At 40.4% G+C, this 281231-nt stretch overlaps 4 protein-coding genes and 6 long non-coding RNA genes across 28 annotated transcripts; 2 read left to right on the top strand and 8 right to left on the bottom strand.

Annotated features, from left to right (window-relative positions):
* The first annotated feature begins 1494 nt into the window (after positions 1 to 1494).
* On the top strand, positions 1495 to 5104 carry LOC135295058 (uncharacterized). Of its 8 annotated transcripts, XR_010357115.1 has the most exons (5): positions 2286 to 2462; positions 2493 to 3894; positions 4148 to 4193; positions 4496 to 4634; positions 4725 to 5104. It is a non-coding gene; the product is annotated as an uncharacterized LOC135295058 (long non-coding RNA). The 8 variants fall into 8 exon arrangements; XR_010357116.1 differs by lacking the exons at positions 2286 to 2462; positions 4148 to 4193 and adding an exon at positions 1495 to 1829 and having other exon boundaries at positions 3747 to 3894; XR_010357113.1 differs by lacking the exons at positions 2286 to 2462; positions 4148 to 4193 and adding an exon at positions 1888 to 2180 and having other exon boundaries at positions 3747 to 3894.
* An 811-nt stretch (positions 5105 to 5915) lies between these two features.
* On the bottom strand, positions 5916 to 10857 carry LOC135295059 (uncharacterized). Of its 3 annotated transcripts, none has more exons than XR_010357120.1 (3): positions 10731 to 10857; positions 7703 to 7793; positions 5916 to 6637 (listed from the first exon to the last, which is right to left on the bottom strand). It is a non-coding gene; the product is annotated as an uncharacterized LOC135295059 (long non-coding RNA). The 3 variants fall into 3 exon arrangements; XR_010357119.1 differs by having other exon boundaries at positions 5916 to 6803; XR_010357118.1 differs by having other exon boundaries at positions 5916 to 7113.
* Positions 10858 to 13559: 2702 nt separating this feature from the next.
* Positions 13560 to 29332, bottom strand: LOC135295651 (uncharacterized). 2 transcript variants are annotated; one of them, XR_010357791.1, is made up of 5 exons: positions 29170 to 29332; positions 27552 to 27812; positions 26228 to 26331; positions 16234 to 16394; positions 13560 to 14670 (listed from the first exon to the last, which is right to left on the bottom strand). It is a non-coding gene; the product is annotated as an uncharacterized LOC135295651 (long non-coding RNA). The 2 variants fall into 2 exon arrangements; XR_010357790.1 differs by lacking the exon at positions 29170 to 29332 and having other exon boundaries at positions 27552 to 28909.
* Positions 29333 to 34478: 5146 nt separating this feature from the next.
* On the bottom strand, positions 34479 to 180581 carry LOC135295060 (uncharacterized). 4 transcript variants are annotated; one of them, XR_010357124.1, is made up of 12 exons: positions 179676 to 180581; positions 85323 to 85478; positions 81889 to 81997; positions 73831 to 73872; positions 72844 to 72975; positions 71475 to 72104; positions 67182 to 69165; positions 64467 to 64497; positions 44001 to 44088; positions 37995 to 38150; positions 37542 to 37739; positions 34479 to 35496 (listed from the first exon to the last, which is right to left on the bottom strand). It is a non-coding gene; the product is annotated as an uncharacterized LOC135295060 (long non-coding RNA). The 4 variants fall into 4 exon arrangements; XR_010357122.1 differs by adding an exon at positions 40126 to 40179 and having other exon boundaries at positions 67182 to 72104; XR_010357121.1 differs by having other exon boundaries at positions 67182 to 72104.
* A 3363-nt stretch (positions 180582 to 183944) lies between these two features.
* On the bottom strand, positions 183945 to 189053 carry LOC135295063 (uncharacterized). 2 transcript variants are annotated; one of them, XR_010357125.1, is made up of 3 exons: positions 185026 to 189053; positions 184811 to 184831; positions 183945 to 184289 (listed from the first exon to the last, which is right to left on the bottom strand). It is a non-coding gene; the product is annotated as an uncharacterized LOC135295063 (long non-coding RNA). The 2 variants fall into 2 exon arrangements; XR_010357126.1 differs by having other exon boundaries at positions 184735 to 184831.
* Positions 189054 to 192681: 3628 nt separating this feature from the next.
* Positions 192682 to 198406, bottom strand: C2H3orf38 (chromosome 2 C3orf38 homolog). The gene is made up of 3 exons (XM_064411125.1): positions 198203 to 198406; positions 196588 to 196808; positions 192682 to 194885 (listed from the first exon to the last, which is right to left on the bottom strand). The coding sequence occupies exons 1-3, from the start codon at positions 198333 to 198335 to the stop codon at positions 194310 to 194312; spliced, it is 930 nt and encodes a 309-aa protein (XP_064267195.1). The 5' UTR covers positions 198336 to 198406; the 3' UTR covers positions 192682 to 194309.
* A 3120-nt stretch (positions 198407 to 201526) lies between these two features.
* Positions 201527 to 231737, bottom strand: ZNF654 (zinc finger protein 654). The gene is made up of 9 exons (XM_064411124.1): positions 231575 to 231737; positions 222896 to 223041; positions 219873 to 219954; positions 218499 to 218634; positions 214610 to 214812; positions 213722 to 213861; positions 209471 to 209612; positions 205699 to 208024; positions 201527 to 205368 (listed from the first exon to the last, which is right to left on the bottom strand). The coding sequence occupies exons 1-9, from the start codon at positions 231704 to 231706 to the stop codon at positions 205361 to 205363; spliced, it is 3315 nt and encodes a 1104-aa protein (XP_064267194.1). The 5' UTR covers positions 231707 to 231737; the 3' UTR covers positions 201527 to 205360.
* A 415-nt stretch (positions 231738 to 232152) lies between these two features.
* On the top strand, positions 232153 to 239445 carry CGGBP1 (CGG triplet repeat binding protein 1). The gene is made up of 2 exons (XM_064411129.1): positions 232153 to 232261; positions 234188 to 239445. Exon 2 carries the CDS (start codon positions 234212 to 234214, stop codon positions 234713 to 234715), a length of 504 nt encoding a protein of 167 aa, XP_064267199.1. The 5' UTR covers positions 232153 to 232261; positions 234188 to 234211; the 3' UTR covers positions 234716 to 239445.
* N6AMT1 (N-6 adenine-specific DNA methyltransferase 1) lies at positions 236524 to 247114 on the bottom strand. Of its 5 annotated transcripts, none has more exons than XR_010357128.1 (8): positions 246954 to 247114; positions 246140 to 246229; positions 245637 to 245727; positions 245018 to 245101; positions 244775 to 244916; positions 243159 to 244109; positions 240476 to 240661; positions 236524 to 239119 (listed from the first exon to the last, which is right to left on the bottom strand). XR_010357128.1 is itself a non-coding variant. In XM_064411128.1 (7 exons), exons 1-6 carry the CDS (start codon positions 247097 to 247099, stop codon positions 244003 to 244005), a joined length of 660 nt encoding a protein of 219 aa, XP_064267198.1. In that variant the 5' UTR covers positions 247100 to 247114; the 3' UTR covers positions 240929 to 243594; positions 243982 to 244002. The 5 variants fall into 5 exon arrangements, 2 of the variants coding, with proteins under 2 accessions (XP_064267198.1, XP_064267196.1); XR_010357127.1 differs by having other exon boundaries at positions 240343 to 240661; XR_010357129.1 differs by lacking the exons at positions 236524 to 239119; positions 240476 to 240661 and adding an exon at positions 244356 to 244472 and having other exon boundaries at positions 240929 to 244109.
* Positions 247115 to 268622: 21508 nt separating this feature from the next.
* Positions 268623 to 272580, bottom strand: LOC135295652 (uncharacterized). Its single transcript, XR_010357792.1, has 3 exons — positions 271606 to 272580; positions 271142 to 271341; positions 268623 to 270477 (listed from the first exon to the last, which is right to left on the bottom strand). It is a non-coding gene; the product is annotated as an uncharacterized LOC135295652 (long non-coding RNA).
* Between the last annotated feature and the right edge of the window lie 8651 nt (positions 272581 to 281231).

Consider the following 281231-nt stretch of genomic DNA (forward strand, 5'->3'; position numbering starts at 1 on the left):
GGTGCTGTGCTCACTTTACATAAAATTAAACATCCACACTAACTGTAATATGTTGGGAGAGAAGGCTTAAATTATTCAGCAAAGGTAGGTTATTGATACAACTCAAAAACTGCAAATCTTTGCTTCAGAACACAGGTATGGTCTTTTTAGTTATTTTTCTCACTACTACTCTATTGATATGATTATTTCATATTCTGAACTCCATTCAGTATCCATAAATCAGGATGATAGAAGAAAATGAAAGCCTAACATGGTTTCTAAGATATTTCTTCAGCTTCAGATGAATTTTTTAGTCTTTGATTGAAATTACAGGTATTAAGCTGGGAAGTAAAACAGCACAAAATTAATGTGGACCCCAGCAAGAAAATTTTTAGGACCCTGGTCTAATGTGTCTGGGATAAAGAAAAGAAACTCAGTCTGAAATGCAGTAGAGGCTAAGTCAAATCAAAGGTAACTCCTCACACCAAATACTTCCTCCATGTTCATCTCAACTGCTAAATAAACAACTAAAATTGGCAGCAGATTTTAAAAGGGTTGTTGGTGGCTTATTCAGTTACTTGAACTGGTTATTTAGTTTACATATTTGTTTAAAGCTTGTTTCTTTTCAAATAAAATGAACACAAAATGCAAGGTAATAGTAGTTCTTAAATTATTTTCAGACCAAAAATAATTAAACTGGAAGAGTAAAAGCTTTCTTAAATATATTCTGCACTGACTCAGATGTATTAAATAAATTTGCATGAAAAAAGGATGGGTTTTTGAGAGCTTTCTAAGCATACAAAATCATGGCATTCACAATAGAGGTCAAAACATCAAAGTACAAACAAACTTCAACTTCCATGATAAACAAATATTATTTCTACTGCCAACCTGTACATCACCATTTATTTAAAAATAATCTGCAGTGATGAATCTTTCCTGTTTTACAGAAGAAGAAATAGGAATTAAATTTCATACAGTCAGCAGAAAAAAATCTGTACTAAAACTTGTTCCCAACTCATCCTGCTCTGATTGTTGGACACACTGGGAATTAGAATTAGTGTTTGTATTCTGTGTTGTTTAGGAGTATGGGAAAAGTGACTGGCAGAACACAAGAAAGGCAGAGGAGATGCATAAATAAAAAGAGCCAGCCTTTTCTGATGTGAGACTGTGGTGATGACAATTGCAGAACAAGCCTCTCTTCACAAAAATCAGATCATCTCCAGGTCATTATCACACTCGCAAAAAACCTCTGAGCATCGCTGACTTTTCACAGCTTTTGTGCTCGCCCATCTGTCATTGCATCCCTGCCTTGCTCTCAGCCGGGGGATGAATGGCAGAGAAAGCAGCGGGGTAATTAAGGGGGCTGCTGTCTCGGGAGGTGCCCCCTTTGTGCCGGGCAGCTCTAATGTGTTCTTCAGAGGCACGCAGAACAGTCGGGAGCGCTCCTGGGCTGGAGAAGCATTACACAAAAATGATAAATAAAAACAAAAGGATAAGGAAGCTCATGACATGCAGATAAATGTATTTGGTTGAAGGACTGATTGCCATTTAACTTTCCAGCCCGCTCACGTTGTGATAAGCTCACAAATAAATCAGTGGTTACACAATAAACTCCAGGAGATGCTTGCTGGTGAGAGGAAAGCTGATGTCTTTAAAAATTATTTGATGGGGAAAGATATGGGTGTTAACATCTCTGAAAGGCATCTTAATGTCTCTACTAGCTCCAAGGAGCAGGTTTGCTGCAGAGCCCAGACAGCCTGGCTCCTGAAACAGAGAAGTGGGTCTGCACAAGCCTGTACTTCTGAACTTTGGGATAAAATAGTAGCTTCAAGGGGGAATTATTGAAGGTAGGCGGCTCGGGAAGGCTGTGCCTTCCCAAAATCTCAGCCGGTGGGTACCGAGAGGGGGCGATGAGAGAAAATGCCGCGGCAACAAATACCCAGAGCGGGCAGTAAGGTGCTGGTTTGGGGCAGGATTTGTCCAAGGGAGTCTGGAGAAATATGGTTAAGGCAAGCAGCAGCGGGAACAAGGCGTGGTAAGGAAAGAACAGCGAGACTGGGAAGCTCTCTGCTTCAAAACCTGCAGGCTAACCGAGGGCCAGCTGCAAGTGGTTTGTATCGCCCGCCTCCAGGAGAGGGAAAGCAGGGAAGCGCAGCTCCTACAGCCCCAGCACTCCACGGGATATTTTGGTACAAACGGTGCTGTTTTTGGTGGAGGGACGTGGTGCTGTGCAGAGCTTGTGGTGCGGGCAGAGGGGTCCGGGGGCTGCGCGGGTGTGGGGGGATCTGGGCACTGTGTCTGGATGGGGACAGGATTTGGTGTGGGGTGGGAGGCACAGGGCAGGCTGTGGTGTCCCTGTGAGGTAGAGGGGCAGGGTTTGGGGTGCCCTGTAAGGTATAAGGACAGGGTTTGGTGTAAGGCACAGGACAGGCTGTGGTGTCCTGTGAGGCACAGGGACAGGGTTTGGTGTGCTCAGTAAGGCACAGGACAGGCTGTGGTGTCCATGTGAGGCACAGGACAGGCTGTGGGGTATGGCACCTTTGGTGTACCCTGTAAGAGACAATGTGTCCCCAAAGCCTGGCCTGACTCTCAAAGGGATTTGGTTTAAGCTGAGTGATTTTGCAGAGTTTGGTGGCTGTGGGAGGGTGAGAGCCCACGTTCAGTGGGAGCAGGGGCTGGAGAGGTGGCTGAGCCTGCCAGGAATTGGTTAGAAAGGGATCTAAGGTATGTGAAAGGTGTGGAAGAAGGGCTGAGGATAAGGTGAGGGTACAGACAAGGATAATGGCACAGTTTTTACAACCCCCAGTGGGGAAAAGCACAGCGAGCCTCAGGACAATATGGAAGGGGGCAGCCACCAGGACAGTGACTGGGAAGGAATCAGTGTGTCTTTTGTAAAAAACAACATTAGAAATGGATTGTTCAGGGTGTCAGATCTGCTGTTGTACCCAGGCTCACCACACTGTAGCCTTTGCTGCACCAAGTGTTTCCTGGTAGACAGAAGTTCCTGGGAACTTCTCTGTCTGATTTGAATTTTATGCCAAAGGGGGAACAATTGTTCAGATGATTTTTGGTGAGTGGGAAAGATGAGCATTTGGTTCAAGCACTGTTGGTGAATGTGTGTGTGGATGGGAATGAGCACTGTGTGTGTTATATCCACAGCTACCTCTGCCCATTCCCTTCAAACACATTGTACAGGATTGGGAGATGCCAGGAAGAATGAGACGTGAGCAGTCTTGTGTTCATTGAGTTGTTTTACACTTTTTGTCTGTGGAACAATAGTAATTGCTTTTGGGTTTTTTAACCCAGTTTTTAACCCAGTTTAAGACTCTGTAGTGACTGTGTGCAGCCAAACTGAAGGGCTGCCATGATCCAGCTGAGTTCTTTGCTTGCTCAGATCCTGCTGCTGCGGAGCCAACTCCTCAAGAAGAGATGGATGGAGGCACCAGGCAGGGAGGGGATCTGTAGGAGAGCCTGCCTGGCACCCCTGCCCTGCCAGCCTGGATCTGATGGGCTGCTCCTCCCCAGGAGTGAGGATGCAGAGCCCCAAGGGCTGCTTGAGCTCACAGGGGTTTCTTGAGGTCATTTGGAGTTTCTTGAGGTCACTGCAGTCCCTGGGAGGCTATCTCTCTGCTAATGGGCCAGCAAGTGTCACTGCATGCCTCATAAATGACATCATCCCATTGTGAGATGCTCCGCCCAGGGAGAGGAGCCAAGCATCTACCTGGATATATTCAGGGGTTTTGGAACAGCAGCCTTTTCTACAGGATTCCCAGGGGACAAGAGCTACCTCAGAAGAAGACCAGACCCTTCTACATGATCTCTGCCTGAAGAAAACCGCATCCATCACTCCAGGAGGACTGCAGCCACCATTTAATAGGACTTCTGCCACCACCCTGACCCCCAGGGTGCCAGGTTGTATCCTGAATCTGTCAGTGTTTCGGTATTATTGCATTTATTTTAATTTTCCCTATTAAATTGTACTTCTGACTTGGAATCTCCCACTGGTTTATTTTCAGACTAGTACATGTTTTGGCATCCAATGTGGAGCCAGTCCTGAGAGAAGGCAGAATTACAATTTTGTATAACAAAAGAGCACCTATTCACCATGATGCTGAACATGCTTACATGGGTCTTATACCTTGCTCTCTGTATTTTTCTGTGCAAGGGGAACTACCTGTCTGCTGTAATGCTCCTGTTGAGGCCAGGGAATGGTATGACAATTGCTTTATTGGTTTGTTATGTCTATTGCGTGATAACCTCTGAGGCAGTGAACATCATTTGAAATATACATTTAGTTTTGTTTGTTTGTCCCAGTCTGGGCTACTACATCTGGGTCCTCCTCAACAATCACACCCAGACCTTGGGGGTTAGAGTAGAGAATGGTTTCTTCCAGCCTTTCAGACCTGACACAGCAGTTTTTAAGAAGAGCTCATCAGAATCAACAGTGCTCTGGTCTTGTGGACAGAACTGCTGTTGGTACAGGAATGATAATATTTTTCTGGTTCTCTTGAAGGGACCTCAGGAACACATTTACAGGAGGAGACCAACGCGTACCTTGGCCAGGATTAGAGGAGCCTTGCCTCTAGCCAGGTGGAGGAAAGAGACAAATCTACTGGACTGTGTGGATGCCATGGCCTGTCTGCCCCACAAAGGTACAGCTTTGGTGGGCTCTGGCACTCAGGGCACCCTGGTGCCACCAAGGCATGTGGGAGTGGAACCCATTTGTGTTTCTGGGGTGGCAGGAGGGTCCCACAGCTGCCGTGTATTTGTATGGGAAGGAGTGGCACAAACATTCCACGGTGGCTGGCCCTGAGACCCTGCATCCTCAGCACAGACCATCTCAGAAATGGGGATTTCAAGGACATCGTTGGGTTTTGGGATTGCTGCTGCAGAGACAGAAACCTGAACACCCTGCCTGGTCTCTCAGATGAGCCCTTTGCTGCTGGACTGCCGAGAGTTGAAGAACAACAGGTACCAATCACCACAGCAACACTGCACCATCAACAATTCTTCATCATAACATAAATTTGCTGTGGAACATCTCAACAAGGGCAAAGTGCTTTTTTTTTTTTTTTTTTTTCTTTTCTCCTTTAATTAAAACAAAATAAAACCCTAAATAAGACTTGTCTCAACTTGTCTCTGTGCTTCCCATTCCCATTAGATTATTTAGGAACTGGGGAGCCAAGGGGTGGTCAGCAAGGCTTGTCCAGCCCTGTATGGCCAGTGCCTAAGTCCAGTGGGGACTGGGGACTGACCATGGAGGGCCAGGGCCTGGATGAAGTCAAACCACTGAGGGCTGCTGTGCCAGACATTCTGGGTTATTTTCAAACTGGCACAGGTTACTTGAGGTCATTTGGGGACCTGATCAATGTTACTTGAGGTCATAGGGGTCGTTTGAGGTCACAATCGAGGTTACTCCAGGTCATAGGGGTCATTTGAGGTCACAATCGAGGTTACTCCAGGTCATAGGGGTCATTTGAGGTCATAGGGGTTACTTGAGGTCATTTGAGAATTTTTTGGTTTCTTCAGGGGTTACTTTAGGTCATTTCAGACCCTGCTCGGGGTCATTTGAGGTCAAAATTGAGGTTACTCCAGGTCATAGGGGTCGTTTGAGGTCATGATTGGGGTTACTCCAGGTCATAGGGGTCATTTCAGGTCACAGAGGTTACTTGAGGTCATTTGAGAATTTTTTTGTTTCTTCAGGGGTTACTTTAGGTCATTTCAGACCCTGCTGGGGGTCATTTGAGGTCATGATCGGGGTTACTTCAGGTCGTAGGGGTCGTCTGAGGTCACAATCGAGGTTACTCCAGGTCATAGGGGTCGTTTGAGGTCATGATGGGGTTACTTTAGGTCACAGGGGTTACTTTAGGTCATCTCAGTATTTAATCATTTTATTTTAATATTTGATTTTATTTTCTTTAATCTTTGCTTGAGTTAGTTTGGGATCACTTGAAATGGAAGCCCAGTCACACAGACGCTGCCTCTGGACTTTGCTGTCCATAACATCCTGCCAGGACAGCTGGACAGGGGTGGACAGCTCACACTCAGCTCAAGGTCTCTAAAACCCTGGGGGTTTGGACTTCTCAGCAGGAGGAAAAAGATGGGAGACCTTGTCTATCAGTAGCCATGGGCAAGGACCTCTAGGGATTAATGGGCTAATGGAAGTGACAGTGTCTGCTTTATTCCCTGGATTTATTTGCCACGCCTCTTGCACGACCAGAGGTGGAAAGGTCAGGGGGTGTTTCAAGTGTTCAAGTTAAAAAGGGTTCAGTTCATAACTAGGGTTTGTAAGGCAAAGTGAGAACTAGGAGGAGGGAGTGAGAGGAAAGTTCATGTGTTTACAAACAATTTGAGGGGTGAAGGTATGGGTGTTAACATCTTTGAAATGGGTCTTGGCGTTTCTGCTAGCTTCAAGCAGCAGGTTTGCTGCAGAGCCCAGACAGTCTTGTGCCCTGGTTGAGTCTCTCTTTTTATTCCAACAAAGTTGCAGGACTCCTCTGTCTCCTTTCTGGACATAAACTTCTGGCATTTGTGGATTTTTCTGACACAGGAAATTGCTATACCTGCTATTCTCCAGTACTTGTGGAAGCAGTGGAAATACGATACCTCTTCAGAACTGCTCCTTTTGTTGGTTTCTCTTGAAAAGCTGTACCTGCTGAAATTGTAACAGAGCCCCAAACATTTTTTATACATGAAAAACATCTCTCAAGAGATGGAACCTATTGGAGTTCAGGAAGCTGCAGGCATTCCTCTCATTCACCTCCCCTCTGCTGTCACAGGAAGGAACCTGGATCCATCTCAGCAGCCTTACCTTGACATCCCTGCAGAGCCCACAAGCATCCTGAATCACTCTGCTGTGCCACAACCACTTAATCACACTTGTTACAGCTGTGGTTACCACTGGAACAGTAATTACAGCTGTACCATGCCCCTCCCCGGCAGAAGGATATTTGTCCTCTCCCCTCATCACACCTTGCACAGAAATTTCTTATGTTTTGAGACGTGGCAGTGATGTGGGGTTTGCTGCTGAAAGTCTCAAACATTTGTTTTCTGCCTGCCCACTTGCAATATCTGAGCAAAAGCTGTGCCTTTGCACCATCAAGCATTCTGCAAGATGTGACAAGACAATCCCTGGAGAGAAAAAAAACCTATCCAAATTCCCACTTTTCCCAGGATTTTTAACTTGCTGTTAATCCATGTGACTCCTTTTCAATGAGATTATTAGATCCTGAGAAACAAATCTTACATCTTATAATAATTCTGACAATTAAAACTTTCGCTGCTTCTCTGAGTTGGACACACAGACTCTTATTTTCTCCTTTTGACTTCACAATTATTTCTCACTTATATCCTTTTAAATGTACATTTATATCTACATGGATTTGCACTGTGAGTTTTGCAGCACATTTCTGATGTGCTGCATCCATACATTACAGGTCTCAGAATCACACAATCAAGGGTAGGCACTGAACTAAAAAATTATTCCAAAGCCAAGATGCTGGACTTCCTGAAGTTGAGAATTGATGAGGAATGGCCCTATGTCCCTGATTTTTACCTGTGGTTTGTGCTGATAAATTTGAGGGTTAATTTGATTTAATTCAATTCAGAACTTGAGTATAATTTTTTATAAAGAGAAATATATTTATTTATAATAATTTTATAAAATCCAGGAGGAATATTTATCTATATTGAAGGATATGTAAAACTGATAATAACTTACTGGAGATAAAGAGGTTTGAGGAGCTTCTCCATGGTTAAATCTTGAATCATTGCTGGACAGCATGGACATGGAACTTCCCTACAAAGACAGGCTGAGAAAGTTGGGAATTTTCATTAAGCAGCACTCACCATGCTTGGTCAGGGGAGTCACTAAACAGAGGAAACTATTCACAGGTGTTTTACTCATTTCAGTTTTTACAGAACTAAAATGAGGTCTTTTCCCTTTTATTTGACACTTATATGATGGATAATCTATCTTCAGACAGCTAAATTTCAGGTCCATATCCTATTAATAGAGATAGACCTTAAATTCAATATTCTAAACTGCTCTAAGCAGCATTTCTGTCTCTATGTTGATTACTTGAGAGCCTGATTTTTAGTCATAGACCACTAAAACTGCATTTCAGTGCACAGTGTTAGAAATTGGGTCAAATAAACAAAATGCATGACATGACTTTTCAGGATGGCTTACATGTACATAAGAAATATAAATCTGATTTATGCCATAAATGCTCTTACAGTTAACTACCAGCAATGCAGCTAAAGCAAATGCAAAACCTTGAGATTTCAGTCCTAAAGAGTTAGAAATTATTGACTTAAATTTTTCTGTACAAGTCTCCCAAACAATTATTGTAGGTCATTTTGATGTTGGCCACATAAGAGAGTGCTGGAATTCCTCTAGTTCTTACACAAATTATACTGATTGCATCTACCCTGACATAATCCATAATTCCTTTGTATCTTTCTTTACTGAGCTTTCCACTCTAGTTTCTTACATTTTTTACCATTATTTCACAATCTTGGCTTTGTGTGTTTGGATGTTTTGTTGGTTTGGGGTGGGGTTTTTTTTGTTGTTGTTTTGGGGGTTTTGGTGGAGTTTTTTTGGGAGTGGGGTTTGCATGGGGCAGGGAACTGCTGAGAATTCCCTTCAAAGAGGTTTTGTCTACAGTAAGGGCAGTTATTAAGTAATTATGCCTTTTAAATGTGGGAAGGGCTCATAAAACAGAAATACACCCATCAAATATTTCCCTGGGCAAGATTTGACAGAGGGAAGGATGGGAACAGGATGCAGTTTAACTTAAGCTTTAATAATGTCCCCAGCTGAGGCTACACAAAGCAGAAAGATCCAGTGTTTGTCTCCACAGACAATCACACTGACAGTGTTTATCAATCACAGACAAAGCAAGAAGTGCCAACAAGCCCTGTCCCCACCTTGCCTGAGACAGTCCCCTGACAGACACTGCCCCATTCCTGTGCTCCCACTATTAAATTATCCTTGTCTAGGCTGCTTCTGTCACAGATCTCTGGAGCAGCTCCCATCTCACAGGGCAGGATTACTTATCCTGTGGCCTTTCTCTCTTTCACAGATGTCTAAACCCATATACACCTGTTGGATTTCTATCAGCTCCTTCCTGGGGAGACCTAATCTATCTGTCTCTGGCAATCTGCACAGCAGCCACGAGAGACAGGAGCCATCCTGCTAAGTGCAGCCTGTCCTGCCTATCTGGAGCCAGGACAACAATTAATTAATCCTGTCTGAACCAACAGGCCAGTGACTATTTTTACATATATGAAAATACAGAATGTACAGATATTTAATGGCTATGGCAGCACACATCTGTTCCAGCATGGGGTGGCACACAGACAGCAGAAGAGCAGTGGGTGTCACACACAGCACTGATGTCTGCCCTGTGCCTTTAAAAACTGACCACACATCCCATTGAAAGAATCCCGTAAATGTCAGTCAAGGCATAATTAGTGTCTGCAAAGGTACTTCCTGGCAATAATTGATTTCTTAATCCAGATCCCAATCTGCTCCACTGATATTCTTTAATGACTTTCTGAAGTCAGTGATAACAAATTGGATAAGAAAAGATGTTTTTGTCAATCTGGAGGACTCACAGGAGACACAAAGGCGGAGTTAACGTGGTGCTGTTGCCAAGAGTGACTGAGCAAACAGTGTTTGCAATTACAATTCACCTCCCTAACTTCGTTTCAGGCAAAGCAGCAGCACTTTAAGTTTAATTATGGCAGCCCCAGAGTAAAGCAGAGGTGGGGAAAAATTGCTTTCCATCACTTATTTGTTCTTTTGTCTTTCACACTTCTCGGCAAGCCCCATCATATAATTAAACTCTAAAGGCTATTTGCTGACAACCTGTGGTCAAAACGTAAGGGAAGATGATAATCATGCTCAAGTCAGGTCCCATCCTTCCTACAGTGCCAGGTTCTGCCAAAGTGCTTCCTCTGCACAAATTGCTGCACATCAAAATCAGGTCATTGGCAAGGGGGGTGTGATGTGAGCGGAGCTGGCAAGTTTTAAAAGCTGGCCATTACAATTGCTTAACGAGGAACTGCATTAATAGCCTGTTTCTCCCACACCTCCCATTCAGAGGAAAGAGTAAATTCAGCCATTAGAGTGGCTGGAAAACACTGGTGTCTCATTTCAAAATTCCACTCAAATTCACCCCTAAGAGAAATAAGCTGCTGTGGCCTCTAATTTCAATAAAAGCAGTATATAGCATGGGGAGGGAGGGCTGAGCTCCCCAAGGAAAGGGAAACACCAGAACATTTTCAGACATCATGGGGAAAAAATTGAATTACAAAGATTTGGGAATCTTAATGTCATAAAAAGCAATCCCAAGATTGTTTTATATTGCTTTCCAGCTTATATCTGCACACTGTAATATACCAACATATAAACTGATTTTTCTTCTACTATTGAAAAATCAAATAAATGAAACAGAGACTCTTGAAGGACATTCTACAGTGAGAAAAACCTGCTAAATTTCAATTCTGTGAGTAAATTGGGACAAGGGACACAGTGCCATCATTTTAACAGTCTTCTGGCTCTACCAGGCTGCCTCTCTATGGCTTATCAGTCTAGAAAATGAGAACATTCTGGGTCTCAAATGATAGGAGAAACAATTAAACACAGAATAGGACCCAAGGTGAGTTAGAGGAACCCTGGTCAGCTTTGGATGCAGACAAAGCCATGGTCAGCAACTCCCCCAAACCCACTGAGCACTTACTAGTGTTTGGAGAAATAAGCAGGAGAAACAAAGGCTCCAAGCTGGAAAAGGTCTGGCTGCTGTCTGTTAGTTACAACCCTGTGGAGAAAAAAAGGGCATTTTCTCCTCACCTCCCTTTAAATGTAACACCTGATGAAGTTTCTGGCAGGTGTAGGGTGCTGGGGCCAGGTGCAACAAAATTAGGAGAGCCTGGTGAGGATTGGTCTGTGATAGGGAGCAGGCAGAGAGCCAAGAGTCAGAGGTGACAAAACAAGGTGGCTCTTGCAGAGACCCACAGGATCAATGCAAGTGTTTGTGCAGCTCAGAAAGATGCTGAAAGCTGCTGAGGTAAAAAGTGAGCATGGAGGGAAGAAATACCCCAGGAATTTGGGAATATTTGCTCTCCAGCTGGCTCTGCCTCACCCCGGGATCTCTGAGCTCCTGCCCTTTGAAGAAGGTTTCCTTGTACTGGTTCTATGCTTTTGTGTGCTCTAAATATGACTTTACAGCTAGAAAGTCACTGATCACTCTTGATGAGCTCACTTTGAATGAAAGACTCCCACCAGGACTTCAGGGAATCATAAACACTTCTCAAAATTCACTGGGTGATTGCATCAGCAGTCCCAGCTGCTCCCTGTGAGCAGTGGCAGCCTGGGGATGCCATCCCTGCAGCCCATCCATCCCTTGTCTCATTCTGGAAGGAGCTGAGCCATGGGCACTATGCATGATCGTGATGACTGATGGATGTAGCTCTTCTGTCCCTCCCAGTCCTGCATGTGACACTTTTCTCCATTCAGGCAGGGATAACTGGAGGATTAAGGTGTGTCCCTGTATCATACAAGCTGATGTAGAGATTCCAGTGCTGGCACTGCAAACATCACCACTCTGGTCCTGAGGGCAGCCAAGGTTTGCTCCTCTAGCTGCTTAAAATCCCTCTCCACCTGATTTTTCCACCATTTATGAGCCCTTCCTCTGTTCCCAGCATCTGAGTTTCAAATTCATACATCATTGTGCTGCCTGTAGTTTTCTTTAGGCTTTGACATGTTAGTTATCTAATGTCAATTAAACTGCTGGGAATGTCAGCATTTTAATTTTTTGGGAAGTTGCTTGCTTCTCAACACATTCTAATCTTGAATTTCAGCTTTTTTTTCCCAGGCCTAGATCTTTCCTAAGTACACAGGGACAAAAGCTCCAAATTATCCTGTGGTTTGGTGATTCTGAGCAAAATGTGCCCTGGGGCTTAGCCTGAGAACATCAACTCATTTTCTTTAGTGACCCGAGACAGATAACCAGAGGCTGGGTTTCCAAAGGTGAAAGGCTGCTGTCACTAAGCCAGTGCAGCAACTTAATTGAATGTTTTCTCCCAGCACCAGCAGCAAAGGCTGCTTTTACTATTTGCTCAGTGTTGGGATTAGGATGGAGTATTTGCCAGACTTGTCTCTGAACAAAAACTGTAAAAGAAAAAAAAAAAAGTGTTTGCAATTACTTATTGAGTGCCATCCTGATGTATCCAAGGGTCATTTGCACAGTGTTCCAGTCACTCTGGGTAAAAAGTCATTTCTGCTTTGGTATATCATACCCAGGATGGCTTTGTTGCATGTTATGACCTGACCAACATCCACAGATCATCAAACATTTGAATTAAACAGCACAAACTCCATATGTGCCTTTTATTTTTTTCTTTTTTTCCCTCACAGAGCTCTTACATATTTTGGGGGTTGTTTCCTATTTTTTTTCCCAATCAAAGGCAAATATAAAGGTTTCATTAATAACATTTAATTCCCATTAGGTTTGGAATGGAATTCTGCATTTTTCTGGGGTGGGGGGAGCCTGGAGAAGGAGTCACCAGGGCGTTTATTAATTCCCAGTGGGGCTGTGCAGATCAGCTCACAGCCTGAACCTGAGAACATTTGCTTTTCTTCCCCACCCCTTTGCACACACACCCTCCTAATGGAGATGGAGGAGAGATAATCAGAGAGGGAACAGGCAGCTCTTCACCATTTGTGAGACTAATGAGCCCCTTCATTTAGTCTCATTATAAATATGCCACCTCTGGCACCAGGCTTTGGTTCTGTTCCTAGCTACATCAACATCGATTTCGAGGCACACTGATGCATCACTAACCCACACGACAGCCAAACCTCTCCTTTTCAGCATTTTTTTGTCTGAGACCTTCCCTTCTTCACTGCTCCCCCTCCAAGAGGCAGAGAAGCCCAGATTGAAAAGTAATGAGACTATTAATTAGAGCTTCTCTAAAGGAAACCTATCCTGACTGGGTGTTGTCTCTGTCTCAGTCTTTGTGCCAGCCATGTTCTGTGAGATTCATACTTGTTTACACAGATTAATACAATAAATTAGTATCCCCAGCTAGGGGGGAAAAAAAAGGTCAGCCTGAGTAAAAAGCCTGATTATTCCTGAGGTGGACAGTTGGGGTTCATTTTGTGGAGACACAACTATTTTGTCTTCTTTGCACCTCTTTTCTTCTTTAAAAAACCGTGTTTTAGGGCAGTTGCTGAGTGCAGCAAGGGAGAGACACAGAAATGTTTCATAGGCTGCTCATCAATTTTGGCTGTTCACACGCTATCCAGGCCAGGGGGGTGGGAATCTGTTTCCTCAGCAATTTAGAGGTCTGGCTGAAATGAGTTTGTGGTCTCCTGTCCAAGAAAATGCAGCCCTCTGTGTAGATTTTATAGCTGAACCACAGGCATTGAGGGCTGAGCAGATAATGGCTGATTTTAGCTCAAGTAATTCCTTTATTGAGAAATGTACATGTAACCACAGTACAGATGAACAGTGCAACACCAGATTATGTTCTACTGTCATGGATCTACAAAAGTACAAGTTGTCCAGGACATTCAGTTGTTGATTTGATCATTATTTATTATATTGTGCCTTTTTAATCTAAAATAACCTAAATCAAAGCTGATTTTACTCCTACTATCGTCCAAATATCTTAAGGAGACACCTTTCTGTGATATTAATGACACAATGCTTTTAACTAGCTGATCTTTTAAGAAATAAGATTTTTAATCTCTACAATAACATTATATTATTTTAGTTTCCCTGTTAGCAACCTCTAAAGTGAACAGGATCTAGCTGAAGGTTAGAAAGACAATTCCTTTAAAGTTTTTAAAAAATATAAACCTGGAAACCAACACCATGAAATTTCTCCACAATGTTAAAATATCAATTATTTTTCTGATCAATCAATAATTTTCCAAGCAACTTTATATGTATACCTTTTTTTCCTTAAAGTATGCAGCATATACCCAAAGTTCATTTTTAATAAAACCAGATATCTTCAAACAGAAATAAATACAACTGCTGAAATAAATGTCATTAAAATTGTATTCTTATTAAAAGCAGTAGCTAAATATTCCCAAAACAGAAAATTCAAAATTAAAGAGAAGAAAAAAGTAATGGTCAGCAAAATTAATAAATTCAGTAGGTCAAGATGAATCCCTGCATTCAAAAAACTGGTACATTCACTCAGCAAGAAGTTTCAGGTTTTTTTAATGGAGTCCCACTATTAGGCTTGTGAAAGTCTCTCTTGCTTGTAAAAAATGACAAATGGTAAGTGCCAGATCTGCATTGGCAGAAGGTTTCTTCCTTTCATCTTCTAAATACAGCTGCTCTGGCTGGATCTGAAAGCCTGGCCTGGATGCAGCAGTTCCAGCCAAACACTGCCTCCATATCCAAAATCTCTTTCCTGAAGGAAACCCGCAGAAAATACTGACAAATACATCTAATCGGTAACCTTCTGGTTTAGGCACAATCTGGATTTAGACCAGGATATGGATTTGAAAAGGAAATATTCTTTGTGATAATGAAGAAAAGAGCTGTCCTTTCCTCTTCTTCTGGACTTCAACACTGCTGAGCACAATTTGCTGCTGTATCACAGAACAGAGAAAAATGTGGTTTCTTCCTCAAAAGACACAGCTTTCCACACTTTACTACTGATCTGGAAGAAGAAAAGATCTATTTTATTTCCTTGAGCCACCTAGGTGTGGTATCCTGTCAGAAAATATCAACAAACATAAGCACAAATACAGACCAAGTCCTTGGATGAGTGTTGGATTAAATCTTTTTCTGACCTAGAGATGGAGCAACTGAGAGGTGTTCTAAAAACTTTTATTCCATTTTTAGTCTCATGAGAAGGGTGAGACAATACAGATGTTATAATGCACACCATTACAATCAGAATTTAACTATTTCTTAATTCCAAAACACTATAAGTGTTTCTTGGCGGCTACACCATGCTGTAAATGCCTTAAAGCCAATTATCTAAAATTACCCCTCGTGGGTCCTACTGCAATGAATCTTTTATACTTCTGTTTCTGTGAACTATCTAGTTTTATTTGCAAGGCCACCCTTTGAAACTTTTTCTAGCTCCATTTCTCTCTCCACAATGTCTGTCCTATTCCATGGCATTTCTAAGTCAGCATTTCTTGTCTCAAGGTTTCCACACAGATGCACACACTGTGTGAGCATTCTGTCAGGCTTTGAGAATTCCCTACAAATTCATTTCCCACAGGTGAGGAGGAGCTGAGTGCAGCCAGATCAGAAGTTTTGTGAAGTTCACAGCACTGTTGGTCAGCTCAGCTGTTGGACTCTTCCTGGTCAAAGCTTTCAAGAGCAACACCTCATGGTGGTGCTTTCTAGCACAGCTCAAATAACCAGGGTGGTGATCTCACCTTGGTAATTCATGGTCCTCTTACCTCCTGGCTGAACTGCCTTAATGTAACACATGTGTTTGAGAAGTATTTTACTTTCTGTATTTTACTGCATCCCTACTCTGAGCTAGCACACACCAAAGCATACAGCTTGTTTTCCTAAATAAGGATTTAAGGGTACTCTGTAGGATCTACTGCAGGGCCTACCACTTTCATTGGCTTTGGATTGAAAATGCATTTATTGTGCTTAACATCAGTACCAAACTCTCAAACTACTTTCCCATAAAAATCTAACAAGAATAACATCAAAGGAAGAGGCTGTTTTGTTATTCCTGGTAGCCCCAGTCTGTGTCCTGCTTGCTGGAATGACAAATAATCTTTTCAAGACAAGACATTCTGTCTCCTTGTCCTTAAGCAAAGCAAAGCAAAACCCCACTGTAGAAGTTACAGGCTAAAAATGTTAGTGTTTCCCAAAAGAAAATTGTTATCATTCCAGCAACTCTGTTCATGAGTTTTATAGGCAGCTTTCTAGGTAGCACAAATGTGTGAATCTCCTGCCCTGAGACCTCCACTGCTTCCACCCAAATTTGAGTCTTGCACCTGCCTTCCCATCTTAACTGATGGAAAATCTCACATCCTCTCCCCAGGAAATACTGAGATAATTGTCAGCCACAAAAATCTTCACACTTTGACCTTATTCCCTTCTTTCTGTTTTTAGTTTTCTTGCACCTATTAGTATAAAAGAACCCTTGGCAACAAGAAATTTCACTGTCCTTAACAAGTATCACAAGTGCCACAGAGAATAGGAAACAAAGCTTTGTCGTAATGAAACAAAACTGAAAAATTCTTACCTCTCACTGTTCTTTTTTTGGTTTGTGACTTTTCTCACCAACAGTAGATCTTCAAACCAGTTTGTCAGACAGGTACTGGAGATTGGAATGGAGCCATGTAGAAAATCTTTGTATCAGACAGAATAATACAAAGAAATCTGAAAGCGGTCCAGCTCAGAGTTCTACAGATAAAAGTAATAGTGAAAGAGGGGGATATTAGGTGGTCTGGATAAAATAAAAGGGGTTTTTTATTTTTCTAAAATCCTCCAATTCAATTTATTTCAGCAGAAAAAAAATCTAGTCTTGTTTCTGTCCTTGGCTACTAAGCAAGAGATGTTTAGTTGTAGAACACTTTACAACATCTATTTCACTTGACAGAAGCCATAAAACTTTCCTAACTTCCTTAACAAACTTAAAAACTACAATAAAATCTTCAAAACTAGAATTACTGCCAAGAAACCAATAAGCCACTTTCCTGACATAGCAGGGAAAAAAAATTCAATAAAAGCCCCAGCTAAATCTAAGCAGGCTACTCTGTCCATAGCACATAGCTTCCAAAGAAGCCAAAACTGAGCAAAATCTAAATGCTACCAGTCTGTCCAGCCCCAAATCTGACAGTTACATGGTGTGAACTGGGTAAAAAAAATAACAAATATTAGGGGTCTGGGAGTACTGGGAAGCTCCATCTTTTTATCACCTCTCTGTAACCTTTTCTAGGAGATCAGAGGGAAATAGGGAGAGAAATGTTCCAAGGATTGAGGGAGGGAGAAGCAATGAAGGAGGAAACTGATGGAAACCTTGGAAGATGGGACATTACCAAACAAACAGCATGCCCAACAATTTCAAATCCTTTCAACAGAATTTCTTCTCCCAGTCTCAAGAACTCCAGCTCAAAATGGATCATATTCTTCTAAACAGACACTTCCTTCTTCTGATTATTAGCAACTTTCTAATTTTGAGTCCAAATGTATTCATTACTCCATGATAAATAGTTATTTTTTAACTGTCTTCCTCCTTAGTGATAATTATCCCTCAGCCCTAGATGCATTTACCAACATCTGTTCCCTCAGCTTTCCTCTGGCTATTTTCAAAACCAAGTTCTCTTTTCATAAGTGAGATAATCCATTCATATTATCATCCCAGGAAGTTTTGTTCTGTATCTGTTTTCCTTTCATTTTTTGGTCTTCAAAAACCATGACCAGAATTATTTGTATTCTTATTTCTTTCTATATTTTCCTATATATTCTACAATTGCACTTATATATCCTGAACAACATGATTTGTCCTTGGAATTTTGCAGTTCCATTCTGCAGCTCCAAATGATCAGATCAGCCAACACACTTTTGGTCTCTTTCCTTTCCTGTCACCTCCAGCTGACAAACTCTGATTAAACCTTGATTTAAGACCACACAGAGATTTTTTTACTATGCTTTCTAATCTTAGTATGACCTGGTTTTGCTACTGTTACAACTTTAAATAATACATTTGTGCTGCCCACAGTCAAAGATGTGTCTGCCCTACGTGCTGACCTGTTAGAAAGGCCATACCTACTAAATATGTTGTATCTTTCTCAACAAACTCCTAAATAGTTTTTTTAATCTGAAATATTAATTTCTAAAAGCAAGAAAATGCCAATAATTTATGTAGTGTATACATGAGAACCTATCTCCAAATTATCCTCATTAGGCACAGAATAAGGGGATGTGGATTCCTTAATGAAAAGGGCTCTGAGTGGAATAATTAACTGACTTAAAACTAAGTTGCTGACAATGATTTCAATTATCAGCCTCATTAACAGGGTGAGGTTATGACTCCAGGTTGGAGTAGTCAGCAAAGAGTGCTGCTAGGCTGAAGCAATGTTTGCACGCAGTTCAGGTGTCTATATTTGTAAAATAAAGGTCAGAGGGAAGAAAGTCCAGCAAAAATGTACCCCACAGCTCAGTAATAAAATTCAAGAATGCATCTTGCTTGTGGAGATATCCTGATTTGCTATTCAAATTATTCCCCCCCCCCCATTTTTAGAACTGTCTGAAGTTCCATTACTGTGTTCTAACTTTTATCTGAAATTGCTTTGGACTTCTGAATTTCCCCCAGATTTACTTGTAATTGCCTGGGTCTCTGCTATCCAACAGCTTGGAAATTCCATTTTCCAAAACGAAGTGGCAAAGCGTCTTCATGCGGAAGGAAAGGCAGACTCTCAGTGCCATAAAGGAAGGTTCAGTTTCTATAAATACTGGCCTATTTCCCATTCAGCTGAACATGCCTGCAGCGTGGGATGCATCCCTCCCCAGCAGATCACTCAGACAGTGTCACAGGGGTTTCAGATTTCCTATTGGAAATTGCCAATCAACAGATTTTTACACCGAGTTCATTTTTTAGTCAGTGGCACATCATTCTGGAGTGACAAATTACAGGGAAGTATTTAGGACTGTGTCATAAATTCTGGCAAAAACTTCAACAGCTCTGGGTGGGCTGAGCCTAGGTTTCAATGGATACCAAATATTTTTATATTTAACCCCCTTATGATAAGATGTATATTTCTAGATAGATCTCCATAGCACAGCACTAATAAATATGGAACTAGAAGTGATCCAGCCCCACACATAAAAAACTCCCAAATGCACTTAGGAAGTTTGAACTTTTCAAGGGTATGATCAAAGCTGAGAGGAGTGAATGGAAAGACTCATATTGACATCAATGAGCTCTGGAAGAGGCTTGATGTGTTGACAGCTAGAAAGATGCTCTGAAACCATCTGAAAATAAATTCAAAGTCTGATAGGCCACTGTGGCAAAGAGATACCATTGCTTCATTCTCAGCCATGTCAGGAAATTATCTCTGAGCTGTCAGAGCGGGTTTCTCATTTTAGTGTTTGTGTTTCTAGCCCATCTCTCACCAAATGGCTTTCCTTTTGTGTGTATGACAATTGATTAGTAACAAAGAGCAACAGGGTCATAAAAGTGGCACACTTTGCATCTATAATATAAAATATTCTTGCACACAGCCAAGTATTTCAAATAACATTCACCACACACCAGAAAAAGCTGAGACAAATCAGTCTCTGCTAACACAGGGCCCATGTACTTCAGCATTCCCTTACATAACATTAGTGAGAAAATTTTAACTTTCCCCTAAGCTCTAATCCACCTTAAAAGCAGCAGTCTCATTCCAATCGATTTGGTGAGATGAATGTTATTTACACTTCATTTTGCACCTTTTCCTAAGATTTCATAAAAGAATAAATCCACACTTCCAGGGACGGCTGTGCAGGAGGAAGTCTGGGGCTGTTAAGAAGAAGTGTTAGACACGTATGGGAATGTATTAGTAAGGGTCACACCTCCATCTTAAGATTTTTAAGTGACAGCAAGAGCATGAAAGACAGCAGGATGGCAAAGAGAGATTGATTGCATGTGGGTTTTTTTTCCTTTATAACCAGGTTTTTAAAATTGTTAAGCCTCTCTCTCCAACAACCTAGACAGACCAGGCTGTCTAGGTGCACCTCCATAAATAAGACAAATGAAGCTTTTGATGAAATAAATCCTTTCAATTAAATATATCATTTCCATGCTATGTATGCTGAGGCCAGCAAACACCTCATAACAAATGTGTTGACAAAACAGAGGTCAGTTAAAGCAAAACTGTGTTTTTAATGGTAAAAAATCCTTAGAGCAGCCAGGTGAAATTGAGAGGACTCTTCCCAAAGGGTTGGATAAAATTCTGAGAAATTTACACTAAAGTAGAACAGTGATTGTATCACTTTTAAACTCTAACAATTTTCTTCCCTTTTTTGCCTGTTTTTTCTCTCACCCTAGTGTCGGTATTTTCCCCAGCCATCAGAAAAGTAACACTGGAAATGTCACTACAGTGATGTCTCCAAACTGATTTGCTCATGGATCCTGCAAAGCAAAACCAAAGGGGTGAATCAGTTCTCTGGGCTTCAGTTCCATCTGCTGCAACATTTAAATCACATCATGGCCTTTTACATGGCCTGGTCATCCAGAGAGCTGCTCTGGAGTAGAAATCTTCTCAAGCTCTGCCCCATGGTCAGTGCTCTTGGTCTTGTGGGAGATCCCATTGTCACCTCAGCTTGGAACTATCAGGAGTTTCTTCAGGAGAGCTACCAGTTCATCTTGGCTTTGCCTTAGTGACAGAAAATCTGGGTAAATTGTCAGCATTTAACAAAGCACCTGACTTCACTGGCAACCAAATTCTTATTTGTTCTTACAGGTTTTTGGGGGCTGCACACAGCTGTGGTCTCCTGAGCAAAACAATCTGAAAATTCTGTAAAGACCAGTCCTCTTCTCCCCACACACCAGTGCAGTCTGTGCTTGAAATCAGCTGTCTTAAAAATCTGCCTGACTCAAACTCCACACTGCAAGAGCAAGAATACAGTGGTGGCCTGGTCCTTGTTGGTACCACTGGGTTGTGTTTAAGGAAAGCTGAGGCTTTGCCACACTGAGAAACTCTGTCCTAGTCCAGGCTGGGATGAAGGACAATATTTGTCCTTGCTTGGTCTGAAACAAAGGATTCCAAAGAATTTTTGAAAAATTTAAAGCTTTGGAACTATTTTCCCTAGTCAAACAGCCCTCTTCCAATCATTCTAGAATCTTCCCACCAATTCTTCCTTATTTTCATTAAGGCGAAACCAGCTTGGGTTTTAAAGGCTTACACCAAAGGTCAGAAGAAAGCCCAGTTCTGGATGATGGCTGATCTAACAATCTTTCCTGGATGCTCACTTTTCTGCACCATGACCCTGTGAAGGTCTCACCCACAGTGTTCTAGGAAATTTTATATATGAAGAATTCCATTTGTTTTGCTTTGGGGTATAAGTTTGAAAATAATGGATTCAACAGCACAGAAATATTTTATAGGTTCATTGCTTTGCTATTAATTCTTTGTTTTGAAAAAGTTTTGGAAGAATGCAAATAGATTATGTTTTTCTGATGTTTTTTGATGTTTCTTCTGATGCTTTTAATTTCAAGGGGGCACTTTAAAAATGAACATAATTGAAATGAAACTGTTTATTTGTGTACAGCATCAAAAATGCTATTTGTACAGAGTGAATTAGAGGTAATTTTTGATGCTTAAGGGTATGACAAGTGTTGATGTGTGCTGATAGCAATCATTCTGCAGTGGATGTAGGAGAAGCAAACAGCTTGGAAGGGGTGAAGCAAGGTCTCCCTGAGGGTTTTCTCCTGTGTGACACAAATTTCTCCCACCTTCCTTGCTACAAGTACTTCTGGCTTGGATTTTTACCAGACTGTCCAGTAGCTCTTTTCTGCCTGTTCACACAGCATCACAAATCAAGCAAGAGCTGTCCTATGGAAGCCAGAGCTAACAAGAGGGGACTATTTTTAGCATCAAAGTGAGTTTAACAAATGGATCATGGCTAAGGCAGCATGACAGCCCGGCTGCCTAATTAATAGAGACACCAAAGGTGATTTTGCAGCAGAGCCAGAATCCCCACTATGCTGGGCCTTCAGAATCTGCAGCTCTCTTGTGTTAAGCAACCAGGAAAAGCAGCCCAAATATACCCCAAACCTGGCCCATAAATGCTGTAACTTACTGTGCTCTGAGACAGATAATGAAACGCTTTCTTGTTTTGTTTTGGCTTCACTCTTTGTTTATCCTAGCATGTAATCAGAACTCATTGTTTTCACTCTTTCCCTTTTTTTACTTATAAAAAATGACTAATACCTCTTGAAATGGACCATGGTGGACTGGACTGAAGGCCTTCAGGCAGAAAAGAGGGCTGAAACTCTTTCTCTGTAGGGTGACAACATTGACACAAAAGCGGGACAGAAACCAAAACCAGTCAGAACTTGAGATTTTTCTCCTATCATGCCATGTGATTACGGCTGAACCCTGTCCACTCTTGTGCTCTAAGGATTTTATGGGTGTGCAGATTTTTGAATACTTGGCATGGAGAACTGAAAATATACCAGGCTCTTCATTAATCTCTCCCAAACTCCCCACAGATCTTTTTTAAGAATATTGAATGAAATTGCCTGAAAGATCATTTTATAGCAAACAATTTTACCAACACAGAATTTTTTCCACAAATGAACTTGCTGTGCCTGAAAGACAGACTCTCCATGCTTTCCTGTTCTTTGAATTCCTATGGAATTTGGCTGAAGCCACTCGAGTTTAAAAAGACATTTTTCTCAGTAGGCCATCCTGTGTCAGGAAGTCCTCAGCTCACCATGGCTAAGCTTGTCTTTGGAAATTATTATCTCAGAAGCTGCTCTCCAGGGAAATTACTGCAATCCAATCACCACAAATGTAAATTAAATCAGCATCCCATACAGCCACAGTGGTTTGTGTTCCTCACCACTCCTTTCTCCCTTTGAGAAATCTAATTCTGAAACCACTGGAATAAATTCTGCTGCCCCCCTCCCACAGGGAAATAGCTGCAATGATCTGAGAGGAGATACAGTCTGCAGGAAATCACAGTACAACTCACTTGTGATGCTTATTTTGGTTCATGACTTCAGCAGCTTTCCTGCTGCTCAGCCCCTCTCCTCTGCATTTGTCCCATACTCTCTGTGGCAGAGATAAAACTTCCAATCTCCCCTCTTTTGTTGGACCCTGTTTCCAACATTCCACTCTGGAAGTAGTGCAGGTCTGGTAATGCTCCTCCTGTGAGCTGAGATGTAGAACCAGGCAGAAAAACATTCTGAGAAGTTTAGGATGTGCCTCACCTCATGGCTCTCTAAAGGTTTTTCAGCTTGAAGACGTGTAATACTATTTAGGAAAAGCATCAGGTTTTATTTAAAAGCAACTTACAAACCAAAATAAGGAAAGAGGTAAGTGAGAAGAAGCTGAAGAAGTGATGAAGAAAGCTGAAAGCCTTTGGAACTGAAAATACCAAGAACAAAAGTGGGTTACCCAAAATTGTCACTTTGGACTCAAGTACAAATTCAGTTGCATGTGACAGATACAAGCTCACAAGTCTGACAATTCGGAGGCAGAGCAAATAAAGCAGTGAAACACCTTCCTTCAGCTGTGTGTCCCCAGTCACTAATTGCTCTGCATCACTGTCTGAAGGAAGCCAGTGCTAGAACAAATCACCCTGAGTACCTTTTAAGGTTGTTTAACAATTATTGGTTAGCATGTAGAACAGTGAAGTTCTCTCTTCAAAATAAAATGTCCACACAGCCTGCAATGATGAAATCTGGGCTTATTAACAAATGTCATATTTAACATTTAAAAGCTATTCCATATCAATTTTCATGGAAAAAATATTGTTCTGCTTGGGATCAAAAATGTTGTCCCTCAAAAAATGAACAATATTCAAAGAGTTGCTACAAATCTTGAGAGAATCCTCCTATCACTTACACTTCTTTAATTTAGTTTGGGTATGAAGGGTTTAAAACTCCAGTCACCAAAAAGCACAACCTTACTCTTATGCCATTTATAAACCTTTGTTTTATTCACATGGAGTTAAAGTGCATCATAATTATTACTAACAATATTAATAATAGCTAATCTTCAACATTTAAGCAACAGTGATATAAAGAACAGATAAGAATTAATGTCTTCACCCTGCAACTCTAAAAAGATATATTAAAATTTTGGATTGTTTTTTGTCAAATGCATATACACACACACATTTTAATTTACTTCTGCTCAGCAAAACTACAATTTTCCTTCTAAATGCATATTAGGATGGAATGGTAACTATTGAACAAAATATATCTCTTGAGTTATAAGAAAACTTTTAACTAAAATTAACAAGAGTATTTGAATGTGCAGGCATCATCCAGGAATATATATTGCCAGAGTTGCTGTCACACCATAGCACAGTTAGTGGATATAGAGGTTTTTATGTCTTGGAATGAAGATGCAATACAGCTGGACAATAAAAAACCCCTTTTATTGTGTAAGAAGGATAGGCTTTGATGTATTTACAGATTTTCAAACTCTGGGAATTCTGGAGGCAAAAAAGGCAAGTGAATCACTTCAGCTGTTATACAATTTCTGGCACGTAGTGGGGGTCAGAGAAAAAAAAAATCAGGGACAATTCTGTCAGTTGTAAACATGGGCAGAAATGGTAAAATATACTTAAAAAGTGCATTTAAGTATGCAGCTGTATTCCAATGGATGGCATCATCCAGGGAGTGATAGAGGCCCAGACTGGTAATGTAATGTAAGCAATTAGTTCTGGCAGCTACAAAAGAACTGGTGAAGCAGAAAAATCAGTCTCAAGAACTAATCTGTATCTGCACAATAGCAATGTCTTGATAACACATCTGAAACATGGCAGTTCAAACAGGCAGGGCAGAGGAGCTCTATGGATGCCTCAGAGAGCTGTCACCCACTAATGACTCCTAGAGCCAGGTGGAAGCAGGGAATTATCATCTGGAAAAGCTGGAAGGGAATACAGGCAAACCTCCTCCCACTAAAAAAAAAAAAAAAAAAAAAAATTGAAAAATGTGCCTCAGTGAAAAAAACCCCATCATTTAAATTTCAATTTTACAGAGCAGTTTTCCCAAAGAGCACTGTTTGCTATTCATCAGCAAATTTAAAGCACTGTGTGCACTCACAGCATACAGTGGCTCTAACCCCACAAACCACTTATATTTAAATTTGTACCATTCCAACATAATTGCAATTTGCCTAAATGATTCTGTTTTTCTGTGTTTTTACAGTACCTACAGTTCTCACTGTGAGCTCCTTTGTGGACTTTGTAAAGGTTGAGCTCATGCTGCTTGCTGGGACACTAATAGGATCTCTCCCTTTGTTCAGCTATTTCTCCCAGAAATAAACACAATATCCTGGACACACCTCTTGTACTATCAGACCAAAAACTGGTCAGAGGTGTTGTAGATTTTAGGTAGAGGAGGGCAGAAGGAAGAAGAGGGTCACAAATTTAATGTAGATAAATCTTGCTGCTTTAACAAAGCAATCTAAAAAAGGGCAGGTACTTTTACAAGTCTTCAGCAGGGGAGGATTATACAGGTCCTGATCTACACACTGTGAGAGTTATTTTTAAAAATCACACATGTAAGTATCCCACTATCACTTGCACAGGATTTTGACAATATAGGAATTTTTAAAGGCCAACTGGTTGGAAATTGCAACAGAATTTGTAATTGTACAAAGTAAAAAGTATGCCTGGGGATGGCAAAAGACTTTAGAAACATATCTGAAATTTATCTTTCATTTACAATAGTTAAACTGGAAAGACAAAAAAAAGAAAACTTCAGATTATTTGATCCATTGGATCATTCTTGTTTTAAAAGTAGCTCAGTTCAGCCTCAGGGTATGGATTGCTGAGTGGCATTTATGTAAAAGCTAAAAAGCTCTCTTTTCTCTTCCCTCTGCTACCAACCAGAAAGAGGAGAATGCCTTGCATAAGATGTCAGACCAAAGCACAAAACCCCTATTCAGATTTATTTTGAGAATTATCACAGCTTCTCTTCATTTACTTCCTACCTTTTTTGGTTTGAACATCTTAGCAAAGCACTCGATGAACAACTACAGAGGCTGGAATAATTTATAAATTCAGCTATGATTAGACATCACAGCATCATTTCCCACAGGAGCTCTGGTGAGGGAAGAAAAATGTTGGTTCCCCCCTGACAATGACATCCCACAGCACGTGGCAGAATACCTCAGAGTCAGCCCATGCCATTGCCCACACAAAGCAACACTCTGGAGGGTGCCCAGAGCCCTCCCAGTGTGGCAGGCGTGACCTCATGGGGGGAACAGAGGTGAGAAACAGCTTTGACCTAAGCCACCCCCTTGGATGGGTGGCATTGGGTCATCTCTGGGACCTGTGTGTCCATCTGTCCCAGAGGGGAGGCCATGAGCTTGGACTGCACCCACCGTGGGCTGTCTGCTCTCCCCTGTGCCTCCCACATCTCCCTCCTTCGGCACACACAGATTTCCTGCAGAACAGCAAGAATCACCTTAAATTCTGGGTGCTTTCTTTCCTCACCTAGATTAGGAGCCTTCTTGCAACAAGCACTTTTGTAAATGTCATGATGTGCTGGAATCAATTGTAGTACATACCCTTTAAATAAAACAACAAAGTAATTCCTGAGAGCCGTGGTATTTCAAGACATCCAGGGTAAACAGAAAATTTTGTTGGTGCTTGGGTCTATTCTCAGGTGATCCTACAAAAGAGAAATACAAGAAAAATCTGTGGTTGTGGCAGAGACATTGCTGGGAGGGAATTTTGCCATGTGTGTATTCCACTCTCCACGGAAAGAGAAGATAAAGCCAAGTGTGGTTTCCTAAAAATATGTGACCAGTGGATTACTTCCTGCATAATAAAACATAACTAAATACATCTAAGTTTCTCCAGATGGATATTATTTATGAATCAGGGAAGAGATAAAATTAATAGTAACATCAAAGATGTGCTGAAAAGTTTCCTGATTAAACATTATCTGACCTCCAAATGGTCTTCCTCTGCATTTCCTGAAGCAATTTGGCTATTAGTCAACCCTTTCCTTCCACAGAAATGCAGATGACAGGTTTATAAATATCTGAATCAGAGCTGGAATCTAAACTTCACTTTGATTTAAATGCTGTTCAGCAAGGTGACATGTTTTTCAGGGACCAGATGCCCTGGCAAAAGAGGGAGGACATGCTTTTTGCCCTCAGGATTTTTCCAGCACAGTCAAATATTTATTATCCCTGGTACCAGACAGAGAGATTGCTTGGTGTGAATGACCACAGCACACTGCTTTTGTTAGGGCAGGAGCTCTTGTGTGGATAAAAGTCTGCAGGCTGCTGTGGTGACTGAGCCATAAAGGTATTTATCATACTTAGGCTTGCTCACACACTGCAGCTCAGAGCTGAGCTACAGCACAGAAATACAGGCACTGCTCTGTCCCAAAGCCAAGGGGATTCAAAGGATGCAGAATGACTTCTCCACATTCTTTCTCTCACCCATACTTGATGTACATATTAGAAAAACCTCTCTTTTTCAGTCTTTCCCTGAAAAAAACCTAAAATACAAGGATGTCCTTGGGAGAGCTTCACTCTGCTGGTGAACTTCCACACTCTGAATTTCTGCCACTTCAGTAATATCTCTCTCTCTCAAAACACAAACGTGCTGGGAGAAGCTCATAGCTGCAAATCCCAGGAAGCCTCTTCAGGCTCATCATTAAGAGCATCCTCTGAGCTGGCACTTCACAGAAATCAGAGGAGGGAGAGTGAGTAATAGCCTGTGTTAGACAGAATTTCATTAAAATAAATGATCCACTCTGTGTACGTTCTGAAGGAGCTTTAGGAACAAGTGTCAAAACACTTCAGTGACAATTGTGACTATTATTCCTTCTGCTGAACTGTAGCTTTTACTGCTGTAAGCAGAATTCCAGGAACATACCTGCTGCTCCAGAGCTCCACATTCCACATCAAGCAGATCTGGCAGGGCAAATTTGGGCAATTCTGCTGCAGGAGAGCATGGGAGCTGCAGGGCACCAGGAAAAGATCCCAAGCACACACAGAATAAAAACACACCATGAGCAGTGAGACTTCCACACCACCAGTGCCATCAATTGCTAAGTGCTACCAAAAAAAAATTACCAGCTCAGAGTCCCAGAGAATGACTGCAGAAGAATCACAGACATTGCATTCCCACTCTGAGCTGTAATCAAGGAGAAAGGGGGATCTCTGATCTGCATAGTACATTCTGTGTGTTTAGTTAAAGATTTGTCAGATAATTAATTCAGTGAATTTTGAGGGGCCATATTATTCTCTCTGAAAGTTGAGATTAATTTACATCCCAAAGTATCTAGCTGTGTTTGCTGAGCTAACTTGATCACACAGCACTTTTCTGTGCATTTAATCTTTACATACCCATAGAGACAACTCCAACTTGGTGATATCCTGCAAAGCCTATACATTGCTCTGGGAAGCCCAGCTGCTTCAGGATATGCAGGAACTAATTAGAAATGCAAACCAATCTCCTCCTGTGCCACAGGTCAGGTTCTGCTGAATGCATCCAGAGCCTGGATGTTTTTCAAAGAACACCTCAAATGGCCGTGCCTCACACTAGGAATTCCTGCCTCATCTGCAACAGCTCAGTGATCTTTCACTGCCACGATAGGACTGAAATCCTGCCATAAATGTGTCCTGGGATGAGCTCTCCTCAATCACATTGCTCTTCTTTATGTCCACAAAGACATCCGTGCTGACTGTGTTGGGATAAATGCAATTTCTGAGGAGGATGAAGGTGGTCAGTGTTGTCAGGCTGCTGCAAATGTTCGAACTCTGAAATGGGTCATGAGGCCACACAATGGGTCATGAGCTCCACAGGAACAGAGAGCCACAGTTTTTGCCTTGCAGCCAATAATGCAACACAAAGACTGGGAAAAGTGGGTGCAGTTAATCTGTTCTGCAATTGAACTTTTTCCTCCCCCTTCCTGCACATGGGAGAGCTCTCCATGGTTGCCTGGGCTTTGCTTTGGTGGTTTTGTTATTGCCTTTCCTTTATTTTTACAAACAGGACAGGTTTGTCATATGCTGCCATTCATTATTCATTATTTAGGAGGTAATTGGAACAGGTTGCATCTCTGAAATTAGGATTCACTTTTCCAAATGTCTCGACTCTCTATGCTGGCAGAATAAACTTTGCCAGACACATTCCAGCCCAGGATTCTTTGGAGAAGCCCAGTCTAGTGGAAGGTGTCCCTGCTCACTGCAGAAGGTTTGGGGCTAGATTACTTTTGAAGGTTCCTTCCAATCCAAACCACTCTAGAATTCAATGCAAATCCCTTTTCAGAGGTTACCATTTACCACCTATGAGGCTTCAATGAAAATAGTATGAAAAATAATAAAAATTTCTAGTACATCTATGACAACACACTGTGATCTAAATATCCATGTTAATTTTTGCAGTAATTTTTTTTTTTCAGTGGTAGTGTGCATATTATTAAAATTAATTTTAAGCATACATAAAACACTTCTATCCACAACAGAATTATTTTATGGGCTGTACTCACCAGTTCTTTACACAAAGCCTTCTTTTCCAGAATTCAGACAGTCATTAGGGAAATTATATTCTCTTGCAAAAGATATTAGTTGTCATCTTAAGAAGAACATCAGTTCTCTTACCTGTTCTTAGGCAGAAAAAATACAAATGAAATGTCTTGAACCAGTTACTCTGAAAAGCCACTCTAAGTTTTTAAACTAAATTGTAGCAAAAAATGTTTTTTTTATTCTTAGTTAGAATTAGAATTTGCAGATCATCAGAATTCAGTGAAATTTTAAATCTGCATGTGTGTAATACAGCACCTGCACTTATTGCTAAGAGATATTTTGCAAGATCTATGTCATAACAAGCTTCAAAACTCCACTTTTGTTCTATTGGTGCCTTGACCTACCACTTTATTATCAATGCTAGACAAGAAATTACCTAAAAAATATTTATCTACTATGTGAAAACTCTAATGTAGTGTCTAAAACACTAGAAATACACTCTGCAGGCAGAAAAAAAAATGTTCTGCTCTATAATTAAATGAGCATTTTATTTGTTGCTGAGTTAGATGTTGAGATCACAGCAACACCAACAGCCAAGCTGGGTGCACTGCACTGCTACCACACCCATACATCATGACAAATAATGAGAGTGCAAATACTATTAATTCAGCTGCACAGCTCATTATGATGAAAAATTTATTTGTAGATACCTCCTTGATTAATGCCTAATGCCTGGTTAATCTAAGGCACATCCAATAGGAAAGGAACTGAAGTCAATGAGAGGTACCTGACATGGGAGCGAGCACAATTTATCACTCCACTGAATAGTCCATGGCATTGTTCACTGTGCACACAAACAGACACAAACACTTCCACAAGCTCCCTGGAATAATGAGGTATCTGGGAAAAACACAAAAGGACAGAAAACTCATGAGGCATGTAGTGTAGGTATTTGCATAGCCAGTAGACAAAGGCAGCTGTGAGAAAGAGAGAGACAGAAGACATGCTGGCTGGAAAGAAAGCTGCTCTGCTCTCTTCTGCTGCACTCAGTGGCATTTTGGGAGTTGCCAAAATTGTCAGTGCTTTCTGCTTCAGCACACCTTCCCGATTTCCTCAAGTGTTTGGAGCTGCAGCTCTCCTGGATTTACTCCATAGGAGTATTGGGGAGCGTATTCCTTGTGTTGCTTCTGCTCACATCTTAGATTTCTATTACTTGGAAGAGTTACAAATGATCTATGAACATATATAAATATTATAAATTTTCTATGATCTACAAAAAGCACTGTATTTAGTACTCTGCACTAAGCTATGTTATAGTAAGTCCAGTCTCTCATAACTTTTTGCAAATGTTTAACTAGTCTTGAACCTAAGATTGGAGCCTTTGAGGAGGGTCTTGCATGCAACAGATCACATCAATGTCCCAATAGTGCAGGAGGAGCAGAAAGAGCAGCATGAAGAGAGTCTGTGAGCCTGGCCCTCCTCTTGGAGCACCCCACACTCCCCACCTGGGGAAATCTCATCCATTGCCATGCAGGTGCTCAACCTTTCCTGCAAACTTTGCCTTAGATTCAGATCTAACCTCTACATTATTTTGAGTTTTGTGCACAGAGCAAACTCTCCCATCAAACAAATAATGGCATGGTTGCACTGAGATAACTTTTCTTTTATAATAATTCTATTAATCAAGAGTAATAATTCAATGGAGTGTCCCTTCAGTGTGCACACAGTTACCTTGAACTTGAAGAAGAGCTCTAGGAGCAAATGCAATTTTCTGTTCAGAAATATTGACATCCCCAATGTGTACCAGCCATGACATTCCCCTTTTTTTTGTACCCAAAGGGCAACCCCAGCACCCTGCCAGTGCCAAGGTTCCTCCTTCCAAAGCATCCCCTGGGAATGTGCCTGGGAGAGGAGGAAAGGGCTGGGCAGTGCCAGGGGAGTTCTCCATGCCCTGCCAAACCCTGCAGATAACCTTCCACGGGTAAAACACATTTTAAAATGTCTCAGTCTCACACTGGTAACACACAGCTCCCACTGAAGAACATCCAACAGCTGCTCTGCAAGCACTCTGGAGAAAATCTGCCTGGAAATTCAGATTTATCAGCTGCTACTTTGCCCTAGATAGAATTCTGCTGGAATTTCATTTCTATCTCATGTCAATTTTTAAACATGGCATTTAAACTAATTAAAGGGGGGAAAATCACACTATTTCAAGGTTTTATAGAGATGGTTGAAATATCTAATTTTGAAATAACCCTGAAATTTGTTATAGTCCTTGTAGTGGGAAAAAAAAAAAAGACTTTCCTTTTTACTATATTACCAGCCAAACATTTCTCTTATAGAAGTGATTAAAGAAAAGCAAACAGTGGAATAAATAGAAGATTTTTTTTTTTTTTATTCTTCGGTACTTTCAAACAGAAAGAGATGCTGAGAATATTAACTAGAGGGAGCTTGAATAAAATTAACAAAAATGAACTAAAAATAAGGAAGAGCTTTTCAATTCCAAATAGAGAAAGAAAAAAAGAACATGCACCTGCAGTAGCTCAGTGGTCTGCAGCTTTACAATGCACAACATAAATTACGGAGTAAAATCTATGAAGCTGCCACAAGACTGATTCCTGAATTTACTCCCATTAAAACTCAACTGGAGTTACTAGAGCAGGGAAGGAAAGTTAGAAAAGTCAATATGGTGTTGCCTTAAATTAAAGATTTCTTGCCAAAAAAATAAACTGGAGAAAAAAAGTCACCAGACTGGGAAACGTAAGAAAGACTTTTTTATTTATAGAGGTTATTTAGGAACAATAAATAGAAAGACAAATAGAAAGCCAGTTAAAAGCAAGTATACCCTAAGAGAAGAAGGAAACAATAATCTTGTGCTACTGGTAGAGTTTCAAGGTTTTTGTGATGCCTAAATAGGCAGTAGTTCACTGACTTCTCAAGCCCATGGAAAAGTAAAAATCTTAGTGGTGAAAAGCTCATGAGAACTTCTCTGCTACAGAATGGGACAGAACATGTTAAAAATATGTAGGGCAGACATCTGCAATAAAGTCCATGGAAGGGCCCTAGCAAAAAGGAAAGTTGTTTTTTTTTTTTTTCCACTGCAAGGACTATAACAAAGTGCCATGACTTACATCCATCAGAAATTTGGTACATTAAAAGGCAAAATTATGTGGTAAATCCAGGGTCTTACTGAATAGAATTTGGCCAGAGAGCAGAAGCCTCTCCTTGAATGTGAGCACTTCATGCTATACTCCTGGAGTGTTCAGACCCAGGAGAGACCCCAGGGATAAGAGAAAGCACAGTTCTAGTCCATAAAGTCTCTAAATAGTCAATAGGCAGAGTATCTGACTTCATAAAAATAAGAATTGCCTGACCCTGTGTCTCCACACAGGAGTAAAGTGTCAGTAACTCCTGTGTTTGGAGTCTGGCACACAATTTTTAAGGTTTCCTTGCCACTTTTTACAAATGACCACTGCTTCTCTACCATTGTTCTGAGATGCTACAGAGGCTCTGTGGAAAAGAAAGTTCAGGGATGACTACAGAATGAGTCTTTTTGAAGTGGTTTGCAGACTACCTCTAGAACATTAGAGTGCTGAAAATAGTTCCTTATCTGCCCTGCAGTTCACAGGGCTGGATGAGATGAACTCTTTGTAATAAAAGGCAGGAGAACCCCTAAGGATATTGGTTTGCTGGGAAATAAGGATAGAGAAGAAAGAAGCTGTTAGAGTGAAAGATGGTGAGCTTGAAAGGGGAGAAATGAAAGAAAAAAAGAATGAAATATTTTCAGAAACTGACATAAGTGCCAAGAAGGGGGAAAGAAGGAAAGAAAGCTGAAAGCTACTGAGTGACCTTTACTTTTAGCATGGAAAATAAATGTTTCCTTTTATAGTTTCTTGTTAAAATAAGACCAGTAAGGGATCATGAATCTTTATACAATTTTATGGTTTCCTTTTCAGTGAACCATTTCAGTTTTACACACAATTTTATAATGTAACTGCACAAGAAACTGAGCTTACTTTTACAATGCCACGATGGCAGCTTGTGAACCTGCAACTACATACATGCACACATTTATTTCTGACGAAAAAAAAAAGAATCTGCAACATTTTTTTTAATTCGCAAAAAAAAATCTGCTTTGAAATTGAACTGAAATTATTTTTCTACCAGATTAATAATTCAATCAAAAGAGAAAACAGAACACCCCCCACACCATACATGCACACAGCTGTAATCACTATTTTTTAGCAGACACTGCGCCTTTGATCTTCCCTGGCCCTCTTCCATCTTCTAGACAGTACAACCCCAAAGGAATCATTGTCTACCAGATACTTCTCCATCCCTCACTGGCCCTGCACTGTCTGCCTCTGCAGCAATGTCATACGGAAAACACAGCAACCTCCTGCTGAAAGAGAGTCAATACCCACAGACTCAGCATCTGACTTGTTCTCCCCCTGGAGACAGAGCCCTGGCTTCCCAGAAGTCCCTAAGAGCTGCTGGAAAAGAAGGTGAACACACCACAAGTGACCTGTGCTCACAGCTGTGCTTTAGGGGCTGTATCTCTGTGCTGGTTCTGAGGAGGCTGAAAGGACTCTGCAGTTCATGAAACTTGTGGAAAACCTTCACTGGCACTGTCTAAGCAAGCAGGACCAATTTAGGGTAAAGCTCCTAGACAACAACTCCCAGAATATCTGGAGATTTTTCTGGTTTCCACGCAGTTTGCTGGTGCCAGGGCCCCAACTCCAGCAGCAGCCCAGCAGCTCTGAGCTGGCCTTTCCCCAGTTCTCCAGCCTGGCATGCAGCTCCCAGGTCTGACACATGTGCAGTTCCTGCCCTGCAAACCCTTCTGGAAATGGCAGCTTTCTGCCACCTGTTTGCAGTGAATGAGAGGGCTCAGTTGCCCCCCAGCACTGATTTGGTGTTTAATCTCTGCTGCATTATGGCCATTTTCATGTCTGTGCTGGCTTCTGCACTAATCTGACATTCCTCTGCAGGCAGTGTGGCACGGGGAAGGAGGGGTCATCTTCTGTCTGTCCTTATGATTTCAGTTATTCTGGTCTGTAGCTCACATTCTTATGGGTTTTGTGAGTCTCCATAATGTATACTTTTTCTTGTTTTAAACTGTCTTTTCTCCACTCAGGTTATGAATACCCAAATCAAATTATGCCTGGCTTCAAGATCAGGCCCATCAAGCGATAAAATCCTGGAAGTTCTTCGGTTTAAAATATCAAATACATAACTAGATAAACAATTAATAGATAATTAATAAATTAATTAATTAACAAAGCCAAGGATTTTTAATATCAATTGGATTAATCTCATGCTCTGCCCTTCAGTGCTTGCCACCAGACTAGAACAGAAAAGGAATGGAAATGCAAAGGTCACCTTCCATCCCCTCCCCATGGCCAGAGAGAAAATCCCTGACCACCTCCCTCTTTGCTTTGCCCAGAGGGAAGAATCTCCCCTATAAAATATCAGCGAAAGCAGTGGGTGCATTTTAAAGCTGTCTCCAGAACTTCTCTATCCCTTCCATTTTATCAAACGTGTTCAACCCATGTCAAGCTGTATCCTTGAGTTTTGAATTCTGATTTTTCCAGGAACTCAGGACAGAGAAAAAACCCTAATTAGAGAAATTTCAGTCCCCTGAAGTCAATGCCACACAATGGGAATCCACATGATACACCAGAGATTATTAAATCTTTTGTTCTGCTTTTGTGCTACATGAAATAGGGCTTTATCAATGAAGTCATCCTAGCCATAACTTCTACTAAATACATGGTACATAGCCACTAAAAGGAGAATTAAAACACTTTCATTGATGGATACAAGGCCTCTCACACAATGTATTTCTGGACACATTATTATAAGTGGCAGCAGCAATCTATTCTTCTGCTTTTTGATATACTGGGATTCAGGGCTGGCCTTAAAAATGGATGCATTGCCTTATAAATTACACAGCATATTGAAGTATGCTCATGACATGCTGCCAAATTTATATTCTGTTGATGGCTGAACCCTAAATTAGATCCCCTCTTCTGCCTGACAGTAGAGGCTCAGCAAAAAAAGGAAGGATGGACACAGCAAAAGCTGACAGGAGACATTAAGGCAGGGGAAACAAACCCAGGTGAAAGGCAAGAGATTAGCAGCAAACCCAGCTGCCTCTGTTGTGCTTTTCTGTCGAGTTTCATGAGGGAAAGGACATTGTGAGAAGGGATCCATCCTGATTAAATGTGTTTTCTGTCAGCACAGTCCCTCCACAGAGCTGCTCACCCTTCCCACTCATGCAAAGGCTCAGCAGCTGCCACATCCATGACCTGCTGGAAGAAGAGGCAGAAGTCATCCATGGCAGAGACCTGAAAAAGCAAAGCAGCAAAGGAGAAAAGGCTCAGGCTGATTTCTACCATCCCTGCTGCTCTGGGTGCTGAGGGGCTCTGCTCTCTGACCCCATACTGGTATAAATCAGCAGCATCTCTGTGACACTGACAGAGTTCTATCACTGCAGGGTCACTCTGGTGTTTCCACTTCAGGATATATTTATGATTCCTAAATATATGGACAGGCAAGTGGACACACATGCACACACACTGGCATGCACCATTCCTCTGCTTTTAAGCACTTTGAGGGCCTGCTTCTCCCCCTGAAAATAAAATAAGGGGTTTGCAACTCCTGCAGCAAGTAGTGCTGCATGTGGTTACTTTTAATGAAAATGTCAAGCACCAGTTCTGCCCAAAAGTGATCTGAACTAAAAACCTCTTTTCTGAGTCAAGCTGAGCAGGACTTAAGGTGTGCACTTCTCCCATCACAAATTATTGCCTGAAATCAGCAAGATAAAGTAGATACCTGATGTGCACTCTTCTGTCTCCCAGAGCGGGAGAAAAAAAAAAAAAAAAGAAAAAAGAAAATTTTGCTTCATTTCGTTGTCAACCTGAAAAAAACCACACCAAACCCCTGGAAACCACTGAAAGCAGGTACAACTTTTCACCTGTCATCTCTGCCCCAGTGAGTGGCCCATGAGGTCAGTAATAAACCTCTGGTGTTTGCTGCTGCTGCAGCTCTAATCCATCTGCTCAGTCCTTGCAATGACTCCCATTTCTCTGTGCTCCAGAGGTCCATTTTTCCTCATGTGGCTGATGGGTGTGCTCCCCATCATCCCAATAATCCCCTCCAGTCTGTGAATCCCTCTCAGCACAGTCATTCTCATTGCAGCACCTGAATGAAACCCTAATTTTTGCTGGAAGAGTTCAAGTGGCTTCTATAATTTGTTCAAAAGAGACTGTTAATTTATAATTCTTTTACCAAGCACATCCTATAGATCTGTATTTTGCTTAAAAAAAAAAAAAAAAAATTAAAAACCCAAGAATACAGGCAGAGGCTTTCATCCTTCTAAAGAGGGTTAAAACTATTTTATCTCAGTGAAAAGACAAGCCTGGCCTGGGTAAATTGCAAATTAGCAGGACTCTTAAACCCTGAAATCAAAAATGCACATCCACTTTCAGAATAATAGACTGGTGTAGGGCCAGAAGGATCAACAGAGAGATTTTGATATTTTAGAAGGCACTATCCGCAAAATACTCCAAATAAAAGCAGGTCCTGCCCATGATGCCTTGGGAAGGCTGACCTAGAACAGAGGCTGGACAGAGCTAAAGAATAAAGCAGGGATTTATTAAAAGGATCTCCTCCATGGATCCACCTTGGGCAGCACAAGAGCCCAGCCAGGGCTGCACCCAAGATGAACCAAAATGGTCCCAAAATGCACGAGCGCTGCCGGGTTCTCTCCCTGGGATCAGCTCTGCTCCATTTCCATATTGGGGTTAATTGTACAATTGCAGCTTTAGCTGATGAGGTCCCATCTTTTTTTATCTCTCTTCAGCCCATGTTTTTTGTGCTCTTGGGCCTGAGATTTGGATCCTTTGTCCTTGGTCCCCAGCTAGAAAAGGAATTGTCTCCCTACTCTGTGCAGAGAGCTCACCATCCCCTCATGTGAAGGTCAGAACTACACACTAAATCAGCACAGAATCTGAAAAATATAAAAGCTAAAACCTCCCTATCCTGGGAGGATGAAGAGAGCCCCTCTAGGAGAGCTCACACACGTGATAGTGGATGAGAGGCATTATCTGGAACAAGCACAGGACAACAACAACACAGTTGCATTCAGTGACCACAAGATACACATTACACAGGTTCAGAGAATATTTTCGGTTGGAATAGACCTTCAAGATCATCGAGTCTGACCCTAAACTTAATATTTCCAAGTTCACCACTAAGTCATGTCTGCAAGCACTGCATCTACTGCTTTTTGAATAGCCCCAGTAATGTTTTCCTGGCAGGGCAGCCTGTTCAAATGCTTGACAACTCTCTTGGTGAGGAAATTTTAAGCTAATATCCCACCCATCCTCACCTCCATTAGTGCAGCTTGAGGATGTTTCCTCTCGTCCTGACACTTGTTACCTGAGAGAAGAATCTGATCCCCACCTCACTCTCAAAGGAGAGGGTGACAAAGTCTTCCTTGAACCTCCTTTTCTTCAGGTTAAACAACCCCAACAAACTCAGCAGCTCCTCACAAGAATCCTTCCACCACCTCAGCGTCTGTCTTGTCCTGAGGGGCCACAAAATCAAAATTATCTCTGAGCAACAGAAATATATAAATATATATAAACTTTTTTCTTCTTTTTTTAACCAGCATCTGTGCTGCTGCACATCTGTGAAGCTCATTTGTGACAGATGCAAAATATTTGTGTGTTTTTATGAGTGAAGGGCAGTGGATTGCCACCTTCAAAGCCCATGGTGGTAAAAGAATGTTTAAACACAGCAACATGAAAGGGAAGATTGATCATTACAGTTATGGACTCACCAGTAGGTCCAACATGCACCCCAAAAAAGTGTCACTGGTGTCACTACTTGCAGGCTTGAGGAGCTAATTGATGCAGCTGCAGCTGAACTCAGTATTTTTGCTGGCAAAAGAACCTGAGGTGGTGCTGAATTAGAATCCCAAGGAATTGCAGGTGGTCTGAGGAGAGATGCAGCAGGAGACCAGGTTCACTCCACGAGCACAAAGCAGTCTCAGAATGGAGAGACACTGTGGGTGTGGGGAGTTTGTGAGGAAAGGCAAAATCTGGGAAACCCCCAAGGACTCCTGGCCTGGAGGATCAGGAGGTGAACAGCTGGGATACCAACACTGCAGCTCAGTGATCTCACATTTAAAGACATAATCCACTCTTTATCCACAGCCTGAATCAGAAACCAGGTTTGCATTCACCTTTTCGTGATATTTGCTTCCAACTCCTCTCCATTTCATCATCCCATGTTCTTTTGCCTTTTGAGAGCATTTGGGGAAGTGAAAATTCATATACTAAAGTGACCCCCAGAGATTCTCTGGATAGGTATGGGTCATCTAGCTCAGGAGATTCTTCTCCCAAATGCTTTATTTTGCACTTCCAGTTGAGAATTTTACTTAATCTTAATATGTGAAAGTAATTGTTCTTGTAACTGAAAATTTGGACACTTCAGTTTTTATCCTGTTTTTCAAACCTCACATCAATATAAAGGACAATTTCTTAGAACAGAATGCTGTGGTGCCCTATTAAATTTTGACATCTTGTAAAACAAGGATTTACTTGCAATCTTTGTGTATTCATACATGCTGTTAGGATCTCTCTTCTCTTGCTTGCTGACTGTTTTCATGACAAACTCTGAATATTAAACCACCAGAAATTGAGACTCCTAATACCTGTCAAATTTTTTTTTTACTTCTGTCTTTTGGTCTTACCAAGGCACCAATATTAGGAATAAATAGGGATCCTCCTAGAGCACCAAATCATCAGAGCACGATCTGTTTTTCTTTACTAGAGTTTTGTCCTAGTGCTCAGTCTGAGCTTTGCAGGAGGGGAGTAACTTTATTATTATTATTATTAAATTCTTATTCTTATTTTTAAATATTTTTTTAGTCTTAGAAGCAAAGCACATCATAAATGCTGTATTGTACTGTGAGTTACTACAACTATTTTACATCATCTACAGAGAACTTGATCATCACCACAAAGAGCTGAACAAAAACTCTTGTAAACAACTCTGTGTCTAAAGGCTCAGCATCATCTTCCTAAACCTGAAAACACCTAAAAGCCAGCATAACTGTAGGTTCAAGTAATTTTTAATTCAACAAGAGCAAGCTGGGGAGCTGTTTTTTGTGGATCTGAGTATGTTGAATGCATTATGTATATACTGGTAATTCTCAACATATTTTTACTGCACTGAAAAACAATGGCAACTTGTAAATTCCCCTGCCCATGGTACAAAGAGCATAAAGCCTTTTAGATAAAGAACTTTTTTTTTTTAACCTAACAGCATACAAAAAATTGCATTCATTAGTTGAGCTTAGCAATGCTGCAGGAGGACATGTTATGAGAAGTTTTTTACTCACAAGACACTAATGCTACACACAGGAAATAATTATATATAGCAAAGGGAGGAATGTGCAAATTTACAAATGTTTATTATTTTGAATATATGTTTGCAATCATAAATCACTCCTCACCTAAGAAATTGAGTTTCAAGCCCTAATTTTCCTTCACTAAAACACTACCTATGGTACAGGCAACAAAAACATTATAGCAATCACGTGAAAACTTATTATATTTGATTTACAGTTCTTTTCCCCATCAAAATAATCTTCCTGCTCATATCATTTGATCAGTTAGTGTAGAAAGCAATACTAGAGCTGCATGGGTGAAACTTGGGGATATATATATATTTATAAAGAAGAACTATTATATCATGGGTTGAAAAGAATAAGGGTACAGGTAGACATTTCATGGCCAACTTGACATCTATTCTTTCATGAATTTTCGAAATTTATTTCAGTTCTTAATTATCACATCTGTTCTCTGAAAAAACAGACTTTACCATGCACTGATCTTGTCTTGAGAGACAGAGGAAAAATAAAGGCAAAAGAATTATCAGTGAGAATTAATTTTACAAAAAGTCACCATTTCTGTCCCTCCTTCCCAGGAGCCACAATGAATCACATCCAGTTGTGTTTCCTAAAGGTAAATTTCCACCACCATATTATTTAAAGAATAAAATTTGGGAATAATTTTCTTACAAAATTCTTTGAACTATTCCTTAGTCACAATTCCCAGTTTTATATATTTTAGATGTAGAACTTATTCCTGAAATATTGGGTTTTTTTAAAAAAAATGTAGAGCTCAACTTTGGCACATTACTGAATACATTTTCCACATTCAGCTGATGCACAGAGAACATTTCTGTACCAAATCCTAGAAAAAAGGGCAATAAAAATGCATTAAGTTCAAGCAGAGATTTACAAGTGGATAAATTGCAATCAACTTTTAAAAGGGGAAAAAATAACTGAAACACTACAAATGTCAAGTTTATAAATTTTAGAATTATACATGAGGCAAATAAAAGTCCCTATAAATTCTCCATACATTAAAGTATTTACATTCAGGAGGTTATTCCTGTAAGACACCCATGCAAACACAAGGCATGGAGCAGGCACTGGAGAGGTCAAGGACAGAACTGATTCCTGGAAGGAACTCACAACTATTAAAAATTAGAAAAAAATTAGAAAAATTATTAGAAAAATAAAGCCCCATCCAGACAATGTTCAGGGAGTGCTTTTTGCATATTTTTCATGCAAATTGATGTAGGTAAACTAATTTGAAGCCTGTGAAACCTTATTATCACTAAATAGCTTTTGCTCGAAATAACAAAGGTGGGGGTTTTTTTAGCTACCATCCCTTCAAAAATGGTATAAAAAAGACTTCTGTGCATCTGTAAGACAGTGCCTAAATGTTTGAGATGCTCCAGAAATCCAACACTCACTGGTGTCATTATTCACAGGGAGAGAGGGGGTCTTGGTGACAGCACACTTGACAGCTGGCTGAGTTGTTAACTGCTATAAAATTATTTGGAACAGAGAGGTCTGATGTTTTTATTTAGTTCATGCAAAACCATTACAGCAGCAGAGCTTTGAAAATCACTTTTTTTTTTATTTTTTTGGCCAAACTATGACACTCTTGAGCATGGAAACACTGAAATACAGAACGAGAAAAGAGTATCTGTTCGTGAATTAGAGCATTTATGAGTATGAATGAGAATATATATATATATTTGTGTGTTTGCATGTATATACTTACACATGTTCTGCACATGCAGACAAATACACTGAATTATTTTCACATGGGGCTGCCAGCTGCAGCTCCAAAATCCTGGGTCTCAGCCCAAGACTGAGTGGTGTTCCTGTCACAGAACTCAAGTGAAATGCCCAAAAAGAGCCCACACCCTCTCCAGTTCACACAGAAGGTCCCAACCACTCTCTTAGCTGCCTACATGGGAACAGAAGTATTAAAAAACCTTGAAAGTAAGATGGGGGGGAAAAAATTAATTGGAGATGCAAGTTCAAACCTACTGAAAATGAACAAAATAGTAAATTAGTAACTTTTGTCATTTCTAATGTAGTCAATGCCATTGATTGTAAGGGAATTGAAAAAGTGATAATGGGAGTTGGAGGAGAATAAAGTGCACCAACTGAAATCTTTGCTTCACCTTGCACCAATGATTTTTTTTTCTGTTCTCTTCATGTGATAAATTTCTGTAGTTTAATGTGAAAATACTCTGAATTACTGAACTTCCACTGGAAGCTGCTTTTCCAACATGTGATGTGTGTCCTGCATAAAGTTCTAAGTTCCGAAACCCCAGCACTAATGAATCTTTTCCCATGATTATCTGAATTACTGCTTGGAGGTTCCAAAACTTGGAGTCACTCCAACTTTGGTGAGTTTGATATAAGGGAGGAAATATTAAATATTTGCTCTTCCAAAGCCGCAACAACCACACAGAATATTTTGCTAACATGCTCTGTATTTTTGGGTGGACTTTGCACTAAATATATTGAGGATAGACCTGCTAATCCCACCTTTCCCATTATCACTTTCTAGATCAGAATGAGAATTCCATGAGTTAAATGGAATTAACTCATGTTAACATTAACTCAGTTAAATCTGATTTAACAGATTTAACTTAGTTTTCAGCTCACTGGAATTTTTTTCAAGAGAAAAAGTGCAAGTTCCTCAAATTATACCTGGCTTGACTGACATAAGTTCCACCCCAAAATGTATTTATGGATCTTCCTGGAACTTGTTTTGGTCAATTTTACAATCTCCAAACTGAAAGGCAAAGTCTACCTGCCAGAACAGTCCATTCTTGCCATCCCATAGTTTTTTCCATCTAAGTTATAGCCATATAACACAAAAAAATTCCCAACTAAATATCTAAAATTAGGAGCCTGTGTTCCAATGTTGGTATTTTGACAGAACCAATCCATTCTCAAATTTGGTTTAGTGAAGACTGGCATGGAAATTTGGAGAATTCAGAGATTGAATGGTTTTTTTCCCCTTAAATATTGGAATTCTGAGTCAGCATTCCCCAGGTTGCACCAAGATCACCTCCCTTCTTGCTCAGCTATGTAATGACATGAGAAGCCTGATGAAGAGAGAAGATGAATTCATGAAGTACCAAAATACATATTTCATCATGCACTAAAAAACTTACATGTTTTAGGACACAAGCCATACCATATTAGGAAAAATATTTAACTTTTCTCATGGGAAAAGCAGATCTCTCTTCCCTCCCAAAACTGTTTGGTTTCGTTTGTTTGAAAAAAGGAAGTGTTAGCCAATATCTCTGTTAAAGATAAAAATGATTGAAAGTACTTTTTGCCATTTGTACATGTGAATGGTGTTTCATTTTAAGCTCTTCTAGAGTTTGCATCCTTCAGATTCCATGAGATTCCATGGCCAAATCTGTTACAAAAAAGTCAACCAGAGGAGCAGGAACTTATAGTTAAACTCTGATTCCCCACCACTGATTGCTACTCAACTCTTCCTAATAATGTCTTCATTAAAATAAGAAATATCTAATTTAAAAAAAAAAGGTGGAGGGAAACCTCTTGTTTTTCTGTTTTGTTTTCATTGAGTTAAGGTCCACGTAAAAGTAATTTTAAAATAAAATTAAGTTAAAAAATAAAGAGTCATTTGGGAAGTCTGCAGACTGTAATATTAAATCTTCTCTTCATTAAAGTCAACAGATCCTCTAAGGAATTTTTTAATGTACAGAAATTATATCTAGCATAGGTTGTTTGGTAAAATAACACAAGAAGCTCTCATTAATCACAGAAAGAAAATCAAGTTGACCACTCTCACTACTCACAGCAAACTGGAACATGCTGAGAAACTCACTTCTCTAAAAAATGAACCCACAGGACTTTTCATGTCTGCAAAGATGCATTTTTAAAAATTACACCTGGATAAAACCTATATCATTGGAGGCATCTGAGCTGCTTCTTTTTGTGTTACTTTTCTCCTAAATATTGGCTGCAAAATACTTAATAAGCAGACAGAAAACAACAACAAAAAAAGAGTTGTGTTGAATTTAATATTAAGGAACATGTTCATAATAATTATTTTCTTCATAAAATTTGGTATGCCTGTTTTGACTGACTTTTCTCTGTTTTTCAATATTTTTTTGCTTCTGCCTACATCTGCAACAAATTTGGCACATAATGTTCACAGCTTTGTATAAGGCTCGGGTGCCTTGTATTCACACTGATGGAGTATATGATTGTGTACAGATGCTTGTTTTCCTTTTCCAACTAATTTTTCTTTCCTATCCAGACTACTTCTGGCAGTGTTTAGAGCAGAAGAGGGGCTGAGAGGTGAAGCAAGCTAAGAAGGGCAGGGTTTTGGGAAGAATTACATGGTCTGTATGTGAAATAAATATTTTCAATGCAGCAATTTGCTGTTCAAAAAGAAATTAAAACTGCCCAGTCCAATTTACATACCTGGGGAGAGTCTGTAGGATTCAGTCACCTGAGCAGCTGACAGAGCTTGGATTTCACCATGTCCTAATGCAGGGCACTTCAGCTCCCCCTGTTAATAAATAATTTTAATTTTGAGGGCACTTTTATTTAATCAATGGGATAAAGAATTTATTAAATTCAGATGAGCTGGACAGAGCACCAGTCACACCAACTGCTGGATGGGTTTGGGACAGGAAGCAGCCAAAATCCCCACGCTGGCAGCATCCCTCTGTCACACCTCTGTGTCACACGATAACTTGTGGAAATGCTGAAAGAATGAATAATGCTATGAGTTTGGATTTAATGCCCGAGAACTTATGCTAGCAGGCAATTTTGGAGAGCAGGGTGCTGAGAGCTGTGTTGTGTTTTCAGCATTGCAACAACTTGTCTCAGCCCTCCACAAAAGAGGCACAAATTTTTCCACTCATCACTTTGGTTCGAACAAGGCCCTGAACAGAGCAAACGTGAAATCCCAGAGCTGCAATCCTGTTTCTGGGTCCTACCCAGTCTGGAAGTTTATGTTAATCAAGCTCAAATTTCCACAGCCTCACTGTTCTGGGGTGCCCTGAATTTTAATGGATTAGCTCATGTGAGGATTGCCAGAACTTCAGAAGCTCCTGATGTTCTTAAACTAAAGACTTGACTAAACGTGGTCCAAAACAAAACCCAAGTTGGTGAACACCAGGCAAACCCCACAAATCAGGTTTTTACAGCACTGGATGTTTCCCATCTGCAAAAAATGACAGCAAAATCCTATCCCAAGGCAAGATTACCATCAGATATTTACTCAGACTGTGGATAAAGAAGGCTGTCTCCAAACCTTTATGAAATTTGTTGTCCCAAGGAGAAAGGGAGTGACATTGTGGGATGCCCAGCTTACTATTTCACAAACCTCCTTGCTTTCAAGAACGATTTTCCTTCCTGCATTCTCAATTTAGCTCTGTTCACCTTTCATGGAAAGCTGCTACCTTAGGCAGAGCATGGAAAAAATTATCAGCACTATATTTTTATTGCCTTTTTTTTTTTTAATTTACACAAACTACACATCTGGCTGAAGCTTTCCTTTCAGTTATTAGGTCTCCACAGCTTCCTGCAAAGAGAACAAAATTCTTATTCAGGCCAGAACTTGTCCAGCAGAGTTCAAACTCTAAAAAACAATTCCAGCCAAGGTCAAGGAATACCAAGTGAGTCCATGAAGGCAGGTTGCAAGGAAGTCAGTAGATCTGAAGGTGATGGATGACATCTATAGGTACCTGTCCTCTGGTTACTCTTGGAAGAACAAGTTTATATCACACTTGTCAAAGATGAAGCCTTAGTTTAAGGAGTTCATGCTAATCAGGCTGTGACTGACATTCTCCTTGGGTCTCCTTCCAGGAAAACTCCACCTGAATCCGAGACACCGAGGAATCTCAAATAAGGAGAAATTTGTTTGGCGGTTTTCGCTGACATTTGTTCTGTAACAGCTAATTTTGTGCTGATCATTTTACAGCAGCAGGTCACCCCTTTGCCACAGGCCTGCTTAGGCTTTGCCACTGTTTCCACAGAGAATCAGACACCCACAGGAGCTCTCGGATCTCCTTGGGAGCTATCAGCTCTCTGTGCTGTCATTTCCTGAATCACCACATCCCTGCTCCTCTTTTCTCCTCACAGCCTTCTCCTGAAACCAGGATCTGCTCTGCAGATGGACATGGGCTCCATGTGGTGCACGGAGCACAGAGAAAACGTCCTCACACCTTCCCTGTCCTACAAATATGAACAGGTTTGGCTGCCCTGGGGTCCTTCCCATCTTTTGGAATCATGAGGTGCTTTTCCCAGACTGAATGTTCCTATTGACTCTGTTCCTGCAGCTCCTGGCTATTTCTAGGAAGCCACGAGTTCAGCTTCTTGTGCTGCCCTGATTTAATCCAGATAATATTTCCACTCGCTTATGAGGTGGAATTACTTAAAGTTTTGTTTTCAGAGAGGGTGGTTTGTGGTTTTTTTCTTCTTGTTTTAAATATGGGTTTGGTCATCAAAAAACCCCCACACTCTCACTGAATGAAATTACTTCTGATTTAGGAAGAAGTGAACACACGCAAGGAAAGACACACATCTGGAAAATACAGGAAATGCAATTCAAGTGCTCTGAGTAGGTGGTTCAAGTTACTTTTCCCAGGTAATTATTCTCTTGCTCCCCTTCTACTCACAGACATTCAAGCACTTCATAGACTTAGAATAGAAACAGAAGTCTTTTCAGCCTGTAAATAAGCACACAAACTTTCAATTTGCTCTGTATGCTGAGAAAGGATCTCTGCTTTCATTGCAAAGGAAGGCAACTTCTACCTGGTTTGCCTGAAAACAAATTTATGTCTTCTGGTGCTGTGAGTTACATAGAGCCCAATTTGAACAATCTGTCTCCTAAGAGTTTTCAATCTGCCAACTTTTCACAGCATTTTCGTTGCCTGTGAATTTCTGTACCCTTAAGAAATGTACCTAATCCATTACAAATTTCAGTTGGAATAGCTATGCTACTGCAGAGAGAGTGGGTACACGTGCATACTTTTGGCAATTTACAATGTAAATTGCCATTTTTCAGTAAATGCAAGTCTGTTTTTCTACCAGTGAAAATATCTTCATTCAGATTTTCAGCCTCTGTATTTCCTGAAATGCTGTGGATTAATGGCATCTCACCCTACAGAGCTCCCAAGTTTGGAGGCATGCATCAAGAAGAATCATGTTTACCTTAAGCTTCTGTTAAATATTTCAGTTCACTCTTAAAAATTCCTAGTCCCAGAAATCAATCTGCATTTGAAAATAATCCAACAGCTCAGGTGTAGTAGAGGCAAAATTTTGTACCATGGAGCTTTGCTCTGCATTGTGACTTGAACCCTGAGCCTCAAACACATCCCAGAGCTGGATTGTGTGAATCGTAGTCCAGGCACCAGCAAGGGGAGCGTATCCTTTTTAGGGATGCCTTTCAAGCTTTTTTACAATCACAATTAAGATATGGTGATAACCCAGGGATGAAATTTTCCAGGGGTGAAATCAGCCTTTGCTGATTCATCTTGCCCCAAGCACCAGCAGGAAATTAATTTCCCCATCCCATTCCGCTTCCCCCACAAATGTATCCCTAAACCTTCTCTTACACCCTTCCCTTCCCAAAGGCACAGATCCCTTTCCAGTAACCTGGGGATAGAACCTTATGTAATTTCTTTGCCATTGGCAGGGACCTGGCTCAGAAATTAGGCTGGAATTTGGCATTGTTCCCCTTCCCCCTCTGGGACCAAGCTGAATTGAGTTCTCTTGCTTCTGCAGGGAACAAGGAAATCAAGAAGGGATTTTCTCTCAGTGCCTCAGATAAACATCAGACAGGGACTCCCAGTCTCGGCCTCTGGCCTTTCCAAGAGGAAACAACCATAATGTCAAAAAAACCTAAATCATCACTCTCAGCAGTGCCTTGCAGAGTGCCAGCCATGCTCATAAGTTTCACAAGGAAAGGGAATAGATAGGATAAGAACTCACCACAGTCTCAAATCCACATTTATCCTGAAGTTCCAGTTTCTCATTTTTTGTTGGCCTCCTGGTTTCTCAGTTTGAACTCTTTTCAATCACAACAATGTGATCCTAAATAATTCACTAGCGAGAATGAAGCTGCTTGAGTATAAGAACATAGCTGCAATTTCTTTCACACCTTGTTTCAAAACCATCATTTCTATTAACAATAGCTGTATTTCAGGAGTTTTTCTCTTTTTTGTGGCTTCCTGAAATTGCCATTGATTAAAATTCAAAGCATAAACCAATGGTGAATATAACCATGCAGGATTCTTAGGATGTCATGGGAATGGGGTTTCTCTCAGCAATTTTTTTAGGAGCTCACAGACCCCCAACAGCTCAACATCTGCTGGTCCTGCAGCTCCACAAAGGAAGCACCAGCCTTGTGCCAACAAAAACATCACTGCTGAATCAAATACCTGGTTTAATCCACCCCACCAAGGAACAGCAGAGCTGTGCATCTAAAACTGTTCTCTTAGTGTGAACAGGAGATTCTCAATACATTTCATGTACATTTCACTCACCAAAATATTCACAGGCAGGCCAATTTTTAACTCACAACTTCCTAAAAGGTTTCAGGAAACTGGAGAAGACTGTGATTGGTATTTGCTTTAACATTCATAAATGCCAGAAAACACCTAATCTTCATTCCTAATATTTGGGGAATGCCTTTGCAGATCCAGCTTGGATCTGTGCATTGGAAATTTTACATTGAAAATCCTGCCTGCATTTCTTGCTATTTTAACACTGACCTCTGATTGTATATAAATGCAAGCCTTAAAAAAAAAATAAAAAATTGAGAATGCTGAAAAATAAATGCAGAAGGGTAATAACCTTAAAAAATTATTGAAATTGTATTACCTTTCTCAAAATCAAATCTTATTGAATGTCTGTAAAAATAGCTGCATTTAGAGCTGACTCTGTTAGCTCAGATATTGCTGAATGCAGAGCTATTTTATTGAAGACTCCACTTGATCCAATTCATGGTCACACTGAGGCCAACACTTCAAACTCCACTCACTTCACAGGGACTAGAACTCAACTTTGTTAAAATGTCCATATGATCCCTTAAACTTTTAAGACAAATATTTTTCCAGAAATACCTTTTAGCATTCAGCAGCAAGTGCTATGAGTTGTGTAAAAGGATTAACCAGAATTTTAAGACTGGGGTTTTTTTGTTGTTTTTTTTTTACCTCTTCAGGTAGGATGCCAGATTGATTTTATCTGTCTTTCAACTCTGCTCTCTGTGCATTTGCACATTTTTCTTTTGATTTTGCTAACATCTGGAAACGAGCTGCAAGAGGCTGCTTTCCACAAGTGAAGCAGCAGAAATTTCTTCCCTGGCCAAAGAACCCCCAACCTCTGCTGGTGGCACCTCAGAATCTGCTCAGCCTGTGCATCTCCACAGGCAAGGAGTGACTGATGTCACCCTGGGAGAGCTGCACTTGTGATTCAGCAGCTCCTTATTCCCACTGTGACCTGCCATCAGCTCTGTCCCCATCCCACCAGGTGTATTTTCCTGTCAACAACAAACTCGAGCTGGGCTTTTCCCACCCCAGCCTTTCATTCAAGCCTCCCTTTAATTCCAGTAGTGGCCATTAGAAATGTCACTTTGTGCTCCCTGGCTCTCTGCCAAGGATAACTCCTGCTCTCCCCAGTGCAGATGATATTAAAGGTGCACTCTCTCATGACTCTGGTGAAAGCAATCCCTGCTGGAAACCCCCAGTTTCCTCAGAGCTGCCAACAGCCCAGAATGGGAGGCATGCTGAGAGAGGGAATACACAAAAACAAAGGGGAAGTCCCTGCCAGCAATTAAAACACCCCAGGCTGGGCATGGCTGGCAGGCCAGAACAAAGGCTGGCGGCCACCCTGGTGGGGCCAGGCCTGGAAAGTGCCATCCCAGAGCACTGCATGTTTCCCTCTGTGGTTTATCTTCTGAATGGAGACCACTGTGTCTCCATCCCTCATTTTAAGAATGGGAGAAAATTGCCCCTTCTGTGGCAGACCTACTGATCTAATTGCCATTTATAAGACAGCCAAGTGACAGTCACTGATGCAACATTAAGACATCCTGAATGTAATTCCTTCCCATAGCCAGCGAGGAAAGAACAACAGAAACAAAAAGTGCCGGCGAGATCATTTAATTTGCATCCCTGCTTATTGACATTTCCATAGCAACTTCATTAGGAAGTCATTCATTTTAATTCTCCTGCTTGTTTTGTTCACAAATTCCTGCTCAGTCCTCTTTCCAGTGGTGATAATTTGCAGGAAAGGGCTTTATTTTTTGGTACAAATCAAAGAAGTCACTCAGAAACAGACTGACAAGGTATGGGGAGCTACATTTTTCACTAAAAAAAAAAAAAAAAAGAAAATAAGGAATGTGTTTGGTTTACCTTGAGGGAATATTATGCAGATCATGATTCATGGAGACATTTAAGCACAGGCTTCACTCCATCCAAGGTAGGGCTTTAACTCACTTGACTTTCACCTGAATAGGCATCAACATGAGCCAAAAAAGGTTCTTGAATCAGGGCTTTAAAACATCTGTCAATCATCACTTACTCTACAGGTCTATGAAGTATTAATGCACCGAGGCCAACACAATAAAAAAATGAAGCCAATAATGTACAAACTGTTACAGGCAACTGAAGTAACTCAAAACATATGGGTTTCCTCATGATCATAAAGTCACTCTTAGTTTTTGTGTAGAGTGTATAGATCAAGGCCTTTCCTCTCTCCTGTTATTTGAGTATCTTGGTAATCATCCCACCTGAAAATGTCACATAAAATCCATAGACCTTTTTAAGCCCCTTGGGCTAAAGTCAACATTTGATCTTGGAAAGGAAACCTAAATCATCTTCTCTGGAAAGTCTTTCACTTGTACTTATAATTTTTTTGTTTTTCATTATTGTACTAAAGAGCTAAAGAAGTATAGTGGAACGACTGAAAATTTCCTATAAAGAAGAAATCGTAAGGACAGCCCTGCAGAGAAATAAACAGCAATGCAACTGATGCAGTTTATCTCTTTGAATTGCTCCTACAGCCTAAGGTGAGGAAACCCAAATTCTTTCCCCAAATGATTTAGCTGGGAACAGATTCAAATTAACAGATGGCAAAAGCCAATCTCATTACAGGACCAAACAGATAAAAGCAGAAGTCTAGTATGTGAAGGATAAGGAGAAAACATAAATGAAGATACTGAAATACCCCTGCCAACCTGCATGCAGCCCAGAGAAACATCTGCAGATCTGTATTTTATATAGAAACCAACAGACACCAGATTTTACAGCAAAATCCCATAGCTTTAAGGCTGTCTGTCACATTTGAATATAGGTTCTCAAACCATCTAAAAGGGAAAAGGAAATATAAGACATTTATTGATCTAACACAGCATGAGAATACAGGATATTGTGAGAATTGTTGCTTTTGAGATATGCAATCAAGTAAAAAAATGTACTCAGGTGACTGCTGTAAATGTGGAGTTTTGTGCTTACCCGTTTTTCCACACCTTGTGCTTTCCCAAGTACAGCACTTAAACAGGATGAGTTCTTAACCTAAAGTACCACAAAACTGTAAATCAAAGACTTCTGAAGAGTTGCAGTGAGATTTCTCCTGAATCAGAGAGGGCTTCAGACATCCAGACCAAACCAACCTATTCATACTAAATAAAATCTCTCTACTTATGCACAACCATTTAATTCCTCTTTCCTTTAGGCGCTGCTCCTATGAGAAAATCTTAGGAAAAAAAAGATTTCTCCCACTCCTAAGATGCACAGCACATGTTGCTTTGTGCTGAATGTGTGAACATGGCACTGCTGAGGTCTTTCAAAGAGCACATGCTAACACCTGAGGATTTCTTGGAGCACAGCTTAACAGAAAACTCAGAAATACCAGCAGAGTTCCCCACCTCCTCCACTTTCCCTGAAAATGCTACTGTTAAAAGATCGCTTTAATATCTCTGCTTTGATTTATTTACACTCTCCCATCCCTCATAACTGCCTTGTTATGATTCATCCTGCCTTCCCAACATCCCATCAGTCACATCAGCTCAGGGTGCAGCTGCACTTCCAGCAGAGATTTGCACAGAGGGCACCAAATTCCCCAGCACCAGAAGGCAGGATGTGCCCCTCGTGCACATTCCACTCGTGCTGCAAGGTCATCAGGAGCAGGGGGGCTGCTTCTCTAACAAAGAAGGGGGAAAAATTAAAAATCCAGGCTGCCCTGGGACAAGGCCACTTGTTTTCTGCACTGTGACAGAGTCTGACATTTATGTGATGTCAGTATAAACTGCGTGGCATTATTCTGTGACACACCATGGCACGCAGCAAGAATTTATGTCCCCGTCTGACATAATCTATGGGCTTGGTTTTAAGCTGGGAAAAATAGACACTGCTGATCCTTGTTTGGATGTGATGCCCCTGGAGAAGGTATTTCCTGCCTTGTAGCACTTTTATCACTAATTGTGACAGTTGCTGTTCAAAGGGCAGCTTGCATTCAGAAAAATCATCACAATTGTATCTCTGATACCACGTTTTGGTCATCATCAGTGAATGAAAGCTGATTTTTCTGTGGAAATCATTAGCCTGGAAGAACAAGGAGGAAAAAAACAGATGGATGATCAAATGAAAGTTGGAAAGAGTTAATTTTATCTCCCAGGAAGTGTAGGTATCAGCAATGCAAGAAAATAAAGGCTTCCAAGAACAGCATTTTATGCAGCTTTTAGAATTTTCTATTGCAAAATGGAAAAAATTGCCAAAGAATTAAAAAACTACTTAGAATAAATAAAACTTTAGCTGTTATGGAATTAAAATTTCATTATGAAATTTTTAATCCTTAATAAAGGATTAAAGGATAAAGGATACTATAAAAACAGTAAGAAAAAAATTGAAGAAAAAAGGTACTATAGAAATATCTTTAAAATCTTGAAGCTTACTGCTTTTAGCCATTCTCCTGCAGAAAATAAAAATATCTATCTTAGTTAAATTTTCTGCAAAATGCTTTGCTTTTCACAAGATTTCATTTCCTAATAGAAGACACTTCAAATAAAACATTTTCAAACACTGCTTGGAATTCATAGGGTTTGACAAACAGTATTTGTCTTGTACTTCAGGTTTCTGTGTCATCAAGAGCCACCACGACACAGATGAGCAATAAAATAAACAGTGTTACTTCAGAATTGATCTTGGTTTTACAAAGATTTACAGATTGTTAGTAATTTTCCAACAAATCCATCTTTCACAGAAAAGTTTGCAATGTTGAGACTTCTAAGCTGTGCCAGCTGCTTTGAAAAACACATTTTGTGATCCTTTAAATTTAAAGGCTAATAAAATACAGATTCTGGGAGAGGGAGAGCAGGCAGGGAGCTTCTGTCCTCTCTTTACGCATGGATTATTGCAAAAAAAAAAAAGCATTAGGATGGATCTCACAGAAATGGGAAAGAGGAAAAGAGAGGGCAGACAAACAACTGGGACAGTGTTGGGTCAAAATCCTTGAATGACATCCTGAAGGGACATGGAGGCATTTCCCTGTGAGCCTGGTGCAGGATGGTGCCCTGCTGATCAGGAAGTTCATTAACTAATTACTTCAAAAGTGTAAGAAAAATAATTAGTGAAGCCTATTGCAAAAAAAATAAATAAAATTAATGGATAGGGAAAGAAAAGTTGCAACAAATTCTTTACTGGTGATGATAATTGAAATTGCCTCAAAAAACTGGAAACAGATTTTTTCGTTGTTAGAAATTTTCCCATTTGAACTTGATAATTTTTAAATTTGAAAATAGTCTAATTCAAACAAGATTCATTTAAGTCATAAGATAGTTGGTTTGTGAAACAATCAAACACAAACAAGTAATAGCACCTTATTAATTAGCTAAGTTAGTATTTTCTTTTTACTTTGCCTTTCTTTTTGGAGCTGGAGAACCAAGACCCTGGCCCGTGTGTTTTCCGCAAGAGCACACTGTACCAAAGATAAAACCCCTCCAAATTCTGTCAGGAAGAAAAGCTGAGTATTTATTTTGATTTTTCTGGCTCGTGCTCGTACGTTCTCAACAAGTCCCTCTCAGGACCGGGAGGCAGTGCAGTCCATAGTACAGGGATGAGGGGATCCTTTATGTCACCCTGAGTGACAAGAATCTCTGTTATCCAGGTTGGACCTTTTGATCTCACCACAGCTCTGTGTAAACCTCAGGACTTCCTTCACACAGACAAAAATCAGAAAAACAAAATAAACCCCAGTTCCATCTCTATTTTGTTTTCAGTGAACTCTGTCTGTTTAAAGAAGAGATGACTGTTTTCCCAGAAAAGAATAAATATTCTGCTTGGAATTTATTTACTTTTAGGTGATATTGGCAGAGAGATTTTGTCCTTCAATTGAAATTTCCATATGAAACACTGGACAAAATAAAGAGTTTCTTTACCTTAACCTTATTCCTACCTTGAAGTGAAGAAATGTGTCTGTAAAGACACATTCTTAGAAAAAATCTGAGTTAAGTACTGGAAAGACACCAGTTACCCAAATATCCTCTCTTTAGATGTCTGTGCTTCTCAGACTCATCAAGCTGTTTCCTTCTGTATTTCCTGGCACACCAAGGCAGAAATTAAATTGCCTCTCTTCCACTTGGAAAGCAAAAACCCACAAAAGTTTCTATTTTAATAGAAACCTTGTCCCTGTTGTGCCCAAACTTCAATGGGAAGCCCTGTGACACACGATCCAGCCGTGGTTAAACACGACGGGGCAGGATGGCCCATGCCAGAGCCTGAAGTCACCAAAAGGAACCTGATTCCCTTTGTCCCCGGGTGCCACGGAGAGCTGATGTCATGGAATGCCTCTGAGGAGGAATAATACCATCAGCACTGTTTATTTAATTAGCAACCAGGGTAAAACCCTCCTAATGCAGCTTGATCAAGGGTCAGCTCCAGGGGCCTTTATCTGAGCCTGGGTAGCCTTCAGTGGCTGAGGCTTAATAATAATCTCTAGACTTCAATTTCCTACTAATAAAGGGTAATATAATGTAGGGTGAGCCCTCTTATTTGTTCAGATCTTTTTAACCACTGAGGAGCTAATATGCAACAACTGAACAAACAGTGGCCACACAGGTTTCATTTTTAGAAGCACAGATGACCTCCGATGAAAGAAATGATCAGTCAAGCTCTGAGGCAAGGATGGAAAGCCAGCTTGAAAATGTATTCTTTTTTTTTTTTTTTTTTTTGCTGTGCACCAAAAGAAAAGTTACTTTTAAATAATCATTTATGATATCAAGTGAAATTGCTTGACAATAACTGTGGAGTTATTACAATACAAAACTTTCAATGAATTTGTGTTCTAGGGTTCTGATGAACATCACAAGTGTATTTTACTAAATAGTGTCTATGGAAATCCCTGCAGTTGTTACATTTGTGAGGAAGCTGCTGAAGGCTGAACACTGTCTCTGTACAATTTTAACACCACCTAAGCTTCACTGTGTTCTTTGCTGCCACAAACACTGTCCCAAATATCTGCCAAAGTTCAATCTGCCTTGGGAAACTCCTGCCTATGCAGCTCAAACACAAAATATTTTTTCCCCACTACAGAAAAACATGACTAAACCATGATTTTACTCTTCTTCTTCTTCTTTTTTTTTTTTTTTAATTCCAAACTCTAGATACTGCAGTAGCCTCCAGATGTCAGGGCCAATTTCAGCACAAATGCAAGACAGCAGAGACATGTCCAACAAGCCAACTTGCTGGAGGGGGGAAGTAATTCTCTTTAATCCAGGATCTTTAAGAATGTGTTCCAAATTTTTTTTTCTTCTTGAAACTTGTGCGGTTTTGTTTCCAATACACCCACAGGTGTCCGAGTTTAGTTTGCAGTTCTTTGCTTGCCCACCATTCTCTGGATGCCTCCTGCCTCACCTTTCCTCTTAATTTGCCACCTTCTACTTTAGCTGGGTGGTTGCTCTGACAGCACCTCCCTCAGGGGTGACCCTGAGTTCCCACTTCAGGATTTTAATCCACTGAGTCTTTTTTACTGGGGTAGGTGATCAATACTGAGAGTCAGATTTATGTCCCTCTAAATGTACTAGCTATGAAATAACCATTGCTGTATTATCAGGAAAGAGGTGCAATAAAAACAGTGCTATTATGGTTTTATTCCTCTCTGACCGAAACAAATTTGAAGACAAAGTTGTTAAAATCAAATATGGAAAATAATTGTAAATACAATGTACTATTTTATCTACAATATTCTTTTTACCTGCGTATAGAAAGAAAGAGAAGCCAATTAAAGAATATGGGCTCCAGTGAACAGGAAATGTAAATCCTATTAATGCTTATAGGAACTACACCTACATATTTAAAGGGCAGTATAGAAGACCTTTAAATTGATTACCTAACAAATGGCTATAAAATGAGAATAACTTTTTTTCAAGCACTACATGACTCTATTTCAAACTCCACATTTCATGGATTTTACAGCCCAGGAAGCAGAGTTTGTAAAGGTTATAAAAAATGTGAACAATACAGAACAATGGAAAACAGCACAAAACTTAGTACCAAAATGATGATAATAATCATCACTAAAAACTATGGTTAATTCAACATCAATAAAATAGGTGAGAATATGGTTGTAATCACCAGGCAGGGGAACTGCATTGGATAAAGAGGGAAGCTCTGGTCGTAATAAAGTAACTTAAAAGCACCTACTTATAAGGCCAAAGAAATTCAACAGCAGCAAGGCTATGGAGCATCTCTGGGAAACCTGCACTGGGTCATTTTGAAAAGTCCAGTATTGGTGTAAACAGAAAATCCTGCAGCATGTGAGAGAAAGGGAGAAGGGCACAAAGGGTTGAAATAATATCAAATCTCTTATTTAACAAAAACATGTTCTGAAGGAATCTGATGAAGTTCAATGACTCTGACAACCTTATGCTTAATTTTTCCTGCAAACATCCTCTAATGGTGCAAAATTCTCAGCTTCTATTCTCATTCTCCCCTTGCAGCAACATAAGAAGGATTATTTAGGATATTGGCAGGAGCAAATGCCTCACCAATTCCTTCCAGAAATGTTTGATTGCAATGAATCCTGACACAGTGAGAATTTAGATTATTTCAGATAAGGTTATTGACGAGGTGTTTAAGGCTACACACTCTCTTCAAACCTTTTGGTAGCACAGCAGTTTGCCTTCTGTTCATGCATTTCATAAAAGTTTTTTATTATCACCACCCATCTCTCATCCCAACCCTCCTCCTTCATCTCTTCTATTCCTCCATGCCATGGATTTCTAGTCTTCATTCTGACTGGTTTCTACAAAGACATTATCAATATTTTTTCTTCCCATCTTCAGATTGACACCATTTCTGGTATAAGTGACCTGCAGCTGGATTCCCACCCTCCAGTGCCCCTCTGATGGCAAGCAGGAAATTATCCCCAGACAAATCCTCAGCCAGCAATGATGGAATAAATCTGTAACATCACCTCCCATCCTTCCAGAGCTCCTCAGCCCTTTCTGCTTCATTTTTCCCTGTCACTGGCATGGCACAGGCAGTAACTTGCTAGATTGGAAGAGGTTGCATTGTAAATTAATAACGAACTAGCTAAAGTAATTAGCTAAGGACTGATTGCATCCTATGTCCTCAAATGCTGTAATCAGCCTTCCAAAGCAGGCACAAACAACATCAAATCATTGTAATACTTGGGAAAAGATAAAAAAAACTCTAATAAAATAACCCAACTAAAAACCCCAGGCAGTCTTTTCTCAGTCTTGCTTAATAAGCTACAAATTTATTCCTTGACAAAAAACAAATCCTATGATCACATATAAAATGGGGGAATTAAGTATTTACTTGCAACACAATACAGGATTTTTCTTACTTGTAATATTTTTACATAAAAATATCATTATCATTGAGTTGTGCAGGTCAAAGAAATGTCCAGGTTAAAAAATCCTGTGAAATTTGGACTGAAAACCTCTGCTTTTCAAATTGTTGACTTTCTGCAATGCAAAATAAAATAAACATGAAGTCTTTATCCTGTATTGCTTGCACAATCAGATCATTAGATAATTAAAACAACAAAAGACACGCAGAAATATTGGCTATAGATGTAAATCAATTACTCCAGAAGCAATTACTTTGGATCTAAATTAGCCAGGGTTATATGGGAGATATATAATATTTAATTTGCTGTATGACTCTGGCACAAATCCAGCCTGCAGCAGCAGCAAACAAAAGTCACCACTTCTCATTCAAGGTAAAGAACAACCCAATCTCTCTCTGCTGGTAACTCCAGCTCTTAAAGATAAAGATGTAATTAGTGCTGCAACAAGTTATGGCATGGAAAGAAAATTGTCCCATCACATTTCGACTCAGAATGAAAAGAGCTGACCAGAAGGCAGGATGAGAACTGGGAACACAAACCCTTCCAGGAGAAAACACAGCGAGGAAGGGAAGATTTCTTTCACAAGTATTTCCTCTATTTTGAAGAGCTCCATCTATTTGCTTGTGGCAAAATTCACTGCAACATTCATGTTGCCTTTTTTCTCAGTCTGAGCATGAGCTACCTTTTTTATGCCTTTCTGGGATCTGCTGCCTGGCCCCCAAACCCCTCAGTCCCTGCCCTACTCATGTAAAATCATGGGATTTTTTTGGAATAGGGATGCTCTGGGTTCAGTACATGGTGAGGAGTTTTGGGCAGTATTTTCTGTTAAGGAAGACCTTACACAGGCTGTGCTCTATAATTTTCTGAGGAAAGGTTTGCATTTTCATCTGATTAAAAAAAAATTAATAATCTTAGTCCCCAACTATACAAAAACATTGTTCCTTTCTCAGCCAGTCACCCAGATTTGGCAAGGGGTGCCCTGGAACACAGCCCAAGAGCACCAGGAAAAATCCTCACCATCATGTTCAAGTTCACTTTGCATGGGGAGAACTGCACAATGAATTGGTTTTCTTCTCCAAAAGCCAAAAACAAAAAGTTGCAGCTCTAAGAGCTCTGACGTTTGGTTGATGTTACTCCTTCCCCAGAAGGAGAGGTCTCTTTAAGTGACTTCTGAGAGCACAATCCTGAGGTACAGCTGGGCATTGTCAGGGCAGGTAAAATACACTCACATTAGTTGTAGAATATGTACAATCTGTCACATGTCCCCAAGCATTTAACAAAGCTACATAATTTCAGATAAATTAATTTTTGTGTCAGGCCAGCACAAATCTAAAGGCACAGTCAAGCCTTTTCTTTTTGGTGGAAAGCCCAGTGGAGCCAATATGAAGTTTCATTTTAATTCCCCTTCAGAGTGAGAGGATGTGGGGGAAAAGGGAAGAGCTGGAGTCTTTGGTTAAAGGGAAAGAAGGTAATAAAATCCTACAAAAGGAGAAGGGTAATAGCTGCAGCTCATCAAAAAGAAAATTGCTCAAAATACCATAAGTAGTTCTAAGAAAACCTCAAATCCCCCTTAAGAGCTTAAAATAGGACAAAACTGGGGTTGGAGTTGTTCGGAATATCTTTGTGCTGCTAAATCAACTCTCTTTCAGTGCACATTTAATCTGCCCCTCTATAAACAAACATTTGGCTGAGTGAAGTTCAAGGACAGGGTAGGGATGCAGGAAGGTTCAGCTTCGGGAGCAGATCCACCAAACCAGTAATTTCAAGGCAGGCTTTGGAGAGCTAGCCCCTTCTAACACACTAAATGAAATAAACTATTAATCAGGGGGACAGAAGCTTCTGTCATGCCTGTGCCTCAGCCCCCTCACCTCCTGATGAGGGGAGTCTGAGCACAAAGCCCCATCCCTGATCCTGTGCAACTACTGGAAAAACAAATTACCAAGCTAGGAATGTGAGAGAAAGAGCAATTAAATTTTTCCCCCCCTTTTTTAATCAAGGACTGTTTTGCCTCGGGGGTTTGGAGGGATAGGAAATCAGGCTTTTCAAGCTTCTGCAGAGTAGGCTTTGGAAAATATCTGTAGCAGACATCCCCGTCCTTTACAGATTGTGCTCTGCCCTTTTTCCTTTCCCTTATGGGCACACGTGTGGGGGGAGATTTGTTAGACCTTAAACTTGTCACAAATGTAGTTGCTAACCATTTACCCCCGTGTTCAGACGTTCTCTCGATTGCTTTCCCCAGTAATTACTCAGTGGGAATGTCACAGCAAGCTCCATAAGTTACAGCTAATCACTCTTAAGTGCTGGAAGCAGGACTGTATTTGTGCAAAGAAACAGCAATCAAATACGGTAAGCAGATGGCTGCTCCTTGTCCTGTTACCACACTGAGCACAACAGATTAAGCCATGATGGATTTATCAGCACTGATGGATACATTAACACCATAAGCTTTTATGGAATAAATAGCTCCTGACATCTCGTCATAACTTCTGATGCCCCAATTTTTCAAAATCTGGGTTGTTTTTTTTTTTTCTTTTTTTTTTTCTTTCTCTTTTTGAAATGAAATCATAGACGTTTCCAACAAAGCCTGCAGGTTTTTCTGTGCTCTCCTTAAGAGCTGCATCTCAGCATCTTATATTTTAAAATACACCATTAAAACCTTAGAAGCAGTTGAAAAAATCCATAGCATTTCTCTCAATAATAAATTCACTGCTCTACAAGCTTTGTGACAATCAATTCTTGTAATTGATAAGTGCCAGTATTTTAAACTGATGAAAGCATTAGCTCATTTGCCATATCTTGAGAATAACATATGATATTATGCAAACAGCAGTGAAACAAACATAAGTATCCAAACCCTTTTTCTTTCTGATTTATAGGCTGACCTGTAGGCTGGGGGGATGCACTTGAAGGCTTAACTGCTATTTTGCAATCCTAGCAGAAAACATAGCCTCAGATTTTTCAAAAGCCCTCATCTTGTGAGATGCAGAAGGGATAAAAAAATAAAGCAATTTTTGAGGACTGTGGGTGTCAGCTGCCTGGGCTGCCCTCAGCAAATGAGCAGGGAAATGTTTAATGGGTGCATGGGTGCACTGACACTTCAAACCAGGCTCTGAGCAGCCACAGCCACCCTACAAAGGCTGCAATAGGTGTTCATTTCTAGTCCTGCTGCCTCCAGGAAAGCAGAGTGCTGGCTGCTTAAACTCCAATCAAGCTGTTAACAAACCCCTGTGCTCTCTGGGGACAGCAGGCATTTTGGGGTTCCTATTCAGGGACTCCCAGTGGGAGAAAACAGGCAGAAAATTCCATTCAGTGTCACCAGTCAGAGCCAGCTGCCTGTGTGTGCTGCTGCACCTTCTCCACTCCTCCCTTCGTGTGCTTGAGTTCCTGTCCAGGTCATCAGCCTGGCGTTTGCTAATTGCCCGTCTGCAGCCTAGGTTTTAATCACCTGATCCATCAGAAGCCCTTCTTCCCCTGCCTGTATTCATCTTGTCAGTTAGTGACATTTTTTGTAATGAAAGCAGCAGATCTATTGATAGCATCCCTCAACAGAGTGGAAGGCATCCTGCATTAGCTTTGTCTCCTTAACCAGCCTGTTCTATTACAATTGACCTTCTCCTCTTGATTACCACACAAATCATAGTCCTCTCCCCTCTCCTCCCCCTGCTTCCCTTCCCTCCCACCCCCCAGTGTCTCAGATTATTTTTTCTGTAGCCATTCAATTGCCTGACTGCAGCTGGTAATTGGATTCATGTTTGGAGCACAGCTTTCTATGTACAAGTCTGGAATAATTCAAGTAGGACCCTGGCCTAGGGCTGAAGCCATATGTGAAATTCAGATTTGAGTCTGTAAAATCTGGAGTACCCTGAGAGAGGTATAATCCACTTAGCAGCACAAAATCCTGTCCTCTTTGGAACCTGCACTTACTCTCTTCTCTGGAAGTTAAATTTCCTTTCACTACTCTTTAAAGGTATTAAGGGCAAGGCAGTTTTATTGTGGTGACTTGGTGAAATGTAAAAGTGATGTTACTTTGGCAGCTGTCTTGACTCGCTCTAGGAAACAATTTGAGCAGTTTTCTTGATAACACAATAATTAAACACCATAAAACAATAATAACCCAACCTGACAGCATTCTTTGCGTGTACAGCAAACCATGGTGTCTCCAGAGTCTGAAACTCACCACTGGGACCAAGCTCAGCGTAACCAGACTGTTACACTGAAAACCTTAAGTGCAGCTAGTGGTGTCAGCTTTCCTGCCACACATATTGTACAATTTCAGCATCAATTTACTCACCTAAAGTTAAATAACAGGGAAATGAAATGCAGTCAGGTTCATCCTGCTGCAGCTCTGAGGGTGTGCAGTTTCTCCCTTTGTGCCTCTCAGTCCCTCAGAGAACCACCCCTAGATTTTGTATTGACTATGAATTAAGCTTACAGAATTCAATTGACCAACAACATTTAAGGCTCCTGAAACCTCAAAAAAAAAAATTGCCATAATCTCCCCTCTCAGTGTTCACATCATGAGAAGGAAGTAGCTGCGCTTCTATCCATGGTGTCAAGTTTCCTGCAAACCAACTCTTCAAAACACAAGAGATTTCCTAATCTCCTAATCAAGAGTTTAGAAATCAGTCTCGGGTGCTGTTATATGCTCTCCATTAAAGTATTTTCTTCTGAAATCAGTTCATTACTTGAGTTACTCAGTGTGTTCCAGTTTGAGACCAGGCTTCCACCTTTACCCCTCTGTTTTAGCTGCCAGGGGAGCAGAGAGCTTTGAAAGCTCCTGTGCTGCCTCCCAGGTGCGTGGTTGTACAGGTGGACACCAAAGGTGCCTCCAAAAACTGTCAATCAATGAAACAATCAGCCTCAAGCAACTCTTTTTGGCCTCCACATCTTCCAGAATATCAGAAAAGAAAGATTCCATCTTAAGAAAATATTTCAAAGTTTTGACATTTGACTGAGGGGTCATCTCATAGCAACAGAGCAGCTTTTGATTTTCTGGTGATAAAGCACCTGCCTGCGATGTGGAGGATCTGGGTTATGCTTCCAGCTGTTCTGGATTCAGAGCAAACTGAGAGCACAGGGGCCTCTGACATCCCAAAATGGGCTCTTTCTGCCCTGCCAAAATCAGCTTGGCTGCTCCATTCCTGTAAGCAACTCTTCTGCATTTAGCACTGTATTTACCTCGTGCACACTCTGCAATTCCTGGTGAGCTGCATGGAGTTCAAAGCAGCTCCTTAAAACTCCCCTGTGGAAAATTTAACTCTCCCTTGTTCCCATTTCATTCCATGTTCATTTCCAAAATGAACTAAAGTTTCTGGCCAAAAATATCACCCAAAGTGGCAGATTCTTGCAACAACGTTCCTTTGGACAACTTTTCATTTCCAAATGGCTTTCCTCCAGGGAAGGGTAGCTCTGGAGAAGCACACTAACTCAGGAATCTGCCCAAATTTGCCAAAGTGCCATCAGAATTAGAGAAAAACTTGAAATTATTTAAAATTTTCTTCTCCTCCCCTCCAAGGCTCCTGCATAAATTTGATTACTGCCACCTCTTCCATCACTAAAGGACTAAACTTTAGGTTGATAATGTTCACCTGAGCCCTTTGGCTCATGTTGTCTATTTGCATCAAGAATGAGAAATTAAACTACTTACTAAGCTTACAGAATTCAGCTCATCAGCAACACTCAAGATTCCTGAAACCTTAAAAAAAGAAAAAATTGCCATAATCTCCACTTTGTGTTCCCATCTTCCCATCATGAGAAGGAATTAGATGATGTCTCCATCCATGGTGTCAGCTTTCTACAGCCCATCTCTTCAAAACACCAGAGATCTCCTAATAATTTTTGAAGTGCTGATTTATGACTCTTTTTTTTCCCCCTTCTTTGCCTCGGGGACTTCATAACTAAAACTTGTCTCTGAGGCTGAAATGCTGGTGATGGCCCGATTTCTTCAACTCTACAAAGAGGAGTCAGCAGTAAGCAGAATTTATCTTTTCACCTGCATCTATCCCACAAATAAAATGGGCTTCCTTCTGCACTACCTGATTGAAGGTGTACTGAAACGAATGGAATCTGTCTGTTGCTGACAGCACCAACACCCTTTGTGGTGGGTCTTGGGTCATTTACTTTCCCTAAAATTGCAGTTCCTAAAAGTTATCAATGAAGTAAAGACCTCATCTTCCTCTTTCTCGTTTTCACTTACCACTCACCCTTGGAATTCCTACCACTACCTCACCCTGTAAGCCTGAAAATGTTACAGAAGTGAGCTTTAAAGCCATTAAAATGACAAAAAAATCCCTTTTTCTTCCCTTCCTCCTACTATTTTATAGTTTTTAACTCCTGGCAAGCTGAAATGCCCTCCAAATTGGGATGAGAAAGGCCATTTCTCCATGCAGTGATGGAGAACCTCTTCACAGGTGCTCATCGACTTTCACCTCCCAGCAGGAGGTTGGAAAGGTCTGAAAAGGGACCAAAGAGCTCCTTCAGATTGCAGGGTGTGATTCAGCTCCTCAAAGGTTTTCTCCTTACAGGTAGACTCACTTGGCCAGACATTTCCATCAGGTTTTTGGAGTGAAAGAACTAAAATTCATTGGGGAAAAAAAAAGAAAAAAAACCCAAACACAACACATAAAAGAACAAATTCACTTGTGACAGATTATTTCTCTCTTGGTGGTCATGCAAACAATTGGAAAATAAAGAATACAGGCTCTACCATTTGTGTTATCTTAGTTTGTGAGATTTACCTTAAATTTACATCACAGTGTCTCTATTAATGTAACTAAACCATAATTCTGTCTGTGGGAAACAAAAACTGTCAATGCACTTATAAAACGTGCCTTACTGCACTTATCTCAGTCAACATTTATTCTGTGAAATGTAATCAGGATGTTAAATGTTTCTGGGAGGTTTGAGATGCCATATTTTGCCATCTGTTCTAATTATTCCTGAATAATTTGGCAGATCTTGCTTTTGTTGCTGAACTACAGAAGCAGATTTCAGCAGTCTGAATTGCTTAAAAAGAAAAAAATTATGGTATTTAATTCAAAACTTCAACATTAAAGGGTCACATACCAGTAGGATGCAAGCAGAGGTCCAGAACATCCTGGATGGAGATAAAGCAGAGTTAAGTCTTCACAATTCTCTGTGGGGTGACATAAAAGTGAGGGGAAAATAGCAGACATAGACAGGTGCTGTCATTATATTGTGCAGTATATTCTTCATTTCCTGGCTTATTTTTCTTGAAGAATTCTAAATGAATTTTTTTAGTTACTCTCCTCTTGATCAGAGTGCTGACACCCTCACCCAGGCCCTCAAAAGGAGGGAATCATTATTGCCCTTTTTTAGATATGAGAAACAAGACAGGAGGCAATAAATTACTTCCCCGAGGTCACACAGGACATCTGAGGGAAAGCTGAAAGCAGCACCCAGGGCTCTCCAGATCCAAACTGGAATGTCTGGAGTTATCATGGGATCTTTTTGGAGCTGCAAATGGAGCTGCACTGTTCTAGGTCATGGACAACCCACTGAAATGTTTGGATACAAAGTCCTACTGCAGCATAAAAGCTAAATACACAATATTGGGCTACTGGAAAAAATTAGGGAGCAGGATGACCCAATATGAACAGGTATTGAGTAGTGCACAGCAGATTGCCCAGTTATTTATTTTAAAGCTAACTCAGTCACTTCAACCTACCTTCTCCAAAACCACTCTGTTTTTGAAGGAGAAAAACAGAACAAAACAAAAACAAAGCCCAAAACCCAGCTGGCATTTCAGAGCCATGAGCTCTGATGCAGTTTCTGACACTGCTGGGCACATGACCTTCAGCAGGTCCTTTCCCACCCTGCCTCATTTTCCCATCTGTGAAAGAGGCCAGAAATTCCTCCCTCTGCTGTGAGAACTGATGGATATTTGCACAGCCTTCTGAATGTAACAAAGGCCAAGAAGAGACAAAACATCATCTGAAGGCTGACCATGGCAGGGTTTATGTTATGATGACTCCCACGTGTACTAAATTGTATGGAAACAGCAAACAGTGCCTTCAGTAACAGCACCAGTAAGGCTGCACTGGCAGTTTGCATAACATGTACATAAATGTCCTTGATTCAGTGCTTGAATCAGAGACAGCAAGAGTGTACAAGGCTGCTAGGTTTGGTTTTTTTTTTTTCTTCAGAGTGTGCCAGTGCTGGTTCATGATCAAATCAGGGCTTTCATCCCCCAGGCTTAGATCAGGCTCAGGTGCAATGCTCTCTGGCTTAGATCTCTGTGCTCAGCCTGCAGTGGTGCCCTCACAGCCAGAGCACTCAGCAAGCACAGGCTCCAGGAAGGCTCCCTTGTCATCAGCTGAGGAAAGAATAACACTTCATTATCTTCTGCACAGAGTGAACGTGCCCAAGTGACTCAGGAATAGCAGCACTGCTATTTTTGTCACTGGAGCAATGTGTGGTGTGGGCAGGAGGGATGAGGTGCCCTCCCATCCTGACTCTGCTCTGGCACCACCAGCAGGGTTGGACACCAAATTCCTCCTTGGAATTCCTCCTCCCTCTGCCAGATCACCAGATGATTTCCATTATTTCACTGGGATCAAGACTAACAAAATCCTTTCTGATTTCAAACTTCAAGACAGTTTTTAAATGCAGTATTTTCAAAGACTGCTCTTTATTTGGGGTGTACAATGCAAGGTCTGCCAGGGCCAATGAGTCACTGTTAAAAGCAGAAGTCCAGGAGCAGGACATTATTTATATGAGTTTCTGTGACATATTTCTTTAGGAAAACCAAAATCAGTCTGTGGTAAGCAAAACAGACTACTCTCACTCATTGTGATAGCATATAATATAATACTAACTTCTAAATTGCAGTAACTTCTTTCAGCACCATAAAAATACATATACAAACTAGATATTTCGGTGTATGAGACCACATTCGTATGACTTCTGTAATTAAAAAAATTCAGCTAATGTAGGGTTTTTTTTCTCATCTGTGCCAGTCTCAACAAAATGATAAAAAAACTCCCAGCATTTGCTTGCAGTCTTTCACAGAGAAAACGGGGACATTGCTACAATGTTCAATGGAAGCATTTTTAGAAACTTGCTTTTTGTGAAACATTTCAAATGAAAAAATTTGATTTTCTAATCAGCTGTAATGGTAATTGCAGGGCTAAAGCAGAATTCACTCCAGACACAAAGAACATACAGAAACAAGCAGCATTTGGATCAGTCAGTGGATCAAATTCAGAGCTGTGGTGTAAGCAAGAGCTGGTTAATTTTACTGAGAAAGGAAGCAGAAGATAGCAGGGAAAGAGAGACAAATAAATGAGAATTCAGAAGAACATGGCAGATTGCCAGTAAGAGAGGGAGTATAAATCCAAGTTTACATAAGGGCAAAAAAATGAATGAAGATTAAAAGGAAAAATTTCTCCAAGCTGTATTAAAGGTGAGATACTGAAAAGTTTTTCTTGTTTTAACAAAAAAAAAAAAACAACAGCAATTTTCCTCTAGGAAGAACAAAACCAACCATTAACAAGACCTGGGGAAAACCAGGAAAAACTTAATATATTTCTTGATCTACAACCCCATAAACCAAAAAATAAAGAATGCATTTAGGATAACTTCACTCCTCTATTCAGGCTTAGTGCTTACTAAGTTGCTTCTGCTAAGCAGAACTGTCACCAAGTCCCTGCTTTAGAGATGATCAGAAAAACCAAATACATCTCCTGTGCAAGTGGGTATAACCCTCACTATCTTCAGTTCAAATGACACAGCTATGATACAATAAGAAATACAACTTACAGAAGAATCATGGGCTTGAGGTGGCAGCTGGGGAGGTGGCTGCAGTGTCTGGGTCTTTTCCTGAGCCCCATGGAGGTCTCAGGGTGGGGGATTTCACCTTCAGCCCACAGCTGACAAATGACATATGGCTCCTCTTCAGTCTGTGTTCTCTTGAAGCATCCTCTCCCCCACGCCCAACAGCCATTGAGCATGTTCACTTTGCCAGCCAGATCTGGATTCGATACTTTGAAAAATGGTGACATTTCCTGCCAAGTGTGCCAAATCCTGTTCCCATCAAGTGCAAGTGCAGCTCAGGTTCCATCATCCCTTTCTACTCAGAGGTTAGGATGACACAACGTTTTTTGTTTTGCTCTCCATCCATCTCAGTAAGGAAATATTAGCAGCAAGATTGTTCCTTTGAGGTTAGAAGTCTATAGAGAAGAGTCCTGTATCCTGCAGAGCAGTCAGGACATAACTTCAAACACAAATACCATCTGTCTCTGAAATATCTCCTTAACATGAAGTCACCAACGTTCAAATACCTTAAAAGAGTTTTATGTTTAACAACTTGAAACTCAAGCCTTCTTTAACTGAAAATATTCTATCTAGTCTTCATATACCAGTCATTGGGGAAAACTCAGCTGTGCATCCCTCTCTTTCTAAACAAGCAGCACTACATCAATTGAATTTTCATCTCAAAGATGTTTGAAGACAAAATAGCATCAAGAAAACATTACAACACGACATGGAAATTGATAAAAACTATTACATCATTACCTAAAATATGCCTACAGAGAAAGACTCAAAATCTCTAGCCTTGACTGTGGAATAAACCCCAAGTAGGTCAATTTTTGTCTTTCAGATTCCAAGAATTATATGGCTGGAAAATTGTATCTAATAAAATGTATAACTCAGCTAATTAATATCATTGCTCATAAATTCTCACAGAACTAACCCAGCAATCACAGTAAGTGCTGTAAGTGTAGGGTGAACAGTCTTTCTATAAATCCATATCTGCCAAAGTGGGTTAAAATACATTTAAGTGAAAATTTTAACTGTGGAACTATTGCATCGTTTATATTAACACATGTAAAAAATGCATTCCCAGAAGAACACTCTCACATTGCCTCATCACAGACTGTAAAGTTCTGTGCTGTGTTTATTTGCAGGAGCAAAACACAAAATGCCAACAGGAAATCCCATATCCAAGGGAGAAAAAATGCATATTTAGCAGAGGAATTCTGCATCCTCAAATTACAGCTGAACTACTATGATACATTCTTCAAGAATCTATTTTTTTCGAGGAGCTGAACATAAAATCCTCTAATAGAATATTGGAAGTCCTGAGACTGCTCAAATTGTGTAGCACAGAAGATTGTGAACACTTGCTGCTGACATTGTACCAAGCACACAGCCATGAAAGCTGAAATTAAACATGTCTTGGCCTGCTCAGATTAGCTATTTATTTATTTTTATTTTTTATGGTTTATATTTGAAGCCCTGTTTGAAATGGAGCTTGAGAAAGGATGCCTTTGTACAACCTTCAATAAAGAAATATCCACATCAGAGACAAAATTGTAATTGAGCTCCTTTCTAGTAATCTATACAAAGAGGCAGAGGTCTAAAGGAAAACACAGATCAAATGTCTTAGAAGTGGAAAATAACTACAGACAAAAAGAAAATCAAAAGAGACTACAAAGTTAGGTGAGCATAGAAGTGTAATAAAATCTGCTATGAATATATGGTTTATGAATAAAATAATGATTTATTAGAGCTTGAATACTTCTTTGGGTTTTTTAAATAAGATTACATTGTGGTTTTCTAGGTCATCCACACTTTCCTAATGTCAGGCTCTGGATATTAAATGGATTCAAATATTAATTACCACACACAGCAGAAAAGTTCTCAAGTTTTTTTCTGTTTTGAACAACAGCCCAAGAAGGAGGGTTCTTAAATACACCCCCATTTTACTGATCAGGTTCGGAGATAGAGTGCCTTGACATTACTGTGGAAAGCAAGAAAAAAATTAGATTTAATATGTAGTTGAGTACATTATAATACGGAAAACAAAAACACCCAGCTCCAGGAGACAGATTAATCTGATCCCACACTCCATCACCACTAAGCAGAAGTGCCACCAAGTCCCTGCTTTAGAGATGACCAGAAAAACCTTCTCCTTGTCCAGATCAACGTGCAAACCCAGTGTGAGCCTTGCAACTGAACCAGGCATGAAAAACTATATGGGGACAAATTTTGGTGGGAACTGAACTCATTTAAAGATGTGAGTTAGCTTAGCATGAACATTTAATTCTGGGAATGGTGCAGACAGGAGGCAAGGCCTCAGTGTCTGTCCCTACACTCAGATGAGCTGGTGACACAGTAGAAATAGAGTGAACGAGAGTGGCGGCCAATGGAACAATGGGTGGGAGCTTCCCCAGGCAAGCCTGAGCACCTCTGTGTCAGATTTATGCTCTCCAGAGGGCTGTAGCAAACACCAGGGCCCACAGCCAGCTCTTACTCCCACTAATGACATTTTTAGAAGGTGAAGACCTCATTGAATCCATTGCTGTTGACCCACAGGGCTCCATCTTCTCTGTGCTGCTCAGTGAATTAGGCAGGCAAGTGCTATTAATGAGAGCAGGAGATGTGTATATCCAGTTTCTGACTCTGAGGGCTGCTAGCACACCCCATAATTTGAGAGAATTATGTCTTAAAGGCTATGCTATGACAGGGAAATCACTCATGATGAAACAATGCTTGAGTGGTGGAAAAAGCTTTGTTCTGATGTTGAATGGATTCTTCTAACATGGACTTTCAAGCAAATTTTTGGGTGAAAATCTCACACTTGGAAATGCCTAATTTAAAATAAGATCTTATGTCTCAGCTGCTCTGGAATACAGAAATGAGGAGGCCCATTCCTGTGAAGTGCCTGAATCAATTCTTTTTGTCTGGAATGTGCTGCCCTAGTTAATAAAAAACCCCCAAAACCTAGGATATGGACATTTAGGTTTTTTAAGTGATTATAATGATGAAGAGTGGGATTTCTGTGCTGCTTTTTGCAAGAAGAGGTGGGTACCCATAAAAATCCAAGTGACCTACCACCAATGCCATTATTTTAACTGACATCTGTGAGCATATTTTCTTAGGTTGCATCAAGACAGATGAGGGCCCTTTGTGCCCTTCTGACAGTGATGGCAATCATTAAAGATTTACCAGGGTCATTAAAGTGAGAAATAGCAGCAATGCAGAGCTGGGTATCACCATCCCATGTGGATTCCACTGAAGTGCAAAGAAAGCCAGCACAGAATAAGCCAAGATCTTGCACTGCCACCTTAACCTCATTTTACAGATATAAAAAAAGAAGGGGAAAAAAATTCACCAGTTTGTCTAAAACACATGAGAGAAGTACATTTCACTTGTAGGGGGGCATTGCCAAGAAAGGGCACAACATTTCCCTCCTTGATAAAGCACTTGGGAGCCCAGCCAAGCTTGGGGACTCTTCCACAGCTCCTGCCTTCCTCTCACTGTTCTTTCCTCTGAGCACAAACCAGATTTTTGCTGTTCTTTATTGGCTGTTCAAATCCAGGGCTGAAGCAACATCCCACCATACCTTTGAAATTTAGTCCTTATGAAGGCACTGGGGCTATTTTTAGCAGAGATCAAAAGAAGGCAAAGAAACAAACAGCTGCAGATTTAATCAGCTTTAACATGTTTAACTACAAGCCTGATGACTCAGAAGGCACACACCTTGCCAGAGCATCTATATGCAAATTGTTCTAAGGTAAAAAAAGAAGGAAAATTTCTAAAATCATTATCGCACATGTGTTCCATTATTATAATACCTTGTGAACTGACATCACAAAAATTGCTGGGAAAAAAAAAAAGGTACATGGGGCTTCTAACCTTGCTTTGATTCTGCTGTTCATTCTATCAAATGAAACAGGAAAGCGATCTCCTACGGAAATCAGTCACTGGTCTTGTTTTAATCCCCCCCCTTTGATTTCCCGAGCAGCCCAGATTAAAGATAGACCTTTCTCCTGGGTGTGATGTGGGCAGAGCAGGCAGCACAAAGCCCTTTGTCTGCCAGGGCTGTGCTGAGCAGCCAGCCCTCGTCCCAGGGACAGTGCCAGGCTGCTCTGTGCTGCTGGAAAAACATTGCCTGTCAGTCACCTGAAGAATGAAATAATTCACAGCACTGGGCAGGGGGTAAAAATAATAATGGATTTAAAATAAACACCGTGGAGATCGCTCTGTGTGTGCAAACACATGCTTGTGCACACCCACATTTGTGAAAAAAAAAGGAATAATACACACCAGCTCTGAAAGCTCCACTTGAGCCAGTTCCATGCGAGCACTCTCCTGCATTATGGATGTTGGGTTTGCTGAAGCTGTGGCACTCTGGAGCTCAAAGTCCCTTTCAAGATAACTTTTGCCAGTCATGCGTATCCCAGTGCAAACAAAAAAACCAAACCCAAACACTTCACGCTCCTATCTCCTCACACCTGATACATTGCTCCTTCAGAGCCAGACATAATTATCACATGATGCACAAGGCTGAACATGTTTTAAACATCTGTTTGACATGCTGCAATCAATCACAGCGCAGCTGATAGGGCTGATAGCTGGTGCACAGTGGCAGTGCCCCCCCAGCTCGTGCAGCGCTGAGATAAATGCCTTCCCCAGGTCACTGGAGGCACTCACTTCACCTCCTGCCTCATGAACTTTCCAAGGAGTGTGTTATCTCGGGGTAACACATGTCTGCTGCTACCTGGCTCTTTAATTACTGTACACAAAATTCCAAATCAGAGTAATTGGCATCTCAAGGCACCGCCGTGCGCTGCGGGGTCCCCCTGATGTAAGTGAGCAACTGATGCAGCAAACAGAACGACCTTGATAGAGATTTCTCCCCAAAACTGATGGCATCTCAGGACTTTAATGCACAACCTGATGAAGAAAACAATATAAATATTGTAATCACATTTTGAGCTCAAAAGTTCACAATGGTTTGCAGTTTTTTTTAATATGCAATTTTTCTGTACAAAAGTCATACTAATACAATAAATACATAATTGGGATCTCTCAAAATACTTTCTTTAGGTCATTTCTTAGCCACAGTTCATGTCTCAATCATTTTTATAGATAGCTTCACACTTTATATAAAAAAAATACACACATTCACACTAACCTGAGGTAGGGGAGACCCAGTCCTGAGTCTCCAGTTGAACCAGCCAACACAAATTTGCACCTGAATATCTGCTCTCTGGGGTTTGAACATCTAAAACACCCAGCATCTGCTAGAGACACCCAGCTGCTTGTACTTTTCTTTTAGGAGAAACCTGGTCTTGGAGTTGAGATGTGTTTCCTCCTAACCAAACTCATTCTGACAAGCAATAAGATCCCTGATCAGTTACTCTTATCTATCACTCCAAAAAGAATTAAGGAGCAATCACCTCACTATCCATGTGCTTCCAAGTAGCTCAGAAAAAAAAAAAAATCAGTAACCCAGTCATATCAGATTTTCACTGATTGTTTTAACACTCAAATATTGGGAAATATTCAGACACGTTTATTTCCTATAAATCAGGAACTTGGTGAGCAAATGACGAACTTTACAGAAGCAGAAGGCTTCATATAATCTCTGTGCTGTTCTGAACTATGGCTGCACCATCAGTTCTATTCTGACCTCGAGAGCAATTGGTCCTGACTTGTCATGGGATGAAAATCCATCACTTGAATTGCTTGAGATTTGGGATGGCAATCCATTATCCAGGCTGCTTGATACACTGCACACCAGACAATATCTTACTATGGCTCACTAAGGGAAGATATGGAATAAAAAAATGTTAAAACATTAAATAAATAATGATTTTTTAAAAAATTAAAAAAATATATTGAGCCTACAGAATAAAGCTGACTTAGTGCAGTCCCCAAGCCAAGGGCAGGTTCATACCTAACCCCATCCTGAGAGATGTGTGTACAACCCACTCTTTTATATAATCAAAACTGCCTTAGCATAAATGAGGAGCCAAGAAAAAGTAACACATTTTTTCCTTTTTTTTTCCTAGAATCATGTTATCTTCTAGACGCACATGACCCCTTCTGCTCAATTATTTATTAATACAAGCAACTGGAATTCTGATTTTGTTCCTACTTGGGACAGAGTCTTTCAAGACATCTAAATCAATCAGGACTTCTCTGAAAGTTGCTCTTCTCTTTAATCCTTCCCTTTTTTGTTGTTGATATCTCCATATGTAATTAAAACTCATTTATGAAGACACCCAGTCCTACAAACGGGAATTTATTTAGTCTCTTTTCTTGTGCAAACCAATGTTTCTGAGCTCCTCATATCTATGCTGAAGGCATTTTAGGGGTTTTCCTTTGGCCTACAGTCTGCCTGCCTGAACATCCCCACTGTTCCCATGGCTCTGAGATGGTTTAAAAAGACAATTACACTAATTTTTAATTTCTGGGGAACAGTTAATTTCCCCTTTAAAGGAAGGTAGTTATAATAAAGAGGCTGTTTGTAGGAGCACACTCGCACACAAAAATCAGCCAACCCAACCCCAACCAACCCCAAACGTACAAACCAAAAGCCATCAAACCCACATCCTTTTCTCTCTTGGATGGATGTTTTTCAGCTCTAAAAGGTGTTGCCACAACTCTTGCCCACCTGTGATTTTTCAGTGTCACTTTCCATTATGATCCTTCTCAGCTGCAAGAAAGGAGAAGAATTATGAGCTCTTTCACAAAGGATTTAGCTTTATTTTACTCAGGATGAGAAATTAAGGATGCCCTGACTGACAGCATGTGGTTTCTATTTCTGTTTATAAGCAGCCTTACAATAGTAGGGTCAAAAGGATTAGAGGAAGGTCAGTGTTACTGTTTCTAGAGGAAACCAGAAATTGTAGGTTCTCCTTCAATATTCTTGCTTTCCAAAGAAAGTGGAAATCTTTATATGACAGGGTTTTTCAAACACCTGCTCCTATTCACTTTTCCTTTAGTAACTGAAGTAAAGGAGAGAGTTGTGGGATTATTTACTTTTTTTTTCCACTTTCATCTACTACAAAATAAGCATTGTACACAGAGCAAAAAAAGTTAATTTGCTGTCTGATATAGACCCTGGATTTTTTTCTAACTACAAAGGACAGAAACAATAATATCAGTACAACACACACACTATTTAAGGCATGGAGAAGTTATAATATCTCTGAGCAACATCACAAATACCACAAAAAACTAAAAGTTCTCTGCAGTTCAGTGTTTCCATTTTCCAGCCTCTCATAACAGCCTGATCTTGCTGTTCAGCAGCACCATGGGTGGAAAAAACTGCTCAATTCATGTGGTTGTACATCAGTTATTGATTTATTGATGACTTGCAAATAACTGCCAATATTTATCTGTCTATGCACGTCAATTCCCACAACAGAGCAGGTGAAACCAGTATTTTGGGCAGTTGAGAAATGTTAATTTGTGCTCACAAACATCCAGGCTTCACACTGCTCTGTCATTTTTTTTACAAGCTGAGGCCTTTTTCCAAAGTTTCCCTGCAATTCCCTGGATTTTGTTTAATTCAGCTGATGGTTGACTCCCTGTTTAGCATGATGGGTGTTTGATGTGAGTGGGGAAACTGCATCCTCTACACAGCAGAGCAAATGGGGCCCATTTGAATTTTCTGAATTGCACAGCTCACTCTATTAAAGTTATTTCTCCTTCCAGAAAAAAAAAAATACTGCAATGCTCCAGTTGCTTTTAATGGTTGAAAAATCACATTCCCCTGAGTGAGAAGATAAGCTGAGAGGATTTTTAATTAAAGCTCACTCTTCCTCATCTTTATCCCAAAAGTCTGTTTCATGCTACAAGCCAATCATTCCCCGACACTCCAGATGTCTTGCAAGCTACCTGGGTGCTCTCTTTCATAAAAAACAAGGTTGCACATCCCAGACACCTCCTGAATTCAACTAAACAAATACATTTGTGCCAAAGTGACATTGTTACTCTGCTGAATGGAATGGATGCAGCTCATTTCAGAGTCATCCAGCCAAAGAACTGCTCCAGCAGGAACATTCCAGCCGGGAAGGACTGAAGTCAGGGGTGCCTCCCGAGATGCCAAGCAGCAAAAATGCTTCCAGCAGGCTCCAAAATATCAGGCACACATCCTCTAGTTCTTGGCACTGGAATGATTTGACCCTGAAAGTGCAGATTTGCAGAAGGAAGGGGTGTGATGATAGAGAAATTCCAGGGAAATCAAAGAGAATGGTGAGGGGGAATGGACTTTTCATGGATACATCAGAGCAATTCAAACCTCCTGAAGAATCAGTGCTTGTCCAGGGACCTCACTGGAGTTGTTCAAGGCATGGAATTTGCCCCAAAGGTCAGGAATATCACTGACCAGAACTAAACCAAAGTAAATAACAGGAAGGTTGAAACCAATGCCAAAGAATTAATCCAATACTAACCCAAAGCCAAAATTCTACTTCCAAAGGCAGAGGTGCTTTGCTCGTCAGTGAAAACTGCACTATCTTTTTTGTTCAAATTCCAAGGATGAATTTGGCTATGCTCACAGCTGTAGCAACAACAACAAAAAGTGAGTAAAAGTCTTCAGAAAATCAAGAAACTCACTGTTGCCTTTGATGGCAGTGTGTGGTATGAAAATAACCTACTTATGTAGGTTTTTTACATGAAAATAACTGAAGAAGCAAAAAGGGTATAGAAAGAACCAGCTAAAGGCCAGACAAAGTAGGTGTGTACTTAAGCAGAATACTTAAATATGGTGAACTGAGCTCTTTTTCTTTGCCTTTTCCTCAGTCTGGGTTTATATCATGGGCTTTTTGGAGGTGAGGGAAGTACCAAGGCACTGGAAACACAATTTTCACTGCTTTTCTCCCTCTTCCATTTTTAACCTATGTTTTGTTTAGATAATCTGTTGTTTAGATAATGTTTTGCTAAAATTGGCTGGGGTTTTTAATTATTATTTTTACCACAACCTTGTTTATGTTGCAATTTTCGTGATTTTGCCCTGAACTCCTTTGATTACTCATCATATTTTTACGATTTCCATTTGCAGCACTGTTATCTTTTGATCTTCTGCTGTTTGCCCATATGTTTAAAGTTTTCCAAACTAATTAAGACAATTAACTAAAAAAGACTAATTGCATTCATAAATGAGACATGGCATTTCTGATTAGCAGGTGGCTCCTTTCTGGTTTGGATACATAAAAGCAGATGGAAATGTGGCAGACTTAGTTATATTTAATGTGCCCACTTCCTTCCAGACTGCTCCTCTTTCCAGCTAATGACAATAAACCTATAAAATCTTCAGATTACTCTTTTTTTTTTTTTTGTTTTCTGCTTTTGCAATTTCTCATTTGAAATCCTGGGCATTCTTGACTAAGAGTTTCCAAACTGTATTTTAAAATCCTTTGTCATTTCTATTTACAGGCTTTAAGATGACTGGAAAAATAACAGGATCAGAAATACTCAAAAATAAGAAATCTGCTCCTAAATTTGATGTGGAATCAATGGTATAAATAGTTTTTAGTGATCTTTTTAAAGAAAAGATGCTTAAAAAGACAGCTTCTGTTCTTATTTTTTGCTATATTTCCATATAAAAGCAGACATTTATCACTGCTGTTCCTATAGCCAAGATTTTTTAAATTATTTTCACCAGTGCCCCAAAATCACTTTTCATAATGCATAATGAATTCTTAACCAAAAGCATTGAGGATATAAAGAAGCAATTTCTTTGTTGCCCTGACAATCTATGACAGCTTTAGCATTGCACAAGTGAAAAAAAATAACATTACAACCACATGACAGTGTGGGAAATTACCAGTTATGGATGCCTCAGGAACATTGGTAACTTATAAATTTTATATCTAAAATAAATACACTGCCTTGAAGTTCAGGAAAACAGCTCCACAGTTTAAGTGTGCCTGGAGAAAAGAAGTTCAACATTAATCCAACTCTGACCATTCACAATTTTATTGAAGTGCTTATTGTATAAAACTCTTTTTTATACAATTTTATGAGAATAGCTCTGCAAAAGATTATCTGGGATTTATTCAAGCAAATTTTGTTTCTATTAGCCCAAATGATCTATTCAACACTAACTTTTTGGTGCAGCACTTTTAGGTAGAGGTATTTCAGAGCAAGTGAGAGGAGCAGAAGAAATGTAAAATCTGACCATAGAGACTGAATTACATTGAAGCAAAAAACCTGAAGTTCTTCCCTACCAAATTCTTGTGCTGTGATTTTCTGCAATGCACAATTTTAATGTAAAAATATAAGACAGCAGTGAAAATTTTGAATTATCTGGTGCCTAGGAGCTTTATGTTTTGTTATAACGTGCAACCAAAAGCTGGTTACAGGATAATACAGACAGAATGGGACACAGCATCTGTTGTTTAGAGTGATGCGAAAAAAGAAAGAAAAAAAATCAGCTGATAAACATGACAGGGTGCTGATGGTCCAGATTTTCACCTGTATCCAAGAGCAAGAAGGATTCCCCTCCTTGACTCTGGGTCCCTTTTACCTCAGTTCTCCTCCACTCAGAGACACCCAGCAAATAATAGGGCTGAAATGCAAACATGTGCAGCTTTTCGGACAGCAGTAATGAGAACGTGTCCTAAGTCTCAACCACAAATTAAAAGGACTGCCACCGCCCTCAAATCAGAAAAATGTCACACCAAGGGATTTCCTGAATTCAGAGATTTTACTATATCCAGTAAATTGTTGTGAATCACAATATGCTAGGATTCTAAAATAACTTCAGACTGCCTTGCCTTTAATTCTTATTCAAGATATCTGTCCTCAGCAAAAAGTTGAGATGCATAAGGACTTGAGGATTTCATGAGTGCAGCTCCATAAAAATACCAATTTGCTGTTCAATAAACAAAACCTGAAAGTTCTGCTGGCCAATAAATCTGAGTAAGTGCTCTTAGTGCAGATGCTATTGAGCAGCAGCATCCTGCATCAGCTGTTTTGAGCCCTGCTGTAGGGAGCAGGATGACTCAGGGTGTGGGTAATGGGAAGCAGAGCCTTTCACCCCGGGGTCAATAGTTATAATCTGAAATACACCAGGAGTCAATGCCATGGCAGCCCCTTCTGCTGCCTGCAGCCAAATCAGACCGTGGCCTCCAGGCAATTCCTGCACAAGAAGCACTGGAAGCACAGCAGGAAGCCCTGGCACTGATATCTGGCACCAGCAAAAGAGCTGGAAAGCCAAGAAATTCCCTGGGGAAGTATGTACTGTTTTTAAAATAAGTAAGGGGAAGTGTTTCAGTAAAGAATTTGAGGGAAAATGGTTTGCAGCAACTTTTCATCTTTCTGTGGTGTTGGCAAATCTTGTGGGCTTGAAGCTACTTGGGATTTAAAGGATTCACCAGTCACACAGAATATCAGACAATGCAAATTTGTAAATCCTGGGCAGAATTCACAACCTGCACACATGGATACACTTTGTGATGTGCCCTCTGTAACTACACACAACCCTCAGCTGCTCTGACATAGCTCAAACCTGCAGAGAGATGTGTGTCACTATCACAAGGACAGGCATTCTGTCTTATTTTCAGATCTCTTTACAGTTTTTTTTGAGGGTTTCCAGGGATTTGCCCCATGTTCTGATCTCTGTGTATCATTGTGCAGCCTCAACCTGTTGCTCCATCACATCCACCTCTACACCCAAAGCAGCAAAGTGAACTGCACTGCCTCTGCAGAGTTGAAATCCCAAAATACTGAACGTCACTGCTCATGCATTTCTCCATTTCCACTATGGAGAGGCTAACAATGAATAATTATCAAAAATAGGAAGGGAAAAAGGAATAGTTCAGTCATTCTGTATGGATCTGAAGCATGTTTAACTTCACCCTCACCAGGAATATCAGAGAAAAAGACATCAGGATCACTTTTATCTGGGACACATAGTACTAATGGGCAGCAGATCTTTTCTGGAAAGAGGATCTGGATTAATTTATTCTGGTGTTATTGGTAAATTCCAAGAACAAGCACTGGGAGTCCTGTTAATCTTTAATTGTGATGACACTGACAAATCTATAAACCTGAAAAATACTCCAGTGTCTCAGCTCATCATGCAAAATGTTTTAATCACCAGAGGAAATGTATCAGATTATCAGTACCTTCCCTACAATCGCCTGGATGGACTTTTATTATTACACTCAACACTGCTCTGAATGAGCCAATATGATTTCTTTAGATGTTCTGTACCTTTTAAATTTATAAAAGTTCAGACATGTTAAGCAGGAATCATGACTTTTTAAGATAACTTATTTTCCTTTCATAAAACCCACACTGTTTATCTTGATCATCAAATGACAAAGCTCAGCTAACAGAAATTAAGCATGTTGGTCCCCTCTAACCTCCACAGCATTTTTATTTTTGAGTGCTCTTTTAAAGCAAGGAATAACCACTGTAAATATTTTTCTTCATGTCTATGGAAGTTTTTTCACTCCTCAGTTGTGACTCATTTCTTGTGAATTATTCATATGAGTAAAATGTATGGAAATGTTTTTGTTAAGTGGAGATTAAGCTTTGACTATCTTTTCTTCACCCACTCTTTGAATGTAAAAATATTCTTTAGATGATGAAAAATAAAGTATGTTTCTTAATTTTCAATATTTTCCCCTAGTTTATGCTAATATCTACAAAGACTGGCAAATTCTGTACCTAGAAATAGTTTTAACTAGAACAGTAAGAAAATTAATTTTTTGGTTGACTAGTTGGATTTTTTAAAATTCCCTTTAAAATGAAATTTAAATAAGAGAAGATTATTATTCCAAATTGAAAAAACATTTTTAAAAATTCTTAGGTGGGTTTCCTCTCCCCATCCCCACCATTCATTTTGGAGTGGTCAAAAAGACATAAGGGAAAAAAAAACTTTGAAACTGGTGTGATATCAGCTAGTGCCAGTCAGCTGAAGGGGCATTTGTCTTTTTCAAGTCTCTCTGGAGATTTTTGGTGTGGGCAGATTTACGAGGTCAGCAGCAGGATTTTGGCACCTGTTTTCCCACCAGTTTTTTAATCAGAGCAGAGCATCCAAATCCTCTTTGGACAGCTTTCAAAACAGCAGCTCCAGCTTCTCCACTAAGCTTTTTGGGGGGACAGCAAGGTGGCCAATTCCAGTGCTCAGGGCCACGCGGAGCTCTCCAGGGTGGGACAAGCAGAGGGGGAGAGGCACACGGGAATTAGGGAATACCCAGCTGGGAATTAGGAATACCCATGCTGGCAGCAAGCTCTTGGTAGGCAAAACAAACTCACACACATCCCCTCCAAAACCTCCTCCCAGCCCTGAATCATGTTTCTGCCCTCTGGAACTGCCCCTCTCTTCCCATGGCATTTCCTAGGTCATGCCTCTAATCCCACCCCTCTCTTCTGTATTTTATTTTAAGTTTCAATAGGTTCATATAAAGGAAAGTGATGCCCTGCTACTTAATGTGTTCCCTTTTCTGAATTTGCGTGTTAATGTTGAATCTTTTGCTGTTGCACATGCACCTCAAACTTCAAGTGCCTTCTCCTGAAGCTGTCATGCAAACAACTGGATATTTTAGGTAACTGAGATCATACCAAACCAGGTTTCCAAATTTGACTTCGATCTGGCCAAGAGATGAGCTGAGTTTCCCCCACCAGGATTGCTGCTTCCTCAGCCTGCCAGCCTATTCCCTGGCCTGTGACAACATGGGGAAGGGAAAAGGAGCAGAAAAGTGGAAATCAGACAGGGATCTGTCCCTCTCCCACAACCAATACATCCTTGCTGAGTGGAGGGACATCATTTCCCAGCACAAAAATATTTCTCATGTGTATTTGCCTAAACCAAATTATCAGCTGCTCATTGGGTTGTTGGGGTTTTTTTTAAGCAGTCCCTTTTGCTATTCATAATCCCCATGAAGATAATTCATGGCATTTTTCGTCCAGCTTTTTCAGCCTGTGGAGCAGAGCTGGCTGAACTCCTTGCAGAGGGCGCTGGATTAAATGCAGGTAAGGGTTATAAATGCTGAGCTGTAATTTACTGATAGCAGCAGGGGGGAGACAGAGGGCATGGTGTGGTTTTCAAGGCATGAATTAGAGTTCTCTGGTGAAATGAGGGTGCTTTGAGCTGATTAAATTATAAAAAAAATGTGCACCTGGGCTGCATAAAAATCTGACGCCCTGTCCCTGGAGTTTGGCTGATAATAGAAGTGATGCATGTCATCATTTCTGCATCATCTGAAAGTTTAATACGTGTAATTGTGAGCTGCTTTTCTCCTCTGAAATTGCAAACACAGCAAAATTGCAGGCTTGGTGCCACTGATGAGTCACTGTTGGCCTGCTGGATCTGTGTTACAATGGCCATACACAAAGAGAAGCATGACACCCCAGTTTACCATCATTATCTGTTTCCTTTGCAGTTGTTTCCACAGCTGAGCAGCTCAGACACAGCCTGGGTCAAGTAGCAAGGGGAGGAGGAGGAGTTGAAATGGTAGCTTTTAAGGGAGATGAGTTAGGTATGATCTCAGCCATCTAAAATCCACAGCTATTTGCATGGCAGCTGCAGGAAAAGGCCCTTACAAATGTATATGGTACATGTGCAACAGCAAAAAATCCAACATTCATAGAAAAATGCAGAAAAATGAACACTTTCAGTAGTAGGGCAGCATTGTCCTCTGTATGTACCTCTTGAAATTTAGTATATAATATACAAGAGAATTTAGCCCCTTTTGCTAAGGTGGCAGCTTACCTTAATAGCCTTAATATATCCATTGAAAAAAGTCAGCAGTTCAGTTATTGTAGCACTCCATTGCCAAAGATTTCTTCTTTAATCTTGTTTTCCTCACAGCTCCAGAAGTCTGGAATGTAAATGTAGACACATCCTTTTCAGACCCTCCAAATCTGAATTTTAAAACCCCAAACGTTCTAAACTGGAGGTTAAGAGCACTTAGTTGAAAGCAAGTAAGTCACCAAAAGAATGTATTCTTTCCTTAGAATTAAAGTGGGGGGAGATGAAGAGAAACATCCCTACATACTAGATCAGAGTAATATTCATATTTTTAACAATATAAAAGAGAAATATTTGGGAAAAAAACAGCCTATGAAACAATAATCTGCAGTGTATAATATACACTTGCATAAAAAGGTCAAACTTGGTGAGCACCATCAACTTGGAGGGAATGAATCAGGCTCATACCCCCTCTTTAATCTTGGAAAAACACATTCCTCCAAATCCAAGCCCTGTGGTAACCATCACCCAGCATCCCTGGGACTCACAGCAAGGCCTGCATTGGGTTCATTGGCTATTCAGCCCCTGCACACGCTCAGGGAAGTGTTATTCACAAGTTGTTGGGCACTGAAATATCACCTGGATAGATTTGGCATCTCTATTGCAAAGAGGAGATATCAGGAAAATGCATAATAGCAGACTAATTTTTATATATTTATTTTGTCTGACAATGGGCAGCCACCGTTACTGGCTTCACAAAGGAAAAGGGAAAACAGGCACAGATTTTGTTCTCAATTTTGCTGATGTAACAGCAAACCCTCTTTTGTTAAAAGCAGAAATTTTGTTCTCTAATGAATGAAACCTTCAAGGTGGGGAATTTATTTTAACACAGCTTCATCCAAATTAGAAAAGGAATCCAACCTATGGTAAAGCCCCCCTGGTACTGAGGCTTACTATAATTTCTTCTCCAAATAAAACTGAAAGCCATTATTTTCTCCATGAGATGAAGTAAAAATAAGGAAATCTGAGAACCTGTACAAGTTAGATTTAAGGTACAACCAATAGCAGCTCTTATGCTGTAAACACTCATCATTTGTTTTTTCAGTTATTGATACAAAGGGAGAAGTCCAGTTTAGAGTAAGCAGGTAGAAAATCCCATGGAAATCCCTGGACAAGTGCTCTGACTAGAGAGAAATTAATTGTATATTGCATTATTTTTCTTCAGACTACAGAACCAACTGAGAGACAACGTATTAGTGTTGGAGTCAGGCTTTTTTTTTTTTTTTCCTGAACTGGACAGACAGGTTTTATTAAATCAATGTTTATGAATAAGAGACAGTTAAATTTTAAAATTATTTCAGGCAGAGGACACGTCCATGATCTGGAATAAGAAACTGAGGCCTGGCAATATATGGTTGTGGCATAAACAAAGAAAAAAGTCTTAATGTCACTCAGTAAATAAACATTTTCACTCATCCCTAACAGTGACAGCAGTCTGGACAAAATAACTGCACTCCAGCTGGTGCTTTAGCAATCTTTTTTTTTTTTCTTGCAGATTATGATAAATAATCAGACAAAATAAGGCAAAGGAGCAGTGTTGAAAGTAGGCTGGTCCTGGCAACAAATCATGAACTGGACACAAAGACCATTGAGCCATAAATGAATAAAGAAGGACAGAACTGCTTATTTATTAAACAATGCTCTTACTTTCAGTCCACAGTATCTTAAAACTGCCTCATTGGGACCATTACCAGAGCAAATTACTGCTCAACATGAATAAATGTGGAGAAGTCTGGGTCTAAGCTTTTAAGTGGTTTGGGTTTTGGTGGGTTTTTTTAACATTTTAATGCGTTTTAAATTGTTTTTATTATTATGCACAGCTACATCATAGGGGCAATTCTCTACAGATGAGGCTGAGCTGAGCTCTCTGTTAAAGGTCAAGGCTTGCAAGTGTTACTAATTAGGGACACAGGCACAGAGTGAGTTATGTTTCCTTAGATAAGGGAAAGGAAAGAGAACCGAGCTGTTGTTTAACATTACATGCAATCATTTTGTGCTTCTCCACGGCTAGAGTTTAAAAATATCATGTAACAGATGTCCTGCTTCTGAAGCTGCCCTACCCCATAGGTGCAGAATCACAGGAAAAAAGGGCAGGTGTGCACTAGGCTATCTTAAACTTCAGAAGAAAGCTTATCCATCACAAAGGTTTTGTCAGTCTCCCAACAAGAGGGGCTAATGTGGGATTTCTCTATCAGAATGCAGCTCAATGAATCAAATGTCAGCCTGGAGGAGGAGGTGATGCGAATGCACCGTGCCCAGGGAAAGCAGGAGGTGATACACAAAAGCTGAAAAGTCTATTTTGCGAGGTCAGAGAGGTGACAGCTGAGATCACTGAATCAGAATGATCTTTCCAGGCTGCAATTCTCATCAGGGTGAGGGATGCTCTCTTTGAAGGAAAAAAAATGTTACAACTATTACATGGTACAGCTGGTACTCAAGTGTAACTGGAAATGAGAACAAAAGTTCACTGCTGCTGGCACCAGCTTTCCTTACAATATCAGAAATACCTGTGAATATTTGAAATTTGGGAACTAATGGCCTCTGATAGCCATCCACAGACTAGTTAGATAAAGGGCAAGGCCTGCTACTCAACTTGTTGCATTTTCTATGGGCTCACACTTTCGCTTTGTACCATTTTCAAGCAGATCAGCTACTAACAAAGTAAAACAAAGCATATTAAAAAGGCAATCTTAAAAAAAACCCAACAGCTTATTAGAGAATGAAAGATAATTTTTCTCTTCCAAATCACAAGTTAACCTAGCAGGTTGAGATTCACCTCTAAGACAAACACCCACACCTCAGTTGCTATTATTGAGGTGATGAAGACTATGATAATTTACAGAAGTGAATGCAGAGGTTGCACTCCTGACAGCTTTAGATTGCTTTTGTCTAAATTAATAACAACTCTGAATAAAAGGCATCAAGTCCAGCTGTACAGTCTCACACTTAACTTTTCCATTAGTGTCACTGGCCTCCCAGGGGTCTCCTCTTGTACTTTATAAGTTTATGGACAAGACATAAACGACCCTGTATGCATCAGCTGGCCTCAGTGAGCATCTCTCTCCCTCTCCTCCTCTGCTATCCATCAAAACTCTTCCCTGTGATTACACCACATGCCAGAAACACAGTAATACCTTGAGATGCTAAATGAAAGGCCTACCAGCTAATCTGGGAGTGCTTATTCATGCGGGCTCAGTGTGAAGCAGGGGCACTGCAGCTGATGAGGCCGTCGCACCTGCGTGTGTGAGTGGCACAAGTGCCTCTTGCAGACAGATCCCTCCCGCTTCCCACCCGGCTTTTCCTTTTTCCTGCTCAGCAGGCAGGGAGTTTGTGAGAAATAGGGGGTGTGCATGATGAAGGCACATACAGAATGTGTGAAATAATAAACGTCTCACCTCCACTCGAGGCACAGCTCCTGTCGCGAGGCTCTGGATGCAGCACCGAGCTCCGGCTCAAGGATTTTTCCCCAACCTGGGATGGGGACAGCGAGCTGCTTGGGGAACACAGGACACACTGGAATTAAAACCATCTCTGGGAACTTCTCTTGCTACCTGGGGAACACAGGACACACTGGAATTAAAACCACCCCTGAGGACATCTCTTTATTCCGATGGATTGATTTATTTTGTCACCGTGGTCCAATAATCAACAAGAGCTGTTGTCAAATGGGTGTTTCCTGAAGATATTAAAATGCTCAACTCTACAATTGCACTTGGGGCCTTAAAGGAGTTTCAGGAAGGTCTCTGGGAAAAAAAAATGTTTTTCAAATGGGGCTGAAATTCAGGACAAACTGAGCTTGGCTGCTCCCAATCACAATTCTGCTGAGGGACACGAATTACCCTTCCCAAAGCTGCCTGCTGATGTGGTTAGCAGCTTTTCTGTGGCATTCACTGTTAGCTACACCATGTGGCCTGATGGGTTTATGATGTGGACAGACAAGCCCTAAAGAGTGAAACATGCCCATAGAAACTCATTCCCAGTGTGACCTCTGGCAGGATTAAAGTGAGGTCTCCAAAGGTGGAAGGGGAGTGCATCCATCACCTGCTCCTTGTAAGCCCTCCCTCAGCCACAGAGCTCACATCCAGCACAATTAATTGCCAAATCAACTTCTGGACACAAGATAATGAAATACTATATATTGATTTGCATTTTCATTGAAAGGCAGGAAAAGAAGCCAATCAAGCTGGTTTGGTAGGGAAATTTCAAAGCATTTGTCCTATATATAGATAATATTCTGAGGTTTTATTGACACTATAAATAAAATCTTACAGCCTGTAAATATTAGGCTTTCTCCTCTCTACAAAAGGAAAGAAATTTCAGCACAACAAAGCATGTGTTACAGATGCTGAAATTATCCTCCCTGCACACTTATTCCAGATTTCAGAGTGCCTGTTCATTTTCTATTCACTTGCAAGAGACTTAAACTAAATTGAAACAAAAGGCAATATCAATTTAAAATTAAATGCACTCCATGTTAACACAGAGTCAAAATACCTGTCTGCACTCAGGGAGGCCTTTCAGGCAGAAAAGTCCCTCAAGGAAAAGATTTGGTGAGTGATCTAATTACAGGTTAAAATAACTCTAAAACAAATATTGGAAATATACAAAAAATCAGCATTATTAAAATTCTGCTTATTGAAATTCCTTTATAAAAAGAAAACTTCAGAAAAAAAAAGCAAAACAAAAGCATATTATAAAACAGTTTAATGGTCTGTTCTCTAGTACAAATACAACTGTTTGTCAATATAATTATGCAAAGAGATCTTGGCTTTTATGGAAAAATCAGCAGTAGCAGGAAAATGCCAGAAAGGGGCAAACTCTCAGCATCAAACTCACAAAACTTTTTGCCACGCTCTTTATTCTGTTTGAAGGAATCCACAAAGACTGCAAAAGCTTATGGGAAATTTTCCCCCTTTTCCAAATGGGTTTAAGAAAAAAAAAAAATTAAATATGTTTCTCTTTTGTTCCTAAAATTTGCAATGCTTTCATCAGGCACAATTTTGCTTGATGCATTTTAGATTCACTGATTCTGCAGAAGGTGTACAAATACCCTGAAGTCTAGAGACACCTCAAGTCTCTGACTTCAATGCAAATTAAGCCTGGTTTTGAATGGGTACTGCATAAAATAGATTATCATTGCGAATATTTGGAATTCGAAACTCACTTCCCATTTTTGTTCCACAGAATTAGCATAACATTTATTGCTCCAGTGAATATTCCCTTTATAGTCCTTAGAATATTCATGGAAATTAAATGGAAGAGAGGTACAATCAGCTTCATTGAAAATTCAAATGAATGTTTTCTATTTTTGGCAACACTCCTCACACATCATTAAAAACCAAAACAGTTATTCTGTGTGAAATGCAAATATAAATAAACAAACAAAAAAATGCCCTGGGACTCTCTTTCCCTACCATTGAAACGGTCCCTTCCTGCCACCCTCCTCATTCCCTGGTGACACAGGAGTCACATCCTCTTGGGACTTGCTGCTCCCAAGAGATTTGGTTGATATGGACCTGTGCTTCCAGGAGAAGGAAAAAGGGTTGAGGGTACAAAATTATTCCATAAAACAAGGTGATACCAGAAAGAACCACTGCCTACTCCTCCCTTTATTTATTTCCTTCTCCCCTGTCAGCTGCATGTCAGGTACAATGGGCATGTGCCTAAAAATGACAAAAAGAAATTTTAAAAACAGATTTTATGACGGGGAGATCCTCTCGGAAAGGAAAGTTGCAAAATAAGTGGTTGTATAAGGCCACTCAACTGCTTTGTAATTTAATTTTTTTCCAACTTCTTCTACTTAAAAACTGACTTCAGACACCGCTTTCCACAGTAACATCAAAACTCTTTTCACATCAGGACCTGAAATCCCTGCTACCATAAACAGACTGAACCCAATAATGAGCTCCAAGGAAGTGGCACATTGAGGTTCCACCTATAAGGGATGGGAAAAATTATGCAGCACCTTATCCTGGCCAAAATCAGGTCAGAAAGAGCTGGCAACAAGATCACCAGTTCAGCCCGTGGGACACACACAACATGCTGAGCACTGAAAATCAACTCCCCGTGCCCAGAGTGAGAGGAGCTCATGGCTGGGGACACCTGGGTGGGTCATGGTGTGGGGCAGGAAGCTGCTCCCCTAAACCAGCAGGGCATTGCCCACAGACAAATCACCCTCCTCTGTCTGCAGACCCACCATTTCTAACCTCAGTGTACACGAATCACCTTAATTACTTCTGCCTGAATATTTATTTTGGCTTAAAATATGAAATATTAGGAGAACACCTCACACAATGTGGTTTTTACAAAGCAGCTCGGTGGAGGCCACTCTGTCAAACCAGTAGCCATGAAAGGCTGCCAGAGATCCATCTGAAATGTCAATACATCATTTCAAATGTTCTCACTCAGAGCTGCTTCCTGAAGCATCCAGGGGCAGAAAAATCAAAGGGAATGCTCTCCCTTTTTTCAGGGAAAAAATAAATAAATAAAATTGAGTGAAACTTCAAAAGCCAGTGAAGAGGGAGACAGTGTATGTTTCAGACAAGTTAAGTGAGGAATCCAGGACAGAGGGATAGGCCTGTCATGCAGGAAATCCAGCATTTCAACTCAGAGCTAGAAATTAGAGATGAGCTAGAGGCCAAATTGGTTCTCTATGCACAGTGCCCACCTGAGAGAAGAGCACCCAAAAAGCACAACACTGGCAAAGGCAGCCTCATACTCCTCTCCTGAGGGATTATCTACAGAGCTTTGCCTTTGGTCTCATCCAAGTATTAATTGTGAGGGAAAAGGACAGCTCAGTCAGGACCTGCAGCTAATGCTGGCCTAGAAACCAGATTAAAAGCAAATAAAATTCAGTGCTTGGGGCCAGATTTCTTCAGGCATCTCTCCTGGCCCAGGCGGAGAGCAAAGACCTTGTCTTGCATTTCCACCCTACCATGGTGGGATGGAAATTACTGATGGACCCAGGGACTGGCATGGGAGGAGCTCCATAATTCTGAGATATTCCCCTCATGCTCCCTTCCTCTCTTCCATGAGAGCTCCTCTTTTTCAGGCCTCTTTCATTTTCTTTTCCCTAAAAAGTCAGTCAGGAGCTCAGCTGGGATGCAGGGGCTGAGTCTCTTTGGGCTCTCTCTCTTTGAAAAACACCAGGGCTGTTGTGATGCCAAACCTACAGAGACAGGGACAGGAAATCTGTACCCTTCAACCAAACCAGCCGGCTTCACTTAAAAGAGAGAAAGCCCCTGGGAAATAGAAAATCCTGCACAGAATAAATATTCAGAAAATCAAACAAAAGTTTCCTTTGGAAATTTTTTTCCACTGCTTTCTATGTACTGCCACAAAGCCTGATACCACTGAAATTCATGGGGTATTTGGGAAGGATGCAAAAATGAGCATAGAGGAACCAAACACCATGCAAAGTCTCTGTTTCTGGTAAGGCTCCTCTGAGTTTATATTGCCTGACATTTTTATCTGTGTAGGAAATTATCTATATCTTTAATGTGAGATTAATGGAGTTGAGTGCTTCTGAATCATTGGCAATTGCTACTGTGCTGCATAGATATTTTTGTACTGAAATAATATTAAATCAACAATAAGGCCTCCATTTGGCATAAATTTCACAAGCACTTCTCAAAAAAAAAGAAGGAAACATTTCATAGAATTAAATAAAAGTTCAACAGTTTTAAAAAATAGTATTTGAGGAGTGGGGGAGAAAAAAAATTATTTCTATTGAATATATGTCTCCATGTGCTGAGTATGTATTCTTTGATGTTATTGAATGCTTATAATCTAGGAATAATATGACTTCTTTTAAACTTCATCCAACAATCTTAAGTACAAAAATACTTTTGTTCCTGCTTGTTCTTTTTGTCACTTTTACTCATCATGAACATATCTATTATCCCACACTATTAAAAGTTTCTAATACTTTTTTCTTTTGAGAAGAGAGACTACCAGAAAATATAATAAACTTTTAAAAGGTGAACTTTTTCACTTATTACTGACCATTTCTGAAAATTTTAATCATATTTCAATTACTCAAAAGGAAAATAAAAACCCACCTTTTTATCAAATTCAATATTCTCTTAAAATAATACTTCCAAACACTACTCAAAACCTTTAACCTTTTTGTTCCATTTTCATAAGGTTTGAGGTAAAAATTCCCAGAGATGAGTGGTACCTCGAAGTAAGAAGACAATGGCCATGGAGCACACAGTGACTGAAAGGCAGATGAATATCTCAAGGCTTTTGTCACAGCTTTATTTGCTGCTTTCATCCTCAGCCTTCTTTCTCAACGTTCCTTCATTGCAAAAAGTGAGAAAATTAAAAGGATGGTCCATTCTAAATGATTTTCCTTTGTAGTGCTTTTTATGGGCTGAAGACTCATCCTGAAGCTGTTCCTACCCCTGCAAAAGCAGGAATAAATGTAAACTGCTGGAATGGGAATATTGCAACGATTTCAATACAGTGCAACACCACCACTGCACTGACACCAGTAGGAAACCTGATGAACTGCCAGTGGATTTGAAAACTGATGGGCTTTTTCAAGCTACTGATGCTGGTGGGATCAACCAATGGGGTTCCACTCAAAGGATATTTTAAAAATTTTCTTTTTAAGCTGCAAATTCACACAGCTTTCAGGCTTTTTTTTTTTCAAAGACTTATTGATGTCTTTTGGGTTTTTTTTTTTACATCTACTTTTCTCTTTTTTTTTTTCTTTTTTCTGCTACCAAATTCAATAATGATATCAAGATACATTTTGGTTTTCCTTTTTCTGAATTGTCTCTGCTTTCTTTTCTGAAATAATCTTTCCTGCTATTTTATAAAAAGCAACTCATACAATCCATCATTTCTCACAATAAGGGACTAAGATTGCTGTTTCATGAAAAGTGTGATTCAAAAGGTGGCTCTATTCCCCAAAAACTCCAGCAGTCATTTTTGTACTGCATCAGTTCCTTAGGCCCCAGTTGGGCTGGAGTTAAGATCTGTGCAAACACACAAATGCAGGGGGTTCATCTTTGAAGTGGTCACTCAGCATCACCCAATAAAGGACAATCAAAAAGGAAAAGTGCTTTTGAATATTTCCTCATTTCCATGTGGTGCAGAAGCACACCAGCTTTTGCTTAATATTAAGACACCCTTCAAAGCTACAAAAGTTAAAACATTTCTTAATGCTGTATACACTGAGACAATTGGACAATACTTCAAAGCCCTTGGGTTTAAATCTTTTGGTATCACTACCATTTCAAGTAAAAAGTATTTATACAACATTGTCAAACAAAAGTTATTTTGCAGCTAATCTGACATAGTTTTGGAACAGAAGATAATAAAAATCTATTGCATCCTGTTTATTTTCTGAAAAGAGTGAAATGTGATCAGATGGGGTGTTTTAGCTCTGAAAAACCTTAAAAACACTGACATTGTTTACATGATTTCAGTATTGAGTATTTATCAGCTCTGAACCAGGAAAGGTGCAGAATAAAATTCAACAAGCTTTCCGAAAGAGTGCAGGAAAGGATCAGATAAGGCCAGCTGAATATTTATTAAGCTCTGAGACTCATGAGCCACTCCTGATAGGGCATTTGAACCAGAAACACAAAGATGTATTCTTCTATAAATTCATATGATTGATAAAAACTCCAAAAAATTAAGATCATGTTCTGCCCAGCAGCTTCTTACTAATAGCAAAGAAACTTATTGCTGCCTCTTGCTTGGCTGGGAGCTGGAAATCCTTTCATTAATTATTTCAGAGAAGTTGTGAGCATTTTCCACCAGTTTGGGAAATGTTTAATCATCAGCCTTTTTACATTCATTTCCTTCTAATTCAGCTGCTTTAGAATGAGAGGTACATTCACCCATGCCCATTAATGCTCAGCCTTTCCTTTCCTGCATCACCTCCCTGTTACTCCTGTAACAGCCAAAGACTGATGGAATAGTCCACACAGCAGCCTGAAAAAATAACATGAAACCCACCACAATCTACCTGCCCCTGCTGCTTATGATGCTTGTAAATATCACTGCTCTTTTTTTTTTTTTTTTTAATTTCATAGGGTTTTTTAATCCATGTTTTAGAAGCCTAATAATTCATCTTTTCAGGGCATATCATTAGTTTTACAAAGTAAAATAATTCACTTCACTCTTTGTAATGAAGTAGATATTTAAATAAGCCACAAAGCTAGATGAACCAGAGAAATGAGCAGGATATTGGGTGAACACACATGAAACTCCAAGACCTGAGTTTTCAGTTCAATCAACAACAAAGAAGTTGCCCTCCAAAACAGCTTTTCAAGCTTTCCTCCAACAATCACTTCCTCATAAAAAGCAGAGGATATACCTTGGATCTGATGTGTTTGTCGAACTGTTTGACATTGGAAATCAACATAGAAAGAAGAAGATTTTAGCACTATATTTTAGAGCTGGATATTTACCCTTGGACAGAAGCACACAGGTGCTGAAAGTCTGGACAGTTCACAACCCATGGTCCATCTCCAGCTGAGGGGGACAAGAATTTCTCAGGGCTGAGACTGAGCCCTTGGGTTGGATGTGGGGCCATGCAGCCCCCAGGTTTCTGAACTCTCCATCACAGTGTCCAGCATCAGTCTAGGGCTCAGTGAGAGAAAATATTTATTTTGTTTGCAGTCAAAAGAGAGCTGTCAGGCACTGTGGAGTACCAGGTTCCCACACTGGTCAGTACTCCCCATCATAGGTGAAATGAGAAATCAAATTCCCAGTTTAACCTGATGTGCATAAATTGAAGGCTCTCTGTAACTCTGAATAACCCATGACATTACAAAATTAATTTCAAAACTGAAAACCTGCCTCATCCTCAGCATGATTGGTCCTGAGTTTATATTTCACTGTTATTCCATAACAAAGGATTTTTGATTCACATTCTTGAAAAAAACTAAAACCTTTGTTGCATATATTTGATCCAGTCTTGTTTAGATTGCAAGGAAATACAATGAAAAACAACAAAAATATTATCATGACAGTTAAACACTTTGGTTCAGCCCCACATCCAAACATGTTCAGTGTAATTTTATATGGTTACTTGGAAAATATGCCTTTCTTCAGAGCCACACAACTTCCACTGGACAGCACATATATTCCACAGTTGTCTAAACACTAATCCCTATTTTAATCAGTAATTTGCTCTTTTTCATTTAGATTTCATAAATCAATTACAACACTAACAAAGATACACTTTTTCTGAGCAGAGACTGCGGAAGCAGCAAAGTAACTTCTCTTTTTTAGTTCCATTCTCTGCTTCCCAAGTGAGTTTAGCAGATCCTAAGTGTCACAGAAAGTGACTTTTGAAACCCATGCAAGAATGTCAGCAACTCTACTGCTTGTATATAATTTTCTACATCCTGAAAACAGTAATTTACGTGGAAGCAGGACTGAAATGTCATGACAGAGCAGAATTACAATTGCTTGGATGTTTAAACTGTGCTTTTCCTGTTTTTGAACATATTTTATTTCCCTTAAAGATGGAATTATATCTTAAATTCCTGAGGTTTATGAAAAGTACTTTTAGTAGAATTGCCAAAATTCTCGTAGTTTTTAGCAGAAAAAATTTAACAATTAAATTATCAATAAAAACAAAACAAGACAAACCTTAAGCTTAGTTCCAGCTTCACTTCTGGAACAAAGGCAAACAGATTTGATTTTCCTTCCACTTAAATATTGCGAGTGGGAATCAATAGAATCACAGAACCATCAAGATTGGAAGAGTACCTTTGAGATCATCGAGTCCAATTGTCCACCCAGCACTGCCCCTGAAGCTCCATAACACCTGAACAGTGAAAAAAAATTGTCTAATCTCTAGTCTGAATTTCCCTTGTCTCACCTTAAGGCCATTTCCTCACATCCTCTCACTGCAGGCACTGCAGAAGAGAATGAAATCTCCTTTGATATAGTCAGTAAATAATTTTTAAAAGCTCAACTCACATTTGAAAAGGGCAGAAATAATCAAAACAGCAAGAAGAGCAGCAAACTTTTCCAGATATTACTCTGGCTAATGAAGTGAGAGGTGAAACTAAACTGTCTGAAATATATTTTGCCATAAAATTGTGTCCTGGAACAATCTCCTGCCAAATGAGAATATAGCAACAGAGGCCCTGAAGGATTTGTTACTGTGACTGATTTTGTTTAACGGGCTCATACAAATTGTTTGGAAAAACGAAAGTGGCTGCAGCTTGTCAAAAACTGCAGATTTATTAAAAAGAGCAATAATAGATGGAACCCTATCAGGGGTAGGAAATAAACACGAGGAATCTGAATAGGGTAGGACAATAGGGATTGAGAGATCATGTGCAGTGTCAGGAGATATGATATAAAGCCTTTAGGGAGGCCCAGCAAAGGATTAAAAATAACTCAAGTTTGACAAGTCACAGAGAAGATGAATCATGGCTAATGACAAAAAGAAACAGCTCACAGACAGGATCACACAATTTGTGTCACGCAGCAGTAAGGAAGCCAAAAGGTCAGTGAAGAATTGGGAAGTGAATCAGGCAGTTGTGCCGTGGATTCTCATCAAATAAACAGTTTTCAACTTTTAGGAGAGCATTTACAGAATTTGTCTGCTTTTTAAAGGGGGCAGTGATTTTTTTTTTCTTTTTCTTTTCCTTTCTTTTTTTTTTTTTTTTTTTTTGAAAATTCATCTTCAGCCTAGCCAGAATTTTTCCCCTTTTTGTTATCAAGGCTGCATAATAACAGAAAAAAAACCAGTTGGAATAAACACTTAAAACAATAAATTGGTCACTGATTACTGTGATATACATACCAGGGGAAGGGAATTGCAGCAAAATACCTCTTTTGGCAGATTTTCTATTTAAGGGACTGCTTTACAAATTGTTTGCTCTGTTGTAGTTAGTTCCTTTGGGAATTTTTTTTATGGCAGGGAAAAGGGGGAAAGGAAGAGCAGAAAGCAATGCCCAAAAATCTCTGAGAAGGGAAATATGACATGGCCACAACAGGCAAAGCAACAAAGAAGCTCTGAGAATTGCACAGTTAGAAGACAAAAATGCTCCATCCAGTGAGATTCTAGGACTCTCATATTTTCAAACCCATGCACAAAAATACATACTGACACCCTCTTGAAATCCCAATTTTTTCAGAATTCTTCTTACAATTTTCTGCAGTGCTCACCCTCAGGGCTTAGTTCTGTATTCCATTACTCTCAATAACTACATGTTGTAAAGTCATGTTTATGCCACAGATTGAACTATTTGTACATACTATACAAATTACAAATCTCTCTTATGGTGAAATTGTACTAAAAAAACTTCCTCAAATCAAGATTTTTCAACTGTCAAATAGTGGTTCAAAGTAAATACATTTCCCTCAGAATAGCAAGATTTTCTCTCTTTTTTCTATATGCACTGCCTATGTGAATTGCATCGTTTTTAAATAAAGCAACTTCTCTCTTTGAAGGCATAAACATTAAGTATTAGTTGTTACTTATGTGATAAATTGTATTTATGTCACAAATTAAATACATTGATATTTTATTTTGTTTCAGACTGGTGGGATTTACTGACATTTTGAGTGTTTTCAGAAAATGTAATTACAGTTCCAGACTTGGTTTCAGGGCAGGGTACTTCAGAATCACAAAACCAACCTATTGGTTGGTTTTGTGATTTTGAAGTAGCCTGCCCTGAATGATGGGAAAAAAGAGCTTTTGGTTCATTGTATGTGTACACTCAATTCATGCAATCAATTCAGTCTCCATGTGAAAGTGAGTGATCAGAAACAGATTTGCCAAAAAACCCAAATTATTAGAAAAATTTCTAAACATATTTTTCTCAATTCTTTTTTACTGTGAAAGTGACCAGTCCATGTTGCATTATCAATTTTTTTTTTTCCTGGGCAAAATTGAGACTAAAACTAATATCAATTAGGAAAAAAAACCCCAAAATTTCAATTCTCCATCCTTATAGGTAGAGGGATAACCACACAACACCTGCAGTTATTCAGGTCATTTGCCATCTTCCCCAGGACTTCCAAGGACATTCCTGTGGCGTTTAATATTTATTTTTATTTTAATAATTTAAATTTTTCATGTAATTAAAAAAAAAATCCTGATACTCCTAAGGATTACAGTATTGTTGAATGCAGGAAGAAAAAATGTCAATTAATTTAAAAATATGTCACTGGAGAGTGAAAGCAGAAGTTTTCTCATGTGAGCTCTGCATTCCACTGGAGCACCTTGATTCATTGACAGAGAGTTTTTCTAACAGAAACAAACATCAACTGCAAAATAGACAGGAACAAAACAGTAATTTCAAGTTCAGTTACTATTTCTAGAGAGCTACAGCTACAAACACTGAAATTAGAATTATAATTCAACTTCAAGTAAGGGAAAAGCAGCCAGGGAGGTGGCCCTGCACACACTTTCTGTCCATTCAGAGCTCCAAGTGCTTTGGTGATAAAATCATCAATAACCCTCTTATGTCTATGAATTTTGTCTTCGAAAGGGCTCAGGCAGATATTCCTTTTCAAGATCCATCAAAAATAACTTCTTTAACTCCTCTGCTCTGGAGTTAAAACTTGGATATTAACCCAGATTGAATAGACTTGTTGCAAAGTAACTAAAAGCTACTTTATACATATATTTAAATGTATAAATAAATATATGTATCATAATATTTCTTTCATTAATGCAACCCTTATTGAAAAATAAAACACAGTATGAATCAATTTGTGCTTGTTCCGGCTGTGAATTTCAATGCTAATGCTGTACAGGATAAGCCCAAGCAGTACCTGGGGATAATTTGTGCTTTTAATTTGTGGGGGGTTTTTTGGCACAATCCAGGGGTCAGGTTTTATTTTTGTTTCAACTCACAGCACAGCAGACCTGCATAACCCAATAATTTTTTTATGTATTTACTTATTTGGTTTCCAAATCTGGCACAGGGCACCTTGGCTTCTCAGAAGTCTTTGCCCAGGACCTTTTCACCTATGCCCACTATCAGCAGTCTAGGTGTGACCCTATGAATCAAAATTAAGAAAATCACAAGGAAATAGTGGGAAGAAGTTGGTTTTTCAAACTTATCCTGCAGCCACATCTCAGCTCTAAATGTAAAGCTGTCTCCTTAAGTCCCACCTGACTGCAAATTCTCATTAACACTTGGCAATTTGAACAACTGCAATGGTAATTTCACGAGGAGATTTGGCATTAGCAAGAGACCAAGGAATAAATAAAGGAAATTGAATAGTTTTTTTCTCATCCCTGCTTCTTTCAGGGTTTTTTTTTTTTTTCACTGTTTAATGCCACCTTTTCTTGTACACATTCAATTGTCCCCCAGCCTTGCCCAGGATAGTTACAACTGCAAAAGTGCCTGAAACTGAACACACACATCTGCTCATAGAACAACTGCCAAGAAAAGTTTCCGTACTGATGCAGAGCCTCTTATTGTCCTGAACACTTCAATTTTAGCCCTTTTGCAGGGATATAATTATGGACCAGATTGTGGCACTATGTTTAAACAATTTTTCCCAATTATCTAGAAAATTGTGTTTGAGAATTTATGGAAAGTACTGGGAAGGAGAGAAAGGCAACAGTTATGATTATTAAATTCTACTTCATCTCAAGAGACTTAGGCTGCACTAAGATCCTGTCAGTTGTATAAACACAAAAGAGGATGCAACATGTGAAGCTAAGGACCAATCCTGTGAGAATTACTGGAATGACTTGGAAGAGAGCAAAACTGGCACCAGATGAAAAATGAGCCTAAACTTCAGTGCTACATCTAAGGTATATTAAATATTGGTCCCATTTTGCTGTCAGCATCCAAGCTGTTAACAGAATTACCACTTAAGGTGCAAGGAATCATGTGCCCTTTTGGCCCAGGGGATGCAAAGGAGAATTATTGAAATCTGATGACACCAAGCAGATGAAGTGAGATGCTGTCAGCTCAACACTGGCTGTGACAAGCATCTATATAAGAAATTGATGATGGGTGAAATCAGCCTTACATACTTTCAGATGAGCCTCAGCCCATACAAATACCAAACTCTCTTTTTGCCCTTTTCCCCCCATTGTTTACTTGAAGAAAAAAAAAAAAATCACTTCTTAGGATAATGTATCTTTATTATCTACTTTCTAACTCTTTCAAGGAGTTGTTTTCCTCAGCTGTTGGACAAACCCTGTGCATGCAAAAAAATAAGATATGTACTTTATAATTTTTTTAATCTACTGAATGGATATTTTAAAATAGCTGCTGCCTCCTTTTCCCATTAGAGCTGGCCAAATTCTGTGCAGCTGATTGCTTTATTGTGGAGTCCAACTTTTGGCTCCCTGGTGCCAAAAGGCATAATAGATAAACAGCTGGAGCATTCTCTTCACTTGGAGATTACATTTGCCAAGAATGCTTTTGACTGTGAAAGCAAATACACACACAGACAGGCACAGACAGACACACCAGGGAGAGGCTGAGAAAATCATCTCTGGAAAGCTGTAAACATTGCTCATTCCTTCTTCTGGAATGTTCTGTTGTGATTAGGACTAGGCTGTGGAAGCAACTCATAGCGCAGGAGAAAAACCATGCAAAGAGGTGGAAAAATTAATTCCCTAAGATCATAAAGAGCAGCTAAAACACAGACAGGAATGGAAGGCAAGAACATCCATACTCTGATTTCCACACCTTGATTTTTTCTCTCTCTGTTCCTGGAAAATTTGGATTTAACTCCTTGTGGATTCTGCCTCTGGTTCAGCACATACTTCCTATTGTGCATGTCTCCACACATGTAGGCTATGAAAAAGGAATTACTCCAGAAAATATCCATATGCTACAAGCTGAAATCCTAAAGAAAGGAGAAGCAATAACACAAAGAAGAAAGGGAGTTAACGCAACCAGTGGGATGCAGGATTATTTTAGCACTTCAAGCCAGCCAAGACAGTGGCACCAATCAAGACCAAGGAAAAGATGGAAAGATGTGACTGCTTGGATTTAGGATCCTGGGAGCAAGGTCTGGAGACCATTTCTGTGTAGTCAAAGGTGACATGCAAGCCACGTGTCTCAGTCACTGAGAGGTGACGTCCAGCAGGAAAGGGTGGGGGATAGATGGAACCAAGATGAAGGTGCCACCCTCAAACCTGCACTGAGGAAACCTGCAGGGGTGGCAAGAAGAAAATTCCAGGGAAGTACATAGGAAAGGATGGTTTGGAGAGAATGTCAGGGGAACCTGAAGGGCAGGAGCTACAGACAGCACACACAGAGGGCATTAAGGAATTCAGAGGTGGGGAAGGAAGTGGATAATTTTAAGAGATGGAAACATCAAGATCAAATTTGAAATTACTGTTGCTGGATGGGGGTCTGAGCAACCTGAGCTGGTTGCAAGCTGCTCACTGCAAGGGGGGGTTCCACCCTCAAAAATCCCTTTCAACCCAAGTTATCCTGTGATTCCATGACAGATTTTGATGGAGTGGACTTTGACTGGGAAAAGGAGAAACTTGATTAGAAGAGGTTTGTTAGGATGTGCACAAGGATGAGGGAGGTAGGCTCTGGGCTAAGCTTATTGGGAGGTTTAAGGACAGGCATTAATTCCATCTGCCCCAAAGAACTTACACTTTCCATAGCCCAAGTTCTTGCCCAAGCTGGGGCTTTGCAGAGATGCAGCCTTTGTTAATACATGGATCAAACTCACAGAGCAGCTCCGAGTGTGAAATATCCCATCCGGCCCGCAGCTCTCACCAGCCCTGAGACAGAAATAATAATAATGTGGTGAAATGGGATATGGCACACACCATCTGGCAGCTGTGCAAACAAGAAGAAGAACCCTATGAAGAGCATTATTACACGTTTGGGGACCTGCTGATTACATTGCATGTCTAAGGTTAGACATTTTGGTGTGTAAAACTTGAGAACACAGTCTAAATCGTGGATAATTTAATAGGTTGCACATGGACTTCACCTTCAGTTTATTAATTCTTTTTTTATTCAACAATACATTCCTTTTTAAAAGACTTTCTTGCTTTATGATGAGCTGCTTAAGCTGTAGTTTCAAACACATGAAGCTGAAAAAAATAATTACTTTTCTGTAACAGTAGGAATATATGAAATGGTTGGGTCCTATCAAGGTGTTCAGCATTGCCATAGAGCTGAGAGATCATATTTCAAATTAATCTGTCACCTGCACAGACAGCAAATCCTCTTCCCCTTAGAAAGACCAGGGGGTTTTTGTTCATACCTTTTTATCTTTTTTTCCCCCCTCACAAAGGAGAACAACAGAAAGTGATTAAGGAGAGTGTGTTAATAAAAAAGCTCTTTAAATCAACAAGCTTATGGATTTTGAAGGACTGCCAGGAGAGTCATTAACAGAAAAATATTCAAAAGGCACTTAAACGTGTTCTCTGACTTCAATGGATTAGTTTCTGTCACCTCACAAGAAAACAGAACAACAGAGAGTTCAGCCTCATCCCCTGGCTGGTTCTGTGTGCTCAGCAGCGCATTTCAATTACCCACTCAAGCCTGCCTGTGCTGCCAGAATTCCCTCTCTTGCTCCCTCTCCATCCAAGAAAGCCTCACCTTTCCTTCCCCTACCTCACACGGACTATTTCTGCTGTTCGAAGCTCTGGCTTCTCACTTCTTTAAGCCATCTCTATTTACCAGGGCAGCATTATTTCATCACACGTGACCTGGTTCATGGTCCCCTATGCACTCCTGCATTCTTTTTTCAATCTCCCCTCACTGCCTTATGCCAAATTCCTCATCTCCCTGAAATGCAGTGAGGTGTACGTCAGTATGGTGCTTGGGAGAGGAGAGATCAAGTTCACAAATAAAATAGACCAATCTAAAATTGCAGGTGATTTTCCAGTTATGGAGGAGTTGTTTGAATCAGATGCCACCGCAACTTGGACACAGATCTCAAGCATCTTGAAGCCATGCTCCTACATGTAACTGGCCTTAGCATCACCAAGAAAATGAGTTTTTCCTCTCAGTTCCCCTGTAAATGCAGCAACATTATCAGCTAATATTGATTCCCCTATTCTTTCATGCTGTGTCAGGATTTAAAAGCATTGCTTCAGAATGTGGAGCTGTAGAAAATTTGTTTTCAATGGAGTTCTGTTTCCTCTGGTCTTCTGTCACCCCCATCACAATACCTTTACACCTTTTATACATCTCCTAGCCTAACCCTATGTTTTTCTGCCTCATCTCATCCTTTCTGTGATGGTCATAACCCCAGCTCCTTCCCTCCTGTTTTTCCTCTTCAATACTCAGCTTTCTTTCCACTACCACATAAAATTTTGGGGTTTTTGACTCCCTTGGCAAGGAACAGAACGTGCTGTGACCAGCTGTGTGCATCCTGATGACCACTGCCTTGTTTCTGCCCAGCACCACCATTAACTTTGTCTCTGTTCTGATCCCAGCTGCTGACTTCCACAAAATTCTGTCAAATTTGGCACGTGGAGTGACTGCTTAAGCCTCATTTCCTTAGGAAACCAGCTAAAACATTTCACTTCCTTTCTCTAAACTGGATTGAATAACTGCAGGCTGGATGGTGCAGCAGCAGGACAAACATGACCTGGTCAGGAACGTCGCCAGAGCTCACAGGTGCTTCTCTCCGAGCCTAAGGAAAACAGCTCACGGTGTTGACTCATCTTTCAGCCCTCAGATTCTCTTAATTGCTCAGTGAATTATTCACCCCAGCTTGCTCCTCCCTCCCTCAGTCCTCTCACACCTACTTTGCCCTGGATTTACTTTCAACACCTTCCCCTGAAGCACCAACAATAAAAAAAAAAAAATCAAAGTTTGCTCCCAGTTCCACAGCACCAAGGACAGACTCTTCTGAGGGCTGGCTACAACGCCTGGAAGAAAAGGCAGAGAAACTTTGAAGTCCTGAAAGATGAGGAAACACATTGTAATAGTCAGGGCACAACTGCAATTAATAAAATATCCTGCAGGGGAAGGATGGACCTGTTCTAATGCTGGAGAAGAGCTGAAATTGTTCAAGTACTTGTGATAAAATACAAAAGGAGAATGGATCAGCAGTAAAGCACAAGCTGACACAGCACTGGCCCTAAATTTAACTGGGATAAACACTTTTTTTTCCCTGCACAATATATTCCTTTAAAATATACAAATCATGCAGTAGTAGTAACCACAGCTCTTTTCCCACTGAATTCAGCAAAATAAATGGCATTTGAAGTCGCCTTCCTAGTAGCACTCAAAGCCTAACATAATATCCAGTCAGAATATTGAAATTAAGGATCTGAGCTGTTTGAACCACACTAAAAGATGCAAGAAATACTCAATTAAACACTGGCTATGAGATCCTGCTTTTTAAACAGCAGAGTGTGGACATGCAAGGCTGGAAAAAACAGCGGCTCTGCTTCCCCAGATGCTGTCAGGGAAATATTTCAGAGAGGTTACAAATCTTAATTGACCACAACAGCACATGTCAGGAAAGGTAAGTAGTGTCACTTGTGTGCCAAGGAGGAGGAAAGGAGGACAATGGGAAGGAGCAGGAGGTCAAGCCTGGGGAGCAGGACAGCCTGGATTAACAGCCAGGCACTGCTGGATCTCAATCCAAGCTTAAAAATCACGGCTTCGACAACAAACAAAAAAATTGGTGGTCAAATGTGATTGAATTGGAGAGACTGTTCTGTAATCAATCAAGACAAGGTTAATTCTCCTCAACTCTCACTAGCAGATGCTAATCCACCCTGGAGTGCATCCATGATTCCAGAATAATTATGAAAACAAAAGCAGTTTGTAAGCAAGGAATTGTGTACAGCTTTCTTTTTTTATTCCTTTGCTCTTCCTTCCCAAATAATGAGGGACACACAAACAAAACCTTAGCAAAAACCTCACAGTAAAACTAAAACATTAAATGACATCACACCTAGGAGAGGTGATGACTATACAAATGGATTTCAAAAACAATTGAGCTCGACAAATTCTGAACAAACTTTTGTACTGCCAGATGGAAAAAAAAAAATAATACAACCAAGAACAAGCAAAGCAAAACATCAAAAAAGACATCCCAGAAATCCAATCAACACACAAATAATATGTTCCCCATAAGGTGTTTGGATAAATAATGCTGTGAGTACACAGTCAAAATCCCAGAGCTGTAAAGTCCTGCACAAAAGACAAATAAAAGGAAATTAATAAAGAAATTAGCAAGAATGAGAAATTCTGAAAGGAAAAAAACCCACAAATTTTAAATTATGGAACTAATGAGAAAGAAAGACATGGAGCTGTTATCTCCTGCTGGTGCACTGATGTCAGTGAAACACCTTTGTAAGTGGAAAAACCCAGCCCCAGCATTTTTCCCCCTAAAATGCAGATGCTCTGCTGCCTGTTCTGGAGGGATCACCCTCACACTGTGTTCAAGTTGTTTTCCCCCAGCCCCCAGCAGACAGTAAAGGTTTTATATCAAGCACAGCACATGAAAGCAAATGAACAACTCCAAAACCTGAAATCTCCTGGCGGGAGCCCATCCCAGCACGAGAAGCTTTTCCACACTGATTGAATAATTCTGAGAACAAAATGGTCAGGACTGGAGCATGGCTGGTTAATTTCCCAAACAGAATTCACTAAAGTTGTTTTTTTTTTCTGAATTTTCATGACCTCTTTCCCCCACTGGCCAAATACAAATACAATAAAACAAAGATAAAACAATCAGATCACCTGTACACTCTGTTCAGTCCATTCTTCCTCAACTGAAGCATAATTTTGGATATTTTCTCTTATCCCTGGACATCTCTTGGCAAACTTACTGAACTTTGGTAATCTTTGAGACTTCAGTTTCATTTTCAAGTTAATTTAAAGCAGGGGAATGAATTTCAAAATAATTTTGGAGGGAAAAAGAGAGAGAGAGGATGGGACTGAGAAAACAATTCATCAAACTTTGTTTCCTTAGGACACAAGCCTAAAAAAGCATCTCCTGGGAAGCTGGCTTTAGGACACAAGGTTAGATTTTGGGCTCTGTACCAGGCAACATCAGCTTGAGAAACAAACTGAAGCTAACAGCTAAAAAACCCAGTTATTCTTAAAAATATTTAGAGGGTCACAAGAAAAAAGAAAAGAAAAAAAACAACCAATGAGGGGGGGTAAAACCCCACAACACCCAAAAAAATTCCACCATTGCACAGTTATTCAGTCTTCAAAAAGAGGCAAGACTCTCCAAAGGTCCCTGTGGTTTTATCTGTGCTTTCTCAAAGTATTTTGAGCTTTCTGAGTGCTTTTAATTTGTCAGAATTCGAAAAATGTCCACAGATATGGATTTGAGAGGCAGAAAAGCAGGCAGAGAATGAAGAACTGAATCCCTGGAGCTGACTAAAGTAGCATCTGCTTAAGCATGGTTATAATATTGTTATTTCTGCAGTCAAATAAGCAACTGGCTGCCTGGCATCAAAGAAAACTATTTGATGAATGGAGAGGTGTGAATTTGCTGAGATTTTTTTTTCCAGAAGTTAAATAATTTCATTTCAATGGCAGTGAGGTCAGTAAAGCATAAATCCAAGAATACATCTCTAATTAAATGATAAAGTTAATTGGATCTGAGTTTATTTCCTGATTAGAGCCTGCACTGCTGTGATAAATGCCAAGGAAAAGCTGAGGGGAAGATTTCTCTTCTTTAAACTCCTATTGAGGGGCAAACTATGATTTTATTTGATCACAACATTATTTTTAATGTTTAAGATGCCTTGAAACAAGAGAGGTGACATTACTTTCATCAGTTAAGGAGATGTAAAAGGCAAATAAGCTGATACACAACCATCACTTGATTCCTGAGCTCTGTGGTTTTTGTTATTACAAAATCTGAATGAATGACAGCCCACTGAAATACAAAGAGATGCTGTGCTTGCTTTATATTAAATAAATCAAGCTCCCATTTTTCTGGTTAAAAACTAGGAAAAAAAAATTAAAACCACAAAAACAAACAGACAAATGTCCCCCAGTCCAAAAGTTTCTGATATTAACAAGAGTAAAATAAATAGCTTAATAAGAGACAACTGATTCTTGAGGAAAATCTAATTTGATTTTACTTAGGAAGAAAGAAAGAAAAAGCCAGTGAGGAAGCTTATCCAGTTAGTATTTTGCTTAAGGACACATTTCTCTTCAAGTGCAAAAACAGTGTGATGCACTTTGATATTAAAGCATCTCACTTTTGTGATTGTATCAAAGTGCTAAATTCATTGCAGAATCAGCCCCTAAATCTCCAGGTGTAACAGCAGGAAAGCAAACATGGATGTGAAACCACAGAACTGCAGCAGAAATGTCTGCCCAGGTCTAAAGGATTGACTCTGAGATGTGGAATTTTCCCAGAGGTCTCAGTAAGGGGTTAACTCTGATGCCAAGCAAATATAATTTAGATGTCAACATTGTTAATTATTTAATTGCTCATAAAAGCACAATTGGTGCAGACTCAGCTATGAATGATGCCTCATTCCCAAAGCAAAAGTGGGAGGCGGGAGGTTTGCTTTGGGAAATCTCCCAGTTTGGATTGCCCCTGCATCCCCCCACTGCCACGACCGCTGGAGGCAGCTGTCCCAAACTCCCAGCGGGGGAGACCCTTCCCAAGAAAGCCCTTGGAGATCCCATGGGTTCACCCACTCCCACAGAAGGGCTCAGGAGTGTGACAAGCTCTGCTTCTTGTCCAGGAGGAAGCCAAAGCCATCAATATCATTTTTGTGTTACCTTTGATAAAGTCTGGTCAGCAACAATTCAACATTTCTTGGAGTAATTGCTCTTCCTCACAGATCTACCACTCTGAATTTATTCTTCCTGTGTTCATCCTGAATGTGATATATTGCTCTGTCAGACCTCTTGTTTGGTCTGATTTTTAACCACAACACCTCTAAGCTGAATTTTTGAAAAAAGCCATTCCACACTGGTGGAAATTGTTTTCCACAAATAATTTTGCTCTTAATTGTAACAGAAATTTTCACAGAATAACGTCTTGAAAAACAAAAAATTCCTTTAACATGGTATCTGGAGATGCACACATAAAACAAATATTTTATCGTCAGAAAAAGTGAAAGCCAAAAATTTTAAAAATGGGAGAAACACTGGGAGAAAGTACTTGGGTATCTGCTATAGCTATTGCCACATATGCATAGCTATGAAAATAATTTTATTATGGAAATCAGACCTGCTTTTGTGCCACATTGTAAGCACAAAAATATATATAAATATATATATAAAATAAATAAATCCTAGAGATTTATTCCACATTTAACAGGACTTATTAATAGGTTTATCAATAAAAACCAAATTAAATCACAAAACAAAAATAAACTGTGTTTGATAGGCTGATTTAAAATCATGTATGATTTCCAGTTGAAGCTTTTAAGTTGCCATTTTGGAATGAAATAATTAACAATTTCAAAACATAATTTTTAAATTTCAAGTGAAATTGCATAAAACCAGAAAAATATTGAAGAAAAACGTTCAGTATGCTAAACAGATGAACTCTCTCTCTCCACATATTTCTGTATCAGACTACAGGAATCAGACTTGTCCTGCTTTACACTGTGTCCTAAACAAAGGCATTAGACTTAAATAAAACATACCCATCCCCACCAAAAATCTCCATTCCTTATTTAACTAGGGAAACCATTCCGTATGTAAATCACTTCACAGATTTACAATTTATTCATATTTCTCCTCAAGAGATTTTGAGTATTTCCAAATTACCAGGTAGCCTGATAATTTGGAAATAAAATTTGGGCATTACAGGTCAAAACCACATGGCCAAAAGTATTTTGGTGGGAGGATTTCTTTGGAAGGTGAATTTCCACTGCAGGTAAGCTTTTGTCATTACTTCCTATTATCTCAGCAGCATGTTGAGAAATCTGCACTTGGAAATCTCTTGCACAGTCTGGATTACTAATCTCAGTTAAACCCATATTTAAATGCAGAATAACTGATTAACCAACATCCTTTGTGCTACATAACAACACATCTCATGTTTTTATAATGAAAAGCGTTATCCATTGCTTTTAATTTCTCTAACCTCGCCCTGAAAAAAGCCACAATGGGGTAATATTCTTTCTCCTGAAAATTCAAGGATTTGGCGTTTTCCACAAGTAAAACAGAGTTAAAAACATACTTTTCTCCACAGATATTTGCTGGGCTAGAGAGTAACACTTCACATTTCCTATATATGTGAGGTATATTCAGAGTTTAAATTTTGTCTATAAACTTCATTTCCTTAAATCATGATGCTTGTATGGATTTCACAGCACTTACAAAATGTTTTTAAGTAAAACAGATATTACAATATTACAAATTCATGTTTCTTTGTGCTGGGTCTTCTCACTGTCCAAGTGAAATGAGATTCTACCTGTACTTCTTATATTCTATTCTCCATAATTCAACAAAATGAGATCTTTTGAGTTACAAGATACATATTTCGCCTTCAAATCTCAGAAACTCTAAATATTTTATAGTCCAAATTAGATTAACTTGAATATTGCAAGGGACTCACAAAGTATTTCTAAAGTGAAACATATTTGGAAAGAGTTATGAACTGCTTCCATTAATCTCTACTTCTTTTGTTTCCTATTTTGAATTGTAGGACCTACATTTCTCATTCTTTCAAAGTCACAAACACATCACTCAAATTTTCATGGTGGGTGCAATTCTGGGAGAGTGACACTAAAACCAGTTTTATATGGGAAACGATCAAATTGGTTTCATTTACTTCCATTGCTTTACCATTGCTGGAATTACTATGACTTTTTTTCTTTTAGTAAATCAAGGAAAATTAAGAAAAGTCCCTCTTTTAATTCACTGAACTTGGTTTTTGTATCATTTTGAAATTAGCAATTACATATGAGAACATTCTATAATAATCCAACATATTTTTTTTTCTAAAATGAAACATTAAATAAAAATAACTTGCTATACATTAGCATATCCATTAATATCTGAAAATGTACATGTATTTCTAGTGAAACAATATTTTTAATACTACAAACTACACCATGGTGTAGATGTTAATTCAGAGCAGGCTTTGAGAAATGCAGCTGTTAATTTCACACTGAGTTTCACCAGGGATATCCTTTAAAGGCTATGTGCTGATTATTACTGCACAGGTTTATGATTCAATTTGTGACCTTCATGTCAGAATTAAAGCTGTGGACTGAGATGGCTCAATTAACCTCATCTGCAAATAATTTACAACACAGAACACCACGAGTGTGATACCAATCCCTAAATGTCTGGGTTTTTTCCTGTATCAAAGTACACATCCTATTAACTGCCATTAATGATGCTGGTATTTAAAAGGGGATTAAGGATTTCACACTGGGGAGAAAAAAAAGGCCAGAGAAATTTTCTTTCTTTTAATTCAGTTATATTAATTTCAAAAAGGAAATTAAGGTTATCTAAACTGAAAACAAGGGCCAGAGAGTCATCAGAAGGGGAATATCTTTTTTATCCAACTTGAGTGGTGCAGCAGAATATTTCTGTTTCCTGACACATTCAGCTGATCCCTTATTCTCTTATTCTACCACTAAAGCTGCTCCTATTCTCTGGTGGAAGAAGATGGGAGCTACCATGGTTATGAAACAAAATAGATACAGCACATCTTTAATTAATTATATCAGAGTTTGAATTTCATTAGAAATACTATTTAAGGAGCAGAGCAACAAATGTAGAATGAAGAGCTAATTAAGGGATGCCACGTATCACTCGGTGTCACTGTCATTTTTCCCAGCTTTCCTTGGAAAATAAATGCACTTTTCAATTTTAAAAATATTTAAATTTCAAATATAATCGCTAAATTTTACTCAACTGATGACGCCTCACAAGTCACCTGGTAATTGTGATTTTGCTTGAATGTTAATTCTAGTTTTAATTTTTTGGTTTTTGCTTGCTTCTCGCAGTTGTTCTCAGCACTGTTCTGACTTTCATCTGCCTGCCTTCACCTTCTGGAGTGAAAAGGAACATTGTGCCTTTAAGCCCAACTCCTTGTGCGTGTTAAGAGGCAAATACCCCACAGACACCTGATTTATAAAACTGCACACTCAGCCTGGCAACTTTTCCTCCTCCCAAACATGTGACAACAGCGAAGCTTTGGTGAAGGGGGAAAAAAAATAAAATAGAAAGGGAAGAGAGCCCCAGCCTTCCCTGGCTGAGTGGGCTGCTCTGCTGTGGTTGCGTGATGAGAGCAGCAAGGAAAAGCACGACAGATAATCCCTGAATACCCAGCCTTTAAATATGCAGGAGCCTCAGGCACGCAGCAAATGCACCATCCAAACTGGAGGTGTGCAGGCGACAGACAGCACACCCCCCTCACCCTCAGACTGCTTCAAGCTCCTTTGCTGCAAGCCAAAAATTAACAAATTAAAGGGTCAGGGACAAGTAAGCAAAGTTGATTTGTGATTTGTGGCCGTAACAAAGCTGTCGTTTTTCATATTTATCCAGTGAGCAGTTGACTTGCAAAGACCATCAGGTACGTGCTCATCTCCTCTGTCTGCACCTTCCACTCTTTTGTGAGGCAGAAAAGAGAAAATTATCATTATTTGGCGCTTCTATATTAAACAAATGTTTTTCAAACTGCCAGGCAAAACTCATTGAATGCGTAGACTGCACCTATGAAATTACTGTTACATCCAGTTAACAAAACTTGCAAAGAAATAAATTCCTCACTTAAATATAAAAAACGAAGGGTGTTCTCAGAAGGAGATGTACTCTGCAAAATGCATGGAATAGAAAGCAGTATTTACCAAACACAGAGTTCAGCACACTGGGCTGAAAACAGTTTCAAATGTAGGAAAACCAGTGCTCTCCTGTACCATTCCAACAGCAACCTCCCTGCACAGCCTCCTGAAACAGAAAAATTCTGCCTGGCTTCTATCTGCAGAACCAGTAATATGCAGGTAATTTGCTAAGCAATGAGTATCAAAAGATGACTTTTTCCTGCTGGATTTCTCGAGGAAACAGGTTAAAAACATGACTGAGTGCCCTCCAAGCTCCAGTACATCCCAGATTCCCTTCTCTTCTCCCCTTGCCCTGCTGGAACCCCAGGTCAAATCCCACCCGTCCCCCCAGCCCTGCCATGCCCATGCCAGATACTTAAATTTAATTTTTTTAAAAGGAAGGAGGTTTTAACATCATAATGCGATGGAGAAAACTGCAAGTGTAAATACAAAAGCTATTAAACAATACGGGGAAGCAAATATCATCAGCAAACAGCATCAAGATTATATAAAGTGAAAAAGAAATACCAGCATAAAACATAAACAAAATCTTGCTTAATCGCAATGATAGCAAAATCCAATTCATTATTTTCACAGTGGTTTGGCTACCACCATTAACTAAAAATGACTTGTAAAGAGATATCCCATCACACAAGGAAATAATTCTAGCTATCTTCCACAGCTACTACAAAGCAAATTCCTCTCAGTTCCTTAGCTAGCAGTAAAGCTAAATGAGCTGCAGAGAACTCAGCTTCTAATTGTTAGTGAAGCGAATAAACCAGAGTTAAAAATACAGTCTCAGTCACAATATTTCATTTTATGGTGTTATAAAAGCCAGGTATACTAATCACCCCAGCAATTAGAGGAAATCACATTTAAGTGAATAGTTAAATATAATGAAATTCACTCTTCCTCTACCTGCCCCCCCAACCAGGGAAAGAAAGAATGAACCTACTTCAGTGTGTTAACCATGAAAAAGAAATGCCTATTTAATCATTTTCTCTATTAAAAATATAAAACCCACAAACAAACAAAACCTTAGTGATAATTACAGGGCCCATGGATTATGGGCAACCAAAGCAATACAAGGTATTTCCCTCCACAGCATCAGAGAAAAACATTTCTTTTCCTTCAACATTTGCACGCAAAGCTGCAGAAGAAACGCACTGGGGGACAAACTCCAAACCCTACAAAAACAAATTATCCTGATGTGCTGCTCCTAATCAGGACCAACATATCAAGAGAATACTCAGACTAGCAGCTTTGACCTTGGCAACCTCTCTTAGAGGGGTAAAAATCGGGGCTAGAACCAGAATTTCACAAGAAAAATTGCAACTTTATTCACATTGTCCTAAATCCTGCTGAGGCTTGAATCCCATCTTGGCATCGCTACACATATTTTTTGTGAGATTGCTGCTGTTTGGGGGGTTTTCTGACACAAGATTTGATTTTTAATATTAATCATCCCTCTATCTGCATGCAAAGAGTATAAAAAGGGGGTAGCAATGGACTCCATTCAACCTTCCCAGAGCCAGGATAAATCCAGATTACCAAAAAAGATATTATTTGGAACACAAGTAGCATTATTTTATTGTGGGCTGATAAGTCCTGATATAAGAAAGTGGAGTAAATGTTGAGTGACTTTATTTAATATTAAAAACAGAGAAGAAAATGCTTTCTTTAATTCTCCCTAAGTTTATTTCACTTATCAGCTTACACCCACAACAGTGTCAGTATTTTCTATTAAGTTTCTCGCAAGTAGTTAATCAAACAGTTACTATTTGTATTTTCTCAACTATATATATTACAAAAAATAGTTTTAATTCTTGGATTTCTTCTTGTGCAAGTGTTTAATTCTTTTTGGAACAGGAGCAAACTATTGTTCCTGACCTTCTATACCTTATAATAGCATTAATCATGCTAAATTCTTTTGGTGCTCATGTGGATATAATGTAATTATAACAAATTCCTGAAGATAATTTCTTATTGCCCCTTGGTTTTCGGGACAAATGTAAAATACACTGAATTTGTATAAAGGAAATCATGCCATAAAATAGTAAAAGAGAGGCTATATATTAAATAATAAACAGTAACAAGGAAGAGTAGAAAATTTAAAAATAAATGTGCTATATGATAGAGACAAATTAATTTCTAATGTATTTTCCTATTTTGTGTCACTGTCCAAACCAAACAATATTTGAAGAACCAGATTCTGTATCAGTAGATTACAGTTTTAAGAGTCTGCCTTTCCTTCTTTTTGTATAACAAAACGCCCTGACATGAGATATTTAGGATACATTCCTTTTAAAACGCGGGTAAAACAATCAGACACTGAACTTGCATATCTTCAAGTAACAAAGTCCAGCAAATGCACAAATTTAAGATACAGATAAAAGAAAAAATATGCAAAAAAGGAAGAAATATTAATTGTTATTATAGAAATTTAACATTGCGCATTTAGAAAGGAAACCTGTAGTAAGGCTTCAATATGAAAATTGTACCCAGTGAGATTTACAATAAAAAAAATCTGCAGCATATCTCAATAACAATACTAGATACCAGAATTTTTAAAATATATCTTAACAATTTATTTTAAAATATAGTCCTAAACCAGTGTATTCCTTGAAATAAGTATAATCTATGAAAAAATTATAAAGTAACTGTGATAGTTAATCCATAAAGGAAAAAAACTAAGATTTTGTGTAGCTCAAAAAAAAAATTAATTACAACTTGCAGTGTCAATTGTCCGGAAAAAGTAGATGTCATAATTTTTTTTTAAAAATTAAAATTAGAAAAAATTACTGCTCTTCTATGTAGCCTTTAATATGATTCTCTTCCTCTTAGATATCAAATAAAGTTCTATTGGAGACCATCAGAAACAAAGGGAATTTTAGGACCAGAGCAAAAGTGATTTTAGAGCAGTGAAACACATCAATAAAATAATTCTCTGAGTACATTTCACACAGTGGAGGTCCAGCATTGTCCAGTTAGCAATCTAACACAATTCTTTAATTTTTCATGTGTTGAACAATGTCCATGAAAGTGAAACGTCGTTAAGTTCCTAAGCAGTATCTTTTCATGATGTTTTAAAATCCTGCCCGTGATCCCTTCATTTTGCACCCTTTCATATTGTCCCACATTATCTCATGTTCCACAAAGAGAAATCCAGTGTTTTAAAACTTGACTGACTGATGCAATGCAAGTTTTCACAAAAAGAAAAATCCTCTGCTGGAGAAAAGGCTGATTATTGCTTAGATTTAGGATTAAAGAAAAAAACAGGGTTGAAGGCTATAAACTTCCCAGTAGCCAGAAGTATGATTTCCTCTGTTTACACGACTCGAAGCACAGAGGGTGCCCCTTCCTGCTCACACCCTGTGGATGCTGCTGCAGCAGAGTAAATAATTATAAACACTTCCCTTTGTACAGCCTGACTTTGTTGATAACAGCAACTCCAGCCAGCCCCTTGCTCAGAAATCAAACAGTGCGTGGCACTCAAGTATTTATTTTTCCAAGATGCAATTGGAAAAACTGCAGAGGAGGCAGCAGCCTCTGATGTGTCAGCCCCACTTCATTTTCACCTTTGGGCACCACTAAAAGAGATGCTGCTCTCCAAGGTTTCCAGAATATCGTGTGCAGGGCAGGGCAGGCTGAGGCCAAGTGACAGAACCCACCCCACGTGTTTGCACAGGCTAAAAACAGACTGAATCCAGGCATCTCCAGGGAAAAAGTAGAGCAAAATGGAAACAGGCACAAGGAAACAGGGCAAATTCATTTCTTATATATCTTCCCATTTTCGTGTTACTACCCAAACAATATTTGGAGGACCAGATTCTGTATCAGTAGTTTACAATTTTAAGAGTCCTCCTTTCCTTCTTTTTTGTATAACACAAAACCCTCATTTGCTCAAGGCAAATCCCTCCCCTGCCCAAAAATAAACCAAAATAAAAATCAGATTGTCTCTGTACTGAGTAGTGAACCTGTAAACTGCTTTCCACAAGTCAGAGGTTTGCCCTTTGTAACACAAACATCTCTGTAAAGAAAAGGTAAGCGACAGAAAGAGACACTCCATAAATCCTTGCTTCCTTCCCAGCTCTCCAGACAGCAGGCACGGGAATTCCCTCCACTGACCCCTTTATTTGTAAGAAGCTGAAGAAGAAAATTGAGGAATGAAGCCTGGAGCTTCACTTCTCCCTGAGCTCTCACTCTCCATCCCAGCTCCCCCTTCCTACACATTTCCATTATTCCAAAGGGAAAGATGCACAAACCTCAGCAATGCATTCCCAACTCCTCATCCTACAAATTAGGGGCCTTTATTCCTGCCTGGGTCCACACTTCTCTGCTATTTAGCTCAGCTCCTGGCTGTGGCTGTGGGTGGGGAGGCAGAGGAAGGGAATTCTGAGTTCCCAGACCTCCTTAAACTGCTCAGAGCAGCATGGCTAATCTGACCACGCAACGTTCAGAACAAGTGCTCTTAGAAGGAACCTTCCCCTTTGTTTAAAAAAAGCAAAACAAACCAGAAAACCCTTCCCCCTCCCAGCCACCTCGCCTGGGCATTAAAAGCATTTTTTTTCCATACTGTGGCTTTTTCCTCCCACCCACCCCCATCTGCCTCCCCAAGAGCCTCTTTTGGGGGGCCTGAACCAGCTGGCATTTTTGCACAAACAAGCAACACCCCAAAATTGTCATCTTCATGCATATAACAGGACTTTTCACACAAGGAAAGTGCCTGAGCTGCCCTTCATAAAGAAATTAAAAGGCAATTTTTTTTTTTTTTTAATGAAGTGGTCTTTGACTCTTAGATGCTTGTGGTTGGATCCATTGAATCCATCCACTTTGTGTGGTGTTATCTGCTTCTCCCAGTAAGCCTTCTCTCTGCAGCAGATTTTGCTGCCATTCCATCAGGCTTCACTCCTAAGTGGCTTCCAAAACACCAAAAGCAGCAGTGTGAGAGAAACTCAGCTGCCACTGAGGGCAGTCCAGACCACGTGCTGCATTTGCCTTTCCCTTTGCACTGAATGTCACGTTCTGTACCACATTCTGGCTGCCTCAGAAAAGGAATATTTTAATATCACACAAAAAGTGAGCAGTTCACATAATTGTCACTATTTTTCTTCCCACTGAGTGATATTAAAAAACCAAACAAAATAAAAAATAAAAAGGGGAGGAGAGCAATGGTGTTTTAAGGAATGAACAGGAAGCACCATTTCATTTCTGTCTGGGGGTTTTGCTTAACACCCGTTTGTTCACACAATCCTGCTTGCAAAAAAATATTTGTTTGATATAAAGGACATTGAATAATTTATGCAATATTTAATAATGCAGTAAACCAGGGAGAGTTCAGCAAGGCAGGCATGGCACTCTACATTATTTGCCTTGCTTTCCAAATAAACCCCCACCCTTAAACACCATTAGCACACGCAATATAACAACAAAAAAAAAAAAATAGAAATACTAATTAGGAAATTAAACAAAACATCTGGATTAGTTCAGAGACTACAGCATCAATTTTCCATGTCATGTATTTTTGATTAAAAAAATAATAGAAAAGGGGCTACAAGAACAAAGTCAAAATGAATGCATCAGGGTTTAAATCAGCCTCCAGATCATTCCAGGTGGGTCCAAAACCATAGGAACAAAGTCACAGCAGAGCATTAGTGTGGTAATAAATGGCTGATGGTTCTCCAGCCTGCTGCATGGAGTATCCTGAAAGCAAATACATTTCAGAGCACCAATAATTGCATCAAGCCAAGTCCAAAGCTTTCACAGTGTATTAAGGGGCTCCTGCCTTTTCATTCTTTAAAAAACCATAATATACATGAGTAATAGATCAACTTCCAAGGCAATTTACTTTGTTTTGTGGCTTTTTTAAAAGCATTTAATGTACCTTTTACTCCTTCCTCAAATCCAAGTTGTTTTCCTGTTTTGGCATCTCCAACCCAGCTTTCAAGAGATGTTATTTTTCTGAGTAAGAACAGCAGAAAGAACTCCACCTATAGAAAAACTTCTAGAATATTATGTAACATCATAAAGAAGATGAAAATTTCTTAAATATTTTGATGAGCCATACACCAAGGCCTGATTTTTAAACAGTTAAGAGATAATTAGGGCTTTAAAATATTTGGATGTTAAAAAGTAAATTACATAAGTCTAGGTTTTGAGTATTTTGTGTCCTCCAAATTATCTCTCAGTGCTTAGTGTGTTGAATTAGCTCCATTGATTATAGGTTTTCTTTTCAGACTGTCCATTTTGCTGTCCAAGAATAAAATGTGGTTTACTGAAACTAATGTGACCTTGCAGTTGTCCTAAGTTTATTATTCAGAGGTTTTTTTCCCTTAAAAAGACCCAACTATTCACATAACAAATAGGCTAGAGTCCTTAAATTGTATTGAAATTGTATTGTTTTTACTGAATAAAAAGTAAAATATTACTTATTTCCTACCAAAAAAAATCATGTCAGCATATTTATATTCCATCTTTCTTTTCACAAACACTGGCTTTAAAAATAAAAAAATATATATTGGAAGTTTACAACTTTGCATTCATCACCAGCTTCAAGATCTAAAGGAGATGTTTTTTTACTTGGACTGCATTCATGTGAAAAAATAAAAATCAAAATCAATCCTTATGATCTCTCACCTGAGCTAAAGTAAGTGTTCTATCTGTCACCATCCTTGTTTGTGATAAGAATTCCTAATGCAAGTTATGTTTCACTGCAAGCCATAAATGCATTAAATGCCCAGATATCACTTAAAACCAGAATTTTCTCATGGAAAAATTTGTTTCCAAATTTTATTTTCCCTGACAGATTTATTGTTCTAATCAGTCTGGAAAAGTTCATTGCTTCAATGACTTAAGTGTCCTCTCACGCCATGGGAGGGTGACCTCAGGGAACTTAAAAATCTCCCCTCTGTTGAAGCAGGGGTTTTGTCAGTCTCTACTTGACCTCTTCCAGAATTTTTGTGGATTTCTAAGCAATGTAACAAGCTCACACCACTCATAACAAGAGACCAATAGTAGCAATTAATAAATAGCTCCAAACTCTACCAAGAAGAGACGGCCAAAGATTAATCATTGTGGTAATTGATACGTTAGTGTTGTAGAAAGCACCAAAACAAAGACAAAGCCTTTTTACTATTGTATTTAAATATTTCATACACTTCATGTTCATCAATGTGCTCATAAGCCACTAAATTGCAAAGGAGATGAAAGAGCACATCAAGTTCAATTCCTGCAAAATAAGCAAGGATGTGCAGGTGTTTAATGATTGTGTTTGTATCTAGAAAAGCTTTATCATTAAATGCACTCTGCTATTTACAGAGGAGATAAATCCCTCTGGTTTCTCAACTGAGAAAAGCCCAATCATTAGGCTAAATTTCATATTTATCTATCTAGTTCCCACATTTGCCATTCTGCAATCCATCCATTCAGGGCGTGCAGAAAAATAAAGGGCAGGAGAGCAGAGAGGGACCATTTTGCAGGAGGACAAGCCCATTTATTGCCCTTTTCCCATCCCACAATCCAAGCCTGAAAAGCAAGTTAAAACCTGCAGATGGCCTCTTCCACTTCCAGCGAGAGGCAGGGGAGGAGGGAGAGGCAGAGTGGGCAGCTGCTGAGGCAGAGCTAATCCGAGAGGACAGGTCCTGCTTATTATGGAGCCGCTGCCGATAATAAAACCCGAACCAAAGCGCCGACCGCAGCCCAGCGGAGACTCCCCGCCTCTTGAATTTTTAAACTTCTGGAAGCTCTTGACACCGAGGTGGATCAAATATCCCTCTAGTTAGCGTGCAAATACCTACTTAAGCAGCCCAGCAGGCCCCAATCTGTGCAAAAATTTCAGGTGAGGGCCGTGAAACAGCCCCTAATTATGATGTTCCATTACCCCTTTTCCCAGCGTCGCAATTGGCCCTAAGTGGTCACGGCCGATTTATTTCAATTAGTTGTTCACGGGCTCGGAGTTATGACAAATTCATGTTTTGGCTGCAGGAAATTGGTGGCAATCACGAAACCACCAAAACATCAAAACACTGGGGAGTGCCCCAGTGGGCAGGGAGGTGGCTCAGATCCCTGGGCTGGGAGAGCGCCACTGCAGCTTCTCCTGGGTGTTTCCTGCCCTTCTAAAGGCTTGGAAAAATTAAAAAATGCTTCCTCTAGATGGCACTAGGAAAAGAAGGTTGTGTTCTAGTGCTCCAGCAAAGAACAGCTCTTTGAATATTTATCTTCAGAATATTTATCTATATTTATCAACAGAATATTTATCTTTCCTCTTGCCTTTCTGTCTCTGTCCATACAGCACGTAAAAAGCAGTTGTAGAAACTGTGCATGGTTTATATGGGTTATAGCTAAAATAATTAAATTAGAAATTACATCTAAAAAAAGCAGGAAACACAACCAACATACTCCATTTATGTCAGTAAAAGAAACAAAATCACTTTTCACTCTACCCACAGATTCAAGTGCAATGTCACATTCAGATGTAAGCAAATTTCTTTCTGAAATCAAAGGAGCTGAATCTGACTCCTTGTCTTTTTAAATAACACCTTTGTTGCAAAAAAAAAAGCATCAGATTCACACTCTTTAATGCAAGCATTAATTTTGACAGCCTGAAATGTTTTCATGGAGTCATTAATTTCAACAGCCTGTCAGGTAAATTCAAGTGATTGAAATTCACCTATCTTTTACAGATCAAAATACCTCATTTCTTTCCCAAAGCTGACTTAAAGCCATAACTCTTCTGGTTAGTAATTCTTTCCTTTCTTAGTTTTCCCTTTCTATACCATAGACGGGAAAAAATAAATCTGACAGCACTAAAGAAAAATGTTGTGATATTAAATGGTAGTAATCTATGAAATCTATTATGATGCAGTCTCGTGGCATGATTATATTGATTTTCTGTAGGATATGCGAGTTCATGCAGCATAAATATTGCCATAAATTAAGCTACAGGATGACAATTTTCATAGTAGTAGAAAGAAATTAAAGCTAGGTGGAAATTTTGCTACATCCAGGAAAAGCACGGGTAAAAGCATGGTTTGGTTTTTAAATACTGGGGGCAACAAAGTACCCACATGCCTCAAATTACTTCAACAGCTCACTGTTATAATTTAACTTCCAGAATAGTATTTGTTTTCTCAAAATAGTGATTTTGTGTCTGGTCAAAGAGCTGGTTGAATATCTTCTGAAAAAAATAAAATTAGTTCTCCATTTTAAAAACATGAACTCTTCATACAAATAAAACAGTTGTCAGGAATGTGACTATTCTGAAGAAATTTTTCACTGAAAGAATAAAAATATATTTCTTTATATTTTTGATGCTTCACTGAGAGATATATGTGTATATAGGAAGAGTGTGAAAACAAATGTTTAATTTCCAAATTAGAAAGCATGAGAATCAGTGTTCCATTACAAAAAAAAAACATGTTGTAGAAATTAGTCATGTTGGTTCTTACAGAAAAGAAATTTTTATCCCTGTCTATGTCTATTTATAGTAAAATTGGAATAAAAATACTAAATTTGGGGAGAAAAAATTATCCCCATAGTGCCAAAATATTTGTTTTAAGTAAAAAATAATCCCTGAAACAAAGTGACTGCATGACTTTGATTTTCAATAAACATATCCTTAATTTTACCAGGCTTTGTCAATATTTTTTTAATTATTCTTCAGCTTCAACTGAAGTAATATTAGTAATAAATTATCAATAATAAACTTGATCTGAAGTTACTTAAACTGCCAGCACCCCATGATTAGAACTGTGGAAGGAGTGGTAACTCTACAACCATACTCTATTTTACTCCAAGTTTTGCCAATGGGATGACAGAGTCTGATGCAGTTTTAGAGAAAATAATGAGTTATTTGTTCATTTCCAGTCAAACTCTTAATCAATCAGCTGCATGAGAAAGAAATGTGGATTTTCACAATGGTCATGTGCAACACTTCACTTTAGGAGTTGTTAAAATATTACTTAAGAATAAATTTTCTTCTGAGAAGGAATATTTCCCAAGAGTTTTAAGAAACTGAAAGAGCAATGCTTGAGCCTAGAACATTAAATAATTTCATTTCCTAAGGATCTAAAGGAATTGTATAGTTCCACAGCACCACAAGAGGAAGAGTCCTCATGCCAAAAACTCCAGATTCACACTTCAAAGCTCCTGTTTATTTACAAAGCAGTGTAAGTGCTGTGTAATTTTTTGTTCTGCTTTTAACTGCAAATTAAAGATTTGGCCAAAATGTATTTCTAATAAATATTTCCTGTAACTTAACACTCTAAAAAGACACAGGCACTTAGGAAGAAATACATCATGTGCCCAAATTTGAAGAGCATCAAAAAAGCACATTTTTTAGATGTCAAAGAAAATTTTTTAAAGTACTTTGGCAATGAAAATACATCTATAACATTTCAATCACTGCCATCCTAAAGAGTGTAAAAATCTAACTGGGTAGAGTTTCTAAGAGCTGGAAAACATCTCAAGGTCTCCTGGCACACAGGCACATGAAATCACTGCTTTGTGAGGGCATCCCTCAGCATTTTCACCTATTGAAAGCTGGCAAAATACCATTTTCTGTCCTATAGAAACTGTTTTTGTGGGTGAGAAAAATAAAAGATTGAAAACTTTCATTACACACCCTTCAAATCAAGTGCGGACTTACAGGTAGTGCACTTTTGTGCACATGCAACATATGAATCAGGCAATGGGTGAAAGTAAATGCCCTTTCCATTAAAAAAAAAAAAAAAAAAAAAAAAAAAAAACCCCAACAAAATACAAAACAAAAACAACAACAAAAAAAAAACCTCACAAAAAAAAAACCACCAAACCCAAAAACAGACAAAAAACCCCCACAGCTGAATTCAAGTATCCAGATAGCTAAAAAGAGAAATTTCATTTGGAAGGCATCTTCCAGGTGAACCTGGCTAGAAGTTATCAAATTTCTTGTCACGGGCAAGGGATGTTCAGGAATGGCTTTAAACAGAGTGCACTGGAAAACCCTGAGTATATGTAATCTGCATGTATTCCCTATTTAGCAGAAGCCAAAGACATAGAAACAGTATTTAACCTTAAATAGAAGCACAAAATACTTTGCACACCAAAACTTGAGGACAAGGGCAATTAAAAAAAAAAAAAAGTTTGGTTGTTAAGGTTTTTTTGGGGGGAAGTAGCTCTTTTAGATACACTAAACTATTGTGTGCACCTAAGCTGATGTTATTTTGTGTTCCATTGGCTGTGGAAGTTGCTTCTAAAGAAAATTTGGGTTTTAAAAGTGCTGCATGCATACAAATTGCTTTTCTGGCTCAGGGATATAAAACAGCCTGCAGCAAAGAAATGTCCAAGCCCAGTCCCTCAGAAATCCCCTGAGAAAATGGGTACTCACAACATTTTTGTATTGTTCCCGTTTTTTTTCTCTGTTCTGACCTGTTCTCTCCAAACTTTGAGTAGTTTCAGTATAAGATCTAAAAAGTATCCATCTCTCTCAGGTTTTCATTTCTTTTTTTGTTATTTGAGTCTTCAGCTTTCAGAATTCATTTCAGAATTTCCAAGCAATCCTCCTATTTTTTTTTCCAGTGTTACTGTTCTTTTACAGACACACACCCAGCTCAGAACTTACCTAAGCAGGGAACAGAATAAGCCCACAGAGAATGGAATTTTCTGCTTTTATGGGCTGTTGGTCTTCAATGAAAATTTCTAATATGATCTGTTAACATTTCTGCTGAAGAACTTCATCTGCCAGAACCTGACCTACCTCCACATTTGAAAAGCTTTTGCAGCACGCATTCCTTCTTCAATCTTTGCAATAAAATATTCTGCTCCCTTTATGGCTTTTTTTTTTTTTTATTCTGTTTGCACAGTCATTAATGACCCTTCCAAGACACTTGATCCATTTTCCATATGACCCATTTGCTCATCTGTTTCTCCAACTGCAAAACCAGGGGTCAGGAATATAATATGCTTGAGCAGGAAGTCTCTAACTTTTCAGTCCCAAACATTAGCAAAGTTACACCCAGGATTTTTAATTCAATGCAGCCTTACCAAAACACAAAAGTGAAATAATTTAAGGCAGTCTTTGGAAAGTAAAAAAAAAAAAAAAAAGGAAACAAATAGACCAATGCGATGAGTTTTATTAAAACACTGGATTTCTTCAGGCTGAGTTCTAAACTGAAACCACAGCTTTAATCAACCCTTAATTACATAACTTAATGCACACCAGAAGTTAAATTCAGCCATCCAATTAAGAGAAAGTATAAGTAAACATGGATTCATTTCTAAGAAGAAAAACATCACAGGGAGGCCATCACTCAACTCAATCTCCTCTCAGACCTCATGAAAACCAAAATATTTTGCCAGGGTTGTTTTGCTTTCTGGTAAGAGAACTAAGCTTCGAGTTTCAACATTGTTACCTGTGACAGTCATGCCAGGTCTATTGGGAGGATAGAAAATTCATAAAAGGTCAGATAAACAACCCAAAGATCCTCTCCATGAAACAAAGAGGATGAACCTGTAGGACATCAATTCAGCACAAAATACTGAAGTGTTCTTGTAGAAGAGGTTTTGAATGACAGGATTAGTTTAATCCAAAGAACACATTGAAAAGTCATGTCCTGTCACTGAGTAGATCAGCAAACTACTTGGTGAATTTCATATGTTGATTTCAAGAGGGCAGAAGGTCCAGAAACAGTGAAATCTACAGTTTGCTTTGACATCCTTTTGAAGAAGAAAAGGTAAACGTGAATTTCTGGACAAGTGCAAGACATCCAAGGTACTCCAAACAGAAACTCAATCAGCATTAAAACTCAGACTGAGGTCTCAGAAAGTCTTTCCAAAAGTTTTCAGTTCATCTTTATTACAAAGACTGACACCAGTGTAAATAGTTATTCCCAGGAGACTTTCAACACTTACAGTATCACTGAAAACTGTCTTTAGAAGTGCTGAGTAAAAAATTAAAACTTTTAAATTTTGCTTTCCAGAGTGTGAGAGCAGGAGAGGGAGAGGAAGATCAGCACCTGAGGAGTGACTGAGGGAGCGGGTTTGATCCCTGGGAGCAGGTTGGTATCTTCTCCCAGGTAAAAAAAAATAGGATGAAGGGAAATGTCCTCATGTGACAGGGAAGGTTTAGATTGTATATTAGGGGGAAAAAAAGAAAGCCATTTCATGAAAAAGTGGTCAAGCCCTGGAACAGACTGCCCAGGGAAGTGATTGAGTCAAAACTTCTTTCCCTTTGGGGAATCTCTATGAAGAGTGTAAATAAGAGTGAAATTTTGTCTGGAGATGATCTCTTTTCCATCTCAGATAGTTTTTTCAAATGTCTAGGATACCATTTCAACTCACACAAATTTGTGAGAATAAGAGAAAAAAGTGGTTTATCATTACCTGAATGTTTCTCTGAGTTTCTCCGTTTGGTAGAGAAAGATAAATTTTTAATTCCCCCACCACCCCCATTCTAAGGAAACCACCTGAGTATTTTTTCCTAGGCAAGAACATATTTGAAAAGCTGAAATTCAATTAACACTGGGCAAACAACCAAATCATATCATCTTCCCAAAATCCATACTCAGTGCTTTAAAAACCCTAATCGTTTTACCCTCAGAGCAATGTTTGAACCCAGCTGTTTGGCTGGTGAAGGGCCAGTGGTATGTCCACACTTCCAGGATATGAAGGCAGCATGCACAAAGCATAATCCTGAAATAGTTACAGAGCTTGTAGGTACACAGGATAGGGAGAATGAACTATTCATGCTAGAAGACATTATTAACCAATAGAAAGTCAAGGTAAAAGCAGCAAAAATCACTTTTAAGCCACAATATAAATTTCTGAGTCTGTTCCAGCATGAGACTGGCAGCTCTTTATTTGCTTCCTCCACTCTAGCTGACACTTGCTCAAACCCCTCAAACAATATTTTCCTCTAGCTAGGAGAATTATTTGGTTTATTGCTTCCATTATCACACTCAGGCCATGAGATTTCAGGCTGTAGCTTTCTGCCAGAGTACTGCACACAGCATACAAGAAAACACAGACTTCAGATGTTCTCCAAGTCACAGAAGAGCAGGAAAGCTCTAGGCAATATTGACACCACCAAAAAAAATGATCCTGCTGGTCAGGAGCAGCCAAAAAAAATAAATTCCTCCCTCTCCTCACAGCACCAATAATTTGGAGCATATGCAGGCTGTAGTCCCTTGGGACCCTGGATGCTCTTGATTTTCAGAAACATCCCTGAAGCTCCTACAGGAACAAATATTTGGGGAGAAGCCTATGCTGCAAAGATGAACCAGAAAACATCACAAAACCAGAGAAGAAGAGGCTGGGGAAGTCCAGAGAATTCTGTCTGGTAACAACCTGTACCCACTTTCAGTACTAAGAAGAATTAAACGTGTGCAAGACAGAAGTTATTCTGCAAACCAAGAGCTCATGTTAATGGCTAAACCCGGCCACACAGCCAGCAGCAAGACAGCTGTGGAAACTCCTGAAACAGATGACCTTGGTTAGCTGCAAATTAAGAGCATCAATGCAGGAATTCCTAGGTGAAGTTTCATCACCTAAATTACATCAGGAAATCAAACTGGGCCCCAGCATTGCCTTCATGCCCTACAAAAATCCAGCTATGTTCAGCTATTACTGATCAATAACATTAATTCTGTAGCAGTGACTGCAACACTTGTCTTTGCTGAGAGATGTGGCACAGTCTGAGACCAATAATCCCATGACACAGTGCACTAGCCTTCCAATAAAACACAAGGTAAACCTGTCTGTGATTGAAGAAAATATATTGTCATTTAGCAAACTAAGTGCTCTGAAATAATTGTATGGTATGAGCCCGGGCTCACCAGTGGGTATTCAGAGGTGATTCTCTCTCTGATCAAATTCCAGAGCTTTTCAATAATGATTTTATTACTTCCATTACACTAAATGCCACAGTGCCTTTATCAACAAGAAAAATGGTACCTGCAGTGCCAAGTGCAAAATTTATCAGCCACCACCCCTGAATGAAGAGGGCACTGCTGGTGCTGATGCTTTCCCAAACACAGGACTAAATTAAGGTTACTGGGTTATAAGCAGACCATGAAAAGGTTGATTTGAGGCATTATTCACCATCCTCTGCCTCATGTCCCTGGGGGTGCAATATGGCACAGAGCTGCTTCAGGGAGGGTCCTCCCAGGGTTAATCCCTGAGGCTGAGAACAATCACTGAACATGCCATGCTGCCACACATGGCAGCAGCATTTTTGGGCAGCCTGGCACAAATTTTGGGCACATCTTTGAGGACAGACATGGCCTGAGAAGGAACAGATACCCCAACACTGCTTGCAGGCAATACATCAGATTAAATCACCACCCATAAATTCATCAAAAGCCTGGAGCTAAATAAAGGCTGGTACACAGAGCTCCAGATCAAACCTACTTTAAAATAAGATATAAATATGCCTCTGTCTTTTAACAAAATTGCTGCATCCACTAAAGCATGTGTAGAACAGGAGCAATGATAATGATCTCCTTGTAAGATAAGCAATGACTGCAGAATATTTTAAAAACCCTTTGAAGTCGCTCTACTACAAGAAGATGATATCATTCCTGGTACACTCGAGGCTCTCTAAAAATTATATACAGCTCTGACAAATGAAGGAAGCAGACTGAAATCAGCCAAGGGACAAAAGCTGAGATGTGAAATCACTTACAAGCAAGGAGCTGAATAAACTCGATTTTTGGCTGAAAAGACTGAGCCTAGAAGTGAGAATTGAGCATTGCCCCTATTGGCAAAATTATCTTGGGATTTCATCTCAGAGCACATTGACAAATTTCCTCAAGATGGCAGGGAGGAATTTAAGTAGTTGATTTTGGAAGCATAACCTCTAGCACTGAACTTTTCAAGCAGAATTTGATGGTGTGAATAGGGCATCCAAAATTGTGACAACTTTAACTATGATGGACAGATTCTTGGCTAGAATCCCAAAAAAGTCCTTAAGGAGGTAGGGACTACAGTTTTGGCATCTTACGTTTAAGGGATCTAAACTTCATGTAAAGATAATTTAAATTTTATGCTGTTCTGTAATAGTCCCAAGTAGAGCAGTGTAAATATTTTTCCAGCGATGAGCTAACCTGAATTGCAACAAATTTACTCAGAATTAAATATTTTGCTTCATCTGAAACAATAGTTTTTCAATGCTTAAGCCTTCAGTTTCAGCCTATTTTGAAAAGCAAACAATATTTTAGAAAAAAAGCAAACATTTGTTTGCTAAGATAAGAGTTCTTTTAAAAAAATATTTCTTGAATTAGGTAGGAAAAAAAAAGGTTTGTCCATTGTTCCCTCTCATCAATAAACTACATGGTAGAAAATAAACAAACCAAGTCCTTGGGAGTGTCTGTATCAAAGATGGAGCATTTTGTGTTGATCTCCAACTTAGCACATTACCCAGCACTGGATGGTTAAAACATCACCCTATGTGTTCTTTCCTTGGTATTATTCCAAGGAAATACAGCAGGTATTTTAAAGGACAGAAGAACATCTGCTGGCTTGAGATCTTGACAACTTTTTTTTTTTTAATGCGGTTAGACTAACAACAGGGAGACCCTGGCCAATATTTGCCAAAACAGGACTTTTCATATCAAACAAATACACACTGACCTGATTTCTGGTAAGACTGGGGGAAGATGCACTTGGAGAAGCTTCTTTTTTCATCTATTTTTGGTTTTTCCATTTCATTTTACTTTCTTTTTCCTCCCTCCTTCCTCTGATGCCCTGATCCAGAAAAGCAGCAGCTAGAAAAACAATTTTCTACATTATTTGATTCCTATTTCAGCTTAGTAGAACTCAGCCCTGTGCCATCATTTGGACATGGTAGTTTCATATAAAATTAAGAAGGGCTCCAACTCCATGCCTGGGGGTGACACAGCAGCAGGAGCCAGGAAGCCACAGAGCCACTTTTGTCTGCCCTGAAAAGTTCTCTGCACTGGACACCCTGAACCACACAATTTTACCAGCATAGCAAAAAAGACAAAACACAAATTAATTTCACCTTTTTCTGTGGGACAGAAACATTTACTCTCCTCTTCCCTCCCCAGGTTTAAATCCCTCTGATGAGGTACAACCAAGGCAAGTACAGCTGATTGCTCCCTGCCAGGCTGCAGAGGTGACTGAGTGTCTGGGGACATGATGGAATGCCCCTTTGGCCAAAAAGAGGAACAAACAGGTTTTAAATATAATGCAGAAAATAAATGGTATCAGCATCTCCCCACATGTGTTAGGCTTTTCCAGATCCTGATATATGATACCTGGAATCTCAGGGGTATTTAATCCCAAAAGGAGTTGAAATAAAATTACTTTTATTGTCATCTGCTTTACTGTTTATCAAGCTAAAGATACTCCATACAGGTACTGCTAGGACTTGATTCATGCCTTCAAAATGTTACAGAGGTGTCAAAACCATGCACCTGGTTTTGAGAGAGAAAGTGCAACACTTAATTCTTGCACAGTTCCTTCTATCTAAGAGTTTAAAAATGCCTATTACACCTATTACATCTCTGCCAAGTAATATTACGTCAGTCGTGGATGTAAACTGGAGAATAAAGCACTGAAATTACCTGGGCAGACCAGAGGTGAGAAGAGAAGAGTTTGGTTTCCAGTTATCCCATGACAATCCTTCTCTTACAAGCCAAATTAATTTTGTTTTACTTGAAAAAACAGATAGCATTAACATCATTTCATGACGAAACAGAAGCCAATAAGTTTTGTACATGCTGCTTAAATACTCACAACATCAATTGCACTGCAGCACCATAATTATTGTTTATTAAGGCATAAGGGCAGGTGGAATCAGAGAATATCCTGAGCTGAAAGAGACCTACAAGAATTCAGTCCAACTCCTGACCCTGCATGGGACATCCCAAAAATCACACCAGGAGGTGCATGAGAGCATTGTCCAACTTTTTTTAGCTCTGTCAGGCTGTGCCCATTTCCTGTTCAGTGTCTGACCTCTCTTTAGGGGAAGAACCTCTTCCTGATACCCAACCTAAACCTCCTCTGGCACATTTAATTACTTAAAGTGAAGAGGAAGGACACAGATATCTTTTCATTATGGTTTGGCACGCTTTCCTCTGCCATGGCCTACAATTAAAAATTCTTTCCTTGCAGCTGTGACCAAAGGAGCTTGATGATAATCCAGAGTTTAAAGAGACAGATATTGACCTCTCCAGAGATAATTGAAGCTTGCCTTCCCTTTTTAAAATGAGTCATATCCCATTGTAGCCTTCAAATCCATCAGAAGAAGCAAGTGAATTTCTTGGAGGCAGGACACAATCCATCATCAAAAAACTTGAAAGCTGATGCTAAATCACTAAGTGCCAAATGCCTTTCTTTGATTCAATAAACCAATCCCACAGTGAAAACAAGTGCAAGGACCATCCATTTCAGCATTCCTTAGAGAGTGGAAAGACAGGAAATTAGGAGAGTATCTTTTTGTCTGCCAGCTGGAGACAAAAAGTGAAGGAAAGATCTACTAATGAGGTAAAAAGGAGTTGAACATGTCCTGTTTCCAGAGTAGGTATCATCCTCAAAAAACACCATTGAAAAGCTTTTTTTTTTCAAATTCTCACTCTTGAGAATTGAGAACTGCAATAAAAATACACACAGGGCCCTGTGCATCAGCTACCCACAGGCTGATGTAACTTCCTAGTGATTTGGCACTTGCATTCAAAATCTAACACAGAGTGCTGCATTTTTAAAACTTGGAGATCACTAGGGAAAAAATAAATGGCAGGTTTGGAAGATAATTATCTATTAAAATAAGGCATAGCAACAAAGAAAAAAAATCCTGGAAAATTGCAGAAAAATTCTCCCTGCATTGACCAGTTTTGTGACACCGAGATATTTGAAAAATTTTTCTGTAGTCATTTAATCAAATGCACCCTACTGAATCATATTGATTAAATGGAGTTAAGGTGTAAATTCTAAAATATGTCTTTTTTAATATATGTATCAACATTGCCTTGAGATTTACCCAAAAGTATTTCAAGATTCTTTTCCTTAGGTCTTGTTCTAAGGATGGCACAGGAGATTGTCATTCCCCAGCAGTGTGGTTGCTAAAATGGTAAGGACATGAATTAACAGCAAACAATCAATGAAATAAACCTAAATAAGACAAAAAGAAAACCCCATGCAAAGCTAAACCAGAACACCAACCACCCTTGCATTAAGAAAAAAATTCCACCCATGCACAAAACAAGTCCTGCTTCAAAGCATAAAGAACAAAAGACACAAAAACCCAGCTCCCAAAAAACTACCCATACAGGGTAAGAAAGAGAATCCCAGCTATTTTTAGCCCTACAGAAGCTTAGATCCATAACTCTAACATACAAGAGAGATAACTATAACAAACACAATTTCCTGTGGATAAAAAAAATGCATTTTGCATTAACCTGTCTACCAAACATAAGTAAATCCTTAGTTTTATAATTTAACTCCCAATTTCAGGTTACAACAGGCAGGTAGCAAACACAGTCTGGAAAGGAGAGATCTGGGGTTTTCTGCTGACAGTCCCTCATTTATCAGTCAAAGGTCAAAAAAGCTGTGCCAGTTTTGCCCTTTGCACTCCACAGAAGAAACCTTTTCTCACACCATTCATGTGGATATACTTATTATACACACACATAATGCTTCTGTATTAACTTCAATCCAAAGTTTTTGTTTCCATGGAAACAGCAGCAAGTAACTCTGTGTCATAGTCCTGATAATTTCTTCATGAGCATGAAATGGATGAGCATCTGCTGGAAACACAGATTAAAAAGGAGTGACAAAGGGAATGCAAATACTTTTCCTAATTTCAGGTTTTGATACCCTCTCTTTCAAGGAATATCAATGGACAAGTCCAAACAAATTTCTGGATTAAACTAAAATCCACCCAAGCACAATTTTTGGGGAATGAGAATCTGGAGGCAAAAGTTTAGTTAAGAAGTGCTTACCCAAAATTATTTTACACAGATCTACAGTGCAGAACAGCAATGTTTGACAGGAATCTAAAATCTCCAGTTTCCAAGTATGGACTGCCACATTTGGGTTTTGGATACCTGTGGGATTGCTGACAGATCAGAACTGGGAGCTAAACAGGTCTCAACCAAAAATATCCAACAAAAATCCTTTGATAAATACTGAAACCCTTTCCATATCCAAAGGACCTTCAACACAACTTGTTTTCTCAGTAGGGACCAATGAACACACCTCAATACTTTGCCAGATTGCTGGTCCAAGTCAAAAGTTAGTAGGATGGAAATGAAGATGTTTTCCAAAAATTAAGCCTAAAGCATGGAGTGAAACATATCCATGCTGGATGTTTCATCCTTCAGACACCACTCATACAAATGTTGGTACCACCAACAGTCTCAAGTGTTAGCAAGACTTTTGTGGGGAAAGCAGCAGGAACACCTGGCATTTATAAAATTCTCCCAAAGTCCACACATTCCTTATTAATATTTCCATATTTATACACTCTGTAACCTGATATGCAAAGCTTTAGTAGCTGCAAGCATCATCCAAAGGCAACATATTTGGAAGTAAAAGCCCACCTAACATGTTCCCTGAACCTCTTAGCACACAGAACATCATGTTTTAAACAGGAAAAGGGATGTTAAAAAAATTATTGATGTCAAATCCAAGTAATTAATACAGATAAGAAATGTCAACAGACCTGGGGAAATATTTGAAAATAATTATTTTATCACCTTACAGACTATTTCTGCTATATGCCAGCCTTTAAAATAATAATAATAACGTTATATGAGAAGCAGTCTTTAATCCAAAGCTCTGCATGTGTGAACTGCAGACTTTGAATACTCGCACCCTTTTTGTGGATATGAAAGGGTGATATGTGGGCTTTGATCTTTTAATAACTCTGCTTAAGAGGGTTTAACTGTATGAATTAATCGTTGGGGCTTCTGAACAGCATTAATTAATTCCACTCTGGAAATTATTATTATTATATAACCGCATTACATAAGCCAGGGCATCCAAACTTTGCATTCATCTGGTGGCTTCTGTGGAAATCTTGAGAGCTGCTCTGCATGACAAGGAGCAGAAAGCCCTGCACAATAGGCTTGGACACTTAACAAGTGGAACGTTCAAATCGCATTACTGCAGAAGTAACAATTCAGGGGGACGCCCCCAAAAATTCAGTGGGAATAATTAAAGGAAACTGAAATATGACTCTTTTTCATTTGCTTTGAACTAAGTGAGTTAGCACGATATCCTTTGTGTTTTTCAGACAGTATTAATTTTCAGGACTGTGAAGGGGGAAGGCCTGCGGGGCAAACTTGAAAAAGATTAGTCTAATTCAAGTCCTGTGTACAGAAGAGAGAGTTTTATCTGTCAGTTTGAAATAGAACTTTAAAGAGGTTGTGATATGGAGCGGAATTATCACCACTATTAATTGCACAGGCATATTAAAAAGACCCTGGAAAGTGACCTCCTCTAATACAGAGAATGCACGGAGAAAAATATGTCTTAATCTTCTTTTCTGCGCTGAGATAAATGTCAAGTGTATCTATCACCTCAATTAACCATAGGAAAAAAGCTGTCAAAATCTAATTCTTTTTTTGACAAGGCGTTTATTCTGAAACCAGCAGAGGGAGAAACAGGCACTTGTATTAGAAAGAGATGAGTGTCAAAGGGTTCTGAAACACATGGTGAGTTTTCCATGTGCGAAATGCTGATTAGAACCATGGTAAATCAGTGCTAGTGTGTTCTGGGTTTGTTGCCTGAGCTACAGGAAAACTGAGGGCTTTGTGGCATGGTTTACTTCAGCACTGAGGTTACATTAACAAAGGAATGTTTTTCAGCTACAGCACCATGCAAAATGCAAAAGATCTGGTGAAATGAAAGGATCTGAACTTCAGGAACATTTAAGGTTGTTTTACAAAATATTGTGAAGCATATTTGTTGTGATAGTTTGTTTGCTCTTTGATTTTTTTCCTTTAAATGGAAATGAAACCTTTTTGTGCCTTTCCCTGTTACACCCATGTGACCTCCTCAGGGTATTAGGATGGATCCACCTCTCATTAGCTTGAGTCACACACAACATTTTCTTTTGCTACCCTTGAATTTTGCAGAAGGCCAATAAAAGGCGTTGCAGAAAAATGATATTTACACGTCTTTCATAACTGAGCTTTGAAAGCAAAATGACTGACCTACTAATAAAACTTTCATATTAACAGCAGCTTGAAAGAATTCTGCCACGTAATTGGTGCAACCAAACATTGCTTCAGTGAGAAACCATGCAGAAGAGGAAAGCTGCCTATTTAAAGCAGCATATTCAGAAAGAGAGAGTAATTTGGGATCGCAAGACTGCCTTAAAATCATCCAGATTTCTTTATTTTCGGGATTTGATGTGTGCCTATGCATCTATGTGTGCATTCAGGTGTTTGAGATTCCTGCCCAAAACGAGACAGTTTGAATTGTTTTTAGAGTTACAGTACAGCTTCTTGTGCTAAGTGCTCATTTTAAGGAAAGAGAGGGACAACTGGTAAGAACTGAGATAGAAAAGCAGTAAAGGTCTGGGATTTTTCATCCTCCAGTGCTAAATCATATCATATTTATCAGGAGGAGATGAGTCTCAGGGCAGTGTATGGTGTCCTTGGCCAGCACCCTTTTTCCAGGAACAAACGATGCCCAGAAAAGCTGGATGTGCACACTGGGATCGTACGTGACCTGCGGTGTTTGTCAGAAGATAGAGGTGCATTCAAGGATTAAATCAATTGCATCTCACAAAAAGGACAGGCTTCCCTAGGGAAAGCTCTGGGATTGCTTGTCAGCTGTAGCACAACTGAAAAACAACAGATCAGTCCTCTGCTTGTTTACGTTGTCACATGCTTCTGAATTCAGTGGCACTTTGTCATCTCATGTCACAACTGGCTCACTCTTTCCATAAGTCATGCAAATAACAGATCCTAAAAGTGTAATAATACAATCAGGACTCCTCAAGCAGGTGCCTACTCTTCTTTTTTTTTTTTTTCTCTGCTCCTGTTATTAAATATTACTCCAAAATAAAACTCGGCCAAGTCAGAATCATGTCAAGCATGTTCCTCTCTTCCAAGAATTCTGTTCATATAAGTAGATAAGCCATACAGTCCTGCTGGCCACAATGACAGCATGTGTATGTCTGCTAATATAAAATTATTCAAAAATAAAAGCAACAGAAATATTACTGAAAATATAGATTCTGCAACTTGAATTGTTTCTAGAAAGTACAACACAGCAAACAAACCTAGTGCAAATATTAATGGGAAAGCAGAGGATTTTAAGCAATAAACAGACTTTGAGAACTGAGAAATTTTCTCGTTCCTCTTCTTTAAACTCAGCTGAAGGAATTTGGATAGAAAAGTCTTGGTATACTGGATAATTATATTAATAAAATATAAGATGATCAAGCATGTATAAAAATGTATTTACTCTTGCATAATCATTCAATTCAACATTCTCTCCTATTTTCTAAGGTGCAAACACTCTGGAGCACTCAGCTAAAGCCAGTAACAGCAGAGATTCACATTCCCATTTCCCACACACTGCATCAGCTGTGCCAAGAATAAAACAAAATAAAAACCCACCAAACCAGCCCAAGAACTTGGAAGTCTCTGAATTCCAAGAAAGAAAAGTGCTAGGCAATGAAGCTTTAATAACACTTTCTAAATTAGATCTAAAACACACAGCAAAGGTCCAGAGCACCCACTGAGCTTCAGCAGCAAAGTGAGATAGTTCAAATTTGATCAATCCTGCTCTGGATTGCTGGCTTTAAATGCATCTCTTGTGAGGTCAGGGTGTGCACTGAGTTCACCTGGCTCACCCAATGCACCACAATTCCTGGCTCACAGCATTTCTGTGTTTATCAGGACAGGGGGCTTGTCCTTCAAGGACAACAGAAGCTGCAGGAGGCATTTGGGTGTTTCTAAAAGTAAAACCATTGAGGCGTTCAGCAGGCACGGACAGGACACAGCTGGTAGAGATTCAGCACAGATTTCTGCCATGAGAGAAGGAGAAGAATGGAAAACACAGAAATACAATCCCACCAGGACTATGGGCATAAGATAAAGCCCTCCAAACTCAAGAGACCTCGTGTGGCTTTGCACATGATGGTGCAGAAGCAGGGGTGGGCCAACCACAAGAGAGGTTCCCCTGCAGGTCTGAGGAGGCAGCTTGCACCTGGTCAATACATTCTGCACCAGGAACAAGAGCTTGAGCCACTGCTGCTCTTTGGTTCTGCTGCAGGTGCTGACAATGCATCAAAAACGGCTTGAGATGCCATATCCAGCCAGAAGAAAGTAGGACTTTGAACCAGCAAGGTCCTGGTCCTCTCTGATTCCTGCTGCTCTGTTTTTCTTTGCCCTTTTTACCCCTCTTTTCATGGATCTACACTTGCACTCAAGCAGACTCTTAGGAAATAAGTTTCCATTATCAAATCAGGGCACATACTCGGCTCCATTCACTGCCCACCATCTCACACATCACTGTGTAACAGCTCCACTGGTGCTGGTTTTAAGCTCCACTCTTTTTAAGGCAGTAAGAGGGACACAGGACACTTCAGTCCTGCTCCTGTGTCCCTGTCTGAGCTGCAGCCCTCATCTGGCAGGCCACCAAACAGCTTGTATTCAGCTGGAGTTTCTCACCCACTCACTCACCCAATTTTCCAGAAGTTAATACTCATTCCTGACACAGGCTTTACCCAGCTATCCAGGGCCTGAGCAGGAACAGAGCAAAACCTCTGTGCTCCATTCTGAGGCACTGACAGGATTTAATTCACATGGCATCATAATACAGGACTGACTCATTCCAAACTCTTTTGAACAGAATTTCATAAAACTCACTTGCATTTAAATACTGAAGCTTTCCTGTTGTTAAAAAAATAAAAAAAAAATAAAAAAAATAAGGCAGCTTACTCTTAAAGAGAATTTCAGAATTTCATAAGGTTGTGGTGTTTGGACCTCTCCATCCTGGGAAAGAGATAAGATCTCAGATTTAAAGAACAGTATCCATGTGACTTAATGAGTTCAGGGAGCTGGAACAGATATGAACCTGCTCTGAGGGGTTTCTTTGGAGAAGAGATTATTAAGCAGCAGTCTATTTGCTTTAATCACAACTGTAAATGCCTGCTCAAAGCACTTGGTTACTTCACACATTTTGAGAATTTCTGCAACCTGACTTGCACAGTGGCATCAAAATGCTCTGAAGACTGTTCATGGTGGAGGAGCTTGAACACTACAATGAACAATTCTTAGCTAGAAAAACCTGGTTAAGCTGCCACCAGCACACTTCTGTCTTAGGCCAAGGTTAATATAACAGAGAAATAAAAAGATTTAACTAGACCTTTGGATTCAAATATCTCTAATCAGTTTCTAGTTAAAACTAATAAATATTAGGAAATAGTTTTCTTGCACTGAAGATAAAACAAAATAAAAATTCTGTCTGAAGTGTGCAGTGTTTGCATTCCCCATTTCTTCCTGAATTGGAAGATTTAAGGGGGTGATTGAGATAAAATCAGGATTAGCAAACCAGTAAAATTTTACAGCGAACAGGAAAGCATGAAGATTTGTATAAATATTTGCAGAAACTGAAAAGAGCAGATGCACAATCAAATAATCCAGAGGATATGTGCACACTTGCTTTTAAAAGTAAACATTTCTGTCCCAGCCTCAAAATTAATGAGACAAAGAGAATGCTTTCATCAGCTGGACAGCTCCAAAATCCTTCAGCAGTCTGAGTTTGTTGCCAAAATAGAAATTATTAGGGAAAATATATTTGTGGAAAGAAGCTTCAAAGCATATTCTTGTCAATGTAGACTTGAAGGTCAGTTTGTCTAAAGAGACAATATAGCCTGCATTGATAATACTTATATAACATGAGTGCAAAAATAACTATATTGAACCCAAAAAGCAGAAAAATCAGGTAAAATTGTACTGGCATCCTGTCAAGAGTCTACACTGACACCAGCTCTGCTCCCTGAGAGACTGGGGCCCTGTCTCAGGCAGATATCCCCAATTCATGTGTCTGCATCTCTCCTGTTTTCCCTCTAATATGGTTTTGCAGAGCCGTGCCAGTTCCTACTGAGTGTGAGAAGATTCACAGAGTGTGAAATCTTGCAAGCTAAATGAGCCATAGGAACAGTTTGCCCAAATCCCATATGATCAGCGTGGTAACCCAGTCACCTAGTATGTTATTTCCATTATTAGCAATAGCAATTATTCAGGCAAAGAAATGACAGAATAAACCCCTCGCTCCGAGCGTTTGCACAGCGCCGGGTCTGAAAAAAGGATTATTATGTTTTTCCACTCACAAAGGACAACTGTATGCTAATGTCCCCCCTTTCCTTCACTAAGCTGCAGGGTAAGAGACTTGTCAGGCTCCTGGACAGCTCACACTAATGCAAGGAGGTTCACTCAAGCTCAGAAAATGAGCTGAGGCATCTTGAGTGCCGCAGACTTTGGATGGCAGCTGGAAGGAGGAAGCTGTCAGCCAGGGAAAGCCCCCAGGCTGGGGAAAGGGCTTTAGTGGGAGCTTTCTGCTTGCTGCCCAAGGAGGGTCCAGCCTTGCAATCTTGGAATCACACACCTACTTCCCTCCAAAAAGGCACCAGAGCAACCAGAAAATTTCAATTTAGGTTTTTTCTGCCCCTGACCCCAGAGAATGCGGGCATTGCCACCTGAAGCTTTGCTGTGCTGTAAAGGAAAGCAGTATTTCTAAGTGATGACCACACAGAAATCCTCACAGCAGACACTCATTAAAATGCACAGCACAATAAAAGAATTTACCTAGAGGAAGACAAAAGAATAGAAGAACGGTTAATAAAAAAAAGGGGTCCTATTTCTGAAGAAATTAACAAGTGAGAAATTACATTTTCACAACTGAGGTGACTGTTTCTTGACAAGCATGTTGAAACAGGTTTTAGTTCTACTTCATTTATAGCTACCTTCAGATGGAGCACTGGGTGTAGTTAACAAGCACAAGTTGCTTGGAAGGCTTTGCTTTTGGATTCTGGTTTTTTAAGGGATTAGGATGGTTTTCTGTATTAGGGATTTTGAGGGGTCATCTTTGATGATATTTTTCTAAGAACCGTAGTTTGGAGTTTTTTTCTTTTTTGGTTTTAATTAAACTAAGCATTATGCCCTGTTAAATTTTTTCCAAGAAATTTAGGAGAGGAAGAAAAGAATTCCACACCCCAACCTAACATTGAAACATTTGTCTGCCCAAACATAGGCATTCATTTGGCTAAGTAAAGATGTCCTGTTTGCAATCAAAATCAGAGATGACAATGACAAGAGAAGTGGAAGGTGTAGGACAAGAAACCTTTGACAATCCTTCACCATCTGCTCAAATTTCACCCAAAAAAAAAATCTGTGCAACTGAACCTTGAGGAAACAGTACAAGAAGACTTTCAAATGCTTTAGAACAAAGATAAAAACACTGATTAAAATTCATTCTGAGTCCCGGTACGCTCATTTTCAACCCACCAGTTTGAGCAAGTTTTGCAGAAACACTTGGCACAAAACCTTTTAACTTGTTACAGATCAAGTGTGAGAAAAACTGTGGGTTTATCCCTGAAGCTGAGAATTCAAGTAGTTCCATACCAGGTGAGTGCAATAACACCATTTAAGACGAGCTTTATCAAGATGACTTCAAGATTCTCTTAAGGTGGCATCTAAATATTAAAAGAAATCAAGCACTACTGCAACAATTATTATTTTGGGGCTCCTTCCCTGCCTGTGAGTAACATCCCTTTGGCACTAACTCATCCCTTCCACATTTAATTATGGATACACTACTGCAGACACACCACAGATTAATGACTGGGGAGGAGTCCCTGTGAATAATTCCACATTCAGCTGAGCTCCTCTTTCTCCCACTCTCAGTTCCTACCTCTAATGCTTGCTCAATTAGGTTTCCCTGTCAATACCCTAAGAAAATATGATGCACAGACTGGAGGTGATCTCAGTGATGGCATCAATATTTTAATGTAATGAATATGAGCAATGAACTACTCTAAAATTAATGTCAGTTTTCTGGGAGTTTCTGCTTTGCTTTAATCAAACATTCTCCTCTCTTTTTGCATGCACAATGTTTGGGAGCCACCTTTTATTTCTTTCTTTTCTAATTCATGCAAGGCTCAGCTGGGACAGGGGCAGGGTTACAGGGCTGGCACACAGGACCTGACCCAGGAAGGACCAAGCACACACAGAGATCTGAGGGGAAATCCCACGGCTCCATTCAGTCTGGGGACATGTCTGCCTGCATCCAAAGACCCACATTTACCTTTGAGAAGCCCACAGGGAGGAGCAAGAATCAAGCTGCTGACTCCACCACCCCAAAACAGCCTCAAAACCACAGCTGTGACAGAAGTCCCTTGCTGAATCATTCAATTTTGTAGGATCTTGAGTGCTGCTTCATTACATGTCCTAAATAGAGCTCTCATATTGAGATCTCTTGATTCATCTTTTATAGCTGGAGATGATCATACATTGCTTTAACTAGCCCCAACCTAAATAAAAAGCATCAGAAAGATCAAAGAAAGATCAGAAAGAGCTTTTTGGTGGTTGAAAAAGAAATAGACAAATAACATGATTCTAAATATTTTTGGAAAAAGCTCAAGCTTCCCTGTATTTCAAAAACAGTAATTATACAGACATTGTTCAAGAGAGATAAAAATTATCCTTCAACAGAAGATTCTTAATCAAGACTGCAAGATTGAACTTTCTCCCTAAAAGTGGTGCTGTGCTGCAGTCATCATTCACTGGGTTTGGTAAAAAAAGTTATTAAAACCAACTGCATTTTAGGTCAAGATGAAGTAAAACAGCTGAAAGTGATCCTTTCCTGCTTTCATATCTATGTCTCCACAATCTAGAAGCTTTTATTTAGTTCACTTGGAATCAAATTATCAGGAAGCAATTAGCCTTCTTAAAATGGAAAAAGGCTACATCATGCTCACTTATTTTTAATACCTCTTATCACATCCAACAGGGAATAGAGAGGATAAAGGGAGAAAAAGATCACTGCTCACAAAGAAAAGCATTCATTAGGCAGATACACAATACACCTCAGAGAAACCCACTGCTACTGCCACCTCATATTGCTGAGCTCTGAATTTATACACTGTTAAAAGGATTTTTGGGGGGAATTGGTGCCCTGCTAGTCTCCTTACTACCTTGGGGTCTCTCAGAGCACAAAGGACTATAACTGGATTACTCTACATCTTATTTTATACTGATGTGCCTTTGCAAGGCAGGACCACTTCACCCTCGGCATTACAGAAACACGAAATAAAGGAGACACACACGGATACTCAGAGTTGGGACAACTAACACTGGCCTCTGGTGGCCTGTGCAGAAACTGGCCGGGCTCTGGGAATGGGAATTTCTGAGGCAGGACCATGCCTTCCTTTGAGAAGAGCTACCCAGAGTGCCTGGGGCTGTGCTGTTAATTAACCACCTGCCAGCTAGGACTGAACAGCCCAAGCAACCCTGAGCTGGGACTGGTTTTCCCAGGCCAGCCAAGTCACAGGTACTGTTTAACCTCTCAAACCTTTCCCAGCCTCTCTCCCCACTGTGGTTTGCTGCAGGAACAGCCTGTTCCCCCAGCTCTAAGGCATCAGGTGTACTTTTGCTCAGAGAGTTGAGATACCTCACTCTGAATCAGGCAGTTCTGCTACAAAACCTTATAGAGTTGGGCTTGGGGGTGAAATCTGCCATTTTCCTCTGTGATCTGAAATGCAGGGGTGCTCAGCAGGGATCCTGAGTGTCCCTGCTTCCAGCAGCTAGATCCCTTTTCCAGGTGCCCCCCTGCCAACTCACAAGGATGTCCCTCCTTCCCCAGGTGGCTGGGAACAGAATTGCCATCCCCTTTAGCACCAGGACAGCCTCAGAGAGGAAAAGCAAATGCTTACCCAGCTTTAACACCCACTTTTAGGTGGAGGGAGATTTTGCACCAGCTATTCATTTACAGAAAACTGGGAAAAGTTTTTTGAACTCATCTGGAATGCCCTGTAGAAACTGCTGGGAATGCTCCCTGTTATCTGACACTTCTGTATGGAAATGTCTTTTTCCTGTGCATCACTTTCAACTCCCTTTTGCAATTCCCAGACAAGCATTGCTATTTTCACTGGGTCTATCTGGTGCAGTTACAGATCCCTGATACCCCCTATTTTATCAGGGGAACAAGAAGTGCCCATAAGCTTCCTCCTGCTAACCAGAGGGGAAGAAATTTGCCAAGGGCCTTGGTAAGCAACGCCCCAGATAATTCATACTGCCCAGAGCTTTGCAAAGGTTGGATTTACTGTGTTTTTTATGCACAGCAATGGTCAATGCCCTTGCTCAGATTCCCAAGAGCTGGGCAAGAATCAGTCTCACAATTTACTATTTATTTCAGCCATGTATCCCTTTAAAAGAAGAGGCAGGTTCCTCTTTTGCAAAGATGAGGTGAGAACACAGTCAGACAGCAGGGGCTGGCTGAGACAGAGCTCCAGACCACCAGAGTGGTTCTCCTGGTGCATCTCTTGGACCAGCCACATTTTCCTCATGCCCTCACTGCTGCAGGCACCGCTCAGCACCAGCACAGCCACCTGGCAGCTCACAGGAGACGAGCTGGGAGGCCAGATCCAGCACAAGGGCTTCCCAGGCACAGCTTGGATCAGGGGCATTCATCCTTCTGCTGCACTGACAACACCCAACAGGCAGTCACACAACATCCTCATTGTTCATCCGGGAGAAAAAACAACCTCAGAGCAGCCACAAAAGGAAAAAAATATGTATGGGCACTCATGGCCCAACATGTGCTTTGTCTGGTCAGCGATACTGCCAAGAAAGATGTGGAACTCGGCCAAAAAAGCCTCAGCACAGCAACAAAACCCAGTGAAAGCTCAATTATGAGGTGGCAAAAGCGGTCACGGGCGTTAGCGGCGATGCGAGGGAGCGCGAGGGCGCGGAGCCGCGCAGGAACGGCCCTGTCCATCTGCCAGGGGCTTGGGGACACGGCTGGGTGACAGGCAGGGCTGGTCAGAGTGACAGAGCATGCTCTCAGCACTTCATCAGAGCTGCTCTCCAAGTGCTGCCCAACTGCTGTCAAGCGGCGTAGGAGTTATAAAGACATTTTCAAAGGACGGTAATGAAGTGGCTCTGTGAATTGCTAGGAAGAGCTCCACTCGAGCATGAGGGACTTGGCAGGGACTGAAGCATGGAGACCAAAATATAAAAAGCAGGTGATGAAAATAAATCCCTTCCTCCTACCATGGAGATCTCATCCTGAATTTTCAAGGAGATAGCAAGTAGCTGAAGAGAGGGGCTGCTGACAGCAGAGGAACCATGGGGCATGCAGTAACCACAGAGCTCTTGGGCTGTGGGACCTGTTCAGGTCACTGGGAGTGCCCATGTGGTGCTCCCAGTGAAAACCGCTGGATTTTAAGGTTTCTGTTAGCACTTAATATCAAAGGATGAGCTCTGAATTGATGGGAGAAGCTCAGCCTGCACAGATGCCTCATATTTGTGGGCTACTAAAATTGCCTTTACAAAAAGACCAGAGGCTTTGTTCTCCTGCATTTCAAAACCTTCCTCAAGCAGAATTTGGAGATATTCCCAGCCTTCCTCATTCCCCTTTCCTTGCATTCCCAGTGAGCCCTGATCTTTGCCTGAGCTACACCACAGGCAAGTCTGTGCCTCAGCAGGTCTTGTGCCTTTCTGATCCTGACTCTCTGCATCCACTGCATTTTTTGGATCTGGAAGGAACACACTCATTGCCCAAAGCAGCTCAGTGCCACTGCGGCCATGGCTCACCTCAGTGGTGTCCTGCAGGTCTGTACCCAGTGACAGCACTGCCCCTGCCTGCAGCCTGGCCAGGCTCACCTGCCCCTGCTGCTCCCTGACACGTTTTCACCTGTGTGTCACCTCTGACAGCACAGCAACATCCAGAGTTTTGGTCCCATGGATGGGCAACGTGCATTGGACGAGGAGAAAAATCATGCTAGTGTCCCAGGAATACTCACAGTACAACCAAATCAAATAGTAAAAATTAAAAAGTCAAGGCACAAACCACTATTTTCTGCATTGTCTAGAAAGCCAAATGCAGTGGCTGCAGGTATAAACCCCTTCCCTGCACTCCCCGTGAGGAATGGGCTGGTACAGCTGACACTTCATTAGTCATCCATTAAATACTTTCTACTATTACAGCCCAAGGTGAGCCAGAGCCAGTGATCTAGAGTTTTGCAGATTAAAAGCACTCTCAGTTCCTGTAACCATTCTGTCCTGCAGTAGCTTAATTTCTCTAGGCTATCATCAACACATAAACCATTTTTGTAATCATATTTGTTTCTTCTTTCTGTATGCAAGCTTTCATTTAAGTCCTCCTTTCATTCTCTCAGCCATATCTTTTTCTAACTATTTTTTTTTTCATTTTTGCTACATCTACTGAAGGAAAAAATGTATGCAGGTGTATAACCAGCAACCCATAAATTTTCCATACAAATGCACTTTATAATGTGAGGAATAAAAATATAGCCCAGTCATGTCAAGCTGCTTTAGAGCTGTAAATGGATCAAAGTATTAAAACACTTACACGAACTTGAATATGTAAGGCTAGCCAAAATATCCAGTGAAAGAAAGCTTTTTGTGATAAATATTAGTTTGATAGAAATCTTATAGTGGTTTCAGTTGGGATTATAGGTTGGCATTTTTTTTTCCTACAAGCCTTGTCAAGAGGCGCCTGCCTACCTGTCTCTTCTGATTGAGGTTTTAATCCTCTTGAAATTCATGTACTGCTTCTGAAGGTAATTCAGCACCTGAAAATGCTCCACTGCTTCTCAGGGGAAAACAGGAGTCAGTCAGTCCATGACACCTTTCACAAAAGTAGTAATATTTACTTGCAGCAAAAAGATTGCAAGGTAAACATCTGTGTGTTCATGTGTGTACACACACTATGGATATAAATATATGCGTACGTATACAAAATATTAAAATATCCCATTAATTACTTTAAAGTCAAAACTAAATATTGCACTAAGAGTCTTGGGGTTTAAGGTAGTCTGCTCTCAGATCCTGAGTGCATCACATAGTCCTAAAGGGTCTGCACTTGCTGGTTGCAAAAAGCTGAGCTTTCAGACGTTTTGAATGACAAAATAAGCACTTATGTGAGGAAAAAGTGCTCCAGAGCTGCCACTCACTGTAAGGACATGCAGAGAGGAGTTGATACGCAGGAACACTGAGATGTGAAGCCAGGAATACACTGCCTTGCCAGCCCATCACAATACTTTTAACTACACAAAAACCTGGAGATTTGGGACATTTGGAAGCATCGCCTCAGCCATGAGATGAGTGCCCTCATGGAGAAGAAACCCGGAGCTGTTCAAGTCCCTGCAGTGACAGACTGACAGAGTGATGTGCAGCCCCTTGACTCCTTCCACCCAGATTTCAGCCCATTCCAGGATGATTCTTCAACCCGTCTGTCTTTGGGATGGGAAAGACAGCCAGCAAACACAAGATCAGTTTGGACCTAAATGAACAAAATAAAGATGGGGGAAGAGAGCAGAGTGCACAATTCCACCTTAGAGAAAGGAAATTAAATGAGAGTAAGGAGCACTTAAGGGACCTGCCCCATCAGCAGAACTTGCCTATGAATGACCTGTGAATTAAATCACACATTCAATCCTGTAAGCCACAAGCCATTCTCTTATTGAGACAGCCAGAATTCCTCTTAAGGAGAATGATGGATTTCCTGAACAGAAGCATAACTTAGACATTTCTATGGATTATATGGCTCTTATGAATACCATAGCCATATAATTAGATCCTTCCTAATGAGAATTTAACTGCTTAGAAAAGCAAAATAAGTTTTCTAAGAAAGTATGGTGGTATTCAATTCAAAGTAGATCCAACAAAAGAATGTTTTAGACATCTAAAGCTCCCCTTGTGATGGGCACTGATGAGGCTTTGCCTTCCTTTTATTTTTCATAAGCATTTGTGGAGTCTTTATCAAGCTGGACAAAGTTCCTAACCTCTAAAATTACTGGATTCTGTACCTTCGAACTGATCAACAAATGCTGACTGCAATTTATATTTTTTTGGGGAGGGGACAGAATGCCATCGAATTAAGTTTGTTATATAAGCACACACATTATTTAAGAAAAACATTATTATTTTACACCTCATACAAATCTTAGTTACATTTCCTTTTCTCAGTTTTATCACATAACTCCAAAATTAATAGAGAATTCCTTAATGTGGTTTTCATGTGAACTAGTAAGGGGAAATAAACTTTACAGCAGCATTTAAAAGATAATCCAATTTTAAGCATTAACTCGGCCAATCTATTTTATAAATTTTAGATTAACAGATACCAATTTACGTATTAGTATTTAATTCTGGCTTGAGGGTCTCCAGGGATGTTTCAGAATCTTGCCATGCTCCATTGATCATATGCTTATATCCTGTATCAGGGAATTTAATCAGAATGAGTGTATAAACTTACAATAGCAAAGCTGTTGCGTGGCAGGCAAACAGAAGTTTTTACAGACAGTTTGTACCAATTAAAAAAGTTCAGCCAGTTAACTAAATACCTGAGGCAATCTTTCAGCCTTCAAAGTTGGAGAAAAGGTCTGTTTCAGCACCAAAGAGTAATTATATCCAGGCTGTGACTGGCAGTTGAGTTTACAGAAAGGTTAAGAAAGCCCTATAGGTCAGCATAGCCAAATAACACCGAGATAGCTTAGGAGAAAACAGTAATTGAGGAGCAGAAATGTCAACACTTAATCATAGTCCCTACCATTTTTACTGGGTTGGATGAAAACATCTGATGCCCAGCTCCCAAACAACCCTTGGAATACAGTGCCCACTGTGTTTGGAAGTGGTCTGGATGTTCAATTTTCCTGGGCAATCTGCTTCTCCCAGCCTTCCTACTGCAGCATTACAGCACAAATTACTGAGCATGGAAAATCTGTGCAGCAAAGAGTTATTTCCCTGAATCCTCTCAGTTTCCTCAGGCTTTAATAACAGCTAAACGCAGTTCTTGAAAGTCCTTAAGAAAATGGTGAGAGCTTAAGGAATATATGGCTGGAGGCCATATGAATACTGTTCATTACTTTAGGTCAAGCCTTAGATTTTGTCATATCATTGTCCTCTAGTTCTTAACCAAAGGGAAGGGCCTTGCACCCACATAAGACCTCAGAAAGAAGAGCTGCCCCCCTGAGCAGGTGATAGAAGCACAATTCCGGCCCCAGGATGATGTTGCCATCCCATCTAAGAGAAAGCAGTGGCTGCAGAAGAAAGGCAGTCACAGTAACCAACACAACATTTGTCCTAACCTTGCTCAATAAGTGAATCACAGCATGAAATATTCCCTCTGCCCTCCCATTACTTTTATGTTCACAAAAGGGGACAAGTCTTGCTAGATAACCCTGCTGTCCCACATGGAGTAAAAGGGGAGAAGAGTGGGGTGACTTAAAGCACAGCTCATGGCAGAAAAAACAAATTAACAGCCCCTTTTGGTTCAAACAGCAGCAGATAATTTGAAAAAGCTTCAACATGCTCTCTGCACCAAGATGGCCACAGAATCACAACTCCTTCCTGAGCTCATGAGATACTTCCAGCCTCAAAAAAAAAAAAAAAAAAAAAAAAAAAAAAAAAAAAAAAAAGAAAGGAAAATGTTACCACATCATTCTGAGAATTTAAGGACCTCTGCAGCAGTGTCTGGAATAGAGAGCTCTGATTTACTGCTCTCAAAGCAGGCAGGGGAGAAGGCACCCTCATGTTAGATGAAGACATTAAGTGAGGAAATTACTCTTATAGGAGTGAATTAATTTTCATTGATCTCATTTCCTGACAGACATACCAGCAGTGAAGAGTTTACTAACTGTGGGCTCCTCCTTTGTCAGGTATCCCCTCCTTAAGCTTTTACTGCAGAAGCAGAAAAATAGAACTAAGGAATGGAGGAAATACTTAACATTTCTCTCAAATCACCAATTAGTGTTTCTCTGAAGTAAAAGCTGTCTCATGCTGTTCAGCCTCTAAAAAAAAAAATTGCTGAATGCAAGTACAAGGATGGCATGATACAGAAATGCTGCTGGATTAAATTCCTTTGACAAAATTGTGCATTTCTTTCTCTTATTTGTTTGACCTTTTAATATGTTTTGAGCGTAGCCCAATGAGTTTAAGTTCAATATTTAGCTGCAAAAGTAGACAGTAATGGCAAATGTAAGACTTCATGATCTTTACCACTTCTTACCTAAGGAATATTTTTATCACAATTTTGCCCAAATGTCAGAAATAGCCAGATCTTTCCTGGCTATACATCCAGATGCAAAAAAAATGGAGTTTGGGCAGAAATCAGCTACATTATTTAATAGAGGTAAAATTCACATAACCTCTTGACCAAAAATGGAGTTGATATTCAATAGCAAACTTCTTAATTGCTATTTCCAACTAAGATCAGGTCTCTAACTAGAATACAGCATAATTTAATCCACGATTATAAATATTTGAAGGAAAGATTCAGCTATCCAAAGAAGCAATCTTCAAATATAACACAAGCTCACTGTGCATAAGCAAAAGAAAAACATTCCTTCACTTTTAGGTTTTATACCCATTGCTGCTGACACACAGCATCAGAACACAGGTTTGTTTTAATTCCCTGGTCTTGGGAGTTTAAAATAAATAAAATAATCAGATGACTGGTTTCTTTGCTTATTTATTTATTGCATTTATAGCTACCCTTTTTAAAAGACAAGACGTAAAATCTAGCTCAGGTACACTCTCGATATTAAGATATTAAGGTTAATAAAATGACATCATAGATTCTATTTTATATCACCATTTTTGAGCAGCCATCCTTCTAGTGGAGGCACAAAGCTTGATCTTGGTTGAAAGCTTGGGTCTTGCTGAGCTTTCATTTCTCCAGCCCTCTATAAAAGTTTGGTATAAAATTTTAACTGACTTAATTTCACAGAGTCACAGAATCGTTTGGGTTTGAAAAGACTCCCGAGATCCTGAGTGCAACCATGAACCTCACACTGCCCAGGCCAGCACTGAGCCATTCCCTGAGCACCACATCCACAATTCTTTTCAATCCCTCCAGCATGGGGGCTCAGCCACTGCCCTGGGCAGCTTCATGAGCTTTTCAGTGAAGTTTTTTTCTCATCACCAATCTAAACATCCCCTGGGGCAGCCTTGAAGCCATTTCCACTTGTCCTGCTGTTTGCTAATTTGGAGAAGAGACCAACATACACCTCACCACAATTTGCTTCCAGGTAGTCATTAGATTCTTCTGAGCCCACTTTGCCTCAAAGAACAAGACAAAAGCAGCAGCTTGTTTTGGCGTTGTGAGATGTATTAAGTACATCAGTATTAATTTTTTTATTTAAATGAGACATGAAATGCAGCTATGGAGCCCATATAGCCACGTGGATACATCATGGTGAGAACAAAAATTTAGCATCACTGGCTATGTGAAAACTTTAAAGAAGAACTTGTACTGTGTGTGGGGAACTGATGGAAAATCTGCATTATCTGAAATGAGAACTCTCGTACTTCCTGCATTTCCTCTCTGTGAGGCTGAACACTCCTGGTAATGCATTATTTCCCTCGGCCTTAGTCATTCCCATGCCCTGGCACAAGCAGTGTTATCTGTCATAATTTTATCCACACATCCAGACAAGATTTTGTCCTTAAAAGTCCATTTCTAACTGTAATAATGGTCAAAATAAAGGAGCAAAGCTTTAGCAGCTGTGTCATCCACTGTCTTCTGCTCACAGAACATGCAGGGAGAAGAAATTCCCTGTCTTTATTGGCAGTTCTGCTGCTGCCAGTGAAACAGGACCACCAGGACATTTCAAAAAAAGAAAGGTGAGAGAATTCCAGTGGGGAAATATTCATGCCTCACATAAATAATACCTGAGCTCCCTAAAATTTGAGAAATAGCTAAAGAATTAAGGTTATTTCCAAAGCAGAGCAGTGTGTTGCCAGGGCACAAAAGGACTTGGGAGACTCTGGTTACTATCACAGTTTAAATCTGCATGCTCACAGGTGAGCTGAAGGGAGCCCTGCGCCACAAATGCAAATGTAACAGAGATTCAGCACTGGAAAAAATTCAAATACATGCCCACCATGGCAGTTCCCTATCCATGAAGAATAAACCATTATTTTCTAATTTATTCCTGTGATACAACAATTAAAACTCATCTCTTTTCCCCACAGCACATGGATCTGACAATAATTTATTCATGCTGTTTGCAATATGAGTGTGCAAGACATTTTAAATACTGTTAGATCACTTTCTATTCCCACTATTAGATGAACTTATGATATTTATTGTGCTCCCTCTTCCTAGTTGTGACATTTAATACAAATCAGGACCTCTCTATTAACCAGCAGCTCCAAGTCAGCCAATAGAGAACAAGAGTGAATCCTGAATTTCAGCTCCCTTCTCATTAACTCCTAATCACTGCAAGTATCAAACTGCAGTACATGGTGGGAAACAGAGACTTTCTTTTCAATACAGCCTTACACCAAGAAATCCAGATAGTATGGATAAATATTTGGGAAAACTAAGTTTTAAGTCTCTATCCCTGGAAGACAAAGACACTGTGTGTCATGGACTCCAGAACACATCACCTCCACATATCAAATCATTTCTGATCTGATCAAACATCAACAAGGCTGATGGCAACTGCAAGAAAAAAGGTCAAAATCAATGGCCTTGTCAGGTTTAGAGGGAAACAAGAGGGTGTTTGGGGGGCTGAAGAAGTTGGTTATTCACTTTTAATTTAAGTGGGGTGGGTAAAGAACTATTTCACTGCTTTTCTTTGTGTTTACTTCACAAGTATACACAAGGCAATGCTTGAAGTGACCCATACTGAATACATGGGGTTTGTTCATTAGTGGGGTTACGTTTGCACTTCAGTCATTGACATTCCACATGAACTTGAAAAAATAGATCACACTTTTCCATATCCAAGCATTTTATATGTGGGGACTTGCTGAAATTCCACACATTTTCTTCTATATTGTTCTAAAAATGAAAGTCTTCCCTCATGAATACTTTTGAAAGCAACTTGCTGTCTGGAAAAATAATTAATGGAAACCCAAGTCTCCAAGAAGTGTGGAAAGATGCTCACAGAGTTCAGCACTGGAAAATCTTCCCAAGGCTGCTCCACATTTTCACCTCTCTAACAACAGCAAACAAAGAGTACTTGACTGGTCTGAAGGAAATCGCCAGTGTTGAATTATCACCTACTCACACATCACACTGTACGGCAATAAAAGAAATTAGGGTTGGTAAACAAAGACTCCTGTGAGCACAAAAATCAACTCAAAAAATGGCTTCATTCAGCATTAACTGGGAATCCATCCCTACACCAGAAAATACACATATACTTGAATTACTTTTATTTCAGTGTCCTAAGAACCCTTCATAACAAATTGGCTAAAATGGTCACATCTATCTGTACTATGACATGCATGAGAAAATTATTTTACTGCTTTAACTCATCTCAAAACACAGAAAGCAAAAGAAAAAGTAAAAATAATAGGCCTGCCATGTAGCAGATTAACTTGGGCATTGACTGCAGCCCATTGAGAAGAGAATGAGTAATTATCCTTAACTCATTCGTGATAATTCTGGTCTCCAGCTCTCCGCTGCCCTCAGTCAAGAGCAATTCTGTTCAAGTTACTCAAACGGACTGAGTCAAAATTGGTGCGAGATCAATAACAAGTTCAAGAACTAATGAAACCTAGGAGAGAGTTTTTGTTCAGTCTTTTGTTTCCAAGGAAGAAGGGCATAGGGGGAGAGGGAGTGGTTTATTGTCAGCATTTAAAACTTGGCTCAGGTTCAGTCCTTCTTTCCCCATAAAATACCAGTAGGAAAATTGAAGTCTCAAAGTACCAGTTTGCCAGTGTCGTTTCTAGCCTGAGGATTTAAATACAGTTATTGACAAAGCTTTTATTGCATAGCATTGTCTTTAAGATTTACTTCACCTCTCATTATCCCACTCTGATTTTTTTAGTGATAAATTCAATTAACACCCCCCCAGGCTGAGTCTGTTTTGCATGTGATGGTGTTTGGTGAGTGATCTCTCTTTGTCCTTAACCCATGAGGTTATAACCCATTTTGTTATATTTTTTTCCCCTTATTCAGTTGCAGAGGGGATGAACAGAGTGTATTTTTTATGTTTTTGGTGGGTGGTGCCTTTTTTTTTTTAAGTCAATATCTTGCTACAATAGACACCTGAATTTTAAAACCCTACATGAGCATACATTTACTCCTCAAAATCCTGACACCTGCTAACAAATTTTCAGGCTGACATTTTCAGAGACTACTTGTGAATGTTAAAGCTGGCCCTTGAAGAACCTGAAATTTCAAATAGGCTGTAAAGTTCTCGTTTGCTTTTTAAATAAAATTCACTTTTAGCAAAAATATATTTGCATTCATACAGAGGTATCACACAAAATTTACCCTTTGCCTACAAACAATATGGGTTCCACTGTCCACCTTCTCTGCATGGAACTGTAATTTAATGTACAAATTACAATGATATTTAAAACACTAACATTTATGCTAAGTGTATGTATAATCTCTTGCAAAATCATATGCTGATGTAGACAATAAAAAGCAAATTAAAATATTTCCTTTTTGTCTTTTACAACACTTGAAAATACAGATGAAATCACACTCTGACCGAAATCATCAAGCAACCACACAGAAAAATCCTTCCAAAGGTGACCTGTGGTGATCACTCCATGATCACTACACACCTTTCTGAAAGAGCTCACTTCTCACAGCACATGCCTGCTGTTTCATTTTTCAGCTTTGAAAGGACACACACATCCAAAAGTTGAATTTGCTCTGGTAAACCAACAACCAAACCACAAAAAAGTTTCCCCCAATAAAAAAAAACCAAAACAAAAAACAACCCAACCAACCAACCAAAAACAGTCAGTGTGAAGACAGAGATATAGATGTCAGCATGGAAATGTTATTTGTTTAAGCAGTCCTGGGGACAGTCACATGCTTACAACCCTGTTCCTTGAAGTGGTTTGACAAACCAGGCAGTTCTTCCAGCATGGGAAGTCTGACATGACTCTGCTTACAGAGACAATTTCTGCCATGTGCAGAAATCCCTCATGGCTGCTAGACAGAGTCCTACTTCCCTTGCAGTGGTGTCTCTGAAATACCCAGAGATTACCAGGGTAAGCTGGCATTTATCCTCACAGAGCTGTTATTAAGTCCTGGTTTGCATCTCTCGCCCTTGCACAGAGTGGGATCAACAGGGGGTTTTTTTAACTGTCAAGGGAATTATCATCCCATAGCTTGTGAAAGATAAATCTTGGAGAAACACAGGCACACACAATTTCTTTGCAGTGCACACACATAGTTATTTTCATATTCCTATATGTGATATCTAAAAAAAAAATTCAAAATGCTTGTTCCTTGCTTCTCCATGAAAGAAAACACTGTACTCTCAACATCCCCATATGGGAATATTTTTATTTGGCTCATACTTCCAAGCAGTGTCTGTACTAAGGTATATTCTTCAGAACCAGGAGGCAGCACTGGGAAAAGAAGGCAGAGAACAAAACTGCTTGTCTATTGAACCGTTCCTGCGTTCTTTTTGGGGTTCACAAATCATAAAAGCCATCATAACATTTGGACCAAAAGTTTCTCAACCAGGTATGCAAAAATTGGTTTTTTAAAAAGAAAATGTGGTTTATTGCTGTATTTTATTGGCATTTTAAACAGGACAAGAAGTGGAATTTTTTCTCCTGTAACAGCAATAGGAGGTTTTACTTGTTGTTAATGGGAAACATTATCTTACCAGAGAGCTGAGTCTTCTCATTTTCATTTATATAGGAGATTGATTAACACTTAGCTAATTGGCACATGCAAATAAGGATTAGCTGGATTTGTTTTTCTTCACAGCTCAACGACTATAATTTAGATATTTATTTAGATTAAAATCTGTTATTTTTTGAAGGTAATTATCTGCCTGTTGTCAAAAATAACACAGTAAAATATATTACTAATTGTATTTTACACGTGTTTCAGAAAATAGTTAATTAACTTTACTAAAAAAGTAAGCACAAAAAAGGCAAAGCTTCACTTCACAGTATTGGAACCAGGTCTCCTAATGAGAGAATAAAGACAAATTTTTTCCTAGTGAAGCAAGGTCAAATAAGTAGAAGATAACTTCAGGTGCAATCACATCTGAAACTATGAAGTTTTCCAGCAGAAAACATCTGCAATATAACTAGAAATAGGTGAGAATGCAGACTGGTTTTTGAATCCCTACTCTGAATAAAAGATAATTTTTCCAGCACTGATTTATAAGGAATAAAGATCTCCAGGCTGTTTGGCATCCTACTCACCTGCCCTTCCCTATTATTCACTGCAAGGTCTATTTTCAAGAACAGCTTGAGGGTGGTTGGATGGGACAGGGCAGTTGTTTCTGGGGCATTTTTTGTGGTTGGAATTTCTTTTTTGGAAGTTTTGGGCTGAGTGAGAGCAGGTGGTCAGATGCGGGTGTTCTGCGCAGCAGCAGCACGAGAGCAGAGACCTCACAGCAGCAACTGTGTGTGGCTCAGCTCGTTTTATGGCTTAGGAAACAATGCAGCCTGACACAGAAATTCTTCCAAAAAAACCTCTCTCTTTGCTCTCTTCCTGCACTGCTACTGGAGGAGTTCATATGGATGTAAATAATTCATTTTACTACTTATTATCTCACATAACCAAAGCAGCTAAATCATGTACATGACACTACAAAGATTTGAAGTTCTATTATCATCTTCCAAGGTTTATCCTACCACATATATTAAAATATTTTAGTAGAGCTTCTCATGAAGAACCAAGAGACCAAAGGGAAGAGCTTACAGTACAATATTTAGAATTCAGAACAAGCACAGTAAAGCTACAGTGACCCATAGGGCAGCAGCTGGAACTGTGAAATGCAGCCTCTGGTACATTATTTGAATGTTTCTGTGAGATGTAGTTATTATCTCTCCAATTTTTCCTACAGCAAGTTCAGTGTACTGCAGCCCCAAAATTTATTAAGGTGATTGAGTTGATCCCCCAAAGAGTGAATAGTGATCATAATGAAACAATTATGGAACTCGACTCAGCTTATTTCCTTCACACTATATTCTACCCTCCCTTCCTCCCTCAAATCCTAGAAAGTAGCACATCCTCTAAAATTTATCTCCACAGATTCCCTCTTTGGGTAGCAGGATCCAGGATCCAGGAAGCTGCCATGGCACATTTCTGCATGATCAGTGCTCACACCCTGCACATCACCCAACAGACCCATCCCCACAAAGCAGCAACACCTTCGTCTGTCCAGGCTTCATTTCTCACCCTTGCTGCTGGATGGAAAGTCCTCAGAAAGCCAAGAGGGAAAAAACACTGTCATGTCCCACTTCATGTGAAATAGCCCACCCAGAGCTAGCTGGGGAGTCTCTCTCCTTTCATACCCTCTGAAGGCCCAGGAGAGATGACAACAGGGTTGTCCCCTGCCTGGCTGCATTCTGGATACCAGGAATGTGTGCACAGAAATGTCTGAGGTGCATCAAGGAGGAATCAGCCTGGCTGTAGCCACACAAACATTATTGACTTTAATTCTCCGTAGCCCATGCAGAGTCGATGTTCCATACACCCTGCATTTAGAGCACAGATTATTGGTATTCCACTGGAATGCTCCAGATACCTCTTCAACACCCTGCTAAAGTCAGGTTTAAGCAAGACAGCCCCAAAATAACCAGCTTGAAGTTCCTTTCAGGTCCAAGCACATTGCTGACATCTCGCATCTAACTGAAACCTAATTGTACTTCCTGAAACAGCTTCTGCATTTCCTCCAGAGCTCAGCACCATCACTCCCTACAGTGACAGTCCCACAGTTTAAAGGAACTGTGATCATGTCACAAGATGGTGTTACCTCCAAACACCTTCACACAATAAAATAGTAAAACTGGGGGGCATACACTCTAGAGCAGAGAACTTCCCACTCAACCTCTGCACAGAACCCACACTGCCCAAGTTAAATTTAAAATTTCTAAGTTACAAGTGTACAGGGCAGATCTGAATCAAGCAAGCTCCACACCAAACAACTTGAAACGTTTGCCAGGAATGCAGAAAAAAAAAAAAATGCACATTCTCCTTAAAGTCTAAAATAATTTAGAAGCTTTAACTAAAATGTCAGCATGTGTCAAGAAATATTAACTTATATAATACTGCACCATTTTACTTGCCAGATAATATTGTAGAAACTTGGCATTCTAAGTGCTTCATGCTTTTCTAAGTGTTCTTACATGACTACAATAACTCAGCATGATTGAAACAGCAGTAAATCTTCCCCTGTTTAATTTTCACTTTCCATTTTATTCCACGACTGCTTCGAGCACAGTTATATTTGGTTACAATACCAAAGCTGTAATGACTTAGATTAAGGGTTCTTGTTTTCAAATACCCAGGCTAAACTGGTCTTTAAGGAGTTGAACACTTCAGCACCCATTTAATCAAATAGCTCATAATTCTACACCACTAACTTCTATATACATAATCTTATATAAACCTCTGCATCCCTGCATGCCTTGAAAAATAAACATTGACTCAACCACCTTTTTGAGGGTCTGAGTCCATGAGGACCTCACTTTGACAAACACCTATTAGCACATCTAAGTTTTCAAAGGAACCAGCCCCAAGACCCCACAACATTTTTGGTGATTACTACAAGAATATTAAGACAGATTAGAGTCCTTTCCTTCAGCATAAATAGAAGCCTGAGTCATCTGGACCTTAAAACCTGGCAAAGAGTGGACAGAATTTTATTTAGATTTAAGAAAGATGTTCCTTAACACTAAGAATTTGTGAACTAGCTTTGATCTAGGCAAAGAGAATATAACAAAGTTTTTTGTTTTGGTTTTGTTTTTTATTTTCCAGACACCACATAGAGGTGCCTGAAGTTCTATAGCAGACAGTAAGAATGTCATACAGAATTACCCCACCCATGTGCAAACATCCACTGCATTTTTAAGTGCACTTCATATGTTCCACTCAATGCCAGCTTTGAAATCTTTCCCTGTCTTGGAGATGAGATGAGTGGGAACTGGCAGAGCAGCAACGAAGACTAAAAGAAACCTCTGTTCTAGAAGGCAGAGCTGGATTACCACAAAAGTCTGTGGTACAGACACCAAACTCCTGGTGGTTTACCAGGATGATGACTTGATAGATCTTGCTCTTTAAACTTATTCATAATTTATGTCTGCTTTTCTGGGATTCTGAACTCTGTGCCTGCATTTTAGCTCTCATTAACTACTATAAATTAAATTAATAAATGAACAGTTAAATAACTTGCTGGAAAACCCTTAGGAACACTAACCAGATATCAGGGTTTGTAACCTTTCCTTAGACACTGGGAAGAGAATACTAAATAACATTTTTATTATCTCTTGGTTGTTAGATATTTATTCAGCTTTAAAACAGTGACATTCTAAAGGGTGATAGCAAGCCAAAAAAGCACAGCCAGAGACAGCTGCATTCAATCCACATTTCAAAAATATACAGACTTAAATTCAATTGATTTTTTAAAGTATTTTTAATCCTCCTTCCAAAATGTACCACATAATTATATATTGTATATTTGGGGTTTTAATAGGAAACAGTGAATTGACAGCCTGACACGGAAATCAATATATTGTTATCTGAATTTTGCTTTCAAGCTACTAACAAACAAGGGAAGACTGGAGATTAAGAAGGCAGAATTTCTTGGTGGCAGTGTGTTATTTACTGGTAGAGGCAAGGACAAGAAATAAGGGCTGGCAATTCCAGGAATGGGGGTAGGTAGGGCTGTGCAGGCTGCTCCAAACCTATGGAAGCATCCTACACCCAGCACAGGATTTGTGCACGGGACTTGGGTCAGAATCAGATGTTCTCCAAGCTCCCTTCCAACCAAAACCATTATAAAATAAATAACCATTAACCAGAAATGGCATGGGATGGTGAAAAAGATTAATTAATGGAAACAGCTCTTTTTTCAGCCTTTGTTTTCCCCAGTTAAAAAATGCACATTTATACAGCCCTGTAACTTTTCAATTTGAAAACAAAAAGAAGGTTTTGAACCAATTTGTGCTACAAATATCACACCTGGGTTTTTGCTACATTCACCAGCCAGAGGAGCCTAACTCATCAGTCTAGGTGTGAGTGTAGTGAAAACATGAGTCACCCACACTGGTTAATCCCAGGGATTCAAATCCCATCCCATAAACATTCCTGACATCAGCTGTAAAGAGTGATAACCCTCACCTAGCACAACCAGAACATCTGCACCAAAAACAGCTCTCATTTTAAAGATTCCACACAATCACCCAGAATGAAAATATCATCAGATGTGAACAACTTCAGGAAAAATCCACTCATCTAAAATGGGACATTTTTGGTCATGTACTGACCAGGTAAGTAGATCACACTGTATTGGAACATCTGCTTGAAAACAGGAGCAAGTTTTACAAGCATATTTGTTTCAAATTTGCTTTATATGAAGATATCTATGCCAAATTTCAATTCAGAAAAAATTTTCAGATATCATCTAGGTAGGAACAGTGGAAGGGAAAAATCCACCCCACCCCACACACTTTTATAAAAATCTAAACTTAAATTTAAAATGCACGCACACACAAAAAAACCCCAAACCTAAAAAACTAACCACACACCAAAGAACCCACTTTACACACACAGAAAAAAAAATAAAGACACTGAATGGCCACACAAAGATTTAATTCTGTCCCATACCCAGACATCACACAAGTCCAGAGCAGAGACTGAAGATGCTGCAATACAAATTTCTCCCTGTGAGCCTTGCATGTGAGTTCTGAATTTGAAAGCCAAGCTGAATTCTCTCCACAGAAAATCCTGTATTCAAATAATATGAGGCCTCTGTACTTTTTAGTGTTAACGTACAAGAAAAAGTAAAATATTTCCTACCAGAACCACTGTAAGAAAAGCTGGGAAGGGAACCCACAAAAAATAGCTGCCCATGTATAATTTTGGTTTCTCTCTTAACTAAGTCACAGAGAAATTAGGAAAATCCAAGTATCTTGCTAGAATACAGTCACAAGAAAGGCAAGGTACAAATATAAATTTCACAAGAATGGTGAGGTACAAATATAAATTTCACAAGAAAAGAAAAAAAATCACAGGGGAAAAACCAGAAAAGTTTCATAGTCATGATTTTGAGAAGTCACAGCTACATCCCTTTGTGCAGAGATCAGTACAAAGAGCAAAGTGTCACAACGCAACATCTCAGCAAACCTCTCCCTGTAGCTTTTGAATATGAAGGGAAGATGAATTTGGATCTTGGCAGCTCTGTATCCATGGTGCTGAGGGAGGAGGCTCAACTTGGAGAACTCTTGCCTTGATCTTTGTCATGTTTTTACCACAAGGACATGCTGCTGGTGTTCCTTTTACTCGGAATGGCAGAGAGACCCTTCCAGCCTGCTCTCCTCATTGCTGTTCCACCACAAACAGAATGTTTCTTGCCCAGCCAGTGCAGATATCTATGCATTCATGATGTCTAGATGTAGCAGCAAGCAGATTACCTTAAGAAATTATCTAACACTGATTTTCATATTCTGCAGTTCACCCTCCCTGCTGTTGTCAAACCCCAATGTTAATGAAGCACCAGGCTGACCTACATGAATTTCTGCACTCAATTGAAAATGCAATTTTGTTTCTTTTTAATTTCTCTTGGTTGTGTTGCTCCAGGGAAAAATCTGAAAAACATGATCTGGAACAGTGCTAGAAACCTACTCAAAGGATAAACAGAAATGCAAGAGTCTCTTCTAGCTCCTGGACTCCAAACCCAGAACTGCTGAACCAGACTTCTGCTTGCTTACATCTGCTCAGGATTTATTTCACTTTTAAATTTTCTTCAACTTTTTTTTTGAGCAACTTAATGTAAACATTCTCCTTGAAAAGTGAAAACTACAGCTACAGCCCAGGAGGATACATGTGTGAGGCTAATACAGCTGCAAAGCTGAGCAAACATTGCCTGTGAGAGATCCATGTGCAGATCACAGGAGCAGCAATCTGCTGAACCTGCACCCTTACAAGCCACGACACATTCTCCTGTGCCAGTAGATTCCCCTACAAGACAGATGTGTGCATGTAAATAGTTAATAGATCATGCCCCTTTCATAAAGGCAACTCAGCTGACAATAATAAACAAAAAACGTGCAAACACAGCACATGAGAAAATGCCTGAAGAGGGTCCAATTTACATTAAAGACAGATGTTGTGACCCTGAGCACACTGCCTTCCTAAGGACTTTTTTTTGTGTCAGTCTGTCAAGCATACCCATACATTTCACACAAAGTAAAAAAAAAAAAAAAAAAAAAAAAAAAAAAAAAAAAAAAAAAAATCTGGTATTACATTTTATTTCTGGTGAAACAGCAGGTAACTCCAAGGAAATCAGACTCAGCTGAAGTTGGATGCCTCAAAGTTGTTGTTTTGAATGTAAAGACAATGACAACACTGCCACAAAGATGAATTTTACAGGTTCATTTTAATGTTTAATGGGGAATTTTATTCTACTTATCTCTGTTCTTTCACCCAAATAAAGGGTTTGATTTGCAAAACCATTCAAACTCAAACATTTCATTCCAGACATATCTGAGGAGCCAGAGGGCAGGAAATAGGTCACTGGTTTTGCAAGACCTTTATTTACATTTTAGCCAAATAACATGTTTGGGTGGGATATTTTTGGTTCCGTATTGTCTTTTCCCATCATCCCTGCCAGGACAGCACACAGAGGGGAGGGAGCCTTGGTGTGTTCCCATGAGGGGCAGCTTGTGGCAGGCACTGAAGCCAGGAATGTGGCAGATGTTGGATGCTCCCCCTTCCCCTCCCCTGGCAGGGATCTGCCCTTACAAATGCTGGAGCAGGAGTGGGGTGAGCAGCTGCTCCTGGTGGCTTCATTCCAGGTGGGAGCTCCTTCTCCTGCTCCTCTGCTCCTTTTCATTCCTCACAGCCCTTCACTCAAACCTGAATTTTGAGCAAGCTGCTGCTGGAGCCCTCTCCTCTGTCTCTCTTCCTAGGAAGATGGATTTCCCCCAAAACTTTCCCTCCCATTTTCATTAAGTCTCTGACTGCAGCTCCTCTCTTACCCTTTTCCCACTCACAGCACTCTGCAGCTATAAGTGGAATGTGCCCTCACACAGCAAAACCAGTCTGTTCACTACCTCCCCCTCAAAAAAAAAAAAAAAATCCAGATCATTAATAATAAAATAAAGGTGTTTTCAGGGTAAAAATGTATCACAGCCCTCTATACACAGAAGCTACGCTTTGGGCTCTAGCACAACCAAATGTTGGATATATGTGGTCAGAAATTTTGGTTTTGGAGAAAAAAAGAGAAGAGTTTTTATCCCCCTGAGTGAACAGCATAGCCCATGTCCCTGGGAGGAAGCCCCAAGGAAATGCATGGTCCCAAAGAGAAATCCAGTGAATCCTGTGGACATTCATCCTATTTTGCCCCCATTTTAAGTAAGCTGACTGGCCAGGAACTCAGCTCTGGTATGCCAGGTATCCTTCATGCACTGTAATTTTAATTCCTGCAAGGATTACCAGATAAAGTTTCCTCCAAAGTTATTTTTCCTTCCAGAAAGACAAAGAAAGTCATAAAAAGTTTCAACTTTCACTCCCTTAAAATGGGTTAGCAGAAATTAATGTTATCTGGGTATGTTTTGTGATTAAGTCTCCAACATCTTTTCAGATAAAAGGAGTTTATCACTTCACACTTTAATAACAGCTGAGAGCACGAGCCTAAAGCTAAAAAAGTCATCATCATGCCAACAAGAAAATGATCCAGAACCATCTTAGACAAATATCTTAATAAGGAAAGCAAAACTTTTGCCCTCTCACTTCAGAAACAGAGATACACTAAATTACTCAGATCCTCATTAAAGATTTACTTGGGAGGAAAGAGGGGAGAAAAAGAACCAAGGCAAAAAGTTGCAGTAGTTTTTCAAAGAAACTTCCAGCAGAAGATTAAAGCCTAAGGAACATCAGCCTTCTCTCCCATCTATTACACAGAAATGCTGGTTCTGGGCTTGCATTTCACATCTGAAAAAAGGCCACACACAATTCCACTGGCATTATCAGCCGTTCACCTGAGCCTAAAAAATTCTGATGGAGGACAAGCACTCAATATCCTGAGCTAAACTAGGAGCAAGTCTTAAATTTGCTGTAGATATGCACAGCAAATTTGGACACACTAAGTACTTTTAAAGTTCTGAAGGTGGGGGAACGTGTAAATTAAAATAAGGGTGGAAAGTCTGAAATCTGCAAGTGATGGTTGTTTGAAGCACAAGAACATCAGAAAACTTCAGACTCTGCTTGGCTAGGAGTCTGTCAGTGGAGGGGAAGCAAAAATATTTCAGCTGCTACTTTGCTCCTGGTAAACTTGTTTCCATGAGCTGAAATGCTGTTAATTGCAGCTGTGGAATCCCTCCCCCAAAAACTTCCCTTCAGCCCATTTTCAGCTTTGTTTAATGAACCAGCTTTATAGACTACATAGAAAATGCCATTCATGTTCAAGTCTTTTTTTCTTTTTTTGATCCCTGCTGATGCCCTGTGTCATATTTTGCACAGGCCAAGGAGAAATCCATATGAAACACATGCAGTTACATAAATTGTGGTCAAAGACTTCCTGACATGGAGATCTATGAGGCTGTGGGATATTCTCCCAAAGGAAGTGGAGGAGACTCTAACAAGTGAGACCCTTAAAACATGTCCTAACAGGAGAATGGCAGATATTAACTCTGTAGGAACTACAGGAATATTGCTCAAAGTAGCTACTCCCAGAATTTCAAGTTTGTCATGGTTACTCTCAATAGAAAGGCCAATTAAACACTGTAAAATGCAACAAAAGACCATATAAATCTATTTGCATGGTTTCCTCAATCTTTAATAGGTTTTTGCAGCACAGGAACCAGATGTACTTTTATTGAACTGGGACCTTAAATATGGTGTAATCCATATGGCCAAAATAACTAGGTAATAACAGTGCATTTACTAGGGGACCATAATAATTATAGGATATTTCTCTTTATGATGTATAAGCAAAAGTTAACCACAAATGTAATTTATAAACTATTATTTTCACATATGAAATAAGCTACAGAGTAAGTGGCAGTGGGACTGCACTAAAAAAAAAAAAAGACATTTCAGGAAGAGAAGACATTGAGTATGGCCATAGCTGGATCCTGTTTATCTCCCAACTGAATAGTAAGGAAGAGACCCCCCTCCAAGCACAGATCCCCTTCCCATCCAGAGGGAGGGAAAGAAACCCTCACATCCCAACATCATCCCTCCCCAAGGCTGGAGCTACAGGAACCACTGCTGGAGATCTGCAGCCCAAGTGCTTCCAGCTTCCAGCTGGAGGACTGGGAGCTCCTGACCACATCCAGGAAAGCCACACGCAGAGCTGCAGCCCTGGGCTGTTTCACAGAGCCCTGGGAGCTTCCCTCCCTCTCACATCATCAGGGCAGACTGGAGCCTTGCAGGCAGTTGGTGCTTGGCCTTTCATTCCTTCACGGATTTAATAAAAAATATTCCCAGCCATGCTTGCCTTGCTCCTCCCCGGACTCTTTTTCTTGCAGCTGCCCCAAATAGATGCTTCCAGAAAAAGTAAAAATAATCCCAATCCTGACTGCCATCCACTGCTCTCCATTATTTGTTGTGCAAAGCACTGGTTGGGAAAATACCACCCATGATTTTCTTGATTGCTTCAGCAACCATGACCCTTAAAAGAAAACTGTTCTGATATAAAGTTTCTAATCCAAAACTAACAGGACAATGTTTAAGACTAATTGCTCTGTTCTTTTATTTTGATGCAGACCAGAGCATAATATAAAAGCAGTTTTCAGTAAAAAGTAAAATTTTTACTAAAGTTTTACCCTAGAGTAAGGGTAAAAAGTGCTGGGACAGAGTTTCAACATTTCCAAATTTAACCTCTTTCTTCATGGGATAACCCTACACTCAACATGGATTGATTGTCTCGTGCTTCCCAGTATCCATCCCAATTCATCAAGGTTTCTGTTTGCCTTTCAAATTATCCCTAAATGCTTTTAGGATTGGGGTTGTTTTGTTGCTCTGGGGGTTTCTGATTTTTTTGCTTTTAATGAAATTCAGCAGCAGGGTATGCACATTTCCAGCACCAGATTTTTTTCTTCAAGTTCCATCCAGAAAAGCACACCTGAAAAATCCTTTGACAGCTTTCATTGAATTCATATTATAATAATAAAACCAGCAATTTAAGTTTCTCATCTGCACTTGAAACAAGATCTTGGAAATATCTCAGGCTCTTTTTCCCAAGACTTCAGGCTGCCAAATTAGCCCAACAACCACAGTAGGACAAATCTTTAACATCTTGTGAAGGTTTTATCTATGTAAAAATTGTATTAAATTGGTTTTGATGCTTCCAGATGTAGTGATAGCCTAAAATGTCTTACTCTGTGACAGAGAGCAACATTAACAGGAAACAAAGATTTCTGAGTATAAGTGGAAGCATTTTTACTATTTCACTTTAGTTCCATTAACTCAAATTATTCAATGACTGATTACAAAAATCCTTTGCAGTACTAACAACTTCTCAGATGATGTCTCTTGAAGTGAATTAGCATTATTCTCTCCTGAAAAGCTCAATTTAAAGCACATATAGCTGTCATAAATGGGGGGAAATTATGCTAACTCCTCAATTTAACCCCAGAGCAGAGGAGGGGCCACAGAGACCAGCACAAAATCCTTGTGGCAGAGTGTGTGTCCAGCCCTTGAGGCAAAGCTGAGAGCCCAAGCAGAGTCCTGCTGTGCTCCACCACAGTTTTCAGGACACAGCTCCACTCCCACCAGGCAGGAGCTGTGCTGGCTCCCAACCAGGCCAGCAGCAGCAGCTCCATGGCCTCAACAACTTGTCTGACTGCAGTGGCTGCAGGGGGAAGGCTCTGCTCTCCATCACCCATCTCACACCACCTGCTCTTGCCAGCATCCAGATATTCACTGTGCAGCACTCCAAGCAAGAGCCTGCTTCTCTGCCACCATTCACAATCAATCCTGCAAGAGCAACCCGAGCTCATAAAGAACAGCTCATAATTAATTACACTCCAATGGTCTTCCAGCGAGCTCCCATACATCACAGAATGCTGGATGCTTTTAATCAAAGTGCTTCATTATCATATAGCCATGTATCACTTTTTCTTTTTTTTTTCCAAATAATGGATGACATTTTTATAGCAGTAACCTTAAACTTTCCAGCCACACATCTTACTAGCAAAGAAATGCCAAGAAAGTTCAAATATTATAGCAAAATATTCTTCCCTTTGGTACATGAAGTGGCAACCGTACACTTTGGGGGTGTTGTGGGGAGGAAACAGTGGGTACAATATAATTTCAACAGAACAAATGTGTATGGAAGCTACTTTAAAATAATTTTCCTCCTGGCCCCAGGCAGCCGGATCAGGTCCCTGCTCTATCAGCAGAGGGAGGTGCTGCTGAACTCCCTGGTGCAAAACCAATTGCTACTTGGCATCACTCCACGTTCACCAATCTCATTCAATTCTGGACAAAAGTGGCCAAAGTTTTCACATTCCTGCAAAGTCCTTTCCTGAGGGGACACAGCACAGGAAACACAAGACAGGGAGAACACAAGGCAGGAAACACAATTTGCAAATTTGGGTTATGAAACAGCCACCAGTCATGAGGTAAGGATCCTGCCTGCTCACCTGAGCCATTAAGTTCTCCATTTTTAATTTCAAATAACCCAGAATCCTTCCCCATGTTCATTATAGTACCAACAACTCTCTGAAATACACAATAAATGCTGTTTGAATAAAGTCCCTCCTAAAGCATTCCCAGCAGTGGGCTTTCACCCTTCCCTGCTTTCACAAACATTTGTCTCTTTTCAAAGAGTTGGCCTCAAAAAAAAAATGTATTACAGAACAATTTAGGTTGGAAAAGACCTCCAAGATCCTTCCCTGGACACACTCCAGCCCCTCAGAGTCTTTTTTACTGCGAGGGGCCCAGAACTGGACACAAGGTTCGAGGTGTGGCCTCATCAACACGGGTGACAATCACTGCCCTGGTCTTGCTGGACACACTATTCCTGATCCAGGCCAGTGCCCTTGGCCCTCTTGGCCACCAGCACCCCCAGCTGCTTTTCCTCTGGCCAACTTCCCATAAAAATCTTTGTGGTGAGGTGCTTTCCCATTTATTTCTCCCCTGCTGTTAATCTGTGGGTAGTTAATACATATTTTTATGGGAATTATACCTATTATAGGAACTTCATTTGTTTTGAAGCATAGCAATAATCTGCTAACACTCTCCTGGAAAATTAATTGGCCACAAGCAAATACCTCTAGCCTCTCTGTTCAGAAGTCAAGGGTAAATGGCACACAAAATTCATATTCCAAGACCACATGGCTAGTTTCATGTTCATCACACCCTTCCAAATCTGTTTGGGCTCCTAATGACAAAAATTCCTCACTGGAAAAATTGTGGGGAATACAGCTTTAAAGATCCCAAACACTGTGGAAAGTAAAATGGATCTCAGGCTAGACAGATAGAATTTATTAAAATAAAGTAAGTGATATAGAAATCACTCAACTGTTGTGCCACAGGACCTCCCCCTTTTCCTTTCCATGGAGACAGAAGGTACATACCATTTTTTCTACACAGGACACTATATGGTTTAAAAACTATGCTCTGAAGGTCAGTTTTTACCAAAGTGATGCATGGGCTCAAAACTTTTTCTAGGGCACATGGCCTTTGCAGCATGGGCAGTGACTGCTCCTGCAACAAGGGGTGCTCAGAGCTGCCAAGGAACAGAAAATTGAAATATTCCTGTAATTTCATATATGTTAAACCAAACCAAGGAGAAACATTTCCCCCAAATATTTGCATGGAAATTGATGGTTTCCTTCAATGAGCAATGGCTCACAAGGAAAAGCAAACAGTTCTCAGCTCCAAAGCACTTTAAATAGTCTCAGTTAAGATGCCTTTCCTCACATAAAGCTCCTCTGGGGTTGAGCAGGCAGAGGATGGAAGTTTCTGCAGCACCATCCACTGTTGCTGGCACTTGGCCTCAATTCTTGGCTGCTTGTGATAGGAAAATGAGCATTCATTGTGTCCAGGAGCTATCAAGATTAAAAATAAAGAGAAGTATTTTAAGGAAGAATTCTGGTCTTCTCTGTCCACTGTGAAATGAATTTTAAATTGCCCCTTCAGCAAATAAGTTATTTTTACATATATGGGAATAGAAAGGTAAGGGAAAAAAATAGGCTAATACTGAAAGAGTGGCACTAAAGTTAATGTACTGAAGACTCAGACATTTTTACTTTTCATCTTAATAGAAAAAAAAAATAGTGTTAGCATAAAAGCCAACAGGAGACTCTAGGGTATTTTCTAATAGCTCAATCACATTTCTTGTCTTACAAGTAATCATTATTTGGGTTCTGATAGCATTTGGTACTCAGACTATTGTCTCTGGAATGTTTATAAAATCTAGCTTCCTAAAGCCATTCATAAATATGTTTTCCAATCAGAGATATTCAGGTTACAATGAACAATTAAGCTCAAAATCCTCGAGCTGCAGTGTCCATGTGCTGGGGAACTGGAGTATGGTGCTGTTGGATGAGACAAACCTTGTAGATCACTTCTAACTGAAAATGTTCTGATTTTAAACAGCATCCATGCCCTCCAACAGCAGGATGGGCTGCCGGGGGTCCTGTCCACGGTCACAACTGGCTCTTGGGAAATGATGACAGGAATTCTGTCCCTACAAAACCAGGGATGTGGAGAACAGCCTTTCCTTAGGCAGGCACACTTCTGATCCAGCACTGAAACATTAAATTGCCTCGTGAGCTGCCATTTCTCACCACAGTGACTCCAGGTGATGGTGCCAAGCACACCAAGGGGGTGAGGGAGTTCCTTTTCCTCTGCAGAAACAAGAAACCAACCCTTGCCCTCTGATGCTGCCTCCTAGACAGCTGTGCCCCTCCACGCTGACAGAAATGGAGACAAACATTTACTTCCTGCCACACAAGGACAATTATGGGACAAAGCAGCTGGCAAGAGATGGCTCCTGTGAAGAACTACTCCCATGACAGGATAAAGCCTCAGGTTTTGGTTCCTGGAAGCCACCTCCAGACATGCTCCACATCTCCCAGCTCACACAGTCACTGCCTGTCCCCTGATCCACAGATTGTGCCTGTGAGGGAAGCTCCATACTTGGGATTTAACTCCTTGTCATGCTTCCTTCACTGACAGCCCTGAAAAACCTCGATTTCGAGCAGCACTTGGCAACCCTTGAAACACCATAAGCACCTTTGGGTCTTCTCATCACAAATATTTAAAAGATAAAAAATGTTTAGGCAGGGTTCCTGGGGCATGCCCAGTGTGAAATGCCAGCCTGGGCAATTCCAAGAGTGCTCACAGCAGCCCAGGTTCATTTACTGACAGGCTCTCAGACATTTCCACCCTAGGCAGAAGTGGGTCCATGGGGCATAACTCGCCTCCTGAAAATTCCTTCCTTCAGATCTGCTATCTGCCAGTTGAGAGGTGTCATTATTCAAAACAACAAGCCTAAAGAGGTAGAAGGCAGGGGAATAATTCTGAGTCAGGAGTATGAAGTTATCGCCACAAACGAAAGGTCATTTCACCAATTATCTTCTGCACATATTTTGTATTAAATCCTGCATTATTAGGTTCACCAGGCTTTCTTCTGATTGCTATAAGGAGAAGTGAATATTTATGTAGAGCAAAAGGTTAAATTATAAGTCATTGAAAAATTACGATGATGGATTTCAGTTTAATAAGCAGTGACATAAGGAATAAAATATATATGCATATACATAAAGTAAATATACTGTGCTTAATTGATTGAAAAACCTGCTTTCCTATTCTAGGTGATCTCCCACCTGTGCAAGGAAAGCAGCATCAGGAAGGGTTTCAGATTAAGCACTAACCCCTGCAGTGATTAGGCACTCCACAGCAAGGCAGTTTAAAAGAGTTTAATTTCCTTTACAATTTACCATTCTGATTGATAAGCCTTTTGTAATTCCATTGTGTTAACACAAAACCACCTCCATTTCCAAATGTTGATACAGAACAGAAGCCACATTTAAAGCAAGATGATACAGAACAGAAGCCTCATTTAAAGCCAGATTTTGTGGATGTTTTTTTCCTCCCCTTGCCCACCTCTTTCAGAGCAGGTCCCTGATTTCGCAGAGGAGCTGGAGGGCACCAGGCTCACCTGTGAGTGATGGGGCTGGGTGGGGGCCAGGCTGGAGCCCAGGCACAAACCCTGTGGGCTGGCAGTGACAGAGACAGATGCCTCTGTGTAGCTGTGCAGATGGCACCAGCAAGGCATCTCTGGCTGCTCCAACTAGGGAATGTTATCCCACCAAGAAGTGTCTCTGAGCAGAGATAAGAGGAGCAGGGGGGAAAGTATCAGCTTGCCTATCAAGTGGGAGAGATCTGGAGGCAGACTGAACAGCAGAGGAGAACAAAATTCGAGTGTTCCAAAAGCAACGATCTGGCCCAGGGGGCTGAAATCTGGGGAAGTGATAAGGAGCTGTAATAGAGTCTATCAGAAGGAGCAGCAGCCTGACACTCAGGGAAACTCACTTGGATGTCTGTTCAGCAACCCTAGGAGAGGGGGAGAGGGAGAGAGGAACAAATGGGAGCTCCAATACTTGACCCAGCACTAGAAGAGATTTTCCTGGGCAAACTCTACAGCTGAGCACCACTCACTCTGTAGGAAGAACACAGGAATTTATTACATTAAATTCCAAGTGTAATTCAATGTGAAACGAGGAAACACTCCCCCCCCCCAAAAAAAAAAAAAGGGAAAAATAAAACCACAAGGGTGATGTCACTATTTACTATCACCAGATCTAAAGCACCCCAGAAAGGAAGCCACGGATGCATATGGCAAAGAACTTCATCTAGGGATGTTGATAAAGCAGCACAGAGCCACACTGACCACTTGGAATTCACTGGGATCATCTCTGGATAAACTCCCCTAACCACCTCAAGCTACCAAAAAAAAAAAAAATAGAGAAAGTACTAGAGGGAAGTTATTTCTGCTCCAGTCCTCACTAACAGGAGAATAGAAGAGAAGCAATTGAGAATTTGACATATGGGAGTAATAAATAACACTGTGGATTAAAGCAGTCCAAAAAAAAAGCATGAGTATATACATACATAATTATTTTAAGTAAAACAGCTTTTCTTCTGATAAAGAGGAACAGAATGCATAGCAAGACCATCACGGCTGTGCCAGAAACAGGCACTTGAAAACAGAAAGAAACATAAATCATATGTCAAAAACAAGTTTACATGGCTGAGGAATACAAAAGCACCAACATTAATCACAGTGCATTAAAGACAAGACACAAAGCTAACTAGAGAGGGACAAAATGCATCAGGAACAAATTGGCTTACATATAACAAGAGGAAACAAAGGAAAGCAAGACCTCGTTCCTAAAGAGAAGATGATGCATTTACTCCCTTGTGCCAAGGAGTTCACCAAATGGGGAGGTGTCCCCCTCCTCCTGGGAGAGCAGCCCAAGGGCTTCCTTTTCCTCCCTTAGAAGGTCTTTGAAAGGATAAATAGACAGGTACTTCTCTGCAGTTCTCCAGTGCCTCCTTGATCTCCATGGGAAGTTCTCCATTGATAGGGGATAATTAGGGAATTGCACACTGCTAGGATCAGTGGGAGGGCACAGCTCTGTCTGTAGTGGTTACAAAGTGGTAGGTTGGCTCCAATAAAGCCTAAATTAGGGCAGCATTCCCCTATCATTATCTTTGATTTCTCTGGGAAACCAAACAGCAGAGAGGGAACGTTGAGCTGTCCTCTCCAATCCAGCTGTGTTTGCACAACTGACAAGGACACAGAGCCCAAACCCTGCTTGCCTCATAAACACAGAGGAAAGAAGGAAACACACATCTGGAAAAGAAGGAAATATTAAACAGTGCTGGGAGCTACAGTGCAACCAGTGACAGATCCTGAAAACAAGCTGGTCCTGCAGGACATGTGAGAAAGCACATTTTGAGGCAGCAGAAGCTGCTTTTAGTCTTGTATTTCACTGATGTCTTGTGTTGATACACTGTTGTGTTGATACTACAAATATTATAGGAAGATTTGTGAAAATTTTGCTTAAATTTTAAACAAACAAACTCTTTGGAAAATTAAACTGATGGAGGATTTCCCTGTATTAGCACTGGCTTAAATCAGTTTTCATAGGAGAAGCACACTAGGAAATACTAGATTGAGTTTATGTTTTCAGAATGCTTAACAGTGCTTACAGTATGAGCAATGCCAGGAATGCAGCAGAACCAAGTTTTCAACCATTCACAGTTTAATAAATGTTACATTTTTAATGGTTGTTATTGAAATGGCAGCTATAGCCTTCACATTAAAAGAATTTTCTATTTTGTGGGGGAAAAAAGCTAGTCCATCAGAGTTCTATCTCACAACCCCAACTCCAATAGCTTACAACTGAAAATGGATTAATATAATCTGACCAGAAGTAGTTATGCAAGGAGAGGACTATGGTTCAATGAAAGAGGCTGTAGACTTGAATCAGATGATTTCTACCTTCCTAGAGGGCAGGTGGTCTGCGTATTAAAGGGAAGAGAAGCTTTTGTTTGCACCAAAAGCCATAAAAACACATCTTAGGAAGGAACAGCACAGAAAACCAAGCAGCAGCCAAGGATCAGATCAGTCAGACATCCATCACAAATAACTTCAGTGTACTTGATGGCTCTCTGGTGCACAACTTTTTTTCCAAGTTTCCTCTGCCTTTGTAGTTTGATCAATCTTGTCTCAAGATCTAGAAATCAAGCATGAGATGCTGCTGCTGTAAATCACAATCAGGCACCAGAGTGGTGACGTGGGGGAATTTGCTGTCATTATTTGATCTCCAATGGTTTTCAATACTGCTTTGCTGTGGCAATAATTTGCATTCTTATTAAGATGAATTAAGATCATCATGTTGTATCATAACATACCCCATTAGTACAAAGCAGCTTTGCAGCTTTATCAGTGATATTAATTTTCCACAAAAAGCTCAATATCCTTGCACTAAAAAGCTTTTAATGCTGTTACCATTCTACTGCATGAACACAACAAATCCTTTCTATGGCTTCCCTCTGTATTATAAAGTATTTTATGTACATTTTGCTCAGCATATATTGGAAGCACAGGAGCTGTGTCAATACTGCCCTTGTACTGCTCCTGGCTTGCATACCCAGAGATAACAGTGCATTAACACACCCCACTGGATTTAGTTTAACAGCTGAGCAATGAGAAGATAACAACTTATAGAAGTTGATATGATGCTGGAGCCATTTGGACCAGGACCAGGCATAGATGCTTTGTGTGATGGGGAACAGGAGACTTTCCCTCTACCCCCACACACTCTTATTTTGACTTGGGAACATGATATACTTTTAAATACACTCTCTTCCAGTGGCGTGGTGGAGAAATTTCCTCTCTAAAAAGCAGGAAGCTATTTTTCAAAGGCTACCTTTTAATTTTGAAAGAGACTGCATTCAAGCCAGAAAATCAGCTACCAATATTTTTTAAGTGATCTAAAGCATGACAAGCTTAGCCAGCAATAGAAAACCCATACAATCTATCCACTATTGTCTGAGGGTTAATATAGTTATACCAAGCCTATTACTTCTGAGCCTCCTAATGAAAAATGTTCTATTTAACAAAGTGAACATCAACATCCTGAAGAGGCTCTTCTGCTATCTGTCTTCTACCTTTAATTTTAATTAAGAAAACAAATGGACAGTAAATTTGAAGCAAAGAATCAACATTAATCTCTAAATCAAAACGATTTACATTGAGATTACAATTAATCATATGCATGAAATATCTTATTTAATAGGGTGATGCCCTGAGTTACTTTGTTTAATCACTAAAACAATTCAATTTCCAAAATTAGAATTTGGAACCATTCCAAACATAACCCATTAAGATTATCAATCCAGCAAGAGCAGTGACACTGAACCTCTGAAAAATAAACTCTCCAAAACTTTTTATTCCTGTGCTGAAGAATGTAAAGTGGGCCCAGACAGAGAGAACCTCAATTAAAAACAGGGGGGGTAATGCAACATCTAAACAAGAAGATGACCCCAAGACATTTGCACTTGAATTTGTTGGTGACATTACTCAATCCCCATTCAAATAAAGGCCACAAGGCCAGATTTTAACCTTGAGTAATCAAATCAACTCCGCAAAATTACTGGATTTACCTCCAGTTACAGTGGGCAGGGGTTTGGTTAATTAATAAAGATTTTGTCAACATCCTTAATGAAGAGCAGAAAGGACACAGTTTAAGCTTTGCAGTTGGGATCAGCAGCTGTAATGGGGGACACTGCACAGAGATTAGGTCTTGGCCCAGATACACACACAGGCTGTCACCAAAATGTACCAGGGTACACCAGTGATGGCTTCTAAGCCTTTTATTCAAGTTAAACCCTTAAAAATGTCTCTTCAGCCACCTTATTCAAACAGAATAATCATGGTCCATACCCTCCTGTTGTTAGAGAGAATCATACATCGCTCCCAACAATCTCCTGCTGTCTTCCAAAACAGGTGGAGGCAGGATTTGAGCAGCCAGCTTTGATTTAGCCTGGCCATAATATTTCAGCCAGCACATCAAAACATGGGTGGAACACTTCATGGAGACATGAATTTACACACACACACTTTTTTTTTTACCTCCAGCCAAATGCCATAAGTCTTGAGACGCTGCCTCAGCAAGATGAACACAAGACTATTCATTACAGGGATCAATAAGCCTGTCCTCTCAGGGGCTCTTTTCCTCTTGCCCCACTTAGCTTTCCACTCTGTGGCAGGGTGGATTTATTTAAAGGATAAAAGTCTTCTTCACTGAAGACTGCCCAATGATTTCTGTTCTCTTCTTTTATTCCAGCACTATGTCTCCAAAATAATAATAAAAAAAAAATTTAAAAAAGGAGCAGGGAAGAGAATGAAGAAGAAACTGGGTCATGGTGCTCTAGACACCCTAAAATGTGTTTGTATGTTTTTGTGTCACATCTTAATAGAGAAGAGCAGTCACATTCTGCTTTCTTACTTAAATGACACTTCTCATCTAAAAATTCATTTTTCAAGTAGATTTTCCTCGCTCTGCGTGCTCAGAGTCACCCTGCCAGCAGAGGAGAACAAGTCCTTCTGGCTCCCTGCCCCCTCCACGTGCCAAATCTCCTCCAGTGGCACCTCAGCCACCTTCTCCTTTTCTCTCTCACACAGTTCCAGCCTCTCCCTGCTTTGCAAATCCACCAGAAGAGCCAGCAAAGCAAAAAGTACCCCCAGCTCCAAAGCCAGAGCTGGCACTGAGACCCACCCCAGCACATCCCCACCTTCACACAGGCCACCAAGACCCCTGCTATGAGACACTGATCCACCTCAGCCAGGGACAACCACAAAAGACAAGAAAATTCAGTGTTACTCTTCAAACCATCAGCCCAGAAGGGGTGAGCAATGCCCCCTCCATTCTCTCATCCTGAGGAAAACACAGATTTGGCCATTAGAGCAAGGTTCTTCATCCTAAAAGCTTCTTGAGGTAGAAATGTACTTTTTATGTCACACAACTCTCTCTGGATCTTTTGGGAAGATGGCACATGGCTGGTTAGGGAACACTCCTAACTCTAATCCTTATTTCTCATTTGCTAGAAAACATTATTTTGTTACCTCCAGGGATGTTAAAGGCTTGCATTTGCCTGGATTGCTGATGTGTGTGGAGGAAGTACCTGCAGTTAATGCTAAAATGGGACGAGATACTGGAGGAGGCACTATTTTATTTCATTAATAAATAAATAAGTTCTTCTCAGCTTGTCTTCTTGACATATCAACTCCCATGTCGCCTTCAGGCAAGAAATAAAGGATATTAACCAACAAATCAATTGTGTGCTGCTTTCGGAGTGCAACCTGATAATGGGTTTCCTAAATAATTCTCACTTTTGCTGGTGCCAAACCAAAAGAAGGGTAAATACAGCAGCAGCCCATCTCACCTCTTCTGAGCATGCACAGGCATTGGAAGGGAGTCAGGAGCAAACTATTGGACTGCTCTGTTCCCTAAAACCCATGGTGAAAAATTCAGCACGACAACACCAACACCTGAAACCAAGGGCTGTGATAAGAAGGTGACACTTCCTGAACCTGGCTGTTGCTCCAGCAGGAGCACTTGTCCTTCCCAGAGGTGCTGGTCCCCCTGGAAGCTGTGCCAGCTGCAGCTCCTCGGGGCAAGGACGAGGCCCTGCCACTGGAGGAGACCCAGCCAGCCACGGCCACCCCCGGGGCTGGGGAGGCCTGATGGATCCCATTCATGGGGAAATGGAACACCTCGTGCTGCGGGAATCCGATCCTGCTGGCTGGCAGGAGAGGGGATGCTGAGCAGAGAGTGATGAATGGAGAAGAACTGATCCTCCCGGCCCTCGCCACGCAGCCAACTGCTGCCTCAGACAAAGAGGGCTATGTGGAATGCTACCAGGCAGCCTCTCAAATCATGCCACAGCTTATAATGCCTCCCCAAACCTCCCCCCTTCCTTTTTAACAGCTACTTATGTGCTAAACAAGCTCTTTTTCTACACGTTTTGAAGACTGACAGTGGAAAAACATCCCTGAGGTACTGCAGCCTTATCCGGCCAGCTGCCCCCAAATCACATCCCACTTTCTCTCAGAAGCAAGGCCATGAGAAGTTTTCAGAAAAATCTAGAGGAGGCCAGGCCAAAAAACTCTTTCAAAGAATAGAGACAGATGGAGGGACATTTTGTGAAGCTTCCTTGTCGAGACAGCCAACAGGTAAGGAAGGAACAGGAGGGAGGATGTGCAGAGCTTTCAGGGCTGAAGTGTGCTCTGTCAAAACCCAATGAAGAACTACTGTTTCCTTTTGACAGTACACATCACATTGGTGAATTTATTTTTTTCAATCTTGATACTTTTTTTTTTCCCCTGAATTAATTCCGTGGCATGGTGAGGCAGGAGAGTGGCACCAATCCCTCCGTGAAGGGCAGGAGCACACCTCTCCTTCAGGTTCGACCCTCAAATCTCATTAATTGCTGCAGCATCCTCAGGGCCCGATGTTTGCCCACGACGCTCCCGAAAGGAGAGGGGAGGGAGAGGAGATGAGCGCACCCCACACGAACAGAAGGCTGACTGCTCCATCTGGCTCCCTTCCACCCTCTCCCTCAGAGTCCCCAGGGCAAAACTCTGCTAACAAAAAGGGGCTCTGCAAATACCACGCGAGATAAGCACGGTAGCACACACGCAGCTTTTGGCATCTGTTTATCATTAAAGATAACCTCACCTGGATGGCTGGGGAAACGGCCCACCTGCTCTTTAAAGATAGGTTTCATCTCTCTCACAGCAATCTGCCTGTGCTGAGTGATGCTTTAAAAATATACCAAGACATGGTGCTAACACTGAAGCATTTCCTTACCCGGCCGGGCAGGGATAAGATCTGCATCTCACAAAAGGCCAACATATGGTGCTGATAGCTCCCTGATTATGTCAACATTTATTAGTTAAGTAAAAATCACCAACCTTCTTTAAAGGAAGGAGCCCAGATGCCTGCAATTAATATTTCTCTACTCCACTGAAGAAACTGTAATGCAATTCCTAATGTCTCTACTTGAGAAGGCTCAAAACTCACAAATTATGTCATTAGAAACTGCAACGGGGTAACGAGAGGCTGCGTATAATGTATTTTCATTAGCCGAGGCTAATTGGAGCCAAATGAGTAAAACAATGCAGGGAGGGCGAAGCAACAGAAATCCTTGGGTCTTTAGGAGCCGAAATAAATGAGGGTAATCAGTGGTGTATGCAGAATACAGCATGTTCAATTAATATAAATGGGAGAGCAGTCAACTGCGGCGCTCTGCCGGGGCACACGCGGGAGCTGGTGGGCAGCAGATGTCTCCTTGTGCTGTGCAAACACCAGCAGGATGAGACAGGGAGGATGCTCGTGTCTGAGACACCCAAAGCAACAGGATTTGGGGGTGAAAACCCACCACGAGGTTTTCCTGAGCAGGGAAAGCAGCACAGACCTGGGGAGGAGATAGCTGCCTGTTTGTGGGATACCTGAGAAAACAGAACTAGGTTGAAAACCTCCACAAATAATCATAAGAGAGATATCTGAGCAGGGGAAGCAGCACAGACCTCAGGAGGAGATGGAAAATGAGAGGAGACAGACATCTGTTTGAGGGACATCCAAAAACACAGGACTGGGGGCTAAAACCCCAAAAATTGTCAGAGCAGGGGAAGCTGAGCAGATAAACCAGCATGGACATTGAAAGGAAACACCTGAATGTGCCACTCACCCTGTGTGAGTGACACCCAGAAATCAGAACTAGGGGGTTAAAACCCCCAAAAATCACCAGAGGAGGGAAATCTGAGCAGGGAAAGCAGCACAGACCTTGGGAGGAGATGGAAAAGGGGAGGAGATTGCCGCCTGTCACATTAGAGGAAAGGCAGCTTTAGTCGTGGCAGCTCTACCCTTGGCAGCTCCAACACTCGCCACCTGCACGCACAGATATTTTGTGGGGGTGGATTCTCTGATCCATCCTCCTCCTCCTCCATCTTTTCATCACGTCAGTTTAATTGTTACAGTAACCACAGTAAATTGATTTTGCAATTTAGCTTTCAGACCCTTCTGAAGCGAGAACAACCAACCTTGTCTTTCGCTTCAATCTTCTTCTCAATAAGATCAAGGCTGCTGTCCCTCAATTTTCTCCTCTTTTAGAAGAGAGAATAATGATTTGCTTCTGGTCCAATCTGTGGCAGAACAATATTTTTTTTTCCATTAGGCAAATCCCCTTTTTTCATATTATGCTCTGGGATTTAAGGCCTTAGAGATGATGTTATTTTGTAGCTCAAAAGCCACAAATGCCTATGCTTTTTCAAGTTGCTGGCATTTGTGTGGAATTCTTGATACACTTTTGTTGTCCTTCCCAAAGAGGAATTGCCAATAAATCTATTATTGTTCTCCAAGTACAAAGCTAAGAGGGTCACATACCTGTAAAACACTGAATTTCACTGCACAAATCCTACTGAAATTAAGCAAATTATATGAAAGCTTAGTGAGCTATCCATCACTCACAGCCACAGATATCCTGCCTCTTTTTCCTATACTGGAAAACAATAATAAGGTTCTGCATCCATTAATAAAATTGCAATTTCATGATCAAGTCTGCACTGACTAACCTTGTCTTTCATCACTTCTCATCAATAAATGATGCTCTGTGACTAAAGCACTGGATGATAAACATGTTTTCAGTCAAAGACCAATTTTATCTTAAAGCAATTAATCCATTTTTGTTTTAGCATTTATTACACAGGTTTTGATGGAGGGTTGCTCTTAATTCCAAGATTCCCCTCCCTCCTAATTCACTCCCAGAAAAAAATAACTTTCACACTGAAGAAGTCTAAGGGAAAAAACAGAAATTGAATACTAGGAAGGTCAAAAAGCTTTATCATTGTGAAAATGAAGATGAGGCAGCATTTCCTTTTGTGCCCTACTACACTGATTGTGTCTGAAGATTAGGACACACAGCAAATTATACAGGAGCTGTCCATGCCATACAGCCAGAATTAAAAAATAGCCAAACACAGAAGATGGCACACGAGGAGTGGATAAGCAAAGAATTAAATAGAGAAGCAAATAATTAAAGATATTATGGTCCTAAGTCCTGCAAAATTACTGATGAGCAGCTGAACATTCATATCTAGGAGCTGTTAAAATACATTCCAAGTTCCTGAAATTTGCCTAGAAATTTTTATCTTAGCTTGGTTTGTTGGTCCCAGAAATCCATCTATGTATATCAAATAAAACAAACCCAAAAAGTTCCTACTGTAAAATCAAACTGCCCTAATCCTGCAACAAGTCTTTGAAAGAGGTCTGAGGCTGCATCATCCTTTAAAACCCAAGTAGAGGCCAACTTCAGACCCTGCTAATGCCAAATCCAGAATAAGTACATGAATTCACTGAAAAAAAAAAGAAATTAAGCTGAATTAAGACAATGATCTGCTCCTTGGATCCCATACAGATACTACAAAAGAAGTTTGACTTAGGTTTAAATTATTTTTTCAGAGAAAAATGCATTCCAGGGATATTTCCCTGTGAAATACCAGAGAGGAAAAAAAAAAACCCAAACAGATTACTGATGTTCATGCAAATTTTTTTTTTTTTAAATCTTAAAATTCTGCTCCAAAATAATTCTGCTCCCTTCCTCCCTCAGTGATATATGACAAGGAGAAAGGAAGAATATACAGATCCAAGAGGAGAATCAATATCTGTTTTTAAACATAAAGAAGAAGCTGTGAGAGTAGGACAAAAACCACATCACTTATTTGAGATTAAATCCTGGTCCCTAATAAGACTGTGGGGAAACCTTCAAGAAGTCTATAGATTTGCCTCTTCTGTTTTAATATATTCCTCCCTCCATTTTTTATGTAACTAAACATTAAAAAGGTTAAAAGAAAAAAAATCCTGAAGCATTCCTGTAAAACAGCCCTCCCCAAAAGAAAAAAAAAACCTCAAACCCATGCTCAATTAAAATAGTATTTCCCCCAAAATAGCATGAATATGTAAAGCAACATTTAAAAATGCCCGTGTGAATAATCTGACATGAAGAAACTCTGGTGACATTTATTTCCATTTTAGAAATTAATCAGGATGAGTATTTCTATTAATAAATACATATTTTGAGGTAAGAATAATTTTCTAGAAGATGGCAGGAAAAACACAAATCTAAAGGTGTTATTCCCAAGCACAACATCCAAACCACCTTCCAAGTCAAATCCTACAGATTTTGCTATTTTAGCAGTGTTTTGCTTCCACATAAAAGAGTGGGAGAAAGGACAGGGGGATGGTCATTGAGAATGAGCTGCACATTTTTCAGCACATATTTGTAAACACAAAATATTAAAATATCTCAGTTAATTCCCATCTAGGAAAGTCCTAAAGGATCTGCTGAGGGTCAGGAGCTCAGCTCCAGGAAGCCACAGAACACAAACAATTCAGGTTTTCCAGACAAACAGAACTCAGTGAAGAATCTGTTTTCCCAAATGACAGGGAAAAGTGTGTTCTGTGCAAAACCTGGTTCAGCTTTTACTATATAGGTCAGGGTATGTAGGGCAGGCAACTTGTGGGACACCAGAGGTGCCACTACACAGCCTACCTGCAGCAACTCATTTTTCCAGCAGCCAGCCCATCCCAAAGGTTTCTCTGACAGATTGCTTAGGTTAAGCTCCTGCACCCCAACTCGTCTTAATGTTCATGTTTGGGCATCAGTGTCCAAATGCTCCCTGTTTCCCACCAGCCCAGCATCCTTTCTTTTGTCCTTGCCCTATATTGCCTTTGGTATGGAGGGAAAAGGAAATAGTGGCTTCCAAAGATGATAACAGGAGAAGGCATAATAATTGAAAATTACTCTTTCAGGCCTGAATATCAGACATAGAAACAAGAGCTGACCCAGTGACCTTCCCATCAACAGTAGCTAGAACAGGAGTCTTGTATTATTATTATTATTGTTCCTTGAAAAAATAAAGCTCAAAACACTATTGCTAAACCCACAGAGCCTTGTGTCACTGTATAACAGAAGAGTATTTCATGTTGCATTTTACAGCATCAACACTTCAAGAGCACAAAATCATCCATGAACATTTCCACTGCACCAGAGACGGAGAAATCCTGGTTTTCTGGACACTTCCCAGATTTATCTCACAGCCAAATAAAATGAAGATCATTCAGCTGATGTTTATTTGCCAGACTCTCAGCTGAGGCTTCCCCTCTGCAGTGCCCAACTGAGCAGATTAGAAGAACACCAGTGACTGCTTTTCTGCAGATGTTCTTTATTTGCCAAGCAGGAGCTGCAGCAGGGGAAGGCCTTTCTGCCATGACAGGACATCTCAGGCTTTTGGGATTCCTCACATGCCCTTCTTTGCCCCAAAAACATCCTCCCCTTTCACAGCTCCTTGGAATCAGACAAGGAAGCAGCGCTGCTGGCATCACAGGCATGAAGAAAGCCTGAACAGAAAGTCACAGACAGAAGCAAAGGTTGGGTTTTTTTCTCCCCTCGTTGCCACTGAAGTGCTGATGAAGTTGCACATCATTCCTGTGCTTTAAACATTAAAGCAGCAGGTAAAGGTCAGCATGGTTTCTAACTGCTCTCTTAGCATGTAAGTTTCAACTCTGATTTCTCTTTTAAAACAAGAAGTGATTCTCTGTCCTGCTTGTGTTTTTACAAAAAGAGATTGATTTGCTCTTGAGCAATAAACACCATTTCTAATTACAGTTACACATAGAGTAGATAAACCAAAGTATGGGAGCAGCAGGGAGAAGAGAACACCAAGACTTTTTGCAGACCAGACATGAGGCACTGAGGTTTTTCAGAAGGGTCACCACCTGTGCTAAAGCACTAACACAAACAGAGGCTATATCCATTTCCAAAAAAAGGCAAATAACCAAAAAAAGTCTTACACTCACCAACACCAAATAATTTCAGAATACCTTAGCTCAGGCCAACAAGCCTGACACAGACACAGGGAGAACAAAAGCTGCTACAGCTTTCATTGTCAGATCTCTTCTGAGAGAACTTTCACCATGATCATCAAGACCAAGCCAGAAAGGAGTAACTCCATCCCACACCACCACCAGCTTCTAATTTCTGCTCCAATACCCCACCACAAACAAACCCTAGTTCTAAAAATGACCTTTTAGCAATAATCTCTCTCCCTGGCCACCATTGCTATTATCATGTCAGTTCTGGACACCAGGCCCAGGAGGACACCTGAAAGACCAGCTCACACAGACTGTGGGACACACAAAATGTGGCCATTTTTGTGGCCATTGGGCCACACAAAAATGTTCTCATCACCTGCTGCTTTCCCCCAATCTCTGTATTCAATTCCCACAAACCACATGGGATGAGATTTTTATACCACCTAAAGTGAGACAGGGTTGTTTGAGGGTTCTTTGTTATTCCACCTGATATTGCTATAAAACATTACAGAAATGAGAGAGGAACTTTCACCAACCTTCTCTGCACCAGAGCAGGGGGCACACCAGGGTCAGCCAGGGGATCCTTCTGCTGGGGGAAGAGCTCTCTCCACTCAAAGAGGGAATCTTCTAAAAGTTCCTCAAAGTAAAATCCCCTTCTGCTCCAGAAAAGAGGAAAAACCTAACCTCCCTTGCTGCCTAATTTTTATATTACACTACCATCAGCCCTTGCTATTGACAAGTCAGCTGTGATTAATCAGCCAAGATTCATGAACCAGGACACTCCACAAAACACAGATTAGTAGATTAGCACACACAGCTGACTTTGCCACCCGAACAGCACTTTACAAACATTAACTAATCAGAGTTTCCAAAACTCTCTTCACCTGGCTCCCTCCTATCTCTTTCCCCTCCTCTTGCTTGCTTGCAGGGGAGCTCCTTCCCCTCCCAGCTGTGAAAAATCTGTATTCTGCCCTACCCACACCTTACTTGCTCCCTCATCTTCTCTTTTCCTCTTTTCACCCTCAGGCATCCTTGTTCCAATTAAAAACCCCAGATGGAGCAGCTGGAAGATGCCTAAATATCCTAATGAACAGTGAGATGCAACAAAGAGATATTTAAGGCTTCACAAGGAGGTGAGCAGCACAGAGGGAAGGAAATGTGAGTGACAGAAATAGGGTAAGGCATGTTTGCCTAAAAATGAGGATAGCAGAGAACTCCAAAAAGCAGAGAATAAGCAGAAAAGAGGAAAAGAACCAACCCCATTAGCATTTGTCTTTCCTTATCAAGAGGGTTTCAGGTATGGTGAGTTTCTTGTTGCAAGCTGCCCGTGGAGACACAGCACCATGTAAGCCTGTAGGAAAGAGCAGAAGCTGATGCTGACAGATATGTAAAATACACTGAAATTCAATAGCTCTGGTTTCATTCCCCATAAATTTCCAGATATCCACAGAACTGAAGTGAGATGTGAATAAAATTCACTTTGTATTCCAGAAAGAAGGAAGGAAAACTATACCATAAATACCAAAGTTTCAATATAAGCCTTCTTCTTTCTGTTCAGGATGGCTTAGAAAAAAATAAAATTACAATAGAAATTTCAATGAGAGAATAAATCATTTCATTTTAAGTCAATGTGTACACAAAATCCCACTGTAATAACTTCATGGACTCATGGAATGGTTTGGGTGAACCTTGAAGTTCAGCTAGTTTCACTCCCTGCCATTGTCAGGGACACCTTCCTCTATCCCAGGGTGCTCCAAGCCCATCCAGTCTGGCCTTGGGCACTTCCAGGGATCCAGGGGCAGCCACAGCTTCTCTGGGCACCTGTGCCAGGGCCTCCCCACCCTCACAGTCAAGAATTTATTTCTAATACCCCAACTAAATCTCTCTTATTTTAGTTTAAAACCATTTCCCTTTGTCCTTTCATTGCCTGATGCAAAAGCCCATCTCCCTTTTTTATATAAGCCCTCTTCAGGCACTGCAAGGGGCTCCGAGGTTCTCATGTCTGCAATTTCCAAATCCCAGGTGCAGCACCTTGCACTTCTTTGTCACCTTCACTAATTCATGAATAAATTTTAAAGCAAGCATTTGAAAGTTGCTAAAACAGAAGTTCTCAAAAGGCCTTTCAAGCAAGGTGAGGAGGAAACTGTGCTGCAACATCTCCAGCCTGATAACCTGATGGAAGTGGCTGTGCAACAAAATACAAAGATCCATAGAGAAAAAGAAGTTCAGCTGGTGATGTCAGATCCCCAGGATCTCTGAGCAAGTTCAGAAGGGGTGAATCACTCTTACTTTCACCCTTGCTCATGCTGTGTCAGGTGCACTGTGAGAGTCCACCACGGACTGGATTTCTTCCCTTGACACACAACTTGCCTTTTGTGAGAAAATGTCAAGGTTCCTGTGAGATGTTGCAGACATCAGACACCTCAGGTGGGAATTTGCAATATGCTTTTGGTACTCAGTCCTTGATTGTCTGGTTGGGGTAAGAAAGGTGAGACCAAGTGGTGCCTTTCTGTCTTTAACTTTCTTTCACAAAAGATTTGATTTCCCTAGAAAAATCTGGGAATTTGCCGTAGGCCGATCTCCAAAGACAGTCACAATGCAGACAGGGACTGTACCTCAGAGCACACCTGCCTTGTTTGCACAGTGGAATCCTGATTAAAAACCAGTGTGTAGGATGGCCATGCTAGGAGTTTCTCTTGTTTTGCTGGAGATGGGGAACAAAAAAAGCATTGTGGTAAAATGGCTCAATAAATTACGTGCAGCAGAGTTAATGCAGGTGTGCTTTCTTGGCCATGGAGCAGGCAAGGGACTCAAGAAGTGACTCTGAGGCAGGGAAATTTGAGACCAGCGGTGCTGCCTTCAGCAGAAAACTGATTATTTGGAATTAATGTTAATAAATCTAGCTCTCTTTTCCTATACCCACTCCCCCTTCTCCCAGCCCTGCCACAAAGACGCTGCTGGCCGATGACAGTATCCAGCACAAAACAAACCCTTCCCCTTCCTTTGTGTCACGTATTTCCACTGATACAGAACCTTTGTGTCTCTTGCCGTGGCTGACATGCCAGCCAGAGCCAGCAATCTTCACTTGGCAGCAATTTCCATGTGAAAGGGATATTTTGAAGAAAGCCTGTGGGCCGGAGCCAAGGTAAAAACTCCTCACTCTCTCCAACAAATGCTGCTTTTCCAGTGTGAAAGCATTGGGCCACTGCCCTCCAAACCACTGTTCCCATGGATTTGCCCCAGGTTGGAGCCTGTCATCATCACAGCAGGAGTAGGAAGAGGGGTTTTCAGTGGGACGGGGATAGCCAACAGCACAGACATTGTTTCTTCACAAAGGAAACAAACTTGAGCCCGAGGTTTTGGCCGGCAACACATCCCTAATGCAAACAGTTCTATGGCTCTAGGAAGGGTGACTGGACCTAGCAGGGAGAGGAATAACCCCGGGCAAGGGCTGACAGCTAAATCCAGGTCATGGAAAATGAGAAGCACAGTACACATTTTTAATGGACTACCAGGGGGTGAAGCCAGGCAGTTTAGGTTTTGTTTAAATTTTTCAGATCAAGATTAGGGTGCCCTCCCTGCATCACAAGTTACTGCAGACCTGAGCAAGACTTGTTGAGCTGCAAACACCCTTGCACGGAGCGAGCACTGCCAAAGAATGAAGCTTTGTAGAGCCAGGGTTTCAGCGAGAATGAAATGGCCCATATTGGTACAGCTGGGTTTGGGCTTGCCCACAGTGTCCCTCGGGAGGGACAAGCCCTTCCCAGTCACCTCAGCATCCAAACTCCTCTCCTGGCTTTCATCACGCCCTGCCACCATCAGCTTTCCTGCCGCCTCCCCAGCGTGCCCGACACCTGCTGCTCAAGGGCTGTACCCCAGGAAATGCCATCCAGCCCCCCCGGACTCTGGGCCAAAAGGGAGGGGGTTTAGTCAGTAAATCTGCCTGCTGCAGCCACCCTCTCCTTGCAGGACCTCAGCGCCTTCCTGCTTTATGGGGGGCAGCGCCCTCCCGGCTCCCGCAGCCCCGTGTGCGGCTGCCGAGCCCGGGACAGCGCGCACGGGATGCTGCGCCGGGATCCCTCCCGTGCGCCCGGAGGAGAGCACGGAATCCACGATCGATCCCGTGGCAATGGCCTGCGGAGCTCGTCCCCTCTTGCCGTGGCACGGGCGGGCTCTCTTTCCTGCCTGTCCTGCCTTTTTCCCGTGCGGAGCGCCGCCACCGCGGGGCAACAGCTCCGCAACGCGGCCGCTGCTCGCACTGCGGGCCGAGCGGGGCTGGGGCTCTGCCCGCTCCTGCCGAGCCCTCCCGTCACCTTCATGGCCCAGGTTTTGTGGCTCAGGTACCTAAATCCCGGGTGAGCATCACCCTGAGCATCATCCCTTCTCCATCCCGCTCTCTCCGAGCCGCCCCTCACTTTCTCATTCCCGCTGAAGTTTCTTATCCCAGCTTTAATGCTGCTAAGTTTTGTAATCCTGCTTGTTTTACTCCAACTGAAATTAGAGTCTTCAACTAGAAGACCCTCCTCTAGAGAGTTCTGCTTGTAAAAGAAATGATTGCCACAAGGGTTCTGCAGGCTGTTACTCTTCCTGTCCTCCAAGTGAATGTGTGTCATTGTTCTGTGCTGGTGGTCATGAACTATGGGTGGCAGTGCTCTGGCCCTGAAGGAGTTTCTCACTTGTCTGTAATATGTGTAATTTTGAGCTGTCTCCCTGATGTCTCCATAACTGCAGGAAAAATAAAAACTCACCAACATTTTCAGTGTTGGAGAATCAAGGCATTATACTTTATACTGGCCAGGATGCTGTTCTGGCCAGGATGTGCAACAGAAATCATTTCATCCACACAGGGCCCGAGCCTTGCAGAGGAAATCACTCCACCACACATCAATTTTACTAGATTTTTCACACACTTATAGAGTCAAAACCCCTAGAAATTCATTGGTTCAGTGTTCACTGGCCCCAAGTTACACAGTTCTCAGTATTTGGTTTCCTATTGGTTATCAATCTCTTTGCCTTTGATGTTAATTAGGTTCTCATTCCCTGATTCTCTCATCAAGTTTTTTCGGACCAGGTTTCTCTGACCATGCCAGGGATGTTGTTTGGTCGTTGATGGTTGCTATACTTTGTGTACCTTCTGTGCTGCTCCCAGTCTGTTGAGACATCAGGCCACGAGTGCTGAAACAGTCCTTAGAAAACAAACTTAAAATTCCCTTCCCCGGGGCAAAGGCGAACAAAACCCCTGACTAAAGTGATATAAAAATATTTTCAACACTCCCACTTAACACTAAGGGCCTCCTGCTTGGAGGGTTTTTCCCTACTGACAGGCTGGAGCACACAGAGAATCCCATGTGGAATCACTGCTAGTACATCACACACACGGGGGTTTCCACCAGCATTAAAGGGAGGCAATCCCACAAAATACCCTGCACAGTACCCAGGAATAACACATTCTGTGCAGAAAGGCAAATTTCCCCACTGTGACCTCTGGAAAACCATTCTCTGTGCCTATTCCTGCTCTGCACCCTGTCCCCTCCACCCTCCTTCCCCAACCCCCCAGTGCCTCTGCACCCTGTCCCATTCACCCCCAGTAATCACCAGAGGACCCCTTATCTCTGTGATCATCTCTGGAAATGCCTTTTGTCTCCAACAGCTCATCTGCCCTGCTCCTCACCTGCTGAGATCAGCTGCTTTCCTACTGGGAAAAAAGAATAAAAAATGAGTCCTGGGAATAATGAGGAGTTCTGAGAGCTTTCAAGTTCTAAAAATAAATAAATAAAGGGAAAGAGGAAGGGAGAATTGTGTGCTTCTTTTGATTAATTCCCTTTCTTCCCACCCCCAAAGACCATGCAGTAAATAAAATGAAGTCCAGTCCTGACAGACACAAACCTTGACTGTCTGTTTATAGATGGTGTGAGTGCCAATATTCCAGAGGGACTGTGCAGAACGAATCTGTCAGGGAATCAGAGCACATGTTACAGAGTGTGAAGGTACATGCTTCACATTAAAAACAAATCCTTCAGAAAGTGCAGAATATCCTAAATCTACATCTGCCACGCTGGTTATTCCTGTTGCGTTCTTAAAATTCATCCTGAATTTTATTTTCCACATCTTTCAAGTGTTAGATCTGCAAAACAGCATTATAAGTGCAGCTGTTGTGAAGTTCAGCTCTGAATAGATATGTAGCTGAATGCTGGCTGGAATTCTGATTTTTACCTCTGAATATTTTCCCATCTTTTGGAAGCTGCGCAGTTTGAGAAAACCACCTCTTCTGCCTATGATCACCGATACCAGCACATTTCAGGGTGCAATTTTTTCACATCTGACTCAACCCAGCTCTAGCACCTTTTCCTAATTGCCTCGATTCCTCAGCACCAAATCCCTGTGCAGCTGCTTTTGCTTCTATATTGCCATTACTGTGTCCCCAAGAGCCACATTCAGTGCCACTGATGTCATTGAAAATAATGTCAAGGAGCAGAAAGAAGCCTTGTAAATGACTAATTTATTTCTATTTTTTCAATCCTTTGTCACCATCACCACCTCCTCTCAAAGGAAGCAGACTTGAGGAGGGTCTGTGCTGTACAGCAATTTGCAGTGTAAATTTGAGCAAGGCCTTTGAGCACACCAGAATTCAGTCATCTGTATTACCAGGCAAATACAACACAGAAACCTGCCCAGTTCTGAGACATGGTTTAGTATCAGCTGATGACCCTATTGATTAATTTTGTATTTTTCATAATGAGTTATAGCTACAATATAGAGTTGCCAGCATTAGATTTCAGTTTGATTTTCCAAGTGCCATTTCTCAGATGCGAGGTTTTTATAAAAGCTTTCCTCACAACAAAAGCCACTTTCATCTTAACAGAACGGTGTTGCAAGTTTGTACCTACAGGTCAACAACAAATTAAAACCTTTTTATTTTCATCTTCACACCCGTGAACAGAGGTTGGAGCACAGCAAAACAGGCCAGTGTGCTCCCTCCGATCCCCTTTTTCCTTGGAGGTGGAGGAGAAGAATACTATTTCTCCTCTGCTCCTACACATCAACACTGCTGGAAGCTATCACCTCTCCCTGGCTGGACTTTGCCAATAAAAATAGAATAAAACATTTTAGCTCAGCATTCCTAACTCACAGTTCTTCCTACAGAACTTTGCCTGAAAAATCTGTTTCCTCAGCAAACAGTTCATCCCCTTCCCATGTTAGCTGGAGCTAACACCAGCCAAATGCATCAGCATGACTTTGCCAGGTCTGAGTTGTGTCTCTGCAGACTTTACAATGACCTGACACAAAAAAAAGTGAAAAAAGAAGAAAAAAAGAAGAAGAAAACTTTTTTCACTACCACACTCCCCCCACACGTTATGGATTTCAAACCATGGCTCACATGTCAATTCAAAAGTATGAAAATTCAGAAGGATGAAAAAAAGCCACAGGAAGGGAAGAGCTGTAAAATATTCTTTTCCCTAATTTCTCAGAACCAAGGTCCCAAGTTCTTTGTATGATTGCATGTTCTCCTCATGTGCCTGTCACCAGCAGACCAAACTCCCTGGCCCCTGCATTTCCTCTGCTCAGAGCAGAGGGGAGATCCCCTCACCCTCAGGTGGGTCACTGTCCCCTCACAATTATTCTGCCACTTTTTTTTCCTTTGGGACATTCAGAGTGACCAACACACTGAAGGAGCAGCCTGCCCTGGGTGCAAACAGAAAACATCCCCTTTTCTGCTCAGGAACAGAGCTTCTGGTTCCATCCCAAATCCTTCCTTCAAGGAAATACAGAGCTAATGTTGCTGTCAGAGCCCCCAGACAAAGTGTTGTGAATAGCTTTTTGGGGACAGCACAAAATTAGAAAAAGAAAGTGATTTGATCAATGTGAAATGTTATTTCAGCTGAGAAGGAAAAGGGACACTTCTCTCTGTACATTAAATAGGAGAACAAATGCATACAGGTGCAACATTTGCCACAAGCAAGGCAGCAATCCCCAGCACTGCTCCAAGAGACAACTTCCCTTCTACTCACCTCAGGTTTTGGCATACACAACAGGATTTAAAATGGGAAAAATAGAATAAAAAAAAAAGAAACAAAAAGGATCCTAATGAGCTTGCAATATTCAACCTGGCATTGCTCCTTGAGGATATTTCCTAGTGTGCACTCAGCAGTTGAGAAAATACTGACAAGATATTCTCTCAAGAAGTCAAAACAGCTTTACTGGCACTTCAGAAAAACTAAGGGAGTTTGACAAAGGGTTTACCACAACATCCAGTCTACATAAAACACTTCTAAGAGCATTAACTTGGCCCATTCAATTTAGCAAACTTTAAGCCCATTTGATGTTAAGTTACTCAAAATGCTCCAAGAAGGGGGAATTATAAGAGGGAGAGACAAGAAGACAGAAAAGACATAGAAAAGCATGCAGGCCACATACACATTCAAAGAATGCATGATTTGAAATTAAAACATCCTAAATACCATTCAGGAGCACACAATTCATCAGACAACTTTTACCTGCAGAGATCAAACTACATCACAAAAAAAACGTAGTTACAAATAGAAATCCAGTCCAGCAGCCCTTCACTTTTGACCTGGGATCTGTAGCCATACTTTTCTGGCTCAATTTCACTTCTGTTTCAAAACTGGAATACTACAAAAAGCCTATCTACAGACAGGATTTCCCTGTTAAAAATAGAGATGGAAGGTGTTTTGATTAAAATTTTGTTTCAACTTTTGTTTAAACAGCCACTGTGACTGGGAAAAGGGGAACAACCTTCCATCAGCACCATTTTCCTTTTGCACACTGAAAATGTCAGGGATTTTCCAACATGTGTTACTACCTCATGGGGACACTGAGAGCAAAAGAAATCTGGAAGTGAAGCGAGGAGCTCAGAATTTCAAAGTGAAAAGGGTCAAAATGAAAAGATAAAAGAAGTAAAGCTAATTTTAAGCCCATTCCCTAATTTGCAATGCTCCAGTTACTGTGAGCAGATATGGAAATACAAAGCCTCTGATTCTGTCCAGCCCTGCCCAGCATGCAGGAGGCCAGGGGAAGCACACAGGGAGGTAGAACACATACCATCTGATGAGAAGTCCAGATTTAGGGCACTCCAAGTGGATTAGACACAAGCAACTGTCCCAGGTAACTGTACCACCTCCATGCAATTGAAACATGGAATAGTTACTAATTAAACTTACACATTTATAGAATCCTTATGGCTCCAAGGACATGAAAAATCACAGCTGACATCATGCAAGCAAGAGGCAGGACACTTGTGCTCAGCAGTTTCCTACATGTGGAGCCTCAAATCCCAGAAACACATTTTAGGACAAGCAGACACTTGCACCTCTTCCCTGTTCCCAGGAGGACAGGGTGGGTGGTCTTTTCCAAAGGGCTGCAGAGCTGTCTCCTTGTGTCACAGGACCACTGGAAGGGCTCATCCACACACCAGCTCCTCCCCAAGGAGCCCACAACCAGATATTTTCCATGGCAGGGTTTAAAAAAAACCTATCCATCATGCTTAGCAGTGTCAGCCTGCTGCCAAAGTTTGTCAGCTATAGCCTGGAAGCATCCAACTTTTTTAGGTTGGAATCCAAACCCTCTGTTCCATATGTAAAAGCTTCAGGGCAAACACAGAGTTTGCACCCGAAGCTCAAAATTTCTTGTGGGTGGTTTTCTCCCAGATGCAAAAAGAGTTTACAGAGTTTGAATGTTTTTAACATGTTCATTTTATAATCCAGTGGTTTCATTGTCACCACTGACACTGTTCATGCTTCCCAGCCAGCTGTAAAGGGGTGGCATCCCAGGCTGAAGCAGGAGCTGCCTTGGAAGTGACAAACCAGCCCTCCTGGGCTCCTACAAAACCTGGCAGATCCACAACACAATCCCAGTCTGGGTCAATAACATGGAAAACCAACCAGCACTGCAATTCAGCTCACCTGGGGAAGAATTTGCCCTTCTGTTGCTCTGGAAGCCTTTATCCTTGCTGTTAACCCCTCACTGAGTTCCAAGTAAATTGTGTGATGTCCTCCTGCCTCCAGCAGAGTCCTTGCCTGTTATATCTGGGGGAAGCAGCTGCTGGAGACAGCTGGAAGGAGACTTTTATGATTATTACTGTAGCTGCAAAATCATCTGTGCCATGGTTAGCACTCAGATGTTTAGCAGTTTCTGTCACCAACACAAACTGTAATGTAGAAATGAGTCTGCAGGAAGCCAGGGGAACCCCCAGCACCCCAGCCCAGCCTTGTTTCAAGAGAGGGGCAGCTGCAAGGGGCTGGCAACCCCCTGGAAGATGCAGGAGACATTGCCGGGAGCTCATGGTTTGGTCACTGTCAGGATGCCACAGATGTGACAGAATGGAAAATTGAATTGCAAACTGAAAATACTGAGATCCTTTTAGTGTCATGAGATGTATTTCTAATGGCAGCATTTGAAGAGTTTGTCTCGTAAGATGATGTTTTTAATTTCAGAGAAAAAAAACGACTGCTCGTCTGAGCCTTTCAGATGCACATCAGCCAGCAAGTAATTGAAGACAAAGTGTTTTTCTGTAATAAACCTTCATAATGAAGCACCAGAGGAAAATCCTAAAGTTCAACTCAATAAATCACACTAATCTGCAGAATGGGATTTTCCTGCCACTAATCTTGTTAGAGCTGGGGCACTGTGCAAATATATCTAAACACATAATTACTGAAGAGATATTAAATGGATCGATTTATTTCAATAAAAAATGCAAACTTTGAGGAGAATTCATTAATACTCAAAATCCAGCCAGGCAATAAATAACACTAATGAACTGAGAAAAAGGAATAGATGAACAAGTACTGACATGATGTCTTATGCTTATTGCTGTTAAAGAGGAGCTGACAACTACTCCACTTGAAATATAAATCCTGCAAGGGAAATGCTAGAAAGTGAGTGAAAGACTTGTTAAAAATATGTATGTACATATATATACACACATTTTAAGAAAGCATTAGGATGAAAACCAATTTAATTTCATCCTAAGGAGGCCATATTACCATTTTCATCACCCTTAAGCTGTGTTTACATTAGCAAACAGTGCTGTGCAACAGGAGCATGAAACAGCTGTTGCTGAGATGCTGCCAGCACAGCATCTCTAAATGTGTTGGGGGTTTGCTGCCAGCCAGCTCCAGGGTGGTCCTGCAGCCTGAGTGCCTCACAGAGAGCAGGATACCCTGCCCACAGGAGCTCCCTGGTCCATTTTGTCCCAAGGGAACTCCAGGGTGAATCCTCTGTAATGTGAAATAGATTACAGGGATTGTGGGTGTGGCAGCAAACACAGCATTTTCCTCAAAAGCAGCCTCTGACTGGCACTGGAATGTCTCCTGCAGCAGAAGCACTCGGGGCACTGTACAGGGCTCACACTAGGACAGCACAGTGCAACACCCACCCACACAACCCAAAGGACCCAGTGACAACCAGGGGGATCTAAGAGAGCCTTTTCAGTAAGGGCTGTGAGAGCTTGTCAAGACAGAACCCAAGAACATGTTTTTCCTTGTGCTTGGGAGGTTCTGCAATTTGCCAAGAGGAGAAATCGAAACATTTGGTTTGGTATTTTGGAATTATACCATAGTATTCAAACAACACACTTGGAGTTATCCAGGCTGCTTCAGAGGAAACTTGCAGTGATTTTCTACAGGTTTCTAAAAAAGAAGGAAGACATGGAGGGGCTGAGGTGTGTCCAGAGAAGGGAGCAGAGCTGGGGAAGGGTCTGGGGCACGAGTCTGATGTGAACCAGCTGAGGGAGCTGGGGTTGTTTAACCAGAAGAAGGCTCAGGGGACACTATCACACTCTACAGCTACCTTAAAGGAGAGTGTAGTGAGGTTCTCTTTTCCCAGGGAACAAGACAGAAAGAGAGGAAATAGTCTCAAGTTGTACCAGGGGAGGCTTAGACTAGCTATCATGAAGAATTTCCTCACTGCACGGGTGGTCAAGCACTGGAACAGGCTGCTCAGTGAAGTGATGGAATTGCCAGCCCTGGAAGTATCCAACAAGGAGTGGATGTGGCACCTGCAAGTTTTACTCAATCCCACAGTTCTTACAGAAAAGGAGGTGCTGCTACCTCTCCTGGTCGAAGATCCCCAAATTATTCACTTATTCCTTACCTGAAAGCTGCTCCTGTCCATTATTTGGGGCAATAGACTTCAGTAGCCGAGGAGGAAGAAAGCTCAGATATTGAAGACGAGCCTGTTTCATTAAATCACAGTCAAGTTATTAAAAATTACCATTTCCTTTCAATAGTCTTAAGTGGGAAAATGCTGGCAAGGCACCCAAACCTCATCTAGATGAGCAGCTCAGCTTTTATTGGTTATAAAGAGTGATTTATGGCAGCATGTACAACATGATGTGATTTCCCTTGCAATTTATGCTCTCAGAGGGCAGAGAAGAGGTGGCTGTGCAGGAATTACACATCCCCTGCTCCTTCCAGCAGATGCGTCTCTGCACAAACACCACTCTCACAAAAATCTCTGCTTTGTTCTAACCCATGTCTCTAAAGAATTTCTGTAAGGGCAACTACTACAGGCAACAAGCCCAATAAATGTTGTATTTTTGTCATTTCTTTAAGTTTATCCCAGAAATATAAGAGGTTTCTTAGTTTTCATTCTGCTGAGGGATTCCCTTCCAGCTTTCCTTTAGATGAAGGCAAGGGGGAACCTGGCAATTTCAGGGCATTTTGTTGCCAGCAAGGAGTGGGATAAAGCAGCCTGTTGTGCACAGTCTCCTCGGGACTGCAGCTCCAGGCAAGTGATGAATCTGCCACCAGATGTCACCCAGAGGCCACTCCTGTCCCCTGCTGAGACTCCAGCAAGCCCCTGGATTTCCTGCAGGCAGCAGGGATGGTCACAGCACTGTCATCACTCCTGCAGTTACACTCACATTTAACTTCGGATTTCTACTTTGTGCTCTTAAAAAAAGAAAAGAAACTTTCAAGCTGTAGCACATCTTCAAAATGCTTCAAAATACTTCAAAAGCTGAAGTACACTGCAAGAGTTAAAAGCAAAATGCTGTGGTTGTTGATATCTTTACTGGAGGCCTGTATTTCTCCTTTTACAGAATTTTATCACCCTGCAGAGCTTACCCTTATCCAACTCTTAGGGGAAAAAGAACAAGCTACTGAGACAGATAACGGATTGGAAGAAAACAGCAAGCAAGAATCATCTTGTGACAAGGGAACATAAAATATTTCCTGCCATAATAAAGGCAATTATAACAGTAAAGAACCAGCAGAATAAAAAATTATAGTCTAAACAGATGAAGACTATTAGACACCTTTCATAAACTCCTGAACACACTTAAAACCTTCGCTTCTTGGGGAGCATCCAAAGGAAGCACAGAGCGATATCATTTCCACTGCTTAATGTTCAGAAAGTTCCACACGTTTTGCTATAGATCGGAATTTTACTTTTTACCAGATTATTTACCAGAGAAAATCTAGAGAGCACAAATTTAGCATTGCAGCTTCAGTGGTAGTGATAGACATAAGAAACTGTTATTGAAAATATTTGTCGTGATAAGAAACAGAGGAAAATGGATGATAACAGTTTTCAAGAAATTTTACTTCCTTTTTTCAATCTCCTAAATACAACTAAAATGTCCAGTGCTTCCAACGGTAAATCAACAATTAATTCCTTCAGCTCTGAACAGCAGCATCTAAAAAGAGGGATGAAATCACTCCTGTAAATATTTCAACTTTTTGAAACTTGTCCAGCTCCATTTAAACAAGTCCAGAAACAATTTCAGCTCCATTTAAACAAGTCCTAACTTTTCCCTTAAAGTCAAGGTTAAGCTAAAAGTACTTTCTCACATTTGCCACACAGTCAATGTTTTTCTACTCTGAAAACATTCTGTGTCAATGATTTAAAAACTGAATTTGGAACTCGAAGTAAGGATTTTATTTTAAACAACAGAAAAATTAGAAGCCACAACTCAGCTGTTTATTGAGAAAGAACATCCCAACACATCTGAACTTTTGCTTAGAAATTATTTTAAGGAGAAAGCAAGATTCCAACTGTTCACAAAGATCAATTCTGTGCATACCTGAACCTTTTTGTTTCCTCTCACCTGGCCATAGTTCAGCAACACAAACCTGGGAACAGCTCTTCTGGTTCTGCTAAGTTAGGGGGAATGTTTATGTTTTCAGAACCTTAAATAGTGAAGACAGAAAATTAAAACAAAATTCCCAAACAATCAAACAAGATGCAGAAAAAGAAGTTTTCACCTCACTTCACCTCTAGTCCCCTATAAATAGATACAGTAAAAAAAAAAAAGTTTTACACTGGCAATAATTTCAATAATTTTCTATTATTACGTAGTAATTGGATACTTTTCTTAGCATGACCTATCACTGTAACCACCCAGTGGTAACAAATGGACTTTCTGTACCTGTAACAAAGCAGCTCAGAGTAAACAAAATACTTATTTTGAGAAAATATACAAAAATCACAACTATTATATTAAGAACTCTGTTGTAATTATATAAAAAATAACTATCAGAGCATTTGGTTCATACAGTGTTTCTGCAAGTTCTGAAATCAAGTTCTTGATCCAAGACAGTCAGTGCTAGAAATGGGCACCCATCTCAAGCCTGTCTGTCTGGGGACACAGACAGAACAATTTGTGTGCATTCATGACAAAACTGGAGCCATAAGGTAAAAGGGCAGGAAGCAATTAATGGAAAGAGGCTAAAAAAAGACTTCAACAATGCCAAGTTCCCTGCACTGTCCCATTACAGCACATTCAGAACACCCACAGCAGCTGCCTCCATTCAGTGTTTTGTTTTGGGTTTTCTATTGGTTTTCTTAGGACTCAGATGACCATTTACACACTTAGCCCTCCCAAATTTCCAAAGCCAGATGTAATGACTTCTGCTACAGCTCAGGTGAGAGTTTCAACTGGTGTCCTGAAGAGAATTTGCAGTTTGTAAACCCCTCATTAGACAAGGCTGCCAATCCATATTTAAATGCAACCGTGAATAACCAAACTCCACTCTAATGACAGTGCAGAACCTGAAGGAATGCCCATGAAATATTTGTTAGCTCTTGGAAAGTGCCCACAAGCATCACTTGTGTTAATACCCTGTATCTCAGCCTGCCACTCAGCAAATCTTACTCAGAGAAGAGAAACTGCATGGCAGCAACAACCCAGCCCCGCAATGACAAAATGCTCAGAATTTCTGAGGTTCAAACACAGTCAGCTCATTCCCATCATAGAACTCTCTCAGTTGGTTTGACTCATATTTTAGGGAAGGTTTTTCCATTTGCATGCCAGGCTCCAGAGCATTCTGCCCTACTATTTTAAGGTTCACCACTTTTATTTTCCAGGTGTTGTTCCTCATGGGGCAGCTGATGAGCCCAAAGATTTGCTCAAAGACACCCAAACAAGTGTTGTCTCTGTGCACTGTGCCAGCCACTGCCACCAGCACCAATCCATGAGGGGACATGGCACATTTCAGGCCACTGGAATGCAAATTTGGGTTGAAGAGGAGACATTCTTCTTTCACCAAGGACAGCAGGCGCAGGCTCACCATGTCTGCACCCACATATTGTTCCACGTTTTTTTCCAAAGTGTTGTAACAGAACTTCAGTTTGGCATCCTCCCAAAAATGCTGTGGTCCCCATGTTGCTTCAGATTTTACTCCCAAAGGGTGCTGAGAGTTCAGGAGTTCAAAGTACCACTGGCAGAATTCTCCTCCTAGACCACGAATGTCATCTTGTGGTGACTTCTGTCCATTTCCATGACTCTGCAGTCAAGCAAATTTTTTTCTTAGAACTGTTCAGCAAGATTATCACTCAGAAAAACATCAAATCACATACATGCTTATATTAAACATTTTAAGTGTTCTGAGCCAGAGTGCCTGAAGAGAAACACCAAAGTAAAATCTCACTTGTTTTTACTAACATGATTATCTAATGTAGAGAACCAGGACAGGTTCTTTGAATTACACCTAGAAAGTGCTTCAGAGTCTTGGGCTCTTTACAAAGAGGAAAATCATGGTTCTACTGAAAAAGGACAGGGAAGGATGCAAAGTGACTTCTTTTGGAACTAAATGTACAGTTACTTTATAGGACTTCTCAGTATTAATGACTTGACAGCAAGACTTTTTTTAGAAGCAAATCAAGTATCAAGTTTTCTAACACCAAAGTCTAGTAAGTATTAAATTGTGTTATAAGCATTAAGCAATTAAGCATGAAAAGTCTGGAGAATTCTGTATAGAAATGCTGTATTTGCTTCACCACAAGTTGAAGTAATTTCCAATTCTGTTACATAGGTTCAAGTTTCCCATTTCTTCAAAGTGGTGAAGAAAGAAGGGACAAGAATTAAGAGAAAACAAGTGCAAAGAATGTGATAAATAAATCGACTTTCTTTTAAATTTATGAATATGTTTGAAGTACTTCATTGATGTACCATCAACCAAAGAATTTTTTTAAGACAAACATTTCTTTTTTCTCTAATGATGCACACAGAAAATTGCTTTGAAAACAATTCTCAGCTAAATGCTAACTGTCATCAGCTAATCCCTGAGTGAAAGCTCAGGGAAACAGGTTCTCAACAGGGACAGAGCTCTCACAGCCCAGGAGGGCTGCTGCCCACGAGGGCTCTGAACTGCAGCAGAGAGGCCAATTGGAACCACAAATAAACCCCTCCAAGTTCATTACACCATGAGGATTTGCTGAATGGCAAAGATTTTAACTTCAAAACAACCTATTATTGCCAAAAGACAAAGTGTTACAAATTCCTGGACAAATTTTGTTCAGCTGTTTCTGGCTCACATGGAATTCATTGCTGCAGCTCAAGAGAACAGCTCTTACTCAGCTCAGTGTGTGAATGTGTGCTGCTTTTCCTTCTGATCAGCCTGGGACATCTGCATGGAATTTTTTTAGATCTCAATGAGGAAACAATCATGTAAAATATAGGGATAAGGAATGTGTCCTCTGTTCCCATCAGTGTTCTGTTGCAGGTTTACCAGATCTTGGGGGCAGGCATTCCTTACTACAGCTCTGAACAGAGCCCACCAAAATTATAAATTCAATTGTTTGGAAAAAAGGGAAAGCAAATGGCACTGAACTGTCACTGCTGGAAACTGCACATTTTATCAATATATAAACTCACTAAAATCACGAGGGCCTCTGCAGAATTTCTGTGCCATTCATACTGTTTTCAGTTGCCCTGAACCCACAAAACTATGTGGGAATATCTTCTATTTTAGCCTATAGGACAATCTAAAACTTCAAAGCATGGAGAAGACCCTGCACATTAGAGCTCAAACACTGTGGCAAACAGAGCAGACACCTTCAGATGCTGTAATTTAAAAACCAACCAAACCAAACCGACTAAGAGTTAAAAAGGTTTGGGACCTTGCTACAGGTGCACACCTGCACTGCTCATCCTGTGGAGGCAGCGCTGAGCAGCCTGAGGATTTCCAGCAGCACTCACTCACTCACCGGTGCAGGAGGTTTTCTGTGCCCTGCCTCCGGGGCTCGGGCCGTGAGCTGCCCGCTCCAGAGCTGCCTCACCCGCTCGATCAGCACGTGTTTCTCCGAGGAAGGAGGCACTGCGATTCCCTCCGCCGCCAAGTACTTGAAGATGATTTCTCTGCAGACTTTCCTGCGCCTCAGGAGCTCCTCCACGTTTTGGCTGTACACCAGAATGGCATCAATGGCCTCTGCAAAGAAAGAAGTTGGAGTTATCTTCTTTCACAATAAAAACCCAAACCTAAGCCATTTCTTAAACTCCTGACCTCCAAACACAGTACAAGACAAGTACAAGACAAGGACATGAAGAGACTGCAAGTTTGTAAACTGAAATCTGGCCTCATCATATCAGACAGAGAATACACCCAAAAGCTTGTAAATATGCTTCTTGGGCAAGAATTCCAGTGAAGTGTTTCAGCAATGCACAGTAATCTGAGAAAGCGAGGTTCCACCTCCTTCCTCCTTCCTGAAGCCTGCTGGAAATGGAACTAAATCTGTTTTATTTCCACAATAATGTGTGGAAATCACAACTCCCATGTTCATAAGAAAATGCATCCTAGCACAACAACAGTGCATTGAATGGCAGCAATAAACAAAATGCAGCTACAAGGCTCTGCGGCAGAACGAGGAAACATGACAAACTTAAATTCTCTTTTAAAGCAGTTGTAGCACACAGTTCCCACCTGAACGGAGGCTAGCACTTAACACGGGACCTATAAAAACCCTAAATCTAACCAGAAAGAAAGTGCTAAAACAAAACACAAAAATCTTTCCATTTAACTTACAACCACTGCAAAAAGTAGGGGGAAAAAGTAAGGAGAAAAAAAAAAACACTACAGGCAAAGACCTTTTAAAGAAATGCGTTGGGCAAATCTTATAGGTTTTAGTTACATCACATGAAACATACTCAAGGCTTTGGGACGAACATATATATATATACACACACATATATATATATAGGTGTGTGTATATATATATACAGATGTATATACACACACACACATATATATAGGTGTGTGTATATATATATATATATATATAGATGTATATACATATAAATATGCACATATATATATATATATATATACACACCTGAGGCAACTGGGCAAAAAACCTAATGGCCTCAGGTATATATGGCCTCACACAAAAAATGAACTCTTATGAAACAAATCTCAACAAAGTGATGGAGGACAGGCACAACTGGAAGCATGCTGCCGAAAAAGGAAGTTCAATGCAGATTCAAATTTTACCTTTTCAAAACCTGAAAAAAAAATGTGACTGACACCAACAGGGAGAGACTCTTGATTTCAATACTTTTACCCACGGAGGGCACGGCCGTGCTGGCCGCTCACTGCCGGCTCTGAGAGCAGAGCTGCGTGCGGAGCTGAACCTTTGCTACCAGCCCGTCGCCACCGCACCCTCCTGGGCCCGGACACCCCAAACCCCCCGGAGCAGCCACCCCCGGAGCTGCTGGGCTGTGCGGAGAAGGCTCCGGCAGCGACCCCGAGCCCTGCGAGCCCCGGGCCCGGGGAAGCGAAGGCAGGGCCCGGCCCCGCTGGGCAGGCCCCGAGGGCTGCCCGCGCACCTTGGCGGCTCTCCGGGTGCACCAGGCGGTTGGTGACGGTGTCGGTGAGCGCCAGCAGCTCCTCGGTGTGCAGGAGCTCCAGCAGGGCCCAGCAGCCCGCCCGCTCCCGCTCGCTCAGCCCCGGGCCCGCCATGGCCGCGCCCGCTGCAGCGCCGAGCGCCGGCTGGAAAAGGCGGCCGGCACCGAGGTTCCGCACGGAGAAGCGGCACGGGGGGAGCGACGCGGCGGGGAGGCGGGATTAAATGTGCAGATCGTGTGTTGTACCTATGGAGGGTTCATAACTGAGGCTGTCCGAACCGCCCAGCCCGCCCTGAAGGCGTGCTGAGCTCTGGGGAGATGCTGGAGAGCAGCAGCGTGGAAAGGGATGGGAACCGGCCCTGGAGTCAGGGGCGACATCCCTGTCCTGGGGACATCGGGGACAGGCAGGGGATTGTCCTGGGGACATGAGGGACAGCTTGGACAGCCAGGGGATTGTCCTGGAGACATGAAGGACATCGGGGACAGGCAGGGGATTGTCCTGGGGACATCAGGGACAGCTTGGACAGCCAGGGGATTGTCCTGCTCTGCTCTGGGCGGGCCTCACCTCCAGTCCTGGGGCAGCTCTGGGCACCACGCCATCAGAATGTTTTAAAGCCATTAGAGAGTGTTGATGTGGAAGGGCCTTGAGAAGCTGTGTGAGGAGGGTTTGGTCTCTTCAGCTGGACAAGTGGAAGGCTCACTGCAGTCACAAAGTCCTCGTGAGGGGAAGAGGAGGGACAGACACTGATCCCTCTCTGGTGACAGTGACAGGACCCGAGGGAATGACCTGAAGTGGCAGGGAAGGTTTAGGCTGGATATTAGAAAAAGGTTCTCCCCAGCACCAGACTGGCAGAGCTCAGGCACAGTTGTGTGACTCTTGGGGTCCTGTGCAGGCCAGGAGCTGGACTTGGTGATCCTTGGGGTCCCATCCAGATCAGGATATTCTCCGATTCCTCACAGAGGATGTCATTCTATGATTCCTACCACTGGACACCTCATCTGGACCAAGCTAGAGTCATCCACTTGTGCCCGAGGCAAGAACTGCATGATCCCAAGTGATGCATCTCCCCAGGACTGGGAAATCCAACAGCAGCACCTGTTTAAGGAAACAAAACCCTATAAGCTAAAGATGCCTTTTTTTTTTTTCCTTTTTTTTTTTACTAAATGCAAGCTCTCAACCTTGTGTTGCTCTTCCACTTGGCACTATTTTCTGTGAGGGGCAGAGCAACCAGTGATGGACACTTCATAAGAAAGAGAAAAGATGAACAAAAAAGGGAATAGAAGACAGCAGAAGCTTCCGCTGAGCTAAGCATCAAAATCTACATGCAAAGAAAAATAAAGGTGCAAAGAGTGCTTGACCTCTCTGTGGCAGAAAAAGCCAACACTCCTCCACCCCATGCTTAAATATGGATGTGTAAAGAGACCACATTTTTGAGCTAAAGCTGCCTGTGATTTGAAACCCAGGAACACCCAGATGCTGTAAAAACACACAAAAGAACCACGTTCAAATTACTGATGATGCTTTTGCACAAATTCATCACCATGGTGGGCTCTGTTCTGAGCTATAGTAAGGAATGCCTGCCCCAAGGTCTGGTAAACCTGCAACAGAACACAAGAACAGAGGACGCATTCCTTATCCCTGTATTTCAGATTATTGTTTCCTCTTTGAGATGTAAAAAAATTCCAGGCAGATGTCCCATGCTGATCAGAAGGAAAAGCAACACACATTGAACTGAGTAAGAGCTGTTCTCTTGAGCTGCAGCAATGAATTCTATGTGAGCCAGAAACAGCTGAACAAAATTTGCCCATGAATTTTAAGTTCAGCATTCTGATAAAAACTCAGTCTGGAAGCATCTGGAAAGCTTTAACATAATAATGCTTATTGTCTGCTGTGCCAAACTTCCCCTCACGTGCACAATGATTTAATATTCTTGATGAGTATCAATCCTGCAAACTACAAATTAGACAATGCATGTGATAAATATAAATTACCTTCATTTTGCTTATGTTTCAATAATCCTTTATTTGCAGCCTTCAAGGAGTAATACCTATCCAATTCTTCTGGAATTCAGGGGGAAAAACAAACAACCATCAACATGCCATTTTAAAAATTAGATTGTGTGCTGCATTTTCAGTAAGCAGTCAGGGGGTGGGAGGGGAAGGCAAGGAGAGCTTGCCTTGGAATAGCCACATTCCCATTAATCCTTAGACAGGAAAAGTGCACTGGCATCAGAGGTTGGAGAGACTTTTCAATATTCAGGACTGATGTCTCCCGACAGCCCCTTTCCTGTTCTAAACCACGACCAGCCCTTTCAGCAGGATTATTTATAATATATTTACATATTATCTTACTTTGTAAATATTTCCCCGTTGGAGGTGATGGGGGTGGAAAAGGGATAATCTCAGAAGTAGATTTCATTTTTTTCTCTCTTTCTCATAACTCAAAAATCCCTTTAGATTTTTTATTCAAACATGTAATTGTTTGAATTGACTTGAGCATTGAGCAGGAACTGGCATTCCCAAAGGGGAAGAAACAGGAAAATTTTTAGCCTATATAAACCAAAAGGTGAACAGAACTCTTGTAACAATAAATTGCTGTCGTAATTCAAGGAGTTACTACAAGGGCTTTTGTTGTATTTTCTGTCTCCTGTTCATCTGAGGAGGGGCAAAGTTTATATTTGGTGTTAATATATTTAACAATTAATTTATTAAATGGCTTATGTACGCATTGCCATTTTGATAAATATTCTTGCTGGCAAAATGTACCTGAGGTCCCTTACCCTTACACTCACACTTACCTTCCTCAGGTAAGGACCTTGTCAAAATCATCCACAGCAGAAAACAAAGGTAAGTTTGAAGTCACACACACAAAAAAAAGTCACCATCCAAAATTTTCCAGAAGACAGTCAAAAATCTGCAGTCAAAAAACCTAATAATTTACGGGGCTGTAAATAAATCTAAATTATCCAGTAATTTCAGGGGGCAGTATTGAACTTTCTGAAGCAAAAGAAAAAAGCAGCTACACTGTCTTTCTGTCTGAACCCACCAACCAGAAGCAGAGGTCTCTTAAAATAGCTGCACCCCTTCTTGTCTGTGGCCCCAAATCTGGATTTTGAGCCCTAGGAATTAACTGCTGCCTCCATTTTGAAGCTTGGTCTGTCCAAATCCAAATACCCACACACCTGGAACATCAAGACCTGGCATCTTCACACAGGTGCCACTCAACCATCATGTACCAAACATAACACAGTAGCTCTGAACATCACAGCAGCATTTCCAGAGTGATTCTCCAAAAGACAAGATCAGTTTCTATCAACAACAAAGACAATGTTTTATTGAACAAATCTATGTACAGTACAAAAGGTCTTTAAAATGAAACACTACTGTAGATTTATTGCAGTTTGATGGCTCAGTTTTAATTTGTACTCTTATATAAAATGCAAAGTAAAATAATTTAACATTCAACAAGGAAGCACAAATTTCCTTTCTTGCTGAACCTGTAACAGCTTTTACAAATTAAGAGTCCCAAAATGCATACACTGCATTTAATCAGAAAGGTGTTATACAGTACCAAATAAATTAAGAAAATAGTAACACTACCACCCCCTTTGGGTCTTTTGTCCATAGCACTGGTGTTAAACAATAAAAGAAATGAGTACAGCTGAACCTTCCATGTGATATTAAAATCACAAAGTTTAATGTTATAAATTATCCAAACTATACAATTCATATAATTTTTATGAATATGGCTAAATAACCAAAGTACCAGTGACCTTGTCCCACAGATATGACCACTTGCAACCTACTTTCAGTATTCTTTTTTTTTTTGTGAAAGGTGCCTACACTGAGCTGCAGCTTTTTGAAATTAGAAATTCCATGACCTTTACAGTGAAACATGATGAGGTCAGAGGAGACACTCTTAAAAGGAAAGTCCAAATCCAACTGGAGGAATGTTATTAAATACAATTATGAGCATTGAATTGCACCAACTTTGATCCAACAAGGCTCCTAAGCTCATGGATAACTTCAGGCAGCTTTAAGGAAGGCTGGAGGCTTACATTACACATGTACTTCAGGACTTATTGAATCAAAGTGATACATCTTCAAGGACTTCCAATTCTATCACACAATGCTTAATGTCTGGGGAAAAATAAAAAAGAAAACAAACGAAAAATCTCCAACTTTTAAGACTTGTAAACTATTTTCAGCCTTACAAGTTGCAGGCTTTGTATGGGGTATTACTCAAAATAATAAAGAATCCTTAAAAAGCATGGAGAATTATTCCACACGTGATTAGAATTATTCCACAGATGATCCAAGCATCTTTTTACCTGTGATTAAAGTTGCTTAATACTGCAACTATCTGAGAATACCAACAGGTATCAGAGAGTAGCTTAAAGAAAATGCAATGTCTTATGAAGTAAAAATAATTACTTTAAAACCTTACCACCCACTTGCTACTTAAAGTCAATTTAACAGATTCCTGATAATTGTTAGGTGATGCTCATCTTCACCTATGTAAGAATTCGTTTTTCCTATTCTCCAGAGTGTACACACTGAATACATGAGAGAAACAAATGGTGGTGTCCCAGAAAAGCATCTCGGAACAAAAATTATTTTAATGCAGGTACAAAAAATTATGGTCACAGTTTATGCATGTACACAGATGCATTTATCTACACACTTAAACCAAAGATAATACAAGTCTCAATCATGATTTTAAAGCATCTTCAAACATATGGAGCTCCAGGGAAAAGGAAAAAAAGCACCAAAGATTAAAAGGTACATTAAAAAGATTTTACACAATCATCTTTGTTGCATCTTTGTGGACTCACTTTTTAGATTTTCAGAACTGTAATACTTCAAAATTAACCTTTTTTCTACTTTTCCCAAATATATTTAAGCAATCTCGAGCAAAGAAGGGAGAGCCTTGGAACATTCAACGCAGTACCCGGGTCCTTAAAAATTAGTTGGTATCTTAAAGTAAAAAATGTGAAAGTGCATTTGTCTTATAAGGACCCCATTAACTTTATGTTTAAAACTTTTAATGTATTTATACATGTAAATATATATATTGTGTGTATATATGTATATATAATGAATGATGCATTTAAATCAGGTTTTTTGCAACTGCAAAAAAAATTCTTTGGTGCCTTGAACATGATACAAATCTCTGGAAGTGGGCCATAACTGGGATTCATGTAATGCACACATACCTGTGATCATAATTTTATAACCTTTTATGTTAATCCAACTCAAAGTTAAGGCAAAACTCTTCTAGAACTCAAGAGCATGATTTTGAATTTGCATTCTTTTTCCTTGCAGGAAGGGGAAAGAAAGCAGAATTAATGCAAATATCTGTTTAGTTCTACAGAGGATTATTAGCAGAGGCATTACTGAACTACTGAGTTTGTTCCAGAACTATTTCACAGCCAGTCCTACAGAGAAACCCTTGGGTTTCCAAGAGTGAGCCACTGCTACAATGAACGGGGGTTTTTGCACCCCCTGATTTTTTACTCATTAACTTTCACCCACCTGTTGATTTAAGCCCTGCACACACTGTGACAAACTCTTCGGGGACAGCTGAGCAGGAACAGTTGCTCTGGGCTGTCCTGCATTTCTGGAATGACTGAACATCAGTCTTCACCCCTGTGCCTCCCCTGCCTGCAATCCCACTACAATTTCCATAGAACGGGATCCCAAATTAAAAAAAATATGATGTGGCAAGACAGTGTGAGATGAATTAGAGGATAAATTTGCACAGTAATTGGACAATGTGCATGTTTGCCACACCTCTGCCTTAGGGTAGGAAGACCAAAAATTACAATGGCATCTTTTTGGTTTCAAAATCTTCTGTATTTCATTTTTCCATACAGAACTGAAGAACTTCTATTTCCCGTCTTCACATAGTGATTGTTTCTGTGAACAGTGAATTGTGAATAAAGTGCTTAACATTTCAGTAACTCCTTCACCAGCCTCTGGGAAAAGCTCTCCTTTCAAGGGATGCTATGAAATAGGACTGCAGTGTGTCTTGAGGATTGAGAGAATCCCTGTTTTCTCCCTTCTAGACAATGAGTAATTAGTGACAGTACTGAGTTGTGGCCCACCACCATTAAGCAACATAACAGATGTGAAACAGGTTCTTCCTGACCCTTTTGTTCACCCCAGCCTGATGTGCTCTGCTTCTGTTTGCCTTCTCAAGCTCTTGTCTGTCCTACCAACAGCTGAGGGACCTCTGTGCTTGCAGAATATTAGTTTAACTCTGCAAGCTTAGCCCTCCCAACATTCCAGACTTGCTTCCATCAGCTGCTGTTAATATCCACACAATCTAGCACTTGTGTTGGTCTTCCCACACCTACAGCAGATGTTTTACAGGAGTCACTTTTACCTCAGCCTTGCAAAGGGCTTCTCTTGCACGCATCTGATTGCCACCGTGTGCAAGTCTCACAAAATAGCACATCAACTCTCTTTTCCCTGCTTGTTCTGTATTTCAAGTTTTTGGCTATTCCAGCATCCCATCTAGCTCAAGATTTCCTTCCACATTCCTCTTTGGATTCTGAGCAGAAGTTTACGAAACAAGCTCCATGCTTTTGAGCAGATAATGGACTCACATACTCAGACTTTTAAAAAAATAATTAAAAATGCATGGTTTCTTTATGCATTTATCCATAAGGTAAAAACATAACACCTCCTTGAATGATTCCTTCTCAGCTGTGTGGACAGGTACCCATTAACCACACAAACTACAGCAGCTTGCAGAACTGGCTGGTGGGATTTCCACAAGGCAATGAACACCTCTATTTCCTCTGCCTATCCCCTCTATGCCTCACCGTCCTTCAACCTTCATGCTAGAAAAGCTGTGCCATTAAGCTTCAATCATACATTTGGAATGAACATGGCTTTTTTGGATAACTGGTACTTTGGAGGTTTTGTAGCAACTTTTCTGAAGACCTGCAGAGCTCCTATTACTCCTTTGTGAGTTTTGTCTAGAAAATGTGCTTTGTCTTTATCAAGGTCATGTTTTTCTATAGGAATTTGAGACTGCTTCATGATTAAGGCCAACTGGGAAACAAACTGATGCTGCTTCATGTAGTGTTTCCTTACACCACTCCTCATCTGATACTTTTCCACAACATTGAATCAGGCACCTATAAAAGACAAAAGATCAGAATGTAAATCATTCCTTGCTTTAGAACACTGCATATGTTTTTTTACCACATTTAGTTTCAAACATGCAAGGCAAGACAGATTGATTCAATTACCCCATTCTGTTTTATCAGAAGTCTTTTCCATTCGTTTGCCTACAAATTCTCACCACCTCTTTCTTATTCTGAACAGCATGTCCAATTTCAACTTCCAATTTAGCAGAGTACTGTGATTTAGTTAGTGTGTGTCTCATCTACTCCTGTTTGCAAAGGCCATTTTCTGATTGCTACTGACTGCCAAAGAAACCAGCATGGAAGGACTGCAGGACTTACTTTCATCATCTGAATCGAATCCAAAGAGCGTCTGACACTTCTTTTGTGCAAGGTGAGCCTCAAGTGCTTCTGAATTACAGTAGATGGTCAAGCAGTTGCCACATCTAAACCTTTCTGTTGATTTGCTACAAATTTTGTCTTGTTCAGAATAAGCATCTACCTCATCAGCCAAAATTTTTCTCCGTTTTGGCATGCTAATGTAACGTTCATCAAGGTAACTGGGAGGCAATGGTCTGACGTAGGGTTTTGTTAAGATGACACCATATGAAGTAGTCTCTGTTGTCTGATTTGGTTTAGAAGGTACTTGTGAGGCTGCAGGAGCATTATTTTGTGGTGCATCGTGACAATTCTGTAAAACTGGTAACACTGACCCATTTTCTGTCCTTGTTTCATCTGCTACTCTGTCCAAAGGTACCTGGGCTGCCTTGGATGATGTCTGATCTGGGTCACTGTGCCCATTGACCAGTTGGTCACTAACAACATGACAGTTTTCAGGATTTGGCTGTAACACAGGTGTCTTTTGGTCTATCAAACTTAAAACTGGAGCACTACCCTCAGATGAGCTTTCATTTCCATTGTGAATTACATTATTTGCTTTCTTCTCCACACTTTGAATGTATGTCTTTGGTTCTGCAGAATCCTTCCTTGACTTCCAGGTTGGAATTGGTAAATCTACAGTTTCTTTTTCATTAACTGATTCATCCTCATCTTGGTTACTACAAAGTTCTGAAGGATCATCTGAAGAATCTTTTTCACTTGCATCTTCTGAACATTCTGGGGTTTTATTTAAATAATGCTGAGCCTCGTGTTCATACAGCAAAGGGAGCTCCTCAAATAGCTCACAGCAGTTTGAGAAATTGCACTGAGCCTTAAACACACTGTGACTTTTTGTATGTTCTGCAAGCTCAGTCGACAGCTTAAATCTCTGATTACAATTAAAGTGTAAACAAAAGTAAACATTTGGATACACATGTCTCTTCAGGTGGTCTATAAAATGTTGGGAATCAGCGAATTTCCTCTGGCAGAAGCGGCATTTTCCTTTATTCCATTTCATTATATGCTGCTGCACCTTCAGATCAGTTGGGTGAGTTTTTCTGGCGTGTTTGTTGAGGAATCTTATTTTTTTAAATACTCTAGCACAACCATTAGCAGGGCACTTAAAGATTCCTTCCTCATCCAAAGCATCAATATCTTTTTGAGGGCAAAACACTCCATTCACTTTATGCAGAATGGGTGACTCTTTACTGGAGCTCTCATCATCCTCAGGCAAACTCTCTGTACTTAATGCATCAGGAACATTATTAAAGCAGCTGTCACTACTGTTTTCAGTAGCATCATCCTGCTCACTTAGATGGTTTTCCACTGCCTCAAAAACCTGTTCTGCATTCTCAGCCTCCTCTTGGACCTGCTCAGAACTCGGAGCTACCACAGCTACTGTAGCCTCTGGTTCAGTATCTTTGGAACCCTCAGAATTCCCATTTTCAAGAGACACAGAAACACCAGAACATTGCACTTCATGAAGAACAGGAGCCTCCTGACCAGCCTCAAGAGCTGCAGCAAGATGTTGCCTTTCTATCTTCCTGACATGATTCCTTAAGTGCTTCAGCATGAGTCCTTTCTGCCTGAACTTCCTGGTGCAAAGCACGCAGGAGAAGCTGCCCTTTTTTTGGTGAGCTTGTGCGTGTTTCACTATGTGATCCCCAAGGAACTCCTTGTTGCAGATCACACAGCGGTGCCTTGGTTCAGCCTGATCCAATGTTTTGGATGCCTCAAGAGCTTGGTGGTTCTTTCTGGCATTCCCTTTGGAACGGGCTCCAGAGCAGTTTCCAGGGTCAAGCTCCCCATTGCTGACATCTGTTAAACAGCCACGTTCCTCACCCAGAGCCCTGTACTCCGCTGTTTTCTCTGTGTTTGCAGGAGAGTTTTCCAGTGTACTTTCACTCAAGCCATCCAAGGCTTTATCCCCCAACAAGGCTAAACAATTCTGCTTGATCATCAAGAAATTCCAGAACTCAGGATCGAAAAACAATCCTTTTTTCAAGATGGGCAGCAGCTCGAACCGCACGCGGTTCTGAACAGAACTAGTGCACTCATTGTATTCTTCATCTGCACATTTGTACAAGTGCTCAACAGTGTAGTAAGATTCCAAGGTGCGCTCCAGGAAAAAGATGGAGAGAGCACAAATTCTGAGGATCTCCAAGTCATTTGGCAGAAAATGAGCGATTGCTTTATAAATAAGACTTTTCATGCTGGGGTCTTCACGGAGGTCCAGCTGTAGGGCACATCCACATATCTCAACACAGATCTGAAGGCCGTCTTCACCAACCTGCAGGAAGGGAACCACAGTGTACATAAACAATTCCCAAACATCCCATGTACTTATATTAATTTATTGCAAAACAGGAGTGCAGAAAGCATCCTGCTACTGAACTTCACCCAAGGGCATGAACATTTTTAAATATTGCTCAAACCAGGCTATAAATACAGATACAAAAATGGTTTGCACTGAAAGCCTCAAAGCTTCAGCTCTGCCCCATGCAGCTCTGTAGTTAAAGACAATTATTTGGGGATATAAGCCAGAACTGCAAGAGATCACATCTAATCTATCAGTATCTTCTACTTGCCTTTTCACTACCTAGGCTGCTTCACACTATAACTCGACAGTTTCTCTATATTTTGGCTGTTCTAACTTTTCTAGCTAGAATTACATGACAACCATAGCAATATTGCTCAGTTTTGAACAACCAACAGGAGAACCTTAACAACCCACAGCCAAGAAGTCTAAAAGGCTTCATTTTCCAAAACTGATGACCCATCCTTCCAATGAGCAGAACTCCTAATTCCACACTTCAAGCTGGGAGCCCTGTCATGAACATGGAACTCAGAGGAACAGTCAGAAATACTCTGCCCAACAGGCAGCAGATTAAAGGTAAAAAAGGTACAGGAAATTGAGAAATAATTAAGACCTCCTATATTTGGGTTTTAACAAATACAGCAAATGCTCCATAAGTAGGTGATTAGTAAAAAAATAAGACTATTCAGATGCAAATAGAATTATTAATATCACCTCAAGCGCTTTAGAGTACATACCCCTTGAATAGCAACAAATTATTGCATTTAAATCTGACAAAATAATTTAGAATTCATTTAGGATATAAAATATTAAGGAGCTCTGTTAAGTCAGGTCAATGATAAATAACATTTGTTGGGAAACAACTCTCAGGCCTGTGTGCAAAGTATTGCATGTGACATCTTTTGCAGATGGGGCAGAACAAGACTGAGATCTGAAGCATGAAATACAGCACAATTTTCTGAAGCAAAATGATATCTTTTCCTGTATTATTCTGCATTTTCCTTTATGTTATATTAAGACTTTTTTCCAGTTTTGATTAGAAGTGGTAAAAGGATGAAGGGTACATACAATTACACAGATCCTATTTCCTTAAGAGGTCAGGCTGAAAAAAAAAAACCCAACCCCAATCATTCACATTTATTCCATGGACTTATTCCTCAGAATAATTATTGCTGCAGAAACAGAAAAACTCAGAATTCAGTAAAAAAAAAATAAATCTTAAAACCACACAAGCAATCATAATATTGAAGCCCATCCTAGAAACTGACAAAATTTTAAAGATCATATTATGTCCTTCCCTAACCCCTCTTTTTTAACTTTCCACCAAAAATGGTCATTACACAATATAAACATCACTTCTCTTTACTTTAACTGGTCACAAAAAGAATGGTGGATGAGGTAAAAACAAACACAACTTACTTCATCCTTAATGACTTTCATGAAAGGGAAAATTACTCTGACATTTGTAGCAATCCTTAGAAGCTGGTAGCACTGGTCCACAAATACTTGTTTGGATGGGTTAGATTTCAGCTGCAGTTTACTCCAAATGAAGATCAGGTCCCTATTAGGTAGAGAATAAAATATTGCAATTACATTGAGTTTAAGAGCTCTCTCACTAAGCACAATGCATTACTAAAGACAATTATTTGCATATTCTGTGATTAAAATCATATTTGATGGTGTAATACTGACCTAATTAACACCACGATGTGCACAACGGAAAATGCAACTTAATTACTTTGTTAAAGCATTCAGGGTATCTCCTATCACCAAGCAATTAAATATTCAACAAAACATTCATGTATTCAGCTCAGTTTCAGAGAAGTGCACAATAAAATCAGATGGAACAGCACCTAGCCCTCAACAACACAGGCAACAAACATCTGTGTGCTCTTGGGATTAAGTCACTTGCAGTACAGGGATGAAGAGTCCTTCAGGAGAAGAAGCTTTTGAATGTGAAAAGTGGAAGCAGCATAGGAAGCTCCTGATGTGGCAGGAAATAGTGATGTTCTCTAGTTATTACAGCACAGTTTTCTGCCTAGAGCAGTTACACCAAAGTTTCAGGCTCTACAGCTATCCTGCATCTCCACGATCTGCAATTAAACAACATTTCTGCCTGAGAAAAGGAAATGTAAGAACAGGTTAATGCTGAACTCTTGTGCTCAAGTGATGTGTTAGCCTATAAAATACAGCTAATTGAAGTTTACAGCATCAAAGTTCTCTGCACTTCAATTCAGAGACTGAGGAAGGCAACTGGGCTAACTTTTAGTCACAAGAAGATTTCTCAGCACTAAGATCTCACACAGGGGTGTGGACTCAGCCAGGACTCAGCAGAAATCCCACCACAGTGTTACAGTGAAAGCAGGACACACTGACTTTCATTTTCTGAAGGAAGACACTTTTCTACTCCAGCAATCTCCTCCCTTGGAAAACAAACCTGGCTACTGACAAAATATTTGGCTGATTTCCAGAGTCAGACAAACCTTTTGAGGTTAAGCTTCTCTTAGTGAGCTCAGAGCCTGAAGGAAGGGAAGGACAGAACTGCCTATGACAAAACCAACTCCACTTCTAAGTCAGGACAGCTCTAGAATTCTGCTTGACATTGAGACCTTGATTGGTTTCTTTCATTCAGAACCCAAAAGAGCTAAAGCTGAAAGAAAGATCAAGCTTCTGGGGTAAACTGAAAAGGGTCACCTATAAGCAGCTCTACACACTAAAAATTGGTCTTTCTGCTTTTCTAAAGATAGAAACTGCTCACCTCTGCCTTTACCAGGCTGGAAACCTGAATTCTACATATCTGCAAACTTCATATGCACGTTTGAAATTAGTGTCCTCATGCACTAAAACATTCTTAACAACTCAGTAAAAATGTCAACCTGAAGTACGGAAGTAAGAACTGAGTAGTTTTGCTGTTATATGTTACAATTCAGAAATCCATCTCATTCTCTGCTTTGCCTCACACCATTTCAGAGCAAGCCATTTCAATACTAATCCCAGAGATCATGAGAAAAGTCAAATTATTCTTCAGAGATTAGTGGTTAAAGGGGCTTGCTGTGTGTTCAGACAAGTGCTAGGTTGGCACAAGGAAGGAACTGAAAAAGGAGAGCAGAAAACTGGAAAGAGAAGGAAGAGCTGCATGGCTGAAGAACAAGGTGTTACCCACCATTTACCTAGACCCTGACATGAAACAGTATTTTAGTCTTTTAGTTTTATTTTTCCATGTCAATACAATGGCTTCTCCTTTTCAAGTCAATTTCTGACTTTGTTGGGACAATTTAAGTTGTTATTGGAAGATCAAGAACTCAGCACCTCTTTACCAGAGGCAACCATGCATTTCAGCCTCTTAACTACCTACAAAATACCAAAACCACTGTGTGCCACATGGAATTATGGTTAAACCCTCCCTAACTTAGCTGGATCTAAACCTTTTGTTACTCTTAATAAGTAGGGAACATGCTTTGCCAAAAGAGTGATCAAACCTGTGGTAAAAATTCTTTGACTTACTGCAGTAAGTCAAAGAATTTACTTAAATTCTTTGAATTTACTGCATAGGAATCACCTAGAAACAGCCAAAATAGCATTTAAAAATCTTCTGTCAGAGAAGGAAAGCCATTTATGCCTGCTCCATCAAAATACTGTGTGTCTTCCCGAAGAGACAACACTTTGATACAAAGTATTATAAATTGATTTCTTACCATTATTTCACACAAAAATATTTTAGTATGACCAAGCACAGCTTGCCTGATGATTTAATTTCAGAAAAATAATTTGTTCATCTAAATCTAGAATTTATTCTTAATATCGGTGAAAATTTTGTGACCAAGCTCCTTAAAGTTCATCTTCCTCCAAGATGACAGTTAATGGTTTCAGCTTGAAGATTTCATTTAGGCTGTAGCAAATATCTGCTATTTAGAGCTTTCTAATAGTTCTGTTGTCTCATCTCTGCTTGTAATGTTAGCAGCTAGATCTCTGTTAGATCTGCAAGGCCCTCAGTTCCAGACAAGGGGAGATGATTTATACTGTGCTGGAGACACTAAAATTTTCCTTGGGGAAAAAATAAGACTCTGTAGGTTAATTTAACCTGTCTCCTACTTCTTAAAAAGATTGGACTACAGTATAGTCATGCCTTCACAAGCTTTGCTGCAGTTTCCATGAGCTATGGAGTATTACACAGAGTTCTTGTTGAGAACACAATTCTTAAGGCTCAGCATCTGTGAAGAATGAAACATCTGTTTGAGCTGCACAGACAGAAGTGCTCTGAACTCTCTTCCAAAGATCCTCAAGTTCTATATTCTGAATAAATTAAAGTACTGAGATGGCAAGATGATCTCCCTGAAAGCAAGGTATCAAACAGTACTCAAGCCTCTACTGGAATTTTATCTTTGACATCTGATTTGCCAGAACAAAAAAGAGATACATCTTGCTTTAAACAGGAATTTCAAAAATGGATGATGCAAAACTTAATCAGCTGGGCAATAGCAAGGTCAACATGTTACTACAGCAAAAGGAGTTTTAATTACAGTATTGAAAATGCATTTCTTCAAAGACTGGCTCCTTCAAACAGAAAGCATTAATCCATGGAGGTTACACCTGTCATTTCCTAGTAAGTAACATGGAGAGGCAGCTTTTGGGCAGGAATCAGCAAAGATGGATTCAATTCCCACTGAGCTCACACAAACTCTACCTTTTGGGTTGAACTTCATCCTTGCTATGGGGACAGTCCTGTCCATCTTTTCCTGGACAGACTGGATGAAAAATGTCAGTAGCCATTGCCAATACATTGTACTGATGTCATTATCATAATCCCAATGTTTTGATTGAGCAATTACTACTCCTACAGCCCAGTAGTTAAGGAAAAATACTAATACCAAAGTAAATATTATCATATCTAACTTTCATTAGTTTCTCAAGACAACAAAGCTTTTTGATTTCCTGGAAGCTGGGAACACAGAAATCCAAGGTAGCTTCTGACCTCAGTATTAGTTAGATTGATAATTTGATCTCTATCAAATCCTTGGAAGGATGTTTTGCTTTAATTACATAAACAGAGCACTTTTTACCAAGGAATGAAGATGTTCCTTTAGGTACAGAAATTATACAGGCTCAACAAAAGGATTATAGTCCTTAGCCATCTTTCAGTCCTCAGAATGATTAAATTTGTTGACATTACTCTAGAAAACACTTCTTAGCCCTAAAAACAAGTTCAGGTATCAAGATAATTGAATATGTGTGAAGACATCTTCAATGTTTTCTAGAGAACTCCATCTATGTGATACCTCTGTTCATGACATCCAAGTTTCCATAATTAACAGCACATTTCCAGCACCACACATTCTCTTTTTAGGCACATTGGTGACACACTACAGTTACAGAGCAATATATCTACATGGTTAAGCCTACAGACTGCATTTTGTCAATAATAAATGCTACATTTCTAGGTAAGGTATGTAAAGGTTCACTTTTCTGTTCCTTGGAAATAGTACATAAAGAGTTATGAACTATTAGGCTACCCTGTATATGACTATGTGCAAAAGGGCAAACAGGCACAACAGAAGCACCAGAAACATTTAAAAATCATTTTTATCTGTTATTTCTAAGTTAGGCGAGTTTCATTTTGGCAATAAGGATGTATTTTATGATCAGCTGCTTCCCCAGAAATAAAGTATTTACCATATACAATACATGTCCCCATTTTGGAGCTGTGGGACTAGGAAGGATTCACAAAGCTGTAAGGCTAAGGTAGTCTTCCCTTCTTTTTCAGTGTTGCAGATGATCTCAATTCCACTCTTGCAATCAGTCCTCAACAAGTGCTATACAATTAAAATAAAATTGATTTAGATCAATTTGCTGACATGAAATCAAAACCAATCAGACCTTGCTCTACTAAAAATTTCAGGAATTGCTATTAACACAATGTCTTTGGAATGCTATTACCAGGATGTCTTTGGAATGGCTTTTGTGTACATCTATAAGTAAAGATTGTGGAGGTGTTTCTAGCTCTTTCATATTTCTTAGAGTAATGACCAGAATAATTGTCTGAGAAATTAAAATACAACACAAAAGCACTTTTTCTTGCCACTTTTGGGTGGTTTGTTCTTAAAACAAGGTTAAGAAAAACACTGTTATCTACTAAGAGCTCTAAAACAGCTCAAATCAAATCAGCTCAAGTGTCATTTTACATATTGGGGCATAATTAAAAAAACTTTAACAAAACTATATAATGTATGATTAACATCAATTAGGCTCAAGTGCTTTTACTAAAATAGTCAATAGTAAAATAGTCAATACACTGAAGTTACAAAATATTTAGGGAGTATACCTACAAGAATACTTGACCAAAAAATTGCATTTAGGTCAACAAGATTTGTAGGCACTTCACATTCAACTTTTCCAAGTTTAAGCCAGCACTAAGTTGAGCAACACCAGTGTGGCTGCCTGATTTTATGACACTTGGTTCCACAAAATCAGAGTTCCACATGCTCCTCTTGACAACTCGTACACAGCAAGTATAAAGCACCACTTAATTTTAAAAAAGAAATGTATACTGACAAACAATACCTCCTGGAATAGCTGATCTTCTAATGGTGACATATAAAGACAGGTGAAAAGAGCTTGATGGAAATACAGATCTTTACTGATATCTGGATGATTTATGCAAGATTTGATAAGAGCCATTGCCTCAGGGATGCGTTCACAGGCAATAAGGTATCTGGCACGGAGTTCAAAGAACAGTGGATTTTCAGAGCTTAAATATTTGTTAACTGCACAGAAAAGAAAGATTTAAAGGCAATTAGAATATGAAGTCCAAACAATAAATATATCTAAATGTAATGCTATCTTTAATAACAAATAATATTAAGAAAAAAATAAAGACTCTGCTAAAAAAAGTCTATCAAATATTAAATTAAATACCATAAGAAATCTGTCCTGCTTGGAAACAGAAATTGTTATTTGTCTTAAACCAGTAATCTAATTCAGCATTTTGTTTCTAACAAGTTAATACAAGGTGCTGCAAAGGATTGATGAAATTTATATTACATAAAAGCAGATGTGAGCATTTTAAAGAAAGAAAATCCCCTTCTTTCTCAGCAGTGGAATATGTGTGACTGTCAGAAGCATAGGATTGACATCACCACTAAAGATAGAATTATAAATACTTTTAAAAACCTCAAGATACTCATTATCCATTAAAATGTAAGACCTCAAAGTGGTGAAAAAAGTTCACTACAGTTCACATGCTATTGCCTTAAGAAGCTTTGAATGCCTTGATTTTGCTTGCTTGGAAAACATATCTTCCTCTGAAAGTGCTGCTGGGCACAATTCCTATCTAAATACCTTTAAATTCTGGCTTCTAATTTCTGGAAATCTGTTTTTCAGCTCTAAAAGATAATTTCAACACTAATATTTGACTGAAATAATTTTAAGTGAGCTACTGAAAATACTCATCAATGAAGTAACTGGAAATTCAGAAATACCTGGAAGACATGCTTTTCATTTTTATTATAAAAGATCATACAGATGATAGTATCTCTTTGGATTATAAGTTAAAATATCACTCAAGGCTACCATTGTAGTACTTTAATGTTTCATGTTTTAAAGAAAGAAATAATGAGATTGTCAATTTAAAGTCAGTGAAGGCTGAAAGTTCATCCCTTAGAAGGAATCTGTATTAATTACAAGCAACTTAGAGTGATACTAAAGAAATGGTTACTAAAACCCACAAACAGAAAAAAGAATTTTTTTCCCCAAATGAAGAGATTACTTATACAACAACCTTTCAGATAAAGCTTTTTTTTAAAGGATTGAAATAATTCCTTACACTCAAACCCAAGATTTCTCTAGCATCTTGATTTTTATGCAAGCTAGCAGTGTTCCATGCTAATGAACATTTAAGCAGTATAATTCAAGGTGTCAGGTTTGAATTTGATTTGTTAACAGATGCATTGTAAGAAAGAAACATCTCATTCCCATTACCCATTAGCACTTTTGAGAACAAACTCAGAAAACAAGAGGACTAAAAGGCAAGCCAGTGTCTAATGGGGGTGATGAACTGCAAGAAAAAGTCATTATATGGAGAAGTCCTTAGAGCCAAGTAAAGGCCTCTCCTTTACTGAATTAGCACCCTTAGGGTAATAAACTACATCCTCTGTTTTGCATGCAAGCATTACTGCAAAATAAGGCTGGAAATACTCAGCTCTGCCAAGTGCTAATGGTAAGGAAATGCTGCCCAACTAACAAGTGGCTGTAACATCCTTTTCTCTTAAAGGAGGGAGAACTGCACCCCACAGCACAGCTCAGCCTGTTCTACCATTCCCATTTAATGTGGGGAACTCTCAGGTCCTTTCTGCCCCAGAAAGGAGACTCTGACAGCCTCCTCTCCTAGGGAAGGGCATCTCCACACCCTACACCACTGCCAGCAGGAGCTCCCCAAGGATGGGGGTTCCTACAGCTCCTCTGATTTCAAAGTTTCACTGATGCTGCTGGCAGGGCATTGCTCCCTCCCTGTCCTGGACTGTCCTATTTTCCCAGGGCAGCACACAGAGCTCTTCCAACCCCCCAAACCAAAGACAGGTGCCAGCTACAGCAGTGCTTGGCCAAGCCTGAGATATACTAAGAAACAACATTTATTCTTACCCAGGCAGTGATGCTTTGCTTTAGAGCAGCAGACATCAAGCAGCACCTCAGAAACTCATTAACTGCTCCCTCTGACCGCACCTCTAATGTTCTTTTCTAGATGCTCACCTTATTCTCCCTAGTCCATTACAAGTTGACTGTTCCTATGTTTCAACCCCACTATTTTTCTTTCAACTCAATGACTGCTTTGTTTCCAGCCATCTCCAAAAAGATTGTGACATCTCAAAGTTTACTACAACTCCTGTAAAGACAGACGCAGAGAGGTTTGTCTTGGCCTAAGCTTCTCCATAGAGTTAAGTAATGCAGGACAGGATTATGTAGTTCACACAAACTCATTTTTGCAAGGAATGGCTGGTGATTCAGCAATAATAGGCAGTTTTTCCTATTTAAATAACCCCTGAGGGAGCTACATGGCTAAGTTTCAAAATACACACTAAACCCTGCTAGCCTATAAAGCAGCACAGGATGTTTGCTTTGTGTAAGACTTCACAAGAGTCAAATTTTAGATGAAGAAAGAGGAAGAAAGAACAAGCTTTCAAAATATAAATTATCTAAAATAAAACATTTGTCAGCACAGATGAGATGTGTCAAGGGTGTGTGTGAGGATATCAAGGGAAAAGGAGAGAAAATCTCTCAGCAGAGGGAAAGGAGATGCAGCCTGAAATAAAAGGGAACAAAGTGCTCATCTAGTGACAACAGGTCTCATTCCTGCTCTGCCAGGTTGAAAACAAACATCCTCAAACTGTTACCCATCATAGAGGATTCATGATGACCAAGAGAATCATTACAGCAAAGGACTAAACAAATTCTTTGCTGGAGAGATGGAGATCAAGACCTAATTCCCCATCATAATCACTAAAACCATGCAATGCAGAACAAAACAAGGTTCATTTTGGTTTTCATTGTTTCTGTACTTATTTGACCAGAACTTTATGAGATATCCAATAAAAATCATGGGTAAATCTGTTGCTCAAGCAGTTGCTTCACAAAAGAGAACAACAAAGGCATAATGATGTTAATTTGCTATCAAAACCCTTGCTCTGGTTAGGGAGGCTGCTCACTGAGCTGTCCTGCCTTTAGTGCTCTTCCTCTCTCTCAATGAACACACTGTCACAAACACAGTGATGGGTTTCTATCAGGCACTACACCATAATAACTAGAGAAAAGCTGGCATTTTCCACCACTATCAAACTAAAAACAACTTTTAAGAGGTCCCCTGAGGAACACTGTTGCTTGACATGTTAATAAATACTTTACTGTAGCTTGGGTACTTTTTCTCTTAGGAACTTTCATTAACATTCCAGTGATTTTGTTCCCATGCACTGCACCTTTCCCAGCTCCAGGAATTACATATCCACAAACAGAAAGCAGCTGTGACATGTAGCCATGGGCATCGTTGGAAACAGAACCAAGGAAAGCCACAAGACCAAGTATTTACAAGTGAAGAATTAAATGAGTCAGAGTGCCAGGAGACATAGACACATCAGATCCTCTCCAATCATGTTATTTCAGGAGTCAAGTTGGTCTTGATGCTTTGAGAGATTTGGGAAATCCACCCAGTGAATTTTATAAACTATTCCATAGCTGCCTTTGTCTGACCAATCTGATCTCTACATTATAAAAGCTGACTTAAATTAGCAAAGAAATTCAGCTTTCTTTCAAACAAAAAAGAGACCAGCATATTTTACTACAGAAAAATAGTTAAAACACTATGCAATGTCAGCTGATAACACCTGACCCCATATATTTTAAAAAAGCATAATTGAACACATTTTTCAGTACTCTAGAGAATTACTGTGATAAATGAAGTTACCTAATTCCTGTGACACAGGCTTTGCTTTAAGAATTGCTTGTAATACTGGATCCTCCCATGGTCCACCATCCCGAATTATTCGAGTCACTAGTTCCAGGTTCAGATTCCTGTATTTGTTTAGAAGGTTCTGACATTCCTAAGTATAAAAAGAGAAAAAAATTAGAAAGAATAAAAAGGTGTTGTCTAAAACAGTTATATTATCCCAAAGATACAAACCAAGAAACCTATGCATGGTTGAGTATTTCCTCAATCAGTAATTTGAGCTACAAAGTCTTTCAATGACCATACAGAAAGCCCTAAAGCAACAACTGATATTATCTACAAATAGCAATACAGAACTGCTGAAGGTCAAATTCATGGCTTCTACAGCCCTCAGAAAGAGCTTTCCACTTGTATAACAATGGAAACCAATTTGGGTTGGAGATATTACTGGCACACACTGAGACAAGCCTTCACCTCATGGCATCCTGTACAGACTTAGACATGTTGAGCTGGATTTGTGATTTCTGAGGGAAAAACTGAATTAAGCCATGAGTCACCAGCCCTCAAGCAACCATTTTTCTCCAGATCTCTGCATAACAGGAATTGTGTTTGCCTGTAAGATCATGGAATGCTTTAGCCAGCCATTATTTTCACATGTCAAGTTCCCTCTCATCCCCATGCCTTATTTGCTGTAAAAGTGTCAACAACACCATTAATCAACAGAAAACTTTAGTAATGAAAGAGTTATCTAATATTGAAACAAAAAATGCAGCAGAAGAATGGCTTCCATCCACATACAATTACCTGTTTTCACTGCCAGTTTGATTACACAACTGATGCAGAAACAGTGCTGGTACATGAATTTGAAGAAGCAGTAATAGACAGGTATCAACATAAAACCAGCAAAGTCCCAAACTGCAGTTCCATGAGCAGTATTAATAGAGACACAATCCAGGTTTTCATCCTTTCTTTCTCTACAAAGTTTCCTCTCATGGTGGTACAACCCTAAAAATCCATTCAGGTATAAAAAAACCCAAACAAACCAAATCCCACACTTACCTGGCAAAACAAGCTCTTAATCTAGGGTCATTTATCTTATGTAGTTGTACACAGATATAGAAAGCTCTTTCCCAATCTACCCAAGAACAGAACAATGTAAACCATCCATGTTTATGCTGACATGAAGACTTCATTGAGATGAAGCTTCAATTTCAAATTTACTGTTTACGTGATATTTCACATCATTAACTGAATGACATTAAACTCTAAATAGATATAAACAAAGTTTCTTTCACTATAATGGCACATTTCCTCCAGGTCATACAGTCAAAAAAATGTCTTGACATCTACTAAAATAATATTAAAAGTTTATAAGAAATTAGGCAACACTACCTGGATTGAACCTAAAATATCTTTCAAAGGATCTTCATAGAACTCATCCTTTCCAAAGAACAGCAGCAATTCAAAAAAACTCCTAAAAAACAGAAGTAGTGACAAGTCAAACTAAAAACATTGATTCAAAAAATGAAACTACTCAAGTCTCTTACTTTTAGCAGCACTCAAACCAAAATCAGGAATTCTGTGAATTCTAGACTTGTGCCATGTGGAGTCACTCAAAGGTTTCTGGTAGCCAACAATTCCTGTTTTCAGGCACTTACTACAAACACACTTTATTTCATTTCAGCCAGTCTTGCCGTAACTGAAGTCTCTCTATTAAGATGTTGGTTTAAAGGTATTAATGATTTTATCTATTCAAAAAAAGCTTTTGAAGATTATTTAGAAAGGGACAGCTTTTGTGCAAACAAGCAAACAAAACTACGCTCACCTTCTGCGTGGCATTCAAATTCATACAACTTGAATTTTACCACCAAGTTTTTAAGCAGATCAGGTCTCTGTCCAGCAAGATGAACTCAGAAGTGTTACCCCAAAAAAAGAGGTGGCAGAAATGGGTGAAGAAAAGACTAATACTTTCAACAGCTGCTTAGATTCAAACTGATTTGTGACCTCCATGGTTTTTATCATCTTAAAATACTGGTCTAGCCTTTTAGTTCCTTTAAATCCTGTTACAGAATCAGAGAGGTAGGTAAAACCCAACTTTCCAGATCTCCTTTCAATTCAGGTTTTTGTTTATAAAAACCTCCTTCCAGATAATGCAGTTGAGTGAATTCAATCAAAAACTTGGCAGTCGTGGATCTGCAGTGCAACTGTTACTGTTCTGCCTGAAGATTCTGAGAAATTTCATTTCTACTTGGAAAAAGTACCAGGCAGGCACTGCACTAATGAGCTGCAATTGCTGATTGAGAAAGTCAAGAGCAGCAGGCAAGAACTGAGCAACTCTCAGAGGAACAGGCAGGACTTCAAAAAACATTTTGCAAATTAAAGGCATTTTTTTCTCCTCAGTAACATTTTCATTAGACATGGGCATTAAAATAAGTCTTAATACTCACAGAGAAAATTAAGTTTTCTATAGGAATAATGGAAAAGTACCAAAATTAGATTTCCAATAGATTATGCTGAAGTTTTGGTTTTTTTAACCAATGATGAACTATGCCAAAAACAGGCTTAGGGAAATAGATACAAACTTATTATGTTCAGTGACAGAGTTTCTCTCAAGGCTAAGTCTGTAAATCTCAATTCAAATATGCAATGAAAAAACAATCCCTACCCAAATAAGGACAGTGGTTCTGACAAAAACATTAGCTCATTTCATGTTAAACAAAATTCTGCAGCATACTTGACTCTCAGGAAAGGTCAGCCATGAGTCACATCATGATCTGGCAAGCAACCAAACCGGAACTTAAATAATAAGACAAAACTAATCAGAGCAAGTGATGCATGCTTGCATTTAAATTTGTTTTGACTGATTTAAAAAAGAGGAAGATCTTGCAAAAAAAAATCTGGAAATCAATAGTGAACAAGTGTAAACTATGACTTTCTGCTTTATCAATGCACTTGCTCACAGTCTAATAAAGGAAGCCATCAAAATATTTTTATTTCCTCATCACTGGTCTCCAGTTAAAATTACTTCAGTCAGTTCCAACTTTGTTTATTTCAAAACCCTCTGCAGCACTGCATATCCACATTTATATCCATGTAGACTGATCACATCACTGCTTTGGCATCAGAAGATTGCCTCAAAACACCACTGTGGCACCATTATAAAACCCCCTGATATTAATGCAGATGCTGCTTCATTTGATATGAATAGCAAGGTTATGAAGTATAGGAAATAAACCAGTTGCTCCTGTTAACAGTTTATTGTCTGGTTACCAAGGAAATCTTATTCAAGGATGACAATACAGTCAGGCAGAGTTTTGCTCTCCAAGAACTAAGACCTAATATACACTAAATTTTCAAAAGAGATTCAAGCAAGGTTGCCCAGGTAACTGCAGCTACCGAGCCCTGGGATCCCTTAATATCACATCACATGCAAAATGTGCCAGCCCGGCAGAAGAATAAATAATCTGATATCCTAGAATGGAAGCAAATCTCATGGAGCAAACCCAGTCTCAAAAATCTAAACTGACAAGGGTGACAGGAACTCAGTGACCAATTTACTTCTTGAATACCAGAATGTATTCATCCAAAAAATACCTGAATTTCCACCTTTTTACCTCCCAAGCTTTGTTGTTTAAATGCACATATAAACATGGTTTGAACTTTGTAGGTTTTTTCCTTAAAACTAGTGAAAAAAACCCACTGCAACAGATGTCACCATGTTTTGATGCAACTTTGAAAACTGTGGTCTTATGATGCCATAAATAGTCCTCTGTCAAACAGTTTCAACACACAAAACAGGAAATGTCCACACTGAGGCTTCATCAACATGTAAATACAGCATTTACTTTTTCCTTATGTACTTATTACCCTGACACTTCCAGTCTTCACGTGGGAAAATGACCAATGCATTAATTGAAATTAGAGCAAAATTTATGAAAAAACATCCTGCAGTTCTTGAAGCTGAATGCGACTTTGGGTCAGTTAACTGCATGACAAGTAATTCCCACAAGCATTATGATGACTCAAACATAAAAATCCGTACTATTTTGAAGTAATTGACTTATTTCTTAAGAAATTTATCTTAAGAAGTACTTAGCTTATTACAACACTAGAAGTAAAAATTTGAGATAAATTATTTCAAATTATCTATTGGCAAAGGTTGGTTTTCAAATACTCCAAAATAAAGTTATGATAATTCCTTCTTTCTTAGATTATTCATTTTGCCAGTGTTTTTATGGCAAAACACTTCATAACCAACTTGAATATTTAAAAAGGATACAAAAAAGATGAAAATACATTCTAATTAGCAATTTTTGGTTTTGTCTAGCTACACCACCTGGGGAGCTCTGAGGATCCGAAACCCTTTTGCTCTGCTGTTGTAAAGGAAGGAATAACAAAAAAGCAGAAGTACTCACAAAGCAAGGCTACTCAGTACATACTGCACGTGCTCACACTCGGCCGGGAAGGACACGCAGGCGGACGTGAAGCAGCACAGCGCCGTCTGCAGCACCTGCAGCTGAGGCAGAGGCACCTGGCACCTCCCAGCATAGTCTTCAACAACCTAGGCAAAACCAGAGAAATACACATTGTTATCCAAGACGTTCTCCTTGCTCAGAAAGAAGAAGCAGTTGACACTATACTTGCTTTAGCTCCCCAACTTCTCCCTCAGGAGCAGAGTTTGTAACCTAAAAAATGTGACTTTTCTGGTTTATGACCTAAATCATGAAAGGAATATCACAAGAGACCTTCAGCTATTCCTTTCAGAGGATAAGACAGGAAATACCTTCTTCTTATGCTGTGCCACAGTAGATATTGCACTCTGCATTTAAACACAAGTTTTTATTTTGCAAGGAGATGCAAATTAGAGTCTGTAACAACATCCAGACGTTCTAGTCTAAAAACTTTCCAAGAGGGGAAAGACTAACCTGCACTCTTCCAGCCTCTATGTCAGCAGAGTCACAAACATCCCAGCCCCTCTCCCTTATCTGATCAAACGAGTAAATTTGGCTTTATTTAGACCTAGGAGGGACTTAAGGCAACAGCAGCTGAGATGGACCCATACTTGTATGCAGATTCTAAGTTTTCCAAACTTATTTTAGTAATTTGTTTGAAAAACTGTTAGAGTACTTATCTGCAGGTCTGCTAATTCTTCTTCAATTGACCTAGATATTTGCTGCATTAATCTTTCTCTTAAGAAGACTAAACATTTTTTAAGACAGTCCTGCCTCATAGATCTATTAAGAGTTCCCTGAAATAGTTTTAGCCAAGTCCCCTTTATAGTAAACTGCAAAAGCCTTAGAAAAACAAAGCAGACCTAAACAAAAAACATCCTTTAGAAATGTGAGCCTCCAAAAGGTCAAGCAAAGGTGGAAGTAAAGCATCACTTCCCACTAGGATGTTTCACAACACTTGCACCTGATGGGCACGGTATAGATATGCTCATAAATTATTTCAAGCAATAAAACAACATTTTGTGTCCTACTGCACAGCCCTCACTGCACCTCCAGCACTCATCTGAACCCAATGGAAGCTCAGCTACATTGGAATTAATGGGCAGGGAGCAGCCTCTCCCCAAAAAGCCATCAGTCCCAGTCTGCACCAGCTCCTGTGCCACACAAACACCAGAGCCAGCAGAGAAAGGAACACAGCAGCAAAAGCACCTTGGCCTGGCAGCTGGTCTGCTACTCAAATGTACCAAAACACATTCACAGCAACAGTCCCCCCATCCCAAACTGCTCAGGAAAAACAGCAATAGCAAACTTTTCCTGAATGTAGACAACCTGAAACCATGAATTCATCAGTCACAGGAGAAAAGAAATCTAACTGAGAATCTAATCAATTCTCAGAAGACTTGCAACAATCAGGAAAAGATGGAGGTGTGGGGAGTGTGGGGATAAAAACCTAAACTAAGTATAAAATAATAAATTCCAAACCACACTTCACACACAATCCATACAGAAGGAGGGGAAGGGAATGATGTATACTGCAATGTCTGTTTTGAAGTGATCTCATGGAATAACTTTTTCTGTGATAGAAAACAAACACTTTTTTGTACAAAATACTCAAGATGCCATGCTTTGAAAGAGGCCTGCAAACAGAACATAAGTAAAAGTTTATCAGCACATTTTGAACAGGCACACCAATATCAATACAATGAAGTCAACCAAATAAAAAAAGAAGATAACATTGCCAAAGCACAGTGGCCTTGTTCAATACACAGGAGAGAAAACCAGAAGGGAAGCAAGCTTTTTTATGTGACTTTCTGCAGCAGGTGCTTTCAAAGTCTCTGTTAGGGTGCAATTTTTAATATCCTTGAAGCAACACCCTCCAGTCTGTCTGTACCTGCCATTGCGAATAACCATGAAGGGACTGGGCCTTTTTGTTTTCTCTCTCTCAGTCAGAGCAGATAAAGGCACTGAAAGGAGGCTGAAGCACCTTCCTGACACCAAACACGCTGCTTCCCCTCCTTTAATAGGTTTCAATAACTCAGAGGAAAATCCAAGACTCAGATGTGTCCCATTAAAAAAATCAAGACCAGACTCATCAAAAATTTCTGAGCACACAGCTAAGACAGCTAACCCCAAAAATAACAAGGTAGTAATTAAAAACCTGGACTATAGCAGTGAAACAATAGCTTTTCTTGGAATATTATGTTTTAACTGATGAATTATACACATATTTTAAGTGATTAAATATGCACATATAAAGTTATGTTATAACTGATGAATTATACACATTTTTAAAGTAATTAAGTATGCACATATAAAGTTATTTGGCTGTATTTCAAAGACTTAAGAGAAACAGCATTGCAAATAATTAGATTTGCAAATACACAGGACACAAACCCCAAATGTTTTATGCAGTGCTAGGCTGGAAGTTGCTACAGCTTTTCCTATTCCTTCACAGGAGAAAAAAAAGGAACTACAAATCCCAGCAATTTTGAACTTCATCGTCACTAGATTTCAAACAAAGTTACTCCCATAGTTTCTTGTGAGATTTAACAGTAAAGTTACCACAGGATTAGACTCACAACAATTCTGTGAGTTTTTCTCTTTATAGTTTTCAGACAGAAAGCTTCTTGGCAAATTCAATGGTTGTCATTCCTTATAATATACATATGTAAGGGTTGTCACATGAGGACAAACCCAAAAAGGGCAAGCTTAGAAAACCCAAAGTTTCCTGAAAATTAAAATCCGTAATTAAACCAACACCCACCACAGTTGCCTGATCCGCAGAAATACCAGAGCAGCTCGGACACCAAAGTTCAGCTCTAGAACCCGGGTAATACTACATTTACTCTTCCTAGAAACATCACAAGAAATAATCACAGCTTTTTAACTATCTTTTGAACCTGTTCAGTGGATGAAGAGCATTTTGTTTTGTTTCCAAATACAAACAAGCCAACCATGTCCTTACAAATAAGGATTTTACTATCCAAAGATACTAAAAAAAGAGTAGGAAAAGCCTTATGATTTTAGGGCACTACAAAATATTGACATATAAAAGTTGAAAATGGCTTTATACTAAAATATGTAAGCAATGGCTTTATTGCAATTCACATGCGAATATTACATAAGGAGTAACCAAACATAATCAGACTTCTGGCAAAAGAAAACACATCACCCAGCAACAGCATGACGCAGCCATGAGACAAGTTTCTACCCTCAAAGCTAAATGCTTTCCCCCTACCCTTAATCACCAACATCTCATCATCTCCTCAGCCTGCTTCAGGCAAGAACAATTCCCAAGACTGGCTACCGTATGCCCACTACATTTAGCCAGCCAAAAAGTCATGTATGTTTATAGTCTGTCACTCGCACAACAGTGAAAACTATACATTAATTCTAGAAAAGCAGTTTGGGATGATTGGAGCACTGATTTAGGGCTGAGAGATAAATATATTTACCGAAAAAGTACAAATATTCCTCCTCGTCTTTTGATTATCACCTCACCCCCCAAATGAAAGTAAACTAATGAAAGGAATTGTTTTGCTCACATATGAAAGGGAGAACTGCCAATCTTGTGAACACACAAATGCTCACATGCACATCACTGGTAATCAGTAAAATTCAATTTATTAGGTGTATCAGTGAAGAAGTACAATTACTTCTTTTCCTCATCTAAACAAAAGGACAGAACTTCTGGATTTTTGCATTAGCTCCTGCACCAAGTGCACCGTTTCTAACTTGAACAAGTCCATGGAGCAAAGCTACTAGACAGAAGTATTACTCAGTGGAGATCCTCCTTTAAAAACCTGCAACTCCTTTCTAAGTTACAATCCTGATACATTTTTCCAAGGAAAAACAAAGAGGTTATGTCCATGTAAAACTTATACTTAATGAAAAGGCATTAAAACCTGGAGAAGTAGCAATACTTCCAAACCAAAAAGTTTGAAAGTGTCAAAGAGGAAAGTTTCAGAGAAGAAAAAAGCTGTTACAAAGATCAAGAAAAGCCTACAATGTATTGCACCAATGTTCAAATGTTTCTTTCGGAAAAGAGTAACTCCTTAATCCTACTTGTAAAACAGGGAGATCGTTTCCTAGGGCAAAGCTGAGAGGACAGCAGGCACAAAAGCCGATGAGAACCACCCTGAGCATGTGAATAAGAAAAGATTTTATGATGTTAATGACAAGAGCACTGAAGACTGGAAGCCCGGAGGAGTCAATCTTCAGATAAAGAGCTTGCAAATCAGCTGCTATTGTGAATTCTCAGGAACCGACTGAGGAGTGAAATGCACTTCAGCCACCAGAGGCCAGTTTTGCATGACAGACCCTTATCGGTTTTGCCATCAAGTGTCAGAGGAAGGAGTGACACCACCCAAGCCAGGCCAAGGACTCCCTTCTGCACACACAGATAAATCCTCAGCACAGCTGGAAGCTCACCTTGGCATCCAACCTGGCAGTCAACACCACGTGCCTTTGCCACGTCTGTTTCAAAAGGATTTCATTTTAAATATGAATTCACCCGAAACTCAAGCAGCACAATACTAAACTAGCAATAAGTAAGCTGAACACACTGGTTTCCACCAGTCCCAATGTGAAAAACACCATGACAGCGTAAATTTTAAATTTAAATCATTTCAAGCAGTTACATTACCCTTTGAAATTAAGTTACTGGAATGCATGCTAGGCCCGTTGCAAGCTTTCGTGTAACAAGCAGTATCAACATTCAAAACCACGAAAAAGTAAAATATTACTTACAACAGTGCTCTTAAAATTTGAGCCATTAACAAGGATAAAGCATATTTGTTCAGTCAGGTACAAAAACCCCAAAACATCAACACCACAAATTACTACAAGAGCAAACAAGTGGTGAAAAATTACAGATTGTACCTTTTCAGAGAAATAAGAAGTAAGGATGTTGAAGAAATCACTTGTCACTGCTAGTAGTCATGTGTAGCTGAGCATTAAAATGGTGTATATAGATAAAATATGGAATCCAAAGGTCCAAAATTTGATAAAATAAAAGTCTGGCATAACCTAAAGCTTTGGGGAGGTTTTCTTTGCACTTGTTTTGTTTTGTTTTTGACATAAAAACAACTTAACCACTGTTGATCTGAAGTCCAGAGTAAGAGACAAAAGCAAATACTTTCAAATTTAGGCACAAAATGTGTGAAAAGATATTAACCTCAAAGTCAGAAGAACAAACACCTAAAGTTGTATATTTTTTTACTTCCTTCACCACAAAGCAAGACGAACAACAGTTGAGTCACACAACCCTCCCTGCCTTTTTTGGCCCGCTAAAATAAATCCAGGAAACACCATCTCCTCTGGTGTGTTACTATATTTTACTACTTAACTTTTCTATAAGCCCAAGAATTGTTTTTCCACCAATTAATGTAAGCAAAGGAGGTAATCCTTCTCTCAGGAGCGGGATCATGCTGGAAGGCTGTAAACTGATGCCACAGGAAGAACAGATCAAGGAGTGCTTACTCCTCACAGCATCACCTTGTTACTTGAGATGAACTCACCTGGTGATTATTCCAGTCAGTACCAACAACATAAAATAACATCTAGTACAGTTATGCAGCCCTGAGGACAACTACAGAAATGCTGCAAGCAACTTGTAATATTTTGATAATAAAGTCCCGAGAAAATATCCCCAAAAATAAATGAATTTCTTTTTCTAGTTAATAAAACTGTACCCACTTCCAATGCAATGAAGGAAGCTACATCCGTTTTCCAGCTCACCATTAAAGTTTGTTTTTAAGCCAATAAAATTGGAAATTAATTCTTCCAATTACAAAAGTCACCATCTATGCTGTTTTCACTGCCTTCACCATTTCTATTTCAGTCTTACAGGAACTTCCCAATGGCTCCAGTTCCTGAGAAACCTCCTGAAAGAATTTCAAATTCTGCATACAAACACAAACTGAAACTTCCAAACGTTTAGGCCGAGGGAGTTTCTTCCAGGTACCACCTTTCAAATGTCTTTAACTTACAAAGTAGTTACAGATGCGTTGTTCTTTTGCCTGCCAAAGCTGGGAACAGCAGATTTGCTTTTCCCAACATCCAAGTGGGCTTGGAACTCCACAAATAAGATGAAAAGCCACATCAGCAAAGTGTAGAAAGTAACACAGAAACAGCTGGTGAGATGCATAAGCTGGGCACTTGACTCATCTTCCAACTGCCTTTTTTCCCTTCCAGCCATAGAAAGCTTCATTTCTGCTTTGCCCATGTCATCAATCTCAAATAACATTAAAAAAACCCAAACATTTTATTCCATTTTGTCTTGAAAGATTCAGGCTGTAACAACTCTCTATGACCACAAACACCTACAAGACTCAGATCCCAAAACTACAAATGGGCTTCAAGATGCCACATTCCAAGGGTACCTTGTATCACTAAATTACCCATAAATTTGGGTGATTATCCATAAATTTATGGAAAATGCTCTCATAATCCTGACACCTCATATTTTTTAACTGGCACTTAATCAATCCAAAACTCAAGTTGAGCTACAATGCCCCAGGCCTCAAGAGAACTGAATCTGGCTGTTTACAGCAGGTTTTTTACCTTTCTAACATCACTTAGGGATGAAAGATGTGTACAGCAATGCATTTCAAGCTCTAAGCCACTCTCTTAAAGATCAGTAGGACTTTCTGTGAGCATAAAACAGATCTACAGACTAAAAAAGGCTTGATTTACACCTTGCTTCATTTATCCTGTAGTTCTTGCTGAAAGATGCTCAGACTTCATCAGCTTAACTACAAGCAATCTAAACAATATTATTTTCAGGTGACAGCAAGCTCCAGCACCATGTCTGAAGCACAGCCAAGTGTTTTGATAGGCTGTTATTCTGAAAATAACAATGTTTCTTTTGGAGAGTCCAAATTCACTGCACCATCACCAAGCAACTATTTCTACAACTGCTGTTCCACTTAGGAGACAAAACCAGGAGCACAGGAGGCAAACCAGGACCTTCAGAAGGGCCAAATGAGTAAGGAGACAAGCAAAATTGTGTTAGCAGTGCAAAGTGGAGTGAGGTGGGAAGGCTCAGTCTGCACAGCAGCCAAACACGTCCTTCAGAAGATCTGGATAAAAAAGTACAAACATATATTACATGTGTAATTACACAGTGCCAATCCCACGAGGAAAAATGAGCTCGTGTGGAGCACATACAACTTCATTTGTTGTCAATCCATGAATGTCACACAGCTACAGGCTTTTCACACCAGCACAACCCTTAGGATCTTGTGTTTGTGTACTTAAATCAGCAGAAAACCCCATTACTAAAACACGTTTAAACAAAACACTGATTACCTTGAGCACATGACTGCTGTTCACACCAGGCCAAATTTACACAAAACAAGCAAAAAAAACCCAAAAAAACAAAAAACCCCGGGGACAAATTGTTAATATGTTAACTTACTCTCATCAGGATTATTTAAACTATGCATTGTTGAAAAGGAAGTTTAAGAGAAAAGGAGCAGAGCCTTTTACATACTCAGAACTTTGGCTGCTTTTCTGGAGAGTTCATCAACTCAAAGTAGGGGAGAAGGTTTGGCAATCTCCCTACACACACAAAAAAAGAACCTGCAGAAGTCAACACAAGATATATAACATATAAAGCACTTGTGATAAAACTATTTCACAGGAAAATTCTTCCTCTGCTCTCATTCTCTTCTGTTTCCTACTAATTCATACCTTTCCTTGGGAATGGCATTAGCACATGCAGCTATGACCTTGTCTGCACTTCCTCAACACAATAAACTCAGCATACAGTAAGCACAGAGAGAAAAATTTAAGGTAAAACCCCCAGGGTTGAGCAAAAGTAAATGTCTTCCCAACCAGCCAACATAATCAAACATGGCTGTCATTCCTTACAGTTGTAGAAAATGCCAGACTTCCAAAAACATTTGCTTCTCCTTTTACTGGCTCTGCAGTTTTTGAGAGATCATGAAACAGAAGATAACATGAAGGGATCAACAGCCCCAAAAAGCAACCCATGGGCTCAGTGAGCAGAATGCTGGTTACTGTAAGCACATATAACAGTAAATAATATTTCAAACAGGGTGTTTCACTGAACGACGAAACAGGAACAAAGTGACAACATGGCATCACATTTCTGTAGATGGCAGAAGACAAACGCAGTGGGTGAGGCAAGTCAAAAAGTTGATAAAACGAAGCAGTTCTGTCTAAAACAACCCCTGGGCTGTGCTGTGGGCAGCAGCAAGCGGCGTGGCTGGGACACACCGAAGGCACGCAATGTTCCACCCACACCTGCTGATGAGAGCAGCCAGCAGAAGCAACCTGTTGGCACTTCGCAGGGCACACCTTGCCAGGAGCACAGCAACCCCGGGCCCGCATGGAGAAAACGCTGCCTTTCGAAGGACAAAACCCCAAAAGCCATAAAACACGCGGGTCTAACCCGGCCAGCGGGACGAGAACTCTTCCCGAGGCCCCTCTCGCCGCTCCGCCACGCACCGCGGCCAGCGGGGATCGCTCTGCCCGCAGCACCACCAGGCTCTCCCCGCCCGGGACCCGCCTCGCCTTCCCTCCCTTCCCCCCGGCAGCCTCCCTGCTCCCCGGGGCCGCGCCCCGCTCCCCGGCCCGGCGCCGTGAGGGCCCGGCCCGGCTCCCCCCGGCGCTCACCTGGCAGAAGCGGCGGCAGTAGTACTGGCTGCGGAGCAGAGCGGGCAGCCCGGCCGGGAGCCCCGGCGCGGCCAGCGCCTCCAGCTCCTCGCTGAGCCGCTCCGACTCCTGGTCGCTCTCGTCTTCCGCCATGGCGGCCCCGCCGCCCCGCGCGTACCGAGCGCCCCCGCCCCGCCCCGCCGCGCCGGAAGAGCCGCCCCCGCCGCACCGCCCAGCGTCCGGCCACGCCCCCGCCGCGCCGCGCTCCCATTGGTCCTCCCGACCTGCCCATCAACGCGCCCTTTGCACCTGGCTCCGCCCCGTCGCAGGAGCGCGCTGCGATTGGTGGAAAAGTCTCGTCGTTACTTCGGTCCCGCCTTCCCACTGGCTGCTCGCGCCGTCTGTCACGCCCCCCTCCGCAGCCGCCTGCCCCGTGCCCCGTCCGCGGAGCGCCGCCGCCCGCGCTCTGATTGGCCGGCGCACGCCTCTATCAGCGCGGTCACGCCCGCCCCCCACTCCTAATTGGGCGCAAGCCGCGCCCATCTCCGCGGCGAACCAATCAGGGAGTGACTTCCGGCGGCGGGGCGGGCGGGGCCGTGCGGCTGCGGCGAGCGGCGCGTCCGGCCCGGCGGGGCCCAGCGCGGAGCGGCGGCGGCGGCGGCGGAGCGGCCCCGGGGCGGCCCCGGGCGGGCGGCGCGGCCGCTGCGGGTAATGGGGCCGGCACGGGGCCGGGGCGGAGCCGCGCGCGGGGAGGAGGCTGCGGGGCCTCCCGGGGACGCAGCCGCGCCGCGGGGCCCGGGCTGTGCGCGTTTGACCCGCGCGGGGCACGGGGCCGGGCGAGGAGCGCAGCGGGAACTGGTCCCGGGTGGAAGCCGCCCGTCGCTCGGAGGTGCAGACTCCAAAAAAAAAAAAAAATAGGCCTTCCAAAAATCCTGTGTTGTGGTGCTCTCAGAATCGCCAGAGGTTTTGGTGCAGTAGCACCGCGAACACCCGGTTTGGCGGGGGAACTTTTTTTTTTTCGCTTTTCAGAAGCCAAAGCAACAAGTCTGTGTTAGGTTAGGGCTTGTTTTCTGCTTGATTTCAGGAAATGGTTGTTTGGATACTCACGTATAAAGCAAGAAAAGGAATGAAGAAGGTTACATTGATGCTGGATAAAGACTGCTTATCTTTGTATCAGTCTTAAGACATACAGGTCTGCAAAGCTGCACTGAGAGCAAAAAAAATCACTAAAAAAGTAGCTAATACCAAGATCTTTGTTTCCTTTTTTTTGCAGAAGCTTGTAATCTCTTCCTGTAGCAATGGCTTAAGAAAAAAAGACAGTGTTGAAGATAGAATTCTCTATTCCTTTAGTTCCAGGGCGGGCAAAACCCATTCTGGACAGCAGAAACTGTATTCAAGCTTTTTTTGATTAATGTTGCAACAACAAACTGGGTAACAAAAGAAAACAGGTACAGAAAAGGGCATCTAGACGTATCTGGATACTTAGAAGAAACATTGTTGACTTTTGAGGTTTTTTTGGGTTTTTTTGTTTTTTTTTTGTTTTTTTTTTTTAAGGAAATGGGTAGTTAATGTGATGACCATTAATTTTGCTCCGAAAACATCAGACCTGAAGAGAGCTGTTACTTGACTTCAACTTTACTTTCAAAAGAAGTAAATTAAATTATCTTTAGTTGAGATTTGCAGTAGCTGCTCCCTACCTCAGCAACAAAAGGACAGTGCTTGATTTCAGAGCACTTAACTGGGTTATTGCCAGCTTTGGTGATGGTCTAGTTTAGAGTGATGCTAAACCTCGTTGAAAATACAGTTTCTTATTTTGCATTGCAACAGATGCAATTCTGTGTTCCCATCAGGCTGTTCCAGCAGTAATTGCAGTGACAAAATTCTTTGCTCTAAGCTCCAGGTTCAATCTAACAGCTGTGGTTTAAAAACCAGGGCTGTTTCCAAACAAGTGGTTTGGTTTGGGGTTGTTTTTTGTTGGGAGTTATTGACTTTTAAAAGTGACAGTAATAGTTTTCTTGCTTGCTATATAAAATATACAGAAAAACACTGACTCAACATAATTAAGAAACTGCCAAATATGTTGAAAATGCTAGGAAAGTACCCTTTGTCCTAAAGTTTAAAGGATAAAAAAGGCTTTTCAAGAAAAGCAAAAAGTGTTTTTGTTTGACTTTAAGTGATTAACAGATTGGGTTTTGAGGGTTGTGTTGAGTCACCACAATATTAGTGGTGTGAGGATAACTTCAAACAATTATTAAAAAACACTTTCTATAATTACAGTCTAATACCTTATAACGACACATACATATCCACCACAATCTTAACAGATTCACAATACATACTATAAAAAAATCAAATAGGAAAAAACTCTCACCACATTAATAAAATCTTATACTAAAAGTCCAAATAGACTGTGACAATAACCCAAATAACAAAAAACACTCCTCGTAATAAACCTAAAAACCAAACCAGTGTTTTACTCTGACCCACGAGGAGCTTCATTGTAGCAATTAACTGGACTTGCAGATGAAAAACCTTGAACAGCAGCGTCACAAACGAGCCTTAGTGGAGCTCACGGTGTTCGAGGCGTGAGCAGGTGCCAGGCTGGACGTGCAATGAGCTCTTGTCTGTCCCCAGCTGTGCCGGGCGGGCGGAGGAGCCATGGAGCGCTTTGCGGTGAAGTCGGCGCCGTCGCGGAACCGCTCCAAGACCGCTCTGTACGTGACGCCCCAGGACCGCGTGACCGAGTTCGGCAGCGAGCTGCACGAGGACGGCGGCAAGCTCTTCTGCACCTCCTGCAACGTGGTGCTCAACCACGTGCGCAAGTCCGCCATCAACGACCACCTCAAGTCCAAAACGCACACCAAGAGGAAGGCGGAGTTCGAGGAGCAGAACGTCAGGAAGAAGCAAAGGACTCTGACTGCCTCCCTGCAGTGCAACAGCGCTGCCCAGACAGAGAAAAGCAGTGTGATCCAGGACTTTGTGAAAATGTGCCTGGAGGCCAACATCCCCCTGGAGAAGGCCGATCACCCCTCCGTGCGAGCCTTCCTGTCCCGCTACGTTAAGAACGGCAGCTCCATTCCCAAGTCGGAGCAGCTAAGGAAAGCCTACCTGCCTGATGGCTATGACAATGAGAACCAGCTCATCAACACCGAAGACCGCTGAGAAGAGAACTGTTTTCATCCTTGTTGTGAAGTTTTACATATTGATGGTGTGGTTTATTTTTATATTCATGCATATATACAGTGTTACATATTGATTTTACAAGCTATTTTGTATTCTTGTAGAAATGACAATCTGCTCCTGAACCTAGCGGTGTGCCACAGATCGTTGCTAACCCTGCTGTAGACTTCAGAGCTACGTTGATGTAGAGCTCACGAGGAATGTAGGGAGCATCCCTGGCATGCACCTGATCTCTGTTCAGCCCAGAGGCTGAGAAAAAGGCACTTGAATGGAGCACCCCACTTCACAGTGCATCCAAGAAGACGGTGTGGTAGGGATTGCTACTCGTGTCCCTGAGTGACCAAGAAGAGATGCTGCACCTTTGAAATGCAAGAAGCTCTAGGATGGTTAGTTAAAATATCACTGCTCTGTTGGGGGAGGACTATTGCAACTTTGTATTCAAGCTTGGTTTACGTTTTGAAACAGGAAACATTTTTCTTCTAGAACTCTCTCTTATGCTGTTTGGTGCAACTGTGGATGTATTCATTACCCAGCTTAACCAGCCAGTCTCTTGTACTGACCTCTGAACTCCACTGTTCTCATAGGGCTGGGAGTTCCTGCAGGTTTGCCGTGTCTGCTTTTCTAAAATCACCGTTCCTTTGTCTTGGTTTCACATGCCCCCTTCCATTTCAGTGCCAATATTTGAAAGCTGAGTAGACAAACCTGTAACTGAGTGTGGTTTGCAGTGCAGCTGCTGTCAAGTGAAACTTATGCTGGACCAAATTCTTAGCAGAGAAGATTAATGCCTTTTTCCTACTAGCAGGACTCGGCTAAATCTAAATTGGGGATGGTAGAAGCACTAAACTGAGGAGTTGGGAAGTTTTTTTCATTGTTCACAGGAGAAGAGGCTGCTCCATATTTCCCTGAAGGTCCTTTACACATCTGGCCTTATCATCAGCCTTTCAGTCAAGGGAGCTGAAGTGATTAGAATAAACTTTAAAGCAGTTCCTGCAAAAGTTCTTCTGTACTTGTAAACATAAGTCAGAAGGCACATACACTTGGAACTTATAATGGAATTACAGACCTGGGCTGTATTTCTTACTGCCATGGCCACATCTATTCGATGGCAGAAAGCAAAATGGGAAATTGAAGAATTTCAATAATGTTGCTCTCTCCAAAATCAAGTAAATAGTTACTAAGCTATTCCAAATGATGATGCCAAATAGTTCACCTAGCACAAATGTTCCATAGAGGTTTGGAATGAAATGAGGGAGTACTGTGCAAAGTGCTGGAATACAACTGACCTCTGCCTGCTCTAGATCTGGAGATGCTCTGGGCTCAGACAAGTGCCAAGCATCTCCTGGGAGCACAGGAATCCTCCCTCTCCACGGGTACAATGGCACAAGGATGCTTTAACTCCTGAGGGTGGAGCCAGTTGTCCAGCTTCCTTTCCCCAGCAGAGTTTCACAGCAGTTTATTTACAGCAATACCAAGGAACTGCTGAAAAGAGACAAAATAATCAGATTATTTTGGGTTTGGAGCTATTTCCCAGCTGTTTCTAGAGCAGTCTCCTTTGCTGGGCTGGGAGAGACTTGCATACTTAGTAACAATTATTTTTTTTTTGTGCAATTAGTCTGCAGAAATGCACTTGTGTTCCATGTCCTGCTATGAAACCTGCTGGAATAAATGGACAAAGCTAAAAAGCAGAAGGTTTCTTATCCATGTGCATCAATCCAGGGGTGCTCAGCCCACTGCTGGTCTAGGACTTCAGACAGAATAACAGTAGCAACTTTTTAATCTAATCCTAGAGATCAAGATATGCCTTCCTAAATATAATTTTTTATTGCACAAGCTTGGGTTTAGCTTAAAATCCTTAACTGCCTTGGGCTAGAACTGTTTAATAAATCTTCTGAAGCCAAGTGAAAGGTAAACTGCCAACAGCCTTTTCTGTCCTGACAAGAACTGAAAGCATTTTCTCAGAGCTGCTGTTTCCTTACACTGAAACAACATCCTTGCTTTAATTTTTAATCTTCATTGAAACCTCAGCAATGCTATCTTAGAATTGAAGCAAATGGAGAAGAATGGGATATTGAGAAAAGAAAAGCAGCTAGAGAAGTGGGATGGGCAAAAGGAATTTGGGCTGGTTCACTCAGTTTTGCTAACATGGGATTTTTCAGGCTGCACCCCATAAGAATTTTATATAAGATTAGATGCTGTGTTCTTCCCTTGACTGACAGACTGACAGACATTTTGAAATGCTTCATGGGAACATTAAACAGGCTCCTGCATAACTGAAAAAAAAAAGAAGAAAAAAAATCAAGTTGCTTTCAAATTTACAGTTTTACATAAAAATGAAGCAATTGGCAAGTGTCATGGACTCAATTTGCAGGACACTGCTGTCTTAATAATAGGCTATTTTCATTTAAAAATAAAGCCACAATACTTTTGAAGCTTTTCTGAAAATCAGGACATTGATCCATTGCAACAGTCATTAATAATGGGTAAAGCTATTAAAAATAAAGCACTTCCAGGTAATCTAGAAAGAACAAGTAAGTTTAAAATCATGAACATAACCCTAATCATCAAGGCATTTTTAGAGAAAATATGAGTAAGTGATTGCATTCTGTCATGAAACAGACTCCTGCAAGCACTCAAATTCAGAACACCAGTTCTGAAAGTTCTTTTCACCATTCAGTTTTGCCAGTATGGCTGCAGTTGGCTAAAACATAACTTTCTTTTAATTGCTGTTGATCTCAGGGAAGATTTACAGCAGAAGTTTTCTCATCTATCTAAACCTAAGGAATAACTGAATCCTAGTTTTGAGGCTGTAATGGAGCTGTTTGAACAGTCACCATGGGGGATTAATTTCTTGTGCAAGATGTATTTCCTGTAAAGAAGAAAACTCTCAGAAGTAAAGGGAGGATGGTAACAGTGTCAGCTTTTCACTTCACAGCCAAACCTAGGGACAATCTCTAAGGGATACTTCCTGCCATGTGGTTTTAGGGATATATTTGAGCTCTAAATGTAATAGAAAAAAATTAAATAAATATTTTCTTCTCTGACCAATACTTAAACTAATTGAGCCAAATTATCTAAAATGAGTCCCAAGTGTTTTTCCTGAAACAACACTTGCATAGAGTAAAATACAAACACGACCATTCTCTGTTGTGTGACTCCTTACATGGACACACCATGACAGTATCAGCTAGCATGTTCTTGAAAAAACAGGAGCAAGCTTCAGAATTTTTAATCATTTTGAAGCCTGTAATTTGACAGGTCCCATGGGAAGGTGAAACATTCAGCTTAATAAAAGGGAATTGATTTTCAGTGGAGAAAGAAACTTGTTCTGCACTGTATGGGATATTCTCATGATAGAAAGACTGGTTTCAGCCAGAGCCCCTTTTAGCAATTCTGTTGAACTGAAGAGTGAGATGCTCCCTGTTAGGTTTTGCAGCACAATGAGCTGCTTTTCAGGAAAAAGGAAAAAAAAAAAGCTGGAAGTTTGGCAAGGAATCTCTACTTATATTGCATATAAAAAGAGGCAAGACTCACTGTTGTTGCATTCACATTGTACTCACTGCTACTTACTCTGTGTAATTTGAGTGCTTGTTGTCTTTGTACAATTTTAAAGTCGTGTCTAACTTTCAAAATATTTTTATTTTAACAAAGTTTCTCACTGTAATAGTGCTGTTTAGTCTCTTTTGGTCTGATGAAGATGCTTTATTTTTGTTTGGTGGTAGGGATGTTTTGTTGATGGTGAGTGGCCACAGAAATGGTTTTATTTAAAAAAATAAGTCATGAACTTATGATTAGATACTAGAGTGAGGCTGAAGATACCTGGGTCCTGCAGTGCCACAAGACTCCCTGTAGGAACAGTAAGACCAGAGTAAGTGATTTAAGTTTTTATATTAAAACAATACTGAAGAGAAATACTTTACATTGTAAAGTTTTCGCTTGGTAATGAAAAAACGGTCTCTTTAAAAAAAAATAAAGGTATTCCTTTTTTATAGAATTTATGCATAATCTCTTATTTTACCTGTCAAGTGGATTAAGAACGTGGTGGTTCACACAGAGTGGTGTAATATAAGACACAAGAAATGGATGGGGACAGGAAAATTGAAGGAGCTGCTGCTGCTGTAGCCTAAGGTGACATCAGATATTGAAGCATTTGTTTGATTTACCTGTGCAATGACACTGAATTCTGTTTCAGGACTGGTTGTACAAAACCTCTTGCTTCCTGTCAATTCCTGATTTTCTTCATGGTGACAGAAATTCCCTAATGATACCTTCTGCTCCAAGTGAATACCAGGTGGAGTAATTGTTGTGCATTTTGACACTGCAGTAAACCATTTGTAGGTACAGGATCTTGCAGCTACCCAAGGCCTCAGATCTTTTCAGGAAGGGCTTCTGCAATGTGGAAGAATCCAAAAAGGTCACAGTTTGATCCCTCTCCCTTGGGGACTTCATGAAAATTGAGCAAATAACATCAACCCATCAAAAATTATCATCAAGTGTGGGTTCGATTGTTTACACATTTCTTTTCCTGAATTCTGACTTGTCTTGACATCTGAGGATGGATCAATGATAAATTCAGGCAATCTCTTGACTGATGAATTTATGAACCATTATTTTCTCATTTTCAGTCATTTCCAGGTCACAGCACATTAAGATCAAGTGCTTTTTGTTGTGAAATGGAAAAGCAGAATAGAAATAAACATACCCTTTATAAATTTTTTTTGTGTGGACAATTCATGTATGAAACAGCACATGCACACTTGCAAAAATCAATGTATCAGTCAGGATTTCTGTGGAAGCTGATGCAGAACCAGGTGAAACAAATATTTAAAGTTTAGTAATTAGGCCATGATGGTACCATTTTGCCTTTTTGACTGAATCAAGGCAGTTCAATCCTTATCCTGGATGCAGTAGGATTAAGTACACACAGCTTTCAAATCAGTGATATTGATAATTAGGTCTGACATTTGTTATTTACATAGGCTGAAGGAGAGTCAATCTCTGACAATTTTGCTTTTATTTTTTTTCCTCATCCCACCACTTTTTTACAAGGGGTTTGGAATTTGTAGCTTGTGTGGCCACCTCTTTCATATCTACAAGCACATCTCAGGTAGAAACAGAAAGTGCAGGGTGAGGGTTGGAATACAGAGAGCTACTGCAGCTCAGGTGAAAATACTGTTCAGTAGCTCTGTTCAGAGCTGACAGAAAAGTATTTAGGGACTTTAGAGGTTTTTAGGAGGGGTTCATAGATTGGTTTGCCTCAAGTGGTTTTTTAATCTGTCCTCCAGTGTACAAAATAGCTCCAATTCAGCATTGGATTTCACTGCAGTAACTGACACCTTCTCACCTCAATTCTTCTATAATTAGCTTTAAATTGCTTCCTCCCTCCCCTTATTTCTGAAGGCTGTCATTACCCCAAGACAAATCCAACAGCTACAATACCCATGGTTGCACTTAGGGAAGTGTTTTACAGACAACAAACCCCCCAGGGAAGCTTTAACCAGCTCTGGACAGAATGAACTGAGCCCCCTTGTGAGAGCGTGTCACCCAAGCTCAGCCAACAATTCAGAACCCGGCTCAAGACGTGTGCTTTGGTTTAAAAAGGCTCAGCTTACCTCTGACACTGAAACTGCTGAGGGAAAAGTGGGGGGATGCAAAGAATCTCATGTTGTGAAGGACTTGCATCAAAATGAAAGAGCTGACCCCTCCTCTAACAGGGAATTAGAGGAGTAAAACTACAGGGGCTACCTTGGCTGGTGCAGCAGGAAATCCTGAGCTCTGTGATCACCAGTGACAGGCACGGAGCTGATGGGACACTGGGACACTGCTGCTCCTTTAAGGCACTAAAACCTCCTTCATGCAGTGTTAAAAGGTAATTTTCAGCAGACTTCCTGGAGCCCACTCTCAGAACGCTGTGTCTCGCTCTGTGGTTTCCTGCAAACAGGAAAAATACAGCCCCAAAATAGAATGTTGGTCTTGTCAGAAGAAAAACTGGGGTGGGACAGAAAGAACACTGCATAGATTATGGTTGGGTTTTTCTTTTCACTTGACTTCAGTGAAGTAGCAACAGCCATGACAAAGGGGACTGAATCAGGTAAAGAACATTTCTGTTTATAGCAATCCTCAGATCTGAATTTCACCCCATATTTTCGGAGCCCCTTCCTCCAAAATAATCATATTCAACACAAACAACTGTGCTAGTTGAGTTTAAATTGAATTAGTTCTTTGAATTCAATTGCACTGAGGGTTTTTAAACACTTGACATCTCTTAGGATTCAGCAAAGAAGTTACTGAGTTACTACAGACAGTGCAAATCAGTACCCATCTGGTACATCTTTTCCTGCCATCTCCCTTTCCTAATTATACAATTTAGGATTGGGACTCTCATTCCTTACTTTGACAAATACTTATTTTACATTTACTTAGTATTTACTATCCCTTGAAACATGCTTTTAAAGCAAAACTAGTCTCCTGCACTGTCTCAAATCGAATTTTGTTAAAAAACAAAATTTAAAAATCTAAATTACCATTTGGAGATCGAAAATATCTCATTTGTATCTTAATAATACCATAAAAACAGAATGGCTCAAGGTGGTAATTAAGTTTCAACAAGAGAAAAACTTCCCTGAATAATTAATTTTTCTGTCAGAGCTGTGTGTGGATGCAGCCACCAGGTGTCTTCAGTGCACAAAAATGCAATTTGTGGTAGGAGAGTTTTGGTTCAAGTGGAGCCCTGCTGTGTGTGCAGTAACTAACACTCAAGGAGTTTTCTTCCATAAATATTTTCCATTTAGGCTGGATTGGAGTTTTTGTCAGGCTTTTTCAACTGCTCATAAACTTCAGCAGGATTCTCCTGATCATACACTCCCATCCAAACACAAAATTTTCGATAGAAAAAAGAAACCCAAACATAACATTTCAGAAAGTTGTCCCATTATTTTTTCAAAAATATTACTCTGGGAAAAAATCCTGATAATTTACACTTTGGTAAGCATTTCCATCATAACCAGAGGTGACAATTGCTATATACAAAATGCCTGTTTGCTTTCAATTTGCTTCTAACTTTATGAAGAAACTTTGCATGGGCAACGTTTTTGGGAAGGTTCAGCTAAGTGCTTCAATGTCTTAAAAATATTTAGGGGAAAAAAAGGACATGCTGAGAAAAGAACACACAAAATCCAAATTACTTGTCCTTATGAAGATGCAGCAAAACCAATCATCCCTTACAGTGCAGATTGTTGTGTGAATAGTGATTTTTTCAACTTTTAATTGATTGATGTTGAATTGCAGTCATGCAGAAGCACTGAACAAGTTTAAAATCCTGCTCTGCATCCCTCCTCTCTGCTATCTTGTTTCTTGTAAAATCAAAGCCTCGTGTACAGGAGCATCTTTCAAAAAACAAACTGCAGCTTTGTTCATTACTCTGTGAGGGGAGGCAGGAGCCACAGAAGGGGAGATGTTTTTTAAACCCTCAGGATCACTTTTTCTTCCCAATGCCCAGACAACAAAGGTTTCTCCAGTCATGTTGATAAAAAGGATATTCCTGTAGATTCCTCAGGTAACGCTGGCTCAGAGCAATTATCAAGTTTACAATAAGATGTGACCTCATAATTAAACCTGTCTGTAGCTATTAAACATTACAGGTGGAGAAGAGAAACCAAAGCAGTGCTCAGTGCACCCTGGAGATAATTTTTTATTTTATTACCATAGCAGAGCCTCCTAATTTAACTGAAGAGGATGATAATGATAATTACTGGGAAATATTCAGTAACTGGCTAGATAAAAACTCCAGCACCTGAGGACAAACTACTTTGAACCATGGCCAAAGGTTTTGGTGGCACCCAACCCTGAGCTTGAAATCTGGAAATCCTACAAGCTCTAGGTCCAGTCTGCAGTCAAATTATCCTTAACTTGACAGTGTAGCTGCAATTATTTAGCTTAACCATATCTAATTATCATCCCATTTCAATTTTAGAAGTTTTCGAGTAAGAGGCTCTGCTAATTTGGACTGATGTGAGGACTACCATGTGCCCAGTACCCTCCTGTAATAAAGCACTGCTAAAATGACACAAATTACTACAAATATCAAAATAGTGTTTATAGGAGCATTACACAAACAAAAGTCTTTCAAGTCAGTCTCTACAGATCCACGATGGATTTTTTTTTTAAATGCACTTCCATCTTACCCCTTCTAAACTTGTTTGGTTTTCATTTTGGTCATAAGTAAGCTGGGAGTTGAAGCCAACTTATTTAAGCTTTGTATCCACAGACAAAACAATGAGAGCCCCAAAAACACCCTCCAGTGTACACCAGAAAAACTACATTAGTGTTTCTTTAAAATGGGGAGAAAAAAGTGAAAAGGACTAAAATTCAATTTCTATTTGCAAAACTGCATTCCTCAAAAAATCCCAATGGCAATATAAATACGTACAGTTACTAAAATAAAATTTTCCATCTTTCCTTGAGAAGCCATCTCTGAAGCTTGGGGAAGGTGTTGAATGAGCTGCAGAACTGTTGTGCTCATTACAAGGGACTGAAGAATTGGAGAATCCTCCTTATCTGCAGCTGGAACATCCTCACATGCTGGAAGAGATGAGAAGTTCAGTACCCTGAGTATTAAAAGTATCTGACAGCTATGTGAGAACAAGTGAAACAACTCCTAGCTCTGCCTTCACATTTTGCATTGTATAAAGTGCCACTGTATTTCCATCTGTGCAGATCCAAACTTCCTCCAAATGCTTTTGTGCTGAACTCTGAGCACCTCTGTATTTTAACCAGGCTCTTTCTTCTTCTCTGAAGGTCACAGGGACGTGGAAGACTCTGGTCCTTAATCAAGGCCAAAGTGATCCATGCTGAGAACGCTGATCCTGGGAGAGGAAAGAACTTTATAAGCCAACAGAAGGATATCTTAACACTGCTGCTTGCAGTTTGTTGTGAATGCTGATGGTGTAAAATGATCCTGGTTCTGACCAATGACAACTGAAGGTTACAAATTAAAAGTGATACGTGTGCATGGCTTGTAGAAGTCAGACTCTCTGGTGTGTGGCACTGGTATTGTCAGAGGATATTAGATCATCATGAACCCATTGATATTTTGTTCCCTAGTTCACTTTTTGGGTTCATTTCTTTCTTGATGTTTTGCTTGTAATGAGTAAGTGCCTGCCATCAGCAAAGGGCAGATTGCATTCACTTCAGTGTTTACCAGCTGAAAACTCTGTGTTCAGAGTTTTTTTCATTTTCTTCATGCCTACTACCTGGCAGGTAAAGAGAAGTTATCAAGATTTCCTGAATCTGAGGATTGTCAGCATCTCTTGTCCTGCTTGCCTGGAAAGTACTTGTGTGCCTTTTAAGCCACTTTTCTTCATTGTTTCCAAAATTTCATCTGCAATGGAAAGTGCAGTGTTTACAAATGAGTTGAAATTGGTTATAGAAGATTAATTCTAAAATATCTGCCAAGCTGTTAAGCAAAGTTTACAAACTCTGTCCTCCTACTCTTTCAGACAGGAACTTTTATGGAAAATAATCTCCCACCAAGCACAAATACAGCTCACAGTTTACAAACAAGTTCAGTGTTTTTCTAGAATTCTGTATGAAGCTAAACTGTAAGAGGAAGTGAAATTTGTAGTACCTTCTCACAAAAGCTGCCTAATAAATCAGGTGGGAAGAATAATCCTGACATTACATGGTCATTTGTGGCCATCAAGCATTAGATCAGAAGGAATGAGTCCAAATATTTTCTCTACATCTGTAAAATGAAAGACATCACATTTCCCACTAAGCCTTTTTGGTTAACACCACCATTCTCTTCCATAAGAAAGAACTGGCCTGGCATCATTAATTGATTCAGACTTAATTAATCCACCTTTCAAAATTGGAACTGAACTCCTGCAGAGCTCCTGGGGTCCCACACCACTTTCCAAACTAGCCTGGGCAGTTCTCAGCTTTGATAAATTTGCTTGCATTTTTGGTCGAGCTGTGATCAACATTTTGATTTATACCATATTAAACCTGGTTTGGCCCATTTGAATGTCCAAGGACAGTGATCACCTGGATTGTTTTCTTTAATTGTGACCAAGTAGAATAATCCTCCTGGTGAAAGCAGGTCTGGTACTAGTGGGAAAACTCTATCCATTACTTCTCTGCCCTGTGTGCCCCCAGCCCAGGATGCCTCTATTCCACAGCTTTTCACCTAGGAAGAAGGAAAGCAAAGATTGTCATAATACAGAATGACAGAACTGTCACAACCACAGACAGTAGCAATTTTTAAAGAGTATTTCAAAATTTTCCTACCTCTTCAGAAGGTGTTACCACATATGGTGGGTTAAACAGCAGTAGATCAACCTTCCCATTTAATCTCGGGGATAATCCTTTGACCTGTAGGTGAAGTTGATGATTGTGTGGGGTTTCTTTTAGGGAACATGAATAATACAAATATTTTGTAAACATATAGTTACATAGTGTAGTTGTTCAGCCATTTTAAATCCCAATTATTGTGGCCTATACATCATCTTTTATAAACACAAAAGAGTTAAAGAGATGAGAAAAATTAGCTTTTCTCCATATCAAATTTTGTAAGAAACTAAAGGTAAAAGCAGACACAAATCAGAAAAGGCTGAAAACCAAGAACTGCATAACTTTACACAAAGGGCTATGATAATGTCAGGCCACTATAAAATTTCTTGTCCAGCACTTTCCAAACTATATCTACAGATTTATTTAATTAATACAATGAATTTTAGAGCTTAATTTTGAATTTTAGAGCTTGAGTAGTTGGTTGGGGGTTTTTTGGCAGGGGGTGATGTCCAGAGGTCCTTTCCAACCCTAACTATTGTGTGACTCCATGATCTGCAGTATGTATTAAAAAATTACACAAACTACAAAAGAGACACTATTGAAACCTCTCTCTTACCAAGTCAGTGATGACAGGCTGCAGGTGGACATTATTAAGCAGAGCTGTCTCCTGGGTACAGTAAGCTGCCATGGGGTTGATATCTGTGCATCTAAAAGGGAAATATTACAAAGTGTAAATTATGGGCTACTGTACCTGGAAGTTCAACCCTATGAACCACAAGCTAGTTTATAGAATCACAGAATATTCTGAATTAAAAGGGACCCACAAGGATTAAACCCAGCCAACACAAGTGCAGGCTTAGCAATTTGTCTGAGAAATGGGAAAAGGGGTTTCTAGTCACAGCACTACTCATTTGTTACAGAAGCTGAAGTAAATCATTCAGGCAGCACCATAAGCTCAGAAATGCTCAACAGGCTCTCTTTGCTTTATATAGCTATAGAATTGAAAAAAATTAGTTTTCAAAATGCAAAAATGATAAATATGTATGAGAGGGCTAAAGCATCCTGAGCTAAGCATCCTTTATTATTGCATGCAGCAGTTTAGGTGCTGTTAATACTTACATGTAGAGTGCACTGGGTCCAAGGATGGAAGAAGCCAGAAATGTTGAAACCACACCAGATCCAGATCCTATTTCAAGGCAGATCTCGACTCTAAAGAGAGAACGCTCTGGATGACTTTTGTTTGTAACAGACACAGGATTGGTCAAGACAGCACTATAGAATATGTTGTCCTCCTAAACACACTGAAGTACAAAATCACAGAATATCCTGAGCTGGAATGGACTCTCAAGAATCATCCAGTTCATCCCCTGGCCCTGCACAGACACCCCAACAATCCAACCCTGTGCATCCATGGGAGCATTGTCCAAAAACTTTCTGAGCTCTGTCAGGATGGTGCTGTGACCATTCCCTGGGGAGCTTTCTCCAGTGCCCCACCAGCCTCTGGGAAAAGCACCTTTTCCTGATATCCCGACACAGCTTCAGGCCATCCCCTCAGCTCACACAGAGCAGGACCAGTGCTGGCTCCTCTGCTGCCTCCCATGAGAAAGCTGCAGACAGCGGCGAGGTTTCCTCGTCTCCAGGCTGAGGGAGCCAAGCACTCTCAGCCCCTTCCCTATCTGGAGCTCCCTCACAGCTTTAACACTCTTGTGCCAACAATCCCCCCTCAGCTCACCCCTCCCGGCTCCGCAGCCCTTCTGGAGCTCTCCAATGGCTTTAACACCTTTGTGCCAACAATGCCCCCTCAGTTCACCCCGCTGCAGGCCCTTCCCCATCTCCGCAGCCCCTCTGGAGCTCTCCAATGGCTTTAACACCCCTGTGCCGGCAATGCCCCCTCTGCCCGCCCCTCCCGGCTCCGCTGCCCGCCCAGCCGCACCGAGCCTCCCGCAGGCTGCCCGCGTCCCGCTCCAGCGCATCGAGCAGCAGGAAGGTGTCCTCGGCCGGCTCGTACACGTCCCGAAAGGGCCCCCCGGGGCCCAGGTGCTCGTAGCGCGGGGTGGGCAGCGCCATCCCGGCCCGCATCCGGGGGAAGGGGCGGGACGAGGGGAGGAACGGGGCGGGAGCGTCCGCAACCCCTCGGTGAGGCTGGGATGTGCCGGACCCGGAATTGCAGCGGGTGCGGTGGGATGTGATGGCCTCTGTCCAACACTGAGCACCATCGGTGTGTTTGGTGTCCCCGCCGCCGGTGTCCCTGAGGGCGGAGAGCGAGCGGCGGTGCTGCTCCTGCTCCTGATTTCCGTGCCGGCTTCACCGATGGTGTTTCCATGGCCAAAACGACCACAGGGAGTCAGCACAAACCCGAAGGAAAGAGCTGCTGAGGAAGTTTCTGAAACGCGCGGGGGAAACCTTGATATTGACATCCCAAAAAGCTCTGTTTTCTAATAATAAAAGGATTATATTTCTGTGATTCTTAGCCAGTGTGAAAAATGTGTGTTTTATGATTGGCTTTTCGCAAATATTATATGTATTATGTTGGAAAGTTATGCTGTATTCATTTTCTTAAGTAGTGTGCTAAATATAGTTTTAGGTTATAGCATAATGTTAAAATAGAAACTGTGCTATGTCAGATATTTTTTTCTAAAGGAAGGACTCACACCAAGATAGCATCCACAGGACACCTAAATCTTTCAGAGAAAGAGAATTTATTGCCCCATTATCAGAAGAAACTAATTTCTTCCTGCCTCACTCAGCCCTGAAGACGCCGTTAGGATTAAGAGGAAGAAGTTGATGATGACCAGACAGAATCCTTTGTTTGAATGGAATTTATACATCATGTATGAATATGTAACAGGCTATTGTTTTTAAGGGTTAATCCTCTGTTAATGTGTGTCCTTTTTCGGGCTTATTTTGCCCAGAAAAGGTACCCGGACTGTCCGTAAGGCTTTGTTTTTTATTGTCTCATATGGTCGTAATCCAAATTGTCCAAATTACTATTACTGTAATTATATTACTATTGTTATATACTATTAAACTTTTAAAATTTTAAAAACAAGTGATTGACAGCCAGCAACACTAGACAGCATCCTTATGTACCAAGCATCTGAACTTCAGAGTCACAGAAACACAGATTGGTTTGGGTTGGAAGGGACCTCTAAGCTCATCTCATTCCATCCCTGCCATGGTCAGACACCTTCCACTATCCCAGGTGGCTCCAAGCCCCATCCAGCCTGGTCTTGGACACTGTCAGGGATCCAGGGCAGCCACAGCTTCTCTGGGCACCCTGTCCCCACCCTCACTCAGTAAAATAATTTCTTCCTAATCCATCTAAAGTACTCTCTATCCATTTGAAGCTGTTCCTCACTATGCTGCCACTCCAGCCCTTGTAAATAGTCTCTCTCAATTTTCCTTGCAGGCTCCCTTCAGTTACTGGAAGGCTGCAATTAGCTCATCCTGAAGCCTTTTCCAGGCTGAACAATCCCAATTCTCTCAGTCTTTCCTCCCCGCAGAGCTGCTCCATCCCTCTGATCATCCTGGTGTCTCCTCTGGACTCTCTCCAACAGCTCCAGGTCTTTCCCGTGCTGAAAACCCAGAGCTGGAGGAAATAATTAAGGATTGAGGAAAAATTTCAGGCCACAGATTGGGTTAATGATTTTCTCAATGAAACCCAAAGACATTCTGATCAAAAGCAGAAGAAAGAGCTGAACAGATTCTAATTCCCATTAAATGTCTCTGTTGGATTATCAATGCCTTGGACACTAAAATTCTGTGTGAGGTGACTCTCTGGGTCAGTGAAGGAAAAAGGTGATGTTAACAAAGTTCAGTGCAATTAGATATCCACAGATTAATATTCACATATCCAAAGATGAGGTTTTGACTCAAGGATTGTTTTTGTCCTGTCATGGAAATGAAACCACCAAGCTTTACCTTAAAATAGGCTTCTTGCTCCACTATCTAAAGAACACAATCGTAGAAATTCAGAAGTTCAGAAAATTCCAGTTTCCAGAGTAAATTTATTCATGGACTTGATCTTGTACTAATATTACCTTTTAATTTAAAATGATACTTTCTCTTCAGGAGACAATACCAGCTTCTTTTGGCTCCAAAGGAAATCTAGTAGATGCTCCTTCATTTCATCTGCCTTCCCAAAGATTTGCTGCTGTGCCAGAGAAACAAGTACTTGTAAAACATATTAGGCTTCCATAAAATTCCATTCCTTTGGCCAAATGAAGTCATGTTAAGAGACAGAATTTTGCACTGTGCCCATATTAGGAAAATTAATTCTTTGGATATATTTTTTTAATCTCTCCAGGTGGTCAAGCTTTGGAGTGCAGTAGGAGAAATGACTTCACCTCCTTCAGCTGTACTGCTTATTATTTTTGGCTGTTTCATACTTCATGAAATCTGGTTAATTATTATTGGGGGCTTTTTTTAATACTTCTAAGTCCTTGTGGGTGCATTTTATAAAACATTTATTTTTACTGCTTACATAACTACCTACCTAAAATGTTTTTCTTGGTGGACAACTGTACTGTTTTTGCCAAAACAGATTCTATTTCAATTTTGGGAAATTGTTGGAAAGCTGATATTCCCGTTTTTCAGTGGTGCCTGTGCCATGTTATTAAACTGGGCTTTATGGAGATGAAAAATTGATCTTGACAGGAATCATAACCATTTGTTTACACTAAGCTGTATGGCTTCATCCCATCTGGAATTCAGTGTCATGCCTCTCATAGAGAATCCTTAACCCATGATTTCCTGTCAGCCCTCAAAGGCTTCCTCTGTAAAATTCTCAAACATTTCACAGATGCATCTCCTGGAAGAGACCTAGGCCTGTGCTGAATCTGGGAATTCTCCTCTTTTGCTGCCTTTGAGGAAATAGAGCCACCAGGATCTACTACAAAAAGCAGAACTGCTAAGAGAAGGCTGGAAGAAACCTCATGATTTCTTTCTTCAGCTGAGCAAGTATCTTCCTAAAAGTAGATCATTTTCTTGCCACCAGAATTTCTAATTTAAAGATTACGCTTCAGTGCTCTAATAAGTGGAAATATTGTAGATCCTGGCCTAAATAGAGAGGTAACAGGTTTTACACTCAGTCTTCTGGCAAGTATGTAAAATTAAGCAATTCTTTTCACAGTTTTTCTTGGTGGATTTGCAGGCAAAGAGAAGTTCTCATCAGCTCTTGTTCTGCTTGATTAAATAAAACATGCTCTTAAAATTTTCCTGTCACAAGACATTATTTTCATTTCTCTTACCACACTTCTGGACTTTCTGCAGGTGGATTCAAGTCTGACTTCACTCTGAATGTGACTGGCACAAAATATTACAGTTAATACTTTACTGATGTAATTTACAAGCTTTGTTATCACTTGTGGAACTTTCATGGTTCATGCCAGGCTCACGATTGCACTTGCTTTGCAGAAATGTTTTTTGCTCTTTTGTGATCAGGTGGTTTTACTAAGTTTTCCTCAATAATTTCCAAATAACTGACCATAAAGTGAGAATTCTGTAGCATTTTATTGGTTTTAATAGTTCCTCTTTTGAAAGCCTGTTGCTCACATTCTGATAATTTAATTTTAAATTGATGTCTCCTGATTTCTTGTTGTCATCACAGAGATGCCAAGGATCCTGATAAAAACACCAAGCACAATCAGCCCCAGGACTGAAATTTCAGGAATCACCAGTAGTGACTCAATCTGTCACTATTTCTTGTCAGTATAGTTTATGACTAACTTATGTTCAATTTCATGTTCACTTCATGCTCCTGCTGCCAATTCCAGCTTAGTTCATACTTTTCCACATAACATCACATCTCAAAGCTGCATGGAAGCCTAAGCAGATTCATTTTTTGGTGTTTAAAAATGGAGACAGACACTGCAGTAATGTAGCAAGGTGTCCTGCCTCTGCCACATGGCCAAAATCATCACTCAGCTGTTATTTTCAATTTTTATCCCGTTTCAGTGGTACAGAGGTCCTGCTGTTTTCCTCCTTGTCCTTTTGGACACATGTCCAAACATTTTTGCCGTAGTATTTAATATCTTCAATAGAAATATAGAATCATAAAATAGTTTTGGTTGGAAGGAAATTTAAAGATCATCTCATTCCAATGCCTTGCCATGGGCAGGGACACCTTCCATTAGACCAGGTAACTCCAAGCTCTGTCCAACCTGGCCTTGAACACTTCGAATTTTAATAATTCTTATTTTACATTATGTATTTTGGCTTCTAAGACATAGCTTTTTTACTGATCAGTCTTTTACCCTATTTCTTTTTGACGCTATCTCATGCTTCAGACGGTTGTTTAACCAATAAACTTTGAAGACTATTCCTGCTCTTATTCATTCCATCTCTTAGCTCAATCAAATGTTTTCATCCCTTGGCATCTTTGAATAACATGCTCATCACTTAACCAAGGCCAAAATAATATCATCTTTTTACTGCTTTCCTGGCTATTAAGTGAAGAGCTACTGCTGCTATTGATTGATGTGAAAACCACTTGGATGTTACTCATTTCTAGTCTCTGGATAATTCACTTCTTTTTCCAAGTGTCACATTTCCCTATGACCCTTTCTAACCATACCTGAGTTCCCTAACCTACCAAACAACAAACCTTGGGGTTTATCCCCCAATAAAACTCCCCCTTCTCCACAGATACTGTCAGATGGGTCAAATCTGGGTTTACACACAGTTCTTTTGTATTTCTAAGGTGAACAGCTCAAATCTCTTATCACTTCCCTGCTTCCCTCCTGACTGATGAAAATCCTTGCCCTTACATCATTCTGCAGTACATCATGGCATGGCTGTGGGATTTTTTTAGACCTGCTAAGGAATGGTCCAGGGATGACATATGAAAGAGCAGGAATGCTGGATGTTTGTTTACAGCCCTCCCTGAAAAGATCCTGGAGTGCATGTTCAGCTTTGAAAACCAATTGCAAGCTCTTGAAGGAATTATTACATCACTCCAACACTGAAATGCAGCTGCCCCAGTGGAAAGGCAGGGAATTTTTAACAGTGCATAGAAGTATTTCAGCACTTCAGGAGAGAAAGTGAATAATGCCATAATCAACTGAGCAGAAAGGGAATGTTTAGTAAGTAGTCATATATAGTTGTTTTAACTGGATTTAGGCCAGAAACCTGGGAAAAACCTGCTGCTAATGGCAAAATTGGAATTGGAGCTTTTAAGTCACCAATGACCAAGTCCCTTGGTTTTCATTTGCATTTTAAGCTGCAGCATCTAAAGCAGCAGAGTTGTGGTGGAATTTTTTTTCATAACTGTTTACCAACATTTCCTCCTTCAGTGAGCAGGAATGATGTCTGATTTCCCCAGGAACTCACAAGAAATTAAATTCTATATAGGCCTGTACAGAGAAGCAGCACACCACAGTCAGTTCGCTATTTCAATTAGTCAGTGCTAGAGAAAGCAATAATTAACACCAGTTCTGTCTCTTCATAGGCACCTGATTGGGTTTAAATGCACCACACCTTTACCTATTTTAATTTATAATTGTATTGACTTCGTTAGAGCTGTAGCCACTCTAGCGTTCATAAACAGAAGATAGAAAACCTAGAAAACACAGTTATAACTGTCCTTATACATTTCAGCATAAATTTGTTGTCATTCATCAGAAAACAAATCAGCATAATGGAAAAAAAGGGAAAATCTGTTTGAGATACCATAGACATAGCTTAGGTTCAAAGGAGAGGAAATAAAATTGGAAATATTATTTTATCATTATATATATTGATGTTGATATTGATGTTGAGATATATAAGCATACATATATTTATAATGACATTTTAAAATGTTTTTTATGTAATATATGTTACCTGATTTTATATATATATTTTTTTATATATATATATTTTTTTTAAAATATCATATCTTTTTTGTCCTGGTTTTGTAAAGAAGCTCATTAATGGGGGATGGAAAGCTGTTGAAGCCAGGAAAAGACTTGGACTTTCTGGAGAATAGATTAGGATGGGAGGCAAGGGAAGAATAAGAATAAAAATGCAATTGGAGCTTTTAAAATAGTGAATGTTAAAAATTACATCATATGAAAGGAAGAAATTGAAACTATGAGTCAGTTGTTGGGAACCCACAATTAAAGACAATAAAGGTTTGCCCTGTCTGTATTTCCCTGTCTGTATTTTAGTATAAAGAGATATTTTAAAGGGTTTTTGCTTCAAAACAACCCTTGAAATGTTGTTCAAAAATGACATTTTGAAACTATACATTGTTCAGTCAAAAACAGAATAGCAAAATTTGGCCCATAATAAGGGATTTTATGGCAGTACAAGACAGGAGCAAACTGCCACCAACACAATCTGAGTGCAAGGGACTATGAATGAGAGGCCATGTTTTCTGTGGCTTTCCATGACTTTATATCAAGACTTGAGTTACTTTTCTTAGCTTTTTTAAAGGAAGAGTAAAAGAAAATAAACAAAAAAAGCAGAAACTGAATATACTGTGGGAAGGAACCTGAAGATTAGCATATCCCTGGCTGAGTTAGCCTGATCTACAATCAGAATGTGAGATTTGTGAAGCATTTTTATTTTTGGCTTGTAACATTTTCATTGGACTACACCCAAACGGAGTCTTTGTCCAGTAACAACAACCTCCTTAAGTTGTCTGTTCTTCACACTCACACCTGTTAATATATTTTAAAGGAAATACTAAAAATATGTTACAAGCAGAGACATAACATATGTTAGGAAGAATGAATGAGGTGATTTAGAATTAAAACTTTCAAGGTGCCTGGTTGGTGAGCCATGCTCCAAAGCACTGCAGGTTGACCTCAGCTGGATCCAGGAAAACTGCTGAGATGGATCCTTGTCACTCCTCCTCCCTCACTTTGGTCTCTTAGTGTGGGGCTCAGGTTTGTAAAAAAAGTTGGAAAATATTTTGTGATGTTGTGATGAGTTGAGATAAAGCTCTGGAGATCTACATCTGCTGCGTGTAAACTTGGAGGGCTGAACCCAAAGATTTTTGTCCCTTTCAGCAGGAAATCCCCACCAAGAGATATTTAAATTACAGAGGCTGAGAAGCTGAGGAGCACCTCACAGGGAGAAATATCCTAGCAAGAACAAACATAGAACAAACAAAGAAAACAAGAAAAAAATGCTCTTTGTTTTGGAAAGATTTCTCAGATTGTGTAAGATTAATTGCATTTTTCCACTTTTGCTGAGTCTGTAAAGGTTTTCATCAGCTGTCACCTGTATCAGAGCTGCTTTGGAATGTGCCAGAAGATCTGGGGGATATTTGAGCTCCTTGGCATCTTTGGTGCCTAAACACAAGGGCTGCCAGCATCTTGGCAGTTTTGGGGACTTAGTTCAGGAAAGGGAGTGCTAAGGTGGAGTACTGCCTCTAAAGGGAGTAAATCTGTATTATCTTCACTGTGCAAAGAACAGCCTTTTGAAACATCACTTTGAAATGTAATACCCAGAGCAGATGTCCAGTCAAACAAAGATTTAGAAAGAGATGTAATTAAGCTCTAGAAGTTAGAATTTGGGAAGGGAATAGGAACCTATAAATAGATGCACAAATCAGGTCCGTCCTTATTAGGTCCACAGCAATTGCACGTGAAAAAAAAATTGTTGTAAATCCTTTCTGATGTTACATATGTTAAAGAAAGCAAAACTAATCAATCTGGGAGACTGGGAGATAGGCTGGTAGTCTGATTAATTGTAATTCTCCCAAGTCAATTTTTTTTTTAAATATGCTAGATGTTACCATGAAACCTATCAAATAAAAATTCCTACAGCCATGTTTTGTTTTGGTTTGTTTTTTTATTTCCAGCTTATAATAATAATACTGACTTTGCCATGAAATATTTTTTGAGATTAATGACCAGTTTGGGTTAATGATCCTTGGCTGTGCTGCTGACCTTCATCCCCTCCCAGCCAGGCATTAATCCTCAGGAAATTTACTGCACCTTGATTGTTGTTGCTCACACATGGACAAGCCTCAGGAGCTGGGGAAAACATGTAAGTTGTACATTGCATCAAGAATTCTTACAGCAAAAAGCAAAGCAAGAACAGCTTGGAACCTTTGAAATATCAGAAAGGCAAATCATCTGATTTTGATCAAAGAATTAGTAACAGCCTTTGCTGTGCACTGTTCTCTCTGTATGAGTCTTGGAGCAATTATTGAGGAGTATTACAGAATACAAAAAATGTAGCCCTTGGCATTGACTGTCAGAATCAGGCATTTCTGAAACTGCTATCAACTTTAGATTTAAGTGCCAAATACAATATTTTGCCTTGATGCGATTCTTCCAAGTACCATCCATCCTCCTTTTGCTGGAAATGGTGCAAATCAGAACAATGCTTTTAAGAAGGTATGAAATGAATGGAAGGTTTTGGCTCATCAAACCTTTTCACTACCCACGGGCCACATAATTAATTCTTGCACTTAGCTACAGCTTGCAGAGGGAGATGATGAGGCAGAGGGTTTGCACAAGACCTTGCAAAAAGCCATATGTAGAGTTAGAATTTGCAAATGAGATGTTTCTAGTTAATTCTAGTTAATACTGATGTTGGTGTTCATTCCTGAAGATTTTTTTTTCTTCTCTGTGCTAAGGATGTGATGTTTATATACCTGATGATGGTGTACAAACCAGAGTTACCTTTTCTAGCACCAAGAATTTCATCAGAGCTCCAGATACAGAAACAAATAGGAAGAAAAGTGTGATATGATCCTCCTCTCTGCAGTTGTTTGAACTGGCAGTTCTGGGGAGAAAAAAATTACACAAACCCCATGGCTGAAATCAGAAATAAATACTTCACTGTATCAGAGGTCTTACTGTTAAATTTGGATCTAACTAAACTTCTTCTTGCTTCTGAAAATGAGCAAACAAGAAGTTTGAGTAGGAGGGCATTCTACAATTAGTCACATCAGTTAATGCCTGTAGAATTTATTTAAGCAAAGACACTTCTCCTTGAAAATTAGTGGCTTTAAAGGCCTTGACAGATCCATCTTCTTCCATTTTCTGTGACTTTCTTGTCCCAGTTCTTTACCAGCCTAGGCTCTGCATTGCCTCCCAGCAGTGTTCTGGCTAAGGAAAATTTATGAAAACCTTGGAAAAATTTTAACCAACTGTGCAGATAACTCATGAAGAATGTCAGGGATTTATTTCCCCCACAAACAATTCATTTCAATGTCTGAGAGACAGAATACCTGAGGAGCAGGAATAAAACTCCTCCAAAATGTTTTATTTCCAGGGCAATTTCTGACTGTGCAGACGTGGGTGGAGCAAGTGAAAGAGTGGTTGTCCCAAGAGAATAAAAATAATCAAAATGCTTTTTATGAACTTCATGAAGACTGTTAGGCATTTTCTAAATAACAATAAGTAGAGTCATCTTTCTTCCCACACTATATATAACTTTGTAAACCTTCAATCAGAACTATTTGCATGTAACAAAAGCTACATCCAGAAATCCAGTGAAGTCTTTAAAAAGTGGGCATTTTATGGATTGTTTCCCCTACTACATTTTGATAACACAAAATACAAACAATGTGGCCTTTCTCTAGTTCTAAGAGGATTTTGCTAAGATAAAATGAGAAGTTCAGTGGCTGTTCAAAACTCTAGTTTTAGTGTAAATTTAGTATCTTTCAGTACAGAGGAGAAAGAAGGAAGATTTTCTGGGAGATTGAAAGAACTTAATATGAAAATAACAGAACTTTATTGTTTTGGACAATCCCTGACATGAACTGAAATGTTTTGTTCTCTTTTGACCTTATGGCATTTCACTAACACAAAGTTTATCTAATTTCCAAATATTTGTTCTAGTATCACACTGACATTGGAATCTGAGTGATCTTTTTAGAAACAGCAGTGCAGGTAATAAACATTAATGATTTAACTAAAAGTAAAAAATTATGGATGGCTCGTCACTTAACACTATTCCAGCTCTGTCTCAATATCCCATACGTGAGGCAAGAATCCTCAAATATTTAGTTATTGATTAACAACAGCCAGATTGACAAGATTTTAGGAAATGGAGAGCTATTGACAATGAGGACAAGAGCACCAGAACAAAAACATCAGAACTGGGCAGGAGTGGGATGATATTCCCATTACAGTTCTTTGTCTTACAGTATGTATAAGGCATGGAAGGAAGGGTTTTACTTTCTGATCTCCCAAAATTACCAAGAAACCTGCATCCAGGGCAGATACTCCAGCCTGCCCTCCTGTGCTGGGGCACAGGGAAGGACAGCTTTGGGCTCCCTCTGGTTCACAGCCTGCAAATTTGGGGGCCACAGAGGGTGGGGGGAGTATCTGGCCTGGTTCAAACCTGGCACAGCTGAGCCTTGGACAGGCCCCCAGAGGGGTTTTCTCTGACCTGTTTTCTTGTGAGGAAATAGAGAAAATGCTCAAATCTACCATTACACCCACTTCCACCCACCTGAGAGGCTTAGGCTCTCCCAGGCTAGGAAGGACCAAAAAGCCACTGTGGTCATTCTTGACATGTCCTTAAAGACATCCATGACACAGGCTACAGAGTTTTCTAGTCAAATAGATATTTTTCTTAAAATTAAAAATGGCTTTTCAAAATGCATATCCCAAACAGCTCTCTTTTCAGGTCAAGCCTGGGACTCCTTGTTTCAACAAAAAAAATAAGATAAGTCCTTGCAGTGTGTCCTGCAGTGAAAGATTGTTGTCATGACTGCCACTTTGGTGTTTAACACCAGCTGGAGATTCAGCTCCAGATAAGCTCCTGCCCTTCCTCCCTGCTCCCTTCAGCTAGAGAGGGACAAAGGCAGAGGCTGAGGGTTGAGATAGTTTACTGAAAGCAAACAGAAGATTGTGAGGAAATGCACAGTAGCAGCAGCAACCTGTTTGGATAGATCAAGATTAAACACAATCACACCTGATTCACTCTGTGTGTGCCAGAGCAAGAGGGAGACAATGAGTCCTTCTCTCTATTCACATCACATTCACTGCACAGAAAAAGTTCCTTTCTTCGTGCAGGACCATTTTTTTTCAAAGCGTTTCTTTTTTCTCTCTAGCCCTGCCAACATTCCTTTCACATGAAGAAACTCAAACAGATTTAAGCCCTTGTTCAGAGCAGGGTTTGTAGTACAAACATGCTACAGTTATCAACTCACAATGCCCAAACACACGGGGGCAAAAACAGACTGGGCTCCCACAACTTCATCTGGTACAAAAAATAAGTGTTCTAAAAGCAGATCACTATTTTGTCATCTGTTCACAAAAACTGATAAAACTAATGTTGTCTATAAGATTTAAGATATATACTCCATAATTAAAATATTCAATAAATATAAATTGTACAAAATAAAATACAAATTACCTCAGCACACTTTTGCTTTGTCTGTTCAGATTCCACAGCTTTATAACACAGCCAAGGAGACAAGAGTTATTATAGAAATTCCACCTGTCCCCACTGGTATGTACCCAAAACTGAGGCCAAGTCTAGCATGATGTCAAAATGGATCCACTCACACAAGAACAGAATTAGCCTAACTGACAGCACTTGATGTTATCCAGACGCTCTTAGAAAAAGGAGAAAAGCTAAACTGGGCTGCATTTTTGCTAGGGAAAATATGCAAAAACGAGGTGCCGAGATTTCTGCTGAGTATTCATCTCTGAAAATTATTTTTTTAGCCTTCTCATGTAGAGTGGGACACTGCTAAGGAAGGGGATGACAGCAGTGTATACACATCTTGCATCCTAGTTGAACAATAAAATGAATTCCAAGCTCTTGTACACGTGGCTAGAGTGCAAATTCACGGGAGCCTTATCTTGTGAGATGACAGAATAAACCCACAATTATTCAGATGTGCTGCAGTGCCAGTCCCAAGGGGGTCTTCTGAGAGAACAAAAATCTCCTTTTGTTTCCATGTGGCCACTCATATTAGTTTTTAAGCTGTCTGAGTTTTTGTGGAGGCTTGTTTTCTGCATAGCGTGTCTGAAATAGGAACTGTTTGGAACAGAGTACTGGGCTGGATTTTTTAAGATTGTTTAGATTTATCCTTATTAAAAAAAAAAAAAAAAAAAGGAGTAGGCTATTCACAATTAAACTGGCAGAGGAGGAGATCTGAACCCACAATACACTGGGTTTTTTGGTGGCAATGGTTCCATTAGTTCCATTAGTGGAGAACTAGGTTACTAAGACAAAAAAGATTGTCACCACTAAATGATTTAATGCATGATTTCTATTTCTCTCCATTCAGTTGCTGAGTCATCCCTTTTGGTGTCCATAAGGTCTGTTAAGGTCAGAGCTTCTTTCTGGTGTCATGTTGCAACTGAATTGATTCATGTAGCAGTTAACAAGAAACTCATGAAAAGCTATTTTTCCCCTGAAAGAGATATTGAAGTGAGAATGCTCAATTTAATTTGGGCAGATTTATCAAGAATACAGGATCAAGAGGGAAAAAAAAAGGAGAGGGAAAAAAAGGAAGGAAAAGTTCCAGTATTCCCTGGCAGATAGATCTGTAATGACTAATTGTGTCTGATGGTTGTAGTAGCATTTTGCTAAACAGTGTTTATAGTTTCTGTAGTGTATAATTTGTCAGGACACTGTTGTTCCTTGAGAACGTGGAATTCAAATGCCTCAACATTGGAAACATACTGCAATTAAAACTGCTGCTTTATTAATGGCTGGATTGTGAGCTATGTGATCCTCCACTCCAGCAAAATTGCAAATAGTCTCAACAGTTATGCCTGAACTGAAATAAAACCTAGAAATTCAATGTGAGTGCAGGGAAAAAGCAGGGAAAGCATCTGCATGGGTCACAGAGTATAATCATGGAAATATATGAGATTTTGAACTGAAGCTCAAAGAATAGTTCTAAAAACACAAGTAGTCTGAAATCTGCATAATTTCTTTGCCAAGCTATACATGAGATCATCCCTTAACGTTTTTCAGGAGGGCTCTGATGAGTTCAGAGGGAGTTGTGTTCAGCCTCAGCATTCCTAACACAATGCCACGGCACAGGCAGTAGAAGGTGCTCTTGTAACAGCAAACAGTGGTGCTTGATTTGACCAGCTCAGAATCCTCCTGCCCCTCGTGCACCCCGTGTTCCAAAAGCCACGGAGCCAAAGGATTGCACAAGCTGATTGTTTTTAATCAAGCAAGGCCAGCTTTAGCCACACTGAAGTGGATAGAGAGGGAATTCCTTCATGGTATAGGGATTTACTCCATTGCTTTTGTTTTCTCTCTCTACAGCACCTGGATTATCCCACAGCCCTGGAAGATCTGACAGCTCTGATGGTGCAGAATATTTCTCTGTTAAAATAGTTAATTTCTACTAAATATGGTTTACCTGCATAACACTTAGGATAGGTGAGTGTGAAACAACTTTTACTGTTTCACAGTGTCAGATATTGGGAATCCTACTGCTGCAGTCTTCAGGAACAGGAGCTGAGCTTTTTCCTGGGCAGCTGTTAATGGTGAATGGCAGAAAACTCAACAGTTTTTCAGTTGTTCTAACATCCTGTCTGCTTTTACCTGACTATTGCACCTACAAGAGAGCTAGCACTTCCCAAGCCCTTTCAAATGCCCAAACAGAGCATGAAATTGTGAAAAAGGGTCCTGTGAGTGGGCAGTTGTTGATGGTTCTGGTGCCCATTGTTGGGACATGGATCTCAGCACTCACAGAATGAGGTCTGTAGAAGGGAAACAGATAAATAACACATGTTAACTTAACTGAAACATTTGGAAAAAATGTTAACATTTCTCTTTAGACATTAATGGATGAATTTCAATTTGTCTCTTCAATATTTGAAAGAACTTACAGCTGTTACTTGCTAAAGGAAGGCATATTTTAATTCTTACTATGCCCTGGAAATGACTGTGTGTTTTCACTCACATCTTAGTATCAGTAAACCAATACTACTAGAATTGTTATGTAAATAAGTCCCTCCTATGGATTTTTATAGTTCATGGTGATTCCCAGTCTGAAGAAGAGTAAGTGCTAGTGAGATTTTCCCTGAAATTTAAAGGAAGAGTTATCTTGGGTATCTTTTACAGTAGTGTTTCCTGATTAATGACAAAATTAATAGCCAGACAAACCAACAGGGCACATGCTTTAAGAAGACTCAAACATCACACATATTGATTAATACGTAAGAACCTGTTAATGTTCAGAAGAAGAAAGAAAACTGATATTTTGAAGTCACAAGAACAAGTTTGTTTCCTTTTATGTCTTAAATGTGATTATTTATTTACAGCCCACTGCAGTTGTGCTCATTAATGATGACTGAAAAGCTGTGCCAACAAGTTTTCATTAAAAAAATCTAAATAAAAAGAAGACAAGAACCAATATAGAATTACATTATCAAATACCTAGTTGGTTGTTTCTGAAATGTGCATTGCAAGGCACAAAATTCCAGATTAAACAGGTATTTCCCTAAATGAACTGTCCTGTTCTTCTGCACAATATATAGAGATTATCCCTGTAATAATCTGTAGTAAAACAAACCTGTAATAGTTTTGGCCTTTAAGCTGTAACCCACACTGTACCACCAGAGAGCTTGATGCTTTGTTTGGCAGAATGTTTGAACAGAGAATACATGACAGGTACAAATTATTAATTCACCCAGAGAATTATCCCTGTCTCCTAAAAGACAACCACATTTATTACAATCCTAGTCACTGCAATTATACCTTCTAGAAGCTGAAATTATCATGCACTGATAAAATCATAGGATGGTTTGGGCTGGAAAAAACCTTAAATATAATCTGGTTCCAACCCCCTGCCATGGGCAGGGATGCATTCCACCAGATTATGTTGGTGCTTAAATATCACGAATTTATGGAAATGATGCTCTGCCCTGACATGGCACTGCCCCTGCTGCCTCAGAGACAGGACCAGTAGGGACCAGTGTGTCCCCACGCTCTCAGCAGTTTCCATTTGCTTTTTCCCATGTGTATCCTCACACAATTCACTCCTTAAATGGCTCTGACATTCCCCCAGCAACATCCCATCAGAGGATTGTCACCAAGGCAAAAGAGCCAGGCTGGGTTTTTTCTTAGATGGATTTTTGGCAAATGGGCAGACAGTTTTGAGCACAAATGTTATGGACTGTAGTTGCCAAGTCACAAGGCATTTTCCTGATCTCCTTGCTCCCCTCAGCTCTGTCTGATACAGAGATTTTGGTGTAGACCTTTGCCAGCTGACCTTGGGTCTCAAGCTTCCAGCATCCTCCTCCTATTCCTGAAAAATTTCTTTTCATTATCCAGGTGCCTGGGAAACCAATGTGGTTCTATTTCATCCTGTCCTAGCAGCAGACAGAGAAGTTTCAGGAGGATTCATTGGCCTTTTTGAACCACACATGATGTTTTCTATGAGTGGACATCACTGCACTGATCAGAGGCAGAGAAGAGCCAGGGGAAAGCAAGCACTGTGCAACCCCCATATTTATGTCATGGATCCTGATGTCCAGCACCCTCTTTGACCTCATATTCCCCTTCTTTATAAACACAACCTGCCAGCCATGCTCCACCAGGCAATGTTTTTGCAGTGGGACCTCTGAGGCATTGATGGCATCATTAAGATATCCCAAAAAAAAGGAAGGCTTTGCATCCTCACATCTGGAAGCTCCAGGTTTGTGCTTGAAAGTCCCCTGATGTCTCCCAGAAATGCAGGTTTGCTGCCTCCCCTTTCTGTTTTCCAAATTTGACTTTCAAATGAACAGAGCAGTAGGAATTTTATTTTGTGCTGGGTCTGGGCATGTCCAGTTCAGCAATTTGTAATTAGTTAGTTGATTTCACAGAACACTGCATGTGGTGTGCAGCAAGTGATTGCAAAATGGGTTGTAAATGAATCCATAAAAATGTGGAGCTTTGGCCCATGATGGATTTCCAAACAAAAGCCTTGGATGCTGAATGTTATTTTGATTTTTAACACCTGTAAGAAATTTAGATTTATTTCTCCACCACACTCCTGGCCTGAAGATTTATTTTGCTCATATTACAATCAGGCTTATCTGGGGTTTAAGGTTCAACTTCTGGTTAAGTTTCCAGATGCAATTACTGTTTTAAGAGGGGTGGTTGTACCTATTCCAGTGATGCTGTGCTGCTTCAGCAGATTTTGAATTCCCCTGCATTCATTTATTTTGTAGTTTGTCTTGGCCTTACAGGAAACATTCTTCATGAATCCCTTGAAATCCCAGCAGCCTTCACCTTTATAGGCTTTTACATGCATTCTTATAGGAAAGAATTCCTGACAGGCTGTAAGAAGTCTGATAATTTTATTTCTGATCTGGACATTTGGGTTGTGCAAGTACGCTGTAAGAGGCTCTCCTTTATTTTCCTATTCCTTTCTACCCAATTGGCTCAGTGAGCTTGCAGTAATTATCACATGTGACATCTGAATTTAGGACTCCCCTGATACTCAGTAGAGAGTGAATTGATGTCACTACAATGACACAGTAGATTCTTTTGTTTGCAATATGTTAAAACATGCTTTTTATTTTAATATATTTTTGTCCTCCACTTGCATTCAAACTATTCCCAGCAATTAGAGGAGAACATTGTAAATTCACGTCTGATTTATGGAGCTTGAAATCATTTTCTCCAGTGGAAATTATCCTGCTAGTTGTATGGTCAGCACATGTTAAACACTTACTCTCTAAAAGCACTGCTAAGCTCATTAAACTCAGGAGAAAACCCCCAAGAATTTAAGAGAAGCTAAAGTAACAATGCTAATTTAAAATAAATGGAGGGTTCAGTCTGTTTTAAAATGGATAACTTAAAAATATCTGCAGGTGGATGGGAGGCTGAATATGCCCTGGCTGTGTGCTCTGGGAGCCCAGAACCCTATTCTATTTTAATTACTTCATTTATTTAAAGTAGGAACTTTCTTCTACACGATTGGGCATTCTTTTACTTTTTAACAAAAGAGTATCTTTGCTTTTCTTCATTTTTTTTTTAAATGCTGTTTGTTAGCTGTTGATTGCTATCTTGGAAAACAAGCTTCAAAAAAAATATCCAAAGCAACCCTTTAGAGTGACAGCAGTGTGACCTGTAGTCTTTAATTAATAGACACAGTTTGCTATTTATTGACTTGTAGATTTAATTGGTAGTGCTGTAGGAATTCCAGGAGTAACTGAAGATTTAAATTCCTCCAAAAACACGTTGCCAAGTCATCCTGCCTCAAATCTTCAAGAATGTTTTTGTTTATTCAGCCTTTAGAATGCTTCATCCACATATTTCTGAGTGGATGAAGCTGATCTGGGTTTTTGCTGAGGGAAAAGGTTCTCTCCAGACCTTGATCAGAGCCAAACCACACATGTTTGTGTGCAGATGGATGTACAGGAGGCAAATTGCAGTCTCCTGAAGCAAGGAGGGAGCACTGATGCTGCCTGTTTCAGGTGCAGTGTGAATTTGCCTCCTGAGTGGCTGTACAAAGAGGAGGGCTGGCTTCTTTCTAAGAGGTTCATTCCATGGTTAAAGGGATTGCACTGGAGTGTCCAGTTCAGTAAAAAAGTGAAAACTCAGAAGCCAACATGGCTTGAGTTGCACTGAACATGGATTTCTGTGATTTGTTTTCCAACCTGAACAAGCCCCAGAAGGAGTTCTGTGGAAATTTCAGCAGAATTGTGGCACAGTGTTCCTACCTGGATCACCTCTAGTAGGAACCAAGGAAACAAAGGAGCTTGTAGAACTTGTAGAGATGGATTTGTTGGCAGCCTTGGTGCCACCTCCCTTTCATCCAGGCACTAATGGGGGCCTCAGCATCAGCGGCTGTGATTTGTGCCTCCTGTGCTGCTTTGCTCCTGCACACCCAGTTCCTTAGAGTCACCTTTCTTCTCATTTTTTTACCCCTGCTCTCCCCTTTCTACTTCATCCCTTTGTTTTTTTCACCCTGCCAAGATAGGAGATGGGCAACCTGTGACCAGCAGATCATGAAATCACAACAGAATTTGCAGAATAAGACTTTCCAACATAAAGTGCCTTTACTTGTTCTGGTTTTGAGCTCTGTCTTGTGGGAAAGACTGCACTTGCATTTGTGTTTTTTCAGTTATTCTTTTTCCTGTCTTTGGAGAGCTGCCTGCTCTTCTCATCATTCCAGCACTGCTTTTCTCCCTGTTTCTCCCTGTACATTGCACTGCTTCCTCAGAGTGCTGTGATATCTCTGCACTGTGATGAGGTGGAGTGGGACACTTCATAACAAAAGACAAAGTTGTGCTGTGTTTTCTTGGCCAGGCTTGGTTCCAGGATTGGTGAGAGAAACAAATTTGAAACCAGGATGTGTCTAGGTGGATCTAGAATTCAGCAGATGCTGAACAGGCAGGAATTTCTGCAGAGATACAAGAAAGCAGTTTATATTTCATTCTTCTTATGAAAATGGCAAAAAGTCCAAATCAACTAAACAAGCTCCCTAAAGCAATTCCTGATATTTATAAAAATCCTAAGACATCAAATTGCAAAATTAAGCACCTGGTTTAGGAAGTGCCAGTCATAAGATTTCCTGGCCAATCACAACACCTCTGACTTATGATTCTGTTCTGCAAGAATTCTTGCCCACATCTCATTTACATGTGAAACACTGCAAAGAAGTTCCATATTTCACTTATATGTGTGAAAGAAGAGCTTTTGTTTTTGCAAATTAAGTGTTCATCCCACACTGGCTGAAGGAAGCCCTGCAGATGTAGGGTCCTAGACCTTGCCTGAAGTTTATTACAGGCAAGAAGAGAGAGTTTATTCCCAATCCCATCTGAGCAGCTTTGCTTTGGTTTGCACAGAGGAACCTTCAGCAAACTCATATTAACCACTTTTAAAAGACTTTTTACTGAAATGGGGCCCTGGCAAATGTTGCCCACAGAATCCCAGGATGGCTCAGGCTGGAAGGGGCATCTGGTGCCACCTCCCTGCTCCAGCAGGGCCATCCCAGAGCACAGGGAACAGATGTGTGTCCAGATTTTCTGGAATGTCCCCAGTGTGGAGACCCCATAGCCCGTTTGGGCTCTGCTCAGGACTGGGCAGAAGTTCTGCCTCCTGTGCAGGGGAATTGCTGGGCTCAGTCTCTGCCTGTGGCTCTGGTGTTACTGCTGGGCCCTGGAGCAGAGCCTGGCCCTGCTCTGAGCCCTTCCTGCACCCAGGGACACCCGGGGACAGAAGGGACACCCAGGGACACCCAGGGACAGAAGGGACACCCAGGGACACCCAGGGCTGAGGTGCCCTGTGAGTGCAATATCCTCCCTACCATCACAGAGCTTCCTCAGAGCAAGCTGTGTCACTGGACCAGACCTGGCCCATCGACATCCAGGGACATCCTGAGGACTCCTGAGCTGGCTGCTGACCGTGTTTGACTCTGTGGAGTTTGTCCAAGCTGGAATCCTGATCTCTCATGGCTGGAGCAGATCGGTAACGTTCTGCACTGGTTTGCTGGCGCCTCCTCCAATTTGGAACCGTGCCCAGCTGTATCAAGTCCCCAGGACTTTTTGTTCAAACTGGCAGGGGTTTTGCCTTTTTTAACCATTAATCACTAAATTGTGCAAAGTGGAGAGTGGGAGACAGGGCATTGTATAGCCCCAGACATAATAAATAGTTTACCAAGGATATTGCGTGAAGTCACATGGAGAATTCTTTAGTTATTTATCTTTACTACGCACCAGCTGAGAGCAGACTGGACTGCATTTGCTGACAAGATTTGTGTGCCATCAGGAAAACATTTTACAGACCTACCACAATAGTCCAGATATTATGCTAAGAATAATAATGATAGCACAAACAGAGTACCTGAAGAAGTCTTTCTAGCCAGAGGATGCTTTCAGGTGCACAGATGGAAAAGATAACAAATATGCCTCATCAGGAAAAATTTGAAAGCCAATTAAAATATTTTTCCTTTGCAAAGACTGTGATTTGGCAGCAGATTTTATAAATGTTCTTTAACTCAAACAAAACTGTTTTCCATTAAAAAAACCCTTATTCTTTTGCTCTCGAGTTGCGTAAGACAAGCCTGAGACAGACATTTTATGGCTGAAGTCTGTTTAAATTTATCTTATGACTAATTGGGCTTTGATTAAAGTATAATAAAACATTAAGTGTCTGTAGGCTGAGTCCAAAAACTACTTTTCCTTTTTTGCAAAAGATGATTTTCGAGCGTGTATGACTCAATATTTCAGTGCTCTTTAGTCTAAGGAACTCCTTAGAGTTGCAAGTACTTGCAAATGGCACTTAAAATTTGTGGTTACTCGTAGTGTGTAGCAATTTGTGGTTACTTGCAGAAGAAAGCCTCCACATAATTTACCCTATTGCTGTGCTATCTTTATAAAAGATTACCATGGTTTGATTAGTTTGTAAGAAACAGCAAATCTTTACTCTCAGGGTGGGAGCTGGGAACTCCACATCTCCAGGACTGTGAAGGATTTGAAATGTCTCTTGCTCTGAGCATCTGCCATAAAATCTCCTGACTAAGCCCCTAACTCAATGTTTATTGCCATTTATAGTCTGCTTGCAGTTGCCATAAGATGAAGGGTGTCTATTCTGGTTTCCTACTGTTTTCATAAAGAAAGAAAGGGATGTAAATAGTACAAATAAATATTTATTTCTTCCACTTCTCCTCTGCCCTCACTGAAATAAAACTAAGTGTTCCTAATGGAGGAGCTCGCCTCAAGGTCAGCACAGCATTGGGGATAATGCTTGACCTCTCTTCTATTATTTTTGCATGTTTTATTAACACTTTGGTTTATTTTTCTGACTTTCTCATGGGACTGATGTTGTGCCAGTAGTAAGGCTATACATGACCCATTCAAATGCAGTTTTCCAGCTCTGCCCACTGCTGATATCCATCTGCAGTGGGTTTTCAGATGTGTTGCTGTCCAAAGAGCTCAGCCACGCAGAACAAAAATCTCTGCCCCAAAACCTGCAACTGTGAAAGTGTGAATTCATTCCATACATTGAAACAGTAATAAAAAAAATTAGATGCACAACCAGAATTTTTATTTTTTCCATTCTCTGGAGTTGTTTTGGGGGTTGTTTTTTTTTGGTTTTTTTTGTTTTTTTTGGTTTTTTTTTTTTTTTTTTGTGGTTTTTTTTTTTTTTTTACCAGAAGGGAAAATGTGCTGAAAGGCCTTCTACATTACTGACTCATACTCTAAACAACAGCACAGAAAACATGGCATGATATAGTTTCATGCCTATGTAATAGCAGCTTTTATGGCATTTTGTTGAGTCCACAAGACACATTTGTCCATCTTTCAGCTCTGCAGGCTTCTGATCTTCTTGAAATTCAAGCTGCATTCCCCTCAACATCTTCTTGTCACGATAACTTCCCACCAGCCAAATCGTGTCTTGTATTGCATTTATGCAAGCACACATTCTTCAGATTCTGTTTCTGGTTAATCTTTCTCATTCCTTGTCTTGCAGAGGCTGTCTGGAGAGACAGGATTATGGCCTTGGATTTGGAGCATATTGATACGTGATGAAGAACAGAAATCCATTAACTCACAATGCAGAACAGCAGAACATATGGAAACATGATGCAGGGCAGAACTCATTGTTCCTTAATGGATGTGGCTTTGCAATACTCAGAAGGGGCAGAAATAGGAAGAAATATCCATTTCAGGGAGAAAAAAATATTATGACTCTTAAAATCAACAGGAATATATGATTTTTACAGATTTTCTTGCAGAGTACAAGTGCAGATCTTATTACATGTAAGAGTTGCACTCACATGTAATTTAGAGGCTAAGATGAGGTGGTCCAAAGAATGGGATCACAATAACTAGATTTTATTATCTCATCATACACTTCTATAATGCCAAATAACCTTTATTCTGTTGAGTTTCTCAGAGGACCTGTTAAAAGCACAATAATGATCATGCAGAAATTACAAAATTCATGTTTCAAAGGTGGTTTTCCTGGGAGTGTTTCCTTCCAGGCAGCAGGTTGGTCTGTGTGATATTGGAATTTTTCTTGATCTGCAGGGTGTTGCTGCTCAAAAGCCAGAGATTATTCTGGTCTGTGTAAGGAGGTTTCACTTGCTGGCTCATTGAAGGCAAGGGACATTGCACAGAATTTTAAGTGTGTATTTCTTGCATCCTCAGGATTTTGCAAATGCCAGGATCACAGAATGGATCAGGCAGGAAAAGATTTTTGAAAGGCATCGAGTCCAGCCTGCCTGCTGGAGGAGTCTGCCTTCTGCTGACTTCCACTAATGATGCCCTTACACCTTGTGCCAGCATTTGCAGGAATATTTAACATGTGTGAGGGTGGATTCTGCAGCTTTTCATTAAGGGACATAATTTTTCCTCAGTGTCACAGAGTAGTCTGTCAGGAAAATGGTGTGTGGGATGTGCTGCCACCTTCCTGACTGTCCTCTGCAGTTTGCAGCCCCACAAAAAATGTGGCATCATCTTACTCCTCATTGCTCAGCATCTGAAATCTCTTGATATGAGCAATGCTTTTGTAGGCTTGGTTTGCTTGTTGGAGTCATCCCTTGAAGGTGAAGAGTTAGAAGAGTGATGTGTGCTAAAGTATTACTGTGCAAAATTCACGCAATCTCCCTTTTCCCTAGTTTGCAGCCTGATTTAATAATGGAGACAGGGAGAGTCTGGCCAGTGCAGAGTGTCAGACAAGGCAGGCTGAACTCTTCTGCTGGAGAAGGTGTGTGTGAAAGCAAATTAATTTATGGGGAGCATATCAAAGTGCTAAGGAAGGGGAAACAAAGCTGAATCAAGAAAGTGGAGGGAGAAGGAACAGTCCTGAAAGCAGTATGTGATTCTGGCCTTGCAAAAGCATGCAAGTTGACAATAGAGAGAAAAATCTTTGTAGGTGTGAAGAGCTGGGTGGCTCTAAGTGGCTGAGTTCATAACAGAGAAGTCTTTGAGAGGCAGCAAGCACAGAAGGAAAGCAGACAAGTATATAAAAATTAATGAAAAAGGGTCAGAGAACTAGGAAAAGGGAGCAGCATGAACACTAAAGAGAGAAATTAAGAGTTAATTAATTCCATTTCAGTGGGTGAAACTGAAATTGATAAGGCAGCTCTGACAGTCACCAGCTGGAAAGGATTGATGAGATGGAAAAATTAGTGTATCCAAGCTGCACACTTAGGGTGTCATTTAAGTATTCTACTGGCTTATCATAGTGCACTATTATCATATTGTTATAGGAAAAGTTAGAAACTTGGAATTTTTTGCTTGGTATTTCTGAAGGTTTTCTTTTGGCACTCAACCTTTATCACACTCCAATGACAAACAAAGCATCTTGCCACATAAATGCAGACATTTATCATCAAATCCTCTTTTAAAGTCTCCTGCATTTCCCATATTGGAGTAAGAGCTTGAATTTGAAGCTGGAGCCCACAGTGCTGCTGGTATAAAACATAACAGGGTGTGACCAGAGATTTTTGGCTCTCACTGAATCCATTGGAAGATTTAGTGTTGACGTCAATGGGAGGAGAGTTGGGCCCACGGTAGGAACTACAGTAGTAAAAACAATGCATTTGACTTATTTAGCTGTATCTCTGCTTGCCAGTGGCCCTTTGAGCACTGCATGTAAATGAAGACAAAACAATAAAAGTGATTAAAATGTCTCTGATTCCAGCAGATTTAGAACAAACAGTGACAAATCAAAGTATGCAGTGAGGTAAACTGTGTCATCACACTGCTTGTGGCAGACCATCCCACACTCCCATGAAACCACTGCCTGCTTAGGGTTTTGCTAGCATACAAATCAGCACAAAAAGGTGGATATTGATAAAAGAGAATATTTTTAGGCTCGCAAATCAGCCAGAGTCAGTCAAATTCTTGGCCTCAGCCATGTGCTGCTGAGCAGCGTCAGATGCTCACACATACACAAATTGACATTTACAAGGCACGCTGTGCCTAGTGCCAAGTTAGAAATAAATTGCCTCTTCATAGGTTCACCAGAGCCTCCTAAGTACACTAGAGCCTCCTAGGATTCATTTATTGTTTGCTACTGCAGGGAGTGGACTGCTCCTGGGCAGAGAATGGAAATGCATTCAGGGCAGCATAAGAGAAACTGCATAAAATGAAGTGCAATGGGGTAATGAAATGAAGTTTCGTGGGGTAATGCTTTGGGCATGCTGCATGTGGAGGATTTGGTTTGACTGTAATTAACAACACTGTGGGCTGCATAATTAGCTCCAGGGTAATGCTGCTGGAAAAAAACTAAAATACCAACAGCACTTACCTGGGGAGTGTATAAGAGGCTTTGCTTGTAAAGAATTCAGCCCTGAAAGGATTTTCCTCAGCTGCACAGAGCTGCTGACTGCTGGTGGGTCTCTCCACACACCAAACACAAAGTATTTTGGTGCTGGAGAAGGCTGAAGATCCTCATTTTGCTTCTTCACTTGCCCAGGCCCAATGTGATATTAAGTTCTGCGAGTCCACCTGAGGAAAAATCCATGCACATTTACAGGACAAGAAGGAGGAGAACCTCACCTGTTTGGATGAGCTATTGGTCAAAAAATCCATTGTGCTGTCACTTGGCTGGCTGATACAGCTCATGGTAGCTCAAAAGAAAGATAAAATTCACTTGGGCAGTGCTGCACACCGGTATGGGACACAGCAGCTCTGAGCTTACATCTCAGAGCCAGCAAAGCCTTGTCTAAATCCCTTCCTGAAGCCTTGAGAGCCAGCAAAGCCCACACCTACCAGCCTTTGTCCTCCTCCTTGGACTTTTTTCCCTCCTGGAGAAGGTGCAGGCCCTGACTCTGCTGATGAGGCCAGCTCTCAGTAGCATTGTCTTCCTGCAGATAATTACAGAATGGGTTTGGACAGTAAAGAATTATGATCTCTACCACATGGTGCTGTAACAATTAACAAGGGAGCTGAAGGAGACAAAGCTTTACCACAGACTCCCCTAATGAGGCAAGATGGTGCCGGTGGTGAGAGGTTTTGCTCCCTGACACAGGAACTGAAAACATTGCAAGAGGAAGAAGGACAGAGGCCTTATCTGTAGTCATCTTGCTGAAAAAGAGCTACAGATGCAAAATAAAAGAGAATACATGTATTGTGCTGGCTCCTCTGGTTCTTCAGACCTGGGGCAGGCCTTGAGCTGTGTTGGTGCCAGCAGCAGTTTTCCTTTGGTTGTGATGGTCTCTCCTGACTGAGGGAAGGTTTCTAGGGAGAAATATGATCCTCTGTTGGGCTAGTTCATACAGAGGGGAAAAATCAGACAAGATTTAGGACACCCAAGCCCCTTTGGGTGAGAAGGGTTTCAGCTCTGTGCCTGTTTATTCCAGTTTTGTCAGTGGATCTAATGTAAGGTGTCGTGTCACCCTGAAAACCTTGCTGTGCTTGCATCTGTAGTTCCCAGCAGCTTCAGTAATGCTTCCAGGAGTGTTTATCCTGATTAAAAGTGGCCTATTCAGCTCCAAGCTCTAGTATGAAGTGCTGTGAGCCTGACCTTGTCTTGGCTTTAGCAGTGCCAGTGCTGCCAGCTGTGTCTGGGGTGGCTGCTCTGGGTTTTAAGAAGGTTCAGAGGTCTCCAAACCCTGCTCACTACCTCCCAATAGTGACAGGTGAATCTCTCAGTCTTTAGAAAATGCTTGTAAATTGTAAAGACAAATGGGAAATAAGAAATGAAATGAGCTACTGTTCTCTCTTATTCATGGCTGTGGGAAAAGAAGTGTTTTGGGAACAGAGGGCAGAGCTGGGAGAGCTCCTGCAGGCATGGTACCCCCTCACCCACACAGCCCTCCAGCTCTGCTTTAAATACTCTGCTTTAAAATATTTGCCCTCTTTTGAGGCCAGAATTTGAATTATCTTGTGGGAAAAAGAAGGGGCTATCACGAGGGACGTTCCCCCCCCTTTGCCCTCTTGTGCGAGAACTGGATGTTTTATAGGCAGAGTTTGTTCAAAATGCAAAGAAGCTGAGAAATGGCTTGGGAGCAGAGTTGGGAAGGATGGGAACAGCCTGGAGATGTGAACACCAAGCCCTATCTATGGTTGCCTTAGTAACTGCAACCAAATAGATCCCAGCCCACTTTTATCCGCAAGCTTTATGTGTTTAGGGATTAAACTACAATTTGGTGTGAATATCAGGTGTTGATGAAGAGCAGATCCCAGCTGGGACAGCAAGGACATTTCATCCAGGCTGTGTGCAGGAGTGGAGCTGTGTGGGAGACTCCTGGCTGAGTTTATTGCTCCAGCCCAGCTCGAGCTGCTGATTCCCTGTAACTTCAGCCCAAGTCATTTGATGTGCTTGGGCATGTGGCTCCAGTGTGCCCTCAGAAACACCTCTCTTAGCAGGGTGACCTTAATTCCTCCCCTTTTATTCTCTCGTGTTAAAAATAAGGAGGAAAGAAATCCAGCTTTTATTGGCAGAGTGCCCTGCTTGTGCCACTTGTCCTCGGGGCACTACACCCACACGGAGCTCCCAGTGCTTGGGTGTGGGAAGCCTGAGCACGAACATTTACCCAGGCATCAGGAGTGCAAGGTCTTGCAAGGACTGTTGGGACATTTTTCTCTTAGTTTGGGTCGGCCTAAGATTAGGAGATAGGTCTCACTCTTTCTTCATCCTCCATGGAGAGAGGGAGAGAGGATGACTTAGGATACTTCACAGCTTTAGGTGTGCTCTTGCTTTGAATTGTTCTTTGGAAGCATGCACAGCATTTATGGCTTTAGCAGCCTGTTCATAAGAGGAGCCCCAGTGTTTCTCCATTTCTGTAAGAATTCTCACTGCAGGTGCAGGAGACATTCAGTGCCCTCAGGCACAGGGTGTGACCCTTGGGGTGTCTGTGCAGGGCCAGGAGTTGGACTCAGTGATCCTTGATGGTCCCTTCCAACTCAGGGTATTCTGTGCTTCTACAATTCCAAATTTCCTGGCTGCAACCCATGGATGCAGTGAGGAGTCACACACTGTTCTGCTGAAAGAAGTGTGTGCAACCTTACAATGCCCTAACAAAGTTAATTCCACTCAGATGTCCTGCACAAACCACAAGATGTCAGTCTGGCTACACGAAAATTCAAGCACAGTCCTGCCCAGGCTCATGCAGTATTTTAAACTCTAATATCTCTGGTAACACAATCTCTTCGTATACCACTACAATTTGTCCTGCCACATAGCCATAAATCTTCTTTTTCTTTGCAGTGACTCCTTCACATAGGGCAAAATATTTATGATAAAAAAATGATGTCAGGGAATGTAATTTACCTCCTGTTAAAAATAGTTTTTAATACTGAGGTGTCCTTGATCTTTATGTTCTGGCTCTGCTTTTGCTGTGCTAACACTTGCAAGGACACACACTGGCAGGTGGGATTAGTTGTACCCTTACAAACCATTTCCTTGAAGCACTTTGTGCAGAAAGCACTTTAGGTATTAAACAAGTCATGGGTCCCTTTTTCTCCATGTTTCCCTATTTGACTGATCCCTGTGCTACAGTTTAAATTTCCACATGCATTCCCTCAGACCTTTGCTCTGGAAATTAAATGGAGCAAGTCCAGGGGAGGCCATAAAGATGATCCAAGGGCTGGAGCATCTCTCCAATGAAAATCAGCTGAGACAGAGTTGGGGCTGTTGGTCCTGGAGCAGAGAAGGTTCCAGGGAGAGTTCAGAGCCCTTTCCAGGGCCTAAAGGGACTCCAGGAGGGCTGGAGAGGTACTTGAGGCAAGGGATGGAGGGACAGGATACAGAGAATGGCTCTAAACTTAAAGAGAGTAGGTTTAAGTTGAATATTAGGAAGAAATTTTTCCCTGTGAGGATGGGGAGACCTTGGTAAAGGCTCCCCACAGAACCTGTGGCTGGCCCTGGATCCCTGGAAGTGTCCAAAGCCAGGCTGGACAGGGCTTGGAGAAACCCTGCCTAGTGGAAGGTGTCCCATAGATGACAGAGTGTTGTAACTAAATGATCTCCAAGGTCCCATCCAACACAAACTCTTTTTTTTTTTTTTTTGTGTCATTGGTATCTGGCGAACTGCAAGTGCTCATTTCACAGTGCCCAACTTCATCAGCTATGAGGCTAGATCTCAATTTTGAAATCCTTCTTGCTGATTTCCTCCGTGTGACATTTTTCCTGGCCATGTGCCTGTGTAAGATTTGCCTCTGGCCCAACCTCTGCCTCCTAAGAGGCTCCTGGGTCTGTTCCTGAGCATTTTGACTTGACCAGGCACTGGGAGAAGCCTTTGTTCCTTAAGATAAAGCCATTCCCCCTCTGAATCACAGGGCTGTAGGGGGATGGCTGCAGGTAGGACCTGGCCCATGTACTAATGAGGCAGAAATCGTTCAGAACATGACAATCACATTAATAATTTTCTAGGGATTGTTGATCTTTGAAGGCTCCTTCTTTATTTCAGATAAAATCCTACCAAACCTATTTATATTTCTGTGGTGATAGACCAGGATATATTAGGGGGGATATATTCAATTAAACCCCAGTTTTAATGGTGTAAATGTAGCTAAACGAATTTAAAACAATTTCCATGTCTAGTTGAGGCATCTTGCACAACTTCTAAAAGAGTCTTATTTCTCAGTGTATTACAAATCTTCTGGGTTAATAAATATGTTTCACTTTGTATCTAACATTCAATTTCAATTGGCAAAGACAGTGGAGTAGTGGGATAAAGCAGAAAGTTAGAAAAAAAAGCTGGAGAAAGAACAAACACAATATTGAAAAAGAGGAATCTTTTGGTTATTTTAGCATGATAATATTAGTGGAAAAAAAAGTTTGCCTGCCACTGAACACTCCTAGTGTTTACAGGGAGGATGCTGCTGCCAATGTCGATGTCAGCCTGCTCGTGGAGAAATCTAAATGTTGTCAGGCAGCTGCAGATGGCAGTGCAGGACTGTGCATGGAGAAATGGCAGCTCTCAGGGGCTGGGTCTGGGCCAGTTTTGTAGCTAAACTTACTCACTCTTTGCTACTATGATGAGACCTGACTGTAATGCAGGCTTGCTGCTGGTGTTGCTCGCTCTTGCGGGGATTGCAGGTGATTTTCCTTCATGGGACAGTTTTCTATCCAAGCAAGTGTAACAAATGATAACAGCTGAAAAGTGGGATATACTTTGGTAAAGAATGTAAGAAGGAATTTAGATATTTTTCATTGGGGTACCACTGATCCATACATTCATATTTCTGACTATTTTCACTCATTTTCTGGGGGTAACAGCTATTGCTGTACATGTTGAGGCACTGAAAAGATGACAGGGCAGCACTCAGGCTTTGGCACACCTTTAGGTTTCCTCCTAAAAACCTTCTGAGATGTGGCTTGGGGATTCAGAAGATAAATAACTGAAGAATAAATAACTGAATAAGAATGACTGAAAACAAATCTAGGCCTCAATCTAGGCCATGTGTTTTAGCAGTCTGACTTCAGACCCTGCGTAGGATCAGTCACGTGCAGAAAGTATTTATGGAGCTGCTGCCCGTGATGGAATATAAAAACCAGAAGGCCCTGTTTCCAAATAATAAAATAAGATGCATAAAATTTTTCTTGCATAGTATAAATTAATTATAGAACCGTAGTAAATTTGGTGTTTAAGAGACCTGGATTTGAATTCCAATTCTTTCACGGAGTTCCTCCTGTGACCTTTGAGCAGGGCAGTGAGGTGTAACAGAAAGCAGAGCTCTTGGAGACAGTCCCTGCAGCCTGGAATACTGATTATTTGAAATATTGATTATTTGGAACACTGATTATTTGTTCCTAACAGGACTGGCAGTGGGAGATGAATTCCCAAGGATCCGTGTGTGTGACCTCTGATGTTTTGCCGCTGCAAGCAGGGAGAGGCCTCGTAGCTGCCATGTTTGACCCAAAAGTATAAAAAGCTGCAGGGAAGAACCCCCCACACCCTGTGAAAGGTTTTGTGCTCTGTGTGTGTCCCCCTTAGGCAGTGCAGTGACATCTCTGGTGCTCTCCCTTTCCCAAAGTGCTTCCCGTGGCTGTTGGGAAGGCCAGGAAGGCACCAGGCCCAGCCAACCCTTTGACGGTGCCTCCACCTACGAGAAACCACAATTTGTGACTGGGACTGGTGCTTGGAGAAGCCTCACTTTTGTTGGACTGGGAGATTTTTGTGAAGTCAGAGCCAGGATCGTGTGGTTTGGAAGAGGCTCTTTGGAGATTAGCAGCAGATCAGTAGGTTTCTCAACTGCCTCTGACATCTATGAGTAGGAGGGACAATAGCCTGGGGTTTGGGAGAGTCAGGATTGTGTCCCTTGATCTTCCACTTTCTCCTCTGTGACCCCGGGACATGGGACTGGAGCCCAAGTGAAGATCCAAGAGCCAGAGCCTGGGAGGAGAGCAGAGGAAGAAGATAAAAGTTGTCATCAGGCCAGTTTCAGTGCAGGTGTTAGGGTGACCTCCGTGGTGTTCCTTGCTGGACATCTGCACAGTTGAATTCCCTAGGGAGAAAAGTTCCTTGTATCCTTAGGATGGCAATAGGTTAAGCTGTATGTCTGTTTAGTTATTTTAATCCACAAACTCTCTGTAAGTATCAACTGCAACTGGAAAGAAGCTATTAATTAGTAAAAAGTGTTCTTCTCTCCCCTCTTCCTGTAAAGGCTTGAACTGAACAGTTTTCCAGTTCCACCCATGCCTTGGAAAATTTGGAGTATTCAAAACTACACTTCATTAAACACCTCATGTAATCTCTGTAAGGGCACATTGTAGGTTTGAAAATGCCTATTCACTTTTCCCAAAACATTTTCCTTTCTTATGTAAGAATATTGTTTAATTTTTAATTTGAATTGTCACTGTAAACATTTTTTGAAACTTTGATAGCCATGAACAACTGACCTTCTTCCATCTTATTATGATACTACAGCAGCTTTAAAGATAGGACCTCTTTCAGCTGATTTGTTGAAGAAGCTGGGCTGATTTAACAAGTTTTAGAAAAGAACTCTAAAATACCTGACCTGCTTGCCCTGAGGCTGGTGGATGTGAGCTACATGTGGAGTCTGGCAGCTGAGAGGAGGAAACAGTAAGGCAGAACTTGCTGGGATCTTGTATTAAAGTTGTTCTGCTCAGTCATGACCTTCAAGACTGTAATTCAAACAAGGGATCAGTTGCATTAAGAACAGACAGCTCAGACCTTGATGTCTCCACTACCAATGCTGTTCTTACCCTGTGTATTGAAATAAAAATAATGAAATGGCTTTCCAGTGATGATAACTTTATTGAACGTACATCCTAAGTCACTGTTAAATGAGAACAAGTGATAATGACTTTCTTTTGGAGTACTCTGAAATATTTATGATTATTAAAATGTGATCTGTAGAAATTCACATTATAATGCTCAATCTGAGCTCTCTCATGAAGATTTGGAAAGGTCCTAAATATCAGAGTATTTTGTGGCTTTTAGAAGATTTTAGAGTCACATGATTGTCTGATGCAAATCAAGACACCTCCACTGGCATTCTTGTGTTTTTCCACTGAAAATTTAATTATGATATAGCAAAATTCACTGTTGAACTATTCTCTGTGAAATCCAGTAGTGGAACAACAATATATTCACTCCCACAATCATGCAGCATTTCACAATCTTCATTTCCTTTTTAAAGACTGGAGATATCCTGCTAATAGCATTAAACCATCCTCGGACAATTAAAAGCAACAACAACAACTTCTGCAAGTACATAATTGTGTTAGGGTGGAAAATGATCTGCCACTTATACAACTTAGCTAACACAAATAACCAAATAACAGCTGCTGTCCTCTTTGGCTCAGGTCTTACTGACTTAGTTCTGAGTTCCTTTTGCCCTTTTCCAGCTGCTCCTTTGGATGTTTGTTGTGCCTAAGAGTGTGAGCATCCACAGAGGGGCCCAGGCTGCTTTTTGGAAAGATAAATGTTAAAGGTGAAAAGTGGGGTATATAATGCTACATGCTTGAGCTTTGAATTTCCAAGCTGTTGTGAGATATTCTGCATCTGAATCAGCCTGTGAAATACCTCGTTGTTTTTGTTCATAGCTTATTTTTCAGCTGGGAGAACAAGAAATCTAATTTCATCATGACACAGGAACAGTGGATTAAAATTACCCGATGTTAACCAAGCTCACTCTTGCTCCAGACCTTTACCACTTTCTTATTAAATTTTGTGCAGCCCTTAAAAAATATATTTTTAGTACACAGTAAAAAAAAAAATTGAATCTTCAAGAATATATTCCATTTGCTACTTTAAATTCTTGACATGTCTGATAACCTTTATGAAGAGAATCAAGTTAAAATGATAAAGAAATCTCAGGGTCACTGCAGGGATGCTGCAGGAACTCATGGTGGTGTCTCTCTTCCTCCTCATTGTGTCTCTTTCTCTACCCCCTATCTCTCTCCTCATCACATTTGCTGTTAAATAAAATCCATATTATTTACTTTTGCCTATGGTTTCATTTGCACCTTAATTTGGGCAGAGGGATCTTTTAATAATCAGATCCTACCAGGTCTTGGCTTGAGACTGCAGCCAATGCTGTTTGTAGTTGATTTAGTGATTTAGCACAGTGAGAGTAGGCTTTTTTTTTTCTTTTACTTTTTTTTTTTCTAATTTTATATGGTACTTTTTCAGATAAATGGCAAGCAAAAATACTCTTGATAAGGAAGCAGGCATGAGACATTCAATCATGCTGACTTTCAGCTTTTTTTGGGGTAAAAAGAAAGACATTTGCTGACATCTTGCATTGCCATGTGACTGCTTTCAGCGCTTTCCATGACTTTTTTCCTGGAGCAGGTTTGTTTATAAGTGATGTATTTCCTAGCCAGGAATTTTCGCTGTGCACTCTCCATCCCAGTCCAGAGGCACATTGCGAGATTCCGTCAGAGCAGTTCAGGCTCTCCGAGAGCTCCTTGGCTGGAGTGCACCTCAGGCACATATGGAGAAGATATCATCTGCAGAGATTGCACAGGCCCCCAAAATTTCTTTCTTTTTCTTTTTTTTTTTTTTTCACTCAAGGCCTGTTTGAAAACAGCCATCATTTTTGTTTTTAAATGTATTTATGGAAATGCCCTAAATCCCCTACACGTCGGTTCAGTTTGCTTCCCGAGGCCGCAGCAGATCATTTACGGGTTAGTTACACTCCTTGAGACTGAAAAACCCGTAAAGAGCCACAGCAAGGCCTGGAAATCTAATTATTGCTTGCTTACAGCTTCCAAGGGTGAAACCTTGCTCTCAGGTCCTCACCACAAACTGCTGATTTTTAGCAATAATTTATGTGGGTGTGGGTTTTTTGGTTTTTTTTTTAGTCAAGAACACACTTTGTCTGATCTGGACAATTTTAGCTGGGGGCTGAGGCAGTCAAGTGCTTCTTTTTGTGGGGAATATTTGCAGAAGATCCAAGGACTGGACACCTAAGACATGAAAGCTGTGGTTTGATGGATTTTTTTTCCTCAGCATTTCAGTCACTTCCCGATATTGGAGCTTGGTAGCATCACTCATGGGCACAGCAGTGGGCACAGTGCATTTTGTGGGACAAAAGCAGCAGTGTATTTTTCAAGCTGGTGATCATTTCTCTTCACTCAGAGTTCAGGCCCTACCAAGATGAGGTATACAAAGCTGTCATGCCAGGCATTTAATAATTTAATAAGCTTTGGGTTATCCTCTGATGCCAAAGCTTATCCAAAACTGGCTCTCAGCAAAGAGCCAACACCAAATTATAAAGTAAAGGCAGCCTTTGAGCAACCTTAAATTACTCTCACACTTTACCAGCACTTGGAGTACTCCAAGGCAGGCAGTGAGAAGATTTGGGCAGAAAAATCCATCACCATAATTTATCTCCCAGATATGTGTGAGCACATGGCTCAGACAGTGTTTTGTTTAGGGAGTCAGCACTGTTAATGTAAAGGCTTCTCACAGGTTTAATCCAGCATCATTGAATTAAAGGTAAATTAAAGGGCATTGAATTGAAGGGTATCTTGCAGTTTGAATTTAAAATAAGAATCAAGAGAAGTCCTGATTAAACAAAAAAATCTCCTTCCTCCTTATTAAGCTTTCTTATCCGAGCCAGAAAACATTTTTTTTTAATTCATTAGAAGAAAATATCCCCTTGCAAAATAATAATTTCCTAAACATGGTGGATGATGATGTTAGGAAGGATAAGAAGTAGGAGGCTGGATCTCTCTTTTAAGCTATTTGAAATCACTCAAATAAATTCTTTTCTTGGGCCAGGGAGAATTTGAGAGATAATGTAAGAAGTTTCTTACACTTGCTATGTATTTTACATCCACTTGGGGAAAACCACTGCAATTCCAGTCCAAAGATGCTGAAAACTCCTCACTCAGCAGTATTACCTGTTCCTTGTATGGAGAGATTTCATACACAGCATTAATTTATCAGTGGAACAAGATGAATAAAGATTTATCA

Source organism: Passer domesticus, chromosome 2 (assembly GCF_036417665.1).
Source record: "Passer domesticus isolate bPasDom1 chromosome 2, bPasDom1.hap1, whole genome shotgun sequence".
Taxonomy (NCBI): domain Eukaryota; kingdom Metazoa; phylum Chordata; class Aves; order Passeriformes; family Passeridae; genus Passer; species Passer domesticus.

What these genes read in the sequence shown, in the direction of transcription:
- ZNF654 (XM_064411124.1), bottom strand. Translation starts at nt 231,706, where the DNA reads ATGGCGGAAGACGAGAGCGACCAGGAGTCGGAGCGGCTCAGCGAGGAG. An exon ending in GCCTGTGTCACAGGAATTAG is followed by an intron (nt 214,813 to 218,498) that starts GTAACTTCATTT and finishes TTTTCTGTGCAG; the next exon opens with TTAACAAATATTTAAGCTCT. An exon ending in GGGGACATGTATTGTATATG is followed by an intron (nt 209,613 to 213,721) that starts GTAAATACTTTA and finishes TCTACCTAATAG; the next exon opens with GGACCTGATCTTCATTTGGA.
- C2H3orf38 (XM_064411125.1), bottom strand. Translation starts at nt 198,335, where the DNA reads ATGGCGGGCCCGGGGCTGAGCGAGCGGGAGCGGGCGGGCTGCTGGGCC. An exon ending in GCACCCGGAGAGCCGCCAAG is followed by an intron (nt 196,809 to 198,202) that starts GTGCGCGGGCAG and finishes CTTTCTTTGCAG; the next exon opens with AGGCCATTGATGCCATTCTG. An exon ending in ACAGAAAACCTCCTGCACCG is followed by an intron (nt 194,886 to 196,587) that starts GTGAGTGAGTGA and finishes GCTTGACTGCAG; the next exon opens with AGTCATGGAAATGGACAGAA.
- N6AMT1 (XM_064411128.1), bottom strand. Translation starts at nt 247,099, where the DNA reads ATGCGGGCCGGGATGGCGCTGCCCACCCCGCGCTACGAGCACCTGGGC. An exon ending in TGGTAACACCTTCTGAAGAG is followed by an intron (nt 244,917 to 245,017) that starts GTAGGAAAATTT and finishes CCTTCTTCCTAG; the next exon opens with GTGAAAAGCTGTGGAATAGA. An exon ending in AATTAAAGAAAACAATCCAG is followed by an intron (nt 244,110 to 244,774) that starts GTGATCACTGTC and finishes TTTCCATTGCAG; the next exon opens with ATGAAATTTTGGAAACAATG.
- CGGBP1 (XM_064411129.1), top strand. Translation starts at nt 234,212, where the DNA reads ATGGAGCGCTTTGCGGTGAAGTCGGCGCCGTCGCGGAACCGCTCCAAG.